Source organism: Acipenser ruthenus, chromosome 21 (assembly GCF_902713425.1).
Source record: "Acipenser ruthenus chromosome 21, fAciRut3.2 maternal haplotype, whole genome shotgun sequence".
Classification (NCBI taxonomy): Eukaryota; Metazoa; Chordata; class Actinopteri; order Acipenseriformes; family Acipenseridae; genus Acipenser; species Acipenser ruthenus.
The window spans coordinates 26,368,105-26,593,772 of NC_081209.1; the positions used below are offsets into that span (position 1 = coordinate 26,368,105).

The 225,668-nt window shown below is 37.8% G+C and overlaps 5 protein-coding genes across 7 annotated transcripts; 4 read left to right on the plus strand and 1 right to left on the minus strand.

The window, feature by feature from the left end:
• Nucleotides 1-24,558: 24,558 nt before the first annotated feature.
• On the minus strand, nt 24,559-32,145 carry LOC117427766 (ankyrin repeat and SOCS box protein 7). Of its 2 annotated transcripts, XM_058995332.1 has the most exons (6): nt 31,726-32,145; nt 31,528-31,631; nt 30,821-30,927; nt 29,677-29,940; nt 28,097-28,702; nt 24,559-25,301 (listed from the first exon to the last, which is right to left on the minus strand). In XM_058995332.1, exons 4-6 carry the CDS (start codon nt 29,885-29,887, stop codon nt 25,162-25,164), a joined length of 957 nt encoding a protein of 318 aa, XP_058851315.1. In that variant the 5' UTR covers nt 29,888-29,940; nt 30,821-30,927; nt 31,528-31,631; nt 31,726-32,145; the 3' UTR covers nt 24,559-25,161. The 2 variants fall into 2 exon arrangements, with proteins under 2 accessions (XP_058851315.1, XP_058851316.1); XM_058995333.1 differs by lacking the exons at nt 31,528-31,631; nt 31,726-32,145 and adding an exon at nt 31,306-31,496.
• Nucleotides 32,146-32,276: 131 nt separating this feature from the next.
• LOC117428016 (protein Lines homolog 1-like) lies at nt 32,277-38,896 on the plus strand. Its single transcript, XM_034901803.2, has 6 exons — nt 32,277-33,277; nt 33,910-33,999; nt 35,480-35,621; nt 35,968-36,573; nt 37,366-37,552; nt 37,864-38,896. Exons 1-6 carry the CDS (start codon nt 32,903-32,905, stop codon nt 38,690-38,692), a joined length of 2,229 nt encoding a protein of 742 aa, XP_034757694.2. The 5' UTR covers nt 32,277-32,902; the 3' UTR covers nt 38,693-38,896.
• Nucleotides 38,897-40,427: 1,531 nt separating this feature from the next.
• LOC117427980 (ceramide synthase 2-like) lies at nt 40,428-57,439 on the plus strand. Its single transcript, XM_058995331.1, has 11 exons — nt 40,428-40,904; nt 45,535-45,708; nt 46,137-46,257; nt 46,691-46,809; nt 46,965-47,022; nt 48,999-49,049; nt 49,443-49,535; nt 50,216-50,344; nt 51,290-51,396; nt 52,387-52,540; nt 55,902-57,439. Exons 2-11 carry the CDS (start codon nt 45,536-45,538, stop codon nt 56,034-56,036), a joined length of 1,140 nt encoding a protein of 379 aa, XP_058851314.1. The 5' UTR covers nt 40,428-40,904; nt 45,535; the 3' UTR covers nt 56,037-57,439.
• Nucleotides 57,440-67,207: 9,768 nt separating this feature from the next.
• Nucleotides 67,208-151,422, plus strand: LOC117427711 (A disintegrin and metalloproteinase with thrombospondin motifs 17-like). Of its 2 annotated transcripts, XM_034045935.3 has the most exons (24): nt 67,208-67,472; nt 68,200-68,579; nt 72,899-73,064; nt 78,458-78,627; nt 80,406-80,489; nt 81,873-82,030; nt 86,057-86,100; nt 96,629-96,734; nt 100,814-100,954; nt 101,476-101,626; nt 107,287-107,388; nt 107,805-107,950; nt 109,740-109,906; nt 111,547-111,674; nt 116,292-116,412; nt 117,904-117,978; nt 122,349-122,429; nt 127,927-128,084; nt 129,447-129,606; nt 134,093-134,228; nt 140,193-140,397; nt 140,916-141,068; nt 150,565-150,742; nt 151,194-151,422. In XM_034045935.3, exons 1-24 carry the CDS (start codon nt 67,400-67,402, stop codon nt 151,343-151,345), a joined length of 3,435 nt encoding a protein of 1,144 aa, XP_033901826.1. In that variant the 5' UTR covers nt 67,208-67,399; the 3' UTR covers nt 151,346-151,422. The 2 variants fall into 2 exon arrangements, with proteins under 2 accessions (XP_033901826.1, XP_033901827.1); XM_034045936.3 differs by lacking the exon at nt 117,904-117,978.
• A 28,420-nt stretch (nt 151,423-179,842) lies between these two features.
• LOC117429405 (major intrinsically disordered Notch2-binding receptor 1-like) lies at nt 179,843-191,140 on the plus strand. The gene is made up of 4 exons (XM_034048831.3): nt 179,843-180,178; nt 181,310-183,589; nt 186,445-186,696; nt 189,176-191,140. The coding sequence occupies exons 2-4, from the start codon at nt 181,355-181,357 to the stop codon at nt 189,371-189,373; spliced, it is 2,685 nt and encodes an 894-aa protein (XP_033904722.3). The 5' UTR covers nt 179,843-180,178; nt 181,310-181,354; the 3' UTR covers nt 189,374-191,140.
• The last annotated feature ends 34,528 nt before the right edge of the window (nt 191,141-225,668 follow it).

Consider the following 225,668-nt stretch of genomic DNA (forward strand, 5'->3'; position numbering starts at 1 on the left):
CATTTTTATTATTATTATTATTATTATTATTATTATTATTATTATTATTATTATTACTACTACTACTACTAGGCTATTGTGCATTCTGTAAATCAATGCAGGTACCCGACACATTAATAATAATCCCTGATAAAAGGTACGTTGATGTTTTCAACAGTAAAGATACAATCGGCATACAGATCTTTTTGTAACTTGTTAGAGGCAAGCTGCCAAGCACTCTGATTCCACCAACTAAATTACAGTATGGTACAATCTAAGTGGTAGCCTAATCTAATCACCACACAAAACATATTTAAAAGAAATGACCAGGCCATATTCAATACGTTTCGGAATCATAACAGCAATTGTCTGAAAACAACACTATTAATGTTTACCTGTACATGTGGATTCGTTGTTTATTGCAGGTATGGAACAAGCTGTATCTTGGATGGATGCACGTGAACATAACCATTGATACTGGCATTACAAAAAGTAATCATTTGGACCATAACTAAAAAAATAAAAAAATAAAACATATGGTCATTTTCATCTTGATATTGTTCAAACCAGACCATAATACTGTAGGCTAATATATACAACTGTGAAAAGAAACAGAAGCTGTAAGAATAAACGCATTATTATAATCCAACAGTGACTCAGTGGTATTTGTGCACCCAATGATATGTATCTATAATTTAGAATACAAAAATAGTAGCTAGACTTTTTTTATTTTATTTTTTTTAGCATAGTGTGATTTATGTGCAATAATGTTGCTTATCCGTCTAACCTGTAATATTGACTTTAACATTTTATTAATTCAAATAATATTGAACGATAACAAGTGGTCCCTTCTAGTATCCATACACTTATATTAATTACTGCTAGTAATATTATTTATAAAGATACATTTTTGTTGCTTAGAAAATAACTATTATTATATTCTTACCCTATCCGATAATTTTCTTCACACTGTTTAAAATGCACATCAGAAAATGTAATAACTCTCCGACATCAAAGCGTTTTCTTTTTTAAATAATACATTTACTAGTAACTGGAAAACAGTCATTTTCTTTAATTATGGCTACAAGTTAAAATAAATAAATAAATAAACCTGAACAGTCAAACAGATAATGCTTTCATTATTATTATTATTATTATTATTATTATTATTATTATTATTATTATTATTATTATTATTATTATTATTATTACTCAGAACTACATCTAATAAACTATCTAGCAGGTTACATGCACTTTATATTCTAATTGACAAGTATTATACGGCAAATGCACCGCTTTATTTAACATTGATATTTCACCCGATTAGAGTCAAATCGGCTGCTTATTTTTCCACAATATTTTTTATTTTTATTTTAAAGTGCAAAGTATAAGGTAGATTTACAGCATTACAATGTTATTTTCTTTATAACGAATAGTCTGCATTGAGTGTGCAAGATTTCCAATTAAATCGCAATTAAAATAAATGATTAATACAATTAAAAAAAAGATTATCCCTAACCCGTTTTAAACAAAACAACTATTGGTATTAATTGAAACATTTTCTCATACGCACAGTTGATGCAAATGGGTTGTATGCAAAGCAGTCACTTGTGGAATTATGAGGCGCCTGAATAAGGTTTTCCAGACAGGTGCATGATTGTCATTTCCCTTCAAATTCTTTCTTCAAGGGCGGTTTTAAAACTGCAAAGATGACAAAATCATTCAAATGAATGTTTGCAGTGGTGAACGTAGGCCTGCCGAAAACTTAACACACACACGGTGTAGTGCATAGGCTAGGCCTCTGAACAGTTTTAATTACAACCTGAACTGGTATCAGAGTTGAGATTTCGAAGGGCACTTTATCATACAAAGGAACGATCAGATGCAGTCTTTCAAGGCCAACAGATCACTTAAATATAGGATAGGCCATGTTTGGACAGACAGCCCTACCGAGCTTTCTCTCTCTTCGCCCCCAGACACTACTGAGTGATCAGACACCGAGCCGCAGCTACCGCAGTGGCACGACAGGGAGGGGGTCAGCCTGATATAACTCTCTCCAGGTGTTCATTGCGTGAACAAAGGCCCTTTTCAGCCCCCTTTGAGAATGAAGAAGCCTCTCGCTTATTGCAAAACATGCGCCAGAAAAAACTCCCCCAGATGGTAATATACTGTTACAGTATAGGCCTGCTTTTTACAGGAATTCCAGCAGAGGGGAGCAATCTGGTCTCAGACGGTATTTCGTAACAAACAACACACATGAATGAGAATTTAACAGGACTTCATGTTCCGTCACACCAGTGGAAAGGGTCACTTCAGAAAACACACAGTTAAAACGGAAGCTCATTTAGTGTCTTTTATGATTGATCATATCTTATATGAGAACGTGTTGCTATATATACAGTATATAACAAAAGTCGGGAAATGGGACATTAAGGCACTCACAGGACAAATGCTCTACCAAGACTGCCCAGAAGAACATTACACTAGGAAACAATTTGTCTGTGCTGGACTGTAGCTATCATGCTTCAGATGAAAATCACTCTGCCAATATAGACACAATCATAGATAGAACAAAACACATTCATTGTGCTCCCTGTCACTCGGGTCACTCTTTGCACTATTGTCTATAGACGTGATATAGGTGTTGCACAATTACTGCTGTTACTTCCAATGCAAAACTAGGCGCACTTGCCACTATGCAAATACTGACCTGCAATATGGCATTGCCACATTTATCCAAGACCATTGGTTTCCAAAATGCATTTCAATATGTATCTCACTCAGTAAAAGGACAGTTTTTTTTCCTCTAGAACAGTGCCAAGGAGAATGAGGAGCAAACTCTGCTGTTTTGTCTCGTTATTGTCATATGAATTCCTAATGTACTTCTTCTAGGCTTGTTCAAGGAGACACGCTGGGATCAAATTGATATGCCAGCAGAGTTTTGAATTGTTTTCAATTAAATTAAATATGGATTTATCATGAAATTAGAACAAGGTGTGATTACACTTCATAAAACTGTTCTGGAAGTGTTCATAAGTTTATTTGACAGGTGCCATCACCTTTGGTTGGTTTCCATTGAGTTTTAGGAGCTAAAAGTGGTTGGTATTGTTCACAGCTGAGATGATAACATCAAACCCTTCACAGAAATCCTACCGCAAAAATAAAAGACAGTAATAATTCAATAAGAGGTTTTAACTTTCCCTTAATCTGTGTGCTAGATCTCCTTTTTCCTGACAGCCACTTCACATACCTGCAGCTGACAGCTCAGAAACCCCTGCCTTTGAAGTTCTGAAGGAGATTTTTTATCCCAGGTATTCTCACCAATTCAGATAATATTGAGAAGGATATTTGGATGGTTAAAGGAGTGAGAGGGAGCTTTGTATTTCAGATCAGAGCAATTTGCAAGCTTATTGAGGAACACATTCTAATAAAAGGCCCTTAGATATGGACTCCATCAACACTATTTAGTGCCGGCAGGGGATTAAGTTTCATATTAGGTTAAACTGCCTGGACGTGGACAATCATGTCAATATGCATTGAGATACATTGGCTGTACAAAGAGGATGTGGAGACATGCAATTGTCTGCTACCTGACTGGACATGCACCGAAGTGCTGTTCCTACACTGATAGGATTATTGAAGAGCTGAAAAAAGTGCTAACCAGCATTATTACTGGCCACCCCTTTCACTGTGCATTGATTTTTAAGATTTTTTTTAACGTTAATGCAGCATATGCAAATATTTTAAATACAATGCTGTAGAAAACTGCTGCATCCCGGTACCTTTGCTGTAGGTCACATGACCCGATTGCAGCTGGAACATTAGAGTGAGTTTGAACTACAGCACATGGTATGATTAGGCACCAGGATGTAGTAGCAGCTTTTAGTCTATAGCATTGTCTTTGAAATGTCTAAATCTAAATACAAGCAAAGAACCAAAATAAGAAAAGGGCGGTCAGTGGTAATATTGCGAGTGCTAATAAGAGGCTAGTCGACACTTCTCTAAGTTCTTCTGAGCACCAATAGATACATAAGAAAGTGTGTCAGGCTTGGCAGTAGGGTCTGTGTGGAGACAGTAATAGATGGCATTATATCAACCGTAACTTTAAACAGTCCGAAAATCTGAATGTAACAGAAAGACATTTCAGTTGTCTGAATTTTGCCAGAGCTTGCGTACAAACTAACCTGCACTTGTCATGAAGCACCCATCCTTGAAGAAACATTTCTTTGGATCAGAATATTAAAATCTGGTGGTATCATTACTGCTTATAATTTTATGGTCCAGCATTAGCATGACATGCCAAATGGAGATTATGGGAAGCTGGAAGGGGAGCCAAGTCAACATGGGGGCCTTACAGCTTTACTGCAGTGTCCTGGAGGGTGGCTTGCCTGCAGCATTTTGGTAAGTGTATTGACCTGTACTGACCTGTATTGAGTGGTCTGCCATCTACTTTGTCTTGTCAGTAAAGGCTTATGAAACATCCCTATTAAGAGGATGTTTTAAGAGCCAAAAGAGAAAAACAAATAATACAAGCTTATCATGAAAAGTCTAGCATGTTTTAAACAAGCAATGTGTCTATACTACTGTTCCTGTAGTATACCTTCTGATTTTTATTTCTATTTTATTTCTATTTATTTAACCAGGAGATCTACCCAAGTACAACACAAGTACAAGCAACACAAACAAAACACGTGAGGTTCAAACTTAATCAGTAGCTTACAGAGATCCAAGAACTGAATAAATAAGACATACCGGTATCTCTTTGTTAATGTGGACTAAAGAAGAAGCATTGGTAGGAGGTTCTAAGCAATTCCAAATATGATCTTCATAACCAGAGAAAGAAAAATGATCACATTCCATCTTCATACTATGAAACAATGTAGAAACAATATATGCAACCAAGCCATAATAATTTATATGGATGAATAATAAAAATAATACAAAACGTTATGGAGCTATTATATACAAAAACAATAATTTTGTAAGTCAAAAACAAATGACAATTATTATGTTTTAGGTATTTTTTAAATTAATACAAATCATAAACTTACACCATTTGCTTCTAATCATTTGTTTTTTTACAGAAAACAGAAAACAATGTCTAAGTCCCTGAGGAATAGTGGTGTAACCGCCCTGCAAGATTTAATTTGTTATAAATTCTTTTTTTGCTGGCTTTATTTCAAGACCCTCTATCTTATGCTTAAGAACTGTGTGGTCAGCAGCACATTTTTCAACCGTTTTCTCAGTAAAATCTACTGCATGTTTCACAGTTTCACCAAACAGTTCATATAATTGCACCCATTATGATGTGCATACCTTCAAAACACTGAAAGTATAAGGTAAACCTTTTAAAAAATGTAGTCAGGTAGACAGACACGTGTTGATGCGCTGATGAAGGCACAAGCAGAAACGTTTGTCTACTTGGTTTATTTGATCAATCTGTACCCTGCTGTGATAGAATTTTACAGACCCAGTCATGGAATCTGGCTGAAATGCATGAACCATTAATTTTAGGTGTAATCTCCTAGTGCTGTAAAATGCTCTAAAATCTTCTTGTTCTTTTACCTTATGATGTACATATACAAATAAAGTTTAATGTGCAAGAAACAATGTATTCTTTAATTATAAACTAGTTTGTACTGGTATATTGTAATCTCATGGGTAGGTTTAGTGTTTGGGTTTACTATTGGTGTAAATACTGAAACTAAAAGTATTTTATCAATAACCTAAACGCTCTATAACCTATTATACAGATAAATGTATCACTTTTTCAAAACCGTTTCAGTTTATTTTAGTATTGTTAAAACTGTAGGCAACATTTTCTGGAAATTGGGTGTGCTGCATCTGGGTTTCTGAGTTCAAAGTCTCGAATGCAGTTTCTTGAAGAAATTCATAAACAAATTAGAGACAACTTCAGCTCACAGTTTCATTTACAAACTGGACCCAAGCGGTCTTGCAATTGTCAACGAATCAAACAAGCAAGTAACTTAGGGAAATACGTGAGCGTGTTTTAATAATTTCAGCCAATATAAACAGACATTCATTTAGAAATAAATTAATCTTTCCTTGTCTCGCAAGAACCTCAGGACCTCACAGGCCCTATAAATATATACCAAAAAAAACCTTCCTCAACAAACACTGTTTGATTTCAGTAAATCAAGTTTTTCTTTAACTCTCACACCGTGTGTAGTTATATTTAGGGTGCTAATGTCCACAATACTGTGAGTAGGTCACCAAATACTGTAAATACTAGAATGATACCTTTTGTTTGCAGAAAGAATAGACCTTTTAGTTAATTCAACAAGACGCTAGTATGTATTATATTAAGGCTTTGTGCGACGTATAATCTTCTTAAGTTAAAAGAAATATATAAAGAAATAAACCAAATAATAATAAAAAAAAAGTTTTCAAAGCAGCTGAAAAAAAAAGTGAAGCACTGTAGCTGGCTCATTGGTGTGACTAAGTAGTCCAAGTTACCCAGCTGCGTTGGGCTTTGATGTGTGACTAGGAAGAAAGACGGTGCACACACGCTGAACACATCAAATGCACAATGCACTATTCAATTGGAAGTTATTATTTTTAAGCAGCAGCAGTGGGCTGAATTCGGACGGAGTGCTGGAAAAGATAAAGGCGTACGTATATTGGCTTTGCTTTCTTCTCCTGGTGCTTGCCTTTGCCCATGGTGGCTTGCCCTGCTGTTACAGTGGCCAATTGTTAAGGTGAAAGCTAGTCTGAAAGATTGTGTGTCACTGGGGAAGTATATCAGCACAGCATCTAAGGAAAGCGGAATGTGACTGTATTGTAAGGGGACGCAGGGATCCTTGTCAGAAGCAATGCTCTAATGTAGAGGATTGAATGACTGAACAATGTTTACATTTCCCCTTTTGGCCTAGGTGGATTGTTAGTGGGGCTCCAGAAAAGTGCAACGTCAATGTCAGCTTTTGTTTAACAAAGCACTTAGTATGCACAACATTGTCTATATTATTACCGATACAAGGACATGGTTGTAATCTTGTTGAGCTAATATTCTTTTGCACTGAATGAATGGTGAAACCTCTGTAGCATGAACACCCTCTTTCTAAGAATGTAAGAGAGCCTTTATGGTTTTGATGAAACACAAACCAACAGTTTTTTTTTTTTTTTTTAAGAAGGTAGGTTGAAGGGAGGCATTATGACATGCCAAGAATCAGTGCCAGTGACTATGAAATCACCTTGTATCGCCTTGGTTTTTCTGACAGGTGTTGCGCTCCCCACATTAACAGGAACTATTTTTTAACTTGGTTAATTACCCTTACATGCGTGTACTGTATGTAAGTTATGTATACGTTTTATGAAAGATGAAAGTTGTACTAATGCTTTTAATTTGCTCATTCCAGCTTTGATTTGCTGTGCGGTCTTAAATTAGTCTATCAATGTCCCTCAGTGGTGGTGCAATCCCAAATGATTATTGTCAACACTCTACATATCAGACCTTTCTGCTATGTCTCACTCAGTGCGATGACCATTAAATCAATAACTTAAAAATGAGCCCTAGGATAGATACACTGTATTGAAGGAAACAAGGTTTGTTGCAAACCTTAAAGAAACCCACACATCAACACTGCAAACAATATGGTTATCTTCGTGCTCAATGCATGGCATTATAATGGGATCACTCCCATGCTAGAAAGAATGCATGCATAAATGCTCATAAATCTGCCATCAGCACATGGCCAATGCTTGGAAATCAAAAGATAATCAAAACATGTATGTCAGAAAACAGATGACACAATGATTAGGAAATATGTAAGAAATGCCAAATGTTAATAACTTTTAAATAAAAAACACTGGATGGGGAAAGAGTTGGCAGCGTGTGCGGAAATGAGTGGGTCCGATAAGAACAGGAGGGGAGACCAAAACAACTTAAAGCAGACACTTGACCATTTATTATACTGCACATGCCAAGACTTTAGGGTTTCGGAGAAGAAGAGGCGAGTGCAGAGGAGAAAAATGTCAGAAAACACAAGAACAGACAGCTGCAGGGAAGTGCTTTGTCATGGGGAGAGTGATCTGCCTTAGTTTATTCATCTCCCAGCCTTGATGTGTCTAGAGTCCTAAGGGTGAGATAGTGGGATGGGGTGGGTCGACACCTTGATGGTCACAGTTATAGCGGATCATCTTCCTCATAGTGGTTGATGATTCAGGAAAAAGAAAACATGATGGCAAAGACAGCTGAGACACTGACTGACTATTGAATATGACGGTAAACGGCTATGCAAAATGGAGATTAGAAGAGGAACACTCACAGATGTGGCAACAAGCCAAAGGAGGGAGCCTGCAGCAGTCACTGTCGATTCAGTTTTCCAAGAAGCATACTTGACCACTGGTAAACGAACGTAAGGTTTGGATGTTAAGTGTCTGCTGTTTTAGATAGAAGGTTAAACTAATAGAGGTGGTTCTATACATTAATCTTGTAACAATATATAGATTCACTTTCTTAGACAATTTTACAGCAAAAACATGTCAAAAGTGTATTGCAATATAGTACTATTATCTCTAGGCATAATAATAACATGTTTATAGATTGTATATAACCACTTATAAAGGATACAGTAGTTAAATTACAGTCTGGCTATGGTGCAGTTTACAGTACAGTATACAGAGAAGGATTCCTATGCAAAGTCATGTGACGACTAATTACTATTGAGAAGTCAGTCACTGTCTAAGACAATTCAAGCTTCTCATTTTCAGGTCTTATTATTTTATAAGCATTATGCTGTATGAGATTTTATTAAAGAGTATTTTGGCTGGTACCAGTATAAACAGTACCAGTGCATGGTATTGTTTCTTCTGACAATAACACAATTGTTTTGTTTCAACAGCGGGCCAGTCTGGTTTCTGGTGTTGGTAAAGCACAGTCCCTGCAAACGATTGCAGTCTGGCGTTCTTGCATTTTGTTTTTGTTTTTTTTGCGTGGCAATGCAGTTTCATGGGAAAGGAAAGGCTCTCCAATTACTCCTCAGATTGAGCCGGTGCAGAAAACAATGTCAACAGCTGTACCTCAGACTCCTGCCAGCAGACTGAACCAATCAAATTGACCATGCTTCAGGATTTGTAGTTTTTGCTGCTACTGGGAGGTGACCCTACACTCTTAGACACTGTGTCACATCCTCATAAGAAAAATAAGTAGGGATTGCATTGCTGCAGCTCCCTTTATAAGGGCAATGCTTACAATGTTTACATGAGAAATAGTTTGGGTTACCAGTCATCTAGGTGGGTTATCCTGACTTGGCTCCACATTGGCGTGATTCAGTGTCCGTGCCAAGTTTCCTTCCTTTAGAGACACTGTTAATTACAGCAGGAGAATCCATAATGAATCAGTGAGTACATCTTCATGATTTGGTAGCAGTGTGAGTGAGCTGCTGAGGACTGAGTTACAAGGCTGTTAAAGTTAAAAGTTATAAAGGTGCTGAACGCCACAGCATTTTCATAAACGTTCAACCATAAAAATGGAACATAAGTTAAGTCTGCTTTTTCATTGAAAATGTGTATGATAGTTTCAATGTTAAATGCCTGTTTGCACTAAGGGTTCAGTTCATGCCGACAACTCTCTTCGTCCGTGGGTACATTTTTATTGCCTACTCTGTCCAGACCTATTTTATTAAGGAAATGCTATATAACAACTGGTTTACTAACTAGTTAACAAATGTTCTTAATTTTTAGGTAATATATATAAAGGAACAGGGAGACACTTTTTCAGGAACAGTGACTTGAAACCCTGTTCCGAGACTGGGAGACCCAGTTTGAACTTTACTGTATCAAAGCCCACGTCTCTCCCCTGGTGTGCCATGCAGTGGGCTGAAACCAAGTTCCAAGCCGCAAAGTGGCTTTGTGTTCCCTCAGGTTTAGCTTAGCTTCAGATACCTGCAACAGTCCTCATGAACACAGATTAGGTTTAGGACAGTCTTATTGGTCAATTGCAGAATCCTAAAGGCTACCAAAAGCAAAGTGGCAGCCAGTGAAGCGAAACAACATCAGTGTTGGATGCCATTGGTATTATATAATACCCTTGGGATACTGAGCTTAGTCTTGATGGACAACATACATCCTACTTCATACCTTCTGCCTCAGATGTTTCTGGAGATATGAATTCATATGAGCAGGAATAGGAACTGCCTTGTCACATACTCTCATCTCGTAAAGTCTAGTTTGTTAAGGGCCTATTGTTCATTCTACCCCATATCTATGGTCATCCACCCGTCAGAAATTAAATTCTTTGATCTCATCTGTTACTTTCTGGTTTAAAAAAAAAGGAAAAGAAAAGTTTCCTAATCAACAAAAAATCAAAGTGTTGCACAAAGAAGCTACTGTTCAGTGGCTCATTGTGAATCTAGCAGGCGGTCATTTTCTTTGCATATATATATATATATATATATATATATATATATATATATATATATATACTATGCTTGACTTTGCTTTACCATTTGATAAACTGATTCTTTATATCATCTACATGTGCCTATTATTTCAGTTCTTGATTGTTTAATATCCTATTATGTGTGTTATGTACTGTATGAATCTCTATTATTTCTGCCTAGATCATTATTTGCCATTCTCACTAACTATTTCAACAAAGTCGATTAGCTCTGTTGAGACGGGTCAGCATATTAGCACTGCAATGTGTAGCCGACAGGTGAGGCATTGTGCACTGAAGCTGGTGCAACACCTCGCTTACTGGAAATTGAAGAGTTTTAAGATATCCTGAACCCACGTGTTAACATCTGTTTTCTCAAACACACAGCGTACCTACACGGGTAAAGTTTCAGTAAATATCTCCCTAGTTTTTTTTTTATCTTCTCTTTCATGTGGCTTCAAAATAAACCATAATGTACCACTGTAAGGTTTATTTTAAACATGTGCAGCAGTCCAGCTTTGCAACATGTCAACATGCTCAATGCAATAATTTTCTTTTGGCAAGAAGACAAGTAATTAGGGCAGGAGCCTCCAAATTGTACTGACTTTATTATTAATTAAAATAAGGAACCACCGGTTGCATTAAACTAACAGCTGGGGAATAGAGAAAGAGCATCCACTGCCCTTAAAGAAATTCATCATCATTGTAATAAAGGCTGTTGGCAAGAGAAGGGTCCATTAGACCTAGTGGGGAACGGGATGAGTGTACGTGCCCCCTGTAATTAAAAAAAAAAAAAGATTGTTAGAATAATAAACTATAATAGACTATAAACTGAAAAATGTAGGTAATCACTGACTTTTTTAAAGTAAAAAAAAAAAATCACTGGGTAGAACTCCTGGATGCCCAAGGAAGCTGACTTTATTTGTAACTTAAATGGGGAACTTGCAGAATCCCTCCAATATAAATCCAGGCTACTTCCTTTCTTCCAACAATCTTTTAAAAGTTAACTCAGTATTTTACTGGAAAATTTGAAGAAAAATAAATACACTAAACAGAGCCATATAACCAGGGGTTTCAAATCAGATGACAAATATGAAGCTTTGAAATATGGAAACCCACTGATTTTATATAGAACCCATTATATCCCCTTTAGGAGTGGGGCCACACATCTCGCTTATAGAACCCAAAGCCATTCAAATAAGAACAGCTCTTTATATGACCCAAACAAAATAAGGACTCTGTTAAAATCCCCAAGGAACCATATTCTATGCTGGTGGTTTGTTTCAAGCAAAGAAGTGTTTGTTGCATAAGTGTAGATTGGAACAACAATAATTGAAACAGATTTCATATGTCATTTCAAAGTTGTGGACTTTGGCACTGGAATTATTTACAGAACACAATTTGGAAAGACTGGGAAGATAACCAGACCCTTGAAAGAGCTTTAAATAAGTAAATATCTCAACTATTTGTGTTCACAGATACAATAATAAATCTAAAAGAGGTTCTGTGCCTTGTTTTGGGCAAAATGTTTTGGGCAAAATGTTTTGGGCAAAAGGAAGAGCAAACATATAAACCAAAATCAGTCATAAATAGATTCCTATAATATGTACAGTACTAGCATTCCCTTATTATTTCTTTAACCTAAATGCTGAGAATTCTTGTAGGGAGAAAACTTAAAAATAAAATAAAACGCGATACCTTCAGCTTAACGAAGAACAAACAATACCTTTTCACTTGTAACATCCCACTTATTCCCTCTCTAATTCTTCTCTCGGTACCTGGGTTTGTTCTTTGACTAATGACTTTAGGAGGTGAAGGTGAAATGAAAACAAACTGGTTTAAGAGCTTTCGGACGGTCCTTTAAATTCGTCTCATTGAAGTTTGATTCTCTATTTGCGTCTGCTTGCTATGCAAACAGCACACACAGGGTTGAAAACGCCACTATGCGTTCTGTACCAGAATGCCTGGCTATGTCTTTCAGCTCCTATTGATATTTTGTCAATGCAAACACTTCTATACCTGCCCAGGTGTGAGTACATTGAGAAAATTAGGAACTGAACAGATATTATTATTTTCTTAGCAGACGCCCTTATCCAGGGCGACTTGTTACAAGATATCACATTATTTTTTACATACAATTACCCATTTATACAGTTGGGTTTTTACTGGAACAATCTAGGTAAAGTACCTTGCTTGAGGGTACAGCAGCAGTGTCCCCCACCTGGGATTGAACCCACGACCCTCTTGTCAAGAGTCCAGAGCCCTAACCACTACTCCACACTGCTGCCCTTACTACTCCTCTGCTAATATACTTGCGCTGTATATTAGCAGAGGAACTTTGGTGTTTACAAACCGATTATATACCAGTGCACTTGGCACTGCATTGAAAGAAAGAAGATAAAAAGCACTTACAAGTTATTAAGAAAATAGAGCAATAAGATGTAATTCAATGGTGCTGGAAATTCCATAATAAGACAGCATAATGAACTCATTAGTCCATTCAGACTAAATTAAATAAGGCTGGTAATAAAAAACACAAAACTTGTAATTAAAAAATATATCACAGCATGAGACAGAGTTTAGCCTGAAGGTCCTGAAGATTGAAAAGACAACAGTATGACTGGTGATCTGTTCAGACACTAAAAAGTGGGACATATTTAAAGAAATAAAAGGAAAACATGGGGCAGAAAGATCAAGCAAGTTACACAACTGGGTAGAACAGGCTGCAATTTTTGAGAAAGATAATAGGGTTTGTGTTTCAATAAGAATATTGCACACTCATTGTGTTTCTGAGATGAGCGGAGGTGAAGACATTGCGATAAATCAAAAGCTGGCATGTATGGCTCATTCAAATTGATCAACCTATGACGAGGCCGTCCTTGAAATAATGGCTTGGCGGCAGCTCAGTAATTGGTCAAGATCTTTTGTCTCATTATGATGGCATATGGCAGACAGGTGGCATATATAAAACAAGTATGCCTTTGATCCTCTTGGGTGCTGTTGTAGTGCATGGACAAAGTCCCTATTATCTGCTAGTAACTGTTTTATAATACCCCTATTATCAAACAGGCCCCACCTGTAAATTGATGTAACAAGTGGAACAGTTATGTCTACTTTCTACTATATTATTATTGATATATATATATATATATATTAAATGAGACTGACATTTTAATTTCACAAGTGCTGTTTATGATACAAAGCAAACCCACTGTGCTGAGTAGATGATTGTTAAACATCAGTCCAGGAGTTGTTAGTATACCCTGAACAGTATTCAGAACAAGGAGGGTCTGAATACAAACTAAAGAAACTTGAACCAAGGAGGCAGTTTCTTGAGCAAGGTGTCTCAAGACAATGTTTAATGTCTACTGTAAAAGTTAATTTTTTTGTAAGTATTTTATGATCGTTTGAAGTTATAGATGAACAAAATTGCTACACCGAGAGAGAATTCTCAGAACTGTTAACCCTTTCCTGCCTCATTACTTGAAGTCACTCCGTACAGTACAAACCCACAAAGACAGCATATTGTCGTAAAAAAAAAAAAAAACGCTGTGAAAAAGCTGACTGAGGCTGTGCAGAACCTATTTTGCAGCTCAATATCCAGTCATAAGCAGCCTGCTGGTGTCACTTCTCCACTGCAAGGACAATTAGGATGTGTAGAGGTTTTCTTTTTAGGTTAACAACCTCGAATGGCATCTTTTCCTTTCATCTTTTGGCCTTCTCTTCTCCTATCACGAGGATAGGGGATGCTTTTAAGAACTGGATCCCTTTCTCATGTTGTTTTCATGACCTGGAACAAACCACCAGGATCAGTGCAATAAAACAACGCCCAAATCAGCAGCCCGTTACCCACCTCAATACGTCCGAAATAGTGTGTGAAATAGTGCAGAATAAAAGCAGACCTGTACAAGGGTAATACTGTAATTGTGTGATGTTTAATCCAAAATATACAACCGTGACTGAATAACCTTGTATGGTGAAGCTGCTGTCTTTCTTCCCATAAATCCTGGAATCGGTTGGCAGAGCTATGATTTACATGTGAAAGATATTTAGAAATACCAAAAGAAACATTGTAAATTCAATGAAAGGCTTTATTTGAAAAGACTACAGCGCTGGGAAATGCCTGTAAATGTCCCTTTGTTATATACATGGTATTGTACTTCTTTTGTGTGTCTCAAAATAAATATTTTAACTGTTTAGTGTTGTTTTTTTTTTTGCTTTATTTTTTTTTAACCCAGTGAGCATTTTGAAGGTCAAGTCAAAGTCTAAGTTAAGTCTAGTTTTGCTACCAGATCATTTTAAATGTTAAGAAAAACAAAAACACGTCTACTAGTATCACATTATTACTTACATTGGTGGAATTCAACAAACATGAATCATAACACAAAAGTAGCAAAATGAAGCATGAGGTACCGGGTGGACTGCACCATTCCAGCTTACACCTGACACATCTATCCAGCAGATTAACCCTTTCCTTTCTTCTAACTAATGGTTTTCAGCTCTGCATTTCCACTGTGCACACCTGTGGCACACACAATAATGATCCCCATCAGCTCTTTTTGCAGGCGACAGTGACATACAGTACACAGGCGTCTGCCACAAGAGAAATGGTTTCTGTAGATTATTATTTGAGCGTCTCAGCAGGAGGGAATTCCAATGTCTGCCCTTCAGCCTGTCATGCTTCAGTGCTCTGTACATCTGGCAAGAGAAATAGGTGCTTTCACTGGGGAGATGAATACATGATAAAATAGAAAATGGGTTAAACACACAAGGGTTCCAGTCACGTAAAAAAAAAAGGTCTGCAGACGTCTTTTATCAAGTTTGCTCTGCAATTAAAATTAATCACGTAATTCCCTGTACATGTTCATATCGAAAACTGGCAAAAGTGTTTTGTGTCTATTATTAGATAAGCCCACTCTGAAGTGACTTTGTAAGAAATTCCACTTGCATTAATATCATCAACTTCTCTCTCTCTCTACATATAAAAAAACATCCATTAAAACAATATTAAAGAGCAATATTAAGTCTGCACATACAACCTTACCTTGTATATGTAATTCACTTGGCAGCAGTGACTAATTGGTGTGGAAGCTTACCTTCCTCAGACCCTCTTCTTCCCAATTGTAAGCTGTTATCCAGTTCATTGGGTCCCTCTGCTGCACAGTAAAGCTTGATGCTGACCAAGCAGTTCTGTGTTATTTCATTTTATTACCACAACCATCAATTCAAAACTAACAGAATGACCAGTTACAGAGCCTTAGCCCCTCACTAGTAGGGTAAGCCATGTCCTGACCTCAGAGCCATCAAGAGTCTGTAAGAGCTTGCCTACACATGATGGTGGTTCAGTAATGTCCAGGACAAGCAGTGAGCACTGCTGACTAGAGCTGACATCTTTAACTAATAAATAAACTTGACAAGTTGGGAAGTGCATAGCACACAGTGCCATCCGGTGGGCCGATCCTACAATTGTGGTAGAGATCTTAAAAGGGAGAGTGAAATCTATACTTTTGTCACATTAAACACGCTGGGTGGTTTGGGGATGTTTTCTTAACTGTATAAGTCTCTTATATGTTTTTCACCTATATTTAAGTGAGCGTGACTGTTGATGTGTCAGCATGATTTTTCTTTTTACCTCCAAGAAAAAAAAGGTGAGGGAAACCCACATGGTTTATGCTAATGAGATCACAGTGGCTATAATGTAACTCTTTGTATTCTCAGAGTATGAGTGTAAAAACAATCAACAGGTGCTCACTTGAATGTCAAACTTGCTTAAGAAAAAAACCTAAACAACTGAAACCTGTTAGTATAGCCTTAGGTTTGTCTGTGGGATCTTTGCTCTATTGAGAAATGAGGAACTGAAGCACTCGCCTGTCAGAACCCTGAGAGAAGCATACTGTGTCTGCTGGAATCCCCCTTGCAATAATATTGGAAGGGAAAAGCTGACTTCCTAGAACAATGATTTATGTTGTTTTGTCAGCTACAGCAACATATAATGAAATACTACCACAGCGTATCATTGATTTTGCTTGTAAAGTAGGGGATTGTTAGTAAGAACTGAATAGTGAATCAACACTAAAATAACCTTTTAGGACGCTCATTGTATATTCTTATAAGGAAGTTGTACAGGCTGTTCTTTGTCGTTCTTTTCTAAATATAATCAGGCAGCGATTATTATGATTATTGCATTGAATGTCTCCGGGGGTCTAAATTGAACAAATCCTTAATGTGCATTGTCTGATAACATAACGTACTAAAAATAAATAAATAAATAAATAAACATACCTTACCAGCACTGGATGTTTATTAACCCTTTAATCCAGAATCCTTTGTGACCTGCGTGAGGCTAAAAGCATCCTACACAGTGAAAGTAAAGCACATGCAGATGGGAACTCCCTTCCACCAAGCTAACAGGATCTGCTTTGACATTATAATGGGAATTATCATCAAGATTAGTGACCAGTTTCCCTAATTGTGAGCTTAAAAAAAGCAAAAAAGCATCAAGACTAGCTGGGAAACACTTTTCTGATGTCTTTTGCAGCAGGACTGCGGTCAAATCTGTTTGATTTGGAACTCAGTTGAGATTGCAAATGTTGAAAAGCCAAGGGGAAAAGTTAACCACAGACTACATAGTGATCACACATAGATCCACATCAGGCCAGTTTTACAGAACAGATGGACATGCTGCTTTAGACTAGGAAAAAAACTGAATAGTGGGCCTAATTTAAAAAGAAAAAACAAAGACAAAAAAAAATAAATACATAATTGAATAGTAATGTCAAGCCAACTGTTCTTAACTAGAAAGATTAGAGGTCATATTATCTTTGAAACTGTTCTTAGTAATTGCTAGCATTGCAGTATATACTGGCATAATCTACCCCCAAAGGTCCATTTGGCAACTAAAGCTAAATTCTTTACAGCGTAATTTTCGAGTAACATTTCTGTACAAAGGCTTCCTTCCTGACTCTTATTATGAATCATTGCCTGTATATGTAGCAGTCTTGAAATTTGATTAGTGTTTTTTTTTTTTTTTTTTTTCATTTCAAGAGTCAAATGTTTTATTTGGAATGAAGCGTGATATTTGACTGGGTTTATACTGTAAACAGTGAGTAACTGTGCAGCAGTTCAATCAAATCCCACAAGCCCTCACAAATCACTGTAAACAAGATGTTGCAAATCAAGAGTATATTTCTGGTTTAAATACTTTCTCTAGAGTGGTTCCTGTCTGTTCCAAGGTCTATGAGTGGCGGCTTTGGAAATAATAAATTTTATTAAAAAAAAAAAAAAGTTATAATAAAATTTAATTAATAGCTACATAAATCAATCAATCAAGTGAAACAATAGGGAAAAATATATAAAAAAAGATTCAAAGCCACCGGGTCTCATAAACAGATAATTCAACACACATGGGGTTCTGTACAATTCTGTACAATAATGTACTGTACAAGAGAATGCAGCCTTTATTTTTTTATTAGGTCCAAGTTCCTCCCTGGACAGTAGCATAAATCGACTCATTCCATATTGTTTATGTATATTATAACTATGCTGGTAGTATTAATTAGTACAAGGTATATAATGTACATTATGATATGGACATTATGTACTAACCTATGTGGAAGTACTTATTCTAAGTAGGCCCTTGGTATGCAGTTGGTACTATTTCAACGTTCTTACATTTGGTAACTTATACAATTATGAAACAATTCTCTCTCAATTTTTGAAATATAATCAAATATAAACACCATTGGGAATTTTTGAATCAGTTAAAAATATTTATTGTTTATGAAAGGTTTAGGATTTAAAAAAAAAAAATCTAGCTTAGAAATACATAAATAAGAGGTTTCTTGGATTTGAACATTTCTCTCTCTTACTGAATATAGCCCTCAACCACAGTCATTTGAGAATCGAATCCATCACTGCAAGTACATGACATCTTGTCTTGTACTGTGAGTAAGAAGCTTAAATGGTAGACTTAGAACTGAAGAATCATGTTTCAAGGTCTGGAACTCCTCCAATCTGTATTTATGGCAGCCTGACAGAATAACTCCTGTTCCACTGAAAGAACATTCCAAACTTATTTGTGTTGTTTTTAAAAACATGGTCCCTATCACGTCCTTGCACAGACTCAATTGCCTTGTAATTGTACATGTGTAGTTACCCGCACTGCACTTAGGACCTTTTATTAAATCATTCTCAAATACAGGTCCCCTTCCCTGTTCTCATGGTGCCACAAGACTAAATCCCATTGAAACAGTCAGGTATAGAAACAATGTTTAATTGCTTTTAGTTTCGATGAGAAACCGCTGACCTATAAGTGAATAGTTTCTGATTGCCAAATGAAACATTTCCACCTGCAGTATTATTGGATAATAGTACAATCGCAGGTGTAGCTGAACTGTACGTTTGCATGCATAGTTTCAGTATGTACAGACTCATTTTTAGAATTGCCATTTGCTGATTTAATATACAGTCAACGTTTCCACGCATTGATTACCCAGCACGTACTACCCTGAGGCATTTTAATTATACATTTCAATTCAGTTGGGAGTACCTGTCTTGATACGATTTCAGGTGAGAACATTGTTTATTTTTAGAAACTGTGTCACCACAGCAATTTCCTCCAAGCACAAGTGACTTCAAACAATATTTGCATTGTTTTACAGGCGAGGCAAGATTAGCTAAAAGAAATGTTATTGTTTTATCACGTAACATTACCTGCGACTCACTCGACAAAACCACCTACACTGTTGTAAAGTAATATGTAAATAAATCTTTATTTCTATGATGTCACCTTTGCCAATATTAAGTTATGTACTGTATTCGCGCCCATTAATAAGAAAGAAAACGGCTGTATTCGTGACATTCCTGAGAATGAAGCAGGGGGGATGAACACCTATTCTGAAGGGAGGCATAAATGTCTTATTGTGAAAGTACTGCAAAATGCCTAGAGTAACAGTAGGTAAACCCATTTAGAAATGTATACTCTGCTATTTCTAAGGCAGATCATTAGATGATGTTTTTAGCTTGCAATGCCAAAAAAAGGACTGTTATTACATTATCCCTGCACGGTGCCTAAAGCCTTCCAGAAATGTTCATAAAATTCCACTGAAACTGAAGTACCTGGCATGGGTCATGTTGCTGACAATTAGTACACATAATGTCTGGAACATGATGCTCTTTTATAGGGGGGGATACAAGGATACAATATTCAGGACACTGTATACAGAATTTGTTTTATCTGTAAATGGCAGTGTAAAACCATACAGTATAGATGTGAATGCTGGAAATGAACAAGATGTTAGATTTGAATCTGAATTTTACACTGCATAGCGCCACTTGGTGGATAAACATTGTAATTGCACTATTAAACATTATCATCATGGGCTTCAATTAGCACTAATTTTGGACCACCTTCCCATCAGGCAACATTAAGTCGTTTGTGCCAATCAGGCTCTCTAAAACCAGCCGTACAAGAATACTAGCAGGTTCGGAAATAGACAATCGTGACTATATTGCATGATGAGGATCTTGTTCAACCCCACATCCAAAAGACCATATTACTGCACAGCTAGGAGAGTGCAAAAAAAGGGTTGAGAATCTATAAGTTCTATTAGAAAGCAAGCTTGAAGAGAGGCTCTTCTAGCACAATGCTTTCCTGTCTGAACACCTCCATGTCTCCTACTTCAAGAGCTGCTCGGGAACTGAGCCCAGACAACACAGCAATCCTCTTCCAGCCCTTCCAAAACATACTGGAAAACTATTAGCTCAGGAGGAACCGAATTATTACTCTAGCTATTTCTGACAGGACTGGAATGGCACTGTATAAGAATCAAAAAGTAAAACAAGCCTTTGAGAAGGCAACTATCTGACCAATCTCATCCAGTCCCCTTAGAAAACCATTGCTCCTGTTCATTTCAATACAAGTCCAAAGTATTCCAAAGCTTTTATAGGTCACCCTAACCTTGGACCCAGTACTTGAGACTTTAGGATATATTATAAAATAGTGATGCTTATCCTGCACAGCCAAGTATATTTCCCAGCCAAATCATCTTAAATACTTTACAGGACTTCCAGGAGATGCGATTTCTGTTGACTGTCCATTGTTTTTAATTTATTTTGTTTGAAGCTCATTTTCCACAACAAAGGTGGAAAAAAACTCGCATTTGTTTTCAAACGCAGGAAAATCCATAGGGGTTGGTAGGCTGCTTGTCACAAAAGACTGATTGTGTTGGATTGTAGAAAGCTCAGTAAAATCTACAATAGCTTTTGATGCAATCCCTCCAAAAGGTTTTCTTTTATTTGCTTGTTTGCCAAAAGACTCTTCAATGGCATTCAGCAAAGAAAATCAGAAACTTCACAGTGCATTCTAAACATCCTGTTAGACCCTTTAGAAAACCATCTTTTGTATTAACAAGCTTTTCCGGAGTCCTCTTGTGATGATAACCACAAGTGACTCCCAGATTTAGAAACAGAAAGTATTATACAATAGTATCAGGGAGAGTATTTAACTATCAATGTGGATCCCTTACGTTATCAAAAGCCAGGCATTGAAATGAATATTTAAGTTGAAGTATGACAAGTTTTGAAAATACAAAGGAGCACTTTTTCTTGAAATACCGTCTGCACTGGACATTAATAACCAACTACTGAAGCCGAGGTGAGCCCTGAAGTCTGGAAGAATACTATTAAACAAACCCCTGCTCTAAAGTGCCAACAGCTACTTGATTTGAAGAGCTGAATCATTTGAGAGGTATTCAGTTTCATAAGGTATGGATCAAATGTAACCCAAGGCCACTACCGAAAACAAAATCTTGTATTAACCCATCACAAAGGAAGAGTGACATCCAGAACATCAGAGAAAGGCCGTCTCAGTCAGTGAAGTTTTTTTTTTTTTTACAGTCAGTGCACATGAACACAATTTTATGCTGAATACCTCATGTAAAATCAATAGAACATTAAATGAATCCTTCTTTAAGGATTCGAAAGTACATCATGCTTTATGCAAAATGTTTACGCAGCGTTCTACACCGAATAAGATCTATTGGAATTTTGACAAATCTATAATTGTGATCATTTTTTCTTTTAAATGGAGTAGTGGTTAGGGCTCTGGACTCTTGACCGGAGGGTCGTGGGTTCAATCCCAGGTGGGGGACACTGCTGCTGTATCCTTGAGCAAGGTACTTTGCCTAGATTGCTCCAGTAAAAACCCAACTGTATAAATGGGTAATTGTATGTAAAAATAATGTGATATCTTGTAACAATTGTAAGTCGTCCTGGATAAGGGCGTCTGCTAAGAAATAAATAATAATAAATGTGATTTACAATACAGTATAAAACCATAGCAAACTTGAGATCTGTTATTTGAGGTCTCACTTTATTACGGAGCAATCCTACATGACGCAGATTTATTGTTCAGTACTTGTAACACAAAAACAGAATCCAAGCACTGGCAGATCTGAAGTCCTCCTCAAAAGGCATTGCCAGTAAAATGTTCAGGCACAACTAAACATATACCAGTTAAAGTGCTATAGTTATTGTAAATTCAAATTCAAGACCGCTCTGTGTCCTTCAATTCCAATACGAACACAATCTCATTATTCAGTCATAAAACAGGGACTCTACTGTATTAGTACTAGTAGTGCGGGTAATATTTCTGGAAAAGGAAGACAATCACCATGGCAGACAGTATAGCTCTTTCTCCTTTTAATTCACACATTTTTACATTTTGCAAATCAGCTGACATATTACGCTTTTCCACTGTTTTACTTTTTTATCCCAACAAATCAGCAGATGATGTCTGGAAGACTGGAAGAAATATTGGTTAGTGATTTATTGGTCTTTGACAGTAGATATGTGCCACTTTTAACCTACTGAAATAAAAAAAAACAAAAAACAAAAAAAAAAAAAACATCCAGCCACTGTTGCACCTTGATTCAAGCATGTTTAAACATTTCTCATATGGGTCTGAAATATTCTTCTTAAATTAAGACAGAGGAAATGATGTGTTTAAAATTAAGAAGGGGTTTGGGAAGTGCTATAGAGATCTTATAACCAGTATCTTCAATACAGTACTCTTTAAAAATGATCAATGAAGAATTTTGACCATAACAAGTTGGAAGTTGTTGCTTTGATAACCTAGCAATCAATGAGCAATTCTCAGTAATATTTATATTATATTTTAAATGACTAAGTCACACAGGATACCTCTGGTGGCTAGTTTCTGTCATGCAACTTTACACAGCTGTTATTTCTTAAGGGCATTATTGAGTTCACGCTTGATAGCTATAGCAATTCCATTGTATGTTATCATTACATATTCTGTGGCCAAGCATAACAGTATGAAAATAAATATTAAGTGTTCACTTCCAAAAGGATTTCAAAGTATTTTAATTCTCAAGAATCCAACTCGCTGAACCGGGGGTTTCCACCTAGCAATGCAAACACCCAGACTCCGAACTCCAACAACAAACTTCCCCTGCACAATTAATTGTAATGCAAAATACAGTAGCAGAAACAGGACAAGACTAAAGTGATTATTCACCATTTTCACTTAAATATGTATCTAACGTGTGATTCATCATTACAAAAACAAATGTTTCAACAGGAACATATCCTATTGGGCAATGTAATGTAGTTAAATAATCAATTTAATAATTGTGTTAAACCTTGCTAGGCTTACATTGGGTTATATCTACCAATAGTTCATTTAAAAAGATTCCAGACTAAATTTAACAGACATACTGTAAGTTGTTGGCAGCTGCAAAACTGAAAAAAGCCATCTGAAACCGTGCTGGTGTGTTAAGTTTGTGGAGAAAGTGTGATTGCGTTAAAGGTGGTCAAAAATGTACCGGATGACATGAAGGTAAACTGGCAAACTGAAGAGGGTATAAAAACGCACCAATAAGAATGACAACGAAACTGTATAGCAAGGAAATATTTTCGTATGAACAAAATGTTAACTTTTTTTGCTAAAATATCTAAAACATAGTACCACAAAAGCCTACAGAAGCTTTTTTTTTTAATTTCTTATTTTGTTACTACATTTTTCTGATAAGTGGAAAACTTGAATTACTTGTCTATTTCATGTTTTACACAGAAGGCAGGGATCTTCTTATAATTAACCACAGAAATGTTATTTATGAAACAGGTGCTGTCAGTTTTTGCTTCTTGGATGTGGAATGTATATTATGATCTCGTCTTTATTCCTGCACACCCACGTGGCAGGAGATGGATCAGAATGACTTCTCATTCATTCCCATTGGCACACAATAGTTTCTACCACTTCAAAGACCTCCGCAAGGTGAAAACAGACACAAAACAAGCCACATGAGAACGAGCACAAGACCTTTCAAACATTGTTTCCCTACACTTTGATAATAGTTGAGAACGGTAGCATTTAAATAATCTTAAAAAAATATCTGCTGTACATTTATAAAACAAATATTTACAGGAATCCTTTTTTTATGGAACAAAGTCTTCTCTATACATGGAAACCGAAACTGATAAACAATTAAAAAAAAAAAAATTCTAAACTGTATAAAGTAAATAAGTTGGTTGATTGCTAATGATGATTAGCAATGTTTGAATCCAGTTGCTTCCCTGCTTTTGATAATATATACCGTTTTCACACAAGCACAGCTGATCCATTTGTACCCTGGGCTTTCTTGCTTGCTGCTGATCCTCAAATATAATTCTGAACTGTATCTGTTGAAACTTGTTATCCCTGCATTGGGAGTGGACACTAGACGTGCGAGTCCAAACCTATTTTTGTTCTTGGAATAATATGTGACTGCATGGTTACAATTTGAAGTCTGGGGCTAATGACAGGACTAATATCACTTCCTTAAAATGCATACTCTCCGAACACTGATGGTTCTCTAACAATTTCAAACTTAGAAGGAGCACACATCATTTTCTGAATATGAAGTATTTCAATGAATACTAGGCTTACCAAATAACCATATAAAACGAATGTTCTGAAGTCCCAAATACAAAACTCTTAAGTGTCTTGGAACATAATATTTGATAGGATTCTGAAGCGTGTAGACAGGTGATCATGTTTGCTGCACAGCCTGATTCCACATTGTTTTGATATCTGGATCACTGACAAAGCGTTGTCATACACATTTTAAATTCTCCTACTTTCACCATAGATTATTTAATAAAGTAATCGATGAGACTTCTGGTTGTGTTGTGAAATTCCCTTGAACAGCCTCCTGGTTTAATATTGAAATGTCTGGTTTGCCAATTTACCGAAATTCTAATGCAACAGTTGAGGTGTTAATAGGAAAAAAAACAAAAAAAAAAACAAGTGTTTTAAAACAGAACGATCAGTGAAATTACATCCTTATGTTTCACTCACAATTAAGATAATAAAACTGAATTGAATTTATAATTAAATATTAAATGCCAGCAATAAGAACAATTTACCATTTTCTAATATTAAGAGCGTATTTTATACAGTTTAGGATACATTAGTAATTCACTTTTCTTTTGCATTTATAAGCCAGCTAGACTTTTTGTTTGTTTGTACACTTTACTCAAAACATTTGCTAAAAAAACGAGAATACCTTCATACAAAAGTTTTTGTTGTTATATATAAAGCTTATTTTCTGTAAACCTAGGGTGCAAAAACAATGTTAAGACTGTATTATTATTTTATTTTTTGCATTTGATATAAAAACGGTATACCCGTGCTCTGAATTTTCTTTTTGAAAATCAGTAATTGCATAGGATATACTGTGATGAAGGCAACAGCCTTGTGTGGCAATAGTAGTATTCTGCAGGTCTCAGATATTGTCAAACTTGTGTTTTAAATAGTCTTTCATGACCTTGGCAATAGGCAAGTCCTCAAGTAATTTTAAATTTTGAAGTCCTATACACTGTCGGATTTTTATTCGGCACAGGTCCTGCAAATTTCTGGGCTGCCCTGAAACGATAAGAGAGAAAAGCACGGGATTAGTACTAATGAAGTATTTACCAGTATTTTTCCATACTGCAATCATACAGTACACACATGCTTCACATAAAACATTTCACTCTCCTCAAAAAAATAAAATAATTAAAAACGTTATACGTCCCCACGATTTGCTACAACTGTTTAAATAATGTTCCAGTAATTTTTAATTTTCCATCCTGACAACTTTTTACACTTAAACCTTTAAAAGTCTATTTCAAAGCTTTTTTCAAAATGGCCGCTGCAGTGCACTGGGGTTTGAGATCTTTTCTCTAAATCACTGCAGGAAGAGCGATACAAAAAATGAAAAAAACATAACAAGTGCTCTGGCTTTTCTGTTCCGTACCACATCATGGATCGTTATTGCTGTGTTACCTGTTTAACAATGTGGGCAATAATCCTGACACTATCAGTGCACTAGAGCGGCCATTTTGAAAAGAGCTTTGAAACAGACTTTTAAAGTTGTAAAAGTAAAGAGCTGTCAGGATGTTAACAATGAAAATAAAAATGACAGGCACGTTATTTAAACAGTTGTAGCAACACGTGGGGACGAGGAACGCTATATTTTTTGGAACCCTGCTACTTAATCTTCAAGCTGTCTGGGAAATAAATACATAAATAAGATTGGAGAAACAAAAACAGTCCACTACTGGCTGCTGAGCAGTCTGTACACTGGCTAGGAATCCGAGAGAATGAGGTTTCCCATTAGAGCAAATCTGTGGGTGCGGTCAGGAACACCACATAGTAAAAGGTTAATAACATTTCCTGATGAGGTGTACATTAGTAAGGAAACAAAGGGATTTTCCAAACTTCTGGCCCCCATTTAATGGAACTGCTTGCTTAAGTCTGAGGTCATGCCCGTAAATTCCTTGCTTGCTTAAGCAGCTGCCCATTTAACAGATGCTGGTGTCTACAGAACTTACTTATTCCTGATTGCTTCTGAATAAATATGGGATTAAAGCCTGCCCTGAACCAAACCTTTGACTTGGTTTAAAAACCCTCAAATAATAGACACATCAACCACGTCGAAATTTCTTTTTTAATCCCAGACCTCAAGCCGTGTACAAATGATAAGAATGGCCAGTCCTGGGGTTAAAATAAATCCTGCAGGTATTTAAACTGTGTAGCTTTTTGAACTACACCTGTTCAATACACACAATGGAACAACACAGTCGAAAGATTGTTGAAGGCTCGCTACTATAACATCTTTGAAACCAAAAATAACTGTTCCAATCCACTGCGCACAATCTCAGAGAACACAGACGAGAACCGTCTGACAAGAACAACGAAAAAGCTTCTGTATTCTGGAACGGGAAAAGAACATCCAGTACCCAGGGCTGTCAGGTCACAGTGAGAAAAAAAGCACACACACTGAAACAGTGGCAGTGAGGCGACAGTATGAACGTTTTACACAGTACAGTAGCGTTTAATATTTGTACCTCAAGTAAATTCGGCATCTTTTCACAGCTGTATTTATATCCTAGCGATTATGTTATCAGCATGCTTTCAGTTTCCAGGGATTCATTTTTTAAAGCTGGGATTGGGTTCCTGCCAAGTTACTTACTCATTAATTGACCAGCAAAAATCTAACATTCCCTGTACTCCTCCCAGCAACACTTTTGATCACGGATATTACATTTGCTGAATAAATGGTGTAGTTTACAGGAACCGACTGTATATTTAATGCTCAGAAATGTATCGGCCAAATCCCAATGAGGTCTCCTGCTTACTCTGGTTCAGCACACACTCAAAGCAAGCCCATCTGGATAAACCACAACAGAAGCATACTTCTGGGGATCTGCGTGTTTCTGTCTTATGTCACTTAACTGCTTAGCTTTTTATGGGAAAGCCAGATCAAACAAAGCCTCTCTGGTATCTCCCTCAGGAGCAGGTGTTCCATCCCAAATCCAGTGACCGCATAACACACACTGTACTCATTACACCACTACACGTTTTAACTGGCATCTATCCTGCTGTTTATTTGTTTGTAAATGTAATCAATAACCTAGCTGAAACCTTATCACACTGATGTTGGGCACAACGCCATGTCTTTCATGATTAAATAGGTTTGATTTAACACTGCAGCCGGCGACAAATCTCTTTGATATTTTGATATCAAAGTGCAGCGGACAGAAAGGTATGCAGGTATTGTGTTAAATAAATCCTTAGACCTTTTGTACTGTAATGCAGTTTTTGTTGTCTCATTTTCGTACCCCACATTATAATGCAAGTAAATTAGAACCATAGGATTGAGCGGGACAGACTATCCCACGATAATATACAAGCTGCTTAAATATATACAGTATGTATATATAATATATATTTTTTTTTTATTCTTTAATATCATCCCACACTGGGACAGACTTTTGATCTTTTTATTCTCTTCTTCTTAAACAAAACTAGCCCAGTTGTCACTGCACTGGCATATCACAGTTTTGTGTATTTAAGTATAATTTTACACCAGAATACAACCCCTCCAGGTATCAATATTTATAAAAAATAATGATAACATTGAATTTCTTTAGCAGTTTGAGTATCAACACTGCCCTCTGGGGCCTGCAGGTGTAATGACATGTTACATGCAATTTAAATTCTTAACATTGATCAACCTTGAATAATACTGCTCATGCACCAGAAGACCACCCGTTAGTCTGTTCACCGTTCAGATAATGGAAATACAAGTTAGTCATCAACAACCAGGTGTCTTTGGAATGAGATGGCAGAAGTGGCTCAATCTAAAAAGACAAACATATTAAAAGGAAACATACTTGTGACTTCTTGCAGGAAATCAAGACATGGCCGGCTAGCTCCAGACATGCTCCCAGACACCGCCAGTGGGGTCTGTCCCTCATAGTTTCTGGTAGTTGTATCTGCGCCATAGGTGTGCAACATCCGAGCACAGAGCACATCGTCCCGCAGAGCAGACAAATGCAGAGGCGTCTGCCCGTCCTCCAGGCGGCCCAGGTTGGTGTCAGCCCCTCTCTGGAGGAACATGCGGCAATATGAGTGGTTGCCTTTGATCACAGCGTAGCGCAGCAGGAAGCCATTTTGGATGTCAATGTTAGCGTTGTGGTCCAAAAGGATTTTCACGCAGCTGGAGCGCTCCCTGATAATGGCCAGCTGAAGTGGGGTGGTGCCTTTATCACTGAGCGGATCCACCTCAGCCTTGAACTCAAGCAGGAGCTTGACAAACGAGTCCCTGCCGTAGTGTGCTGCCACATGGAGGGGAGTCCAGCCGTCATTGCTCTTGGCATTGATAATGTCACTTCGGTAATCAGACTCCAACATCAAGCGTGCAATCCGAGCCCGGCCATGCATGGCGGCGTAATGCAGGGCTGTGAAGCCACCAATTAAGTCTTTTACTGTGGGATCAGCTAAAAAAGAGAGGGGGATGAGAAGAAAACAGGATTTTTACCTTCTTTCTGTGGGTAGGAAAGTAATTAAGACTGACTGCACTGCATGTTAAGAAAAAAACAAGTAGAGATAATGTCCTCTACTTGTACAGATTGTCCCCTCAATTAAAATAGAGTTGGGTGGAGTCAAGTTATTCCCTTTCAGAAATGATGACTTAGTTACAGCAGCAAAATAGCGTCAGGTCTGTTTACCTCAGAGTGCCTTGTACAACTGCTGGAAATCAATTTGTATTCAAAGATTGTCAAACATCATAATGTCATCCAGAACAGAGGAAATGTATGTATTATTAGAAGGTAAATATAATCTATAATCATGTATGAGATCCATATTTTGTTTGAAAAATGCTGGAACACATGTATACATGTAAAATAATTTTAAGAGAAAGGGGATTTATAATATGTCATTGCAGATAGCATAAAGCAAGGGCACATTATTTTAAAGTTATAAAAGACCATGTAGACATGTTAGTCAACAGCAACAAATCAAGGCTATGTCCTGGAAATTATTACTTCCAATTTCACCGTTCCTGCCCCACATCCAGAGATAGGTGCATGAGATTGCTTCTATTAATCAAAAAAGAAAAAAAAACATTCCCTCTTTGTAAATTCATCCCATGTGTGTAAATGTATTTTCATAATTCTGAACGTAATAAGCAGATTACAGTTCATGAAACAAAACACAAAAAAAAAGTTTAACTGGAGATGTGCTGCCATCTTCTGGAAAAATAGTTGCAACACAGTACACCTACCTAACCATACTTGTGTACTGTGCTGGAGATCCAGATTAGTAGGACACAAAGTGTATTAATATAGTTGTATTAATGACCAAACATCTGAGGAGAGTTCATGAAATTCTAAGCTTAGCTAGTCAAAATATACACAAACCAAAATATGTCCCCCTCTCCCAACATAGTGTAATGCCACCACTTTCCCACCTCCATGTTCCAGAAAGACTCGGACACATCTCTCCTTGCCTCTTGCTGCTGAAAAGTGAAGCAAGGTCCACCCATTGGCATCACGGCCATTCGGGGAGTACCCCTGTTCCAGCATTTTGCGCACGGTATGAACATCCCCTGCTGCAACAGCGGCCTGAATTTGCAGTTCCTCTTGCAGCTCCGGGTTCCTTCGACAGTGATGATTTAGCATCCTGGTAGCTCTTGTTAAGGGAGAGTCATCAGGACACGCAGCTTTTCTTTTGACTAAACAAGGACAGAACCGTTAGCATCTCAGAGTCTATGGTACTGTGCTGAGCACAACATTAAGTATGCAGAGCAGAATGCTCGGTATTTCAGTGTGGTTAGAGAAATATACGCCGAATGCGTATATAACAGTTGGAAAGCTTACACCTGCCTTCAGTTCAATTTTCGGAGACTTTGGACACAGTGGCTTGAAAGAATTGTACTAACCTACTGGCGTATATGAACGGTACTGCCACTAATACAGCTGTGCTATCTGCATCGTTATGAATAAATGAAGATAGAGAATGGTATTGATTGCTTCAAATTCGCCAAACAGAATCTTTATCTGAAACAGGTGTGCAAGGTGCTTTCCTGACAAATGAATGTAACCACTAAACAAAAAAAGAATTCACAGACAGACATACAGTTAGTGTGAGTGCAAGGTGCACAATCAGTGGTTTTGTCAAAACTCACTCAGTAGAAAGAACACTTCACTGAGAACAGAGACACAACTCACTCCTTTTCTTACTTCTAATGGGCACGATCCTGGTCTTGCTTCTCTTGTGCTGTCTTTTGGTTCTTTATCTGGTTTATATACACTATGTTGGGCTCCGTAATAGTTTAAATGCAATGCTACAGATGATGCTGCTGGTACCTACTTATTTGATGTGTTCTAGTTCAAGCTTACTCTAACTGTAGCTAAGCCATGTGACCAGCAAAGGGACAAGGATTCTGGCATTCATCTATGGCTTTGTTTTGCATATCCTAAATGAGTTAAGAACCAAATGATTACTAGCACAATAAAAGAGGAACTAGTGATAACTGAATGTATAGGAGATAAGAGAACGAATTCAAGCACTGCTTAGCATTCCTTTAACTTGTACAATTTCAGTGACATTACCTTTACTTCAACTTTCTTCATGTGTGACCCAATCCTTGCTCAACATTTCACACATAATGAATCCTTTTTCACAAGCACACATTATTCAAGATGATCTCTACATGAACCTGAAAATATAAAAAGGCATAACAAAGTGCTTTGTTTTTCAATATGTACCAGTTTATCATGGCAAGTTCTGAACTAGCATTCCATGAAACATTAGTTTGTCTCCAAATACATCGTAACTAAACAAAACAAGGGAAAATATCAATTGTGTTTTGCATACCTAAAGATGCATAGACTTGTACCAGTGGTTGTGGATTTGTTATAATGTTTTGATTATTTTGCCAGATTACTTGGAAAGAAAATACATATTTAAAAAAGATGAGACTATCCGTTATACATCTGGCCCTATGGACCAGCATCAGCTTTGTGTTTCTAAATTAAATGAGCAGGTATGGTGAAAGTATTGATTACGGAAAATGAATTTCAATTGCAAATCCTACCCGAATTAAGTCTAGCGTTTTCCATTCCATTACCAGCGGTACTACCGTGCCAGCTTCACAGCACCGGAAAAAATTACACAATGCAGTCACATTGTACAGGCCAGGTTTAACAGAACAAGTGTTTATAACTATGAGAAATAATTATTTTGTGAACAAAAAATACAATACAGTTTACACTATGCAGAAAGGGCCACCACATAAGACAATGGAGTATTACCGTACCTCTAGTTAGTACACTACCCGAGATCTCTCACTTTTTGAGTTTTTTCAGACTTCCGTTGAATCTGCCCAGTTGTTTGAAATCCCCACACATTCGAAAACACGTCCTGGTGGGCGAGACAATGTAAAATCATATTCAAGACTGTACATATGATAAAAAGACAAAAGAAAACACACGATCGAAGCACTACTCGACTTTACCTTTCCCCAACACTCAATCTGAGAGTTTTGTTTCTGATGTTTTGAAGAATCAAATCAAAACACCGGCGCGCATATTTACAAACACCGCTGGCTTAAAGTTGATGTATTCTTCAATGGAGTCGATAACTGATTGATAACGAAGAATATAAATAACTGATTACATTTGTGTACACTTTGCTGAACCAACCCCCAATACTGTGGGTTACTGGGAAGGAGCTATCAGATCTCAGCCAATCAGCTTGCAGCAACAGGGGTGTTCCTGCTGTCGTATGTCAAGAGCATAAACTGCTGCAAAGATAGAGGAAGTCTGCGGAATCACGACCGTTTTTGTGTCGATGGTTTTCGGTCCTCCCCTAGCTTCAGTAAGGTCTTTTCTGATTGGCTTTTGTGGGCGCATCGTCTCGCCCTTTTGGCGCCTTTCCGGTATCGGTAAGCAGCTTCAATATATATTCTATATAGAAGAGCTTTGACAGCCTCCTCCTCCGAGCAAACGGCTTTTCTGAGACTGCTCCGACAGCGCGATGAGTTCTGGTTAATTGAGTTTTACACCCTTTAAAATATATATATATTAAACTGAACTACAACTCCCATAGTAGACTGCGCATATGAACGGGGCAGGCTGAATGGGAGCGATTACCGTACATAAATACAAACAAGCGTGAGTCGTGAGTGGGGCTCTTCGTTTTTAGCATTTTTTGTTCAGTGTTTCCACAATTTAGAATATTTTGAACGTTGCTAAAACCCCCAAGTTCTAAGTGTTCCCATGTTTACGTGCACAAAGCGTGCGTTTATGCCCCAGGATTTGTTTTATTCTGTGCAACACGTTTTCGGAGGTAGTGTGTATCACTGATAGTTTATCATTGTTTGGAGCATTTAAAACTGGTATCTGCTTGTTATTTTAATTTTCTCCTTCACAGTATTGTTATGATTGCTCACTCTATTTTTGTTAACCGCAAAAGTTAAGTCTAAATGTGATGTATCAAATTGAGTACTGTAAATACAGCTTGTGTTGTGATTTTTTTTCAATGGAAAATAAATTAGTTCCTTAGTGTGTTACTCCTGCACTAGGTTTGGAGTTTTGTTGAAGAAATCTCTCATCGAGATTTTAAAGGGCAGGTCACAGAGGTCATGGACTAATTGGTGGTGGTGGGTGGAGATAATTGTTAGATATTAAAAAATGGATCAGAGACATATAGTCCTGCAGGACATATACAAGGGGTTGCTATCGGGAGCACCACTGAATAAAGGGCACCACGAGGTAGTAGCGATCATTTGCCCGTTTATGACCTCTGAAGACATGCATGAGGCCAGCAGCAGAAGTGAGCGTGATGAAAGCTGTGATTTGGATAACATGTCGTCTTTGAGATGTCCAGCCGCTTTAGTGAAGAGACACAGTTACAATGACCGACAGAAGGAAACGGCGTGTCTTCAGCTCAGTCTGATTGAAATGATGAGCTCCCACGTGCACTCTCCAAGCAGAGGGGTGCATGATGAGGACTGCATGGGAATTCTCAGAGTGCTACTGGAGGAAATGGACCTTGTGTCACAACTAGTGAGTTTGTATATTGTGTATTTATGTTATATATATATATATATATATATATATATATATATATATATATATATATATATATATATATATATAATCAACATATTTTTGATATGTTGCAAGCTTGTGGAATACAGCAATGTGTGCATTGTGTGGTGTGTTTCATTTGACTGTTATACTTGTGCTGTAGTAGAACTTCGTCAACTGCTGGTGGCGGTGATGTTACAGTTATCGTTAAGTCAATTTATAAAAATAGGTAGGCACGGTAAAGAATCTTGCACCTGTGCAGAATTTAGACCGATACAGTCCTTATTAACCAAAAAAAAAAAAAAAAAAAAAAAAAAAAAGAATATTTGGAGTAATGGTGTTTATTTCTACCGGATTGTATTGCTACAATACTGATTACTTCTACCACTTGCTGGACACTACAAAGTATAACCTGATGATGTCTGATGGACAAAAATGAATGGCTCAGCACTAGAATTTGGATAGGCTAATTGGTGATTTAGTTTCGGGGTCTAAAGACCCCCCGACCCCCAGTAAAGAGGGCCCTGAACTGAACCTGTTTATCCATTTTGTTTTGTTTCTCACACTTTTAAGATTTGTCAACCATATATGTTTTTATATCTCCTTAGATTTCTTTGTTTGGGGACCAGGACAAGTTATTATCCCACTTGGCTGTGAAATGTGTGTCTTCACTTGTGCTCTTTCAGATTACCATCACTGTGAGTAGTACTGTGCTAACAAGAAAACCTATTACTGCATTTGTCTTTTTTATATGACATTTTATTTAAGTCACAACATATACAATGTCTTGTGACCCGTGAGAAGTAGTAAACAGAAAATCACAACCTCCAGACAATCATTCAGTTTCCTATTTCATTTTTGCTTGCCTCTGTTTTGGGGGGAAAAGTAAGCTTTTAATGGTTTGGATTAAGAAGCTTTGAGAATCTAGCCTTTATATTTGATAAAATAGAATTGCAACATTTTATATATATATATATATATATATATATATATATATATATATATATATATATATATATATATATATATATATATATATAATGTGGTTCTGATTGCAATTACGCAAATATTGTTTTGTTTAACAATTACAGCACTGTGAAACATTAAGCAAGTAACTAAAACTACTGGGAGAAGTTTCTCCTTTGTGATTTGTGCCGTAAAAGTTAATTGGAACATGTGATCAGCAGCCATAAAGCTACCAAATAGCTGATTATGTGTTATTCAAGATTATTAAACTGCGTTCAAATTAACAATAACCAAAAAAAATAAATAAATAAAAAACAAGACCTGCTTTAGGCTTCGGGAGAATTTATAACACATATTGAATTAAATCAAGATTTCTGCATCTCCTCGGCTGTGCTAACATTAATAAAGCTGTAGGTGTAATTGAATGAGAAAAGAAAACAAAACCCTTTTGAAACTCAGATATCAAAATTGGCAATGCTGTTAACATTTTCCATTTCATGCATGTCATCATAATAGAAAAATATTGAGTTGTATCTTTGGGGGGGAGCAGGGGGGTTGCAGTACTGTTTACCCCTGAGGCACGCTAATATCAAAAGGCTAAATATACATTTGTAATATAGATCAGAATTTGCAGCAGGTAATCTTTATATAATGCATGTACTTCATATATCACATTTGTACTTACCCAGTTGAATGTCACCAATGCAGCACACTCATCAGTCAGGAGGACTAAGGATCAGATGCGATTTCCTTTCCTGCTGCTAAGCCAGTTTGCATTTTTCACCAAACCAAACCTAAGCAAGAATGTTTCCAAGCTACTGAACCCTGGGGAGCCAAGCCTGGCTCGTCTACACGTGGAATTGTTGGGTACCTAAACGTACCCTAACCCAAAGACCAGAGCATCCAAGATTGGCAACTCAAACCAGTGAGCTCCTGATTATAGGACTCCTCCTGTTCTTCACTCAAACCAGTGAGCTCCTGATTATAGGGCTCCCCCTCTTCTTCACCTATTAGTCACTTTTGTGGATGAACCCCCTCAGAATGAAGATGTGTTGAAACGCAGCAAAGCGATTTGCTTGCCTTTGGTTAAGGGTACCTTACTCATTGTTGTCATAGCTGTCCATTTTTCTTATTTAAGAACCATTATCATATTCTCTCTCTCATTCACTCTTTCTGTATAGCTCAACGTATATATGTTTTTTGTTTTGATAGGACACGTTAAATGAAGTCTGGCAGAAGATGTGTTGCCAGGCATTTGGAGAGCGTCCCGACAGCAGTGCGATGAATGGATGTTTATGGTCTCTTACAGCTGTGGTAAAAGGAGTTTTTAAAGGAACATTTCAACGTAAAACAGGTATGGCAGCTTCATAAGAGTATTATCATACGCTGTAAATGAATTGAATTAAAAGGCTTCAGTTAACATTTATGTTCTGAAGATTATTCTCATCATTAACTTTTCAGATGTCATTTATATTAGTTAGGACAGAAATTAGTTTGTGAATTAGATGTGAATGTTTAATTACCTGATTAACATATTGTAAAATAATTTGGATGAATGTTAAATCTAGTTAATTAGAAATAGCTTTAGAATTATTTGACTTATGCATTGTATAGAATTAAACAGTATATTTAAATCTTTTAAAGACAATTTAACTTGCATTAAAGTTAACTATCTCTATCGCATATTGTTTGTTTTACAGAAATCTTGGAGAATCTTTTCACCTCATTTGACCCTGCATTTAATGCCTTGTATGCTACCATGTTTTCACTATCTCCGAGTGGTATGAATCAAGAGCCTTCAACATACACCAAAGAAGGAGATAATGTCACAACCAATCTAGTCTCTTTCATTGATTTACTTGAAGTTTTTGTTGCTGCCAGAACAAAACTGAGGATTTGTTTCCCTGTTCAGAGACTCTTGTTCCAACAGGCTGTCTTGGCTTTACGGATGGTTTCCTCCCCTGTTCATTATTTAGTGAAAAAGAAACTGCTTGCCCTTTTTAAAAGGTGCCTGCTCCAGAAAGCTGGTGAAGATTTCTTTAAAGGAGAGGGGGACTCCTCCCTAAAACATGATGGCAATTTGAAAAGTGACATGTTGGCCCTGGCGAATAGTGTGCTGCAATCTGTACATGCAGGTTGGCTTCAAGATATTCCAGTGAGTCCAAAGCCCAGCTTTTTTGGAGGCACAGAGGTGCTAGGTAACAGTAATGTAGAAGGCGGACCCGATTTGGTGATGTTAAGAGCAGCAAGCCTCATTTTAATAAAGTCATTGGAATATAAAGTCCAGAATTCAACTACAGAAGAAGGTAATTTCTACCAGTTTGTACAGAGTTTTCATTCCCCGTACATTTATTGCTGCTGTTGCATGACAATTTACAAGTTTTATTTTGTCGATTTTGTCTTAAACATTTTGTTTTTTAACTTTAAAAACTGTTCTAAAAAATAAATCACCATTTGTTCTACCCGTAGTGATGAGAGCTTATTTTAATGAATATTCTTCTACTAGTTCAGAAAAAGTTAATTGAATTGAGTCCTCAGTTATTCCCTTTGTATGCAGCAAGAGGGCAGTCATACCTAAGAAAAGCTAATTTTCAAATCTGTAGGAGATATATTGAATTCTGTATTTGATGTTGGGTTGGATTAAAGTATAATTAATAAATCGTTATAACCAGAGCCAATTATGTAGAAATGCTATTAACCAGTGATTTAAAGCTGCAGAAGGCAGGAAACTAGAGAGACAGTGAAAGTGTCAGAAAAGGCTTTCTCCTAGTGCTATCAAAGGACATTAAATACGGTTCGTCTTGGACAGTTCTCTAATTTTGAAATATAGATGATGTGACACATACAAACTGAAGCTACAGTTTCAGTTTACTACTGTTTGTTCTAATATAAATATTTTCTGATGTGTATTATATTACTGTTGTGAAATATCATTTGCCGTTAAAAAGCAGCCTGCACATACCACTGCTTTTGTACAGCTGCGTTACGGAAATGTAAACCACATTTGTTTATGTTCTGTCTTCTCATTGCTTCAGTTACTCGGGTGGAAACGGATTTATGACGGGTTTGATTTCTTGAAATTGTTTTGTGTACTGCAGGTGTCGCTGATTTACTGAGCTATCTGTGTCTTCTGAAGCTTTTCCTGAAGAAGCATCTCAAATCTGCTTCAGTGTCCCAGCATCTCCTGCACCCCTGCGCTTGGGTCTCTGTGATATTCATGGAGCAGGATGATGATATGATAGAGGCAGCAAAGGCATTGCTGATATTGCATCTGCATTTTAGAAGGTAGGTTTTACTGGACAGTTTAGGAGCTTTTTGTTTTCCTAATTATTGAGTACATTTGACCCTGGTTTATGTTGGATGTCATCAATAAGCCAAAGTCGTATCACTTTCCACTGTTCTCACAAACACCAATTCTCCAAAAATGGTAACATGCAGTCAGTAGTGAGCCTCATATCGAAGCAAGAATTCACAATAATTAATTCCTAAAATGCTTCCCGGCCAATAAGATAAATGAGTGACAAATACACAGCAGGCATTTTATTAAATGTAATATATGCGTAGCATGAATGTTTAATCTCTTGTGCTTCTTGCAGATTGAGTGGTATCATCAGTGATGGCGTTGACAGTACAGGAAGCTTGACCCAGCTGACCCATGAAAACGGCTGTAACCCGCACTGCATGTTCTTCTTATTCCTCAGCAGTGTAGCGTTTGACCACACTGTCCTCCTCGACTTCCTGATTTCCACTGAGACGTGCTTCCTGGAATACTTTGTCAAGTATCTAAAACTTGTCAGGGAAGACTGGGAGCACTTCTGCACTGCCTGCCATTACTGTGATTCGGTCTCGTCAGAGACGGGTGAACAGAATGCAGCTTGTGGTGAGAATGCATGTGGATCCAAGACTATCAGTCAAGATGATCAAGCATGCAGGCAGCTGGTGTTCCCTGTAGCAGAAAATGTTCTTGAATCTGAATCGCCTGAGAGCCAAACCAAGTGTAATGTAAAATATTCGGATGGTCCCTTGGTAGATTATGGGAGCTCGGATGAGTCTGGATCCGACCTGGTGGAACCAGTTTGCTTAGCAACCGGCAAGCAGTGTTCTGAAGGCCTGCAAGACGACAGTTTTAAGATAGGGAACTCTGTTTGTCAAAGTGGAGATAAGGACCAGACCTTATCTAAGCATTGTCAAGTCACAGGGGATCAGGGAATACTGATGCATTCATCTCTTCGGGACAATATGTTGTATGACAGTCTGACGGCTTCTGGTGGGATGTTTAACAAATCCATCATGTGTCTGATGGGACTGAGAAAGGCTGTAACCAGATTGCAAAGAAGAAATCTGTTTCCTTACAATCCAACAGCACTTCTGAAACTCTTGATACAAATTGAGACAAAGAGTGGTTTGACTGATGACCGGTTGTGAGAAATCTGGAAGTAATCAAAGAAAGAGTGTCTAAGAGTCTACGGGAGGTTGCGTGGTTCTACCACCTACACAGGAAGAGTAATATGTCTTCCTAAACATGCTTGCAATGCATCATGTAACTTAAGCACAAAGGAAATTCAGAAGCTACAGTCTCCTTTGTATTTGATTTAAAACCAAAATAAAAAATCCATGCTTTCTCATTAATCACTTTTTTCTTTGCCATGAAAAACAATTTGATAACATAATACAAAAAAAGAAACACAAAGTACAAAAATGTTAGATGCCCTTTGTAGCTTAACTCTTTAAGCACTAGGTAACACGTTTAACAGCGTTAAATAGCTTTTTTGCCCCTTTTTTATATAAACTCTGATCGATTCTGTTTTATGTACTAAAGCAGCAGTATCGGTTCCCTATATAGCAGATTTACTAGCATCAATGTAAATGATGTGGACAGCTAAATATAAGCATGTTTTTTTTCTATATTTATACATTGATAGGGATTCAATATATGTAATATTTAGTTATATTATACTAAAATGTATGCAGGTCAGTAGTAATGAAAGGGTTTAACCCCTCGGGGTGTGGAACCATTTGGTCAGCCATGTCCTGGAGCTCTGCTTAACATTCCGGAGGGGGGTGTGTGGTTACTATCTAGAAAGGACTTTATCAGCTATTAAAACAATAGTGTGTCACAGATTTAAAAATCGATAAAGCTGCGATGTTGAACATCCCAGGCTGTGCTTGGAATAATGCCTTGTGTAACAACTTGAGAAGCTGTTTATGCAGAAAAACCAGTTGCACAGAATGCCAGCACGGCTTCAGTATCTAGAACTGCTTTGTAAAACAATTGATTGTTGCCCCTAGTCAATCTGTAGGTACAGTAATTGTACATCTGCTTGGCATGATGTACAATTAAATCCAATTGCCATATTATACTGCTTTGCTGTTTATAATTCTTCATTTTAACCAATGTGTGCTACTCTATAATCCATGAACTTCTGTTCACCCTGATACATACAGGAGCACCTGTCTCTTGATGTTAGGACAGTGCAGCATGTTTTATTTAAACAAATCTACAAGTAAATCTTAAGTAATTCAGATCCATTGGTTAAGCATGATGCAGGGCAGCTTTTTAATCAAGGTATCAGCCTTGCCTCCTTGATAGTTCAGGGTTAAGTTACAATAAGCATATGCATGGGGTCATTCAATACAGTTTTGCTGATGTTTGGTAGCTTTTTATGTTTTCTGCCCCCAATTAGTGCAGACAACAACAGCGCATGGAAGTGTTGTGTGAGTGTGTGTTGGATGACACTACTGATGAGAACAAATGCTGCAAACAGCCGAAAGAGATTAATTAACTTAGTTTTCTGCCAGCTATTCTGTTGTAGCAGAAACCCTTTCCCAATGGCTTTGGTTGCCAAAGCTGCTAATGAATTAGCAAATTACAGTGCACTGAAATCACTGTCAACTTGCAGGCGCTATGACATACACAGGGTTTTTGTTAGAGCTGGTGCTTGTTGGGTTACTGTGCTTTGTGAATAATTTGTAACTCATTGTGTGGCTTTAACAATGTTGTTGTAGAAACAGCTTATAATGAGAGGTCATTCAGTGCAAACTAATAGTATACTCATAATTACATGAAAGTAAGTACATATGGAAACTCAGTAGCAGTCTTTCATATAAACCAAGTTATTTTTTTTTTGTATAAGTACCACGTTATCCTTTCTTTTTAATGTTTTTAAATTCCTTGTAGGTATTGGGCTCAGTGTCTTTTTGAATCAGGAAGTCCACCTATTTGACCTTACTTTCAGAAATTCACAAATCAAGTGAAGCTGGACACAAAACCTACAAAAATGATTTTGTTTATATGACCAGGAAGTAAACCTTTTTTGCCATTATTATGTAAGTGTTTACCTTTCTAAATATTTAATGACTTTATATACTTAATGTATACAGAGCCCCAGTTTTGTGAAGCCTCTTTAGTTTGCCTCAAGGTATACTGTGAAATTAGAGAGCTTAAACGTCACACTGATACTAACCTGAAAAACGTGAATTGCGACTCAGCAGGGTGTGACCCTAAAGAATTTCAAACAAAAAAGAGCGAGAGCAGTCATGGTTTCAGTGTTTCCCGTGGCTCCTCACAGAGTACATGTTTAGAAACTCGCTTTGGATTGGGATATTTCCTGCTCGCACAGAAATAGCAATAGAAAAGGTAACAGTTCATTTTTTTTTATTCTTCTGTAATGTTCAACTGTGAAGTTTTCTGGTGGCAGGCTTTTCGGTGTGGTGTGAAGTAAGACTAACTAACATTGTTTGACTGCTGCTGAAATCAACTTGATTGTAGAATAACAGCACATGGAATATTCGCCGCTCATTAGTGATTTTCTGTCCATTTCATTGAACGTTTCGTTCATCAGGGCATGGGGTTCAGTAAGAAAGCTGGCAAAGCTTTCTCATTGGGCTCACCTCTATTATGACACTGTGATTCATCATCATGGAGGGACAGGTGTTTGATACTTCCTTGCATTTTACAGTACAAATACAAATTGAATCATGAGTCTGTATATAGATTAAATTGAATCCCTGCAAAGAAAGAAACACAATGTTAAAAGCTGTAAGTGTATTGTAGGGATAGTACATGTGTTGTGAGACAGTAATCAGTTTCTACCACTTTAAAAGCACCTTGCCAAGATTCTGTGAACCAAAGCTCACCCATTACAAGTAGAAACACGTGATTATTGTTCTTCTGTATTTTTCGGAAAGGCTACATAATTATTACAAGACATTTCAGGTTTAAAATAGTATGTTTCAGAGATTAAAAGTAGCATTCCTGTTTTTCATTGTTTTAGAAAATTGATTGACACTTTTTTTTTAATCTCCTCATTCTTTTCATTGCGTGGTACTTTTTTCAGTTTTTCTAAAATCTAATCAAATACTATCTAATCTGATTGAAACAGGTCAGCTTACAAACACTGCTGTCTGTTTCCTTGTACATAGAGGTGTTACAGGGCTTTTGTTTGGATGCCAGGTTGCCATGACTTCTGATACAGAACACCATGCCTGAAAAGTAAACATCAGCATTCACCTTTCTAACTAAAACTGCGGTTTTTAAAGATATGTTTTGAGAAGCAGTTCTAATATACACACCAGTATTTCTGTTGTAAAAAATGTAAGTTGAATTATAAATGCTCATATTAAGACCATGAAAACCTAGTTGCTGTTAGACACTACTATATGGAAATGATCTCACACCGGTTCTAAAACTATTAAGAATCTACTTTGACCTTGTCTATAAGCCATTGCGTTATTGAGAGGCTACAAAATCCTATTACAGTTATGAATTTATTTATTTATATTTTTTAAATGAAAAATATGTTTAATGTTCTGATGAGCTGTCTTATATATGTCTAATGGGAGAATATTTTATTAAAAAATGAAACTGCTCCTCTGTAGCTGTTATTGTAGCGCAATACAAATACAGCCCTTTTATGCCCTCCCATTATTGCAAATATAAAAAAATCTCATAAATCAAAATGAAGAAGGCTTTGTGCTGGGGGTTTTCCAATGCCTTTGACGCTGTTTAATGCTTCTCTGTCTCCGCTATATTCAGGTGCCCAGTGGAAACAAACAAGCATGTGCGTTCGTTCATCAACATAAAAGAAACGTTATGTTCAATAATAAATGAAGGGAAGAATTAGGAACCACTCACTATGACTAGGTATTTGACAGCTAGTGCAATTACAATATGTACAATTATTTCTGTAATGTTTACTTGCCACACCTATATTGTGCAAATGTGTTGACTCCCACTATTAATAATGTATGAGGACCTTTGCTTTTATTTGTCACGGCTAAAACAAATTGCAGTTTGAACCCACAAGGCAGCAACAATACATTCGCACCTCTTTTAAAAGTCAATTTAGAAGGGGTTTGTGTTACGCACAGTCTACAAGCTTATTCTCCAAAGTGTTATAGGCCAATTTCAAATCTTTTTAAAAGAAGTTAATGTGTTGTGATAATGGGAGGGGAGCGGACATGTTTTAGTTAATCCTTCTCTCTCCTTCAAATCGCTATCCCTCTGACCCCTGGCCTACTAGTGTACGACTGCAATATTGTGGTCATAAAACATTGAGCTGTATTTGAGAACTGTTAATGACAGGTACTTAGTAATTCCTTGTTTTACAATCACATGTTAACTATTTAATCATTCTTCCTGCACTGCGTGCCCCGGGATGCTTTATGTTTGTTCAGAAATAAAACCCCTCATCTAGGTTAACCCGAGTCCCTTTGAGCTTAAAATCTCTTCTACAAAGGAGATGGAAATCAAGGGGGCAGAGCCCATGAGGGCTCATGTGGTACAATACAGGTTGGTATGGGTTATGTTATTCTCCTGCTGCACAAATACAGGCGCCTCTTGATACTTATCAGCACTTTGGTTTATTGTCAGCCTCTGAATAAGAGATCCCACAACCCAATGTTTCTGCCTCCGCGTTTTACTGTAGGCTGTGATAGTCTCCAGAAACTTAAATGGCAGTCAAGGTCATTTAAAAAAAAAAAAAAAAAGAAAAAAAGGTTCACTAACATGTAATGTTAATCCCTATTGGAAATATTAATATTATTGCTGTTCTTAGAGGTCAAATTCCATTCATTTTCCTGTCTGGCTCTTTTGGATATTACATTCTTTCATTTTGTTAGACTATTGTGTCAGTTTATTTAGCAGTCATTTTTGTCGTTCTGCAACTGCAATTGATACAGAACATCTAGGCTTCTGACCACTAGTCATAACAGGTTGTGCTGCATTTTTACATGGTTTGTTATTTACTTTACTATTACCTATATAAACAAAGTGAAACATTCCTGGTCATAACTGTGGCTTTATTGTCTGCAGTTGATTCTTCTATATAAAACAATGTCTTCTACCAAAGGCTCAGTGCCTTCTACCTTCATTTCTTTTGATGTAATATTTAAATATTATACTGCGCTTTTTATTAGCTTAACAAATAGAAAAAGATACGTCTTTGTAGAACAAACTGATGAGTATGCGGCATAAGGTTATGTACATACACTCATCGTAGCACTTAGAACCGTGGACTGTAACAGTTTCCTTTAGCAGTGGTATTAACAGCAGGGATCAAGAGAGTGTCATGTTTTCAGATTTCAGAGGCTAGCTAGGATAACTATTTTTGTCAGGTCAAACTACAAATACTTGGTGGGAGCAGACTAGATCATTCCCTATTACACTGTTGACTGTGGCAAGGAAGCTGGCATCTATTTGGTGTCTCTGTTGTTTCTTATGCCTTCACAGTAACTTGTTCCGCAGTGTGTTGTAAAGTATATTGTTTGGGAAATAATGTCATGTTTAGAAAGCCTAGTTTCCTGCAGTGACCTCATGCATACTAACACAAACTGAAGGAGACCATAACATGTGACTCTTGCATGTACTTAATGTATACAGCGCCTGGCGGCTTTAGAAAGTGATGTTTGGCTGTACGGATCATCCTGCTGTTTCAGAAACAGATGGGAAAAAGCTTGTTTTACTGAGTGCATATATAATGGATTCACATACAACTGAGGCTCCTTGTGGGACAGCATCAGCTACACCGTTAATCATTGCCATGACTCCACCTGAAGAGCTTTCTGTTTACATTGAGGTTGAGGGGAAAGGCAGGAACATATCTGTATTTAAATTTTGACAGATATTGGCAAACTATTCATTTGTTGGCTTCTGCTATACTGCCTGGATCAGCTTCAGGAGTAATGTGGCAGGGGAGGTAGTTTGCATGTTAGCCATGGAATTTACTTCAGTATCATAATTGAAGATTTCCTTTCTTTGAGGTTTTTCCACTTGGTCCCCTCCCTGTTAACAGCTGCAATGCCCACCTTCCCTTTTGATTTTGGATGTGATTCATTTTAAACTTTTTACACTTGATTTTCACAGAATAAGTACATAAAATGCAAAGATTATACTTTTCACACTCCAGTTATGTCCATACCAATGACTCAGGGTTGGCTTGGCTTTTGGCTGCAGTGGTGGTGCAGGACCCCCACCTTGACAGAGAATGCTTCCTCACACACCACTGTTTGGACAAGCTCCAGTTTAAGCAGAAGGATATAGGTTATGCAAGTTGAAATTAATGTGCCATAAAAAAAGTCATAAAAGTAATCATTTATATGACAAATACTGGCATACAATTGCTGTTAAACCACAAGCTGATGCTGCTTAAATGTTGGTCTGGCTGTTCTGAACTTGCTAAAGTCATTAGCCAGGTTTTTAAATGAATACCTGGAGTTACTGGAATTCTGCCTGCAATAATTAGCCAGTTTTGAATCACTGAACCCATTTATACTGTTCATACCATTGTAACACCACCAATAACAGTATATAAAGAACATGGTGAAAATATCTTGGAAGTCTTTGTGTTGGTCCAAGCTGAGCAGCCAGTAACAATTTGTGGATGTCTGCAAAAATGACGAAAATTGCACAAAAATGTGCTGTCATTTATATTTCCCTTGCATCACATCCATTTCTGTAATTGCAGTGTGAAGAATACTGTATGTAAGCTGGCCTTTGCATTACTAGCAGTCTTTTATCTCGTGTATGTTTAGCCCCAGGATTTGTCACTAGGTTTCATAGGTACTTTCTGAGCAGCTTGCTGAACTTGGGTAACTTGCTTTATTACTACTTCTTCCCCCAGACTTTATTCCATCTGCAGGTAACAATATTGTACTTCCATCATTGAACCTGCAAACACATGCAAGGACAGGGCTTTGCTTCAATGCTGGCCAAAATATCCACTTTAAACACATTTATTTACCCAAGTTTGGTTTTCCAATTGTTTTAGGATGTTACAGACTATAAGTGACTATTTTTGGTGGGACCGGCTGTGGTTTCCTGGAAACCTGACCTGGACAGATTTTGAAGACAGAGATGGACTCGTCTTTGCCAAAGTTTCACATCTGTTCATCACAGTGCCTTATGCTGTAGCTTTTATGGTGATCAGATATGTCTTTGAAAGGTAAGCTGCTAGAGTGAAGAGTATTTGTACCTCACTCCCCCATTCAAGTTTACTTATCAGCCAGTCCAACTTTAAACACATCTGGATTAATACATTCAACACATTGATTAGTATTACTGTACTATTATATACTGAGCATCAAAAGAAACTTATCACTATTATAACACATTTATTTTCGAAAAAAAAGGTATATAAATGATGGACTTTGACGAAATGTTTTTGGTTTCTTTTTAATCACTCGATCATTCATCCTTGACCATGACACGCTTGAGTGACTATGACTGAAGCATATGCACTTAATCAGCTAGTTAGTAAGACAGTTGATTGGACACTGGATATGGAGTGATTTCAGCTGTTGAATTGCAATCTTGAATAAAAGCAATGAAGAAAATCACAAAAAAAACAATATGCCATCATTTATCATACAGGTTTATAGCGACACATATAGGAAAAAAAATCTTTGGACTCCGGGAAACTGTTAGACTGAAGGCTTCGGAGAACATAGTCCTAGAGAAATATTTCATCACCCGCTTGAGGAATCCATCACAGGTAAGTGGAACATTCTTCCCACTGTAATATCAGTCCATTTAAAATGTCTTCTGAGGAACCTGACAGGCCTAAGCTTATTTTCAATAACCATTATAACAAAGGTCATACTACTCATTTGCCAGTGGCTTCATGAAATATATGTAGTCGTATTTGGTTTGATTCTACCACAATCAAATTCACATTGCATGACTTATTAAAAAAAACAGAACATCTAGAGATTAGAATTGAATTAGCCTGGTTTGGCATAATTTAAAAAACGTATATAATTGAGACGTATATATTTAGATGTAATATTTCCTTAGTCTTGTATTCAGTAAGGTTTGAGAATGCTGCTAAATTACAGTAATGAAATGCTCTTGCCATATGAAAGGCTTTCATTTATATAAATACACACTACTGTGCTCTTCTGTGTTGCTTGTTTTGCCTTCCACAGTCAGATCTAGAAGGATTGGCAAAAAAGTGCAACTGGACGGTGCGAAAGGTGGAAAGATGGTTTCGAAGAAGACGCAACCAGGAGAGGCCAAGTGTACTGAAAAAGTTCAGGGAGGCTTGGTAAGAAAGAAACCCAATATGTTCACCACTACTGCATGTGTTACCCAGGTATATAGTGGACCTGTCTGCCCCATGTCCATGGACATATAACTGACATGAATATTTCAAACAAGTAACCCTTTTAATATGTTTTTTTGTTCTCTTTTTGTTTGCAGTTGGAGATTTGTGTTTTATCTCTCAGCATTTATTGGAGGCTTTGCAGTTCTGTACGATGTAAGTAGCCTGGACTAAATCTCTCTATCTCTCTATCTCTCTATCTCTCTATCTCTCTATCTATCTCTCTATCTCTCTATCTATCTCTCTATCTCTCTATCTCTCTATCTATCTATATTGTATACATGTCCAGGATTGCCTTACAAACTGGAAGTTAGTGAGTCCTGCTGTCTTATGATACTGTATTAGACATGCTCCTGAGGCAGAACGTTTCTTTTGTCTCCTAAGTAAATTCTCAGGCACATTTGATACGCTTTTGAACTTTTGAGAACTCCATGGGGGGAAAAAAAATAATTCTAGAACCTGTATGGATAACAGGTCTAACAACTTTACCTGAAAGCTGGCTGGTATATATGAAATGTGAGCAGATTAGGAATCTGCCTGACTGTACAGGGATTCATTTTTACACAGCAAAAGTGTGAATACACATTTCAGATAGATTAACTTTGTTAGGTATTGTACTGTTCACGGAATTCCCATAGAACAAAAACAGCTTATACTGTGGTTAACAGAGAACATGGCATTTAGCTCTCCTGTCTGTGCCTTGTCCAGACCCATTTGTTATATGGCGCTCCTGTATAAAACAATACCTTTCGTGTACAAGGTGAAGGGCAATTACCCTTGGTGCTAATGCTGAACAGTCTGAGGATTGCAGGTACTTAGCTGACAATTTACTTTTCATCAGGTTTGAAGAGGTATCGCTGTACTGCTAAAGGGATCTCTATTTATCATCTCCCCTCCTCTGACAAACTCAACCTTCAGTCACTTACTCTCTCTCAGGAGCCAGGCAGTCCACAAAACCCTTTGATAAATGGCTACTCATTTTACATTCATTATTGGCTCGTCCTCAACAAGTGATGGGCTTTGAAGATAGATTGAACAGGTTTTTGATGTATGTGACTTGCTCGGGGGGTAAAAGCTGAAATATCTAGTATGTAAAGCAGCTTGACTATCCCCTTACCTTTTCAGGATATCCTAAGTTACTTACTGTGGTTCTTAGTTCAGGGGCTGCTCTTCTGTTCTAATTGTCTGTCGTAGACATTTGTAATGTAGGCTAGATCAACCAAAGTGCCAGCACCATCTAGTGGAGAAACTTGTTTGCCACGTGGCAGATCACTAGGTGGCACTTGCTTTTACTTCTAAAGAGACATCTTGGCTGAAATAACTGGTTACATATATATCTCCGATATTATATATAGATATATAGCAGTTAACTAGAAATAAAGAGCATATCCTGAACTCAAGTGAAAGCAACTAAACACAAAATAAAAAACATATCTGAGTAAGTGAAATTGGACAAGGTAAAGGGAAAGCCACTTACTCTTTAAGATAAATGTAACGGACGGTGCTGTGTGATACACCGCAGTTACGGCTTGGAGATGAGATGAGGTTCAAGCTCTAAAAGCACGACTGCGGACGAGCCCGGCTCTTTTGCATTGCGGTTTTAATGCTCGCTTGTGGTGCGCAGGGTCACCGGTTCACAGCCAGCCTTCACCCTGTTACATAAACTAAAATGCATCTCCATAAACACTGGAACTTCAGGAGTCACATCTTCAGTTTGATAGTCAGACTAATCAAATATTCAGTATGATTAAAGGTATCTTCTAGCTGGTAGTTACTCGACACAGTACCAATGGTTGACGCAGCTGTCACTAAGACACGTGCCAAAGGAGAACTGAAGAATTTTGCTTTGGTGATCACTTGCTTTATATAGATCATGTTGTGAGATGAAGGAAACTTTTAAATCTATCATAACTGATGTTCTCTTTTTAATTCAGGATTAGTGTTGATATGGGGGTGGGGGGGGTGGGGGGTTGTGTATCTATTTACCAGCCCGCTTAAATGTAACATGTAGTTTTAAGATTTAAATCAATGTAAAGAGATATAAAGTACAATAGATTCCCAAGAAATGAGTTTTTGCACGTGATGGTTTTCATTATATTCTGCTGTACTGTATATTGTTCTGTCATCCACAGAAACCATGGTTCACAGATACCTTGGAAATATTCAATGGATTTCCAAAGCAGGTACTTCAAATTATTATTATTATTATTTATGTGCAATATTTGAGTATTTATGATTTCAAAAGTGTAAATGTCCAAAATTGTTTTAAATAATAATATCTAATGCTGATTCTGTTAGTAACAATGAGGTTAAACCTCGTATTTAGATGGAAAACCTCTTCCAGTATTAGAAATGTATTTTATTGTATCTTTTTTTCATTGGATCATTATAGAAATGTGGTATTTTCTCCTATGGATATATCACAGCTTCTGTCTGGTCATGGCATGTACAAGCTTGTGGCAAAAAGTTGTCAGTAGTTTATAATGCCACACTTCTGCACATTACAGGTTGATGCTGAAATGATTTTTTTAGAATTGTATTTGACATTGAATTTTTCCCCTTCTCTTCCCCCACAGACGTTGTTGGATTCGCAGTACTGGTATTACATAATTGAGATGAGTTTTTATTGCTCGTTACTGTTCAGTGTCGCCTTTGATGTGAAAAGAAAGGCAAGTACACAAGAAATGCATTGTACTTCTCTTATGCACTTACTTGAATCGTTTAATATTCTTAGCAGTAGTGGTTTTTTGTGCATTCAAAATAATGCAGTTGTATTATAGCTAAGGAGTGCCCTCTACTTAATAATGCAATGCCTGTTAAAAGAAGCTGAATCTTTCCATTAAGCTTTTCACAACCACATGGTCTGGCACCTCAATGGCCAGTGCTGTGGAAACACAAGAGCAGTTCGAATGGTTGAAGTCTTTTGGTAACATTTTCATATCTTAGTGCTTAGATACAGTAGTATATCATATCACACAAGTCACCACCAAATAGCAACGCATTATATTACCAAATTGGTTCCAGTGTTTTACTGTCAGCACTATTTGTTCCAAATCAATTCCATTGCTGGTAACATGTGTTCAGCAAATTGTACTTTAAGGACCTCAGAGCCTTGCAGTTTGTAATCAGTAAATGAATGAGAAGATTTGCTACATGTTACTGGGGGAGATTCTCAGATCAACAATCCGATTCAGTGTAAGGGGAATTGTAATAGTTCTGAGCTGACCAGTCAGTCACCTACATAACCAATAATTCCCCCTTCGTGAACAGTTTTAGTTGATCTGGGTTTTGTGGATTGCTTGTCAGTTAATCTGTTTTTTCTGTGTTGTTTTTTTTCTATAACTACCAGGACTTTAAGGAGCAAATCATCCACCATGTAGCAACGCTTAATTTACTGGCGTTTTCCTGGTGTTGCAATTACATCCGAGTTGGAACGCTGGTCATGCTCGTCCACGACGCCTCTGATGTTTTATTGGAGGTAAATAGAGTTGCTGTTAAGTGTTAAAAGCTGACACAATTTACTGGCTCATTCCCATGACTTAAGCCAAAGATAGCATTGGACTGAGTGATTAATTCTGCTGTATGTTCTAAGCATGGGGGGGGAAATATCACTGTTATTTAAAGTTGATAGTTTCAACATTGTCCCGAAAGTCCTGTTAAATCTCAAATGGCAACTATTACCAAAGGGCAGAATGATGATCTCCATGCATTAATGGCTATTTTGCAAATTTACTCTTATTTTGCAGCGAAAGAGCAGCATGTGTGTAAAATTCTAGCTCCCTGGTAAATATCTGACATTTTACACCTTTCTGCTAGACACTAATTTAACCTATTATTCAACACCTGAGTAGTTTTAGTGTCTTTAAAGAGGTACTTCATATCTAGGGGTACTTGAACATCTATTTGAGCTGTTAGTAAGCACAGCAGACAATGTTCTAGATAGAGACTGATACAGATGAACATAATATGATTTTCAAAGAAATTAAATATTTAATGAAGTAGCCCTTTAACAAGTAATTTTTGTTCTCATTTTGTAACATTAATGAAGGTAGAGTAAATGACAGACATTAATCAAACTCGGTGTTCTGTGAATCTTCGGTTGCTGAGTGATGTCAGCCCATGTGTTCCGTGGATGGAATTTAGATTTTAGCTCAGGTTTAGAGCTCCTGGGATCACATGACTTGAGGAGGCTCTTCCGCCACACCTCTACCTAGGACCCATCTCTCACAGCTGTCAACAATTCCTGGGTTCAATTAGAACGTGGCACTTGACATGCAGTCTAATGGCAGACATAGGTGATATATCCATGCACCCCATTTATCAAGATTAGTGTTGCATAAGAGAATACAGTAAGGGCATGGAAAATACAGGTTTGGGTAGATATCACTGAAATGGAATTGTTCTCTTTTTTTTCTTTTCCTAGTCTGCAAAGATGTTTAATTACGCTGGATTTACAATGATCTGCAACAGCCTGTTTGTGTTATTTACAATTGTGTTCATCATCACCAGGCTAGTCATCTTCCCTTTTTGGTAAGAAAGATTTCAATTTTATTTCAGTTATTATTATTATTATTATTATTATTATTGATTCTTCATTTTTACTGACCGACAATTTTTTTTTTTTTTTGGATCATGTATTATATTAACTGCCACGATTGCCAGTAATTAATGAGGTAACTAGTTGAATTTATTTTACGATTGAGGCATCAAATAATGCAACAGTTAATAGATTACCGATTGCTTCCCCACCTCACTTACCCATAATCGGCTACAGTTAGTATCTATAGTATATGACATTAAACGTTGGTATGCAGCCAATTTAAGGGTTACAGAACCAATTTCAGAGTTAAGATAATTGTGTTCCAAATGTGAAGCATACCCAGGTGCATTCTGAAATTCAGCAAAAAAAAAAAAAACCCTGCAAGCTACATGACCCCATATAATCCACAGCTAATGTCAGATAAGACACTCTGTATAGACAAATAGCATGCTGACCTGTTCATCAGCTAATTCTGAAATCTCCCTTCAACAAAGCATATCGCTTGACCTTTCGATTTTAACTACAGCATTTGGACCGAACAAAGCACGCAGTGAAACAATATTTGACTGCCTCTTTTGACATGAAGGCTTTTATTGTGTTAATGCTTTGAAAAATGCAGGGATCAATGGTAAAAAGAAACTGGTGTTCAATAGGAATTTTTTAATATGTCACTTGGCCTTTCTGAAGCATTACCTGAGGATGTATTTGAAGCAGTACTGCTGCACTAGCACCAGGAACAGTACACTGTTGACTATTTAAACATCAACCATATACAACTTGCTCTTTTGAATACTCCTGTAGAAGGACATTACTCACCGAATTGGATATAGCCTCATTTGTTATATGTTATGTTACATATAGGCAAATCTATCACCCTATAATTAATTATTTGAAAGGTAAATAGACTGTGCAATAGGCTGCATTCATGTTACACCTGTTGCAAAATCTTAATGTATTTCTGTTCTTTTTTTCCCATATAGGATTATCCACTGTACCTGGTTTTACCCAGTTCTTTTCTTCCCCCCATTCTTTGGATATTATTTCTTCAATGCGATGCTCATAGTTCTACAGATGCTACACATATTCTGGACGTATCTGATATTACGGATGGTGAAAAAATTTATCTTTGGAAATGTAAGTAGTCTAATAGTCAGTTACCTTGTGAAATGACTGGAAAGCCAGTGTAATGCTTTATTTGGACGCCACAATGTACTGATAGCATTCATTCAGGTACTGTACTGTATTACCTGCTTATCAGAAGATATATGAAAGTGAGAAGCACATGGAATGCAAAGGAGAGAATAGACCTGAGCTGCCTCCAAGAACACTGGCTGCAGCCATTATATAACAATTAAATTTGTCTTTCCTTTATCAAGCAAAGTTATTCAGCAAAAGGCTGCTGTGCAATGCAGTGGGAGCCTTTCTGACGTCCCTGTATATCAAAAGTGAGGTGCGCCTCGGAGTATACCGATTTGGCACACTGAGTGTCCTATAACTAAATTATAAAACGCTACAGACTCTGATCTGCAGTGGAAATGGAACTTGAATTTAGCTTCAATGCCAAGCTAAATTGTTTTTTCATTTGCTTCATAACAAAGTGAAGTTGTATTCCATTCACAGCCCCTCTGATTCAATTTTAACAAGGTATAACAGAAATCAGTAAAGGTGACTGACACCTGGAAAGATTGTTCTTGTATAAATGCTTTGTTAAAAATAATTAACACTGTAATAGGTTAAGATTAATGAAGGTGTTCCAAAATAGAGATGTGTTAAATAAAGTAGTACCAGCCGCTTATCTGAAGCTTGGCATGTTTCAGATTTCATAGACTGCAGCTTGCCTAGTCCACATCTGAATGTGGTTTTAGGGGTCAGTGGTGCTTCTAATCCCTTTCAATTTAGATGACTTCAGCTGGATTGCAAGTGCTGCCTGTTTTCAATAACGTTGGTAGATTTGGCTGGAAAAACAGTACAGCAAAACTGGAAAACCTTATATATATATTTATTTCTCATCCTAAATGTTTATTTCATGATCATACCTCATGAATAAGATATGGATGACATTTGAAATAAACAATGATGGAACGCAGGTTGGAAGGCAGTAGCCAGCAACAGCAGTATTTATAGATTGAAGATGTGTTTCTTTTAAACCAACCATGGTTATAAATGGTTTTTAGTCCACAGGCTGGCAACTCCAGACCTGGAGGGCTAATCCACTCTGGGTTTAAGAATGAAACTTTGAAGTGCTTTAGGACCTGGTCAGAGGGTTCAGTATTTCAGTTAACAACTAAGGACACAAGAGATACAAGGACTTGGACTGGAAGTGCCTTGCATGGTCTGTGATCATGATGACTAAGGGGACACCCACCCTCCCAACATGGTTATCCATAGGCAACATGGGGACGGTAAATTACCCATGGATAGACACAGAAAGCTTGTTCTATTGGTTGCTAAAGCAGTGTTCATATGGCACAGGTCAAAGTCAGTACAGGGCAGACCATAGTTACCTAACCCATATGGCATGTTCCCCAGATGCCTTTTTCTTAGGCTGGATTAAAACAAAACACTCCAGCAGTATTTTAGCAGACAAACAGAATGAAACCATTACTGTTTGATACAGGGAGATTTCTTTCTATCCCTTTTCCATTTGGTGGTCGAAATGAGCGGAATGGCACAACACCTGTATGCCCCCGTGATGGAAAGCAGATTTCTTCCTGTTCTGTGGGGACCGAGCAGCTAGCTGTGCTTGCAGATGTCTGCAACATGTATTTGATATATAGACTGGCAGTCATTAATGCTCACAATAACTTGAGTTGGCCTTGAACAGATAGCAGATTTGCCTTTGTGGTAAGCTAATCTTTCAAGCCCAATTACGTATGCCTCTCATTCAAATACTTTAAACCTGGAATGCATTAGATCGAAGTTAGTCTTGGACCCTTTTATAAAAAAAAAAATAAATAGCTGCAGATAGTGTTGACACGTGGAAAGGAAATCGCAAAACGTTTTTTTAATGACTTTGCCTACTAGATGATAAAACAATAGACTTGTACTTGTAAGGCTTTATTTCCTCAGCATATTAATTAAGTCAGATTTAATGTAGTCAGGATGTTAAGGAATTCAGTCTCTTACAACATTTTCTCAAAGTGACTAAAATGTGTAGTTGTGACGTGGCATGTGATCAATAAAAAACATATAGAGAGAAACTGCAATTATTTCTGTGCACTTAGCAACTGTAAAAAACATTTTAACTCAAATACAAATGTAGACTGTGTAGTGGATTTGAGAGAATATTATTGTGATTTTATTGTAGTGGATTGGAGAGAACATTATTGTGATTTTATTAACACGTGTTCAATGATGAATCAAAATCAAATGTTGCTGTGTGTATTGCATACATTTGTATGTCTCCTAAAACCCTGTCTCAGTGTTCATGAGCTGGGTTTGAAACTGCAGGTGTGGAGGCTCACAGTCTAATAGTCTGTACTGGCTTCTGTTTTACTCTACATGGCTGATGTCTCATTTCTTTTTTTCTAATTCTTGTTCAACAGCACCATGTAAATTAATATTTTCTAATTGCGCTGGAATTGCCAAGATGCTTGTTTCTTAAAAAAAAAAAAAAGTAATTGAAAAACTGCCAAATGCAATCACCGGGCTTTAGAAGTAAATGAACTCTCTAATGTAACTAGGCACTTAATCATTGACAACTTAATACCCAATGTTACATTTCAGAGATAAATTCAACTAGGCTTAAATTCCCACGGTGATAAATTATAATTCGGACAGGATGCTAATTTCAAGATTTGGACTTAAAAACGCATCATATTCTCAGAATCTAAAATCTGAAAAAAAAGCGTTTTTAATAATTTATCGAGAGAACCATCAAAACCAAGGTTAACATGCACTGTGTATTTCAGTAAATCTGGTTAATGTGCTGTTTTCAAGAAATTTGGATACAAACATATCTAACATGTCTATGTAAAAGGTCTATTTGGTACAGCTTTCAGTTACTGATATAATGTTCAAACACACACACACTTCACTTGTACTGAGCTGTCATTTCTGATATCTAACATAGGTGGCACAGTGGATATGCTTTTGAATAGAAACCTGGCTTTGGGACTTGAGGGAGTCGACAAAGTAAATAGATTACATTAGTTAGTGAGTATGCTAAACATCCTGGATCAAGTCGTTTTCATGATTGGGGTTAGTAGTGTCACCCAGTGTAAATCCAAGATGGTCTGTCAGAAAGGGCTTCATTCTAACTTGGTGCTCTGGGACACAGGGGGAAAAGTGTGCTTCTTTCAGGCAATTCATTTGAGAATACTGGCAGTGACTCTTTTGGAGTGAAAAACAATGATGTTCCTATTAGCAGGTTTTAATTATGTTACCGTCACTATGATGACTGTGAGCCCCGTACAGATCATCCCTCGATGCATTAAATTAACATTATTAATCACGCCAACAACTGTTTCTGTCCGCTGTTTTCTGCTGAATCTAGATGGTTGGTGATGAGAGGAGTGACCATGAAGAAGAAGAGGAAGAAGAAACATCACAAGAGGAAGGAGATCAGAGAATGAGGAATGGATCCGCAACAGGGAGATATCTAGGTCAAAAGAGTCAGCGTGATCATTAACGCTGACGCACACACACACGCCACCGCCTCCTGCAGCCCTGCTCTGGCTGTGTCCTCAAGGAAACCCAAACGGCACTCTGAAGATGTGTGCAGTCTGCTGCCAGCTGGAAGTATTGATGAAAAACACAATGTGCACATCTGATTTATTGCTGCAGGTCCTGGAACAGAGCCCAGTAAAAAAATGTGCTTCATCCAACAGAACGTATAGACAGCCTTGCACACACACACACACACGCACACACACACACACACACACACACGCTTTAACATAACTTATAAAGCTCATTAAACAGAGTACTGTGCCAGTGAAGGTACATTTGTGAGGGTATACAAATCAGTTTGCTGTATGTAGCTAAATATTTTGTAGTATTATTAGATATTTTTTGTATTCTGTTATATGTGTGTGTCATCTATCTATCTATATATCTATATATATTTTTGTTACAACATGGCTACCTTAGACTAAAGAAAGAAACCTTAAATTGAACACATCGTTTTAATTGAAGTTCTTGGTCAGTAATCCATTACAGTGTATTTTACTGAAAAAAGGACAGTTGCTAAAAGTCCCACTTATATGTGACATTAGGTTACTTTCAAAGAGTGAGTTAAAAAAGAAAGAAAGAATACAAGCCAAAATACAGTATTCCAACTAAAACCAAAAACACATTTTCTGGGGTGTTACCCCTCAATTTACAAGGTTCTTGGTATGACTTGGGTGTCTCCGCTTGCAGTACCCCCTCATATATTTCAGTTACATATAAAAACAAAGCTGCATGTTCAATCACAAGTAGTCATTACGGATGTGTTTGTTTTTCATAACTTGTCTTTTAAACTTTTCATAACTTGTTCTATCTGGCAAACATCATATTGGGGAGGGGGGGAGGGGTCAGTATCTTTTTACAAAATCTATAAAACATACTTGTCATTCTTGTGAGTTATGACAACAAATTCTTAAGCAACATTCCAAAGCTGGTTGCTATGCATTCCTGTATGTTATTGTGTTAGAACCGTTGGTTTGGAAGGGTGGAAAGAGCCCTTCTTATTTCTTAGATTAGAAACAGATTCACTGAAAAGAACCATGGGGTCTAGTCAATTAATTGAAACTGCGGCAGATCTTAATACCACCCTTGCTGCAATCACTAAAACAGGTCTCGTCCCTGGTGTTTTCCATATTTAAAAGACATAAACACTAAAGAGACTCAAATGACCTGTTGGATGATTTATTTGCATATCCCAGGTACCCAAAGACCCCTGTTCTGGATTTGCTGTTGTTTAGATCAACTGAAGAGATCAAATGAAACCTATTGGAGTATTTCTATGGATAATTTCTTTAAAACCAGGTGTTTATTTCTTTTCTTCTGATAAATAGTTTTACTAAATTCAATAAATATTTTTTAAAGTGATTGAATGGCCTCTTATTTGGTACAGTACTATTATATAGGGCCATGAAGTTTTGTGAATGACTCCTGTCACGCCAGACTCCCAAGAAGTTATACTTAATACTAATGCCCAAGGTTATTATTATTATTATTATTATTATTTATTTCTTAGCAGACGCCCTTATCCAGGGCGACTTACAATCGTAAGCAAAAACATTTCAAGCGTTACAATACAAGTAATACAATAAGAGCAAGAAATACAATAACTTTTGTTCAAGCAAAGTACAAGTGTGACATACCACAATTCAATAATACAGCAGGTAATAGTGATAGTTACATCAGGATATGATTAAATAGTGATAGTTACATCAGGATGTGATTAAATACAAAGTACTACAGGTTAAAAACTTGGCAGATTACAGTATTCTGAAGTACAGGATTAAATGCAGTAAAATAGGGGGCTGATAAGAGCAAAATAAAGCACATTTACATGAAGGGTTATCACCATTGTCTAACGGGACAGCGACATCGTTTTAGGGGCTGCTTTGGAATCCTTGGTAACATTAACCTCAGAGTGTTACTTTAGTAGCTTGACCTTGTGTTTCATTTGTATGCTTTTAGTATTGAAGTGGATTGGTGACAATGCTGTGAGTAATGATTTCCAGCTACTGCAAAGCATACCATGTGATCCCTTAATAGGAGAATCAAGAAGCTGAGCTATACAGCTAGCAGCATTTGTCTTGTTAAAATGCAAGCAATTTAAAACTGGAAATTGACAGGATTGCATAGCACATCTAGACCAGTCAATCCAAATTTCTATTTTTTTTTTTTTTTAACTCAGACCAAATTGAATGCTGAAAGACTGTATAAATCCATCCTTGTCATATCATTGCTTTTTACTGTATGTGGGGGTGGCACTTGTTAATATGTTTTCAGTATTGCTGTGAAAGTACTGTGTACATTTTTCTTTTAAAAGACAATGGATCTATTCAAGGGCATGAGCCGTGGACAACAATGTTGACGCATATTGAGTAACATGCAGGGTTTTCCAGTTACGTCTCTTTGTCTGTCTGTATGTATTGATGGATATCTTTTCCAAGCTTTTTTCAGTTTAGTGATCAGTAATACAAAGGTGTTAAGTATTTTATTCGACAATATCTTAGGCTAAACATTTTCTGTACACAAATGTTGTCAGTAGCTGAACGTGGTTTTCCTTACAATTCCCAAATGATTGCAAACAAGAAGGCATCAGCGTTAGGTGAAAGCGTATCTGCTTGACTAATTCTGGACTTCCTTACCTAGGGAAGCATTAGGTTGTCCAGGAGTGCTAATCAGGGTCTTTGAAAGCAGTCGTTGTTAGTTAAAGTTCTAGTTGACATGCTTATCAATGCAGTGTGACTGGAGGCTTTGTTTTCAATATTTAAATTAAGAATAACAGATATTATATTCTGTTTAGTACACATGCACTAACTTTTGTTTACCTTCCGTAGGACAGAGATCAAACATACACGTTCAGAAAATGTTTAGGAAATTCCACCTGCACAATGCACTGGACACATCTGCACCGGACACACCTGCACCGGACACACCTGCACCGGACACACCTGCACCGGACACACCTGCACAATGCACTGGGAGCTACTTCAGTAGCAGGTCAGTGTAGTGCTGTGTTATGTGATGTACTGTTATGGAAAGTATTGATCCCCTGTTGATGAGATCAGGCAATACGAGCTGTAATGCTATTCAATAAAGTAGATCTGATCACTTTGTACAGTGATTCAGATGCTTGTTTGGGGACTGTGGGAAGCACTGGTATGCACCCATTCTCCACCAATCAAACTGGCCCCTGCCAGGATAACGAACGGTTCTGTTTTGCAGAGTGTTTGAGGCAACGCCTGCCAGGCTTAACAACTGAACTACTGTCCTGTCTTTTCTGAAAAAGTCAAGGCTCATTGCTTCTCGCAGTCCCAGTTATAGTTGCACACATTCTGCTGAGAATATTCTCTCTGACTCAGTTACATGCAGGATCTAGGTCAAAGATCACATGCATGTTTGAGAACCTTAAATTATATGTTTATATATCTTTGGTGGGTAACAATGGTCAGGCACAGTTGCCCTTTGTTGTGAATCTTTTGGGGGGAAAGCTCTGAAGCTACACAGTTGCAAGTCACAAAATGAATAGAGGGCTTAGTACCTTTACATCCAACAGGTCTAGGCATTTCTTAAAATAACCAGAACAATACTTGATTAAATCTTGTTTGGAGTGCATTTTCTGATGACAGAGACAGGATCAAGTTTTTTAATTTTTTTTTTTTTATTTAAAGCTTAGCTAGCCCTTCACAGGGAGATGCAATGCAAGAAAAAGCACATGTAAAAGCAGACCCAGGTTTCATGCAAACCGATTATTTGGGACAAGCACAAAAATTAAAAACTTAACCTTTGACCCCTTACAGTGACATCACAACCCATAATGCTAACTTTTGCCAATCTATGAATCAACCAAGGATTATAAATTCTGACATGGGGCACAAAGATGGATTCTGACTACTCCTTGGCAGATGCATTCTGTCCATGATTATTTTTGGTATTTAGTGCATTTTTATCAGCTGTTGTTTATAACAATGCAGAAAGCGCTGAAAAAATCTGAAAGGTAAACATCTACCTTCAGACCCAACATAGTAGTAATAGAGTACAGAAAATGAATTATTGGAACCTTCTTGCAATACAGCATCTGACCACCAAAGGGCGCTGTGTAAATAAAAACAAAGTGATTTATGCCTCTTCTTCCTCTTCTTCACAAAAGGCTAAATTATCTACTGGTTCACTGTGGTTACAGGTATTCATATTTTTACATGCTGACTGTGGGAAAATCCTATAAACTCTAGAGCCACACACCAACAAACCAGTATGACTTGACAGCACATTGACTTCTTAAGCCCCGAATAGGAAGTAAAGTTCAAAGCAAAACCATGCTAAACAAAAGGGGGGGTTTCCTACAGTGAGAAATCTAAATGCTAAAAGCAGTTTTCATCCTTTCCCTGACCCATACCACAGATCTGTATGCAGAACTGAGGACTCGCTCAGTCCTTCTGGCAGATTAAAGGGAATTATTCACTTGTTGCAAAGGGGAACTTGTTTCCATTCCAACGAGCATCACACATGGCGAGGCTGACAGCTCTTACAGTGCTGCATCATGCCCCGCACAACCAGCGTCAAATTCCCACATCCGTTAACTGTGACACTCTTTAATCTCTCCGTCTCATGACTCAAGGAGGATGATATTGAAAGGCTGTGGTTCACTCAAGTGGGGCATGTCCACAACAGAGCTCTGAAACACAAGCAGGTAGTCTTTTACAAGAGCCCATTAGCACTTGGGAAGCAGAAATCAGAAGGTAAGGAACTGTGGGACTCGTTGATAGAAGAGGTTCAGGAAATTGACAGGCTTGGAATTCCTATCCGGAAATGTTCAATTTGCAGACGAACACCATTAATTGATAGGCAGTACATTTCCAACCAGATTTAATATTAAGACTGCCTTCCTTGCAGCCTCCCTTAGAGACAGTATTAAGAGCTACAACAATTAAGATCTGTTAATTAATGTACGCTGAAATCAGTTAATGATATGATGGTACTAATCGTAATTACTCCTCTTTCTGTATTCTTTTTGGGGTTTATGTTCTGTTATATAAAGCAGCTTCTTTCTAGATCTGAATTTACAGCAGCTTAACTCTGCTATCTGTTTAATCTCAAGAAGGTTGGTCTTTGAGTCAAAGGACAATCAATATACAGATTTCGTGGGCAGGGTAGGCTATATGACTGTATTTGAGGACCATGTCTAGTTCGACAATTTATATTTATAGCACAAATAATCAAGCACGTATATTTTACAAAAGTAGCTTTTGGAGTTAATATGATTAATTACCTTCATTACGAATCTGTCTAATGCAAGCAATTGGAGCGGTAAGTTAATTGTTTTATTCACCGCTCTATTACAAATGCGTCAGTTATTTCATTTTCAAGTTTTAAGAAGTGTACCTATTAAAACCAGCGTGGTTTGCCCTTTTAAAAATGGTTGCAGATTACAAGTGATGAATTGGGCCTTGGTTAATTGTTGACCAGGATTCTTGTCTTTTGATCTGAGCACGTCTTCAGTTCTATGTTGGAATAACAATGTTTGTCGCAAGCGTTCTTGAAATTGAAAGTTTGGAATAATTTGTCTAATCTGTTTGACAGGAAGTCAGGGATTAAACGTTCACTTGTATTAACCAATTGTGTGCACAATATACAGGGCATCTGGAGGTTAATACTGTATGTGCCAGAACAACAGGGCCCGTGCTGCAAAATACTAAAAGCATTCACTTGTACTTTGTTTCTTAAACAAGCTGCTGATACACCATGGTCTAACAGACACAATAAGGGTAAAAACGTCAGTAAAACAGTTTGTAAAACTTGATATTAAAGCAAGGACAGATTTAACTTAATGCTGAGCAACTTGTTACGTCAGTCCTGCCAAGTAACAATTGAAATTTCACATTTACTGTGATATACCAGCGCAGCAGCACAGCACAGTGTAGTAAAGCATCTAATTTCGCCATGGATTTGTTTGCCACTTATGGTTCATTGGAGCTTGAAGTGGTGATGGAGAACAGCTTGTGGACAGTGAATCAAGTCAACATGGCACAATTTACAGCCTCAGACAGCATGCCAGTCGCTCTGAAGGAGCGCAATGCTTACAATAAACAAGCAATTCGAATGAACCGTGAATACAGCTGAACTTTAATAGAGAGACAATAAAGTTAGAATGGTGAAGCGTTGCCTCATTAAGTCATGCCAGCTGTCTTGTCCATTTGGGTCTATACCACTACTTTGAACATAACAGCAAGTACATTCTATCAGTCCCAGAATCGCCTGGTTTAATGAACTGCACATGAAAACAAGGATCAGTCATTAACAAAGACAGCTCTATTAAATCACTATGGCACTGCTGCTCCCTCTGTCTAAGACTGAAATGTTTTCCGACAGTGAGAATGTGCATATGTTATCTTCTGACATCAACAGCTAGATTATTTTTCTTAGATAACACATTTTTGTTTGCTGAGATATGCTGATATACTAAAACAAAACATACTACAAATTATCAGCAATGTCTGACAGCCTTTGCATGCATGCCAACAGTCCCTATATGGTCGGGACATTCCTGATTTTCTAGCAAATGTCCTGTCCCCCGATGCACAGGAAGAAAGTCCTGATATTTACCCATAGAAAAAAAAATCATTTATTCTGCTCAGTAGAGTTAGTGAAAACCACATGCTGTGCTCTTCGTGCGGCTGACACAGCTGCTGATCACTAACTTATACAAAGGTAAGAACGCTTCATTTTGTCTATTTTTACTGTCGTGATGGTCATGTGGTGTTGAGCTGGGGGGATACGTCTATTATATGATAGAGTGTTTTTTGTGTATGACTCCCAAATTAGAATAGCCAATTATTTTTAGGATCAGCTCACCACTACCACCCCTGCGCTGACTCAGTAGTGGCGAAGACGAACACACGCTATCCTCCGAAGCGTGTGCCATCAGCTTCTTTTCACGCTGCAGACCCACCATGCAGCCACCTCGGAGCTACAGCCTGGTCAGACTAAACGGGTTGCTGGTGCGCGGTGAGCTGAGGACACCCTGGCCAACCTTTGTGGTGGCACATAACATAATTTCTCACAAAACTAAACCCTCATCTCACACCATGTAAAATGCATTGTGATATTACTGCTGGCTTATCGTATGTTTAATCTTCAAGCAGGAACGGGTCACTGTACTTGTAGAGTAAATGACAGGTAGGTGAAATCACTGTAAGTGGCACATATTTGTAAGTGGAGATGAATGGAATACCATACGCCTACATACCATCCAATGACAAATAGCTCACTTTAAGCAGATTGCTTGTGAACCCTATAGACTGCCATTCACTTGCTAGTCTTGGAAAGGCAATAGCTGTTTTAAATCATGCTGGAGGACAGGAAGTAAAACCCAGAGAGACAGAGACAGGAAGTAAAACCCAGAGAGACAGAAATTATCAGAAGAAAGCCTCCATTAGTGCTTGCAAGGATGTGATGTGCATTGGAGAAATGTCAACGTCGCCCCTTCAAAAGACCACTTCGTTGCACATATAAGGCTCTTATTGCACAGCAGTTTGATCCATTCCAGGTTTTACTACTGTATGAGTTTGACAAGCCGCAGCATATAAGTGTGTCTTATTAAACTCACAGCAAAACCAGGAATGGTCAAACCGCTATGCAATGGGTCTTATTACCATCCTTGTACATTTTATCAAGTAGCTGGAATAATGTAAAACAATGGGTTTGGGCACTAGCTGTTTACCTCTGGAGTCTACCAGGGAAAGTCTCTGCTTTAACCATCACTTGTCTATGTGACAAACCCCCATGCAATTCACAGTCTCTAAAGTGAAATAAAAAATTGAGTTGGCATGACGACTGGTCTGCTCCCTCATCCCCTAAAAGAAAGAGGGATTCCTCCAGGTCAATCGAGTACTGCATCACAAAAATAATAAAAGCAATAGATACCAAGTTTGTACCTAAATGTACAGCTGTATAAAAGTGTATCCATACAACGGTTTGACTCCCATCGTGAGAACGTAAAAATATATTAAAACATATTAGTATTATGTGTCTACTTTTTAAAACTGCATGCATTTTAAAGTATACAAATAATGCATATTTGTAAAAAGCAAACATCAATTGCATGTTGTTACAGATAATATCCACCAGGGGGCTCTTGAGTAACATTTATGCTTCAGCATTATTTGCTGAAAATCTACGACGAGTTGAAATTGTTCCCATTATGCATTCTAATTGTACCGATTTGTATTGGGTCTTGTTCATTCGCATTTTTTTATTTCTTAAAAAAAAAAAAAAATCAGTAATATTAAATAACCATATACGGTACAGTTGCATTCCATTTTAAGACAAACAACAGGAAGCAAAGAAATTGCAAAAGAAAAAAAAAACATAAATCTGGTTTGAATAATATTTTAATGTTCTGCCAAGCTACTGTAGCTGAGATGCAATAAGTCCATCTACTGTGTTTGAAATCTTCTGTTTGTTGAAAGTATCTCAATCCAGAAGCCACAACACCCTGGCTGCGCTTAAATAGGATGGCACTCACAGCAGGACCATATCCCTTGTATTTGCACATGGCAAAAACAAATGTGCCTTTCAGCAGTTCAGAAAACGATCAGAAAAGACATTTGGTAGCAGGATGAGCCTGTGTGGTGCAGTGAAAATGTCTAAAACACTGGTCAAATAGTTGAACTCCAGCGAAGGAACTACTGTACACTGTAAACAAGTGTTTAGGAATCAAACATAAATCTTGTGCAATATACAGCTATGACCAAACCTTTTGCATCACCTCGAATTGAGACATTTTATTAAACATCATGTAATCAGAGGAACTACAGAATTATATCGCAAAAGTCTACCGGAAGCCACAATAGTAGTGCACAGTATTTAATGTTAGATTTCAAAACGTCACATTCTTCAATTTTTATGTAATTCAATATGCTAACGTGACATTATTCAGTAGGTTTCATTCGACTTTACGAAGCTAAATTAGTTAATTCTATAGGGTGATGCAAAGCTTTTAACCAATAGCTATAGACTGAGAGCGCAGCGTTGTAGATTGAAATGACTTTAGACTCACTATAGACTGAGAGCGCAGCGTTGTAGATTGAAATGACTTTAGACTCACATGCCCACTACAATGTGTTTACAATCTGTTCCATAGTATTCATGTTTCATTCTTAAACATTTGGTTGTACAGTATAAAGCTATGTTTACTCTGATGCCTTGGTAGAAGTGTAGCTTTAGAAACCAGGGCTCATAGGGGGTAGGTCCATGTGACGTTGATGAGCCAGAAAGCCAGAGATGCCTGTAATCAACGCATCTTGTCTCCTGTGCTGCATGCATTTACTATGTGAAGGGTTTTGAGACACTTTTGCTATGTAAAGATGAAGTAATATTGATTCCAATTAAAGTTCTTATTTGTGCATTCAAATCGATCCTGTAATACCTACCACTTGTTTTAAACATCACTTAGTCTAATCACGCACACGTATTTTCAATTAAATTTGAATTTAAAGTACATTTCCTGGCCTTTTGTAGTCAAACATTTCATTAGGACATTTAACAGACCATTAGCGAGCTAGTAATAAATACTTAATAGACTGTTAATTGAATGCTATTAGAGACAGTTAATTTAAATGGTTGCCACGTTTTTGTTACTTGATTTTATTTCAAAAGTGGCAGCTTTGTTCATTTTCAGTGGCATTGCAATTCCAAGGTTACTGTTTAACTGTTCGATAAATTCTCATGATACTGAAACACACGTATAGAAGTTTCTCTGAATAAAGTTAATGGAATGTGGTGTGGTTTCTTTCAAATGTTAATGAAGTAAAGTTCTTCATTAGCCTGAGTTCCTAACTAGTAACAGATCATCGAAAATGCTAAACATGGGTTTATATTGTAGTTTATTTCCAGGTCTCCAGGTCAGTGTATGTGTTTATCTGCACTTTAACAGCTCTGTTAACTCAAGGCTTGAGACTTAAATCATCAAAATTGCTTTATTTCTCCTACACCCTGTAAAGATTCAATGCCGAGATGGTAGTTTTAATATGCAAGGACTCCTGCAGTTCACGAAATCCTTTCACCATTAATCTACTATAAGCAACAAGCAGTAAACCAGTTCTCATCCAGGGGTGTGGAGTAGTGGTTAGGGCTCTGGACTGTTGCCCGGAGGGTCGTGGGTTCAATCCCAGGTGGGGGACACTGCTGCTATACCCTTGAGCAAGGTACTTTACCTGGATTGCTCCAGTAAAAACCCAACTGTATAAATGGGTAATTGTATGTTAAATTAATGTGATATCTTGTAGCAATTGTAAGTCGCCCTGGATAAGGGCGTCTGCTAAGAAATAAATAATAATAATAATGATCTGCATACAGCTGGTTAAATGAGGCTGGAGCTGGCACGTGGCGTTTACACTGTTCCAGAATCACAGCATTGGGTTTTCAGCGCTGGCAAAGAAATCAGATTTTTAAGCATTGGTTACTATTCCTTTAATAACCCAAGTCCAATTTATTCCATAACGAGTGTGACTCTTTTTACAGAAGAACATGTTGTTTTATTACAAGCAGACGTTCTTAATAAAAACGAGGTTATTATGTCACCCTCGGTATTCTGTTTTTCATTAGTTAACATCAAAGCGAAAGGCAGACCTGTAAGAATGCTGCTGCTTTGGATGCATGCCTTACGAATAATGTCCTTTTAATTGTAATGGAAATTATTAATGGAAGCAACAGCAGCCTATTGCTCTTGCTAACCGCCCTGCAATTGCAACCGCTGGATTACTAACATAAAGGTTACATTAACACCAACTTGTACCCGTTTTCACTGCCTTGTGACTACTATTACTCAGCTTATTAGACCGACAGTACTGCCAAACCTCTCCACAAACACATGCAATTTATTAGATAGTAGTAATGAAATGCCAATATACTGCGCATGACATAAACTGTGTTTATATCGTACTGCAAAGAAACAGGACAAGCCAGCATCCGACCTCAATTACGGATGCACGCAACACACTGCCTCGTAGAACGCCACCTTGCACCGGTTTCTTTAAAGGACTGAAACCACGTGTTCGGTTACAGCCTACTGGTGCGACTGACAGCCGTATTGTCGAATAAAAATGCGCGGACTATCCCTCGCAACACTACAAATCCAATCATGATAAAGAAAGGGTTGTCCCGAGCAGAAGCAGGCGGGTTTATTGTTTCAAGTCCAGTTTGTCGGCTGCACTGAATAATTTCGCAAAAAGTTTGAAGAACTTCATTCCAGCCTCCGCTGTTCTTCCTGGCGAATTCCGCTTCTCATTCTCTCTGTCTGCATCTAGACTTTAGCAATCAGCCGTGCCTACAATGTATGACAGCTCAGCCCTGCTGCCTTTTCTGTTAACTCTTCTGCTATGCATTGGACTGAACCTCATTTCAGGTACTGCGATACTTTTACTTTTGTGTGTGGTTTTTTATTTATTTATTTTTAAAGTAAGTTATTAGTTACAAAGTAGATTACATGTTGCACTTGGTTTGCGAACACTTGCTACAAATTTAAAACGTTTCTTTTGCTGCTCATCTTTTAAAAGTACACAGTACGTGACTTAGGTCAAAAGCAGTTCTACAGATTAAAGCTGCTGTGCTGTCATTTTAAATTTCAATATTTGATAATAATAATATCTATTGAACCTTATTGCAGAGCGTGACACGGTTCCAGTAAACAGGTGTTTTGTGAAGCCAACTAATTTAACAAATATACAATTGTATCCTGCAGTTAAATGGAAAGGTGCATTGAAAAAAAAAAAAAAAGTTTTGTAACCTTTTCTGGCAATTGTTATTGCAGCCTGTTCATACTTTCCATTCATTAGAACTTGGCTACCGAGTCTGAAACTTGAGGTTTGAAAGAATGAGAAATGCTTAAAGCTGCAAAATGTCATTATTGAGGACGTTTTTAGTCAAAGGTCCTGATGTTAAATGCCATACCTTTGCTGTTATCTGTATAATAATGTGCGATATACGTATTGTTTAACTCCAGTCACATTTGATTAGAGTCTAGTCAATGACTGTGGTTGCAGGAGCCATAACAAGGCACATATACAATGTTTAATTTATACGTTTGGTTCTTGAAAGTAATAGGAAGTTATTTTGATGTCTTCTTCAAATAGCGTACTCTGGTGCCGAGAAAGATCTGGTTGTCCCTACTGAGTTGCTGGAGGACGAGATTCACCTGTTGTGGGAGCGAGACTCGCAGAAGAGTAGACGCCGTGATCAGCGCTCTGTGTTCGAAGCTGACGCTCGCAGGTGTAAATCCCAAGGAGACCATGGTGAAAACGTGTTCATCCGACTGCCTGCCTTTGGGAGAGAGTTGTATTTGCATCTCAAGAGAGACGTCGGATTCCTGTCCGAGGGCTTCATTATCGAGGAGAGGGGAGATAAAGACCCCGAGGGGCTGGCCCATATTCCAGGCGGTTTGCAGTGCTTCTACTCGGGACACGTTCTGAATTTCAGCAGCTCATTTGCTTCTGTCAGCACTTGCAATGGCCTGGTAAATTCGCTGTTTTGTTCTCTGTATCTATTTGTTTGATACGTGGCAACCATGAAATATGAAAACAGTATAGTTTTAAAATGCTGAAGAACTATGTTCCCTGGTATACAATTTTGAATATGATTTTTTTTTTTGGGGGGGGGGGGGCGGGGTTGTGTGTGTGTGTGTGTGTGTGTGTGTGTGTGTGTGTGTGTGTGTGTGTGTGTGTGTGTGTGTGTGTGTGTGTGTGTGTATATATATATATATATATGTATACCAATTGATGCACAGGTGCATTGCTTCACAGCTCAGTCACCTCTTGTAGCTGCCACTCCCCTTGGTGAATGCAATTGGCTGCAGATTAAGTGGACTACCCTTGTCAACTACATTTCTTGTAACAGAGTTCTTTAAACTTGGCATGCTTGCCATTCTAGTTGAGTAGCGATTGGGATACCCTTGCACTGAAACACCTTCAAGTTGTACCCATTGGTGCTTACTAGTTTTAGTACCATCATACATTTTTCCCATTTATTATTATTATTATTATTATTATTATTATATAATTTCATTTTTTTTTATAAATATCTTTTTGTTTGGAGTAACTTCTTTTGCAAGTCCTCTACCGTAATGAGGAAGATGAGCTGTGTGCATGTCTTTTAATCGCTAGCGACTGCATGTTCAAGCAGGCAAGAGGATAGAGCACCCCCTTTCTGTGATAGCCTGATAGCAGAGGTTACATCGAAGGGGAGTCTGCCCAGCAGTCTGTGAACTTGTTGAAAGGGAGGAGCTGCCGTTATTGTGACATGTATTATTATTATTATTATTATTACATGCAATGAACCAGCGCATTGGGCAGGACACGGTGCCCATGGCGATCTGACAGCTACCCTCACTTGTGCTTGGGCAGGTGGCTACACAGGGATGGCACAATATATCCGTCAACTTGTATGTGTTGCTTGGATGTGTACCCATCAAGCTTCAGTACTGCCAGTGACACACGTCGATGACACTGTTGCAAGAGGCATTTAGCTAGAAGTCTAAATGAGAAATACAGTAGCTGACCTATTATTCTGACCACCTTTTTAGAGGTGTTTGATAATTTGGTGCGAGACATTCCAAGTGCCCTTGATACTTTGCCCTCACAAACTTGACCCTTTGCAAACAAAGAAGCTCAGAGAGAGGGGAACAGAAGTGGTGTTCTGTCTTTTTTTTCACAAGCTTTCAAAAGGAATAGATATCTGCAGCTATGGCTTACTCTTGAAATGAGCGGTCTAAAAGTAGTGTTTGATAAACTAAATATAATAGAGCTGTGTGCATGTGACGTATCAAAACAATGACATATGATCGTTAATAACTGATGTCCTCTGCATGGTTTGAAATGTTGGATGCCTTTAAATAGCTTTGGTGATCTATCAGTAAACCAGATGTTTCATTTTACACACAACGTCAGCAGCAATCCTGATACGGTAATTATATTAATTCCTATTAAATCATAACTTTTACCTTTGCTCATGAAGCAGCCAGAATACTAGCGTGCCATGTAGTTCAGACTAGACCATCGTTCTCTTTGATGAATAGTAAAATGCTCTGAAGAAGTCTCTACCAATTCACCATGTGTTGATTGCTGCTCCCACTGAACCACAACAGAGATAAGCATAATGTTGACCTCTTTTGTTCTGTTCTTCTGGTAATGAAAATGTAACCGTGTGAAAGTCGGAAAGGAAAAAAAAGCATGCAGACCTCTGCAGCTCATACAGTGGCACTTTAAGACACTTATTTGTGCAGTAAAATCTCTCAGCTGTTCTTGGCTCGCGTTCAATTCAAACGGAAACCTCAAATCTCCGCCTGGTGGAGGCACTCTCATTGTAGAAGTGTCAACTGGCTCCTTCAGCTCAGACGGATTGGTTCGAATTGCAATTCAGAGATAGCTAATGGAATTATGCTTTTTCAAGGCTGTTTAATGTGATCTTTTTACATGGGCTAGAATTGTAATTCAGGAATGATCCCTTCTGTGCCCCGAGAGCCTGGAACACCAGCAGACAAGCCTGCAATGCTGCAGAGCTCTCCTTTCACAGACGCTGAGGCACTTGATATGAACTGTATGCAAAGCAGCAGCACCTAGCCAGCATTCAGTTAGGACAACAAAAACAACCGTGGAGAGGACGTTATGGTGTAACTGCATGTTATCGCTGTATTTGCTGTGCAGTCAATTTCATATCCTTGTATTAAACAGTGCAGGTTAGCACAGTTTGAACAGCAGTTATGTCTGCTGTGTTGCTGTTGGTCATTTGTCCCAATTGAATGTGCTTTCTCTGCAGTTTAACTCTGGTGCACTGAAGCACCTGCCAGGGTGTTTTGAGGAACAGCTGCACTTTTATCGGGGGTGTTTTGACATGGTGTAACATGCAGGAATGTCTGGTGGGGCACATTTAAAAAAAAAAGCTTCTTGTATTTGATAAAATCATGGTGGAGAATCAAATAAATAACCCTTTAAGAGATGTGTTCTTACTTGGCCATGATTGAACTCAAACGGATAAAAGCACCCTATCCCAAATTATCTAATGTTACTTGGCGAGAAAACAGGTATATACCTTTGCCAAGCTTAATAATTGCTCCTTGCATAATGGAAACACACTTAACAAAACATAGATCAAATGTGACAGCATCCACAGTGCAGGTATTATCCAGAACCTTGCCTTGAGCCATACCTGTTTGGAGAAATGAAAGATGCTTGGCTGTATTAGCACTCTCTGTGGTAGGCATGCTGAAAAAGCCTTGGCAGAAGACATTTTGCTGACAATATATATATTTTTTTCCTTCCCCTGGCCATTCTGTGTGTGCTGTTTATTTAAGCTTTCTTTACAAACGTAGCGTAGCGAGCCCTGTCTTTTGTACTGTGTACGGAGTGCGATCATGAACAGAACACTTCAGTGTGGGAGGTTAGATTTGGCAGTCGAATGGGGATGGTTGAGTTCAGAAATATTAAACCCAGATCAAGTTCACATTTCACACACAGTGCAAAAAAGCTGATATAAGAAAAACAGCGTGAAAGATAACCAAGCGTGTACAAAAGAACAGCAGTGTTGAAACTTTAGTATTGATAATTAAAACATCTATGTGAATCTTCTTTCATTAAACATTTAGTAAACCCTGAAATGTTCAGGATTTACACACTTCTGCAGCCTTCGTTTTTAGTCTGCCTGTCCTACTCTACAGTATGCGATCATGAAGACCGCTGGTCGATGTGTGTCCACAGTAGCAGAGCAGTACTGACCCTTTGTCAGCAGGGTGATACATGTCAGACCTATGACATGTAAACAGAGCCATCACAACTCCCAGTAAGCAGCTGTTATATACCATGCGATTGCCTTTTTTTTACGCTCTTAGCGAGAAGTGTTTTAGATTTGTCAGATGGCTGTTTGTTGTTTTTCTTTTGATAAGACATTCCATATATTGCGTTTCCCCTGGATAATCACTTTTCACTTTGACATGAACAGTACTGTACCAATCTGCTAATACACAGTTACACTGTTTAGGTAGTAACCGGGCATATGCTTAATGTACATTAACCTTAGTTTTCCATGCTGTACCATACTATACTGTACTATACCATGCCTTGCTTGCTTGATGTTTACCATGCTGTCTTTACTATATGATTTTTCCATAACTTCTGTAAGGGTTAATTTAAGGCAACAGTGTTTAGTGACCAGGTTACTGTAATAGGAACCTCCTGCCTCCTATTTCACATCCTACAGTAATCTGAGCTAACACAGAAGACTGCAGATGCTCATCGTTTGCTTGTGTTTTTATAGCCGTGTCTTTACAGACGACTGCATCCAAGAGCTTTGCTTTGTCCAAACAACAATGGCATCGTGGCCAGGAGCTATCGGGGCTTTTTAAAGCCTGTGTTGCTTTTTATCTATCAAAAGTAATGGCCGATTCTTTTGTTTTGCTTGCTACCTGCTTTGGCAATTATTTGAGAAGTGATGGGGAGGGGAGGGAAGTCAACATTGCCCCATGTAAAATTGATCTCCATTTGTAAAGCGTTTTCAAAGAAGCTCTATGAACACAAACGGTGAGGGATGCCAAGCTTGTTAATAAAAGCATAAATTATCATTCTCTTTGTGTTTGTTTTCGTTCTTTTGTCTCTCCTTTCTTTCTTTCTTTCTCTCTCCTTTTTTTAATTGCTGCAATACAGATAAACACCATTGTTTTAAATTCAATCCTAATTACCAAGTGATAACACCTTAGTTTAAGCATTTCTCTAAATGTGTAATCTATAAATGTGTTATTGTCAGTTATCAATGATTACAGGCAGTTTCAATTTTTTTAAATTACAGACTGGTTTTATCCAAATTGGAGATGAGAGGATGCTTATTGAACCAGTAAACAACACTCTGAGTGAATTCAGTGGGATGGAGCACAATGTTTTCAGACAGAAGAGATCTCCACGATCTAACCAGCAGAATTCCAAAGCACACCAGGAGTCCTGCAAAACAGTAGCAGGTAAGGGCCAGGAGCTTCTCATTACCATCGGATACAGAGCATGCATGGGAATAAGGGGGGGATCATAAGGCCAGCCAGGTGACTATTGATGGGCCTACCCTGAATATACATGACAGACATTAATGTTCACCTACTAATTTATTCCCTTTACCCACTCATAGTGTACCCACTCCTTCTTGGTTGGTCGTTTTAATGAAGTGTTTTTATTTTATTTGACATTTTTAAATGTACTAGTCCCCTGAAACATGATTTTTTTTTAAAGTGAGACAAAGCCAGGTTTTGAAGGTGAAGAGGTGTCTGATTTAATGCTGTGTACCGAACTTAAAACAACAATGGATCCCTCCACTGCACTGTAGACACTTGTTAGGAATTTCCATGCATGATCTCAGACACTTATTGCTACTGTTCTCATTCATAACCACCCCCCTCTGGATTGTCTAACAATCGCAGAGCACCATAGTTAATAAATCATCACTGTTTCAGGGCAGCATTTAGAAGTATTGCTAATCCTTTGATGTTTTAAGTGTGTGAGTCTGCTAAAAGGGTCTCTGAGGAGACGCAGCTGTTCCTCAGTTTTTATGTGCAGCCCAGTCAGTAAGCTCCTGTTGGAACCTGCAGCAGCTCTGCTCTAAATGTGCATTATCAGACAAAAGTACCTCTCCACTTCTGTTTTACATTAAAATGTTTTACGTATTTTCTAGGCCTGTGGCATTCTTTGCCAAGTTTCCGGAATTCTGAAGCGAGAGATTTTTATTTTAAGGCAGACCTCCCATCTCTTTATAGAGGGTCAGGATAGTCGGATCTCAGTTGCAGCAGGGGGAAAGTTAGGACCTCACTGCACAGGTGTCTGGTGGCATCAGTGACATCAGTGATAGCTGTTATGTTTTACAGGTCATGCATCTACAGGGCATCAATTCAATACAGAAAATGCATGAAAACTACAAGAATTGTGGATCTAGATGTTTCGATTGCAGCTGGTCTTTCAAATAATAAGTTTTGAAGACGGAAAGCCAAAAAGAACATGTAATTTAACTTTGGGCATACGAGTCTCCCAGCTGTAGCACTGAGAATCAGTAAGACCTAATTTGAAGAAGTTGTGCCTTAAGCAGAGTTGTTTTGCATTGAGAACGCATCTGTTTTAAACCACTGGGGGATCCGTTAACTTTCATCTGGGGGAAAGTGTTTTGTGAAATTATAGAAATTCAAACTGGACACAAGACTAGATACACATCAATTATTTTGATTCATACATCAACGATGAATCGAAATTAAAAGAGATCAGTCCGGAAAAGAGCACAACCTGTATAAATGAATAGACTCCATATCATCTGGGAGTAAAGCCTGAACTTGCATACCAATTGAAACCTCTTTTATTTTTTTTGTAAAACGGGTGGCTCAAGACATTTAAGCTCCCTTTTATGGCAGTCTTATAGACTAATGTAGTTACGTTTGTTTCACTTCAGCCCAGCTGTACTGGTCTAAGTTCTTAAATTCTGGACAACAAAAAAGCACCAGGTGTTAGAACTATTTACCACTTACCAGCACCTGGAGCAGGGATGGCAGTACTAGGTGCCAGATATGGAAATTCTTTCCTCTGGACTCATGTCTGCTTGTGTCTGAAGTTGGGCCTGCCAGACCCCCTTTCCCCTGTGACCGTTAAAAGGCTTCAATAAGAGGAGAGAGTTTTAGTTTTTCAAGGCTTAAGATACTGACTGAAACAGATTTTTTATCCATTAAACTTCATGTCCTGAGTCCTTCACAGGGTTCACTATTTTATCCCAGCCGACTCGAAACACACTTTGTACAGCTGCAGATTCTGGATGTATACAATTATATCATGTTACATATCTAAAAAAAAAATTAAAAAAAATGAAAGAGTAGAACAATACCGTTGAAGGATGCAAGAGTATGGGCACATTTGTAGTTTCTCACCACAAAAAAAAGTGTATTTGGAGAAATTATTTCCTTGAACTGAATAAGGGTGGGCTGTTATCAATTTAAGCAGTTAAGGGACTATTTTAAAAGACAGGCTGTTTCCGTCTGCCTAATAGTCATGGTGGACCTAGACTAGATTCAAATTCCAGTATCTGTTATGTTTGGGGATTACCTAAAGCTCTCTGTAGGAGAGATGGATGCTGGCATCCTTGCATCTTGACAGAAGAAATACAGAAAATGAAGGAAAACTAGAAATAGGAGGTCATTTACAATTTTGTTACATTTTCAGGTCATGCAATTATTTTACACCATCTTGGGATCAATTTACTTTTATTTGGGAGAGAGAGTTTTCTGAGAAAACCGAGCACAGGAATAGAGAAAATATCTTGATTAAATTTACACATTATGATTTACACATCAATGATGAATCAAAATTAAAAAGGGTTCAACATTTATCCCTAAACCCCTTTTTTCAGCTCAAGGTTGGACCCTGAGGGCTTTTGCATGCTGGCAAAATGTTGTTCCAGATTGCCTAGAAAACTTGGTGCATGGCAGATGTGTGTATGATCTGGTATCAAAAATCTGACAAGCAGCCCCATGGAAAAGTTATAGGGTGCAAAGAGTTAGAATCACAGAAGAAAGGAAGTGGGAGTGAACATTATTCAGTGGAAACAAATTGACATGCGGGCTCGCTCCCTGCCCTTGTACTCAGTAAATCAAAGAAGGAGCTCTCCTCCTGAGGCCTGACTGCGACAGCTGGGATAGGCCAGCCAGGGACCTGCGTTCATGTGGCAGACGTGGTGAAGAGCCTTGTTTTCTTAAGCTCCAGCATTCGATCGCTTTCCTCTGGAATTAAAGGATTTCAAAATATCGTTCTTAAAATAAAAAAAAATAGCACTTACACTTACAGAAAAGATTAATTCATTTTCAGCCAGACGTCCTGATTAAAAAGCAGGCTTCATTGTGGTTTCGTACAAATTCAATGGGAATTCCAAAAATGTTGGAACTTGTTTAACTACAATAAACCTGCTTCCAGTTCTTAACTGCTCATTCATTCGAGAGTGTCCTGCTATCCGGGCTCGTTCTTTTTATTACAGTAGCACTTTGCAGGATATGAAACCCTTTTCTTAAAGTATGTCAAATGAAGGAAGTGGAGACCTCAATCCAAATTAGGGTGGGACATTCTGTGCTATCAGTAGGCTCTTAGGTTTTGAATATAATACAGATTAGTTGTTTAGCTGAAGATATAGAGACAATGTGCCTGGTGGAGCATAGGTGCTTACTTCCAAAAAGAGCCATGGGCCACTGGACAGGGGAAGTAAAGTTTCTTACTGAGGTTACAATGGTATCGGCTCCATTACCCAGGTCACTTTTCAGCAAATTCCACATGATCGTTAAAGCAAGTGGACCTCAGTTCTGCGTCTCGTGAGAAGGGCAGCACCAATAACACAGTGCTGGTACGTGGGAAGATGGAGTAGGTCCAAATGATCTCTTAACTGTATTTAACTTCATCCCTGGACTCTGCACTGTCGCCAGGGTACTTACTTACTTACTCAGGATCATGCTTGGTTAGTTCTGTAGTAGGGAAGTAGGAACAATTTTCCCTTGTTTAGCCTTTGGCAAAACTTATTTTTCCATTTTTGTCCAATATGGCCAAGGGTTTATGAAAGTCAGGGAGGAAAGTAGCTTGCAGTTATTAATAACCATTAATTCTTTAATGTATAGAAAATGGGAAAGGCTACCACAGCGATGAGTATCTATCAAATGCTGATTAACCTGCTTACTCAGGCTGAAGTACAGCATTTGGCCAGGTCACTATCACTGGTTTTGTCTGGGAAGCAAATAAAAAAGTTAATATAATAGTAATCCTATCCCTTCAGGGCAGCTTAATATCGCTTGTGTTGTTAAGACTTTGCCTTTAATGGCAAAGGCAGATCATGGTGTCTTTTGAGTTCTTGTGTTTTTTTTTTTCTAGTTTATTATTCTTCTATAATAAAGAGCAATGCTGCTTTGATCTTTGGAGTGCCCCTTACTAAACACTCTTATTCTATTTGGTTTCAAGTCAGTTGTCTATGAGCCCGTTTTCAAAGTAGCTGGTTGGTGGATGTGGACGCAGTGTTTCCCAGGCAGGAAAACCTACAGATCTAATCAAAGTCTAGACTGTGCAGTGGTCACGAGGTCCACATCGTGCAGCCCTGCCATTCTGGCTCCTGGAGTTGTCGAGGTCATTTGGTTCCAGCAAATGTTAATGACCTGGAATAGTCTTCATAACTTAGTGAAAGTATCTATACACGCACCCCGCACCAGGGTGAAATTGCCTCAGAGTGGCAATTATACAAGGACCACATAATGGGAAGCAATTACCTGAAAATGGTACTCATTTTTAAATAATCATAAAACCGTGCAACCAGTTTTGCTAAAAACAACAAAAAAACTGCTGATATTTCAAATAATTTTACTCTGAGATCCCAGCACATTAGGTTTAAAGCTGTATGGATGCTGGCACAATCTCAATGCGACGTGCTGTTTTGCTGGTTAACACAGTGTGAATTGGTGACAGCAGGGGAGGATTTCAAGGCCTTAGTCGAGGCGAATGCTATCGGCCCAACTACACTGCAGGGATATAAACACATTTGTATGTTAAAGTAATTTAATACTTGTATAAAAAATAAATGTACACGTGCACACACACAAACAAACCATTATATAGTAAAACTGTTCTCCTTTTGTTTTAATATTTTGTCCTGACCAGCAGTTCTTCAGTCTTGTATCTCTGCCTGGATGTAATATTTCCACTGATATTTATCCATCCAAGATGGTTTCACAAGAGGGTGATGGGAAATGTAGTTCTGAGAGGTCCATGCAGGTACATGTAAAGCCTTTTGAGGCAGGGAATGCAATTTTAAAAGTTTAAAAAAAGTGGTCAAAATGTAAAACAAAAATATCGACCTAATAATAAGGAATAGTACATTTCCTTGGTAGTCTATGATTTAGTGAATCCAGCTTATTAATATTCCTATGCGCATGGGCAAGTGCCTCTGTCATTTTTCATGGCTGGCTACAGCCCTGGCAGCTTTAGAACCACTAAGAACACTGTGTCCATAAAGACCAGCTCAATGGGAAGACCACACTCTCTATTTCAGTCTAATGATCATATAGTAGACACTTTTTTTTCTATTAAGATCTTTTTACCCAGTCTCTTCTAGAGATTCCATTGTAGTTTATCTAGGCTATTTGAAGTTTGAGACAATGCAAAAGGTCGTCTTGTGGGGGCATCCCAGTGTGCAAAACAAGTGTGGGTATAAAATAAATAGCAAAAGCATTGAACAAAGAAAATAAATACATATTGTATGGATGCTCTGTCATTGTTCAGAATATTTTTTTGGGGGAGGCGGGGTAGCTAGATGTTGCTTAAAGAGGCTACACAATTAACCAAAACTAAACTGCATGTATTGCAGGAAAGAAGCACAAGAAGTCCAAATCCACAGAGGATGGGAGGGGCAGAAGGAATGCCATCCCATTACACAACGAGTACACCGTGGAGACGTTGGTCGTGGCTGACTCGGACATGGTGCAGTACCATGGAGCTGAGGCTGCCCAGAGATTCATTCTCACTGTCATGAACATGGTGAGGGACACTGTTAGCCTAGACCGCTAGAATAGGAGTGTATTTGCATAGCTACTATAAGAATGACCTGACCCGTTTTCATTCAATGAATAAATTGGATGTTCTATTTTATTTTTATCATTTCTATCTTTATACAGTGTATAGAGTAAGGCATTAGTGTTGACCTTTCAAAAATATTAATTCAATAACCTTGACTTGGTTTCTTTGCCAAGTTTGAAATAATGACAGGGGTTGACTTTGGTGAATCAAACATTCTCCCCTAACCTTGATACAGCATTGTATTATAATGAATTGCTTGAACGTACTGAAAAAGTGTGCCTTATATTTAATAGCTAGGCTAAGCCTTGCTTAGATTCAGACATCATGGACAGTGTTAAATGCTGACTGCTTTGTCTAAAAGGATAGAAGTCATGGTAACTTGTGCTCAGCTGATTAGGAATCCAGTGTTTCTCTTGGCCAGCTGTGGGACCTTGAGGGTTGGCTAGTATGAGAAACCATGCTGATTTTTCACACCCCAGTTCCTCATTACTGTGCACTAAGCGTGCCAACTGATTAAAAGTATTTAGGGCCGTGGCTGTAAAAAATAATTTGGCTTCAGGAAAGCCTAAGGAGAGCTGAGGAGATGTTAGGGAGTGCGAAGCTGGCAAGTTGGTTTTGGCATCTAGCCCCCAATTTAATTCTGCATTGCTAGTTATAGGGAGCCTGCAGTTGAGAGGATTCAGTAAAGTGCAGCGACACCAGAATTAATGAGATTTTTATTGACTACGTCTAGTTTTTCCATTTTCACTGATGGTTTGTTGTTTGAGCTCTGTATTGTTTCAGTCTGTGTGCCATCTTAAAATAAACCAAAAAGAAAAAAGAAAACCAACTTTAAACAAACAATAGCAGCTAGATTATAAAGCCGAAAGGCATTCCCAGCTAACCTGAATGTACTGACAGCTGGTTGGCTGTTTTCCCTGGATATGATGTCTGGTCTGAGGGACAGTACATACCCCTGAGGTAAGCAACCCTCCAAGTGTGCCTGACTGCATTGCTGGCTCCATGGGTATAGGGAGCTTCGGCATGTTTAAACATCAACACTGCCAGTTCCCAGCTGTTCCCAAAAATGGCAGCAAAACCTGTGGCAGTGCTGCATCTTGTTAAGAGCCTCAGAATTGAAATGTCTGTCCAAGCTCACTTTTGTTTCAATAGGAAACCACAGTAGTAAAACGACAGTTGAAGGAAACAGAGAGAAGTAAGGGGTGTATTATAAAACTGTTGTGTAAGGATTTGACAGTTTAGGTATAACACAGATAATAAATATAGTAAAAGGATTATGATTATCATGCATGAATTTCTTGGATACAGAATGAAGTGTTATGTTTCACAAATCTTAGGTTTTCAACACTAAATCCCCTCAGATTTGAACTGTAAATCTCATGAACAATACAAGATGTTTAAAGGGATTATGCTATCTAACTGGTTTCTATTTTAAACTTATTTGAATCTCTTTTATCATTTAGTACTTTCATCTATTAAAGACTTCATGCAAATCTTTGAAATATCCAACCAGATGCTTCTGTGGTTTCCAATCAGGTGCCAAACGACAGATCCAAAGGCTCTTTGGGCTTTTTGTAATGCTTTGATTTGTAATACAATACATACAATGCAGCCTTTTTAAAGATCACTTGCTTCGTTTCTTATACTGGTAGTATGCATTTAAGGAAACAGTTGTGCTGCAGGGTTGGCATTGACGTTAATGCTATGTTTCTGTAACAGGCTTTGGTTGGTTTCTGCAGGTGTACAACATGTTCCATCATCAGAGTCTGGGTGTCCGAGTTAACATCCGAGTGACCAAGCTGATCCTGCTTCGCAAGCGCCCTGTAAGTTCAGACCTATGCCTTCAGTCAGTTACGAGGCAAAGAGACATCGGCTTTGTACTAGCGTCTGTTTTATATACTACAAAAATGCATTAACTAAGGATAGCTTTTAAGAGTGTACACTTCGTTGCTTAGCTAATGTTCTGCTCTGCATGAAGTTATAGTCTCATGGAATGATGGGCATCCCTGGTCCCTGAGGACAGTTCTATACCTGGTTTACCTGTTTTGGGTTTGATTGGTTCAAATAAACAAACCATTTGGAACAAGGTTTGAACAAAGACCTGATCTACAAGGGCCAGAGTTTTCTATACTTGGACTCGGGATGGTCAGCATTGTTTTGTAACTGTAACTTTACAGATTTATATTAAACTGCATCATGTGTTTGGAATAGCATTTCCTGTTTGGCACGCAAGCCATTTGAAACCTTTCCAAAGCTTTTGTTTGATTGTTTTAAATTATAATTTCTCAGCCCTGTGTTTTTCTGCTACTGCCAGGTGATGGTGATTGCATCTCAGTGGGTTAATAAATGAATAAAAGCTTTCCAATAAATACACAAGAACTTGGGCATTATAAAAAAAAAAAAAAAAAAAAAAAAAACACTTCATGAGCGACTGACAGAGTTTTACAGGAAAAGGCTTGATCACTGCTAACAACTCCTCATTTACTGAGTAAAGTGAGGAAGACAAAATGGCGGGAGAGGGGGACACTTTCCTTTTTCAATTTAGTTTCCCACATAACTGTGTCTTACAAAACTTCTAGTCTTGCATCTGAGGCACGTCCGAACATTGTGTCTGCTTACTCTCACTCAGTGTGCTTGTGGGTGTCTCCGGCACGTCTCCCTATCCACGTCCTTATGGTGATCCCCATCTAAATTGCAGAGTTAAATTTCCTTTTCTCAACAGATAAAGCTCCTGTCTTTTCTATTCTCTATGGATCCAATTCCTTCCTGCCTCAATCTACAGCTCCTAGGGATTGCAAAGTGGTTTTTGCACAGCTGCTGCAAAACACTTTTGATCTTTTTCATTTAATGTTTTGTGGCATGACTGTACATTGTAGGGATTGTTGTCCTTACAGATGCATTGTTTTTTTAAATGGTATCCACATGGTGAAAGCGCATAGCTTGGGAAGATTAATATTTGTTTGCTCTTTTAAGGTGGTTTTTAGCTTATAATTTTCCAAAGTCAAGTCATTTATTCAGGCTTAAACATTACATTTCTGAACAGCGAAACGTCCTCTGAAATAATCAGTATTTTATCAAAGGCCATGCTTTTAGGTAGCTTGGTCAACAATGTAATAATGACAAAGAATAAGAAGTTTTTTTTTGTTGCATAAAACAGTTTTGCGCATTTTTCTTAAGCCTGAAGGTTGAAATTAATTGTTCCACAGGCGAAGCTGAAAATTGGGCACCATGGGGAGAGGTCCTTGGAGAGCTTTTGTCACTGGCAGTACGAGGAGTATGGGGGCGCCCGTTACCTAGGTAACAACCATGTACCTGGTGGAAAGGACGACATTCCTCCTGTGGACACTGCTGTGTTTGTTACCAGGTACTTCAATGGCTTTCTCCATTCTGTTTGTGAACTCTAGTTGAGGTGGCATTCGCTTGCAGTTTGTCAGCACTCCTCGATTTCTTATTAAAAAAGGAACTTGTCACCTTTCACTTGAAGGGTTTTTTTTTTTTTTTTTGCAAGAGATCATTTAGATTTTTTTACAGGCTTAATACCGTCAGACCTTAATTACCTTCCCATTTCTTTATCGACGGGAGGCTTTGTATTCAATCATCTTCTCTCACTCTGAGGGATTATTACTGGCACAAAATAATGCATTTCTAATTTTGGATTAGGTATTATTACTTGATATAATTTTCTGGGAAAAAGGCATCCTTTTGTTTCAATTAATCGCCATGCAGCTTGTCAGATGCTATCCATTTTATAAGGTTCCAAAGAAAAAAAGATCCTGAAAAACACTCGGATAAAGGAGCCTTTTGTTCAGTCATAGTTTATGTTAAATATGATCTCTGAGTACCTATAAGGCCTCTCTATTACGAAGTTATATGGGTTTTGAACATCTGTCTTACACGTTTAATGCAGAGATCACTTTGAATGACAAGTGTGTATACTATAGGAATGAATATTTGGCAAGGCACACTGTGCTTTCATTTCTGAAAGAGGCACTGGGAAAATGTAAAGAAAAAAACCCCAAAAAACTCCAGGTCATTACAAGGGCTCACACACATTTAATGGTTTGTGCTCAGTAAAAATAAAGAAATGCTTATGAAGATAAAACATTTTTTGATATTGTAATTCTCCTTAGAATTCATGGAGGGACAGTAAATTGGATGTGAAGCTTCTCAACTGAGTATGCATTGCCTCAGTGAGGTACTAAAAATTTATAGCACAATGACATTAGGTACAACAATACATTTTTTTCATGCGCTGAAAATAATTCAAAACCGCATTCACTCTCTGTTACAAAGCGTATTTCTTTAACAGTCCTGAGTGGAGAACCTGTATCATTTTCCTGTGATAATAGAGTTCTGTCGTCTTTTAAACAAACTGTCTTCACTGGCTGTAAATATACTTCACAACTTGTTGTCAGCAGTCAGTCTTGTCTGAGGTGTAATTATTTTAGACTGTTTGACTTGGGTCTCATGAGCCTTGTCATATGTTTTCAGATTTTAGTGCTAACCAGAATGAATTCTCCACCCCAGGCCAGGAGATTATCAGCAGTGTTTTTAGAGTGAGGCATCCATTTCCCACACCGCCCAGCTGTGCGTCAAACTCACTTTTATGTGAAGAGTATTTCATTGAAGAAATCAAAAACATACATCTAGAGTGCTTTTAGGATTTCAGATCAACCCTACAATGCTGTTATCGGACACCTAAATGAGTCTATCATATACAGTGCTACAATTCGAGAACATTCAAGTTACAAACTAGTATACTATAATCTTAAACGGGGGTAACATGAAGCCACTTTGTGGCTTGGAACTTGGTTTCAGGCCACTGCACGGCACACCAGGGGAGACTTGATACAGCAAAGTTGCCTCAACTAGGTCCTCTCCTGGAACCAGGTTTCATCCACTGTTCCTGAAAAAGTGGCGTTGTGTTCCCTCGGCTTTACGCATCTGTTTTGTGTACAATATTGTAGTTCCCATGCTAGTCCCTGTTGGTGGAAGTGGTTTCTATTACATGTGTGAAGCAGGACTAGACTCTTTCTGTTAATCTCACCTGGCAGAGCTGCTGCTGGATTCTCATTTAGCAAATTGCCTTTGCAAATTAGAGGGTTTCTGGCAGGATTGTGTTCCAAGAATTATCACAACAAGCGATCGGTACACATCCAGACTAAACTATCCTCCTGTAATTTTCTGGATTTTGATGTTTGGGTCTGACAAGTTCAAAGGAAGTTCTTGTGAGATCCCAAAGTGACCTTTGGAACTGGGCAAGTTAACCATTTCTGATGGGTAAACGGAGTGACTCTACATCCACAAGGAGAGACAAATCTCTGTCGCTAAAACACACATCCACCCCATCACCTACTGCACCTGCAAGACTATAGTTAATTCTTCCTTTGCATCATAAGGACCGATCAATGAGAAACATTTTGTGGTCCCATTTTAAAGCACTAATTTGAAAAGGGAATCTAAAGAGAAATATAAATTAGTTCAGTGCTTTTGCTTTGATACCATTTATTTTAGCCGTTAAATAATGTCTCTACAAAAGGCAAAAAGTAGTTGTTAGCCATGGTAAACCAACCATACATACCTCGCTTAATTATTGATATTTGTGTAGACGGGACTGGTCACACACTCAAAAGAACTCTTCTATACTGTTTAAGACATGACCACTGATGCTCTGCAGCAACCTCTTCATACATTTTAATTTACTTCAAAACATTTTTATTCAAACAAAAAATTGCAAAAACACCTAGTGTATCTTTGTAGGGTGTAGCTGAATAAGTTTGTGTGGCTCTGGTGCTCGTTGTAACAAAGGTCACTTTATGAAACTGAAACAGAGTCGGTACTATTTCTTGGCATGTTGCACATTCCCTACATGGTTTTAGTTTATGTCCAGATGTTGAGAAACAGCTGTTCACACCTTACCTACTTGGCTAAATGAACATTTCTGTCATATTGAAACTAAATGTTTTGGTTCTCGAATTCCAAGGTACGCCCGAAACGACAAAAAAGTGAATTAAAACAAAAAAAACGAAATTTGTTGGAACTTTTAGCTCAATCTTACCTCTCATTAGCATAACAACGTGCAGATCCCGTATAATTTCTTTTGATGGTTTAGGTTTCCAAGCTTTGGTGAAGTCCATTAATCCTGCCACCACAGTCTAGATTTACTTCCAGTACAGCAGGACTAAAGTCCTAATACGGTATGCAGCAATGTAAATGAAAAGGAGTCCTAATACATTGATGCACAGGAAGTGAATGTATAGTGTGGTGGCAGCATTAGCTTTAAGTTGAAAATAAAGCCTTGACGATAAGGGGCATCCAAGAAAGATGTTAATGAGAGGCCTGAACAAAATGTTGTTTTATAAATATGTAAAGTGCTGCCAAAGAAGTGATGCTTGGTATAATCGTGCAGAGAATTACAGCTCTATTACTGCTGTATACATCTTAGAATTATACTTGCCTGTATGTAACACAAGTTTTTGATGGTGTAGTGTTTTTCACATCTAGGAACACTGGATGAAATAAAAAAAAAAAAATCCTTTGTGTACAAAGAATATTGAACTCCCCTTTAGAGATGTGCTAGTGTTGTTTACACTAACGTCTCCTTTGAGGGTTCCTGGTTGGCATTTTGATACTGCTGTATTTGGTTACGTTTACAACACCAACAGCTCAACCTTTTAATTGCTTCCACAGAGACACTTGAGGTTATGAAAATGTAAATTGACTCCATTTCTCTGTTTGTATATCATAATAAACAGATTAAGGCACACTAGAAGAATGTATTCCAACTCTGGGGGGGGGGTTATTTTGTGTAAATTAACAGGAAAGCAGAGATGATTTCCAACTTCACATTGAGTTGAGTCCCCTGGGACCGAACCCTGCCGCAGAAGGCTTGACTATTGGTTTGGCCCTCTGGTGTGAGGGGAAAACCATTGGTTAACAACTGCCTGTTTATTTAGCAGAGCACCTGCCAAGTTTTTATTCTTTTTAGCGTAAAATCTCTTCTGAAGCCCAACTGGGAGTAAATTGCAAGCGGGCAAGCCAGTAAAGTCCCAGGGAGAGCAAGTGAATGACTGCCTAACCTTTGTTTTGAATGAAAACTTTTTCATTTTGTGTCATGTATGGTTTCTCTTAATATTACACAACTATACTAATTCAGTATGGATACAGTACCACTTTTTTATCACTAGTTATTTAGAACAGTTTACTCCTTTGAGAATCTGGACTAGGACTGGTTTTTGGCTTTAAGGTTAACTTGGATTTACTGTGATCTCTGGGTAAGTAACAGATGTACCCTGATTACAATTTGAATAATAATACAGGCTGATTTGTACTTCATGTGCTTCATGCTTAGTTCTCTTTATCTAACCTGTGTGTGTATTTTGATTTTTAGGACAGATTTCTGTGTCCATAAAGATGAACCCTGTGATACAGTGGGTAAGTAAATATTTCAGCATTGCTGTACGTTCAGTTCAGTGGAAGGTGTCACAGCTGATTTAATGTGAAAAATTAAACACTGCTTTGTTTTGTATAAATTGCAGGCAATTCCATGAACCTGAATACATGATAAATCATTCATATTCTGAGATAATGTTTATTACAAGTCTGCAGAGTGTGAGCTTCACTGCTCAATAATGCATTAGTGTAACTGCACTACAGTATACAACACTGCCTGTCATAAAATGTGTGTTGTACTTAACCACAGCTGAGGTTTCCTTAATATAATCCATTGCGATTCAAATCAAACCTGAACAACCATAGCATCTGTATGGTTCTCAGTTACAGGTATAGGGATGGGAATGGAGGACTGTTTGACATTCTGGAAAGCTCAGCATGGTTTATAGATGTTTATGGACCCTGCTGTTCTGTGGCACAAGATTTCGTTCTGCAGCACCTGGTTGTCCATGGAGGTCACTCGTCTTACTAACCAGGCCCAATCTTTAACTTCTGAAATTGAAATGAGACTCCCGATAGTTAAGATAGTTGTATTTTTTTTTTCATGGATTTCCGTGAAATGTACCCATTGCTGTGTAATATGTAGTTCCCCTTGAAAATTCCCATTTCTGAAAGAATAAAGATGCATATTTTTTATCCCTTAAAAATAAATACAGCATACGTGTGCCTTGTTGACGCACTGCCTGTAGGACTGCATTTAGAAACCTGGCAGTCGGTTTAGCTTGCTTCTGGTAATTGAACACACCGCATAGAACTGCACAATTTCTTTAAAATGCCTTCAACGAAAGACACCAGCTGCTTCAAAGATCAGAAATATTCCTGCTAAAGATCGCTCAGTCCAGTACAAGAAGGAAACATTTCACGTGTCTTGCTATTTTGATCATTTATTTATGATTTAAATTTGTTTGATTAATTCACTAATGGTAAAAGTAGAATGTCTTTAAAAGGTGGACATAAACAGCAAAATATTCTACAATTTAGCATTTACTGTTTTTCAGCTATATAATAACGCTAGAGAAAATGATCAATTTTGAATATGACATTGTTTTTTTTCTGTGCAGCGTGCACTGTGCAAAAAGGCTCTGCATTCATTTTCCCTGCAGACATGAAAACTAAAGCCAGTGCTTCCAGTTTGAATGCAAGCCTAAACAATAGAGTAGATACCAACCCAGACAGTCCCGATCATGTCAGAACTCAGTCTGGTTTGCACATGAAGGAGAAAGTATTAAGTTACTGGGGATTCAGTATAACTTCCAGCATTTGGTTTCATGAAAGAAAAAAAAAAAAAAAAAAAAAAAAACAGCAACAAAACTGTAGACCAAAACAGTATTTTGAAAGCTACACACAAACATATTTGCATCAGCTAAAAACTTTAGAAAGGCTCAGCAAAATGCAATCAGGGATATCTTCTAAATGTGCTGAACACAGCTAGGAAGTTCAGATTTATAAAACTGCTATACACTGACAATGTGTTGTGAGCTTGTCCTGCCTGCTGTGAATACTGTAATATGACGGAACCTCAGAAAACAATAGGATGCTGTTTCAGTGTTAAGAACATCTTATCTAAATGCTGCATTCAGCTAATGCTGTGTGATCATGACATTTGTTGCTGAAAATTGAACATAAGACTAACGGCCCATTCATTGAAACATCAACCCAGGCACAGGATTGTATTTTAATTATGCAAAAAAATCTTCTACTATTCTGATTTCAGTGGTATTTCCCCTAACCAAATATATGATCAGCTATGAACAACCTTGAACCTGAAGTTCAGATTAGACACAATCTAATGTGGTGGTTAACCAAAAGAAATATGAAGGGGTGAACCGTTGTTTTATTTCTTTTAGCTGTGCTGTCGGGGTACAATAAGGATCCAGCATGCAATAGAAATATTAGTAATATGTGAATGGTTACCAGGTAAATGAAGTCAAGATTAAGCTACAGTATAATTATGTTGTCACTGTTTCTGTGGGGTGCTTGGAACAATGACAAATGAGCAAGCTTAAAGTGTTATGGGTTCATTTTTTCCAGACTGACTTCAGAACCTTTTTAAATGTTTAGCTGGAATTTAAAAAGGCTGTGATGAGGTGTTGCAAGATTTTAGCTTCACAGTTTCATTGCTCAGCATTATTACTGCCCATACTCTGTAGTGTGCTTTGTTCCTTTAACTCTTTGTCTCCAGGGTGCAGGCACTAGTTGTTTTGCATGGCTTTATTTATTTTTTTCATATGTTGTCAAGATGTTTAAGCTGATGCCACATGCAAACATGAGTGAACTAACATAGGTTGAAATCATCAGGAAGGTTCAGAACAATGGGTGAGTGCTCAGTAAATCTGCTGAGTTGAACTTCACCCAGCGTTTATATTGATATTACCAGACCTAGCCACAATACAGTTTGTATTCTGTTCAATTAATACTATTTGAAGCTTTCTGTGCTGTGTTGCTATTAGAGTATACATGCTGTATAGATCAGAGTATATGTTTGTTATTTAGTTACAGTGGGGAGTATTTATAGAGATCTGTTTTTGTCATCGTAGATAAAGGTCAGCAAATTCTAACCACCTGAGGTGCCTCTGACCGGAGGGTTAGGGGCAGTGCCAGAGTGACCTTTCACCTTGTCAGTCACAGGGTCAAGCATGAGATGGCAAGTTCCGGTTGACGAAGATTAGAATTAGACATTTCTATTGTACAGTACAAACCATATATACACCCCAAACATGGAGGCGTTTATAAGGAGCCTTAATTAAATATTAGCAAGGTTGATCTCACCAATCCAAGAACTGTTACAGCTTTGAAGATTTATTTTTGGGAATTCCATTTATACAAAAATACAGTGTGGTCGGATAATTAGAGAAAGTCGACACATGAAGGCACTGCTATTTATAACAGCACAGTACTTGATTTCCAAAAGGCTAACCACGTTTGGTAGTTTTCAGCTGGGTGAGTGCTGTTATTTGTTGGAGTCTGAAGCAGATTGAACATTATAAAAGGGAACATTCTTAAGACCTAGAGCACAGATAGAAGTCTGCTTCATCACAGGGTGACCTCCACAAGGTATCACAAACTCCATGGCTCTTGGCCCGTGGTGTAATAGCAGCGTTTGTGGGTGACTTGACAGGGTGAGAGAGATTAATCTCAAAAGTGTGCTAACGCTCAGAGGGTGTCTTAGCAAAATAACTGCAGCTTGTTACAGTGGTTTGAGTCCTGTTGCTGATCTTGGCTGGTGACAAGAAGAGCTGCTTTGGCCTTTGTGCAGTGGTAGTTTGCATCAGGTGCCCATGAGTTCAGATGGAGACTTCCCTTCTAGGTCCTTGCCTCCAGGTCTCTCCAGGGTTGCTTAGTTAAGGTGGTGGAAAGCAGGAACAGATCTTAATTCCTCTTGATCGGTAAGTCAGATGCAGCCGAGAAATGACATTCAAATTGACCATTTCAAATTTGCTTTTGGTGTTACTTTGTTTCCTTTAGACCAAGCATCATAAAATAAAGCTGGCTTTATAATGGGCTTAGTAACACCATTGGGTAACTGGATTGTCTAATGAAGTTTACAGTATACATGTAAATGCAAGAATAAGGTTTTTGGAAGAATGATTTAAAATGGGATTAATTAAAGGACGGTTGCCGCACAACTTTGGCTCTGAAGTCAGCGGGCCCAGCAGCCCAGTTCTCAAGCTGGAGCAGACAGTCACATTACAGGAAATGTTCTGAATACATTCTGGAGGATTTATCTTTCCAAATGGTTTGTTTAGCATGAAATGAGATCAGTTTCAAAATAGTTTTTCCATTTGAGGTTATGTAATGTTGGAATGTATCCATTTTTATGTGTGATTTATTTATTTTTTGGAATCCTAAGAATAGACCTGGAAAGTTATTTCTAAAAACATCAAATGCATGCAGGTTGATGGTCAGATTCTTTCCTTTGTACTTATTTAGGACGCCAGTGTAAACAAAGCTCTAAATATTGTGAGGGGAGATCTAAATTAAAAGCCTAGATGACGTTTTGGTTAGTTTTAAACATAATCTCTACTTTCTGGACGACAGTAGAAGTTGAGTATGTAATAATCAACACAAAAGTATTTAGTTTCAAGCAGTGCTTGAATATGATTCTAAATGCAAGGAAATGCCTTAAGAAGGACATGTGGGGCTCCCGAGAGGTGCATCCAGTAAAGGCACTCCGCGTGGAGTGCAGGATGCACCCTATAGCATGGAGATCGCAGGTTCGAATCCAAGCTGTGTCATTGCCGACCATGAACCGCAGCAGTGAACTAGGATAAAAATAATAATTGGGCATTCCAAATTGGGGAGAAAACCGGGGTAAAAACCATTGGCGATGACTGACTGACTAAATAAATAAATAAATAAATAAATGAAATACGTGGAGTCATGCTTTGTCGTCACAATCAGTGATTTTCAGTAATCCTTTTTTTGTTTTGATTTCAGCGTGTCCTTCTTCCATTGATTGAATTGAATAGTCTTGATTCCCACTATAAATTAGTTTTGTAAATCAGCAAGTTGACACCATCATTGTTCTTCGCAGAGAGACCTCTTTTAAAACCTACTGTCGTCTTCTGCTGTATACTGTTTCATTACTCAAAATAGAGGGGCTTTATGCTTGGCACTCCTCCCCTCTCCGCCCCTCTCCTTGAACACACACACATACACATTTCATTGTGCTGCAAAGCTTCTATTCGTGTGCATTTGATTTACTACTAATTTAGTTAAGTTCGAAGATTGCTTGGATCTCACACACTTTTGACCACCTAGTTGTAATGCAGTGTGTTTGAAATTAGGGATTACAATGAATTGTGGGAATGCCATTACAAGTAAAACAACTTCTATAGAAAATATTTCTGTCACTTAGAAAAAATTAGGAGGACAGATTCCTATTTATATACCCATACTTTAAGTCAGATAAATACAATGAATGTTAACTACTGTAAAAGTAGTCTGACTGCATCTGTATTAATTGTCAGTGGCTCACCTAGTACCTGCTTGTGTAACAAGACCAGATTCATTCGGGACATTGCATGTGTATCATCTCTTAAGGGACATTTTGAATAATAACTTTTGTGTGAGATATACTCAACACTTTTCACTTGACAGAGAAAAGTGCATTGTCAGTTTGTTGATTTAACTGGAATAGGGTTAAGTGCTGTTCCTTAAATCACCCATGAAAAAGCTGTGTGAGAAGCACAATTCCCATCAGTTCATATCACTGTCATTATTTCAAGGCCTACTACAGTTAATGACACTTCAGATGTAGTGCAAGTGGAAAACTTTGCAGAGCATTGCAGCTCAGGCTTCAGTTACAGGCAGAACTGACGATGCAGTGGAGAGTACTAATGTTATAATGAGAACAGACATGTTAGCTGTGAACGAAGAGCCATGTTCAGCATATTTTCTGAGTCTATTGAGAGGCTGTTCCTTCATGTGTCTTGTTAATCCTGAGGATTTGCTTGGAAATGTTCGGTATTTTGTCACATGAGCCTGGCTCGGACTATCAGACTTTTTGGAAGAGAGGAGAGCCTTATGTGAAAAGTCACTCTGTCGGTCACAGCTGTTAAACAGTGCATCAGTATACCCTGCCTTCACCATATTATTATTATTATTATTATTATTATTATTATTTATTTTTTTATATATTTATTTATTATAAAAAAAACAGCTAATTCTGAACGACTTATCTTCCTTGACAGCAGTAGAAAAACATGTATTTTGAAGCACAGACTCTGTCGTCCTATCTTTTATTATCATTCAGGATGTGTGATAAGTAAGGTGCTTTGTAAGTTAAGTTCAAGTCCCTTTGCTTAGCTGTCATAACGTTGGCTGACAAATTGAACAGATGGACGTGATTTAGCACTTCAGAAAAAGTTTATCAACAGCAGGAACATGTTGACTGTCAGCTTGACAAAGCTTACCCATGAGTGACAGAGGAGAGCCTAATCCAAGATAGGAAATCCAAACTGATCTCGAAGAATTTCAACAGAGCATTGTTTAAATTGGTGTGGGGTACACAGGAGCAAAGAACAAGGGTATGCAATGAGTTTTGGGGTTAGCAAACACACTGTTACTATTAGTTTCTCTGCATGATGACACAGCATCTTGTGATCATGCAGGATCTATTTTAGTGCTTGCATGTGCTTTTGCTGGTGCATACTTGTCTTTCGTTAGCAACTGTCCAAGCATTTTTGCTTTTCATGAAAGTAGGAGGCATGCACAAGTGGGGGGGAAAACCAAAATAAACTCATCTGACGACCGGTGGCATTCCATTTCCTGTGTTTTGCTTTCTGACGTACAGCAACCGAGGAGGACACTGTGTGCCCTGGCATGCATGGCTGGATTTATGAACTGGCTGTCTCTGGGGTGTGTGGGTGGTGACAGTGTGGTAATCAGTCCAGCAGAGGCGATTCGGAGGAGCAGATGCCATGCAGGAATAAGAGTAAATGTCAGATATGTGGAGCTGCCTTGCTTTGTCTTGTGCTGAGCTGTTAGATTTTGGGCCGTATAGACGGGAGGAGTGGTGAGCGGATTCTAAAAGTGAGGGAAAAACTCATTAGCATTTAATGACTGAATCAAACGCCATTGATGCTGATGTTTCTTTGCATGCCTGCAGGAGACTGCTGGCATCTGTTAAACATTTGTGTTTGTTACAGATGGAGCGTCCAGGAGATTAGCCAGGCCGAAAACACTGTCAGCTACCCGTCTGTGTCATACTTTATAAAACGAACAGCAACACTTTTGTAATTGTGAGCAGAATCAAAATGTCTTGGACAGGTCTAACCAGATGCGTAGTGGTCTTTTACAAAAATTAATTAAATAAATAGCAGGATAGATTTAGCTGCAAGATTGATGACCTCTTTTCTATTAATAATTACTGTCTTTGTGTAAATCTGCACAGTTGTAAAAAAATAAAACTGCCTTGTGAAAGTTCTAATTCTAAGAACTGGCAAAAACATCTGTATAATTTTGCAGATATTCAGAAGACACTGTTATTTATTTTTTCTATATTTATGACAGCGAATGAATGCATAGGTGGTAATTTAAGGAGGACACTAGAGCATGCATTCAGCCAGGATACCAACATGAAAAACCATTTAAAAAAAAAAAAAAAAAAAAAAAAAGTAGTTTTACATTATTTATAACAGATGTGTTTCAATTGACCAGGCAGACTTATAATACCTGAATGACTTTTAAAGCAAAGCTGCTCATTTAAATTTAACTTGTATACATTGATTTTTGTAATTTAAACAAACCGCTATCCAGTGATATAAAGGGGGCATTTTGTGAGCAGTCATATCACATTTTTATACTTTTGTAAGCCAACTCAAGGATTGAGCTGATGAACTGTAATATTAGAATACTGGGGTGGCGTAAATTTAAGAGTTGCTTTTTGATGAGCAGCAAAAACAACATGACCTTTATTGCATTTGATAATGATTTGGACGGTGAATGTTAATCCTTCCTATTACCACTCAGTCCAAGCACTACTAACTGGGTGTTGAGAAGGGGCAAAATAACAGTGGGGTTTGGACTCTGACGCAGGTCATCACGTGAGCCAACTCAGGGATGGTGTGTTTACAGTAAAGAGATAGCTTTAGCTCGGGTCAGAGTCGACAACTGTTTGTTTTTATACTGCCTAAAAAGCCTTCCTAAGACGTAAGCTGGCATAGTACTTAATATTGCATACAGAATGCCTGAGCAAAGCTCTGGACTGAATTGCTGATCTACTGCATCGTGATGTCTGGAGCAGCAGACTGCCCTGTTTCAGAGGTGTGCTGTTTTTTATGTTTTATCTTTGGATTCTCTGGTTCTGATGTTGGATACAGTAAATATTTTATATGTATGAATTTTTTTTTTTTTTTTTAAATGAAGGTTATTGAATATTCCCAGAGAGAACGTGCTAGTCTTTATAATGCAATGCCTCATTAGCTAGTAACGAGGGCCAACATCTGCAAACTGTCTACAAGGAATTGCTTTTTGGACAGAGCTAGTTTTTGCCAAATGCTGTGTTGTGTTTTTTTTAGCAGATAGCATCACAAGCAGAATGCCAGTAAATTATGTAAAATTGAATGTTCCTCGTTTGAATGCGCTCTCTTTTTTTGTTGTCATTCCTTCTTTCGAATACAGTTGCAATACCAACATCATGAATGTAGGTCTAAACAGTTTTTGTCAGGTTTCTGTTTGTCAGCTACTGTATTGAATTGAAATATCTTTTGGCATTATAGACAACCTTTTTTTTTTTATTTGGGAGAGATTCAATCTGTCACCACTTCCAGCCCCTGTGGTACTGGCTAAATGGTGCGGCAATTGAAAAACAAATGAATAGAATGGTATTTCACATCAAATGCTATGGCCACATATATAATTGCACTGGTTTCACTCAATTCCATTCCAATAAACAAGTGGGACTCTATTCATCCAGTGGCTGGGAAATGTTTGTTGTACCGGTGTGTGTGTATATAGTTTTATTTTTATTTTCTCAGCTGATTTTTATTTAATCATTTTTCAGTTGTTGAATTGGATCAGATAAGGGCTCAATATTGTCCAATGCATGTTACTAGCTAGAATATTCAGACCTGGGACACTGTAACCCTGCAGCGTGTTTACAAATTAACTGAAGTACGGGGTAGGATTCTTTTAACTTTGATTTGAAAACAGGAGAGAGCTCCTCAAAGAAATACAGAGAGACATATGAAGTCAGCGTTGACCTTGGTTTTCTGGTAGCAGCTTTTGAACTCGGTGGAAAGCCAAGTGTGCAGCAGCTAATAGCTGGCTGCCAGTAAGCTGCATATTATTCCAATTCACTTTTCACATAAAGAACTTCCAAACCAGCTAGCCACCAATTAACCTTTACTGTGTAATGAAGAAAAGCACTGAAGCAAGTACATCCTCCAGGCAGTGAGTAGAGTTTAAAGACTCGGGCACCTCCTGGACATGTACGGTGAAGACCGAGAACAATAAACTACCGAATATAGGAGATGGAGCCGAGCATCGGTGCAGACAAGTGCGTTATAAACCATCACATTTCTCTAAACCAATGAAAAAAACCCATTCGCAGAGATTCCCTGACAACTCATTTTACCGTTGGCAGATGACAATCACATTCAAGCTTTTAAAAGCATTCTTCTTTTTTCTTATTTTTGTAAAGGTTCTCGGTGATTTCAGAACAAGCACATTACAGGAATGTCATTTTCAGCAATGATCGTTTTCATTAATATACTACAGATAAGTACAGTACGTGTAAATTGTTTGCCTTCGATTTACACTTCCCCTTGTTTGTGCCGGAATAGTTAATTTCAAATTATAAAACCGTCGACAAATATACTACAATCTTGTAGTATATTCAGCCTTTTCGTTGGTGTTTTAATGGGGAGCAGAAGACGTTATCAACTCATCTTGCTCGTACATCCTGCCGTAAACCTGCTTAATAGCTTTCAACTTCCAGGTATAATTAGAGGGGGATCTTCTCCCACACAATATAATGACAGTGTATGCCTTGTGCAGCACCCTAAGCACAAAAATATAAAGTCTGTAGCTGAGAATATTCTTTTAAATAGATTTACACTCGAGTACATTGACTGAGTAAAGCCATATGTCTGCCAGCACTATATCATTTGACTCCTGTTTTAAGGGCGAGACTTTGCAATGAATCTTTAATGTTACCTTTCCGCTTCCAAAAGGTAGTATAGATTTATGTCGCTGTAGTCACTCCTTGTCCAACTTACTTGAGATATATATATAATATATATAATATATATATATATATAAATATATATATATATATATATATATATATATATATATATATATATTATATATATATAATATATATATATATATATATAATTTCCCAGGATCAGTATACTACCTTTCCCCATCTCCAGATGTACAGTAAACCACTGCAGTGTCTTCTTTTATGGACCTCAGTAAATCAAAATGGGTGCTGTGGCTTTCTTGCTCATTAGGATTCTGTATGCACTGTGGTTATTTGGACAATCTGCTAGTGGTGTGCAGTAAGAGTCAAGTACATTGTGGCTTTAATTTCTGTTCTGCTGTTGTACCATTGTCCGTCATTCTAATTAGAACCTTATGCTGACGAAGGTCCTTCCTGTGCACAGTGCTCACAGTTCATGGAGCTGTGTTTGTGTGCTGATTTTTGACAAGCACATTTTAGGACTCTAAATCTAAATGACAAATGCTTGTAATATTTTGTGATTCGCCTGTTGGATAGCTACACATGAAATTAAAAATATGCTGTGCTGTTGCATAAAAATAAAAAAAATGGTATGGGTTTAGAATTAATAATTAGGTTATTGCCACCTACTCCCTTTAATTTATTTCAAACAAAGCACATATGTGACTTCTTCATATAGAAACCTCTTGTCGAAAGAGAGAAAATAAATTGTGGTTATGGCTGTACTTTAGAAGCGTGTAGAAAAACGGGGAAAGTGTTGTGGTAGCATAATGACAATCGTCTGTATTCACATGGTTTCTCTGTTTGATTTGCCAATAGGGATCGCCTACCTTGGAGGAGCATGCAGTCAAAAGAGAAAGTGTGTGCTGGCGGAAGACAATGGCCTCAACCTGGCATTTACTATAGCACATGAGCTAGGCCACAAGTAAGTGTTAAATATGAAGCCGAAGCCGCTCATTTCTGTACAGCAAGTGCTGTGTTCAGGCTGCCTGTTGTAAGATGTTAGAAGCCAAGCACCTGTGATAGCTGACAGTAATGACAGGTGCACTGCAGAGCTCTGTCATCATTCAATTGATAGGACTTGGATACCAGACCAGAAAAATGGCCATTAGCTTCTCGGTAATGGATACAAGGAGTAGAGATATTAAGCATGGCTGAAATAAGAACCGGTTTTATGTCTGTCTTCAGGGCTGTTTTTATGATGGATTACAGTGGTTGAGCTTAATATTCTCTTGAGTAGGTGGTTTTTAGGAACCTCCTTACTCAGCATAGTCCTAGATTAATTCTACTCCACTCGAGTCACCAAGGCGATCTTTAACATGCTGGGGGGCTAACATAAAGCATAGGTCTTGTGAAAAAGACGACGCTGTCTCTATTTCTATGATCTAAATCCCACTGCTATGATTAATCTAGATTAATCCTGGTGGTGGTGTCTATGATTTATTAACATTTCCAAATACCATAAAAAATACAGTGAAATGAGCTATAGTTGGAGGAGATGGTGTCATTGAAACTAAAATACTGTATAGGCTTCAGCTTTAATGGCATATTCCATATTTGGAAAATATTTAATAAAACCATGCTGGACATCTGACATGAATAATGACAAATTATATGGAAAAACTGTGTTTAGATTAAATTTGGCATGACTTGCGTATAATTCTGTTCTTTTCAACAGCATGTTTTAATTCCAAAGTTACTGTAGTTTGGAAGAAACAAAAAAACCCCCAAAAACAGTGCTTACAATGTGTGATGTAATGCATGTGTGGCAAAATGTGAGCCATTTTTTAATGGGACGTCATGAATCAGTTCAAAGCCAGTGTGTCACATAAAGCATGCATGTGGTAAGCAAGCCAGAAGCTTGCATTGTATAAATGGTGAGATATCTGTCTGCTAGACCATATTTGCTAGACCACCTTAGATGTGTGTGGAAAGTTGCTCTGTAAAGAAACAGTAACACATATACAGAGACCTATGCTTACAAATGTGCACTGCCTTTGTTTCACCCTGTACCATTGTATCACACTTTACATTTCTCTGATTCTGGCTGTGGCTGCCTTAAAGTGTGCAGTTTTATAGCTGCCTTCCTGCCAAGCCCTTTTGAGGGGGGGGGGGGGGGGGGGAATACTGCTGTGCAGCTTGTGAAAAATAAATGATAGGGGCTCGGCTTGTTTAGGTGGTATTTATTGCTCAGTGTAAATTGTGACTGTGCAAAAACTGGAAGAACCATACTTGATTTGTCAGATTTCTACTGTGGTTTGCTTAATTACTATTTTAGTGTAAAGCGGTCTGTGAAAAGTGTATTTTAATGACACTGAGATGGTGCAACAATTATCCTTAAATTAAATCCTACTGTATAATAAGATTTTGTTTATACAGTGTGTGTGTGTGTGTGTCTGTCTATATATATATATATATATATATATATATATATATATATATATATTTGCTCAAAGAACCATTATAATAATGTAGAAGAATAAAAGAAAATAGATTTAAATAGACTAGATACCATGATGCCTGAAGGTTTAAATAGAAAGGAACAGTAGATCGTTGCATCATTAGCTACATAGTGAATGACTTCACAAAGACATTAGATTTAAAGAGAAATAAATGTGTGGTTACCATGGCATCAAAAAGCCTATAAATACCTCCAATGTTTGTTTGACAAAGATATGTTAACCGTACCGAAACATTGGGAAGTTGGCTTGATAGATATAGATAGAATCGGTAAATATTTTTTGCTTTTTCATCTTTTTGCTTTTTCACGATTGCAATATTTGTTTAACCATGCTGGTTGTGCAAACATGTTCCATGGATAGCTAACTGTATTGTTATTTCATAATTAAACAAATCACTATAACACCTTTTTAAAGCAGAGTAAAGAAACATGTACACCATATCAATTTGGGAAAATTGCCCAAAACAAATATTGGAATTGTCATCCACTTTGAGGCTTTGCCAGCTTTCTTTAGAAATATTGCAAATTTTATTTGGCGCTGTTCTGCTGAGTAAGCCAAGGTTAGCTTTAATGGCCAGCGTGTAAGGAACTGGCAGAGGTGCAGCTTTCTTCCTGCTGGCTGGGCTTGCCTTTTATATATTTCTGGCTTTACTGGGAATGTGATTATAGATCTAAAGCCACACATATTAGATACTATAAAAGCCCTTGTTGTATTAACTCTGTAAACCATTCTTAAACAGGCACTATTAGGGTTACAAGTGCCATTTACTGAAAAGCAGTTTCTTTTTTTGTGGAAAGTAACAGTAGAGATAGATTTACTGTAGTTTTTGGTTTTTATCTTTGCCAAAAAGTTGGCTGGATGTTCCTTTTGAAAAATTTGAAAGAGAAAAGGATCTTTGTAATTGCTTGCCGTAGATGTTTTAAACATGTTTACAAGCTTGTTTCGTAGATCATAACAGTTTTGATTTCGTACTTGTATCTGGTACGTTTCTAATTTTGTGGTACACAAGATTGTGCAACTGTAGAGCGAGAAAGTAACTTTGAGTCAGTTGGTGGCACTGCACGGTAGTAGCTAGTAGTAGCATATCCCGGTCCTGGAGGCTATTCCACTCCAGGTTTAACAGGTAACATGAGAATGAACTGCTTCAGGGTCTGGATGGAGGTTTAATTAAACAATTTAGAACAGTGTTGGAACAAAGACCAGGAGTGGATGTGCCAGCTTTGAGCCCCCCCTGGCATAGTAGATGTGTTTCGATTGCCAGAGGGTTAGGCAAGGTTATACTTTCATGGCACTGCATTATTTTCTAGAAGCTAATTGCATTCTTGTTGGCTGTTTTCACTGGAGCAGTAAAATACCTGAAATGTGGTTCAGGTTACAAATGCAAACCATTATATTTCATTAAATTGGAGGAATAACAAAGACATACACTCTTAATGTTTTGTAAATTACAACAACTGTTAACTTGAAATATAGTTGGCTGTGACAGCAGCTGTATAGAATTGCACCAACAGACATGATAAAAGTAGAAGGGTGTCTGTAGTGTGAAGTGATTTACACATCCTTCCAGTTCATTTATTTAAATATCAAGTATGCAGAAACTTGTCTGAACAAACACTGGCTATATTTATCTTGTATCCTGTACGAGATCAGCAGATGATTTGATTAAATAAAAGTGCATATGTTGGTTTATTAAACTTGTATTGAAACCGGATATTGCAAAACTCCAAGTACATAATTGAAATTCAAGGATTGATTTTTTTAAAACGGTAACAAGAACTCCTTTTCTACCTACTGTTCATATGGATAGTCATCTTATTGGTTTCTCAGATGCTTGAGGTCATAGATGTTATATGTCTAGTTTTATTGCAGTAGGTGTGGAAATGGTGTCCTGCAACCAGATTGCTTACACACGGAATAACTACCAAGTACTGTTGGCAGTAAATGAGAAGCTATCGGTGGTTCATTCTAGGGTATGATTTTAACACTCAAGTGAAAATAAATGCAATGTGTAACACAAGTATTTAAGTATCCGTGGCTATGATTTCTCAAATTGTTGTTATTCTGCAAATAAAAGTGAAGTCTTATGCTGTAAATGTGGACTGTTTGTGCCTCCTCTCTTTTTAATATAAAGACTTTTATTGATAGGGTAGAGAAGATCAGTCTTCATGCTGACATGTTTTTTGACAAAGACCAGAGCCTTTTTCCTTAGTAGCGACCTTAAGGTACTGTTGCAATAAATGTTTAATTAGCGAGAAAGCCCCATGCTTTTACATTTCAGCCTTTGAACTTTGAGAATACTCTACTCTAATTTTCAACTTTTAATCCTTTGCCTTTGAAATTGGTCTGTAAATTTTAGGAGTGCTTTTCCTGTGTTAAGTAAAGAAATAAACGGGATGCCTTCCTGGTCAGAGCACCTATTTAATAGCAGTTTGATCAGGTGCCTTGTATATTCATCTAATTCATTTGTGCATTGTGCTGCATCACCAAGTATCATGTGGCTTGGGAAAGTCAGTGATGTGTCTGCACTCTCTGGTTTGAACAGCATGGGGATCAACCATGACGATGACCACCCATCCTGTGCTGGCCGCTCCCACATCATGTCCGGGGAGTGGGTGAAGGGCAGGAATCCCAGTGACCTGTCCTGGTCCACCTGCAGCAGGGATGATCTGGAAAGCTTCCTAAGGTAAGACGGGAAAACTGAGAAACCATCTGCTGGGGCAAACTCGGAATACATCATAAAATACACACACTGAGAAAATAAAGAAATTACTGTGGGATTTCAGGGTAGGAACCCTGCTGATTTTATAAGAGCTCTGTAGGTGGGGAACAACGTAACGCCAGATATTGTGGAGCCGGCATGTTTGAAGCTGCAATAAAGCTTCAGGGTAACTATGCATCACCCTGGTTTGCCAGAGAGGTTCGACACAACTGACAAGTGTGTGTGTGTTTTTTTTATGGCTTTGTATTCTCATGCCTCGATTTTAGGACTTAAAAAGAAACGGTGATTTAAAAATAAAGAAATGTGAAAGCCTTAACCGTGCTTGTTGCCATAGCTCCAGAAGGGGTCAAGTGATGTTTTGCTGCCACCTTTTCCTGTGGGAAGATTCAGCGTGCAGGATTGGTTTATTTTTCCTGTAACGTTTGTGTGAATTTCATTCCCATCGTCCCTTCCTCCTAATGTTGTGTAATTCCTGCGACTTACAGGTCGAAGGTCAGTGCCTGCCTGTTGGAAACGGATCCTCGGAGTCACCATGTGGTGAGGCTGCCTTCCAAGCTGCCAGGCATGCACTACAGTGCTGACGAGCAGTGCCAGATTTTGTTTGGCACCAACGCCACGTTCTGCAATAATATGGAGGTATGCTGTTCCTTCTGAGCTGCTGTTTCCAGGATTAAAAGATAACCAGACCCGAAACTGAGATTCAGTTTCAAAAGGCGTGTGTTTTGTGCTCTTTTAGTCTCTTTATATTTGTACAGCGTGCGTTTGTAACAGCGGCTGGGAGAGTTCCAGTTTGAATAACACACAGAGTGTTTGGATGAGCTCAGATTTTAGTCTTTGATCAAATGCTTGGAGATTCTCACGCAGTAAAACTATGACTTTGGAGTTGAAGTATATTGTAATTGTATAGTAATGATCATTGTATCTCTTATGTAAACATATATATTAGAACTTGTTGGGTGTTGGAATGAAATGAGTATTGTCATTCACTGGTATTATTTCATTATCTATAACTGTTGATAGCATAATAAATACAATATTTTAAAGATGATTTACTTAAAACATTTTCCGACACTAAAGTAGATGGCACATTTACTTCAATACTCAAGTTGTCTTTGGGAAGTGGAAAAGTGGCAAACAATGACAATTATATTGGCTTTTTAGTAAACATAACCGGGCTATTTGAAAATGGCACAATCATCTTTGAGTACTTTGGGAAACAGACCGCAGAGCTAAAAGTAATATATGAAATTGTAAAATACTGTGGTTCAAAATGTAGATCATGGATTTAAAGGAACCGATAAAAATGTTCCAGAAGTGTATGTAATGCTGCTAATGGCTCCTGACGTGTGACTGACAAATAAAAAAGGAAAACTGAAAAAACAAAACCACTGGAAAAGATTACCAATGTACTGCACACAAGTAAATAACTGAAGAACCATTAACAATTGTATGAGCTATTTCTTTCCATACAGCTGTTTGTATTATTTTAAATAAGCAGATTTCAGTTAAACTTGGCTAGAGTGCGTATTACATGTTGGACATAATGTACTCTGTTTGTGTAAGCGCTATCAACACCAACACTAAGACTAGGTGCAGGATGGAAAACAGGTTCCGGGGGTCTCCTCTAGGGGGCACGTTCTGGATATTATACTATTGACCAGCAGAGACATTGCACTCTTCACACTGTCTCTGCCAGCTCATTAGAAAGGAGGTCCTGAACCCAATCGCTCACACACTTTCAGAGAAGCCAAGAACCTGGGGGTGACCAGTTTCACACCTTGAAGCATTTTATGGCAAAATCGATGCCAACATTAACAGTCTTGTTCTGTAACACCCAGTAGTGAAATATGAGTAAAACCTTCTGTTTTGTCAATTCACAGCTTGCACAATCTGTGTTATTAAATATTATTAACAAGGAATACACGTTTTTATTACAAAACATTTAATGACGCAATACTGGTGCAAAACCTCATATTCTGTTATAAAGTAATTATAGGGTTTCTTATAAAAAACCTGTTTTTATTAATACACTGTATTATTCTTTATAACACCCTTTTATAATACATTTGCAGTGTTTTTCTGGTTCAAGTTTGAATTAAAGCCTGATAAAACTTTTTTTTTTTAATTCAGCAAATAGACAGAAAAAGTGGAAACTGGTTAAAATAGACACTCTTTGGCCATACCCTTAACAAATAAAACACACAAACTCTTCTACATCACATTGACTCGTAGAACTGATTGGAGCATTGTGCTTACTTCTGAACATGGTTTAGTTTTAAATATGTGTTGAAAGTTCAATAAACAAGAAAAGTTTGTGAACTAATGCATGTTGGATGAAGTATTTATAATACAGCAATGTGCAAGAAGACTGGTTGGATAATATCCAAGTATGAATTCACCTGTGCATTAATACTTCAGAACACAATACTGTAAATTTATAAAGGGGGGGGGGGGTCATATTGCCATTATACTGTCTTTATTAAGAAAGATATATAGCATATTTACAGCAATGGATTTTGCAGTGAAAGATCTATACCACAAATCAAGCGGTAATCTAGTGCTTAATGTCACAAGATTGCTTTACATTAAAGAAAATATTTGGCAAACGCCTACAGATTGTCTAGACAAAATTAAGGGTCGGACCCAAAGGAAGCTGTGTGCACTCCTACTAATACAAGGCTTGACAAAGATGTATCGTGCAGCAACAGAGGTCAAAAGCATGAAGACAGTAAAATTGTCAGCGTTTTTAATGATTGTCTTGCAGCCTGGGGGGGTGGGGGTGGGGGTTCACTGTATAAATGGAAAATATTATTGCAAGCTTTCACGTCTATCTAGAGGTAAGAAAGAACACCAGGAATACAGCAAGAGAGAGAGAATGGAAACATATGTGTAGTAAAGTGGGTTTGTGTGGAAGCAGCAGCTTAGCAAGGCTTCCTATACCTCAATAGCCCGTCCTTGTGAACACATGGGGATGATTAGCAGATGTAGAGTAAATGGAGCGAGTCCAGAAGGTCTGTACACTGTGGGTCTTTCCATAGGAGTCCTGTGTGCTGCCTTCCCAGCTCAGCTCACTCGCTAGCCACAAGTTCAAAATTAGGTTCAATAACGTCATATCTGGATACGTCACTCTCTCTCTTTTTTATTTTATGTTTGTTGAATAGTCACGCTTTTTAGTAGGTTTCCAAAAAACGTTACTAGCAGTGTTATGAGTCATTGTTTTGTTTTTTTTCAAACTCACCTAAAATGTAATGTTTTGAAAACATTACCATTTGTTTATGTAAGTGCGGTATCCCTTAATAGTTTAGATTTGTATAGACTAGGCCCACCCTGGTGTTTTTTACTTTCAGACATGTACAGTTAGAGATGTTGGTTTTCATAACTTTTGTACTCTAAGGATTTACTGTATAATAATCAAAACAGTCTGACTGTAATTTATATCACTAGCTCATTTATACCTCATCTTCTACACTGTTCTCCAGGACTAATACCAGATAGAGGTCACAGAATGTATCCGGGGATACAGAGCTATATATTCCATCATGTTCAGAAATACCTTTGCATGATTTATGCGGTGCACATGGAATTCTAGATATGTTACAAGTCATAAAGGAACGTGTAGAGGTGTAATCCATCTATCTGGAGTCTGAAGGAGTGATCTAGTGTAACGCCGCCTGCAGTCATAGCCCAGGAAATGATTTACTGTCAGGCGTGCGGAGCAGTAACTGAGATGAGCAAACAAGTGGACATAATCAAAAGGCATACCGGCATGCAGATGTTAATGACTGATCAACGTTTCAAATGTGGGCAATCTAATGTATTCTTTGGTTACAGTGCTCCCCCGTTATTTCACAGTGTACTGTATATATCACTTTAATTGATTTTGCAAATTGACGGTAGTCCCAAGTTCCCAACTTTTTTTTTTTTTTTAACAAATTGGAAATATTCTAGGTTTTCAGATGAGAGACACTTCAACTCAAGGAGAAAGAGACAAAAAGAGGTAGACAAGTTAACTTATTAAATAACCATTTAGGATTTCAACAGTCCAACAGTGATTTTTATTTTCTTTTCTCTTTCACTTTTACAAGTCCATAAACTTTTTAAACAGACCTGTTGGAAACGCATAACAGAGAAGAATCTACTTCTACATAACCTGCTATGTGCATTTGGAGCCTGGAGTTACGACCAGCACTGTGTACAATTACACGTGAATAAGCAGTACATGCTCTTGTATATGGAACATGAGACACTAGGTATCCCTGTCGGGTCGTCTGACCTGTGGAGGGATGCACATTAAATACTTTGAGGCTTGTCCTGATGACAGCTTTATGGGGTTTGGATAAATATCACAGCCAGTGACACATGTCCTATTGATGGCTACATTTTCAGCCATCTGTAAAAGCATTTCCTCCGGATCTTTGGCGTTACTGTAAAAGGGCCCTCTCTCCCGTTTAAGCAATACAAGTATAATTACAGTATCTGGAGATTTTCTTTCCCATATAGACCAGGTCAGTCAGTGTTATGAGTCTGTGTTGGATAATCCAAGTCCATATTACTTCATAATGTCTCTGTGAACTAGTTTAATACTCTTCAAACAAGCTCAGATTTCCCCTTTTTGCCCTATCATTGATTTTTCTTTTTGCAGTGTTTTTCTAATCAATCCTCAATTGGCACAAAAATCCAGTATGTCAATATGTAATGCAAACGTGTGCTGTGGACACTGTTGACAATTCAATATTTTTTTTCCATAAGGGACACAAGGACCGTTACTAAACAATTGCAATATAGTGTAACAGTTATGTGTATGAATCTTGAAGCATTTGATCAAAGAGTCAAGTGTGAGCTCATTCAAACCCTCTGTGTGCCATTCATTAATGCCCAGGCTGATTCCCTCAATATATTAACTAAAACCTTTTAGTTCAGAGGTATTTCTAATGATGCCAGCAGAGATGTTTCCCCTTGGTAACCCTTGAACTGAAGCTGATATTCTGGTATTGGGCACATAGTTTACTCCAGGAATGTAATGGAATTCTGGGAAAAAAATAACGTTACTCAATAAAGCATGTGTAAAAAGAACGAATAGATGAGTGCTCTTATTTCAAGACCCCCCTTTTGGCTTTGGAATAGAGTTTCTTGTACCTTACTGATTTAGAGTGGTTATTGTCTGCCTTGCATTAAGAACATAGTTTCATTGCTTAACTTTTAGTTTAAGAGGGGGGCTGTGGGGGGGACGGGACTCCTTGCTTATCCTCAGGCTTACTGTGCATCTTGGTAGTTGGAAAGATATATTTGACATTACTGGGCAGTGTGATCTTAATTTTGATGTGATTTGTTTTTAATGCTTTTCCCAATTGGTGGGGTGTTGTCGTAAGAAAAAAAAAAAAAAAAAAAGGATTTATGTTAATTTATGACATCCAGCAAAACACCCCCACCCCAAAGCACAGTCCCCTTTTGCCCCTGACTCTCCACTGGCTGTTGCAATGTATGACTGTGCATTCCGTCTGCATTATAACATCATCGCCAAGCCTCAGTAATGGCTTGGGGTCATTAAAGGCATTCCAAATGCAACCCCATTCCAGAAATCTGGGACCTTGAGGATAAAAGGTAGGTTTGTGGTGGTTTCTGGGTGGAGAATAGCATAATAACCATTTTACAATAATACTTTGATTTATCTGAACAAGTAGATTTTACAGATTCATGTGTAGATTAGAATAATAGAGGATCCACAGTACGTTTTTCAAGCATTAATTGGAGAAATAAAACCTTGTCTCTTTTGTAGTGGTATGGCAACTGAACACAGAGAGTTGAGATCCAGTTCTTTTGTAGTTTCTTTCTGAAATTAGCTGTTGATTTTATTGTCACACATGCTGTGAGGTCTCGCATGCTCTACAGTGCATTTCCTATTAGGACTAATTTCACCACCCTTAGAGAAAAGTTGAAAAAAATAGCACTGCTGTACTCAGAAGAAACATCAGCAGAACATTACCAGCAATGGCAACACAGTGATTTTAAGTATTGCAATGGTCCCAATACAGCAATGTGCTAACACCCTAAATCAGTTTAAATAACAACTGTAACTAAATAAACCATTGGGATACCACTGGCAGACTCCTCCCATTACCTTGTACTGAACCAGAGCATTGTTATTGTAGGATAACGATATTTAGTCTTCAAATGGTGAAAAGGAGCTAACAAGGAATCGATGTAACATTATGGAGATGGAAATGATGTAGTTACCGGTGTGCAGCTGGTAACTGGGAAAGGGAAGGCTGTAACCTGTGCTTGTTTTTTTGTTCTAGCATCTGATGTGTGCTGGTTTGTGGTGTTTGGTCGAAGGAGACACATCTTGCAAAACCAAACTGGATCCCCCACTGGACGGCACAGAATGTGGTGCAGACAAGGTGATTTTTGAAATAATTTTACATAGCATTTTTACTTAACTTTTATTTCGTTCATTTTTAACAGCAGTTTTCCATTTACAGTACTTAATCTAGTAATTAGAAAAGACCAAATTTTTTCCTGTTTTCATAGGTATATTATGACCCTATCTCGGATGGGGGTACACAGTAGACTAGATTATTTGGAAAGGGGTACGGTGCCTAAAAAGTTTGAAAACCACTGCTCTGGAGTATAAAGCAATACAGGAATGCAATTGAATGTACAGTGATGGTAATATAGTTAAGTGTTCAGATATTTACTAATGAATGAATAAATATACACCTGCTTACAGTGTAAAATGCGCAAAGACAATGCGAGAGCCGCTAGCGAGTCATTCCACAATGGTGTGTTGTATTGCGTTCTCCTGGGTATCTTTCAGTGGTGCAGGGCTGGAGAATGCGTCAGTAAGACCCCGATCCCGCAGCATGTGGACGGAGACTGGAGCTCCTGGAGTCAGTGGAGTGTGTGTAGCAGGACCTGTGGCACTGGAGCCAGATTCAGGCAGAGGAAGTGTGACAACCCACCGTAAGTTAATAAGGAAAGAGAGCCGTGGAAGAACCGATCCTATACACTCTGCTTATCCGTTGCAGTTTGTAAACTCCTCTTTATACGTCCTACTACACGTCTGTTGTCTGTACTAAGCTCCAGGCAGAAAGAGGCTTATGGGCCCTATTCACAAAGCCTGTGAGGTAATAAAGGATGTTTTATTCCCTTTTTATGAATTAACTAAAGTTTGGTATTCAACTGCTGTTGGATTTTTTTAACAGTAGTTTCATGAATATTAAACTTTTGTTTTAAGAGACTTTCTGTAAATAAACAAACACTAGTTTTGTGAATAGTGCACTGTGACGCCTTATCATTTCTTAGTCTGATGTTGGTTCCCAATATCTCTGCCCCTTTCACCTTTCCAGTATATAGAACACCTTCCACAATGAGGTGTCGAATCTTCCATTCTGCCAACGGGGGGTTGTTTAAAAGTTGTGCCACATATCTGACCTACTTTAAAACTGCAGCACGAAGTGGAATTATGCCTTTTTTATTGTATGCACGATTTAATGTTGCATTAAATGTTTCTCAAATAGAGGCTCAGACAAGTCCAAAGACCATGTGCATCACTGAACTTGGATCGCCATCAGACGAGCACGCTGTTTTTATTTGGGTCCTGACTATTGAAAGTGGCCTTGATATAATTCTCAAGAAGACAAAGCAGCAAGCAGAGTGCAGTCTGAAGAGCTGCATTAAAAGGCAATTAGCTTTCCAGAAAGTGAAAGCACATTTGCTTATTGGAGCTGTGCGGAATGATTTCAGCAGTTGTGTTCAAAATGCAATTTCAGAAGAACAAAACGAGGCCCAGAATTATTTTAATGGCGTCCCAGAACTATTTACGAGGGTCTTTGGTCCCCATGTTCTGTATGTTTCCAGCTGTTCCAGATTGTCTAATATTGCTTTTGGGTCTCATTTCTTTGCATAATCCTGGCTTTCCTTCTACCTAGACACTCGTAATACTCTATTGTGAACGACACTTCACGTCTGGCATCAAGTCACCTCATCTGCTGGGGCTGTTCTGATGATTACATCTTATTTCAAATATAAAAATGTTTGAATAAAAAATCTGTTTAAACATTTAAATACATAGAGACAAACTGACTGGATTCTAATATGTATCTGGGAGTGTACTGTATGTGCACTATTTCTTTATTTGGTATTTTGTACACCAAGCACAAAGTACTGATACAAATGTTTAAATATTTAGCATTAATGAGCAAATTTGCCGTATGTATGCATTTTTTATCATAGTTTTTTAGGGAAACACTGGGAGCCCTAGTCACAAAGCTTTAGACTGTTTTAAGGAATTTAGCATGGTACTTTTTGCAGTTTTACTATGCATTTTCCATCCATGGTTTACCATCAAAATACTTTACCATACCTTGCTGGTCTTCTATAATGCTTACCGATGCTTTACCATGCTTTCACTATGCACTTTTTTTTTTTTTTTTCAATTTTACCATCCATGTAACTACAGTATTTGTTAACTGTTTTAGGGTTTATTAGTATATTGATATTCCTTATTATATAATTGTCACTACCTCTGGCCTACTTTTTTTTTTTTATTTACACTGAGCCAGATGGAAGGAGATTGGTACTAGCATCGCCTTGCAATATTCCAGGCAAAAATGAAATGCACCTGGGTGGTTTGAAGACTTGTCCTAGCAAATTGACAGCCTTCGGGACAGACAGTAGCACTGACATTAAAGGTGAGAATGATCGAACAGGTTGTATCTTTAACTCAGTTGTTTCCTCTTGTCCTTTTCAGCCCGGGGCCAGGTGGGAAGCATTGCCAGAAAGCCAGTGTTGAGCATAAAGCCTGCGAGGGCCCGCCCTGCTCAAAGGGGTTTCCTACCTTCCGGGACCAGCAGTGCCAGTCGCATGACAGGCAAGCTAGCAAGAAGCAAAACCACTGGACTGCCGTTATTAATGATGGTGAGATTCACATCTGTTTCTTTTACTTATTATGGTATGTTTTGTTACCAGCGTGGTTGTGATGGGTACAGTAAAACCAATGCATACACCAAAGTACCTTTTATATCTTTACATCTGAAATGTTTCGGTATGTTAAACATACCTTCTGTCAAGGGAAAGTGTGAAAACAAACAGTGGAGGTACTTTATAGGCTTTTGATGCCATGGGAACTTCACTCGTGTCTTTTTAAAATCTGTTAATGTGCTTGTGATATAATTTACTACACAGCTGCTATACCATACAGTATATAATCACTTTCTTACCTGTTTAACATCTTAGTCTTCTGTGTCCGGTTTGTACCTTGTGTCCTGTAACTGTTGGAGAAATGATATGAAGAAGTATGATCATTTACTTTAGACCTCTCTCTTGTAAAATGTGCCAGACCTGTTTCTATGCAGAAAACGCAAACGAAAAAGAATTTTTATTCAGCGAAATTTGTCTTTTCATTTGTGTGTGTGTGTGTGTGTGTGTGTGTGTGTGTGTGTGTGTGTGTGTGTGTGTACGAAAAGCCTTTTAATCAGAGTCCAATTCATTCAATGCCAGTCTGACAAATATAACAGCTGTTAGCCAAATGTATGCTATTTCAACTTCCTTAACAGGATGTGGAGCGGTTTGTCTGAGGGCTATGGGAATCACAGTACGCCCTCCTTATTTACCTATCAAAAGCAGTCATAATTAATCTGCTGCTGCATTTAACTCAATCAAAGGTGGCGTCTAAGATGAATTTAATGAAAATAAAATGTCATACACAAAGTGATTGAGCTCAATTTGTTAAGTATTCTTGAAGTTCACATATTGTACCAGTTTTTGTAAATTTAAAATTGCATTGAGTAATCAGCTGCAAGTCATTTTTAAATATTATTTTCATTAAACAGCATTGTATTACAATGCTGATAAAGCAGTACTGAGGCTAGTGTGCTCATAGCTTACTTGTAGTTGACACTGGAGAAAATATGCAACAAATCAATGAGAGGAGATTTTCCATACTACAATGTACAGAGTAATTGTATTCAATTCAGGGAGTGGAGTCACTTTGTCCATTCACTGCTATGTCTTGTGTTAACTTGCCTATCACAGTTTATAAAGCTATTAAAAATCAACCCTGATGACAGGTTAAGCACACTTTTGGCTCACTCGGTGGCCTACGATCTATCATGTATCATTACATGCTTGAGCAATTTTGTTATTTGCATGGATTCAATGCTCACAGGGTTTCTGAATCGTTGAGATAGAACCCAATCGGCTCTAAATAGAAAGACCGAAAAGCAACATTTTTTTGCAGCAGGCTTTTGTTTTAATGGACGCCAGTTCACGTCCAGCCACTAGCCTGTTACACAAGATAAAACCAAGACCCACAACTTGTCAACTTGTGTTAAATATGCCAGCAATAATATGTTTAGTTCCCAGCCATAAACCAAATCACATCTACCAGTATTTCTAGTCAAAACAATACCTGCCAGAAGTCATACTAGAGACAAAAAAATATAAGTTATGTCCTAGAAACATTGTAAAATAGCCCCCCAACAGTTTATGATAAAATTTGGTAATTTGTTTTTAATAGCGACAATATTCATATAAGCTTATAATACTTTTTTTTCCAGAAAAGCCATGTGCCTTGTTCTGTAATCCACTGGGAAGGGACTCTCCTGAGCTGGTGGCTGAGAGAGTACTTGACGGCACTCCTTGTGGACCGTATGAGACTGATCTGTGTGTGAATGGAAAGTGCCAGGTATGTTGACACGTTTTCAGGTTGTACCAAAAATAACAACATTTACTCATTTTCATTTTACAGTCCAATTCAGTCTGTTTACCATCTCTAAAATTAAAGCATTGGCTAGTACTGCATGCCTCAGCAGTAAACATGAAAACTACAGTTACATCTGCCAGCTGAATTGATTTGTTGCTACATCTCTGTTAGTCTCAGTCTGAACGTCTCGACTAACCCCCTGCTTGTGCAAGGCAGGTATGGAAGTGTGCAGATTTAATTGGCCCGAGACGCAGCTGAGGTCAAGACTGAAGGGAAAGCTTCCTCAGTATGGTCTTATTGATTGGGTTTATTTTATAGGTGCTGCTTGTCCTTGATTTTTGGATAGATGTGTTCTGCATATTATTATTGTGTAGCTTTCAGCCTTGTGACATGAGACCTACACTCCTTTTAAGGAGACTTGGGACTCAATGATCAAAGTCTTCCCTGCAATGAACTGCTCTGTATCAGCAGCACACTGTGCAAATATAAGCTGCACGATTTAAACCTGGCTTCCATCTCCGAACACCAAGCGCCCAGCATCCAACACTATCTAGGAGAGAAGTTTGCTATACGAGTGTAGGTCTAGCTCACTATAGTGTACTACAGTATTAAAACACTATACCCGGGTATAACGCCAAAGAAGGCCCTGCTTACTTATTACCTGGTATACTGCGCACCTCCTGTACAATGCACAATCCATGTATGTTACGCAGAAATTCTCTCAATAATAGTTAAGATCAAAGGGTGTGTGTGTTATAGTCCGAAACATTACGGTATAGGGTTTTGCATCCATGCCCTGTACTGTATATAATGTAATACCAGTGGTATATACAGTGAAGCCCAGCATAGAATATATAAAATTGGTGCAGAAGGTCCAGCCCACTTGGGCCTTATCCTTTATCTCCATCTGCTCTGTGTAATGTTTTTATGCTGTCATGTGATACTGAATCAGCTGATCTCTTGGACAGAACATGCCTCTGATACCTTGAAACTATACTACAGACACTTTGCACTGGTTCTTTTTAAAACCCACAGAGGGATGGGCTGGCCATATATCTAGGTACTGTAATATCTAGTCTCAGTACTGCTTCTGAAACAAACCAAAAACAAGGTGTTTACAATTAAATCGCAATTAACCCAAGCTGAGGGAAGCTCTCAAGTGACATGGACATCTGCGCTGGCCTGGCTGAGCCCGAGGAAGCTTCCCATGTGGGACAGCAATGCGTTCAGCATCACCTGTATAAACATTCACAAAGACACTGCCGTGTTTAATGGGAACATTAGTCATCTTTTAATGGTTTAAAAAGACACATTTACCACTGTTGCACTGAAATAATGCAGAAAATGGAAATTACATTGAAATAATGATCTAATGGTTTAATCAATCTTAGGTACTGTATTATCACATGGTTTCCCAGCGTGGTCAGGGTGAATACCACAGTTAGGACCATATGAGTTACTTCAGAGTGTTACATAGCTGTCCTATCCAATGCAATACATGTATACATGCAATGAAACAAGGAATTCCTACAACACAATATATTTTCCATTTCCAAACTTACAATGCACATGTGCTGTTGCATTGCCAGACACTGGCTTCCTTTGTCCTTCATTAAAAATATTATACATAACTGGAGAGACCCCTGAGATCAAACATCTCATTAGTCTCAGACTGTAAAAGACATCAGAATTCATGGATAGGATCAGAACTAACCAGACATAACCTTCCTACCAAACAATTTGAACACACTGTTTGTTGAGGTCCTGTTCAGGTCATTTTAGTTCAGTCTTGAAGTGCATAAACCGGGGAAAGCTGAGATGTTGGCAGTGAGGGACTCTCTTCCACATATTGTACAGGGATGAAAATAAAAACTCCCATTGTATAGCGGTTTGATTCATGCCAGGTTTTATTATGAGCCATAGGTGCAGGTGATCTCTATAAAAGACGCAGTGTTTGTCTGATTAGACCCAGGGGCAGGGAATGGAAAAAAAATATGTCACATATGACTACATTAGAAAAAAAGTTATTAAAACCTAATCTGGGTTAGGACTTTCTGCTTAGAGTGTCTCCTGTGATACTGTTACTTGGAGAGAGTTTTGTGGATGAAAAAAGCATATCTGTATTCCACTGGAAGCAATAAAACCTTTACAACAGTAGTTAATGCTTGCTCTCCATACACCCTGCATGTTAATATCTTCCATGTGCAAAACTGAAGCTGACTTCTCTGTAGATCACAGATATGTCCCCAAATCATCAAAATGAATATCTTAATGCTAAAAATCAAAGTCGTGTTGGATCACTTCACATTAAAACGGGGTATTTAGCTCTCTTATGCCTACTTCTTTGTTTATTATCACCTGTATGCATAACAGATGAGATTAAGTCAGTCTCTAAACACTTTAATTGGTCGCAAATGAGAAAGGCTCTTTGCCTGCTTGTTTGACTCATTTGGGAGCAGATCATTAGAGGCACAGATTAAAGTAAAATAAATACCCTCCTTGAATTTGAGACTTTTCACCTGAGGGGAAAATAAAGAGCTATGTAATGTTAAGCCAACTGTATGGAAACTGAAAAAGGCTGTGAAAATAAAAGGCGACTGGCTTAAAAAATCATTAACAGTGGTGAGGATCCCAAAAGCACAGATCAGCCGGGCAGTGTAACTGGGAACCCTGCATAGCTTCATTTCAATCAAGGAATTTCCAAATGGGATTTTCATGACTTAATTGCCAGTAATTTTTTTTTGCAGGCAATAATGCAAGTAAAACGTTCAATACATATTAGAAACATCTGTCATCTGTAGCACACACTGGAGGTTTCTCCTTTGTATTATATAAAATATGCATCTCCCGATGGGGCATTCTGGAGAACACACTTTACTGCAGATTTCAACCGTCAACTTCTTTTGAAGGAATCCAAGGTGGTTATCATTGAGTAATTCAGTGAGCGTCTTCTGCGTGTACTTACAGTATCAACATGTAAAACTGCAGGGAGTAGTTTTTTTTTTTTTTTTTTTGTAATAGATTTGAATGGTGGTGGTAATATGACCCAGCACTGTTTAATCAATTCAGTAGATCCCTACTGTGTCTAAAGAAGCCACATAACATATGCAACTATTATACTGCGAAATTGTGCTTTGGCTGTGAGTCAGGGTTCCATGAATCTTGAGATTGTGAACCTGTGTAAGGAGGCGCAGGTAGCATGCTTACATGTGAGGATTGGAACTGTGCTGGGGTTTCAACACACACAACAGAACTAAAGCCGCTTCTGATTTGAATTCAAAATGTTGATCTACTTTGCGTTTCATTTCTGACAGATTATCACATTACAAGATACTGCTCTAATCACCCCTGATAAGCGACAGAGAATTGTCTTGTAATTCTTGTTCTCCTTTGGATTTTCTTCCACGCTGTCTTAAATTGTTAAGCCTTCAATCTAAAGTGCTTTGCTTTTGTTTAGCGAGCCTAAGTGAGCTTTCTGAAAAGTAAATTCTATTTTTTGTGTTAATTTTTAAATGACTAATTATAGGACACTGTAGATTAAATCACAGCATGATGTATTGAATAAAGGCAGGACTGCTTATGACCTGTATAATCCCAGGGTTCACCCCCTGACGCCTTCAGTGTTCAAGTAGATACAGTGTAGTATCATTCGCCTCAAGACAGTAACCGCAGAACACACCAAGCTGGGGGAATTTGGGAGTTGAAAGTGAAGGGGCTCCCATCTAAGTACTATCTACTGTAGTCCCAGCTCTGCTTTTTTAGACCCATATTTACACAGAATTTTACTCATTTAAAAAAAAAAAAACTATGTGCAGCACTTCTTATATCTCTTTGAAGTACTACAGTACAGCAGTCTGGCTTAAAAGGAAGACAAATTCCAGTAATTTACTGTTAAAATGAGTGTTTCCAACAGTCTAGGCACCAAATACATATACTATACATGAGTCATAATCCCCAAGTAATTTAGATTTTTTTTGTGTTATTATTTCTTAACCGTTACCATATGCCTCCTAATATGGGATAATATTAAGCAGAATTGCACATAAGGTATTCAATATCAATTTGCAGTACGGCTCTCAATTATTTGCAGGTACAGTAACATACCCATGACATCATGACTCCGCTGCCTCATAATTAGCTCCATACTCCTCATTGCTTTTCTGAGTAAATTTCACATGCAGCTTCTTCAGCTGTTCTTGTGCCATGCCCGGCATTACAGAATCATATCTATCCTCTTGTACAAGTAATAAAGTCCAGCAAGTGAAACAAATCCGTCCTGTAAAAAGAGAATTATCAAATATTCTGGGAAAAAGCATTATCTCTGTGGTTCAAGTTATTATTTTTTTTTGGCTCTTGATCAATTTGTGATGGCAAGAATGACAGCAGGTGTTGAACAAAAATACATTTAGAGTATTAATATAACGTAATGCTTAATTAATCAATATCACTTTTAGCGTGGGGCTAGATTCTCAAACAATCATAAGCATTCTAAAAGGAATAACGCATCCAATAATATAATCGAACCAGATCTATCATTTCAGTTACAGGCATTATGCTCCTACATTAATGGGTGCCTGTTTGTGTTTGTTTTTACTTTAGAAAATTGGCTGTGATGGAGTCATTGGCTCTTCAGCAAAGGAGGACCGGTGCAGCGTGTGCAATGGGGATGGCAAGTCCTGCAAGATAGTGAAGGGAGATTTCAGCCACGCCAGAGGAACAGGTGAGTGTAGTGTCTTTCCAGGTCTGTACATATTCATAGTGAGGGAGGTTCAAATAAGGACACACTCCAGCCCTAAACCACGAGGTTACAGGTTCCAATCAAACAATAACCATCTTCAGCACAATAGAAGACAGGGCAGTGTCTCTAATGCCAAAAAGAGGAAGGAAATGGATTTTAAAGCCTTGGTTATGCTTCCTTTTAAGTAAACCAGGTCAGACTCTCATATAGGACTTCAATTCAACACACTAGTCTGGGGACAGGGAATCTTTGGAAAAGGAAACCATGACATACTCCTAGAGCAATGCTTTGGAAATATTTTTGTTATAAATGAACCGATTCACATTTCCACCCACTTGTGCCTAGTGTATTGGACCTTTCTATTTATTCACATGAATACAGATTTGCTTCAGCATGCAGATGGGGGGGGGGATCTACAGTATTGGATCATGAACTGCAACAGTAAAGGGGATGTGAGTCACTAATCAAGATCATTCAAACCTAAATGTCTTTAGTGTTTTATAAGGCTATTCCCTGACCAGGCTGAGGTGTAGTCTGTACAGTATATTTGAAGAAATACTTAACAGTACACCCAGAAAGAAAGGTGATAAAGTAACAGATTTGAAGCCAAAAAATAAGCAATACACGATGCACGTAGTATAACTGTAAAGTGAGTATAAATCCTTATGTGGAGCACACCATAGTGACAGGTGACTTAGGCTGCCACCTACCGTGGAGTGCTAGTGCTGCAGCAGCTTCACAAACACAAATGCCCTCTACCAAGTGTGTCAGAGGAGACGCCCCTCTGGCTACTCCATGCAGATTCTCATAGTGACCAGCTACAGTGGCTGACACCTACACACACTATACTTGTGCCAGAAACACAGGCAGTCTGGGATTCAAATTAATTTTCCTTCTGGTTTTAAGGTACCACACTTTCAGCCCCCAAAAAATACATTGAAAGTGCTCATCCACAGGTGTAAAATCATAAAAAAATAACCAAGGTATTGGAATAATTTGGATTTAATTAATTTCCTGTAAAGCAGTAAAGAATTGGGTCTTTTCAATTGATCGAAACAGCAGTGGAGCTAATACTGCCCCCATTTTAATCATTAAGTTATAAACGTTCCTGAGCTTGTATTTTTTATTTTTGTATTTCTTCATATTTTATGTAACTGGCCTATGACCGTCCTTAATGCCCTGTCTTTGACCTGGGGTGGGGGGATCTGTAAACAAAATATGTATTACAATAACTGATTTTTGTACAGTAAGTACTATCTTGAATAGTTCTTGATTTATATATTTCAGATACTGTATTTACTTTGCCACTGTTTTTTGAACAAAAGCTTTTTATGCAATTTGCTTATGATGACAAGGTATGGTGTGTGTGTGTGTGTGTGTCTATCTGTGTGTGTGTGTTTGCAGTATAAGTAATTCCAGAAGTTTTGCTATTAACATGACTAAACCCTTCACAACCCCTTTTCTGTTTCCCAGTCACCAGTAGCCATTGTAAGAAGGTTTCTACGTGTGTGATGTCAAAGCCCAGGGCTGTTCCCAAGTGTTATTCGTGTAAGATACCTGGCTGTGAATGTGTGCTTTCTGTCCTGGTTAGAAACTACATGTTGTTTGATAAATGCCTGGGGTGTGTTTCTCATTGGGTTCTCCTGGAAAATACTGTCTTTGTCAACAGTCACGAGTGAACAGGGCCATAATTGGAGGTAATTAGACACAACCACATGTGATTAGATCCAATAATGTAGGGTCTCCTTTCTTTCCTGAACAGAACAGCACAATCAACTTTAAAAGGAATTTGATGATACGTTTTGTAAAAAAGGTGTGTTAACAGACATGCATCAGTAATAATAATAATAATAATAATAATAATAATAATAATAATAATAATACCAATAACTTGACAAACTTGTGCCATTGTAAGATCAAGTGCATTACCCCATTCGACCTTGCTGTCCTCTTGGCTAAATATAAATTGGTTTAAATCCATATTTAGATTCTACGTATCTGTAACTAAAGTCAGATAAGTCACACAAATACACTTTATAACCTCATTAATTAGAAGCATCTCTATCCGTAATGTGTGAATTGAAGAGACATGACGACTGTAGGTTATTGTATATCTGAGCAGAAATGAACACTGACGCCATGATTTGAGGAGTGGTTGCACACGTATCTGAGGAGCTGCTAGCATGAAACCGGTCGATCGTGAGCTTTGAAAATGGAAAAACAAAAAAACACGTAAGTTTTACATTTGGATACCTGATTGAGGTTGTATTGTTTTAATGACAAGCAACCTAAATAGAGGATTCAAAATAAATCTATAATTTATTAAAGATAATTTTAATGCAAATAAAATTCTATACCCACATTATCATTAAAACACTCCTCCTATAAAACTTGTGGCATAGCCTGATATTCAATGTTATATATAGTCTGCCAGATTGTTCCAAAAATACTTCTATTATTTTTGTTAGCAACAATATGTTTTGCCCATTAGCTTGTAGCTGAGGGATATGGATGTCTTGGAAAAGTAGCAATTAAGAAAAACACTTCCATTTGTTTCAAAGTACAGATGCTGCAGAGCAGGCATGCTAAAGGAAGCACAAAAATAAAGTTATTGGAAAAAGTTTTGTTAGAGATACATATAAGAAAAACATTCTGGAACCTGGCTGTTGGCAAAGCTTATTTCCAATGATAACTGTTCTGTTTGGGAGAGGCCTGTGGTTTGGAGACAACCCAAATATATTACAGCAGGAATCAAAATAACTGGCTTTCCGGCAGTCTGACATGATTACCAGATTTTAAGGGTTTTGTAGTTTTCTTATATTCTGGCCAACTTGCTAGACGGTTTGATAGAAGTCACCCGGGTTAAAAAAAACAGATGTCCAGTATGCTAAGAACCACTCGTTACCCAAGAAAGGCCATTTCAGTGAACGCTCTGGTATGATCTTAATAGCCAGGTCATCACTGAGAACCTGCTCCCCTGATTGATTGATCCAGGACAGCTCAAATGAGAGGCAGCCTCCAATGTTCAGTTGGGTCTTAATTCACCCATTTTTACAGTTGGGTGGGACTGAGACACAAGGAGATCAGGTGGCCTGCCCGAGGTCTCACACTGGGCGAGTCAGTGGCTGGGATGGGACTGAATCCCAGGGTCTCCTGGCGAATCATCCCTCTCAAGTGACCGTTCAAGACTCCCTTTGAACAAGGAAGAGAAAAAAAAAGCAAACAAAAAGCATGTCTTTGGATGTACATACAGTTTTAAAGACTGATGACATTTGGAACAATGTGCTGATAAAAACATTTAATCTGTAAATATTTGAGTTCAAGTTAGTTAAAACAAGGGGCCCTATGAAGCAAGGGCAAAGGAATAAAATGAATGTTTGATGGTATAAAATTAGCAAGCGGCAGGCAGGAGCAGGTATGTTATGTATTGTTCTGTGCAGTTGCTTGGTACTGTAGTTTTATACTATGAAATAGTTTTATTCCTTTTAAGAAAATGCCCCTTTGCCCCTGCACTTCTTAATTATAAGTCCGTAATTGTCCCTAAGGAGTATTTATTGTTGTATAAATCTGACCAATTTATTATAATTTGTTTTAGTATAGTCTGTATAATTGTATGCTTCTTGGAGAATCTAGTTTTGAGTAAACTAGAAATCTATTGGATGTACACAAATCAAGCAACACAAGGCACAGAACTTCTTTGAAATCAGAAATCCCACTCATCTGAAATTAATTTCATTGATTTGAAGGTAACCCTTCCCACTCTGTGGATTAATGCCTCACTAACAGTCTAGGGGTGTATCATTAGTACAGTAATAGTGGTGGTGGGTGGTGGTTAACCGGTGTTTCTGGTATTTTTTCATGGTCTGCGTTGCTTATTGATAGCAGCATGGTATTAGAGTTTAGGACGGGGGTGCTGCTTCCAAAGTGCATGTCGTTCAGAGTCTCTGAGAATAAACTAAAACAGCTCTTTACATATCACAAATTCAGGTTATGTGTGTACTATACTAGTAACTATAACAGATACCAGTTTTCTGCTTCAGTTTACAATTTAAGATCAGATTCATTTATTAGATTTGGTTCTTCCCAGAGCGTCCACAATTCATTTCAGTTTGCGGCTGCTCACGACTGAAATGAATTTCAAATCAAAATTAAAACTACAGAGTTTTGTTTCGGTGGATGTTTTTAATCGGCATCTGAATTCACTATTGTCTGATGCATGTGTTTTATTTTTTTCTATGTTGTATTAGTTTTGCTTTGTGCTTCTGTGATGTTTGCCTCTTGACTAGATCATCATTGTAAATGAGAATTTGTTCTCAATCTTCTTATCTGGTAAAATGAAAGTTAAATGAAAAAATCTGCATAATTATTTCTATACAGTGAATGTGGGCACTAGGATTCTGTAGTAACATCACATTCACCCAAATTTATATGACATTATAAATATATTATATTTTATTGAGAAATACCTGCAGAACTGTGGCCTGCCTGGCAGTCTGAGAACATGGCAACAAATTCAGCAATTCTTTCTTTTTCTACTTTTATCTTTCCTCCGGGAGGTCTCCCTCTTTGTTTCGTCAGTGTCCTCAAGCCGCAGACCTATAAAACAGCACACAAAGAATGAGCTTTATGAGTCTGTCGCTAGAGCAGTCTCTACAAGGAAAACACACAGCTGGACGTGCCAAGAGGATTGTCTCCTGTAAAATCCTCAACATGAGTGCTGGTCTTGGACTGCATGGAAGTGCTTTTGTCTGAAGGAGAAGTGCTTCTATCTCAAGAAGATGCCTTTTGATTGGTTCTAATTCTCTCAAGTTGCATCTCCCACATTAAGAACCCTAAAAAAAAAAAACCTCTCAGATATACTGTTGAGTGTTCAGCTTATATTTTACAGTGTGTTTGCTGGCGTGTGCTTTGATCTGCTACCTTTTTAACAGTAGTTTTAGTGTGTAACGGCAGTGGTATTGCTTTCTTATTGCGTGAAGCCATGTCTTCTGTACTGTGTTTTATAACACTGTTTGCTAGGTGGCTTTAAAGAGTGCTAAACAACATTTTATATCTGGTATCATTTCAGGTTGTCGTTTCTGACATTATAAAAGTTGAAACCGCACAACCTGAGAACTTTCTCAGACTGCACAGCTTCTTTATATGGAAATACCATAAACCCACATCATGATTTCAAAGACTGGCGTCTTATAAACAAAACAACCATTTCTATGCAAAATTTCTGAGATTAAAAAAAAAATGAAATTTGCTTAAATGAGTGCAAGGTTTAGATCTTGAGAAAACAGTTTGAGCTGTCTTCACATCTTGTGTTATTGAGCTGCTTTTTGTTTATTTCCTGGACTCTGAATGGACATTTAAGATGGAGATGGGGGAGCCTGAATTTTCATAGCTCTTTGTCTCAAATCGTGATTCTCTTGCAGAAAGCTCAGTTCTAGTATAAAGTGGTTGCACTTGGCTTCCAGTTCATGTCAATAATCTTATAGAAATGCGTATGACTGGGGTGTAAGCTGTGTTGCAGTATAAGGTGTAACCAACCTACGAAATAAATCAATATGTTTTACTGGATCAGAAAACCTTACAAATGTGTCCTTTGTTTGCTAATTACAACCCCGTAGATCACTGTGCTTCAATATTTAGATAGTGAAGCAATAAACTAGACACATCACCTCAAGCACCCAAGACAAGCTTATCATTTTAACTTTTGGCAGTCTTGTTTATTCTAATGTGGGTTGCAAACCATTTGAATTGCCCAGGTAGAAATATTCAGGCCAGATCTGAGTTTAGAACGAAGCTTTCTTCAAGTCGGTGATAAAGATCTGAGGTGAAACAGCAGCCGAGCTTCCAGAGCCCCCCCCGTCTCTCCACGGTTGCCTGTTGCGCAGCAATGTTGTTGTTCACACATGCTTGTGTTGCTACAGGTTACATCGAAGCAGCTGTGATCCCTGCAGGCGCCAGGAGAATCAAAGTGGTGGAGGATAAACCAGCGCACAGCTTTCTCGGTAATTAGTCTCCTTTCTGTTAAACACTTTCCACTGGTCCATGAAACAGTATATTCTGTAATGACTGCCAAAAAGCATAAAGATGGATATACAGAACTACATTATTACAATTAACAGTGACTCCTTATATTACATTATAGACTGCTCAGGATCTTTCAGCCAATCGGCGCACAAATCGCCTTCTGTATTCCGTGACACATCACAGAGAAACCTTATTCATGACAGCAGCCGTGCCACTTTCAGTGCTGCCATGCTGTCTGTATTCTCCATATTAGTATGGTTGATGTCATCTGTCCATTGACAATAGACTAAATAAAGGTTAGTAACAATTAGAAAATAAATCTAGCTGGATTTTTTTAACTTGTGTATTAATAATAAAGCTGTATATAATAGTTATAGGACGGTGAACTTCTGTGTTGGGCGGAATATCAGCCCAAAGCCAAATGAATGAACAAAGCGAGCCCTGTTGTTCACGTTCATAGCAATTTAGACGTTATCAGTGAGCGCTCCTGAAATATCTGTTTCTCCCTGGCGGGCTCTTCTGTTGTTTCTGTTGCTAAGGGTGGGAAGGGGTTGACCAGACCGAACTCACCAAAAATGCACAAACTATTCAGCTTTATTAATCGCAAGCAAAAGGAAAACTAATTTGGGAAATATTTAAACCGGAGAGAATGCAGAATGAGGGCGTGGGTGACTTTTGGTTTGGCGTCAGGAACTGCTGCAGTCAGTCACCCATTGCTGTATAGTTAACTGTCTGGGTGAGAAATTTCCAATACAACTGAATTACATTCTCATGCAGTCCAATCTTGGGTAATGTGATCCCATCATATAAAATACATGCTTGTTGGAGCTTCCCTCTTGTCAGAGATCGGTGATATGGAGGTGAAGGCAGACGCCCAAGGCAGACCCCTGGAAAGGGGCAATTGCAAAGGAGATGGTTAATGGAATCTCAGGGGAAGATGGACAGGAGAAAACTATTTAAGAGGATATTTTAATATGATAATTTAGGAAGATTGATTGAGTTGCTTGATTGTGCTTTTAGAGTATAAAGTGTATCAAATGTCAAAGCTCAGTTTAGAGGAAAAATGCTATACAGAAAGCACAGTGCTTGGCACTGCAATATCTCCTGCAATCATATATCTGGCATATCTGATTGTATTCCTTTAGGCTTGAACAATTTAACTTGAAGTTGAAAAGACTGGGTTACGTTTCAAATCTAAATGAGTGGGAGTATAAGATCAACACTGGAAATCTGTGACAGCTTTGAACATTTCTGGCTCAGGATGAGATAATAGGATATAAGGTCAACAGTGGTTCCTTCTGTCATTCAGGAGAAAGCAGCTTAACCACTGATAAGAATTGTTTGTGTAAATACCTGCTGATTTTTGTTTTTAATCATTTATATATATATATATATATATATATATATATATATATATATATATATATATATATATATATATATATATATATACCTATCTGGGATAAACTGGAATAGCCCAATTCATCCCACCCCTGGAGGCAGTGAATCTGTTACAGAGGCCAAGGGGGAGTGTGGACTTTTAAAGGGGGGTCCATTCGTTGGCAGACTCCTGCTGCCGAAGGTTTGTGGATGAACCCAGGCAAGATCCGGTACATTTGACGTGCGTGTAAATGCACGTTGCCAAGCAGCAAGCCGTAATAGCATTTATGGCCACTTTGGAATCAACCACGATTACAGTTTGCCAAGGCTCTGCACAGCATCCCCAGAACAGTTTGAAACACAGCAGCAGGCATGTCTAAGTCCTTTCTCTGTTGCATCTTAACAGTTTTTAAAGGGTCAAGGTGCACTGACCCTGGCTTTTGCTTCTCGTCATGAAAACCACAATCCGTGTTCAACTCGCTCTTCCATGCATAATTAGCAACAGTAACCAAGACTAAGGGAAAGCAAGTGCTGATTTAAAGATTCAGCTAGGCTACGTCTAGGATCTTTGAGTACCATAAGGGTGGACTGGAGTTTTGATTTCTCCAGTTCTTTCCAGGAAAACCTATAATGCAGATGTGTGTGGTGTTTTTTTTTTCTTTTTTTATTGTTGGCGAGTATCATGTTATTGTTAAAATAATTTAATGAGTTCATAATTTTAAATATCTTTTTATTAAGCTACCAAATTATGTCGTAATAGTTAATAGTACAGTATTTCATGTTAGATTTTGAAATGTCACATATTTCTGTTTTTGTCAGTTTTTTCGTTAAGTATATGGAAAACTACAAAGCGGTACGTAATTCAATATGTTAACGTGATATTATTCGGCAGCATTCATTCGACTTTATGAATCAAAAGGTGTTTATTCTATAGGGCAATGGGAAACATTTGGCTGTAGGTATGCAGGATTTAAACAAGTCAGCACGCCTAATAAGACACTTCTAGCTTTGGTAAAGTTTAGGAGACGGTGCTCTCCCCTACTAAATTGATTGAATCCCCTATTTAACCCTTGATTGAGCATTTCCCCAGTGTTCCTTGTTGCTCCATCTTCTACCTGTATCAACGACGTCTACCTCTGGCTTCCCATGCTGTCTTAGACAGTGGGGGACCCCTGGCCCAAACTCCGATACAGTAGAACGTTGCATATCCGACCGTCACATAACCACCCTAATCAATTAACCACCTCGCTAAATAAATAAATATATATTAAAAGTAGGCTACGAGAGTAATGGCATTGGCAGCAAATGCAGCTTCCACAATGGAAACAGAAAGAAAGTGTTATAGCAATCAGCCTTTTCGTCCATTCCCCTTTTAAGAGAGGCGGGCTGTGTGCGTGTCTCAGTCAGCTGCATGCGTGTCTCAGTCAGCTGCATGTAGCAGTGACGTTTCAATACACCAGTCGAGAAAGCTTTTTTTTTTTTTGTGGAATGTGTTTATATGATGGAGTGCACGCTTGCAGATATTGGCAGCGTGTTGTTGTAGCTTTTAAATGCATTTGAATTAAACAAAGCAAGCTTCATAAACGCAATGTTTACCGGCCGTTTGTTTAAAATAGCCGAAGCAATATTCAAGCTGAGTTGCTTATTGGCTGTTGGCAATATTAAGAAAGAGCACAAAGTACTGTGACAGAGATATTAAGAAAGCAGAACCAGGGAGGCAGGAACTTCTAGAGTTGAGAAAGAAGCCATCAGTTGCAGGTCGCTGTACATTCACCGTTTTTGTTTTATATATTTTTTTTTAAAGCTTTGCGTAGGGATGGCTATAGCAAACCGCATAGCAGCACTGTGTATTTGTAGCCTAATTAATCTCGGTTACGTTAGCTTACTTTTAAAGCAAAAAATGTCCCCATGTTTAAAGCAGTTTGCCTGTTGTTTTTGTTCACTAACCTATTTATGGATGTGTAAATGCTTTTTCTATAGATGTTCGCAAATCCGACTTTTTCGCTTGTCCACCAATACCCCAGTCCACAGGGGGTCGGATATGCAACGTTGTACTGTACACAGTGCAGTTTCTGGCATGACTCCTCCCAGATTCTGATCACCAATGAATAAGACAGTCCAGCTAATACCAGACCAGTGCCAGACGGGCTGCATACAACAGTAGATAGGCTGCAGGACACAGCAATGTTAAGTAAAGCATTCAGTATGTGTGGTGGTTTTAACACAGTACTTAAAATATAACCTGCCGGAAACCTGGTAGAAGGGGGAAAAATACTGGCCTGCCATTCCTAAACAGAAAATGTGGCATGTGGCATTCTGTTCTGTGGTATAAACTGGAAGCCTCCCATGAGTTAAGACTGGGATTGTCCAGAATCAGCCTCATAACCTGAGCCCTGCCCTTTCACTACTGTTCCAGGAATCCTTGCCCAAGCAGTTTTAAGCACTTTAACCTGAATAAATATACAGTGGCTTTTTTGGCAGAGATCAAATGTGTTCGGTCCTACCCAAAGCTTATTTTCAAGTATCTTAAAAAAACTGCTCTTCTCACGAATCGTCTGATCCTTTAGTAAGAAGGACTTGGAGGAGGGAAAACTTGATTTATTTCTGAGGTTGGGGGGGGGGGGGGGGGGGGGGGCGGGGGGTTATTTTACAGGAAAGAAAAAATAGGTGTGTCTTTTACTTTTTTTATAGTGTGTTTGATTTATTCTGAGAATGTGTCTGATTTAATGAACAAACCCCATTTATCCTGCAAAATACAGTATTATCACAAAACAATTGTTTTGGCCCCAGAGAGTATTCTTCTTGAAAAGGCTGTGGGAGTTTGGGTTCAGCACGGTACAGTGGAAAGAATCTTAAAAGGAAAGCTCCTATTGCTTTGATTCTAGAACATCTGTTGTTCAGAGTGGATAAACACTAGGTCCCATTGTTGTTCTTATTTTCTTCGCACACATCTGTTATCTCTAACTTACATTAATAGCGAAGAGCGTTTTAAAAATCCAAGCTGCTTGTCCTGAAGTGGTAAGTGTGGAAAAGCCTTGATCTCTACATTGGCCTGTGTTTTCACCTCCAAATGCAATCTGTAAAGCATGCTGTAGTGCAATAAAGTAGGGTTAATAGCTGGGTGCGTGTGAGACTTCGATTGTATTGTTTTAATAATGTTGTGTATAATTAAGATATAGCTAACTCACAAGCCTAGTCTATTTTCCTGTTCCTTTTATTTAATACCTTGTCTAAAGAAGAAAGAGCATTGTCTTTATAAAAGCTGCCACATGTTTCAGATAGCACATTTTAGAGTAGCGTTTTGTGTTCTATTGGAAAAGGATTCTGAAAGTAATTATGATTTCTTTTCAAACCCAGAAATTCAAAAGAAGTAGTCTTTAGGCTTTAAGCCATTTATTAAATAGGTAATTGTTGATGGTGCAAATGACTGACAGTATTGATTTTGTTTTTAACTTGCAGCAAAATTACAAAAAACATGCACACATTAAGAACTTGGTATGTTTAGGACCCAAAGGGAAGTGTGCTAAAACTTTGTACATTCGGTGAAGAAGTCATTTGGCTTTGGTACAAAACCTCCAGATGTAGGACTCTGGAGCAACTGAGAGCTTTTCTTTTCAGCTTCTGTGTGGTTAACCCATTATAAGATATGTACAGTCCTTTATTACTTCTCCAGCAGCCCTAGAAAACAGGTATGACTTTATTACTAGTACTGTATTACCAAACTTGGACTGCGCTTAGCGTAAGATTTCAAATTAGCCGGAATTACCAAATGTTATTGAACATAATATCTAAGTAGGCCACACCACATATACCTCTGATTGCACCTCTTATTATACCTACTGATCTACCAAGGCTAGAGTATTATTCTCCATAAGGACTGTTGTCCACAAAAGTATATTGGAGTTCTGAAAACCTACAACGGTACTGTACAGCGCTGGTAGATCTAGTATAACGTACAGACCGATTACACATGCTGTTTCCACAATAAATTCAATAGATGCAGTGCTGTTTGCCACTATGCTTGGTGATGGGTGTTTCTGGGATGCTGTGGTAAGTGTACTGTATTGATGTGTCAATTGGTTTTGAATACCTCAGCTTTAAAGGACTCGAGCAAGAGATCCATCAACAGCGATTGGAAGATTGAATTGCCCGGGGAGTTCCAGATCGCCGGAACCACCGTCCGCTACGTCAGGAGGGGGCTCTGGGAGAAAATGTCTGCCAAGGGACCCACTGAAACACCCCTGCAGCTGCTGGTAAAGTCATTAGCCTTGGTTTGAGTCTCCGTATCAGTTAACAAGTTGATTTCCGTTAGGTCTTTATGAACTATGGAGAGTTGTAAAAGTACTATTTTTTTTTTTCTTGGCCAAATGCAGAAAGACCGACGAGAACTGATTTTAGAAACCTTGTTGGTGTGTTAAGAAGTTTAGGTTTGAATTAATCAACATGTGGTTTTATTTTTTTGCAAACTGCAACAAGTCAAAGGTTCTGGTTATATCTTTCCAAAAACATTTCAAGTGTACAAAGACAGCCAACAGCCCCTTTTTTAAGATGCTGGCCCCTTAGGTTTACCATGGTTTGCCTCACTTTTTTATAGGGGAAGATTAAAAAGAAAATGTGTTTGTTTGTAGAGAGGTATACTGTACTTACTTTACTGTATGTAGATAAATTACCTTCGCTTGCTGCAGAGTGATAGAACCTTCAGTGGAAAAAAAAAACACTGGATTAGATTTATACACCACAGACTTCAAAAAAAGAATAATTTACATCACTTAGGATTACATTAAATCGTCTAATAACTCCTCAAAAAAATGCACAGTGAAATCAATTGACTTCAAAGGGAACACACTTGGCAGCATTATCCTGTGAGCTATTCTAGAGAACCATGACGTTGATGCCTGATCTTGAATATTCTGCTAAATTGCTGATGTTCCATGCTATAATCTCCCTTACCCACCGTTTGCTTGAAGCCGTGATATTGACTGTAACTGAGGCTATGCGGAGCCCTTTAAAGGGGTATTTTGCCTTGTAAACAGCAAGAAGGAACACGCATGTCTGACGAGCAGCGAGAGAACTCAGAGTCCATTGTGACACGTGTTTGCAGGCAATTGCACAAAAAAAATAAACAATGCTAGAAAATTGAAGAAAATTGGTTTCGTATGCATCTTAAGTCTGTCTTAATGAAGATCAAGAGCTATCTAAAGGGAGTGATCCAAAGCATTTCTGGAAGCGTTTTCCTTGAATTCATGTGCTTTCTCTTATTTTGTTTGTTGATACACAATCAATTGCGCCACCATGTAACTGATACTTAACACAAAGCGGTTTGGATAATTGCCACTTAAATCGCTCCTATTTGTGACGTGGTAATTATTATTTTTTGTTTGTTGATTTGCACGCCATGTCTTTTTTTTAATCCTCTAAATATCATTGATTCCTGTGTTTCCTGCACAAGTGGTTTTGTCTGTGCTGCTTGACGTTGACAGTAGTGTATTTCAAAGCGTTGAATTCAGACAGTACACAGGAAAGAAAAATAGGAAAAAAGCATAAATATAATGACGCCCAGAACTCCCACCAACTCTGTATGCTTCTCTTTTTTTTATTTTTTTATTTCAAATCAGGTGCTGCTGTTCCATGACCAAAACTATGGGATCCATTACGAATACACCATCTCAATAAACCAGACTGAGAGGAACAAGATCGAGCAAGCGAAGCAGCCAGAGCCACTCTACATCTGGAGCCATAGCAGCTGGGAGGACTGCAGTGTCCAGTGTGGTGGAGGTCTGCTATTATTATTATTATTATTATTATTATTATTATTATTACTGCAGCGTGGAATGATACTGTTAAAAAATGATCCGCTGCAATTAACTTTTAAACTCTGGCTGATAAAAATCATTATGTGGCTGGTCAATATTCTGTAGAAGATACAGTAAGGAGGTCAGAATGTCTTTGTCTATTATGCGTTCAGCCCATATACAGTTTATCATGGTCAATTTTTATGACAGTTCGCCATGCTTGAAAGAGATACTTAGTTGCCTCAGCTGTAGATGGGGTAGAAATTACAGTTGCACACCCCTTCTGAATATGAGCTTTCAGTTTCTTCAGAAAGCTCAATTCATGGGGCGTGAGCTGGGGCTATGAGGATAGAGCAGTGGAAGCAGAAACGAGCTGTTAGTGGGACAGTAGAGGGTGGAGAGAGCAAGGGCTTAGGCTAAAGGAGCGAGCTGCTAGCCCAGACTTTGAAGCGGGCTGAGAGGGCCCAGGAAATTTTAGGATAGGAAGAGATCCTCAACCGGGGAGCCATCCTCCTCAGAGGAGAGGGCTCTGTCTTGAAGGGTGCTAGCCCAAGGATCTGAAAACACATAAAAAGGCTCTGACTCAGCAGAGGCGTCTCTTGGGGAGATAGGAACAGTCCTGGTGTGGTTAATATTTCTAACTTATGGAGTTTGGTTCATATGATCCCCAGCTTTCCCATACTGTGTCTGACTTGCACAAGTCTGGTCTTTTGCATATACAAGCTATACATACAGAGCATTGCAGAGCCATGCAAAATGTATCTTTCAATAATCCAACAAGGACATCACACTGATAGACAGTACACAGTGAGACTTTTCGGATTGCATTAAAGACTTTGCAAGTAGACTGTATTCCTCACAAAGACTGGGAATATCCATGCCCCAGAAATAGTTAAGAATTGGCATTTTAATGGATTGTATTGGTGTTCTTAAGCTGTATTTTCTTGAATATATATATATATATATATATATATATATATATATATATATATATATATATATATATATATATATATATATATATATATATATATAATATAAAAATGAAAGAACTGTTTGCATATTGTTTTGATTAGATCAAGCTGCTCCTGATTTAAATTTGGATTTCTAGTGTTGGCAGAGTCTGGGTATTTGCAGACGAGTTTATATTGGCGTGACTGACCTCCTAAATGTGCAAGTTTAAGTTGAGGACATCATGCTTTTCTAATACCACAGATGACCTGGTCTTCAGAAGCAGGGGTTAATGCCTATATGTGTCTCCCCAGTTTGCCTGAAGATCAGGTAGCCAAGACTTAAAATGGGTATATAGAATCATGTCATGGTTGGAAGCACATCTGCCATCATTCAGGTCATTTGTATTCTCCATATGGTAATAATTTATAAAACATATCTTTGTGATAGATGAATATCGGAGAAGCATGAAAATCACTATTGTGGGGCTAGTTCTAAGATCGGGGCCCCATGTGATGTAACCAGCTTGGGAGCATGCATGCAGTTACATGTGGAACTTTAACTTTAGCTGAAACATTTGTTCTGCTTGAGTTTGGATTAATAATAATAATAAACCCATTATTAGGTATAGCTGTAGCATCACCATAGACACTCTGGCAATCTGTCGCCTCTCAAAAGCACTAACTTCATCACAAATGATAACGCTCAATGAGTTCAGGCTGCTGTTGGTGTTTGATTTACTGGAGATCAGGATTACATTTCAAAGCTTTAAGTGGAAAATAATGCAAAGTGTTCCTTCTGTGGGTTTTGTTTTCGGATTGCATGGCATTATTGTGAAGCTGATGTAAATGCATTTTTAATTGCCCCCCCCCCCCCCCCCCCCCCCACCGCAACTAAAATCATGGGAATGCCTCTTTGCAGAGCAAAATTTTTCCGATATTTGCTTTCTATTTTAACTTTGGAAGTTGAAACCAAATCCGGAAAGCAGTACACTGCAGCACATGTGTACCCCATGCACAGCAGAAGTAATTTGCAGTTGGCTTTGCAGAAAGAAAATCCATCCAAAAAAAACACATCAAACAGCATTAAACGTGGGGTGATTGGGAGTGTTCTGTAGATATGACTTCATCCTCTGAGCAGAGTCCAGTCAGGTCAAGACATCGGGTTACCTTTGAAGCTTCACAGGCTATGCTTTTATAACATCCTTTGACAGTTTTTACAAACCACAATAGTTTTTGAAGGACTGCCATCTTTGTTTTTAGGACCAGTTTATTTGAGAAACACATTTATATTGTAAAATAATTGTTCGTAATTGCCTTGTTAAAGGCGAAATAATAAACATTTTCAAAAGTTAGAGCATTGTAGGTTTAAGTGACTTCTAAGCTACTATACTGCTAGCTGGTACTGCCTTTATGAAAAGCTGTATGAATGCAATCAGCTGTCATAACAATAGTCAGTGTAAGAAGATTTAAATAACTACAGGTGTGTTTTTTTATTAAACGTATTTAATTTTGGTGCTTTTGTCTATAATTGGTATTTAGTATGACCCATTAATGAAATTGTATTTCAACTAGACATAGCTAGCTTGACTAGTCAGCAAATTGTGAAGCGTGTTGACTGAGTGGCCAGCAGAATTCTGCAAGGATTTGGCCCACCCTGTACTGACCCTGGTCTTTCACAGTGCTCATGTTTGCAGGCACTGTTGTAACATTAAGCCTTCTGCATGGGTGGGAATCATAAGCCATAGGAACTTGCAGTAATATAAATAAAAAAAATAAAAATATATATATAATATATATATGAATAAAAGCTGACGTAAGGAGGGTGCTCTTAGGCATGGATATACTGTAGACACATGTGTTGTCTCTTGGCTCAATCATGTTAATATCCTGTGACTTGTCATTAAATTGTTCTCTGTCCACCTGCAGCCCCATACGAGACCTCAGTAGTGTGGAATTCCTTGCTTCCTTTCCCTTCCAGAAGCACGTTGAGTTCTTTTTCTGCACCCCTCTTTAATACATTTGGCAGAGCTTTAACTGTGCTTCTCATTGTATCTGCTAATTCTCTCCTGTAGGTTCAATGTATATACAGTATAATACCCCCGGGTGCTGTTCGACATCTTGCTATCTCTTCCAACCCTGTGCACCTGATTGTCAGGACTGTATCACTGAGCACTGCTTTAATCATGTTTGAAAAGCGCTGTCATTTCACTTCATCACACGGCTCCGCTCTCCGGAGCAGTGCAGTGGTTTTAGCATCTGATTTTACATCCTGTAATACGGTTCTGCAAATTTTAATGACAAAATAATAAATGCGGTAATCATAAAAGTTGGTTCTGTGCCACATTTTCTTTTTTTTTTTTTTTTTAAAGCAAGAACGGATTTAAAGCTGACTTTTTTTCTTTTTTTTAACACTTTGGAGATCTGCCATGCTCAGCTGAGTGCTAAATTGGTAAAGTCAGGTTCGCAACCAAAAATAACTTTCGTAATTGCCTTTGTTAATGCAGAGCACCAAGAACGAGGGTATTGGCAAAGCATTACAATGATGTTGGATTGCTGGATTGTTTCCAGTTTAAAATAAATCAGTTACTGGGCTTTCTGTTAGGTTGCCTTGTTTATTTATATTAAAGCTGTAATTATTGCAGGACTATTCATCTTCATCTTCACCTTGAGCCGATGCAATACTATGAATTCAATCACAGAATCGGACAACACTGCATTACCCCGAAAAACAGTGTTGCATGAATAAGTGTGAAAATGTGGTTTGCTATACTTTTATATATCTAATTTGTGCATCTCTAAAAATGGGGAGAGGAATCTTCAATACAGGCTAACCTCTTTTTGTATGAATATGTAAAGATCACAAATAGATGGATGAACAATGCAGGAGTTACAAAATGAGAGCATATGTGCAAGTCCTGGTCTCCGCAGTAAGGTTCATCCCTATTACTGTAGTTCGAATTTTGTTTTATGTCCGGGTCGCTTAGCAACTTACTTGAACCTCTTATCAAATGTGAGCGTAAACAGTTCTGTATGAGACGTCGTTTAGAGTTATTTAGAGGACAGAATAAATAAACATGCTGATTGATTCACATCTGAAAAGGCTGACACCACTCAATGTGTTCTGCTCAGTTTGATATAATTACCACTCTCTTTGATTGAGAAGTAATTCTCGTTATGATTTACAACCTGTTTTTACCAAGGCTAGCTACAGAATGCAGATAATAAGTAATTCATCTTTTAAACTGCTGTCTTAACTTGAAATATGTCGGGTTATTCTCAGCAACAGTACGCGGTCTATCCTACAGTGTTTTAAACCATAAATGAAAGAACAGAAAGCGTCATACTGTACTTATTTTCCCTGACAGAAATACACTATTGGCTTTTATCAATCAAATAGTATTATTATTATTATTATTATTATTATTATTATTATTTTTTAGAGAAAGCTTTTTTTGGTACAGTTTATTTTAAGAAATGTAACCTTAAAAATGTATGTTTCATTTTGCTTTTATTTAGGTGAACGCAAAACTACCGTCTCCTGTATGCAGATGATCAACAAGATGATGACCCTGGCGAATGACAGCAGCTGTCAGTTAGAGAATCGACCAGCCGCCCAGGTCAGGAGGTGCAATATACACCCCTGCCAGTCACGGTGAGTCTCTTCATCTGGGATCATAGCCGGAAGTAGATGGACAGTAGTCCCTAATTGATTTTAAGTAAGGGATAAACAATGATAAGTTTTGAATCGGTCAAAATAATTAAACTGCAGATTATTTTCTTAGTGATTTCAACACTTTGAGTTGTTTATGCCACTTCAACATTTCTTCCTAATTTTGATTCTTGTTCGATATCTTAATGAGATTCAATTGATTTGTTAATTTTGGTAATTGGATTTGGTTTTTGCTCCTTTGTTACGCTCAGTTCAAACAATTAAAATGTTTGTCTCTCATATTGTGGGAATGTTGTCATGAGTTCCTTGAAGTTTGAGTTTGAAATCCCAGTTACACAGACAACTGTCTGCTTTAAGTGAGGATAGTAGCGAAGACTATGTTTTAGATGTAGAACATGAAAATGGCATTGGCAAAATAAAAATGCAAAAAACATAGGAATATGAACCAGGAACGGAGAGTAAAGTTCTTGATTGTTTTGCCAAAGCTAAAACAGATGAAGACCGAAGTATAATTGCCAGCGATTGGTTTTCGAGAAGTACTCAGTCAAAATGTAAGTGGGTTGCAAGCTTGTTTGAACAATGGTTAAACGAAAAATGCAATTGATGAAGATTTACTAAATGATGATGATGAAATTGCTGTTCCTGAAACTGTCCAGAATGGGCAGTAATGGGTGTACAATGAAATCTGTTACTTCTCACAATTCTCAGATAAACTCGTCTGCAAATACCCATAATAAAAACCGATTACCCCCCCCCCCCCGAACTGAGCAAAAAAAAAATAATGAAAAATTCAAGCCCTAATCATGATTAATCGATTTTACCTTGTGACCTTGAACAACTTGAACTGTAGATTCATGGGTTGTCCATTTAAAATGATTAATTGCGATAATGTATTATTTAATTCTGGAAATGAGTTTATATCATAGTGTTTCTAACATTAACTGCAGCAATCCCTTTTCCAGTGAGATTGTGGGTGCTTCCCTCGTGTGTTATTGCAGGCTGCTATTTTTGTGTTACGTCATTTAAAACAAGTTTCAATTTAAAGATAAGTACTTTGCAAGGATACTGTTTCAATAAACATTTCATCCAACTGAACCATTTATTCACATTGGACTCTCTTGAAGAACTGTTTGCTCAGCAATTTCAGAGCTTTGTATAATTAAAACGGGAAAAGGATCTGACTTGCTTTGTTTGTCTAGCTTTTTTAAAACCACATTCTCAAATGAGTTTGGCCCTTTCAGGAATTGAGTGTGAAGAGGCATCAGACCCTGATTGAACATTTTTTTTTTTTTTTTTGGTCTATGTTTCTTTTATATGAGATACATCTGCAAGTCATCTGGGTTTGAAGCTTTCCTTCCTCATGATGTTTTGATTTATATGATAAGAATAATTTTTAATATTCCATCGTGTACACTACACGTGTGAAGGGAGATGTCATATTAGCTATCAGTGTACATAACAGGATTATAATAATGTATTATTCTGAGCCCTGCTGAGCTCAGCATGTTTGTGCATTAATGTCCAGTTGACTCCTCGCCTCAGGTGGAGTTAGGGAGTTCCCTGGAACTATCGCTGTTTTTGAGATCTAAACTCCCAGGGACATGTGATGCATTGTTCATAGCAGTGTGGTATTTTGCTATTTTTCAATTCCTGTACTATCTAGCAGCTTAGTGGCTTATTTGTTACAGGCATGCTGAGACTCGGTTGGATTACACCAATAGTGGTATCCTGTCTCTTACAGCTGGCGCTACAGGAATACGGGGCAAACTGGGGTCCCCACTGTGAGCTTATCTCACCTCGTAGGATTTATCTTGACTGTAAGCCAGCCTACCACATACAGTTCTGTTACTCATTTTCCACATCCCATCGGTGTGTGAATGAAGCTGAAATCCGAGTCACAAACCCTGCCGAATTGGCGTGCAATGGAATTTGGTATTTATCTGGGGTTTGGTGGTGATAGAGACTTGTTATAGCCTGAGCTATAGTGGAAAATGATGCCCTGGCATGAATAACAACTAGGCCTACTTCATGTGAGCTCAACTGAGTTCTTTAGATAAGCGCATGTGCTGTGCAATCCATACTATGAAAGACAACGGCAGTACACTCCTGATCATTGTCATCAATTCAGACCTTGAAAGGGAGAATCATTTTTTACATGTCTTCCCATTAAAGATTTCTATTCCATTAACACAGAATCCTGTATTGTCTGTAGAATTTGATTACTGAAATGAAGTATGGATCCTTTATGACTTTTAATTTAGAAGAAAGATTACGGTTCCTACCTTTTTGACTAGTAGCATACCGATATATGTTTGTAGCACAGGCAATACAGTTTTACAAGGTTGTGCTGTATTTTTTAAGTGCTTGCGTGAAGCTTTAAGTCCAATAATTTTCCAGTCCATGGAGTTCAAACAGTTTCTAAAGGAGTTCAATTACATTCCGCAGCAGGATGTGTTCGCAGTCACATTTTATGGATCTTAAACTGCAGATTTATTTCCAGACTACCGCAGAGAGCCCTATTGAATCTAATTAAATTGGGTCAAAATAATGCTGTTGGTTGACTTGGTCATGGCGAATAGCTTGGCCTTATTGATATTCCTTACGGAAAACAAAAAACGTACCCGGTAGCACCACGAAACAGCCCACAGTAATGACTTGTGACAGCCATATAATGTGACACAGATCCTAATGTCTGCAGTTTCAAAGACACTGACCTAAACACGGCATATATATATATATATATATATATATATATATATATATATATATATATATATATATATATATATATATATATATATATATAATATATATATAATGTATATACACACACACACACACACACACAATTGCTCCTAAAACTTTATGGTGGTCCCTTCAAGTTCCTGTTGAAAAAAAAAAAACTCAGCCATCTCACCACAAATGGAACTATGCAACCAAAATGATACAGATTTCGTTTTTTTGGCTTGGTGTGAAGTTTAATAGTCTTAGTCTGTGGGTTTTAAATGAGAAGGTTTTAATGAGAACATCCGACTTTGGAAGACATACAGCTGCACAAATTGACAGATGTTTTACTGTTATACTTGTTGGCTCTGCTTAAGTGGTTAAGCTGTAGCCTTGGTAGTTATGCAAACTTTTTTTGTATGTAGTTTGTCTGCAAATAACTTTTTTAAAGGTACAACATTGATATATTCACATATATGTCATTCTAACACAAAGGAATAAGCATATACAGTACACCCTCACTATAACACACTTCATTATAATGAGCCTGGCCCCTGGACCCCAATAAAAAAAAAAAAAAATCATATAAACACACACTGTAAACATTCCAGTTTGTACGCACAGGATGCCACCTCTGCAGTGAAGTCAACTCTTCTGTCTTAATAAAAAGCATGCACTGTGTAACTATGCCTCCGAAACTAAAATGTTGCAACAAAGCTGGAAACTATATTGATCGTTTGAAAAAAGGAGTAACGCAGGCATATCTCTGTCGTGCATATAGGATGTCAAAAAGCAAAGCAAAATTGATTTAGAGAAAAAAAAAAAAAACTAAAAAAAAAAACTTGAGGATCTGATGAACCTTTCATGTCGGGTTGATTTTGGAATAAAAGCTCAGTTTGGGATTCTTGTATGTTGGATTAAGATTTGGTGCAATTTAGAAACGATTCATGTCAGATTGATTTTGAATAAAAGTTCAGCTTCAATTTGGGATTTTTGCTTTTTGTACTGTGTTTTAAATCTTTAATGAACAGGATAAAGCAAAGGCAGAATACTGCATACATGACATGAACAGGTACATGCAATTCTACTTTTATTCACAATCTCATCTCATTAACTTACTCCAGCAGTTTATCGTACATTCTGATTGTCCTTTCACTATAACGAACCCCTCGATATAACGAACAAAAGGCTTGGACCCCAACAGGTTAGTTATAGCGAGGGTGTACTGTATCAATATCTATATATCTCTCTCTATGATCTAACATGGCTGTCGTATTGTAGCTGTGTGACCTTTGTTTTCTGGCTGATAATGAATGGACACTGAGATACTGGTTTCACAATAGATACACAACTGTATTCTGTGATTCTCTATCTTGGTAAAGTTCTCTTTATGGATATCTTCCAATAAAAATGAGCCATTTAACTTTTTTTTATTATTTGTCATTGTTTTACAATAACTTCTCTCCTTGTAGTATCCAGAACGAGCTTTCATTATTATTGCCATTCCTTTTTAATCTTGAGATTTATTTTGAGAGAGCGGCAGATGTAACCACTCAAACAAGCTGTGCTAAACTCCTCTGCAGCTGAGGAACCCAGCAGGAACTCCCCTGATTTTGAGGCACAGTCATCCACTCTGCCTCCCTTTTTACAATGTTCCTGCCAGTGTCAACAAACAGTTCAAGGTGCTTAACATGTTCTCTCATTTTGTGCGCATTACCTTACACAAGGCAGCGTCTGCTGGCACTTCAGTTGAGAAATGTGAGATTTCAGTAAAAGAATGACTGAAAGGGTGCTTTTCCCATGGCAGAGCCAGGGAGGTCAGGTTCCCATGTAGTGATGTGCAAGTATTCGCTGTGTGTTTCACTGGAGTGTTACTGCACTGAAAATGCTTTTATTATTTGTTTGCGGGGGAGGCATTTTGTCCTTGTAATAGATGTGGCACATACTCCGTGAGCAGCAGATGGGTCTTGCGTTTTTACTGTGTGTTCCTTTTTATTGTTTATTAATGTTACTAATATTTTCTATTACCTCAATAGGTTCTGGCATCATAAGCCAGGCAGGTACAATGAAAATACGTGAAATGCCTCCTTGATATTCAACACCAGGGTTTTGATCTATGTAATAGTGCTGTATGCTTCAGCCCTCTGGTTGGGGTGGGATTGGGTGGAGGTGAGGGGAGAGTCCTCAGAGATGGTAATAAGGCATGTTTTCATATTTATATTGATGCATTGGCCTGAATATAATCAGAGGTACTTTTGGACGTGCTCAACATGTTCATGTTCTTGCCTTTTAGATTGTGTTTCATATCTGATCTCCAACCCTGACTGGTTTTGGTTTAAACACCAAGTACTGCAGTTAGAGTGCAGTGTCCACATTTTATTATGGAGCAGCACTGTGCAGTATTTCCTATTGTATCAGAGACTGTTTTTAAACTTTCATATTGTGTTTCCTACTGCGGCTTCACTATCAATTACTCGGAGGGATTGTGACCTTTCTGCACAAGATTTCCCATCCAATCTTCAGACCCCAGTAAGATTGAATATGAGTTTACCACCAACCCCACACAGTTCAGAGCACACCAGACACAAACAGGCTGTCAGGATTGACTGGGCTAAGTACAGCCCTGCCTGACCCAACAACAAGCCAGGCCAGCTGTGTTCCCCTTAGTGCAGACAGGAAGGAAACTTCTAAAACACAGGGCAAAAGTGAATATATCAGTGCTTGCTGAAAACTGCCTTGGGAGCCAGATTCTAATCCCACAGCAATATTTAAGGACTTGTTGGGATTGTTTTAACCCAATTTCCCTTCGTAAAACAAACATGCAAAATCCCCTTGTTTTATTCCTTTAGCCACACACCACTTACAGTAATATCATTGTATATAGACATGTCAAACAATGCAACCAAAACCAAAAAATTGGTATCCGAACTTTTCTTTCAAATCGCTTGATAGTCGCATTAAAATGCCTTGAATGGACACACAGAGATTAGGTTATTGGATTGAAAAAAATACAGTATGCCTGAAAATGAATCCAATTTAAAGCTAATTGGGCTTTAAAGAGCAGCAGGTGCTGCGTTTGCATTGTAGTTGTGGATAGAATGTTTCTATGACAAAATCTGACCTACAAAGCCAAACTTGAATTTTGTGCACATCCCCAACACTTCATATCTTTTGAGGCTCCTCGAGCTTGTTGATGATCCCAGTCACCCCCCTCCTTTGCAGGTGGGTGACGACTGAATGGGGTCCCTGTTCCATCACCTGTGCGAAAGGCATCCAGCTACGGGAAGTGACCTGCGTTTATCAGCTCCAGAACGGCTCTTATGTCAACACCCGAGATATCTACTGCCTGGGTCCCAAGCCAACCACGGTGCAGGGCTGTGAAGGTCGCGATTGTCTTACAGTCTGGGAAGCTTCTGAATGGTCAAAGGTAGGGCTTCCTGATTTACAGATAGTCATGCACTTGAAAATGACCTGTCACCTCAAAGGGACCTTGATGGACAAAGTATGCTCCCCTGTAAAAAAAAAAAAAAAAAAAAAATTCTGTAGTAGAGAATGAGGTGCCGTTACTGAAAACTATGAAAAGTCTTATACATATGTATGTGTATAGGCAAAGGATTTTTATTATTATTATACACTATTGTCATGCAACGCTAACCAGAATGACTGACGTAATGGTTAGCATGACTTGAAGGTGCTATACCCTACCTACCTCATTCTTTTCAATTGATTTGGAGCGATGATTCACAGACTGAAGAAGGCAAATTTTAATGTTCTTTTATCTGTTAAAAGGTTTTTCAATAGAATATTAATGTGAGACACGGGCTGCTTTTAAAGATGATATGGGAATATGGTGCAGAAGCAGGATGAGAAGGTCTTGATGTTGTACCAGTGCGGCTGTTGAAAGTAATTTTGTTACAGCACACTGACTTCATTTTGCCCTCTTAGTGTTCTGCAGACTGTGGCAAAGGCACCCACCGGCGCACAGTGACTTGCACCAATTCTCAGGGGAAATGTGACCCAGCGACCCGGCCCAGAGAGGAGGAGGCATGTGAAGATCACTCCAATTGTTACGAGTGGAAGACCGGAGACTGGTCCAAGGTAAAGCTACACTTAGTCTTTGCAAGTTGAACATTAACATATAGGGGAGAAATGATAGACAAAATTGAAGTGGAATAAACATGGCCATAAAATAGGCAAGCATAGCGGTGGATAACAAAATGATGGTAAATGTGCAGTATAAACATGGCAAACTGCACATTTACTGGGTATCATAGCACTACACAGCAAGTAAACAAAATATATAACACCTGGATCGTGTACCTACAAGGTAACACGCTTATAAGGGTAAGAAATTGAATGGCTAGTTTTTCTCTGAAGTTTTGTTTGAATTGTTTTCAGTCACATCTTGTTAACTCACAATAGATTGGAATATTTAAATGTCAAATCGCTGTGAAATGCAGCACTGAGTGAACAATCTGCGCTTTCGTTTGCTGGATAGCGGATACATGTCAGCAACATGAATTACGGCATCATTAACAACACAGTTTTAGATCATTGGTTTTACCATATTTTATTTCTGCTGTACACATTTCAATTGTGTCCTCTTTCTTTTGTAAGCCTCTATTGCAGCATGGACAGATGTTTTTAATACAGTATTGGATTGTTGAACAGACTGAGGGGTAGGTGTACTAAAGTGTTGCGCCTGTCGCAATAGTTGCAAACCCGTCGGAAGTCTTGGGTGAAATGTACTAAACAAGCGCAATGCTATTTGCTATTTTTTAGGGAATACTTTGCGGCAGCAGTTTCTGTTTGCGGTTCAAGCATAGATGAATATGTAATTATGGGCGCTCTTGCATAAAATTGCAAAAAGGCGCGGAGATCATGCAAATGAGGGTTCTCAAATACGATAATGAGATGTAAGAAAGCTGCAGCCAATTGCGACACTTACAATTGCATCAATTTGTTAAGAACTTTGAAAGCATGTTTTAAACAGTCGCAATTGTTGCTCCCAGTCCGCTTCTTCTTGTGCGTTGCCAGTTGTGCTCAATGCATTTTTGAGACGAACACCCAAGTACCTATTTTTTCCTAAAAGCAGAGTGTGCTTACAAGCCTTAAACTAATTTCTGTGACATTTCTGGTTTCTCCACCATGTTGGGAGCAATAGACTGGACACATGTGCCGCTAACCCCTCCAATTCATTCTAAAAATCTGTATAGGAATAGGAAACACACCTATTATATTAATGTGGAGGTGGTTTGTAATTGTGCACAATTAAGACTAACCTTAAATAAAAACAGACTGTACACATTTGGCTTATAGGCTTCTAAAGATACGAATACGAATTTGTGGTATAATGCAAAATTTGTTGTTGGTCCTTTTGAAATTCATAACTTGTCTATGCAGCACCATGATCTATTTTGTGTTTTATTGTCTAGGCTGTCAAGTTAATAATAATAATAATAATAATAATAATAATAATAATAATAATAATAATAATAATAATAATAATAATAATAATAATAATAATAATAATAATAATGAGATCATGCTTCAAAACCTTCAATCAAGCAATAATATCCTAAACTTTTATAAGATAGACTTATGAAAGATTAGGATATTCTTGCTTGACTGGAGATTTCGAAGCATTATCTCATGAGGCAAATAACCCACAACATCTATGAGAGGATAGTGATGTCTAACCAGCCCGTAGACATCACAGTGGTGGGATGAATATGTAAAGGAATCGTTCTCAGTAATGAAGAACGTTTTACTCCGTCCCTTTGGTTGTAATTGAGGGATTCTACGCACACATTTCAATTACTGCTGCTGTGTAACAAACATTCAATCTTCTTCGTGTGAGGAGCTGGTACCCAGAAGGACTCTCATAAAGAGGCACCTCACAATAATCCAGCAGTGTGAAAATGATTCCCAGCACTTTTAAAGACCTGTTATGGAACGAACAAAGCACTGTGAGGCCTTATTACCATTTTGGCAAGTCAAGTGTTGGCAGTTTCTGTATTGCTCCACATATTCATATCCTAACATAATAGAAACCATTTTCTTTATCCAAATATTTTTTTTTTTAAATAGATTTAATGATTACATAAAACTGAAATTCAAGTAACTCGGATTTTCTTTTCCTCTGTGATTTATTCTCCTCAAATACAATACTGCTGTGGAAGCCAAGGTGATGTCATTCCCAATACACACACGTTAAGAAACTGCTTCAGACCACCTGTCTGATAGGGTAACAAGCCATGCCAACTGCCTCACGATCCCTTCTCCTTAAAACACAGCCAGCGCTCCATTCCACACATTAAACTAGAACTGTCTTTAGAAAGACTGCCAAGGCTCAAAACTATTTTTGTCAACTGGTCGAAGTAGCTGTGCACCACTTTTCCAAAATGTTGAATTCCTCTGTCTTTTGAACACTTTAAATAGTTCTGTACTTTTACCAAGTGTCATTTTTTATTACTGACTAAACTATTAATACCCAGTTACTTTTTGTATAATATTTTACAAATAAAATCATAACCGGCTGGTTTCACAGACCCCCATTACTCTAATGTTGGACTATCTTAAGGTAACATAAGGTATTCCTAGTCATTTTCATTGTAACAAGAATGGCTTTAAACAATAGTGATTTATATGTGTTAAATGTATAGAGTTAAGTGTGTGTGTGTATAATATATATATATATATACAGACGTGCTCAAATTTGTTGGTACCCTTGCAGCTCATTGAAATAATGCTTCATTCCTCCTGAAAAGTGATGAAATTAAAAGCTATTTTATCATGTATACTTGCATGCCTTTGGTATGTCATAGAATAAAGCAAAGAAGCTGTGAAAAGAGATGAATTATTGCTTATTCTACAAAGATATTCTAAAATGACCTGGACACATTTGTTGATACCCCTTAGAAAAGATAATAAATAATTGGATTATAGTGATATTTCAAACTAATTAGTTTCTTTAATTAGTATCACACATGTCTCCAATCTTGTAATCAGTCATTCAGCCTATTTAAATGGAGAAAAGTAGTCACTGTGCTGTTTGGTATCATTGTGTGCACCACACTGAACATGGACCAGAGAAAGCAAAGGAGAAAGTTGTCTGAGGAGATCAGAAAGAAAATAATAGACAAGCATGGTAAAGGTAAAGGCTACAAGACCATCTCCAAGCAGCTTGATGTTCCTGTGACAACAGTTGCAAATATTATTAAGAAGTTTAAGGTCCATGGAACTGTAGCCAGCCTCCCTGGGCGCGGCCGCAAGAGGAAAATCGACCCCAGATTGAACAGAAGGATAGTGCGAATGGTAGAAAAAGAACCAAGGATAACTGCCAAAGAGATACAAGCTGAACTCCAAGGTGAAGGTACGTCAGTTTCTGATCGCACCATCCGTCGCTTTTTGAGCGAAAGTGGGCTCCATGGAAGAAGACCCAGGAGGACTCCACTTTTGAAAGAAAAACATAAAAAAGCCAGACTGGAATTTGCTAAAATGCATATTGACAAGCCACAATCCTTCTGGGAGAATGTCCTTTGGACAGATGAGTCAAAACTGGAGCTTTTTGGCTAGTCACATCAGCTCTATGTTCACAGACAAAAAAATGAAGCTTTCAAAGAAAAGGACACCATACCTCCAGTGAAACATGGAGGAGGCTCGGTTATGTTTTGGGGCTGCTTTGCTGCGCCTGGCACAGGGTGCCTTGAATCTGTACAGGGCACAATGAAATCTCAAGACTATCAAGGCATTCTGGAGCGAAACGTACTGCCCAGTGTCAGAAAGCTCTGTCTCAGTCGCAGGTCATGGGTCCTCCAACAGGATAATGACCCAAAACACACAGCTAAAAGCACCCAAGAATGGATAAGAACAAAACATTGGACTATTCTGAAGTGGCCTTCTCTGAGTCCTGATCTGAATCCTATCGAACATCTATGGAAAGAGTTGAAACTTGCAGTCTGGAGAAGGCACCCATCAAACCTGAGACAGCTGGAGCAGTTTGCTCAGGAAGAGTGGGCCAAACTACCTGTTAACAGGTGCAGAAGTCTCATTGAGAGCTACAGAAAACGTTTGATTGCAGTGATTGCCTCTAAAGGTTGTGCAACAAAATATTAGGTTAGCGGTCCCATCATTTTTGTCCATGCCATTTTCATTTGTTTTATTATTTACAATATTATGTTGAATAAAAAATCAAAAGCAAAGTCTGATTTATATTAAATATGAAATAAACAATGGTGGATGCCAATTACTTTTGTCGGTTTCAAGTTATTTCAGAGAAAATTGTGCATTCTTCGTTTTTTGTGGAGGGGTACCAACAAATTTGAGCACGTCTGTATAATATATACACACACACACCATATAGTGGTTGTAAGGAAACAACTTAAGAGCCATTCAGTTGTTAGCAGAGGTGTTTTCTCCTTCCAAAAAAACCAGACCTCAGTAAAAAAAAATATATATTTTTTGAGTGGCCCCTGTATGTTTTCCTTTCCTCTCACATCATCAAGTATAAGGTGTTTTCACACATGATATAAATGTTATCTGCCCCCGCTGTGAGTGTCATGTTCTGCACTTGTGTTGCAAGTCAGTGTTAAAACACAGGCGGGCTGTTGATATAATCATTTTTGCAGCATAGAAATTAAAAATGGCAGGGTTATTTCTCCCCTTGTGCCTCTCCAGAAGGTGGGATTGTCATGTTTTCACATTGATCTTTTCTTACTGCATCTGTTTTTATCATTGCACATGCAAGCAAACACTGTCTCTGGAAATATAAATGAATGGCCAGAAAAGGGTTCTCGCAGCGAATTCATGGTTGACATTTAGAGTTAGCCCTTTGGGCCTCAAATACATTGAATAGACTAGGAGTCAAGCTCAGACAAGAGTTTGTTTTTTGCCTTTGGCTAAGATTTAAACTTTGAGGTCTTATTGCTTTCTTCCTTCATAGGGTAACAATAGCGCCATTATCCAGACCATTCACAAAATCTTTTAACTCCAAGCTATTAAAAGGCTGTTTTTTAAAGGCTATTTTGAATAATAAAGGTCTGATATTGTTGAAACAGCTCTAGACTGTTGGCTTGTCTCCAGTTTACGCTTTATTTAAGACGGGAGAAATGATTTGCAATCATGGCCAAGCTTTATAAGCTATAGAAGAACTTCATAGTGGGTACAGATTCAACATTTCGACACCGGAGATGGCTAACAGTGAAGTATGTGAAGGAGGACCTGACTTATTGGTGCTTAAAATTATCATTCATAATACTCTCTACAGTCTGCAACTGTTTCAGCAAGTGTCTTCAATGGTGTAGTAGTATAACCTGGCCTTCGTAAGTCACACAGTAGTAGTCTTAGGAGAGACAAAATAATTTAATGTATTCCATTCTTCTGCACCACAAGTCTTTACTAGCATGTGTTCCAAGTTGGAAAACCATCACAACCTGTTATTAAATGACACACTGACGCTCAAAGATTGCTGATGCTATGGTATGAATGGTTTTCCGTAAAAGTGCTCCAAGGAGAATTTTATATGCGATTACTGTTCCTTGAATAAGTGCACCCTGGGGATACATCATTTTAACTAGATTAGTTGGTGTGAATTGCAGCATGTTGAACATTTTGTCTGCATGCTGTAGATAGCCAAAACACAGACTTCCCACTAACACTTAGTAATAAACTGGGCAAAAAAACAGAATCGAAGTTCATAGAAGTGTTCTACATAGTCATAAACTTGTTGTATAATTTTAAATTCTCCTTCCTAAAGCAATCTACACTGAAATGTGTATATATGTAAATGATGACAAGGTTATCAAAGTGCTTTACTCCAAATCAACATTAGAATATTGTTTTTCAGAAAGGAATAATCCCAAATGAATTTAACAAACCTGACTCAAACAACTCAAGATATTTAATCTAGGAGGCTGGTAATAAGTCAAGTTTTTTCTCATTCTTTTTGCTTCTAGAATTATACCCCCATGTCAAAATGTGTTCATGAAAATTTGGAGTAAGAAGCTTTCAGAATCTGGTCCAATATTGAGCACATGTAGAAATCCAGTTGTGCATCATTCGAATGTGTGTAATATGTATTTTAGATACACAGAAGAGGTGGGCATGCCGCTTTTCTGCATCACTGTTGATGGATTACCAAGTAGAACTCAGTGCTTCACAATGATATAGCCATGGAACATCTAATAGAAATTAATACTATTCATTCAGTTAACCCTCAAAAGCTATGGCTGTAGACTGCTCTATTGAGCTTTTCTCATCACTTATAGAAATTTAGGAAGCATTGAAAGTCTTAATTATTCTTGGCAATGTCAGAAAGATGTTGACTGAGGAGAATAATCGAATACAATTTTCCCTTAGACATTGGATTTAGATGGACTTCGTGTTAAAATGAAGGGTAATGTACTTCTTAATTGCTGGCCTTTTTGCATAATACATACTGTATATATGTCTTCTCTTGGCTGTAGAAATAGCTTTCATCTGTTTATCAGACATTCTCTTAATACCGTACAGAGCTGCTTACAAACTCAAGAAACCAACTATGGGATCTCTCTAGTGCTTCTCTTTTGCTTTTCATAAACAATTCAATGCATGCTAAATCATTCTGTTTACATTTTACAGACTTTGAAAGAAATGTTACTCTTTTTTTTTTTTAAATTGCTTTAACTTTAAAATGTAATGCCTGGCTGTCAGTTGCTGGTTTCTGTCTGACTGCCAGCCTGTGATGCACAGCGTTCCTCAGCCCTGTTCTTAAAATCCTTTGCTCTTTGCAAAGGAAGACGTCTTACTAAGATTTTATGAAAAGACTTTTAGGCATAACATGCTTTGCTATTACTGCACTAGTGCTGTTATTTAGTTGACGTAAACATAGTTTCCATTAGATGATGATAATGTTGTTGTTGTTGTTGTTGTTGTTGTTGTTGTTTAGTAATTTAGTAGACACTTTTATCCAAAGCGACTTAGAGACTAGGGCTATGCATCAAGATCTGCTGCTGCAGAGTCACTTGCAATAGGACCTTGGTTTTACGTCTCATCCGAAGGACGGCGCACAAGGAGGTTAAGTGACTTGCTCAGGGTCACACACACAGCGAATCAGGGGCTGGGCTGGGCTGCAGTTAACATACTTTAAGTTCTTTTCATTGCTGGTTCTTTTTTTATGAAAGGAAGTGGGTTGTTGACAGTTACAGGGTTCCACCTTGTTGAAAATCTCAGTTCAATTACTGCCCTGGATCTCAGCCACGTACATTATTCATGAGGCCCGATCAGGCTGATATTACAAGAGAGATCTGATATGAATGCATGACCTCCACATGACAACGGGGTCAATCTGTTTTTTTTTTTTTTTTTACTGCACAAACTAAAACCAAAACTTACACTTCACAGAAGATCAAAATTGAAATTCCCAGCTTCAAAAAAAAAAAAATGTTATTTTTTTTATTGACTTGCATTAGATGTCATCAATATTATCTTAAGTCTGTGTTTTATTTGTTTAATAGCATAACAAAGTTTAATAGCTTCTTGTTTTTTTTAAATGTATTTATTTGGGGGGGGGGGGGGGGGTCCAATGCAATATAACACTGAAGCAAGATTAAGGACGCCACAATTTTGAAGGACGCTTGTTTTTAAATCTATTCAGAAATTGAGATGTGCATTTCAATACACATGCAGTTAAAGTTTATTCATGTTCTGCTATTTGACGGATTGTCATCCTTGCGTACCGAGAATCTCTGTAATCCTCTGTCAAACACATGAATCTTATCTGTATCCTACATTTTTACTTCATGTCAGTTTGTCTGGATAACAGATTGCACAATAATGAAATAGATTATTATAGAACGTATACCATTTGCAAGAGCGCTCATTTGTAAAAAAATAAAGACAGTAAAGGTACATTTCATTAATATAACTGATAGTCCAGTTGTGTTGATGTATGGTATTATTAAATATGAACGATCAATTGTCATGAAACTTCATGAAACTCTCTAGATATTATAATAACGAATGCACGACAGTTCCATCCCATTGCAAACGCTTCAAGTAATAATAACCAAATAACTTTACTCCTGTGTCTCAGGAAAGTCATATGTCAAGAGAACCAATAAGGAACTTTCTTTATAAAAGGAACTTGTAGGACTTCTTTCTGGAAAACACAGTGAAAATAACCTAATAAAAGAGAAGAGGCAGCATGTTTTATTATTGAGAGTAAATATGTGATAACACTGCCAGTGACTCACAAGGGCCTGTTGTCACAAAGCAGAGATTCTCCTGTATTGGATACATTTGATTACCCATGTGCTGCCCCAATGATACAGGTGACTACCCACAAATCCATGTGGAATGGACACATCTGTGGGGGTTAGGTGGCACCATCCTACGACTACTGGAGACCAGGGTTCGAATCTGGCTTGGGTCACAGGTGTATGTTAACAATAGTAATTGTAACTTTTAGCATTGTAATACATTATTACTGGCCGAGCCCATTGAATAACACTAATGAGCTGTTGCCAAATGGTCACAATATTGATAAAGGGTTAATAAAACTCCAACCGATTCAGAACCACATGTGACTGCTGTGCCCAGCCTTCACTTTGCACACTGCAGGCTTTCAGTGGAATTCCTGGAAAAAGCGGCATTCTTTTACATTTGTAAAACAAGATTGAGTGAGCACTGCTGTCTGTTACATCAGAATAACTCGATATACAGGGTGTGCTGCAAAACATCACATGAAGCCATTGAGTTTTCCAGAGTGTTGGAGGTGACCTTGTTTTGAGATGAAAACAAAAGAATAGACTGTAGGAATGGTGATGAAATTGAATCCTGTGTGCAAACTGAACACTTTCTCGTTTTTCATCATGATGTGCACTTTCACAAGGAGAGACAAGGTGGTTAAAGTGATGAATACAATGGCCCGCTTATAGGACAGAATAGCACTCTTAATCAGACTTTTTTTGGTACCTTTTAGGGGGGAAATCGAGAGACTTAAACCTGAGCTTTTAGCTAGTTAGGGGATTTTAAAGAAAATTAAGGGGAAATGTCAAGGCTTTGTGTGTGCACTAACTGTGAAGACATAATTACACAAAGTGCTGACTTTAATTATAGTGGATTTCAAAGCAATGGCTTAAAAAAAAAAATAGCTTAATCTTTTGGAATTTTTTGAAGAATAGTGTTATTGCTTTCTTGGTAATGCAGTTCTACCCTGTAGGGCACCAGTGTTGGGGACATGGATCTTACCTGTTAGAAAATCACTGACCTGGGATTTGAGGTGGTTTATTGAACCATTTGATTGTTTGTTTATGTTTCTGTTGTTGTTGTGGGTTACCTACAATTCAGATTCCCTGGGGTCTTTCAGTAATATAATAAAAATGCTGACAACCACAATGCAGCAAAGACATAGATGGATAGCAATAAATATATCTAGTGGATAAATGTTCTGCTTCTCGAAGCTTAAAATGTGTTTTTCTCAAATGTGCTCTGCTTGCACAATTGTTTCACTTTGACTTTTTCAGCAAGATGTAATATTCTCCTGTAAGTGTTTAATTCTAAACATGAACACGGCTGAACTGATGGAAACAGACATTTTCTTTGTGAATTTCAGTGCTCCTCTACTTGCGGAAAGGGCCTTCAGTCCAGGGTGGTTCAGTGTATGCACAAAGTGACGGGTCGCCATGGCAACGAGTGTCCCTCTGTGACAAAGCCGCCAGCTTACAGGCAGTGCCACCAGGCAGCTTGCAACGAGAAAGTGAATGTGAACACAATTACATCACCAAGGCTCGGTAAGCAAACCACATGCCATTTACCTTATTGAAAATGGAAACTACTGCAAGTAGTTCTAAGCACATTGCTTTTAAGTAGTTACGAACATTGCTTTTTATAGGATGTGCTTCTAATAACTTGTAAAGTCTTGAAGGCCCTCCTGACAGAATTATTTTAGGTAATAGGTCGTCACTTAACAGGAGTTTAACCCAGCTTTGGATGGGGGTGGTTGGGTTTGTTTTAATGTTGTTTAAGTATGTTTTTAAAAATCTACTGTCCCAAATGCAACCTTGAAGATGAACTTGTATTTCCTTGTTATTTGGTCTACTGTATTACATAACTGAATCTATCCAATCAACAGCAGATATGTCATGCATTACATCCTAATTACAGGCTGTAGAAATGATCCATACTGGGTAACATTGCACATTTAGGATGCCTGTTTTTCTAACTCTTTCTTCCCCTCTCAAGTTGCCCTCACGTACAAATGCACAGGGGACCAGTGGACAGTCTACTGCCGAGTAATACGAGAGAAGAACCTTTGCCAGGATATGAGGTGGTACCAGCGCTGCTGTGAAACCTGCAGAGACTTTTATGAAAACCAGATGCACCAGAAGAGTTAATCACACTTTTTTTTTCTTCTTCTTGTGCCTCCTTATGTATTTAAAGTGTTGTTATGAAGCATAGGGGACGTGTGTGTGGGGGGGGGGGGGGGTGGGGGGGGATACCAAGCATTAATAAGTGGGTGGATTCCAAAGATCACCTTCTTAGGTTTATGCTGCAACACCAAAGTACAGTAGTAACTTACTGCTGAAGTCATCTCAAGGAGCTGGTCGTCTGGAGAGTTATGGTAGAGTATGTGACATGACATCATTTGTGAAGGCTTTCAGCACACCCAGTCTACTACAAGCCACTGGCAGGCCAGTTATCAAAGATGAGGGGGATTTTATATGCTTTCCTTTTTAATTCTGTAGCGTCAACTTTTTTAATCGATGCAAAGATAAAGGTAAACCCACAACTAGTAATTCATGATAAACCCAGTAATATGGACTAGAGCGGTTAACAGGATTAAAATGTAGCATGCTTTCCTTGGTGGTCTTATGAAAATGACATCTCAATGCTTTAAATGCTTATTGGGTATAAAATGAATTCAGAAAAGCACAACATGTCCTTGAGTATGGCCAGGTATGGTTCTCAGTGGAGCTGACTAATCAGCAATGCAGGGAACTCTTCCAGTCCGGCGAGAGGATTTTCAGTTCCAAATCCACTTTGTCTTTTATGGTGCGTTTTGTGGTTCAGAGACTTCTAATGAATGCTGTATACTGTAATAATATCCATGCCTAGAGATTCTCTTAAACACAACCACTCGCACTGTTTAAGCGTTCACTGCTTGATGACAGTTTTCATTTATGGTTATCATAATATTTACAGTCCGTGCAGTAATGAAGTATTGCAGTGCTCGGTCTCTCCTGTCCCGTTAATCCTTTGAACCGTTGTTACTATGTGGCACATACCAAAAAAAAAAAGCATTATGTACTGTACATAGCGGTGCTGGCATGCTGGCATAGCGGTGCTGGCATATAATAGTTATTTTGCCTTATGTTCTGTACATAGCGGTCCTGGCATGTTTAAAACCTTATGTACTGTACATAGCGGTGCTGGCATGTTTTAAAGCATTATTTCCTATACATAGCGGTGCTGGCATATGTTTTTTTCTCAAGTACTTTATTACAATAATAATAAACACCATTCTTCCGGTTCAGAATAAGAGTTTCTGGATTATGGCTTTCAAGCCAATGTTGGCCGTTCGCCAAACCGAAGTGAAATGGTTCTTACTTCTCAATGCTGTTGGTCAATAAATAGTGCACAGAGCCACTTGTGTGTTTGGAACAGTTTAAGGAGATTTTTCACTACTGCAGAAGAATATATGATTTATTTGTGTTTGTTAGTAGCTGAAATGTAGCTTATTTCATTTCCAAATGATTGTGGTGCTATTTGCTTCATTTTACTGGTGTTATTCCCTATATGCATAACTACATACTCCTGTACTGTAACTGTAGTACTGTAAGCTATTAGCTGCACAGGTTTTGGTACAAAGACTGCCAATATATTCTTTAGGGTGCTATTTTTGGTTAAGTAAAAAAGACTGTACTAAAGGATATAACTTTAATATTTTCATGTTATACAGGGATATAACCATCATGTCGATAGTATTGTTTTTACAGAGTAAAATGTAAAGATGTTTTAAGTTAGTAATTTACTTATAGGTATGTACAGTTAGTACAGTATAATAGTTATTTTGTGATGGCCAAAAACGAAATGGAGAACACTTGTGAATAGATCTTTCATGGAAACAATGAGATCATTCCAAGTGGACTGTAGGTTGATAATGTACTTATTTTTATTTGTCAAAGTGTTTTAATATCTTTTCTTGAGATGATGAAATGTATCATAAATATAATACTTGAAGATATCTTGGTAATGTTACTTTTTTAAAAAAATATATATATAAAAGAGATGATAAAGGATGTTTGCAAACCCATTGCTGACTTGTTAAACTACCTGAACTTAAGTAAGATGCCTCCATTTTACCATAAACCCGTTACAACACCACTTTTATTTTCTTCTCAGAATTGTGTTGTGAGTATAATAAAATGGAGAATACTGGTCTTCAATTGTGACTTTTTTTTCTACAGCTTTAATTATTGTGGTTTTACAAGTTTAAAAACCGTTACAAGCATGTTTAACACATTGACTGCTGCTTCCAGGTATTTTCATTTGTGACGTGGTGGTGTAATTTATTAATGCAGACCTCTCTGGTATGGTATTCATTTACCAGATGAAAGCAGACATTGCAAAGTAGCTAGTGTCGGAATTACGGCACACCTAGAAACTGTGAGCTGACTTGTAGTTAGCTATGTTAAGATAAACATTATCTATAAAATACCCTATAAAACAATCTATTTAAACCCTTTCATGCACAGTGACCTCATATGGGGATGGATACAACAATATGTTAGATGCAAATTCATGATAGCCTCATATGAGACTACCATTTTTTCCCCCATATAGGGCAATGACATTTTTTTTTTTTTTTACACATTCAATGAAAAATATATTTGTGTCCAAGTCTACATTTTTCAGCTATTTTTAAATATTTAATGCATGAAAGGGTTTATGTTTCCCATGCTCATACTGCAAATTATCCTATTTCATAAAACAACATTCATCTTTCTTTTCAGATCTGAATAAGTACCACCTTATTACACACTGAAATACCACAAAACACATTATTACAAAATTTGTACCCACATTGCTTATTTTGTGGTTGAGGCTTGAGACTATTATATGCAATACTTGCCCTAGCATATCATTGAACCTTTTAATTACAAGCAATTCTTACATTAATGTAATCTTAATGTCTTTTTAGCGACTGCGTACACAATGGAGAGGGAAGACATTATCACAAGAGAGGAACTCTCAGATTGGTGATGGGTTAACAAACAGATTGGTTATTTTTGCATTACGGACAAAGACCCGTCATGCGTACGGTTTATCTTCCTTGAAAAGCAATACCTCTATTTTAAAACTGAACCAGTCTAACACTGGCATACTCCCCTAGAGCTTCACAGCAGCCTGGAAAGCAAATGAAATATCTTGGCAATAAGCAGTAAAACGACATCACCAGTGCCTCGGAGAATGATTGCTAGGATCAAAAGAAGTCCTGCAGAGATATTGCTGTTAACATTTTCAAACAACTGATGCAGGGAGAAAGCATTTGTTCATTGTACCAAAGCCAGCATTATTGACAGTGCCAGGCTTTTACTATGTACTTATTGATAAGCAAATGGATTCACTTCCATTCAGATAAATGCAGTAAAATGGTTATTGACCTACAAGCCCTGACACTCAAACTCATTGTGATTGAGTGCTGAAAGTATCAAGACTTTTATGTTACTCATAATGCTGGTTTCCCTGGGAACAGTTACAGTGTGTCCGTGCATTAGGCAGTCAATAAACTTCCACTTTGCATACCAGATAAAGCGTCTGGTGGTTTCTGATTAGATAGAAAATAAAAATAAATATTCTGATGGAGGAGTAGCCCAACAGCAAACAAAATAAATTAGAAAAAAAATGGGAAATAATACTCAAAAGAAAAAAATAAATAAAATGAAAAAAGTCTAAAAAAAAAAATGAAGTTGTGTTATCTCAAGCCTTGTCATTACATATACAGCTCTGTGTCATATCGGGTGCAGGTGAGTATAAACACAGTTTAAACTGGCACTCTGACTGTACTAGTTTGAAATACTGACAGAGAGAATGCGCTCTGCCCTGCTCCCAGGCCCTCTGGTGGAGGAAGCTTGTGAAAATCCAGTCCACAGTTTTAAAAAGCATGTTGATTAAACCGTATATATATGTACACATTAACAGGTTTTATCAGTGCATGGTGACACTGGTGCTGCTGTAGTCAGCACACCCCATCCTTGATTACCTTCCACAGTGTGCATTTGGGAAGGAAAGAACATTGACAGAGCAATAAAACAAAAGCTGCGTGATGAGAAATCTAAGACTTTTCAAAACCTGGTTCACTAAAATCTATAAGATAGCAGAGGTTATTACTCTGTTGTCAGAACTAAGCGCTATTGTTTTTTATATATATATATATATATATATATATATATATATATATATATATATATATTTATTTATTTATGTATTTATTTACTACTCACACTTTATCAGACTGACTATCCTCTTACTTCTTTAATGTTTTATAGCCATTTTGTTTTCAACTGAACAATTACTTTGTTCTTTGGATATTTAATTAACTTTCACATGCTAAACTCTCAGGGGCATGCATTACAAAAATAACAACGCTTTGTGTTATTTGCTCAGTATAGTGTCCTTGACACAGAGTAATGTTGAAAACAACATAATTAAAATATTATTGGAAACAGGTCAAGCTTCTGTACATAGCTAAACCATTACACTTAATAAACCAATCAATCAATCTTTGTTTATTTTATATAGCTCCTTTCATAAATAAACACATCTGGAATCTGCAATCCACAGAGTAATTATCCTGCTGTAGATACTGTACCATTGACCCCCACTCTAACATCACTGGCATCAAGCAAAGATCCAGTCTGCATTCCTACCTGTTAATCTTTCAAGGGCAGGAATACAGATCGCAATGTTTCAGTAACAATAATAATCTCTTTTTATGACTTAACAAATGTAATTTTGGGTCCCTATGGCTCCTAGCATGTATTAAAAGCACACAAATTAGGGAAGATGTTTTTTCCACCTGCCAGTATTTAAGTTGCCTTTCATAGCTTATAGTGGATAATGACCTTTACATAATAGTAAACTTTCCAAAATAAACATAGCCCAGTTTGTAATAAGATGAATCTTTCGAACATACTTCGAGAGCTGGCACTCTCCTCATGACATCATTCTCCGCCGGGTCTTCCAAAAGTTTGGCTTTCAGCGTTGGCCATGGCACCTGACAGAAGCTATTACAGTCTGAAATTAATCTCTGCTTGATTTTAAAGCACGATATTCATGGAATTTATAAAAATGATGGTGATAGAGATCTCCTTATTGTTTTTAAAAAGCATACAGCTGTTAATTAGATCTCAATTAGATCTCCAGCGAGACGCTAGCTACTCCAGCCAGCGTCATTTCATTTAACAAATGAGGTAATCCTAAGGTTAAGTTTTTGGACTGCAGGTCTGCTGTAAAAATAAAAAAAAAATCTAGAATCTCTTTTAATTGAGACTATACTGCAGTGTTACTGCGCATATGTACCAGATCCTGAATAGGCAGAGTGATGTAATTGCCAGCATACTCCACTTGTGATTGTTTGGCGAGCAGTATATTGTTGTCAGGGTCTTTTTATAAATATTTTTCATAGTACCTACTTATGTTTAATGTGCAATGTACATTGGTTGCCAAGAATATATTTTTATTATTATTATTTTGGCAATTTTTCATATTCAATTTTATATATATAGTGGTAAAAGTGTGCATTGAGGATTTTGGCTTTAAAACCTGGATGGCCAAGTAATTGAAGGGGGTGTTCTTGTGGAGGCTGCAGCTGTTTATACATTACAACCTATGACTAATAATAACATCATTCCAAATCCAAGGATAATCCACAGGTGAATCAAGTTTAAATCTTGGCATACCCTACTATTTTTGAAGCCTAACAGGTGTATAGTACAGCACAAATATTGCAGGCCAACCCTGCTCACTGCCTTGCCAGAGCTCTACCAGCAACAGATTCAAGAGAGCGAGCCTTTTGTAGATATTAGTAGTAGGCTGTCTTAATAAATAATTCTGAAATGGTGTAAATATAAAAGAAATATATAAAATCATAAAATCCGTTAAGTGCAGAAGCTTGCATTTATAGTTATACTTTTAGATCACAGCCTGATTTAATGCTACAGTGTTCATTAACTTGAGATAATGAAGACAAAGTAACCATATGGAACAAATGAACTTTTATGGAACCATATGACAGACAACAAGATTCCACTCTGGATCATAATAGGTATTAGGAACTGCAGAATGCATTTTCACTGGGATAGACAATGCCCCTTGACTGATGGCATCCTTCCAATTCATTACAAAGGTATGTTTACTTTTTCCACTGCCGCATTGCACACTGTCCCTCTGTAAGAGAACAGCTTATAGCGTGCATTGTATTGAATCTTGTTTTCCATTTTGACCCTCTGATTAACCATTCATATTGTCTGTCAAGACTGGGATATGAATTCTCATAAACTATTGATCGTTTGACAAGAGAGTGCCATCAGTGAAGCAGGGGAAAGGTTTATAAGTTAATGTGCTGGAAGTAAGTGTGTTCACAACTGAAAGATCAATCAGAACAATCTCAAATCTCAAAAACAATCTCAGTAGAAAACACAGTATAAATGTTTCAACACAGGGGTTTGTGAACAGTGGGAGCTGGCTTGAAAAGTGTCAAATAAACCAGCTCAGCTTGATAGGTTCCTCGTAAAGGATAAATATACTTTTAGTATTTAGTTTTTTTTTTAAAAAAAGGAGGTACTCTTTTTGTGTATAATTTTATCTTGCAAAGGGAAGGGGAATCAAAGTGCCCATTTCAGACTCCCAATTAAACTGAACACAATTTACAAAACAAAAACCATTTTCCACTGCTGATACCAGTCATGCAGCTTGAGAAGCACTAAAGGAAGAAGAATAGGCTTCTTCATTCAGTAATGATTTGCAGCCACACTGTCTTCTTCAGTAGTGAATGTGATTCGCTTGCAAGCTCAGAAACTCCACTTTTTGGGACTTCCTTTCCCCCAACTGACAGGGGAACTTTACAGCAGTCTGTTTGATCAGCGAGCGTGGTGAGTGCTAGACAAAGACAGCCATCAGCAAAGTTACTGCATCCCCGCTTCTCTTTCAAATCCCAAGTTAGATATCAAGTCTGAACCAATTTTAGTCTGTGTTAAATTATGCGCTGTAATATTCAGCCCCTTGAAAAGACTAACAGCCAGGTGTTCCAGATTTTACAGCTGTGGTACAAAAAGTCAACATGCCGGGTTTCCATCTGGGAATAGGGATCTCCTGTGCGCTGCTGTGTTTTCAAAACAGACATTTCACAGCGAAGGGAGAGAACAGGGCTACGCCTCCTGCTGTAGGTGACCATTGCGAGGGCTATCGCATGTCTCCAGGACGTTAAGTGAGGAAATTGCTATTAGATTAGATACAGAAGTTGGAGAGTTGCATTGCAGGAAAGGCAGCGGTGACAGGTGGTTTTCAGAAAGGTTATACTGGAGCTGAGTGAACTGTAAAAGCTTCAGGCTCAATCTGGAACTGTCTTCATTAAACACTGGATCAGGCTAAGCTCACCTCTGAATCTGCTTTCCCCATGTGTCGCCCATATTAATCCATTGGAACTCAAGTGGATTTGCAGCTGAAGACTGGGGGTCACTGGAGTGTAGGGTTTGGGATTCAATAGGGCAGAGTGGAAATTGAACTAAGATTACATTTCCACTCATGGTTCACATGTTATACGACTAGAACAAAGCACAGTCAGAGTAAGGTATTTGGATAGCATTATATGCACACATTTACTGGCTCCCAAACTTACTTTGTTCCTATAATACAGTGCTGCAGAACAAAACACATTAGGATGTTATCAACCCAACAGTATTATGCCTAACAAATGAGTGTGCAATGCTCCACTTAGCATCTCAAGAGAAATCTGTGAAGGGGGTGTCCTTTCATGATAGCTTCCCAGAATGTAGGCTGTAGATGGGAATTTAGTTCAAACACCAGATGGAGGACCTTTTCTCAGCCAAGAAATTGCAGTGCTTAATGAACATACAGTGGCCAGGCCTGCATCTCTGAAAAACAGCTGTTAGTAAAGGATATATTTACCAACTTTTTTGTTATTTGGATTTTCTCATACTTACTACCAGCCTCCCCAAAGGAAGCCTTCTTCACTATCTCTTCCTTTATAGTAAAATCGTGGCCTGAATTCCTAAGCTAATGTCACAGGGCAGAGGCTGGGTGCAAACCGACGACCTATGAGCCCTCTTTATATGTAAAAAAAAAGCACACATGAGTGCCTACACTTTAGGAGATGCACCTCTTCCAATATAAAGTTTTACTGCAATGATTTTAATGCTGTTTTAATTTTTTCTAAATATGTAAAATAACTAGGCAGAGGTAAGCAATGCCAAAACCAGAGCACCATTGTTGGTGTTGATATTTTTCAAGAATTGTTAATAGAACTATCCTGAATTTTTTTATACTGCCCTATATATTCTGGAGGCATCATAAAAGATACCCAAAGGTTTTTAATTGCATGTGCAACTGTCTACAAGATGCAAAATATTCTCATTCAATTGCTGGAGTAAACGCTTGGTAAATAGTAAATGTTCTGCTCTTCAGAGTTGCGTAATGTTAATGCTATGCCGAAGAAGTGTGGGCAGTCATTGCATTCTGGCAAACAAGGTCTCGGGCAGAATAGCAAAATCTGGATTCTGTTTTCTACATGATTTCCATTACACGAGAGTAGACCAATTATAAGAAACACACATTGTTTGGCATACTGGCTATATTTAATTTGGATTAATAGATGTCTCTTGGGGAGTGGGGTTGGGTGGTAGGTTTTCTGTTGAACATACTTGCCACCTTGTTATTACTGCTTGTTTTGTGGCGTAGACAGTTTTAAATGCGTGCCGAGGTGTCTGTAGGAGTTTAGTTTATAAAAGTGCTGCTGGATTGTCAAACATTATCTGCACTTCTTTGCCTCGGAATAGAAGAGGGAAGCAGGTAGGAGGAGGAGGAATGCTGCTCTCTGGACTAACGCAATTGTTATAGCGTCTTAAAGCAAACCCTGTGGTATTAAATCAATAGTAAAACTAAAATGCCTTCACTTGTTTGCTTTTTAACTCATCTGTATGGATTGTTATGTCATGTTTTACCAAACTGAAATAGACCATTTGGCTCGATGTAATTGTGCAGCTCATTCCTGCATAGGAACAAATAAAATAAACGTACATTTATTTAGTGCTTGACAATTTCGTTAAGCACTTAATAGTCAATGAGAGGCCAGTCAATGTGAAATGGCAGCAACCCCTGGTTACAACTAAAACTGGAGAAACCTGCTTACAAGGAACAGCAAAGGGATCTTGATTGCTTTTCAACATGCAAGTTCTCCCAGGGATTTTTTTTTTCCGATTAGTCCCCACTTTGCCACCTTTTGGGAGGTCTTGGTTTTCTCTATTTTTTTTTTGATAAAAAATCTGCCCAGTTATGTTATGATCTTACAGGCCTGCCGCATTAAGTCATGTTTTCTCTTAATGACGATTACCTTATCCCCACTTTGTCGTAAAGGAAGCTTGAGATTGGGCTTCTAAGTAAAAGGGAAAATAAAATGACATAGGATTCAGTTCATATATGATGCCACTGGGCAAATCAAGTTCTGCAAATCACATCATGGCAATCATAGCACTACAATCCTGATTTTTTCTTAAGAATAAAAATCATTGAGCTGTAACCATCACAGCACTGAGCAGGGGAACATAACTATTATGTGCTTTGGTTCCCAACCAACCAACCTGCCCACTTATCATTCCAAGCTGAGCGTCTGTCACATCACGCAGCTTGTTGAGCTCGTCTTCTTCATACTAGGAAATAATGATAGGCACCTTCCAAAGCACAGCCTTCTAGGAAATAATGATAGGCACCTTCCAAAACACAGCCTTCGAAAAGAAAATGAATGTCTTTGGGTGAGACCTGCTGCATAAAAACATTTATTTTGAATTGGAAAACATTTCTATATTTAAAAATAAAACACAGTGGGTACATAAGCAATTGAGATTGAGATTCATATCGAGTCATATCCATAGGATGATTACGTCTGCTGCTTGTGTGACTGTCATTTGCGTAGGAAGGTGGGTTTTAGAGCCACTATCCGCTCCTGCACTTGAAATAGCAGCTGCCCTGCTTGTATTGGTGAGGCCAATGTCAACGCATTAGCAACGGCTCCTTTCGTCTATGAAAACATTGCTTCCTGGGCTACCAGGTACGAAACAAGCCATTTTACTAACTTTGACGGTCCCAGAGTCACAGTGAATAACTGAGGATGCCAAGTCTAAAGGTGAAGGTCTGGGTGGATACAACTTTTTTCACTTTTTAATATCTAGAGTAGAAGTGGCAGAATCGCAATAAATGTTCATTCTCTCACCTTCATCATGTCTGGCAATTATAATAGTCTGCTCAATGTGCTGCACATAGTTATTCTTTCCAATAAATTCCAGGTTTGTTAAAGGCTTCTGTCGAAGATTTTAATCATATACCCCTTGCTCTGCATCCTTCATCAAATCCAATCTAGATTTCACGCATTGTTTAACCCTCGCAATGTTAACCACAACAGTTTCTAATTTAGATGGAAATCAAATCCACATTGCATTTCCTGCTGCACTTTCTCAATTACAAAGTTTCCCGGATTTCTGATCACGCGGTTTACAAATTATGCATAATTGTGTTTGGTAGCCTTTAGACTTCAGAATATATATACACACCCTTTTGTGCAAAGATCATCTTTGATGTCTATCATACAGGAAATATAGCATTTTCCTCTGTACTAAAAAGCTATTTATCCAGACAATCAGGAACATGCTTGTTCTTCAATATGTTTGCTTGTCTCATTAGGCATAATGAAAAATCTAACATGACACTTGTGGCATGGTTTATTAACACCCACTTCTCTTTATCTCTTTAGAGAAGAGTGTTTTATATGCTAGCACGGAATGTAAAGCAAGCTACAATGAAACATGATTAAAAACAAAAAAAAAGCAAAATATGGCAGGCTTATTTAATTCCTATTTTTATTTTTATACAGAGCTAACAAAATAATTCCAATGCTGCACATATGAGGCCTCCTCGCATTCTACTTAAAGTCACATGGTTTGGGAGATTTTTTAAGAACTCAAACTCTCAGAAGCTTCATGCTTTGGTTCTCCTATCAGTAAACATTCGCTGCTTTTTCTATGAATTAAATGTTTCTGTGTTCCTTCATCTAGAGATATACAGGAATGAGGTTGAAGTGCAGCATTGAAACATCTGCAGGAAGGCAATGGCAGTTTGCAGGTCAATACATGTATGGCCATCTAGTGGTGATCTCAACTAAGCACAACAATAAATAGCACTGTACATGCAGTTAAAGAACTGAGAGAATTAACTAAGAGAATTAACTGATTGTGCTTCAGAAAGTCGAGTAAAACCTGCTGAATACCATTACGTTAACATACCACTTTGTAGTTTTCAATATAATTAATGACTAAAACTGAAAAACAGTGACAAAATCTAACATGAAATAATGTACTACTATACTAGTATGATTTCCAGTAGCCTGTTGCTATATCATTTTGTAGTTTCTTTGACTACATAGCACAAACTTCCAAACTCACATTCTCTTTTTAAAGGCTTTGTAATCATTCAGCCATTATTTTTAACCTAGAATATCTTGGATACAAAATGATCTGCTGTAAAACAATTTTAAAATTGTTCTAATTATAAACATCTGCAAGGATAGGCCTTTCTTCAAAAACAAACTGCCTTGTCAACGGTGCATATACTAGAAAGGAGTTTTTAGCTTAGATAATTGCCCACCGATAGTTTTCAGCTATAAACAGAAACACTGGCCTGTCTATAAAGTGCATTGTTTGTTTTTTTGCTAAGTCAGTCAGGACGTAGTGAACTGCTGTCCTAACAACATGAGCTGCTCCTCAGTACTGCAGTTCCCTAACTGGGGTCAGGTACTCCTGTGTTACAAATGCACCATGTGCTTTCTTCTAGTTACAGTATTAGAGTTTCTTTCGAAACCTGTACCAGCAGTCTTTTGACCAGTATTTAGTTGCTTTTCAATACAAATCAATAATAAAGGAACCCTGAATAATATAATTGTCTAAAACCAAATGACCATTGCCTTTGGTGACCTGTTCATTTCACTCACTATACTGCATTTGTGCATGTGGTAACAGAAACATTAGGTGCAATATTTTCCCTGCAGTAATTGGTATGTCATAGCCAATGCTTCAGTAAATCCTATTTCAAAGGCACTTGCTGGTATTGGTTTGGTGGTTTCCTGTTTCTGATCCAATAGTGTACAGCACAACTAATGTATCAGTGACTGCCTTTGATTAACAAGTTTACAGGTCGCATAGTTCAAAGTATCTGAAATTGTAATGGGCGTATTTTCGCGGCAAAGAGAAATGTGATTTGTTGTTCGTTTTGAGTCTTCTCCTTGATTTATGAGGCATATTATACGAAGTGACAGCACTGCCATTTCTGTCTGTAATTACTAAATGCTATCAATTGCTTCAAGACCTTACACACCCATTCTGGAGAAGATAAGATGGAAATTGGTGCTGTTTAAGGTTCCTATGTACCTTTCAGAAAAAAAATATGAGAAGAATCTGCAAGGATTTTAGGTATCTCATCTGGCACTCGGAAGCAATGGTAAAATGACTTTGGAAATCCACACATTTCTGGCTGCAGCCATATAAATACTGTATCCTTCTTTGAAAGTGCAAATTTCAAAAGGATTGGATTTCATGATAAAAAGAAACTGTCTGAAAGAAGATAATTGGATCATGATTTTAAAAAAACCTTTCCTTCCCATGTTCATCTTTCATGTTAATTACTTTTTGTGTAACCAACGAGACCACCATTAACATTTTTAATTTGTAAAATACATCTACATAGCTTTTTTTTATAATGTTAAAAATCTTTTACATTTGGATGAGGAATAGAAGGTATTCAGAAATATTGCGATCCATTTAGGATCCTTGATGCAATTACAACCTTTGAGCAACGGGTGGCACTGTGTGCCAATATAATCTGCCAATAGAAGTGAAAAAATATGTATTCATGGATAAATATCAAGCCAGAAGGAAAGGGGAGAGGTAGTGTGAGACAAATGACCATTAAGCAGATGTTATGACCGGCTGTTTATTTTTTTTTTTTGGATCGGTTACACTTCTCTTCCTATAATTCTATGCTCTCACTCATTCACAGCCCTTCTCTCTGCTTTATCACCTTTATCACATTTTCTTGATAGGATGTCTTGGTAAAACAGTGGACCCATTTTTCAGGTTGAAAGTGGTAGCAATAGTGTGAGAGGTGCACTACAAACAAACAACAGGACTGGGTCATTCAGAGTTCATTCACACATTTCACAGAAATGCAACGTGATATAAAAAGATTGATTTTGGTTTGTGGTTGTCATAAGATCTCATAAGTAGGCAAGGTTTTTTTCCCCCCTTTAATAAATGTCTATTTCTGCCTCAGTCTTTTCTACAAATGCCCAGAGGCATCGTCTCGGAGGAACTTGGACATGTATAAACAAACAGCATCATCTATTCTGTTGACCAAGGATTCCATGAAGTCCATTACAGCCTGAAGCCACATTTATCTTGTGATAATTCTTACCAGGATTTGTGACCCTCCCCCATCACAAATCCCAGTCATAATTATAACAAACTAAATTATTCAATGGAAACAAAGTCTGGCAGTACAATACTCTCATCGTGTAATGCTCCAGGCTCTTTGAAAAACACTATGTTTCTGAAATCCGATTTTTGCAAACCCTTCAGCTTAATTTTTGTAGATATCATTTGGATTGCTGACCAATGAAAAAAAAGAATGAATCCCTCCTGATGGAAACAGAGCCTGTTCATTAACTGAGGTTACACAGTCATGTATGGCTAGCCTTTCTAATCCTTGTAGGGTATGCTATACCCTCTGTGGTATTTACTGTGGGGTAAAAAGTTGGAATCAAATACAGTAGAAGTAGCTGTTATATATTTTAATGAGTGTTATATAATAACAATTATAAAATGTGCTGTGGCTCATTAAATGGCAGCTAGGCATGTGAAGAAAAAAAATTCAGATTCAACTACTTTCCCCTTTAAGGTGTCTTTCTTTACCTTTAATTTCAATTACGTTTTTGTAGCCATTTCTAACTACAACCAGAATTGCGTCTGTAAATGCATGAGCATGCTTTCTGTTTGCTGTTGTCTCTACTAATACCTTGAAGACAATGGCTACTTTGTTCAGCACTACATATTGCAAGTCCTTTACTATTTGAAAACAAAGCGAGGTGAGCATCTGCAGCTTTTATAAATGAGAGAATGCTCTGCCTCCCATAACAAAAGGCTCTGACAGAAGACAACATGCCAGAGTGATCGCCAGATAACTGGGCCTGAACCCAAATGACAGCAGTCTGTCATTATTCCTGGTAGAGATACTACCTGCCATGAGTAAATGGCCCACCTTCTGCTGAACAGATTTATATCAACCAGAGAAGCCATCCTTCACTGGTTAATAATACCCTGCAATATTAAAGCGCTTCTCTCTTTCAGCAGTGTATTGGGCTGTAGCAGAATGGCTTGTTTTTCTATTCCTTCAGAGCAATGGCATGTCAAAGGATGATTTATTAAAAGCCAACAGCATCTAGTGGTGGCTGCTTAAAGATATAAAGCATAGACAAAAAGGCTATGAAGTGTTTAAACAATAAGGTATGAGCAAGGAGTTGGAGGACAATATATTTTCATTGTAAAAGCTGCACAATAAAACTTTTTTTAGGTAGCAATATTTTGAATGATATAACCCTAACCCGAACCCTTTTCTATTATTATTATTATTATTATTATTTGTTTATTTAGCAGACGCCTTTATCCAAGGCGACTTACAGAGATTAGGGTGTGTGAACTACGCATCAGCTGCAGAGTCACTTACAATTACGTCTCACCCGAAAGACGGAGCACAAGGAGGTTAAGTGACTTGCTCAGGGTCACACAATGAGTCAGTGGCTGTGGTGGGATTTGAACCGGGGACCTCCTGGTTACAAGCCCTTTTCTATAACCACTGGACCACACAGCCTCCTTTTTTGATACAATTGTGTGCTTTCATAGATTGTGTACACATTAAGTACATTGTAACTGCATAATAACATTGTAAGTGTGTATGTACGCATGTATTTACTAAGTAACTACTATGTAAATACACAGTAATTAGAAAGACGATGTAAAGTGTTTCTTTTTAGTAGAGATGAGCGAGAGAGGGAGAGTACAGAGAAAGGTGGTTTGCTATTAGTTTTTTGTTCCACTGTTGGAATAACATTACTAATACAAACACTGTTCCAAATCCACAGCGTGCGCTCAGTTAGTCGGTGTGAATGAAGTAAGACAGAATTCACAAGGACGATTCCCATTGGCTGTGTGCTCTGCTCAAAGTAAGTGTGGTTACGAACACAACCAGCCAACATGCTGCTGGCAATACACAAATAATACCATTGGACTGAAAATCCTTTGATTTGGGTAAGTGGACACACATTGTGAGCCGTGTACTCTGTTCCCTGTAAGTATTACCATATGATACAGGTTTTATACAGGTTATTTCCTTGTAAATTGAGGACACAAGTTATCTAATCCAGGAGGTCACGTTGTGGAGCAAGGTCATATCAGTCTAAACTCCATAGCCTTTAATTACATTTGCAGCATTGATGTATGAAGGGCATCTTAGGAATCAACTCTGACTCGGCTAACCATACATTACATGGATGTGCAGTTAGTGTTCTGTTATAGGTTAGGGTTAAAATGAAGGTAAGCTCTAGTTACAGGCAATAGCCTTATCAGAATAAACCAAGAATGATGCCCACACAGAGTATTGATCACATGTGTGTGCGTGTTAATTCACTTTGCTATGCTTACTTGAAAACAGCAGCCTACAGTAAATCATTAATAAAACATTCTTCATCAAAAGCAGCACTGAACTATTCTGTAGCATTGGTAGGTCATTTTAAGTAATCATTATATTTTCAACTGAAACACACGCTGTTCTTGGGAGCCAACCATGTTATAATGAGGTAGAGAACATGTTTAAATTTGGTATATGCTATTGAAATAGCCCATACTGATGTAATGTGAGAGTCACTTAGCTGCAGTCTGCTTTCAGGGGGTAGGTGCATTAAAGATATACCTGATAGTGAGGCTTCACAGGCTCTCGGGGTGATTCTAAATACCCTAGAGTTACGACATAAGGTTGAATTACACAGAGAATAGTGAGGGTCTGGAACCAACTCCCCAGTAATGTTGTTGAAGCTGACACCCTGGAATCCTTCAAGAAGCTGCTTGATGAGATTCTGGGATAAATAAGCTACAAACAACCAAATGAGCAAGATGGGCCGAATGGCCTCCTCTCGTTTGTAAACTTTCTTATGTTCTTATGTTCTTATGTTCTTATGAATTATAATTGTGGCTTTTATAGCTTGAAATATGGAGCAGAGGCAATGACACTCAGGACAACGATTTACTGGGTATTTGATCCCCTTTGCTAAACATGTAATAGACAAAAAACCTGTAAACATAAATACAGGGTGAATCCTAAAAGACCCACCACATGGAAACAAACAATATTACAAAACAGGTTCACAGGGAGCATGAAACTTCCTAACTGAACGGGACTTGCATAAATAAACACCAAGTCCACATATTCATACCACTTGTAAAACAAAGGAAACGACAAAGTTTCACCCAAATCACCCAGTATGTATAGAATGTGTGAATATTAAATGTGACCCATCGCATGATACTCCAAAAGAGGAAGACAAATGCCAGTCAGGCTGTTTTCTTGAAAACTCAATTAACAGAACATTAAAAGACATTTGAAAGTTAAAATTGTAAGCAGTTTCATTCGCATTTCAAAGAACCAACAACTGTGAGCAGGCCCTGAGTAAATGTCTCTTACAACTTTATACATAATTACAGAGGCATTAAAGCCTGCAGCAGATCCGTTCACATATTTATGAGAGCCATTACATTTAATGCATTAGGTAATGGTTATTTGGACAATATTGCTTCTTAATAGTGTCAGTAATGCAGCCATTCTTTCCGAACAGCCTTTCACTGTGTCAGTAGAGCTTGCAGGTAGATTGTGGTTTTCACTGTGTCAGTAGAGCTTGCAGGTAGATTGTGGTTTTCGTAGGCTTCAGATATTTCAGTTTTACATTACGATATGCCTTCACTGCTATATATTTCCATAACTCTGAAAAGGAGCAGACTAATAAAACATAACAGCCACGATTGCCATATTACGAAGCATGATGTCAAGCTTTGAATATTCTTAGATAAACTTTTTTTCTATTATCATTTTTTTTTATTTTGTTTGTTTTTTTCTTTATCAGATTGTTTTTTCTTTTTTTTTTGCAAAACCATGTGAAATATTTTTACTAGGTAACCTCTGTATTACTACAGATCTTTCCAGGCCAGTGTTTAATAGTTTTGGATGAAAACAACAACCAAAGAGCTACCCAGTACAATCCTCTACATTTCCTTTTCCATAAAGGATGACTGAGATAACACCAATTGGATCCCACTAAGGTATAGTGCAGTTTACTCCTTGGGAAAAGCTCAACAGACAGCAAGAGGTCTCTCAGATCAGAATGGTTTATAATATACTTGAGAACGGAGCTAATCACATGACTTATTGAGTCCTTGACTGATGGATTAACAGGGCACTGCCCCAATTCAACCTTCTGAAGCCGAGTAGTACATGGCTGTCAGGCAGCCCTCTGCTTTCAAGTCACAACCCCTTCCATCGTGATGGTGTGTTCTGCTGAACCATCATACCCTTCTGCTCATCTGGTTTAGATTCACAATGAATCAGATTTAACATGAACGAGGACTTGTTTCTGAGTAGAAAGTTAACGAATCGTGTACTAAACAGCAGGTTTTCATGTTTAATTTTTTAATAGAAACAAAACTGCATATCATGTTAGGAATATTAAACCATATTCCTAGCTTTTACTGTCCAACTTGGAAAGAAAAGTAAGCGCCTGTAGAATGTGGATTGCCAAAATAATAATTTGAATACAGGGCTTTGTGATGTCAAGTCGTTCTAAAGTCATGTGTTTGTGGTTATAATTTAAATCATTCAATCCAATAGTTAAGGGTTAAAGAAATCCACTGACAGCATTAGAAAGGATTAACGTTTATAGGGGGACAGGCTGTAATTTAGCTTAATTACCATGCAGTCCAAGGACTTGAGCAAAAGGTAATCTATCCTGATACTGGTAGATGATACTGACATGGTATAGCTGGCCTATAGCGAACCACTGAGGTCTTTTCATGTGTGACCAAAGTTGGATTCAAACTCAGATCGCATAATGATATTAAACACTGTCCTCAGTCAAGTTAGAACTCAATTTTCTGTTTTTTAAAAAAACATAAAAACTAAAAAAAAAAACTTTGGGGCAACCTAATGTATTCTTTCATTGGAGTACATTACAGTGCATTCAGATTTGAAGACACATATTGTATTTAATATCCTTTAACTTTACAGTGATGCAGGAAGACTTTAAATATAAAAGTGCAATCAAGCGCATTGTTAACAGCTAGCATCGTTCAGCCTGACCTCTTACCGTTTCACAAGTGCGGCTCAATGTTCAGTAATTTGCAGCATTCAGCTACCATGAGAGAAGCAATAGCCCACGACTATTTGTTACACGGCTCAGGCTGAACTGGTTAGATACAGCAAATCAATAGATCAATAGAGACTTGTATTTGGGGCCACTTCATTACAACTGGAAGTTTCTAACACACTGTCAATAAGATTGATTGAAGCACACTGATTAAAGCAGGTTATTTGAACATTCATTCTTGGTTTCTGTATTTTATTGACCTTTCAACTGAAGCATGTTATTGGAGCATGACATTCATTTTGGAACAACAGCTTTATCACCTTCATGAATGCATCATGTTTATAAATCTGACATGACAAGTAAAGGTATCTCACCTGTATCTACAGTAAGGGCAAATCTAATATTATGGGTGATTTTAATGCATTCTATATCAGGGATGGAAATAAGACTCCTATTGCATAGCAGTTTCACTCATTCCAGGTTTTACTACAAGCTTGATTAGCTTGTAGTATAGATACTGTAACAAGCTCAGGTGCGTCTTGTTAAACTCGTAGTAAAACCAGGAATTGATCAAATTGCTATGCAATGGGAGTTTTTCCATCCCTGAATATGCATTGGGGCCTAATTGTATTTTGGGCCAATCAAGAGGTACTTTATGAAGCCTACAATGGGAAGTACATGCCTGCATGTAACTGCAGTATGAAAGCCAGCTTATTAGGGTAATGTTAAATAATTTACTGCCGCGCTATCAAGCACTATACCACTGAGAATTCTTTTACGGAACTGATTTTGGTTAACATTTTCATTCAGAAGCAGGAGCTTACTGCAGCTTTTAAATGGGATGCCTGAGGATTTACTAATAACACCTATCATCATCTTTGAACAAAATTATTAGCGCTGTAAAATTATGTTCCCTGTTTTATGGGGCTATTCAATGAAACCTCCAGAAATAGCACAAACAAAAAGTAAAGCACTTGAAATGTATTTGAATATCGGATCTTGATGTGGGCTGTGGCTCCTGCTGACAGCTTTGTGTCTCAGTGACTCACCACTGGCTGCAATGTGAATCCACCAGTGACCTTGCCTGAAGAATATTCTTGCCATCAGAAAGTAATTAGAACAAGTTGGACTCACTTATCTGGATTACCCCCCACTCAACCCCTCAAAAAAGCTTTTGGGTAAAAAAACAAAAACAAAAAAAAAACAATTTATCTGGAGAAGGATTTAAAGAACATTTAATCTTCAATTAATCACATTGACTTTGTTACCTATGAAGACTACTTATAGTGTGCATGTGTTTCCTTGCTGTCTGTGTACATGTGTTTCCTTGCTGTCTGCGTACATGTGTTTCCTTGATTATACTGTGTATTTGTTGCATTTTTTTGAATGTCATACACTTTGTTATTCTACAAATCTGGGTGTAGTTTTTAAGCCTGGTGTAAACAGTTAACATAATAGCTCTTATTCTCAAAGCTTGAAATGTGCTGCTTTTTCTGGAGGTCAGGTTAAGTGTTCTCAAAGTGATGAAGTACTTAATATTTTTATTGGAATGAAAGAGTTCACAAAGATTTAAACCAACCTGCCAGTCAATCATCCTTTTAACTTAGCAGCCAAAAATGAATACATCTTTGTGATATTTATATCCAGTTTGCAAAATGCGATAATTAAAATAAATGGCAGCTAAGGCCCTTTATTAAAACTGATTGCATACCATTGATCAAAAACCCGTAATGTATTTCTCTTGAGCATAGTGTACACGACTTTAATAGAAACACATTTAATCATGTAGCCTGTCAGTAACATAATTGTTTTCAATTTTGCTGGGTTTACATGAAGATGCTAATGTTAAACCATGCATCTTGTGCCTGTTTCTATCAAATGAACACTAAGCTGACACTAAGAGAGGCTAGTTCAATCTATCTCTATCTGACTTCCTGTGAATAAAAAAAGTGACACTTTTTGCAGTTAACTACAGTAATGAAATGAAAATCCTTTAGTTTAAATTACATTTGTAAAATGTCTTGATTGTATTGTATTGTACTATACTTGGTTATTACAGTACATTCATGGTCCAGCAGGTGGCGACGGTGTATATACAACAAATGCTTTCACAAATTAGCTGTAAACCAGTGAACTCTTCTATGTTAACTGAATACATGTCTGAAAAAGATATAATTTTTGTTGATCTGTGTTGCATAATAAATGTATAAAACCTTTAAAACCTCTTCACAACACATTTGTATGAAAAGACATACAGTATATCACTGTAACACATTAAATGAAATCAGGGACATCCATTCTTTACCCTGACATATTGCTTTAATATTAATATCTCCAGAGAACTTGTGATTTTCTATTAAAATGTTGTGGTGTTGTCTGTTGTGAAGGAAAATATATGATATGCATGCTTCATACGTCAACTTCAAATAAAGTCTGCCAAACAGCTGTCAAAAGCCAGCCCTAGTAGAACCTGCAAAACAGGAATTACAGGATGATTTGTCGACTGCCAGGACTGTTATTCCAGTGATTGTCATTAATACTTGTTGAAAGGAAAGGCTATAATTTTTTTTAATTGCTGTAAACCTTTTTCACAAGCTTTTCAATATGTAACATCCTCACTGCCAAGCAAAGGGATAATTACAACATTATGTCCTAGGAATACTGTTTCTCAACGAAAAATTCAACAGTTTCCCCTATTTGCATGTTTATGTGCAAAAATCTATCCATTGATCTGAGCTGGAAAAAGCAGGGAAACAAAGCAGCTTTTACTTCCCATTTCTTTGAATTCTCAACTGTACAGCCGTGTGCAAAGTGCAGTGCTCTGTGCTGCTCTGTAATGTTCTTCAACATCACCCCTGCCTCCTGGCATCAACACTGTCCTTTCTGTTAACTGAAATCAGTCACTAGAATCTCTTTCTGTTGCAGGCGGAAACAACTAATAAGCTAATGTACTGCAGTATAAGAAGCAATTGAAAGAAGTCTGGCCAATAAATCTGAAAGCATTGCTTCTAAGCATTATTAACATTCAGATCACCCAAGACTACTTATGCAGTGAATTAATTTCCAGTTTGCATGTAAATTAAGGTCACATCTTGGACGTTTTTCAGACAAAAGAAACTACGAACAAACAAGGGAAAATAATCGCCAGAATTAAAAATAAAAAATAAAAATGGGCTAAGGTTGGTGCTATGGGCTAAGGTCCTTTGAAATGCCTGTGGATACAATATACAAAATTTGCCAAAAAAGTACTACTAAATGGATGGATAGTTACTACTGTAAATGATTGTACAAACGATTGGCCGCTGGTGATCTACTTTTTACAGTTTGGTTTCATACTGTTAAACAATACAACAATGCACATGTAACGGGGTGGAGGCTAGGCTTGAACCAGCGAACCCACACACCGCAAGTGAGCATCTTAACCACAATACAAAAGAGCCGGGCTCGTCTGCAGTCGTGGTTTAAACCTCATCTCACTGACAGGGGGCAGTACAGAATCCGTAACAGCCATTAAACACAATCATACTCAAAGTGCTTCTAGAGTTTTGGATGTTACTACAGTACTTCACCTAGGAACTCATTTTTGACCTTTTGTAGTGCAGTGGAAATATTAAAGCAGTAACTTATAATGTGGTAGCAAGTTGCACCTCTTTGTAATAGAAGCCCACTGCCTGGTCACTTTAAAAGAAAGAGCTGGTATATGTCTCCCATTTCCACAGCCCAGAGGACGTTTGTGCAGAGGAGGGATAATTACATTACATGTGAGGGAGTCCAACATGCGCAAACATTGGAGAAATTATTTTTCAGTACAGCGCCAAGAAGGAAAATCAGAAGGGCATAAGGGAGACTTCAAGGGGAATCACAATCAGAGCCCATTGTTTAAAAGATTTTTGAAAATGTATGTCCAATATTTATGTCTTGTACAGCATTAAATGCCTGTATCAAGGGCTGAAAATGCTTTAAAGCAGACATACTCCTTCACCTTTAAAGTTCATCTTTCTGCCCAGATCAAGTTGCTCAGCAGTTCTGAAAGCTGTAGTAAATTTTTCAATTATACCATTTTTTTACCACTTTGCAACGCGCTGCCATGCTAATGAATAATGATGTGCAATTTTGCACAGCTGCTGCTCTGGGTTATACTGCATACTGCTGAAGACAGATTGGCAAATGATCCCTTTGCAGCTTTGTCACAGATAAGAAAGGGTATGAGCAGGCTGGGCACACATCGGAACACACTGACCCTGCTGCCTGGGGTTTTCCCTGTTTAATTATTCATTTTTAAAACAAAACTATATGTAAAATATAGAAAATATCCAGAAGCATGACACTGGAAATACAGTGTTGAATATTACCTAAATTATATTTTCAGCTCCCCAGAAAACAGTTGGCACCCTTAAAGGATGTAATGCTATAATGCATACCAAGCCACCAAGACAGCCACTTTCAGTTGGTGTTATTTAACACAAGATTTCCCATGATTTGTAATGGCAAAATGCACTTAAGAAATGTACTGTATACTTTTAACTCATAGGCAGATTCATGTTTTTACATACAGCTCCATTCCTTTAGACCCATGCGTGACAAATCTGTGTTGTTGCAGGAATTGAGTGAACCATGAAAAGGTGCCTATTGAGGTGCTAGAATTGAAATGGACTCTGAATCCTACCTTGAGCTTGACATCCTGTGGAGATGCTTCTGAAAATGCTCATTATTGCATACAAAGTGCATTAAAAAAGCATGATCAATTAGAAGCACATTGCCATGGATATCAAGATTAAACCCAATAAAAGAGTTTTGAAGAAAACTCCACAAAATGAATACTCAGTGAAAAGCTCTCACCTTTTTAAACACCTCTTGTCAACACATGTCTTTAATCCTGTGCCAATCAAATGAGAGAAGTCATACCCCTGTGGGCATTTAATCTTATTAGGGGGGTTTAAAACTTTCGGGAGGCCCGAACGGCATTGCACAAGCAGTGATAGCAGGTGATATATATATATATGTCGTTGTTTTTGTATTGATCTTTTGTAGGCCTTGTGCCATTACAGCTACTGTAAAACTGACAGGACAAGAAAGATACATCAGTTATAATCTAATTGCTTTTCATAATCATTGCTTTGGATAGGATGTGCTTTAAATAACTTGTAAAGTCTTGAAGGCCCACTGACAGAATTATTTTAGGTAATGAGCCGTCTCTTAAAAGGAGTTTAACCCAGTATAGGATGGGGTGTCTGGGGTTGCTTCAATGTTGTTCATCCGTGACAGGAGTTACTGCATGGTTTTCTAGCCCCGAAAGTCACTTAAAAGAAGAGACCTTCAGTATTTAAAAGGCCCTTACTGTAGTGTAATGATATGAAGGTATTATTTGAATGTTACAGTATTTATCTTTTACTCTTAAAATCACATTTATGTTCCTATTGCACACTCCATGAATTTTTGTATGAAGGAAAACTACCATATTTATGTAACTAGACCATGTTGTTCTGTACCAATCATAAAATCATTGTATTGTATTGCATATGAAGGTGATGGTATTTGAGAGGTATTATATCATTGATACTTACATCATCACAATTTCTGCATTTTGTGAATACCATCCTGTCAGTAATAACGTTTTTTTTAATTTTTTATCTAAGAGTTGCTCTGCCTTGGCTTGATCAGAATTCCTAATGGTGCAACAGAAGACAAAGTGTCTAACTCTCGGCTAATCATCTACCCTGCTACCATTCAAGCATGCATGGGTCAATATAATTAACAACCCGTTTCTACAGCACACACCCTCATTTACATGCCTGTGGCAGTTTGATTGACTCTGCCCTCCAGAATGAGATGATTTCCTCCAACTTTGGCTTCAATGAAATCCTGCGTAGTCATCTGGAAAATGAAGAGCTCTGTCCAGGATTTACTGCAGCCGAGGAAGTGCCAATATGCCAATGCCTAAGAGAATGCATTTGTAAACCAAACAAGGATGAGAAGAATGGAAGTCATTTAGCCAGTTGTTATTTACCAGACCATGCAAGGATAGTTCATGTGCCTCTGTGTCTTATCTCTCAAGTAGAGTCTTATTCAGATAACTGTGCTTGTATGATTGATAAGATGACTGATCAAAGGGGAGGTCACGGTCAAGTATCCCACTGAAAATAATTCTTTGAGTCGAAATTAATTTTACAAAGTTTCTTTTAATATTTCTACAGTGTTTTTACCATTAAAGATGAATCCTAATGTTCCAGATGCTGAAGGTTTATAATGAGCAGAATTCAATATTTTAAATGCCTGCATCTCCAGCACTAATTCTAATTATTGCATTTTTTCAGTAACTTTGAAAGTGTCAAAGGCTATGTTGCTTTGCTGAAAGCTGTTCCTCGGGGTATAATTACATTGTTTGCTCCACTGCCACTTTGATAATCTCCTTCATACTGTATCACAGATCAATAGATGCAAAGTCGATCAGAGGTTTACCCCAAGAGAAAACTTTCTTTTGTTTTACTTCCATGTTGCAGTTGGGGTTATGGCCATTTTCTTAGCGGTCACAATCACGCTGTTGCAATGCACAGGTGAATCCCAGTGAACTAAATCAGCTCATCCATATCTACATGTATAAAACACGCAATTAGAAATAAAGATTCAAATGTATCAGTTTCTATCACCGATTTACCTGCCACTTTTAAGCTCTATCAGATCATATAAACTGTAATAATTTTTTTAATCATTTACTAGCAAGGAAGCATTTTCCAACACCACCGATTCAAATTATTCTTCAATGACCCACCCCAATGGTAAAAACTACAGGTTATAGTTTAGCAGGAAAAAAGGCCCATACCCTCACTATAGGTTTAATCTATCCCCAAGCCCAAATTAAAGCAGATATTGTTAATTATTTCTGCTGGGAACAAATCATTTTTTTCCAGTTTCACGCGGCCTGTCTACTTGATTTCTTAGAAGAAGAAATGAGAATGCGGACACACTTGACCGGTCATCTTGCCAGGTCTAAGCGATTGCTGGTGTCACATCGATTTCTTAGAAATCCTGCTTACAGTGTCTATAAAAACAAGCCCCTGCTGGCTGCAGATTGATCCTAATAAAGTATTCCGTTCAGTAGTCATGAGATGCAGAGTGCATGTCTTTTTTAAGTTCAGGAAAAGCTGATTTCTGATTTTTTGCTCCTGTCATCTAATTCCATCTCTCTCATCGTCAAACAGCATTAGAATAGCATTGAGAAAAGTTTCCAGAACAAGAAGTTTGTTCTTTCAAGGGAAAAAACATTAGTTCTTTCTCACTGTCATGAATTAACCATTTAGCCTGAATATACACGTTGTATTTCTTAAGTATTCATTTAGTATCCATCTTTATAGATTTTTTAATGTAGTAACACACAGTCAAGACATTTTGTGGCAAATCAATCAAATTCAAATACAGAGAATCCCTGGTTGGTTTATAAGCAACACATTTTAATAATGCTTTATTAGCCTCCAGAGGATTACAGTTAAGAACTTGCTTGCTTAAGCCCATGTACCTCAGCACATTGCTGATCAGGTCTGAATCCTGGCTCATATTCTTTCTGGAATTGGCTTGTCAATAAATAATTAATTAATGTTTTCTGTTAATTAGTTTTGGTCAATGCAATACTCGTTTTGCAAACAGGAACCAGCATCGGCAGCGCAGATTTAGCACAGACAGGAAACACAGACAATAACATGTAATATAAAGCAACAACTGCCAATGGGAATATATATAAGGAATGACCCAACCATTGTTTTTGGGGGTTTTGTTGTACAGTATTTTGAGAATGCGTTTGACACCAAATGGTTCTCAGAATTGAAAGTGCAAGCTTCACTGTTCACATTAGAAGCTGGGTGATGTCTAATAATTCTCACTGTCAAATTCCTGATGATCCACATTGTAATTCTTGGATGAAAAAAAGGTTTGTATTGGGAGACTATTAAAAAAAAGAAATTACATACTGTAGCTCTCGAAGGATATAATTCTGTTAGTCTGGTAGTAGCCACCAAGGTTGTAACATTTATTTTCTATCTCATTAGCAACACTACCACTGCCTCTCTCTTCTGGTTCTTTGCTTGTGTTTTATAGTTTAATAAGTTCATTTACATTAAGTGTCTTTAATTACACATTAAGTACATTGTAACTATGCATAATAATATTGTAATTATGTGTAAGTACACCTCTATTTACTAAGTTATTACTATGTAAAGTGTTACCGTCAAACTTATTCTGATTGAAGAGCTTCAAAAGGTACCAGCAGAGTGTAGGTAAGGATATTTACAGTCTTCTTTCTTGAACAAAAATACTGGAACAATTTCTTCCAACATAATAGTTTATTTAGTAGGGTTTGTTTAATAATGGAACTACAGTGCACACTCACTCACACTAATTTTCAACGACACAGCTGGCTTGTAATATAACAGAATACCCTTCCTGGCAATTACTGATATACAACATATGGCCTTTTGTGTCTACAAGAGGTAGGAGAAACATTTGCATAGGCTGAATTAGCATTGGAAAAGCAGAGAAGCAAACGATCCTCCAGCACAATAGAAGTGGGCACAAGGTTAATAATGGAAGTGTATTGATTTACATGCATTGGTTGATCTTCCTTGGAAGTTCATTTAGAGCCCATCTACATGCTGTCCTATTAAATAGTTGTGTTTCCCTTTCACAAAAATGGAGCAAATTGCATCCCAGAACACATCACTTTAGTGGCTGATGTTGGAGTTACAGAATACCACTGGAATATTCAAAACACAAACTTAGTTCTAACTTTGAAATCTCTTAGATTGGGACTAGGAGAGTTTTAATTATTATTCTATCATATGTTGTTTTGCTCTCCCGGGTATAAAGATGCTCCTGGAAAAGGTATAAAAAAAAAAATTGGACTAAACCATATCTACCAAACAGATGGCAGTTGAGTGATATTTTCAGCACATAAAATTTTAAATGTGTCAAGGCTGAATAATTCAGCCTTGACAGCTACAGAAGCAGTTTGTTTTTAAAACACCCTACACTGGTATATACTGTAGTTTATCATGATATCATATTAATATATTCTCCAGTGGTTAAAGTCCAGGACTTGTAACCAGAAGGCCACCAGTTCAAATCTCACCTCTGCCACTGACTGACTCATTGTGTGACCCTGAGCAAGTCACTTAACCAACTTGTGCTCCATCCTGCGGATGAAATGTTAAATCAACGTTCTATTATCAGTGACTCTGTATATAATGCACAGTTCACAGCCTACCTCTGTAAAGAGCTTTGTGATGGCGGTCCACTATGAAAGGCGCTACATAGGCAATGGAGCATTTCTTTTTTAATTAAAAAAAACCCCAAAAAACTCTTACCTACTGTAAAACGTTTTTTTTAAGGAATTTGTTTAGGAATTTGACATAAGTCTGAACGTTACAATTTATTTTGCAAAAGATGTCATTTGTGTTGGCAGCTACTACTGATACGTAAGTAAGGTAACAGGTAGAAAGATGTGGTGCAACTAAAAAGATGCCATGTGATATTTATGTATTATCTATACGCCGAGTCAGCAGGTGCTCTGATGTATTCGCTAGCACGCAAATAATGGCGCCACGGCGTTTACTTTCAAATCAAAGAGCTTCAGTTTTCTGTCCGTCACATTTCAAAGAATGCCGCGCAAAAAGATTTCACCTGAAAGGTATTTTCTTTGCAAGAAGTAAATGTTAGGCGGTTGCTTTGTTTTGTGCGAAACGTGTAAATTATGTAAACTATAGCAATGGTGTGTGGCCAAAAACATATAGATACATGATCCACTATTGAAAGGGGTTGGCAACAGTATGTGCATGCAAACCAGTCGATAACAAATAAACGCCAAATAAATAAAGACGGTATTTGGCTTACAAAATGCAGGGGGGTTATGTTTTCGTTGTTGTTGTTTGGTACTATGTTGACAATCATATAAAAACACAAGGAGCTGGGGTAACCCAATCCAGCACAGAAAGATTGCAATGGCAAACCCAACATTATATTATTATTATGTGTAAACCATTTGCGGTTACATGCAGTGCACAATGATTGTGAGCGTAAGATACAGAGACGGCTGTACACTTGGTGTAATGACGTCATTCTGAGTCGAAACAAAGCGCCTCCGCTCTTTCAGCACCGCATACTCTCACTCAGTCAGTGGACAGCTCCTTCTTCAAAACTAATGGATTGATTGAGGATCACAGTCGGTGCAAAAAAGAGCACAAACGAGAGACTAAAGGAGATAAAGCAAAAGCCTTTTTTTCAAGAGACGAACCTGTTGAAAAACGAAGCGTGCATTTCGTGTTTTAAAATGTAATCCTTATCGAAATTAACAAGTGTAAAAACCTGGATTTTTTTTATGTATGGATACAAAAAATATTTTAAATGCTAACTTTACCGTTAATTGACATAATGCTACAGTTTGTAGACTGGTGTTCAAATTCCAGCATGGATGGCTTTAAATGGGACCGTGCATAAGGTATTTCTTTTACCTCTGCTCTGCATTTATATGTGTATGCATTTATTTATATTAATTATTAACTACTTCATGCATTTTACAAGAGTGCTCTGCATTTTATAAGTACTATATATATATATATATATATATATATATATATATATATATATATATATATATATATATATATATATATATATAAAATTTTATTTGTAATTGTTTTTGCTGATTTTATTTAGCAATTTTTATTTTTATATAGCTTTTCAAATACAGTATTTTGTCAACGTAATATACCGTCTAACAGATCAATCAAGCTGTTTAAGACATATATGAAAGGTTGACACATCGGATATGTTTTTTTATTCCTGGGTTCTTATATTGCTCACATAGAAACTCAGGACACCTATTTCTATTAGACAATAATATACAATTAAAAGACACGACAAAAAAATGCAAGAATATACTAAAAGAAATGTCATTAAAAGAAAACATAAAAAATCTGTTCAAGTCAAGTACCTTGATCAATTTCAAAATACACTTGAGCTTTCAGGGGCTAACTGCAAATTGCATAATTTTGCACCGTTTCAGAGTGAAAGACTTTCAACGCTGTGCACAATAGCAAGTGTGCTCTTATTTTTAATATTACACAACATACATTTATAAATCCTCATCTGCCACGGCTATCTACACCCACAATACTAATCCTTCCAAGCTCTTTATACATTATTTATATGCATATAAATTCAGCATATTATTTGAATAAATAAATATTTTCAAATTCAACTGAAGTGCCAAAGAATGAAACACACGTCTGGTGGTCTAGACGATGTCATTACTTCCCTTCTCTAATTCCCTTCGCAGACCACGGAAACGGGAACAGTAAGATTGTGAAGTGCAGTGCATTGATTATTGAATTGGAGGGGTGGTTGTCCCTTGAAGTCTTAACACAGTCTAGTGTTGGTACAGGATGAATTGATTGCTGCAGTTTACAGACTTACTGCTTCAATCCCTCGTTTAAGAACTCCCAAAAGACCTTTATTTGTGCATGAGATAATGGTATCTAATACCAAGAAACAGATTATTATTATTATTATTATTATTATTATTATTATTATTATTATTATTAAAATGTTTGATTACTTTTTGCTACAGGACTGCAGCTTTCTTTTGAAATAAGGATCAGAACCATCACCCAGAATGGATCCAACACCTGAATATTCCCTCTTCCTGGAAAGGATCTTGGAAGAGCTAGACGCAAAGCACAGCAGCGTTTCTTATCAGGATCTGTGTAAATCCCTGTGTGCCAGGTTTGATTTGGCTCACCTGGCCAAACTAAGGAGCCTTCTGTTTTATACAGCTTGCTTGGACCCCAGTTTCCCTGCAACCTTATTTAAAGATAAGATGAGGTGCTCAATGGACAACCAGCAATCCAAGAAGATAATGGTCGCCGCAGACATTGTCACCATGTTTAACTTGATTCGAATGAATGACGAGGAAGCCAAGGAAAAATTACCCATTGCACAGCGGCCCAAATTCCGTAAACATCAATCTATCGAATCATGTCGGTCAGACTCTGAAATATGCAAATATTCTGACTGCGTAACAAACTGCGAGTTGTTAGACGCCAGGGAGCACTCAAGCTCCCGCACGTCACCATGTCCCAAATCAAACTGCAGCAACCCACAGCAGTTCATTCAAACCTCTGATCCAAACTTCTTGCTGGGAGTTAATAAGGAAATGAAATGCAGGGCTGCTTCACTTGACCGGCTTCAGATGCTGCATCAGTTTTCAAACAGCAGTCCTCCACCTTGTGAAATGCAGAGCACCTACTTTCCAATGGATATCGACAGCGAATCCACGGACCAGGACTCATTGCATATGAATTTGGGGATTAAGGAGACTTTTATTTCAAACGAAGAGCCTTTTACAGTACACTCCTGTGTGCAGAAGAGAACTATATTCAAGGAAGACTTCCACAATCTTGCTGCGTTTACACCACAGGTCCTCACTACAGATTCGCAACCAAGTGATAAAGGGGTCGGAGGGCACAACAGGAGGGAGAATCATAAGCCAGCTACTTTTTTTAATCACAGTTTTGAACTGCCATATAGCAATCCCTACTTTGAGCCCATAAGCTCCCCTGTACAAGAGAAAAGACGAGCAAAACATGAAAGCCTGGATGATCTGCAAACATCCACTTATTTTGGACCCACCACTGTGATGGAAGCCCCAAACCTAAGGAGACCATCATCAAGGCAGAGCAAACAAGCAGCCTGGCCCGTCAAAAGTCTGAGTCTGAACACAGAAGAAGGACCCAATTTTGAAGCATCTTTTTTTAACGGAAAGCAGTCAAAAGACAACCATCGTCTGAATGTCAGTAACATGGAAAAGGGTCAGCATTACCAGTGCTCCAAAGAGCAAACAGCAATTTCTCCATCAGGGTTTGGTATCAAATCCAATGGTCAAAAAACGAAAGAAATGAGTTCCAAGTCTAGCGGTCCATCTGCGGAAAAGAGGGACGGCATGAAAAGGTTTAAAGACAAAAGTATGAATTGTACATCTTTGCAGGCAGTGGATATAGACAACACTTCAAGTGTAGGAACACAAACCGATCAACCTGACCAGAGAAAGAAGGAGTTTTCTAACACAAAACACATGAAATATGGAGAAAGGCACACTTTCAAGCATTCCGATGAGGATTCAGAAGTGGTCAGTGATGATATCAGTGATATTTTTCGATTCCTGGATGACATGAGTGTTTCCGGCTCTACTGTTATCCAGTCATCCCGTTACAACAGCAATGGGTCCCTGTCTCAAGTGACAAGATCAGAAGGAGATAGCTCACCCGAGCACAACATGGTCGCAAAGTACAGCAAAAAGTTTGACAAATTATTTTATTCACAAGAAAGTGCAGATGATGATCTGAAGGCCAGTGTGTGCAAACTGGTCCTCAGGATAGGAGAGATAGAGAAGAAACTTGAGACTCTTTCTGGGGTTCGAGATGAGATCTCTCAGGTTCTTTCCAAGCTGAATAAGCTGGATGAAAAGATCCAAGAGCCGGAAACAAACAACAAGCAAAATGAACTGGACCTAGCCAATGAAGATCATTCAGATAATAATGTCTCACCAAGAATCTTCCAGTGCCATACCACTGGCCACGCCATCAAACAGGACAACAACCCGGAATGGTGTTGTTCAGATGTCAGTGGGAGTAATAGTGAAAGTTTAAGGGTTAAAGCTTTGAAAAAGAGTTTATTTACCAGAAGGTCGTCCAGATCCTTAACGGAGGAGAACAGTGCTACAGAGTCCAAAATTGCGAGCATCTCCAATTCTCCAAGGGACTGGAGAGCTACCTCCTACTCCATCTCTGCCAGTGAGGAGATGAAGGAAAAGGAGAGAGAAAGCAAGGAACGGCACAGGAAGTCCAAAGAGGTAATTTTTTTTGTTTGTTTTCATATTAAAACAGGCAATGTATACCAGACACCCTAAATAAGATTACTTTTAGATGTGATAAATTGGTGGGAAAATACCTGCAATGTATTTCATTTAGATAGTCATAGGCAGCAACTACATTACATTAATCTTAAAGATTTCTATTTTTTTACATTAACCAGCTGTCTGGTGCTAGCCTGATAACATTATGACGAACTGAAAATTAGCGAACGCAGCAGTCAGCGGATGTGTGTGTTGCGGTGCCCTTTAAGATACAGACTGCAGCGTTTTCACAGACTGCACCACCAGTTATCAAGCACCCCCAGGATAAACACAGAGTGAGGAAATGTCAGCTCACTGTGGAAGTAGCAGCACTGATAAGCCCAACAGAGCCAATGTCAATTTGAGCGTTCTGACCTGTACAGAGACACAAACCTCTCTTAAACAAGGGTTTGGCATAGCATTGAGTAACTCTGACAGAATGTGCAAATTAAGGACTACAGTACTATCCCAGGGGATGTTTTTGTTTTCTCCTCCTAATTCCACTGCATCTACAGTATTTAACACTTTATTGCAATCTTGTGTTGTATTCATATAGATCTTTTTTATTTTCCAGCACTGGATTACTGAGTGTAGAACTTTCCACTCGTTTATCTCATGGCTTACATAGGGATTTTCTTAAAAAATGATTTCATTTAATTTCATTATAAAAAGGTTTTCAGATTGTTCCCCCTTCAAATCACTCTTTCCATAAGTAACATGCCTACTATACTTTATATGTGCCTCTCTGTTGGCACTCCTCCGCACTAATTATGCCCTTTACATCAGTCACAGTCAATCTAGCCGTACATATAGCTTTGAAAACAGTTTTTCATTGCAGGCTATTTAATATCAATCTGCCCTGGTCAGTGAATCAGCAGCCCCTGAAGCTATTTTTCCAGCTTAGCACCTATTATGCATTGCAATGCAAGATATTCCCCGACGGTTTCACTTTTGGCGCCCTGCCCAGGTGGCATACGGCCAACCAGCAGTGTATGCCAGCCTGCCTGCTGCTCCACTCCCAGCTTGTCCTCAGCATCCAGGGGACCAAGTGCTCTACAGACCACCTCTACAGAACACCACCATAACCTTCAACCTTCATGTCTGTATTTACATTTCCTATACAAAAATCTCTGCTCTGATCTTCATAGAAATTATACAGTACGTTTGACTTTAATCATGATGACCTATTTATAGAAACATAGGGCCCAATTCACAGAGCTTTACCTCAACTTTAAATGATTAAATGCAGTTTTCTGATTGTGAAACATTTCCATTGTTGGTTTATTAAACAACAAGCACGACTTAAAATATATCGAAGCACTACAAAGAATCACTAGAAAAAGTTTAGACAAGAAGTCTTTATCTGTGTCTTCCTGTCATGTACTGTATCTTATGAAGACATTGACAAATACTTTTTTTTAAAGTCTAGAAAATTCTAACGAATAGAAATCCACCAGAATATACAGTACTTTGTAAAGCGTTATTTATTGAGTTAAAGTTTTGTAGGGGGCATACGTTGTTTCTTCCTCTCTCAGAGCCTTCCCTTGATTTATTCAACACCTGATTATCTCAACACATTCCAGTCACCAAATACAGAAGAAACATATGCAGTCTCACCTTGATAATCCAAACCCCTTGATTATCAGAACATAAACATGCTTTTAACTTTGGTATTGAATTTTAACACTCTTTAAAAGGCGAGTTATACAGGTGGGACGATGAGAGTTTGTGAGCCAGTTATGTAGAGTTGTGTGGTGGATTGGTGATGTGTACCATCAACATTGCTTCACATGAAATTAAATGCAGGCTTCCATAGGTGAAATGCTTGTGATTGAACCCACTTACACCACCTTGTTTACTATCATCATTGGAAAATAAAACAGTCGTGACATCCAGCAAGCAATGAAGCAGCTCTCTTCATGTTGGCAGTAATCAGTATTGACCCTGGTCAAGTCTGCAGCCTCACCAGATCCATTGCATTGGGGTATCATCCAGCATGGGGCGCAGCGCTCTAATCACCCCCCACTGTGGCAAATTGCTTATGTTCCAGGGGATTGTGTAAGGAATACAAAAATAAAAATGTACTTCCACCCGCTGCAAAAACCAAAATGTGAAAGACTATCCAATCTCATCTCCTTGTTTCCTCTGTAAGCTAGAGTACAGCCTTGAGGCAATGCATTATTAATGATGTGCATTTCATACATTCACTTTACACTACAAAGGTGCTGATCTGCCGCTGGGCACTCACTGCTCCTGTGCAGCATCTCTTGGTTCACTAGGCCTTTGAATACAATGCCTACAATGGAATAGCTTCTAGCACAGCTGCGGCTGTACAACTGAGGGGTGTCCTGGAAAATCTTGATAACCCACAATTTAATTTTCTTTCCATAATCTGTCTATGCTTCATATTACCAACCAAACACGAATTTATGATAACTAAACTGGTTGTGGGTTACCAGGTCTTTCCAGGATACCCCTCAGTTTAAAATCCTTCCTATGGATAATAATCAGGGAATGTGTATCTTCCACCTCAAACTAACATCTTGGAGGTTCAAAGCATCTCCTATACAGTACATTGGGGTATCAAAAAAATCATTGTATCATTGTCAGCTGGTGTTGTGTTTGCACTTGAAGATTTACAGTTGATTTTAATATGTTCAAATACAACAAAACCCCAGGTAACAGGAGCTGGTTTTGACTTTGTCCTAACAGAAAACTATGTTAAGTAAATCATTCATTGCTTCTCTTGTAAACGGCTATCCCCAAGGGCCTCCTTTTCACACTCTCTCAAACCTTTTGATCTGTATCTGCAGACAGACAGGCAGTACGAAATCCCCCAGGCACACAGGTCCTCGAAGCAGCCGAAAGATTCCTACTTGATAGAGCAGGTCTTCAGCCCTCACCCCTTCTCCACGTCTGTCAAATCGCACAAGAGCAACCCCCTCTACACGGACATGAGGCTGACAGAGATGTCAGAGTCCAAGCGACCCCATCCTTCGTGGACAATCGAGGAATACAAACGAAACTCAGGGGAGAAGGGGAAGCTAGCAGTGCTGGATCTGCAAGTGAGTCCCGACACGTATTCTCTTACTTTATACTTCCAAGTGTGCCATGTTACAATCATGTCATTAATTAAGACTGTTTGTGGGATGTCTAGATGCAGCACAGCGTACTGTTGCATGTCAGGCTGCAAGTCAGAGTGACAATAGAAATTAGCGTTTGCTGCCTGCTCTCTTTTGGCAGCGAAGGTTGTTCTGTCTTATTTAATCTCTACCTGTACATGACTGTCTCCTGACTAACTTGGTTGACACTTGACAGCTATTACTTTACTCACATAAAAGCTTTGCAGAGTGAAAAACAACAGGGCTTGGATCAATAACTCATTAGGACCGATTGCTTTTAGCCTTTCCTCCTCTAACTAATCAAACGCATTGATGTTTTTTTTACTCAGGTATTACATTCAGGGATAGATCTTTTTTGACTACTGTAATGTTGCAAAGGCAGTAACCAATAAGTTTGAAAACAATTATACTTAATTAAAATCTATAGAAAAAGCATTCCTGTGACAGGATTAGTCTAAAGAAACCTCACTCTTTTTTCTCTCAAAATCAGATTTTAGACAAAGAAGACAAAGAACACAAAGCACCTGGTATAATTTAATCTGCGGAAATGAAAAACAAAATGGTAAATTAATAAATGCTTGCCAAGTTGTAAAATAGCTTCTGTAGAATATATTTCACCTGTAAGATTGTTGGCTTTTTAACAGCAGCAATAGCAAATGGCATAAATTGCTCCTATTTACAGCTACTGAACACCCTAAACACCTATGACCTGTTTAAAGCCCCTTTGTTCTCAGCTAGCAGAGGAGCTCCACTGAAATTGTGTAGCCATTATTTCCAGGAAGCTGCCATTCTGCTCTGCCCTAGCATGCAATATAGCTAAGCGATCCAGACAGTAAATTGAAAGTGACAAAATGACCAGTGTTTGAAGATTACAGCGCCTGGCCCTTTGCCATCATCGCTATTACACAGCATTGTCGTCAAAATGACATATTTGAAATGGTCCCATCCTCTTTTAACCTCTCATGCGCTGTTAACAGATTTCCAGGTTTTGTAATGCAAATTTCCTGAGGCACAGGGAAAGGGATTTACATTAGTTGGTTATGAACACAATAGACTAATTATACTGTAAGAAGGACATGGACATGGACATGGAAAAAGCTTGCTTTAACAAAATACAGTTATTGCACAAAATTCTGTATATTGACTTTCCTCAGCAAAGCCACTGGCCAGTGTCAGATTTATAGCCCTATCACTGAGGCGTGGTTGAATTCAGGGGGGGCTATTCTTCCAATTACCAAGTAACAATGTGGTTTAATTATTCCGCTTCAAAACAAAAAGAAAAGACAAACATGTTTTAAAAACAGAACCAATAATGCATAAGCGCTCTGTCTGTCACGAATCAGAAACTTTCAAGGACAGCGTTTATTTTTCATTGCAGATGGTGACAATATTTGTTGGACGTGGTACAAGTTTGAGAACAGGACCAAATGGCAATCTTACAAAGCAAATCATCTGTGTCAGGCACTGCTTCTTTTATAAGATATCTGCAGAAAGTATATTGTAAATTGCACTTAAAGATTAGATGTGGGAGATTAATTAAAACACGACCTGTGAATGACTTGGTCGTAACCCATCTATCAAGTCCTGAAGGAATTAAAGGTTCAAAGGCATTCATCAAATAAGATCAGTATTCACACCATACTTGTGTTACCACCTTTCAGTCTGGGTTTTCTGGGAAATAACTTTCATCCTCACAAATCTGTACTCAGAACAAAAAGAAAAGCTTACTTGTATTACGTATTGATTACTAGAAAGATCTCCAGTTGATCTCAGTGCTGTAACAGCTAATAACGCTAGAATACTGATTCGTGATTTAGCTGCTTTGCTGGAGTAGAACTTGATGAATTATCATTCAGACAGGGATAGAGACCTTCAATAATAATGCACCATGAACTTGCAAGCTACAGGGAGTTGGAAAGCCCTGTGGAAATACAAAATGAAGTGCACAACTCAGATCCAGAATGGTTCCGGTTACAGCTAGGGAGACTTGGACTGCAATTGGTTACCCGTATTTATTTTCTCATATGGCTTCCCAACATTTTGGAATCCAAATGTCTGTATATCTGCTTCCTATTCTGAAAGAGGGGCCTCAAGTACAACTTCTCTGTTGGTTCGACCTCGTTGGTAATTTCGCTTTCAGAAGAAACGGCTGCACTTGATGTCTCTCTCTTTTTTGCATGTCATATATTATTGATGAAAATCAATTAAAATAACTGTCAGAAGCGCTCACAAGAAGCGTCCGAGATTCAGTCTCGACAGACAGCATCCTTCAGGTGCCTGAATAAGGTCTGTGGTTTAAATCATGGACACTGAAGCACCTACAACCCATTGTCCACGTTGTTTAGCTTGTGCAAGTGGAGCTGTCTGTTCTCCTTCCACAATCACCCGACTCACTCAGCATTTTCTTCCTTTTCCATTTCAGACTCAAGAATCTTTAAATCCAAACAATTTAGAGTTCTGGATGGAGGACATTTACACGCCAGGCTACGATTCCTTACTCAAGCGCAAGGAGGCTGAGTTCAGGAGAGCGAAGGTTTGTAAGATCGGGGCTCTGATTGCAGCGGCAGTCTGTACGGTTATCTTGGTCATAGTGGTCCCAATTTGCACAATGAAATCATAACATGTAAAAGTTGTTGTATTATATACAGCTGAAATGTTATTCTTAAAACCAATTTAACAAAAATTATATAAATATATGTAGCAGTGGGTTGACAAGAAAACTGTGTCAAGATTTTTGTAAACAATGCTCATGTACATTTCATTGTGAATATTTTCAAATTAAAGATGCATCAGGTTGATTGCATTTTGAGAATACTTTTGAGGTTTATTTTCTATTATCATTTTCTATTATATTACTTTAGCTAAAGAATATCAAGCGTTCGAAACATGGTCAGGATCTGTTTTTTAAATCTAGTTAATTCATGTTTGAGTGCAGAAAAGGGAATGGCGTGGCTTCAGAAGTATTTATTTTTGCGTTGAAGGAAACACTTTTAAAGTACGTACAAAATAAGTTAATTGAGGAATATAAATGCAATTTAAAACATCTTGTGCCAAAGTCACAAAGTAGACAAGCAACGATTTGAGAGAGAGAGAGAGAGAGAGAGAGAGAGAGAGAGGATTTTATTTTCCACTACCCATAAAATACAGTACTCCCAGTTTCTGATACTTCAGTTGTCTACAATATACATCTAAACCATCCAACATTAGGAACACTATGCAAAATGCATTGCATTGTAGCAGAGAACAGATATGTCAGGGGACTTTCATTAAGGCAGGGAACAAATCAGAATGATAGCACTGCTATTGCAATAGCTATTGTATGACTACTGAGTAACAGAGCCTTGTCTGTAAAGCAGTAAATGCACTAATGTCTAATTTACCAGTGTGCTAATTATTGAGAAATAGGGCTTGTATTATATAGTGTCACTATAGTGTATAATTTATTTCAGGCTTAAGTTGAAACACTAAGAGATGCCATGCAGTGTGATGAAGTTAGAAATGTTTCGAGGGCAAACCAGTACTGTGTATACAGAATGAGAAACACGGTTATGCATTGATTATGATATTGATTTATGATCCATTAAAATAATAATAAAAAGAAATAACCACAGGGTCTGTTTTAATGAAGTAAACTGTGGCAGAACTAAAATCCCGCCACCTCTTAATTCTATATAAACCCCACAGGTGTTTTCAGGTTAATACATTGCCCCCGCATAACATCCTTGAATAATATAAAAGGACAGTGGAAACAGGTCTGTGGTTGAAGTTCGGGAGTTTTAGGCTGGTCATGTTCAGAGCTGCGATTGTGTAGATCCTTTAAGTCTTGGGTACTTACTGGTTGTCGTAGATCTATCTCAGTTACTTATTACTTTGTTATCCACTTCTTGTCTGCTCACAACGCTCCGGCCCTGGTGCTCAGTAGAATCCTGCTTCCATTCAACCAGGCAGTGAAAGTCTCACCACATAACTGTCCCGCCCCTTGAGTAACATGGTATCAAGCGCTTCTAACTCAGCCTGCCGATATGTAATCTCTTCAAGGGCCGAAGAAACAGTAATTGCTGCCAATCTAAACGTCCCCTTCAATGTCAGTGTTCCAATCACAACTTCATTAATATCTCTGTACACAAAAGTACATGTAGCTGAACTGACTGACCTTGGACACAGACATCAATTACTGTAGGGCGATAGGGATGATGGGCAGGGCTTTTGAATGTAATAAGTTTACAAAAACCTTGTGATCAGTCTTGTGACCCTGCCTTTAATATATAAACTGTGATCCGTTGCATACTGTAGTCTTTTATAAATAATTTCAGTGTTAATACAAATGCATTATGTAAGCACTGGTGTAACGACAGTAGAATATTAAAACATTACTGTTCTGACTGTTTGTCTGTGTACTTCTCTTTTGTATTTTTTTGTATTTTTTGCATTGTCTATACATTGAAGAAGAGATCCACAGAGTCAGGTTCACAAATATATGCTGGAGAGCAGATTTCCACAGTTTTTTATCTTGGGGTGTTTGGTGGAAAATTGCAGCACAGAGTTTTGATCTCTATTCCAGTCCACATTCACATAAACCTCCTAGTTTATTATATTCTAAATCTCCTACTTTATAAAACTGCTGTTGCCCCTCCATCAAAAGTTTACATAGAATCCAGAACTTGGAATCTTACTTTCTATCATCATGATCTGAAAATTCCTTTTTTTTTTACTTCCACTAGTTCTGGAATTCAATTAGAGCTGTATGTGGAAGTGTTGAAATGCTGTTCTAGAAATGTTAATCATTTAGAAAGTAATGGAATGTAAAATGAAATCAATAGATTGTCACACATCGGAAATCCCTTTTTGTATGGCAGCAGGCTTAGCACATTATATATAATTTCCCTGCAAATAGATCTGTGAACCAGAATAATATGGTAAAAAGAACAGCAATGCTTTAACATACAATGTGTCTATTAATATTAAAAAGTAGATAACAATTTCAGGACACATATCACTTCTGCCTTTAACATTTATATAAATGTATTGAAATGGAAATGTATGCAGTGAAAATAATGCTCTCTGCAGGTTATTAGTTTTTGCTTGCTGTGGGGCAAACCCATCTAGAATAATGAAAGGCAAGACAGGATTGCAGTTGTCTTCATGCTACGCAGAACTGTAAACTCACCACAGGGTTTATAGCATTAGGGCTCTTTGTCTACCACTGTGTATTGAATTAACCACATGCAAACTTTATCCTATCCAACCACAGTGCCCTGTATACATATGCCCCAACCTCTTCCTAAAACTTCATAGTTCCCAGTAACCTCCCTGTCAAGTATAAACTTAATTTGCACATTCCATTCAAATTTAATTGCTAAAAAAGGTTGAGTGGATTCTTTCTAACAAGAAGTTTCATGTGTGTCTTCGACATCATAAAAAAAGGAAAACAATGGTTTGTAGTTCATATTACTGGTACAGAGAGTATCTCATTTTGTACTGAGAAATCATATCCTGTGCATCATGACCTGTGGAATATAACGTTGGGCTCATTCCAAGAAGAACTCATTCTATCAATCAACGCTGAACCGAGGGGACCCCTTGGAAATCGGCAGTCAGTGAAACTCAGAAAGCTGTCTCCGGATATGAAAATGATTACAGTACACATCCAGCAGAGCCCTCCTTTAGAGTCACAGAGGTATCAGTTCAAATCTGGGGGAGGTCTCATTATAATCAGGGCTGTTTGAAGTATGCAATATGTGCATTTAGCTGTGAAACCAACGCAGAAATACCACATATAGTAGAACTGTTTATTTTAAATTATAGACCTAGTTTGCATATTTTCATAGGCAAAGCCTCAGTACTTACTAGTAGGCAGCCAATTTGAAAGATTAAATACACAGCTTTCATAAGCTGCAATTGTATTTCTTTTTTTATATCATTAAGAGCTGAAATCGTTTATGTGACAGGTTGCAATTGTATATTCAATTATTTATCAGCTACAGACATCCTTATGAACACTAAGCCTGTGCCAAAACCACTGAGACACTGAGACTGGAAACAGATAGCAACACAGTTTGGAACTGGAGTAACATCGGAGAGCTACTATTTTTTTTAGACAGACTCCAACTAGGCATAGTAGCTTGAGCTAAAAAAAAATTAAATAAAAGCTTATTCCATTCAAACTTCAAATAACTCTGGGAGCCAGTAAAGTGAATATTGCTATAAACGCATAAAGCAAACATTGCAGAGCAAATGTCCAGTAAACAGCAATCCAGCAACTACACAAAGATATAATCGCCTATTAAATATTTATGAAGCTGCAAACACAAATCATATCATTTCAGTCCAAGACACCAAACACACCGACCAATTATAGAGATTTAATTAACAGGAACATTTGCTAGTAATTAGGTGCCATCTACGTGACAGTTAAAACCTGGAAGCTCATTTACATGCAAAACATTTCAAGAGAATGTAATTAATTCACATCACTATGCTTAAAATAAAAAAAGCTACCTCCTGTATACATGTTCACGAAACGGAAACCTATTTAGCAAATCAGGCAATAACAATACATGTTTTAATAATGCTAGAATATAAACAGTACAGAAAACACTATTTAACGTCTCCAGTTGTGACCTGTGTTCTTTAGATATTATAAACAAGATGACAGAATTGAAGTTTAGCACCCCCTGGTGTTAATGCATTGCCCATCTTCTTTTTGCCCATCTTCTGGTGCTCCAATAGGCTCCTTTGCTCTGCTGCGATTTTGTACACCAGCAGCATGAACTCTTAGAGGTACTCCATCACCATCCTGGGTGCGTAACATGTGTAAAACATTTTTAATTTCTCACTGAACCAGTTACAGTATCTGTAGCCATATGGAGCACAAGGTTTGTGGGAAACTATTGACTTTCGGCTCAAGGTCAAATAATAACAGCGTCAACAGCGTCTGTTTTTTTTTAAGTTTTTCACTATATGAGCAGAAGCAATGTGGATTCCCTTTTGTTACAGAGTTAGGTACAAACTTGGTTCCTGTTGCGTTTGAGGTAAATCCGTGAAGCGCAAGAGGTTCTGACTGCCAATAAAAACAGGTCCATCCTCTGAAGTAGTAGAACTGATACGAACTGGTATGAACTTGAAGTCCTATTCATCTTCAGGGCCATTCACTGCACCGTGCAAATACTATGATGACACAGTGACTCTGTCAGCTTACGGCTGCAGGTAATAGAAAACATTATCCTGTTTTGAATTGTTCAGTTCTGTAACTTTTTACAATTTTTTTCATTAGTTTTTATTGCAAAGTTTCTATTCTATTTTCCAACGGAAAGGTCATTTTTTTCATTTAATTAAAATAAAACAGTGCATCTGCAAATTATTGGGAAGAACGTAAGATTGGTTTCTTGGCTATGAAATAGGTTTTCATTTGTTTAGGGTAGATAAGGTTAAGAAAACTAAGCAGAAAACTGCTTTCATAATCATTTTTCTTTCTTCATTGCATTCACATATTAACACTACCGGTAATATCAAATGTCCACCAGGCATCGGATGGCACATTTATTATTATTTAATCAAATGTGCAATTTCATAAGCACTTGTCTGTGGAATGCTTTGGTCTAAATACAGTACAATTGGACAATTATATTTTACAATTACTGTAATTACATGTACTGTATGATGTAACAAAGGTGTAGGTACAGTGTAACTGCAGTGGATGGAAATCGACTCACATTGCATAGCAGTTTGATCCATTCCTGGCTTTACTATGAGTTTAACAGAACGCACCTGCGCTTGTTATCTGTATACTGTGGCTAATCAGGCGCATTTTAAAAGCTGGAATGGGGGGAGCGTCTATGTAATAGGAGTCTTACAACACTTCTCCACTGGCACATCTCCACTGGCACATTCCCCTGATAGTGTAGGTAAGGTACCTGTATTTTAAAGTGTATCCATTTTGATTTCCTCAAAGTCAGATAACAATACAAAAATGCAAACTGGGCGAGAAGATATATACCCAATACGTGCCAGTGAGCTTAAAGTAAAGAGATTTCAGCTACAGGTACAATCATTCTATGTTGTGAATGGTGTGTTTTCCAATTGTGAATAGTCCCAGCGGGTAATTGGGCTTTCAGGAATATCAGTAGTTCAGGGAGGTTAAACAGTACCCCTGTTCCATGTTACGAGTGGTCTGTGAATAGATCAATTACCCCAGGATTCAACCTCGACCATCAGCCTCTGCAAAATACGAAAGGGCAAGCAAAGTGCACATCAACATAAATCAGCTACATGAAATAGAATACACGGAAATAAATACATAGAAAACATGCTGTTTACCTCAATAATACCTATTATCTAATGTCTGTAGACCTTTCCACACTTAGTAAATGTTGATACCTTTTCAGGCACACTTACGATGATTACTCCTGGTAGCTGCAGTCTTTTCCAGGGTCATTTAATATGCTTTGCCATGCATCTCTAGCATGATAAATTGTAAACGACTATGCAAATGGCCACCAATCGAAATACTGTTGTAAACCTATGCTTTTGCAAATGGGATGCCATAAGGTTATGTTGCTGTGGAATCTTGAGATGTCTGTTCACCAAATGGTGCCATTCAAATGTAAACTGTATTGTATTGCAGCTTATGATATAGCAAATTTGGAAAAATGTAACTAGCAACCAATTGCCAGAGGAAAATGCATTTCTAAATCAGACAGAAATAAGAGATAAGCATGCCCTGAAGTTGTACTAAAGATCATGTTCTCCGTGCTTGTGGTTTAGTCGGCCACATAATGGCTGTATTACTGTAAAAGCAGTGCTCCCTGGAGCACTCATTACCTCCGCTTTACGACTGGCATATGGTTGAAGCATTGGCATTTTTTGCAGTTCAATTCCCATTCTGATCGAAGGGCCATTGATCTGCACCTGTATTTTTTTTTCAGGTGATGTCAGCAAGATTCGTAGTTTGCCAGCCATGAATTGTTCACGAAGGTCATTCTTTCTTTCCTCTGCATGTCATCCAACTCTCAAAGCTCATTAATAAAGATAGAACATGGTCATTATATTCTGCTTCTAAAACAATTTTCTAGACAGCTTACCTAGTTCATTTCCCCTTTCAGTTGAATTTGTTTTAGTATTTTGATGTACGTTTTATTTTATTTGCTGCACAATATATACATTGTGTATATATATATATATATATATATATATATATACTTCACCTAAGAGAACACCCTTGTGATGAAACAAATTTTTTACCATTGTAAATGCTCTGCCTAAAGGAACAGGAACTTCGCTTAAACTTGGCACCACATTCAAATGGTTTATTCAGTCTTTTCAAATGTGACTTGTCATGGCGAGAGTGTCTTAAGGCACTGATAGGTTTATTCAATCTTTCTAGAACTGTCGTCATATCATTGCCTCGTTTTGTACTCTGATTTCCACGAGTACACCTCACCGCTACGGAATGTAAACAAATGGCGAAATGGGCCGCTGTTTCTTGCTGCAAAAAGTTGGAAATTGTTTGAGCTCCTGAAAATAAGACACAAGCAGCGAGCAATTTGGTGTTTCCCATTCTGGTGAGTTGCTTCTCCATTCTGTTAAATAAAGTGCATGTCTTGTATATTGCTGCTGCATTTTCTTACGTGTGTAGGGGTGCTGTGCTAATTTAATTTGACAGTTTATTAATGTTAGTGTGTCTGTTACTTTATTATTATAGTTTATTAACATACACTTGCCTATTGCTTTTCTTTTACTTATTAATTCATTTCATATGTTGATGCACATGCGTCATGACAAGTAATAGAATACATATTTATTTAGTGATTCATACTGTGTCTGGTGGCTAATTCCATAGGGTTCATCCTGTGGGCTCTTATTGTCATTGCGTCTGAATTCATTCAGGGAACAATAGCATTATTTCATTTTTAATGCATCTGTAGCATTATTTTTCCTTTAGCAGGGTACCTCTACAAAATCAGATGTTCCGATACCTAAATTTGGAACCAGGAAAGTGGAGCGCCGGGTAAAAATAGCTCAATGTTCTTCCTCTAACTGATTTACCTCTTTTGCCTCCCCAGAGTAAAGATATGTACAATAGACTGTAGACTGTAAAGCCTGGATGGAAGCTGGGGCAGTTGTTCAAACATGCCTTTCTCTTTGGAATTGGAGTGATCTTGACATACAGTTCTATATTAAAATGCTGTTTTGAATATGAAATGTAATATTTAAACAGCAGAGTATTCTGGCAATACATTTTAAACAGGTACTGTTCTGGTACTTCAAAATGATTTAATAAAGATACAGCTATTATAAAACAAACATGCACATACATTCCATCGTGCTTCAGAGTTTTATATTGTCCCAAATATTCACAAGTATACAAGTTGCCAGTATGCCTAAACTATTTAACCCAGTGTTCATTTCCACAGCATTGTATGGTACAGTAGTTGACGTGTTACATTGTGCATGGCAGCAAAATCCTCTTCAGTCACTGTGATTCTATCGTTGGGATACATGTCATATAAAAAATACAATCAAAATAAAAAAAGACAAAATGCTTATCTCATCAGGCATGGATTTCATTCCTGCAAAAGGTGTTCAGATGTGTTACTCCACCCACTCTCTCAGTGACATAGCATTTCTATACATAGTGCTTACTGAGCTACAGTACATGGGCAGATGGTACCATGATATTATAATTAAAAAGTAAAAGATCTAAACCTTGTCCTTGATTTCGTTCATATTAGTTTGGGAGTTTATGATCTTCTAAATCAGTTCCCACTATCTGCTTCTGATTGATGTTCCAATGCAGTTATGATAGCCGTCCCACCCAACACTTTCCACTTGGGTATTAATTACACACTGCTGTTATTAATTACAATAGGATTTCCTTTGAAAACATACTGCATTTTCTTAAAGGCAATATCAACTTGAATAATGAACAACCGTTTGACAGAAGATATACTTTTCATTCTCCTCCAGCATCAGGGGGTTTTATCATTTTTTTAGACATGTGGACCCCAAGTGTTTCCACTGTTAAACAGGGCTATAACAAATTTCTCACTCACAAACAAATATCTTCCTACCTTACAATATCTTAAACATTTGCATGTGGATACTCTGAAGACATGAATAGATGAAACGTTTTAAAAACAATAGAATACATATACTTGTTGCACTTGATTATCATTCAAAATGAAACCTTTTGGAATACCATGCAGTGGTTTCTGGCACATGTCTTCCACATGACGTTGGATGATGACCACCACAGCTGCAGACCAGGGCAGAGTTTCAGCCAACTGAGACTTGGCCAGGCTTGATCAGAGCGAGCTTGGGTAAATGCCAGTGAACCCAAGCTCCCTGCAGTATGGAAGTCAGGATCAGAGATTGTTATAGATGCCTTGCTGATGAATATTGTAAGAGGTGAAACATGGAGAAAAGCTTTAGAATAGGATATGGTTTAAAAGTCACTTGGATTGCAGCTACTGTGCAAAAAAATAAAATAAATAAATAAATAAATAAAACAAAACCTATTTTTTTCATAGAATGTGTACTATTTTCCACTTAAGACCTATAATAAATGTTCTGTTTTGAAAAGGTGAGACACACTGTAGACACTAAATACATTTTAATATGTATTTAATATGTTCACCTCCCACAGATATAATAATAAATAATTGCGTGTCCTAAATTCTTGACAACAAGGTATTAACAATGTATACTCTTTCTGGTTTGGCCTGAGTGCTAGGTTAAAGTCAGTGAATCGACACTCTACAGAATGTCTTTATTGATTATGTAAATTGCACTGGTGCTGTAGCTTGTGCTTACTATTTGCAATTAGGTTGCTGTCTGACACCCAAAACACACCATTAGTCAGCCCCAAATGAATACATCAGCAAAATGATTCATCTAGTTACTGTTATTTTTTTTTCAGATTTACCTAGACGTACCTCTACAGATCAATTAGAATTGACGTGATTCTTGAACTACAGCTCTGCCTATAATTACATTACCTATCAACTTCAGCACAGGGAAACCATTTCTAAAACACAATATTTTAAATGTTTTTACTCTTTCCTACACTTCTCGGAATCAGTATGTGGGTTAACCGAATCTTCCATGCCAATTCAATGAGGCGAATTTATAACATTAGTCTGAAAATGAGCTATCATAAAGTAGGTTTCAGATTTACTAAGACTAATGAAGTCCCAGAAGCAAATCGCTCACAACATGTTTCTGAGTTTAAATGATGCTGATTACTGTCTTCTATAAAGGGGCACAGGGATACGTACCATCAGAGAGAATTCAGTGCCATGCTGGATTCTCTCATGTTGGTTTTAAGTAACATAGATACATAGTTAAAGACTTTGACCCAGTTGCATATCTAAAAGGCGCTGTCTTAGATGTGATGGAAGAGGCACGTTCCCTCATGGAACTGAAAGTTAAGAATCCCATGTGAATCATTTTGTCGCAAAACACTGACCACATGGTATCTGAGTTTGTTTTTTTTGGAGAGGCATGAAATAAAAATAGATGTGTTAACAAAAATAGTCAGTGATTTATATTCATAAAGTAATAAGCAGAGCAATAAGTGGGGTAGTGAAAGAGCTCAGTGGTTCAGTTAGCACCATAACCTGTGCTTCTGAATAAGCAATATTCCATTTCTGGAGACTGACCTAATAGATTTCTGCTAAAGAAGCAACCAAGTCAATTCATTTTCAGCACACACCATCAGATGTAAGAAACTGCAATACATAGACAATGTCTTTCAAATTGTTTAGGCTGATTAGTGAAGCCATAAACCCCCCACAATTTGCTAAGCAAAGCTTTGCTCACAGTGTACTAAGACATTTGCCAGCCTCTATGCTTCATATCACCACATTACTTGGTACATTCGTTACAACCATCTGCTTTGTGTCGTCCCGTTTTCCCCTTTTCTTAGCCTCGCTGCTTGTATCCGTGCTGTAAAAGGTAATTTGCAATTTAAATTCAGTGTGTATTGTTATTGCGCTCTATGGTTTCGTAAAGCCGGCACTAAAACTAAAACACAGAGCTTTCTTTATTCATGCTTTTCAGGGGATGGGTGTTAGTGCTGCCTCCATTATCCATGAAAACCACCACATGCCAGTCACTGTGAAAGTCATATACAAGCTACAATTGGTACACCATCTACCACCCAACTCTTATGATGCAAAATGGCATTCAGTGAAGCAGGCTGTTTGTTTTATTGGAAACCCATGCTTTTTGTTCCTATTGTAATCCTTGGTTATATCAAAAATCATGGAGGCCGGGTCAGAAATTGTAAAATGCAAACACAGGTGTTATTTATTATTACAGAAAATTATAAAAACAGCAGACATCAGTTCCTTTTTATGAATGTATATTACTACTGGAAGCCGATCTTGAGCTGAGCAGAGTCAGTGTAACACACTGCATCTAATATAAAATTAACAAACCAGTGAACTGACATAACAAGGACACAATAAGAATACAAAATCAAACGATTCAACACAACACTTTAAGTGCTCAAAAATAAATAAAATAATTCAGTGACAAAAATAATTCAGTGACAAAAACAGTGGCAACTGCCCTCTTCTTATTTCAGAATATCTAAACAATATGAAGTTCAAAAGAGCAGAACCCCACTGAATCCTCCACAAGGTGAAACGAAAACAAACACAATCAAAGAAAACATATTAGAGCTGCACAAAATGATTATTCAGTTATTCAGATAGCCTCTCCACAAGTGAGGGTCATTTTTGTTGATTGGGCTAATTTACCATTCCAAATGAAACAAGTGAAGAAATACTGCTTGGATTTGAGTGGATTGCTATTCTCCAGAGTAAGAAAATCAGCAATCATCACAAATCCAAGCAGCTGTTTTAACCCACGTCCATTCCCTCCCAGTCAATTTCGGAGACCCCAGCTAGAATATGTGCACCCCTTCACACCTGTAATAGATACATGGACAATAGACAGATATAATGACAGCTTATTCATGAAGCTGCAGCACACCATTAAGTATAATGCACTCCAGTGGATGTAATTCTTTATCAAACTGGCACAGTTGGGTGAGCATAATTGATATGATGGTAGATATCAACATACTGTAATAGATACACAGATAGACAGATACAGAAATGTCTGTCTTCAGTATCTCACAAACGTTGATATATATTCCAATAAAATGTAAAACACTGGATTTGCATGTTTCTATATATCTACTGTATACCAGTAGAGCTAGAACTACATTATGTAAATATACTGTTTAATGCATTATGTACCAAAGAAGCACCATTTTAAATGTTGTACTGGGGTTAAGTTGCTTGCAAGCATAATTTGTATCAGGCAGAACTGAATCACATTGTCATTTACTCAAGTCAATAAATTCCATTCTCGGTACAATGACAGGCAAGCACTGGCTAATACCTTCAGCTCTAAATATTGATGTAGCCATCAGACAAATAAAGCCTACTCTTCATTCAGTATTGTTTTCTGTTCTACTCTGCCCATAATTCAGTAGGATTTGTCTTAAGGTGCAGTTCAGAAGGAATAGATGTTGTTCCATTTGGTAAAAACAGAAACACGTAATTAGGCAGAAGTTGGCAGCACTGATATGAGCAATTCCACACTGACAAGCCAATAGACAGTGTTTCATTACAGTATTGAAAATGAGACTGGAATTGCTATATTTTATTAAAGGAAAGCTTGGCATGTTATTCAGAGAGAGAGCAAACACAGAAACTTCTACAAAAAAACTTCTTTCCAGAATGTCAGTGTGAAGGTCGAAAAAACCTTACCTTGTTCCACTTGGGCACTTATCTGCACACTGAGAAGAAAACTGTTATTTTCGCTGAAGTTTTTCTCTTGACAAAATGCTCAATTCAAGTCTACTCACTGGAACCTTAAAAAAAGACCCCATCACTAGCTTCCATCTTCAGCTACTCAAATTCCCTGTCTTTTATTCTGTTATCTTTCTTGTTGACCACAAGGATTACTGCATGGATATGAAAGCCAAAAAAAACAAACTTTTTTTTTAATAGTTTTCAAACCCTGTAGTGTGTGTGTGTGTGTGTGTGTGTGTGTGTGTGTGTGTGTGTGTGTGCAGTTCCTTTGCTTTTCACCTACCTCTTGTAAACTGCAGTGCTAAGCTCATAGGACTGCCGTTTGCTTTCCTGCATCAGTACTCTTACAACAATACATAATTTGGCGATGACAAAGTGTTAGGGCAATTTAAAGAACCCTACTGTCCCTGATGAGGAAACAATTGACACAATTTACCTTTTACCCAATTTTTTAAGACATAATATGTGGTGACATGGAAATACATTAACTAAAGGGTTTATTTTTTACACAGCAACCAGCTTGTGGGAATAGGGGCTTTGAGGGAGCTGAAGATAAATGGGCAAAGATAGATATGAACAGAAATCATCCATACAGGCCATTGCAATACTATTTAAATTATTAAACTACTTCCATTTCTCAGGATCTGCACAGTCTTGCTGGAAAATCCCATCAAAGTGAATGGGGAAACAATACGGTAAGCTAGCAGACTTGTGAACAATAAGATGCCAGGTTGAAACAGTGAACTTTGTGTCTTGTTAAATATAGTACTTGATACACAAATCACAATGTGTAGTCTAGAATCCTTACAATGTTAAAATAAAAATAAGATGGGTAATTCTATTGCTCATAACCTACTGTGATGACATCATCAAAAAATCTCAGGTTCTGCGAGGGTGCAGTGTACAGCCAGACAAGAGAGGTGGAAAATAATCACCTAGCAACCTTGGGCTAAACTAATAAAGCTTTCTATTTCTGGATCTTCATAATCTTATGTGATAGTTTCCACTGGAGATGGAGCAGATGTGGTCAGTTCCAGCACCAAACATAAAGTAAATAGTACTCGAAAAATATACCATTAAAATGATTATTATCTTAAATATAATCTACTTTAAAATTACTGGTGTATCTGCTGGGCATTCAAAATGCACAGACATAAAGGGAAATGTTTCCAAAGGAAAGTGAAACTGCATTATTAGCTTTTTTATTACAGTGGAACTATCTTTTTTTGATACACAAACCAATATAAATAGTTCTTTAAAGACAAAGGTGTATTTTTCTACAATGTTTCATTTTGATAGTATAGAGTAAATGTATTGGTAATCATATGAAAGGTGTTGCTAATGTAGAGTTTCTAAGGTAACTTCAGTTGAAGCATGTACAGCAATGTATGGGAAAGAAGGAAATATGGTAAAAAAAATGACCCACAGTAACCTTGTACAAGAGTGTAGTTAGTGGTTGGTTGCACTTGGAAGGCGTAACAGCTGAATAAGCCTACTAGAGTATAAACACCAGGCACACACAGACAGAAGTTTTCAATATCTCCAGGATCATCATTGACCACCTGTGTGTCAGTCTGAGGGCTCTCTACAGATAGGGTGACTTGATCAATTGCCTTATCTCTGTTAATACTAGTGGCATGCATTGTATCTAAACAATAACATTCAATGTAGAAGGTAATGTCGGTATTTGAAACCAATAAATGGTAAACTTTAAAACATGGTCTGGTCTCAGCGTAACAAAAGTAGTTAATTCCACGTTTATCTTCATTCATAAACCTTGCACTACTTTATTACAAAACAGCTTGTTTTGTGTGTCAAACTGTTCTGCTTCTTCTTCCTGTTGTCCTCAGTTTGTTCCAACATGCAACTCTATAATATGGGAAGTTTGTTAAATTAGAAAAATATATATTTCACCTTTACTTTTTATTGTTGGCTTCCCTTTGCTTCATAAAATCTATTGCCAAACCTCTTAAACCTTGAATTGACAATTAAGCCCTGGATAAGAACAAGCGTGCCAATGTTATTAAAGCTTTTTTCTCCATTAAGGAACTTTGGCAGCAGCAGACTGTGAGCCACTCTGGTGACTTAAAACCGATTTTCATTTACAGCATGGAGCGAATTCTGACATCTACTGTGAGAGTCTCCAAAATGATAATGGAAAGGAGCTTAGTTAATAGAAATTGAACCTCTGATATCAGACCATAAACACAGCTTACTTCAATATACTACAGCGTGGCAACAATCTAACTGTGGCGGTCTTGTATGCCAGCCATCTTTCTCAAAAAGTGTGGCCTCTTCATTTTTTAAAAGAAAAAAAGGGAATTTTACAAAAATATACTAAAGGGGTCCAGTGGGCACAGGCGCTAGGTGTGCAGACATGGGGATCACAGGGCGAGGCAACAAGATAGACAGGTGAGATCAGGTTTAAACCCAGGACATTGGATATGCTTATATACATACTAATTGGATACAACAACATGGTAGAAAACTAGATACTGTATACATATTTCTATATTAGATACTTTCCCATTGACGTCAATGCTTTGTTTTATATATATATATATATATATATATATATATATATATATATATATATATATATATATAATGCTTTGGTATATATATATATATATATATATATATATATATATATATATATATATATATATATATATATATATATTGCAATATTAGAGTGGTTATGGAAGGTACCGAAGAGAATACACTAACTGATTGCCTTGGCATGTATGAGATCATCATGATAGGCAATTACTATACTTTGCACGCGAACATGCCATAGCAAATGAGACATTAAATATCCATGAATATTCCTTGTAAAGAGATGCACTCGATCTCATTCCAGCTACCGGTGCACACACATGCTTGGCAGGAAAATGCAGATAAAAAATAAATGTCTGCAACAGCCTGTGTGGCACGATAAGCAATAAGCAATCAGGCTGTTACAGCTGAGCAAATACGAAAAACCTGAACAAGAATTGTCACGCTTTTAATAGAAAAAAAGAAGAACAGCATTGAACCATAAAGCAGACCTGATTCCATTTCAAAACAAGTAATGTTGAGTTGCTAGCACTCTCCTTATAATTGTTTATGTGATATACTGTACTGGATGCTTTTTACTAACTGGCACCCTTACGTTTTCAAATTTTAACAAGGATCTAGAACAAACATACAATAGAGAAGCACACACAAATCGTAACAGACCAGGTCACAGGCACTGAGGATAATTTGCTTCCCACAGCTGGTGCTGTTTATCCAGTGGAACATTTTGTCCGGGTGAAGTTGCATTAGGATTTTCATGAATTATCTATTTAATCTAAATTTCATGACTTTAAACTGTTGAGGCTTTTTTTTTTTTTAAGAATTTGAAAATATGATTATTATTGTACTGTCTTGTGTCTTTTACAGATTTATAATATACATTTATTCCCTGTAGTGTTTTTTATGATCTATCAAGGAGGTTTATAAAAACCTATAACACTTTCATCAGATATGATCCCTGAACGAAATTTGACATCAGTACCACTATGGCAGTACCACTCCATTCAAAAATTCATATAGGAGAACTATAAAGTTGAATCTCTGCACACGACTAAACTTTCTGAATATTGCAAGCATTACAGGACTCTGCTGTCATTTTATTTCCACTCAGAGACCAGTAATATAATATCACAACCCCCAAGCCCCAACCTGAGCTGAACTTAAGGACAGGACTGTAAGATTTATAAAATGCATAAAGCATTGGATCTATACTTCAGGTCCAGCAGTCTGTGTATTCAGTGCATTCAGGGGAACATAAATTTAACAATAAATGACCCTTTTCATTTCACATTTCCTTAAACTCTGTGTAACTTCTGCATTAAGGCATCTTCACAGGAGCAAATCGACATGTACATTATGGGCTCAATTCAATTAAAAACAGGAATGAGTAAGCTGAAGATTTTTATTTTTGGTAAACGATAAAATGTAAAATGCTTGAAACCCAGTTGGGCAATGAATTAAACCCTAAACCATGTTTTTACAGGTATTATCATTTTAATACCAAGACTATAATAGCTTAATTATCACAAAATAAAAGCAGTTAAACAAACCTGGCTCTTATTTTGAATGATTATTGTTGGACATTCATGAAATTATTTATTTGAGCTTGCAAGGGATGTTGTGGTTTGCCTCACTTTGAATGAGTACTGCAATCAAGACATTCAAAACCCAGTTGATCAAATGAAATGAAATGATTACAGAATCAGTAAACATTACAAGGTCTTTGACCCAGGCCAATCATTTACTAATTTCAATGAATCACTGTTCTAAGTTTGGCCAACCTCCCAGTTTCTCCAGCGAATGAGTTATGGGTTGTATTTTTTTTGTTTTGTTTTTTTGTCCAGACTCATGTGAGAAATATGCTTTAAAGAGGTTGCCCTTTTGCTTCACCCCCAAACAATGAAAAATCTTTTGCTCTGCGGTTTATTCCAGCAGGGCCCAAAGTGAATCTGCAATGACAACACCACGTTAATGAAAGTTATCGAGCCTAATAAAGAAACATTACTAATGCTGCCTGGTCTCCATTTCTCATGATTGGTCTCCTCTAGACTTACGACAGCAAGTTTTCCTGATTTTCTTTTCTTGAGACAGCGTGTAGAAATGGAAGACATACAGCCACTTCATTTTATTATTTTGACTTTGTTTAGGCTTTGTTTTTAGACATCATCTCTTTCAACAGTTAAAATGGTTTTAAACTGTATTAAAGTGGGGTTGGTGCATCCAACTGTTCTTTTTTGTTAAAATAAAATACACAGATAATTTTTATATCTTTCTAAAAATGGTCTTAGTGTAATGAAATAAGCTTAAGCTTAGGGATTTGAGTAACTGTCTGCTAAATCAATGATAGCTCTAAAACAAAACAAAAATGATAGAACCACTAACCATAAGCTTGCTTTATTTCCAACCTCATCATTTTGATGATAAAAAAACACTTGCTTAGAAAGTTTATTAAACCTTACTTCATGCATTTTAAGTATTAAAAAATAAGTAACGGGGTTCTGGAAAATACAGCGTTATATGCCCTCACGGGTTGCTACAACTGTTTACAATAACGTACCTGTAATTTTTATTTTCATTGTTAACATCCTGATGACTTTTTACACTTGTATACATATTTTCTGAGGTCCCCCGTTCATGACATATTAAGTAAAGCAGTGATTTGGAGTGGTATAATATGCTGGTTTAGTAAAAACTAGAGATTTTGTTTATTTGTGTTATACTGTGATATGCATATTACTACTCACATTGCCTATATTAGCTTGCTATGGACCATCACTGCAGTATTCTGTTGATGAAGCATGATATCCATTATCAAAAGATTCTTACGTTTGCGGAGATTTTTGGCTCAATGGAAAGCTCAGTTGAGTGTCTAAAGTAGAGAGATGCTTGCAGTTTCAAGCTATAAAGCAAAGCCTGAATTGCATTTACAAATGGGAGGGGGGGGGGGGGGTTGTTATGTGTACCCTTTGCATAATTTATTAAACTAATAGAACTTTTTGTGATGCACGGCTATTAGCCACTGAACAGTAGATCACCAGTTACCATATCCACATGCTGCTAACAATAAGCATTTTAATGGCTATCAATTGGGGTGGAAAGATCATGTAAAAAATGCTGATGCAGAACGATGTTATTTAATAAATGTCATTTATTTAGTAAGCTTTTAAACATCACGCAGAGGCCCTACAAACCTAGCTGACCAGATGTCCAACTTCAGTCATTTCTTGAATTCCACAGTTTGTATGCATTAATATCAATCTTTTTCTTCTCCTGCTGTGTATATTTTCAAGGTGTGAAAATAAATTACATTTATTAGGCACATTTCTGATGTTGGGATTTTCTTTTCAAACATTACACTACCTCAGCTGTGCTATATGATGTATTCATATTAAAATGCGTTGGAGCAATTTGTCAAAGTCCTTACATAGGATCATCAGTGTCCATTTTTTAATGTTCTCTGCTTTGTCTTTTTTGTTTTGATTCAATCATGGCACCACAAAGGAATGGCGGTTCATTCACTCTCTTCACGGCTTTGGAGCTGGGCTACTATTTACATCCAAATACATGGAGTGCGTGTGTTACGTGCACAAAATAATCAAAATTAGAGTTTAATAGATTATAGTCAGATTATCATTTTTAGATGGCATTTTCCAGCAAATCAATGTCATTTTTATCATTTACAAAGAGATAATATTCTAACAACCAAAATGGCAACCACAGTTTCAGAGTTCACGGAAGAACACCTCCATCTTGGTTTTAGAAGCAAGTTATTTTGATTATTTTTGAAAATATCATCTTGGATTACTACTTCAGAACATACCCTTTATCTGAACTGATATTAAACATGGCAGAATTGGAGCTAACTTTCTCTCTCTCCCAAAGCTTGTAAGTGTAACCCCCCAAAAAAAGTGTTACTAGAAATGTCAGTCTAAAACAAAGGCACTATCTTTAAACATATCAACTCAAACACTGAATATTGGAAGTATTGAAAGTACTGTATGTGAGAGGTCCATCCTCCACTGAGCAGATGGCCTCGCCAACACAAAAAGCACATTATGGCAAGGAGCCATTTTACAAAGACCTGTTTTATTTTCCTACACTGTATACAAGCTTTCGAGATCAGGCTGATCCCTTTGCATCAAGTCAGATGTGGTGTGACAGCTAAAAGATGAGCTGTTACCATGACAGTGGGGCATCAAATGACACCATGGCAGCAGCTTGCTGTCTTTTACCTGTCATTTCACAGCTCAAGAGCAGACTTGTGGTCTCCAAAGCGTTTGCAAGTTTGCTTTAATCCCTGTTAGTCCAATTAAAGGTATTAAAATAGGCTCCAGCCACATGTCCACAGCAGCATGAGAACCTTGCCAATTTCAACTGCAGATTCATCCCTCTACAAAGTGCTTCTAGATTATAGACTATAGGGTGACATACTAGATACTCATTTTAGTGCTAAGTGGCTTTCCCTGTTAATAATATCTAAAGCTGAACTTCTTCAGAAATGGTGGCTTGAAAGTTTCAGGCAACTTTGCTGTATCAAATCGTAAAGTCTCCCCTGGTGTGCCATGTAGTGGCCTGAAACCTAGTCTCCTGCAGCCAAGTTCCAAGGCACAAAGTGGCTTTGTGTTCCCTCAGCTTAAGGAATACAGAATACATAGAGGACACACCATGAACTTTTATAGAGCACTGTAGTTATTCCACGAATAAGGATAGCCAAATAACTCACAAGCCCCAGAAAGGGGTAGAGTGAGTTTTCTCTGTATGTTTATAGAATATTCTGTTTATATAACAAACAAATATTATTGCGTGAAAATATAGGTCTAACCCATGCATTACTTAAAGGCGCATTACATCCGATTTTAAGGATTGCAAAAAAGGATTGTGGGACGAGACCACAGCAGTTCCAGAGGTATGCTAAATTTGTTATAAGTGATAGGCATTTACGTATTCCCTGTCAGCCAATCAGACAGCAGGATTTCTCTCCATTGTGATTGAATCTACATTGTGCAAAACAGAAGCAGTCATGTGACTAGGGGCAGAGGTTATCATAAATGACACCTTGTGTTAATTCAATGACATTAAGTGACAGAGTATGTTTTAGTTTTTTACATTTTATTTTCCCAATAATTATTGTAAAGTTTACCCTTACTGCATTATAGCTTTTGAAGTCATTAAAGCCAGAGGGTTTGAACAGAAACATCAAAAACAGAGAGGTCGAAGGGGTTCTGAGGTTTTGCACAGTCTTGACCCAGTTATTTGTGTCAGTATTTATGAAAGGTTCCATTTTGTTTATCTTGAAAGGCTTTCAAAGTGTTTCTCAAATCGATTTTTTTTTTTAACAAGGTTTTTCACCAAGGCACAACCTTTTTTTTAGCAGTTTTTTATTGATATTTGAGACTTTCAAAGCCTGCAGTTAAAATGTTCTACTAAATCTAGTAAAGAAAACTGCTTCAGCACAACAAGCTTCAAATAAATGGACTCAACTGTTGTTGAATAAGAGTGCATTTGTACCCAATTTACTTTGATTTAAAACAGAATCTTGAAAGGTACATGCAGCACTCTTTTCTCTTGTAATGCTTTATATGCAGCGGTGCAAACATAAATGCCAAGCATGCTGTCAAATACAAACAATAATGTTAAAAAGACAAAACCAACACGCAGTTTGAAAGCCACTGCATTTCTGATGGCTTTGTCTGTGTGATGGAAGTAGATTAAAATAACAGGGAGCATCTTGAATCAAAAGAAGTGTATGAGCTGATCACATGATTAAAAGCATGAAGTAGCTGCCAGCTCTCAGGGTTTAGCCCAGAGTCTCCAGTCGGGCATGTGTATTCTCTGGGTTTCTCCCTGTGGGTGACTGGAGATCTTTGCCAAATGAAATCAACCCTTTGTTTATAGGATTCACTGTGCAGCACTGCAGTGTGCTATAAGCTAATACTTTTTTTATATAAGATGTCATCTTGTGCAAATTGAAATAAATAACAAATAATGTTGGATGTGCAAAATTTCTTATAATAAGATACACCCTTCACTGGACATATGAACTTATTATAAATCACAAAAATTGTACTCAGGGACTACCATTAAATATAAATGGTGTTTTTTTTTTAACATTACAATTGTGCCATATGTTATATGCATGGGATGAAATCTGTACACAGAAGATGAATTGACAAAAACTCTCAGGCACATGGTTTGTTGGCTGATTTGGTTGCTCTACAGTGCTGGTATTATAAACGTATATATATATATATATATATATATATATATATATATATATATATATATATATATATATATCTATAAAGTAGCTTCAAACTGTTGTTTTTTTCTATTGTATATATTCTAGCTTTGCAAACTGGGTGACCTTCTCACTTCTGTCTGAAGACATGACTGGAAAAAGACAGCATGTGGCACAAAAAGGGAGACATTAAGAAGTAAATTGGTTTTGGGTGATTCTCTGAAGATGGGTACAATAACAATTCACTGCATTGTTCCAAACAATTCTGACGACACATCAACGTCGCATCTGTTCCCTTCATGCTTTCAAGCCAGGTTTTGATAGAAAAAGGGCAGGATTTCTTGACTAGAAATGGCTATAAGAGAACTGGAAATTGCTTTTCAGTCTGTAGTAAAGACTTTAGGACTGGTATTGTCTTTGTTTACACATTTCAACAAACGTGGAGGGCTGATGTCTTTCATGGGCCAGATCAATAAAGTTTTTACTCTAGTGCAAAGAATGAAAAGCATGTCAGGCATTAGGAGGGGTTTGGTTTGGTTACTGGCAGGAAATAAGGGGATATGACCCAGAAGTTCAAGCCTACATGAAAGTAAGGCAAGCAAAACAGAGCTTCCTTTATCTTAGTATCCAGATGTACCTGATATCGTTAAAATGCATTTGCTATAAACCGAACTTCTGAGACCTACATATGTGGAATGGCAGTACAAAACAGGTAAGCTTCATGAAATTATTATTTCATTAGCTATAACCCCTTTAAGTAATATGGCTTAACCTGACAGACTAGGTAGACATTAGGTGACAACTGGACAGAAAATAATAAAATCACCAGGTTAAGGCTGGATAGGCACTCAGTTCAAATGCAGCTTTATATAGAGTATATTGTTCTATCCTATGAATTTGCTACCTCTTCACACTTCTAATTGAAACATGTTTGCTATGTTTCTAAATCTGCACAGTATCACCATGGCAACATCTTTATTCCTCGCTTAGCTCCAGTTTTCAAGATTCCCTGTGTATTGAATTCCTCTGAATCCCTTATTCACTCTAATATTGTTGTTATTGATGATCTCTTTCTCCTTATGATCTCCTCAAGGCAATAAAACAACCAAGGAAAGACAACGTCTCAAAAAAATTCATAAAATTCATATTAAAAACAGACAGCAACAAAATGGTGCGACTTGTTCATTGTAATTCTATAGGTGACAAGGAAAAAATATAACATAAAAAGTACAAGAATTCCAAGGCGGACGTTAATAACTGAAAACAATTGAGGTGTACCCCATACCCCAGTATGTGTGATAACGAGAAGTGTTGTGTGATGCACTTAGGGATGCCGTTACGGATTCTGTCCCCAGTTTGTGAGACGATATGAGGTTAAAAGCTCTAAAAACCACAAATGCAAACATGCCCAGCTCTATTGCATTGTGGTTAAGATGCTTGCTTGAGGGGCACAGGGTCTCCTGTTCGTGCCCAGCCTCCTCCCTGTTACATATGCAAACTACTATGGCTAAAACAAGGGGGGGAAATATCAGCTGAAATATTAGTGCTACCAAGCATGTCAAGATAAACAGATAGTGGTTTCCATGGAAATGAAATATTAGGAAACCTGGATAAAATGACCACCCTGGTGAAAATCAAGTGCACTGTACAGTCGACGACCGTTTTATCGGGACGCCTCGGAAGAAGTAAAAAAAATCCTGAATAAGCGGCTGCCCCAATTAAACGAGAGGCACCTTAGTCACACTTTTCTGTTCATAAATGAAAAAAGAAAAATAATGGAATTACATCGCATTATATCCAGGTGGCCTTTAATAACTGACTGTATTTAGCAAAATATAAGCAAAGGGACAATTTTTTTATTATAGATTTGAAAAGTGTTATATTCAGTATACTAAAAAAAAATGTATTATATTGTATTTGTGACCTTCAAATACTGTTAAGATGGACCACCACAATCATTTTTTCATTTTAACCAAATTGTATGCACGTTTTTCAACTGCAGGACACTTAAAATGCACACCTCCCTGAACTGAGTCCTGTCTCGGATCATTTTACTGACCCTGTGGGATCACTCAAGATATGCTGGTGTGCACAGTAAACACCCACTGTCCCAGCCTCCATGAAAAATGTAAGCCGCCAAGGACTGAGGAAAACCTCATTGAACGTGCAGGGTTTAGAAACTGCTGAACTAGATTGCATTATGAGGAAATAAACATTTTTCAGACTCTCTTTAGGCCCTTAGAGGATTTCTAACATCGGAAATCCAAAATTCAAGGACAGACCCCTGCATTGATTTTTACCATCCAATTACTGTATCTGACAGCAGAATATTTTTTAATGCCATACAAATGTTAGTGATGTATTGGAAAGAGAAGCTTTTAACACCGTTTCAGTAATGAAATTGACAGAATGTTAAGTGGAAATATGTCTGGGAAGAAAGGAAATATTTGCCCTAATATATATATATATATATATATATATATATATATATATATATATATATATATATATATATATATATGTGAACTCTTCTAGACTGTTGAGCAAACCAATAACAGGCTTGTTTCATGAAACTTTGGGAATAGGATCCTTTGACTTTGTACAAACTGGACAATATAGTCACCAGAGTTGAATTCAAATAAAACCGCAAGTTTCAAATGAAATCTTTTTCCCATTTACTACAAGCTCCTAATCACACTGTGTATGGAATGTGTTCGGCTGCAAAGAAATGTATCAGCTTTAGTTAGCCGTGCCTGAATATCAATATTTACAAGCATGTATATTTTCTATGGCAACATTAAAACTTATTAACATACGTTCATTTCATCAGATTAGCTTCTCAATAAATGCATCTGACAAACCCTTACAACAAATGGAAATGGAAGAAGGGGGAGAAATATATTGTGCCTATTTAAAAATCCTATGTAATTCTGAAATATATATGTAAAAGAGAAGTCATTCTTCATATGGGGGGTTAATGTGAAAAAATAATTAAAGCAGCCAAAAGTTTGAGGACAGTATGCAGGCTGAAGAAAAACACTGGACAGGACACTGCACTTTAAAACCATCTTTGTACATGAATGTGTCAGTATAAAGTTTCACAGAAGAATATATTCTATGAATCCTTTTTTTCTTGAGATATTGCGTGTATAACAAACCAGTTTATACAAGTTTGTTACACACAACAGGCCCTGTTCCCACTACATTCATTAAAGAAAAAACCAACACACATACTGCCACAATGTCCCTTCCCAAATGATCTGTTAGGACAATGCAATGGTTCTCTACTAAGGGGTAGCGCAAGGGCAGCTACAATGAGAGGTTCCCTTTCCAGAATGGCCCATCAGTTTCCTATTTGAGATTCCAATGTAATACTCATGGTATGAATCAATGCACACTCTAATCAATAGCAGTTAAGGTAGCATGGGACATAGCAATGGCAATGAGCTGCTGAATCAGTGCAACATTTCAAATCCATTGTCTTTGTAACCATTGCTCCTTGTGGTCACCTCTTAAAACATGTTTAAAATATATATATATATATATATATATATATATATATATATATATATAAGATAAATACAGATGACGCCGTTGGTGCAGTTTAAACACGATGTGTTATTTGGCAATGCCGGTGCCATATCAATAACATCTGCTGATTCCACTCCGTGAGCAGAGTAATCAATCTATCCCAGCAGGCCATGCTGTAGAAGTGAAGCCTGCAAACCGAGTCTGCCATCTGCATTTGTCACTCTGACGGGGATTTTTTGTCAAAGAATGAGAGAACTTCAGAGCTGCTCTCTGCTCCTCTGCGAAAAAGAGGAGATGCACCACAGGCCAGCTCCGAGGAGACGCTGCAGTGAATCAGCCATCGCCGTGACGACAGCACAGTCCTGCATCTAAAAAACCATATGCTCCCTCCTAGCATTTCAATGAATACTGTAAAAGGTTTCGGAAACGATAACATGAAAGCAAGAGTCTGTCTTTGAACATTCTTGGATTCTTCTGTAATTTTACTAATTCCAGAGCAAATGCGTACGACACAACTCGCTCCGGGCAGCTTCCTTCCTGGAATTTAAATAAAGCCCCTAACCTGTCTTCTGAATGTCACCCGCTTACTGCCAGTCACTAATTGGGCTTATTCCAAAGTCCAGACACCTGCCTAAGGCATGCTATATGTATTTCGCTAAGTGTGTTTTTTCTATTTCTAAGGTTTTAAATATAATATAATGCATAAATTCATGTGCAGTGTTTTGATTGCACAAACAAAACAAATTCCTGTTGTTTTATTTTTTTTTTGGTTCAGGGGAGTTAGTTGCCTAACGCTTCGGTATGGATAATATACATTTCTCAAGGAAGCAATTAAACAGACTCCCCAACTGCCCAAACTAAATATAGCAGATCAATTTTTTTTTTTTTTCTGTGGCCTCTCGAATATTGCAGCAACAACAGCTCAAAGGCATGCGCCCAATGCAGGAAGCAATAAACATGGAGGCAGATAATGAGTCTTCATAGACTTTCATTTTCCTTTTTCATATTTCATATTCCTACCTGACACTGATATGAAAATCTGTTTACATGGTGGTAAAATAAAGCAATTAAGGCAAGTCTTGTCACAGTATTTCCAGAGGGAGAATGTGCAAGAAATCTGATTTCTGGTTTAAGTATGCATGAACTCGCAACCTTCCTGCACCATTGCTGATAACTCTTCTCAGACTACTTCAATTCAATTGATTAATGCGAGCAGCGAGGAACATTCTTAACCTCAGTAAAATCAATACCGCTTTCATTAATGAACTCAGTGACCTTAAAGAGACAGGCTTTCCCAACCTTTTAGATGCCAGCACAGCCTCATGGAACATGGATCATATTGTGATGTCCTGGTTATGGTGGTTGTCCGACATTTCAAAGTAGTACAGTAGTTTCAATATCTGCTAGGGACAAGTCAAGCTAATCTTTTTTTTTTGTTCTTTTGCAACAGGGGCAATCCAGATTCCACATGATCTCCACTTAGGTCATGATCCCATGTGAAATGCATTTCCCCCAAGCAGTAATCCTGGACAACAAAAAAACACCTTTACATAATTCCTAATGCACATTAATTTAATTCCTGTAATTACACACACACACACACACACACACACACACACACACACACACACACACATATATATATATATATATATATATATATATATATATATATATATATATATATATATGTTTACTCCTATGAGCTGACACTTTACAGCCAAGCTGATGTCACCTCATATAGCTAACAGGGCTTTGTAGACTTTTCCCCAGCAACAGTGAGTGCAGCACAGCCTCTTCTGGAAACCGAATAAGGCAGACACGCAAGAAGACACAGTTTTCCCGGGACTATTCATTTATTTGTAATTAAATAACACAGTGGAGTCTAGGATCTGCCGTTGGCTTACATTGTAAAGATCATGGCACATTCCAACGTTTATTTTTATAGGAAACAAACACTTTACTGGTTAGATAAGGAAACACTTTGCATAATATACAGTTCCTGTAATGTATTCTTTGTATAGTATGCATATGTATATAATACATACTGTACTAATAAAGGAAACCTGCTGCAAATGGAGATGTATTATATATGAATAATTACAGCACATTATACATGAGACTAACGCCATAACCTGCTAATTACTGGCTTAGCAACAGCAATGTGCAAATCTAGGGGCATGCATTGGGGTTCTAACTCTGGGGCAACAAGACTCCTCTGTAAATCGACATTGATGTGTAAGTGCTGCTTCCTGTCAGTTTGTATGTTAGCACCCTGGGACAAAGAATACAAAATAAGAATTGATGTCATTTTTAAAATCAATTTTACAGAACAGCAAATACTGGGGTGGGGATAAAAAAGCCAACAGAATGATGTGCTCCTTCCAAGACAGCAGCAAACAGATGGATTGCTAGAAGAAAATACAGCAGTCTCTGGAGCCGGATGATGTCTTTAATATAGAAAGGCATTGACCCCCGTGTGTATTAAACCCTTCTAGAGAGAGAATAACAAAAGAGCCAAGTGGTGAAGCGTGTCATCCTATCCTGCTCGTTCAGGTCACAGGTGTAAATTATAGATGAGCGTTCATCAGACCTGAAGCCCTGTACCTTTATAATCGAGTACAAGTCATCTCATGCTGTTGTTTTTCCTTATGCAAAATAGATGTATGAATCAAAATAAAACATTTATATTGTGAATCAGTAATTCTAGTTTGAAAAAAAGGAAATAATGATGCTGGAGATCATGGTATACATTAAAATTGCTTGTTTACTGTTCATATATTGTGTATGGTCCAGTCACTACTGTTTCTTGTATTTTTATTCGCATTAAGCCATGTATCTCAGTAGGACCGGACAACCTGTTATGTGTCATTACTCACATAATAAACCCTGTCAGATGTTTATAGTAATAAGCCACTAAAATCACTGTTTTTATTTCTTGAAGCATGTAACCAGCATTACAGTCTCTCCTGAGCTGGTACCTGTTCTGGCAAGGATAAATCAGTGCTGGTCATTACTGAAACTACACTGAAAATTTAAATGCTGAACTGTATTGATGTGCCTTTCTTGTATGTCAATAAAGTATTGTATTGGTTTTGCAATGTAACTGTTATATATCAAGTACACTTACTACAGTATGTAGTATTACAATAGATGATGTATACTGCTTTAACCCAAGTGCTAAAACTATCTTTGTTTATTCACTTAGCACCCATTTTAATTACAAACACTGTTGTGCACTAATCAAAAACAAACACTGCCAACACAAAGATGGTTCCAGTCCATGTGAAGAACAGAGTGAAAGAAAGCCAGCTAACAGTAAAGCACAGAGGGAGACTAGAGCCAGGTCACAGCGGGCACAAGGGCACCATTTTCACACTGACACTTCCGTATAATGAATGTCATTGGGATGTAGCTGCACACAGGGCACATGCTGGTGCACCTAAACTGTTTTGGCAAATACTTCTTCTGAAGCGTGTCCTCGGGGGACAGGACAAGCTCTTTCATTGTAAAAGACAAGCAGATCTACAATACTATGAACAAAACGAGTCTGATGTTTCTTCTACTTCCAGGCATGTTACATGCCTTTCTTGCATACACATCATCCTACAATCAGGAGAACAGTTACTGAACCAGATTGTTAAGCCACAGCTTGATTACCTGCCCATTCCATATTACAAAATGGTCATTTAGCCTATATCATGTTTTACACCACTTTACAATTAACGTTGTGGATTCATAACATTGTTAAACGTATTTGGTCATGTAAACAAAGTGCTTACCACTACGCAGAGTTAACACCATTTATTTTTGCTATTAAGAAAACAACATTTTGAAGTTACAAATGTTTTTAATAAACAGCATAAGGGATTAAATGAAGAGCTCCAAAATGTAGGTTCTGTAGCATTAGCATCTCTGAAAACTTAAAACAAACCCCTATGCAATTAAAATAGACATCACACTGCAATGTACTGAATCATGTATCATGTATTCTACAGCAAAGACCAATTCATTTGTCCCTGTTTACATAGGATGGTTTACAGTGTATTGTTTTCCCAATAACAGTACCTGACAGAAATCTATAAATCACACCCTGGTGTGAAGATTATATATATATATATATATATATATATATATATATATATATATATATATATATATATTTATATATTTATCCTTCCTGCAACAACAACTTAAAGTAATATGTTCCTATATAAAAAAGACTACATTTAATTCATTACAGCATTCTCAGTTTTATCTTTAGTATGATATGCTTTGCCATGCTTCTCTACGGTTTGTCAGGCAGATATCTTGAATTTCTATGCTTAACTGTACTGTACCGTGTTATATCACAGCAAATGTTGTATTAAGCATACTAAAAGTGCATTGAAGCGTCACCTTGGAAGGTCGCCTCCAATAAGGTCTTGGAGCTCAGTGGTTGCAATTAAACACGAAAGCCCAATTTTAGCTTTACAGTGCTACAGTATATAACAAAAAGCCGTTTCTCACAGTGTCATTTTAATGTTCACCGTTTCCGATCTTGCAGTTGTATGAATGACCCCATACAAATCATTATGCACCAGTAGCTATACAATTCAGGAAGAGGACTAGCACATCTTGCAAACAGACAGATTGTATCCCTGCTCATCATCTGCAGTGGGGGGGGGCGGGGAGGAATCTGTGAAAGCAGCTCCAGCACTGTTAGGTTGCATGCATAATTTAATTTATGAACAATTGTACACAGTGAACACAAACCTTTGAAACATCCCAGTAAATCCGAACATATTTCACTTTAATTATTTAACCAAGAACATTCCTGCATGCAAAACGACTCCAAGGTATTCGGATAAGAATCCAGTACTGGATTTATGCATTTAAATGTCCTGCATGATATCCACATAATCATATTTGTTACTGTTAAGAGGAGTTACTATTCTGTAAGCAATAGAGTACAGATGTTATGTGTTGTATAATATTAAGACTTGAGTATGTGATTATATAATGCACATAAAGTTTTCAATCACTTTTATGTATCTGGACATATAATTAGAAAAAAAATAGAAGAAAGCAGAATGCAATGCCTGGTGCACAATGGTATTGCAATGGAGCAAATCCATCACCTCAAATTGCTTACTAAAATGACAGAAAAGTGCCTGGAAAAAAAGAAATTGCTTCCTGCTGAAACGAACCAATCAATTAATCAAAAAAGAAATATTAAAGGAAACAAAATAAACATGTTTAATGTATTAGCTAGCAGCATTGCAAAATTCGCTCTAAAAGGGTACAGTATTTATGTTCTGCATTAAAAAGACTTCAGAAGTCTTGTTTTTGGATGTTACATAAGAACACAGAACATGAACATGAATGAGATTGTCCGTTTTCTAGTCACTGGTTGCTCTCAAAACTCTGTCAAGTCCGGTCTTAAAGGATTCCAGTGATTCAGTTTCAACAAAAGTGTCCCCTAGCGCCTGTCCTTAGTCTCTCTCCGCTTCATTATCAGCTGTGTCCTCTGGTCCTGGTTTCTGTGCTGCACATCAAGCACTGGCGAGGGTTAAGTTTGCCAACTCCTTTTAAGAGTTTTAAAGATTTCAATCAAGTGTCACTTCATTTGTTCTAAGCCAAGTAGATTTTGTTCCCTCAACCTCTCTTCATAGCTCATTCTTTTAAGCTCTGGGATTAGTCTGGTTGCTCTTTGCTGGACTCCATCCAAGGCCACAATGTCTTTTTTTTGTAATTTGGGGACCATTGATGCCTGTTAAGAATGTGTGAGGAGGTCCCACCCCTGGATATTTATTGACTGAAGGTTATATTCCAATGGCATTCATTGCACAGCTGGAGCAAGGTCACAGTCAATGAGGGGTGAACACAGTTTCATTCATCAGATCATTGAACAATGTGCACTTGACTGTCAGTTTCATAAGAAACACAATGTTTTTGATCTAATCCTCTTCTGCTTTTTTATTTCACCATTAAAGTGAATTATGCAGTAAACTGCAGACAATTCATAACAAACAAATTGCATTTGCAAATAATTGTCCCTGTGGTTGATTGTAAAGCGTGATTTCTGTGAATCATAGGGAGCTTTCAAATACCACTTTGCTCAAATCCAATATATATTGAATTGCTTACTACAAGTTCAGAAACATGTCCTTACAGAAAGATTGTCTTCCGAGCCTCAGTGTCTATGTATTCCAAAACTCACTGTTGCATTATCGCTTGAAACTAGAATGCATCCTCTGGATCGCCATTATATTGAGAAATATTCTAAATCTGATTCAGTGTAGCTGTTACAAGTCATCAATATCCAATTACTTGAAAGTCCGCCCATAATGTTGCATACTCATTCTATTTAATGTATTAACATTTTTACCATAGTTGCGCCTACCCTTCAGGTCAAACCTTTTATTTGGATTGTGAACATTCTTAACACAGGCTTGTTTTAAATGATCCACTATAATTGTCAGTGGTTTCAGGTCTCTTCCTCTTATCTTGCATCTGCTGACAGAAAATTAAAACTTAACTTGTGTTACAGAAGATGAATTACAGGGGCTAACAATAAAGCCTCTTAAAGGCAATCAATTCAATCATCTAAACCACAAAGGCAAGATAGACAAATAAATCAGGTGAAGAGCTACAAAAGAGACGGCATGTCTTTCAACACTGACGCAAGTGCTTGCTCACAAGAGAGGAAGATGATGCCAAGTTTTATGTCTGTGTTTTATGTCAGTTTTGGTGTACTTTGGTACACCAAAGGTCAAACGACATTCTGGGACACTTGGAATTCTGGGATTTAGTGGCACCCCAGTATGTTGTCCATTAATAAGTGCTCCAATTTCATCGTCTTCCCAAGGTAAACACCTTTTTTCTTTTTTGGAAAAAGATTGCGTTCGCCATTGTTGTAGTTTAAACTTCAAAATGCAGTGACATTGCGTCTGGGTACGTAAGGGTACTTCCACCCAAACTAGTTTGAGACTCAGCGGGTGCGACATACGAAACTGTACCTCCTGAAACCAGTTTGGGTCCATGAGGAGGTGTACTTGATCCTGAGTGGAAACGCCTTGGACTCAGACAGACTTGCTGAGGTGCACTCAAGCGTGGCTAGTCACACACACCAATTTACTGCATCAGACACAGAATTCCTTGGCCTCCGATTGGGAGAAGACACAAGGACACTGGATCATTCTCACAGTGGTTTGCAGCTGCCCCGCTGGTTGCCATGTGCTTGATTTATACATGGGTTGGATTCTGTTTTGAGTAACACACAGACCCTTGTCAGTTAAGCCATGCCCCTGCAGTTATGTGGATAGAAACTACAATAAGTGGGGGCTGTGGCAATGTGCCCCGTCCCTGTGTGCATTTATGTGTTGTATGTTGCGTGTGTAAATGTTGGTGTATAGATTGGTACACGGGATATAAACGGGTCTGTGTTTCACGTGTATTTAAAAAGTATAGATTTGTATTTAGGCACGGGATTGCACATCACGCACGTGCATTTAAAATATAATATGCGAGCACGGGGTTGCACAGAATTAATTCACGTGTCACAAAGACGGCCGGAGTGGGTGGCGTCAGACCAGAAACAGGAACACAAACGACAGAGAGATGGGGTTTTGGTGAGGCTGAACGCGTGATCGCGTTCAGCATTTAATAAACAGACAGAAAATAAAAGGTTTGAAACAACAAAAACACAGGACACGGCACTTGTAGCCAAAATAAAAGGACAAACAAAAACGGACTAGACAGACAAAACACGGTGAGCAGATTTAACTATTACTATTACTATTACTATTACTATTACTATTACTATTACTATTACTATTACTATTACTATTACTATTACTATTACTATCTTTACCTCCGTCTCCAATCCCGTTCTCCACTCACCGAACACCTAACCACCAGTGAGTGAAAATGTGTCTCTATATATACTGTTGTGCTGGGATTCAATTACTAATTAATTATTCACTTGAATCCCAGCACGTGAATTAATTCTGTGCAACCCCGTGCTCGCATATTATATTTTAAATGCACGTGCGTGATGTGCAATCCCGTGCCTAAATACAAATCTATACTTTTTAAATACACGTGAAACACAGACCCGTTTATATCCCGTGTACCAATCTATACACCAACATTTACACACGCAACATACAACACATAAATGCACACAGGGACGGGGCACATTGCCACAGGGCTCAACACAGAATTGTAGAAAACTTTAATGCCCTATTACTGGACAGTCACAGGAAACCTGAGCAAGGTGTTTGACCTACCAATCAATCAGAGGAATCGTCCCTCTCCTACAAGTACCTGTAATTGGAAATTTCTAAACATTCTAAATCTGGACACTGAGATTGACCTGACTGACTGGCAGGCAGATCTATGATGGAAACTCATGAGCTGATATTGCAGTCAGCCCTCCAATTGAATACGAGCGTTGAGCTCAAGTACCCATTTCTCTGCAGTCTAGAATAAGCTTCTCAATGCCTTTTTATATTACCTTTTGCTTACTTTGCATCATGGTTTTGATTTGTGACCTTTGAGAGAAGTTCTCCAGACTAGACAGGGATAGGTTCAGCAGTAGAAAATAACTTTCATGGCAGCACAAATGCATTGAGAATGATAATGTTAGCAACACTAGTAATTCCTTAGGTACATGTAGGACGGAGCCTTTAAATTAATATTCTGTACCCTTCAAAGGGAAAGGGAAATGGTCTTACAGGAATAAAACAATGTAATCCAGCAAGAAACTACTCATAGCGATAACTGAACAGCTCCTTCACTGCAGAAATGCAGTTTCTTGTTCCTGTAATTTTTCACTGTTATAATTGTTTTATTCCTCTTAAGAAAACTTTCTGGATCTATAAACTAATATTCAAGTGTGACTTTTGACACCCCTACAAATCAGCCCACAGAAACATTTTCTGAGGGCTCTTTGAAGCTGTGCAGCTGGGAAAAAACATCTGAAGTTTCTATGGTCGGCGTGTTTTGCATCTACTTCAGAGTGGGGGGGAAGGTCAAAGAGATCGAAATCATGCTGTATGTTACAGAATGTTTTAGAACAAAGACACACAGATGGCACATTTTAATACAGTAACAGCCTCAGACTTGTTCTAATTTTGGGTATCCCTGAACAGCAACCCTCCCACAGGTGGTTATCGGATCACTGCATCCCCCCCTCCCCACCTCGTACTTATGGCATTGAGATGCTTATAAATGTCTTTGTATACCTCTTGAAGCCTTACCGCAACATTGATGTGCTTTGCACCTTTCGAAATGCCATGTTCTGTACTTGCAGGGCTATTGAACAGTCCCACTGCAATTTGCAATTCCACCTTCCTTTGTACACGTGTCTCCTGTTTGATGTCTCCCAAGTCACAGTACAGTAAATGCCGGAAGTACGCATGATTAGGCATTTATTCGCAGAGGGCAACAACTTCACACTAAGTGTTACGTAAACCCCTGGGTGCTATCACACTACCTAGTACAAACATCATGCTTGTTGCGTGAAGTTAACATGTAGTAACCTTTGCAGATCTCAGATATTATATAATAGCATCATATATTAGTATTAGAGTATAATGGTTTACTATGTTTAGCACAATGCAAGTAGTTAATGTTACTGAGGTCCATATTGGTTGATTAAGAAGCATCTTATCTAAATCAAATAAATAATAACGTAATTGGTTCAATTACGTAATTGAGCACTCGGGTGGAACGAAATCCAGAAGAACATGCGGCTCTCCAGCCCTGGTCTATACTACGGGCTAAAGAATGTTCCAACCAAGTTTGATCTCCAAGTTCGGGTGATTCCCGGTTAACTGGAATCTGCATCTCCATGGGCGGAGAATAATTCTGAATACAGTCAGCAGTAAAAAGCTGTGTTTGTCACAGTGGGTGTATCAGAACAGCACAATCCAGACTTTTTATTCAATATTCTATTGTGGTGCTTAAAGTGTGTTTCTGGTTATTATACGCATTTTGTACTTTTGATTGTGTATTAGTCCTGTTGCAATAGTCTTATTGTCAGTATGTATTGAAATGTCATTCCTGCATTTACCATGGACTGACGGAGAGTCGTATTGTTGTCATGTTCTTAACACAGAGGTGTCCTCCCAAATATGTCTTGAAAGCATTTCCTCACAGCGCCAGCATCTTAAGTATTTAGACAGATGCCTAAAGAGCATTTCCATTATAATGCTACTTCAGTAAGTGCAAAACCATTATGTTTGAAGTGCTTTGCAAGTGCACATCAGCCATTATACTTTGTTGTCTCATATAATATTAATTATGACATCTCTAATATATACCCCAAGGGGAAACTGGAAAATGGTTGTTTGTTTGAATTGTTTTATTTGGTATGTACGCCGTTGTTTTTTCATGACTTTCACAAGAAACATTTTAGAACTATCGGGGTACCATTAAAACCAAGAAATTTTTTTAAAATGCCACGCTAATGTATAAAAACTGAGAAGCAAACAACTTGAGAGTGCTTTGTTTGGTTCTACTTTATCTTTAAAATGAACAGGTGAGTTAAGCACTGGAGGAAACACTTTAATAATACACACAAAGACATTGCAAGCCAGCACGCACTTGCCCTGATGGCTTTAATTGATTTCAAACTGAACTTTTCACCTTTTGGTAAAGCACTTTAAAACAGTTTACAGCATCTTCATCTCATACCACTGTGATACTAGACAATATATCATAGGCAAGAAAGGTAAACTACTGTGATCAGCAAACCCTGTACTAAACATTGTTTATATTGACATCACAGGTTTAAGTGACAATGTTAATTCCTAAACTGTCAGCATTACTTTCCCCAGAGCAGCCACATAGTGAACCTCCCATCTCTCATCCTTTACACTGCTATATTAATTCCTGGTAATGAGATCTCTTGCTGATAGCTGGCATCTAGCCAGGGTTTATTATTACTCATTTCTTGGACCCCACTGTGTTTGTTTAAACAGGAAGGATACGTCTCTAGGAGATAAAGCCTGAAAAAGGGTCTGATGCTCCAAATGTTTTAACTATTTTTATTTCCCTGCTAGGTAAGCATATTTACTGAAGACTAGTGTGCTCCCACATAATTTCTGGTTTTGCATCTTCACTGGTATAACTTCATCTGCATCCCTAAGCATAAAGTAAATTTTCAACTCATAATCAAAGTGACCAAACCACAAATCAGCAAACCTCCTCTAAACCCAGTGCTGTATACTGATCGCTTTAAAATGTCTCAGTGTACAGTTGCATTGGTAGTGCTTTGTGAAACATATTGCCTGAAATTGGATTGCCACAAAAATAAAAACCAATGCGCACACACACACACGCACACACACAAGGTATGAAGTAAAATCTGGCATTGTGGGATATAGCACACCCCTATACACACACACAAACACAAGAACAACTATTATTATTAATAATCAGACTATGTTCACGCTTTGTATTAAGTCTAGTTTGTACCCACTTAACCTCAGTTATTAACTCTGCTGATGTAATCATTTTGGAGTGCTTATTTAAATTACATTCCACTCCTGTCTTTTTCTCTCTCTCTGTGTTGTGCTACAAAGCAGAAATATTGGGGTCCCTTGGATGCTATAACCGTGTAATTAGGGCGGAGTACGCAGAGGTAGAGCATCCATCTTAGGAGCGGGAGACAAATGGAGCAATTTAAACATTTCGCATGATCGGCTGCCCTGATGAAATTATTGAAACATCTCTGCCGCATTTAACCTATAGTTTAACAGACCAAAGTT

What these genes read in the sequence shown, in the direction of transcription:
- LOC117427766 (XM_058995332.1), bottom strand. Translation starts at nt 29,887, where the DNA reads ATGCTAAATCATCACTGTCGAAGGAACCCGGAGCTGCAAGAGGAACTG. An exon ending in AGTCTTTCTGGAACATGGAG is followed by an intron (nt 28,703 to 29,676) that starts GTGGGAAAGTGG and finishes TCTCTTTTTTAG; the next exon opens with CTGATCCCACAGTAAAAGAC. An exon ending in TTTCCTGCAAGAAGTCACAA is followed by an intron (nt 25,302 to 28,096) that starts GTATGTTTCCTT and finishes TTATCGTTTCAG; the next exon opens with GGCAGCCCAGAAATTTGCAG.
- LOC117428016 (XM_034901803.2), top strand. Translation starts at nt 32,903, where the DNA reads ATGGATCAGAGACATATAGTCCTGCAGGACATATACAAGGGGTTGCTA. An exon ending in GAATTCAACTACAGAAGAAG is followed by an intron (nt 36,574 to 37,365) that starts GTAATTTCTACC and finishes TGTGTACTGCAG; the next exon opens with GTGTCGCTGATTTACTGAGC. An exon ending in TTGCATCTGCATTTTAGAAG is followed by an intron (nt 37,553 to 37,863) that starts GTAGGTTTTACT and finishes TGCTTCTTGCAG; the next exon opens with ATTGAGTGGTATCATCAGTG.
- LOC117427980 (XM_058995331.1), top strand. Translation starts at nt 45,536, where the DNA reads ATGTTACAGACTATAAGTGACTATTTTTGGTGGGACCGGCTGTGGTTT. An exon ending in GCTTGAGGAATCCATCACAG is followed by an intron (nt 46,258 to 46,690) that starts GTAAGTGGAACA and finishes TGCCTTCCACAG; the next exon opens with TCAGATCTAGAAGGATTGGC. An exon ending in TCAATGGATTTCCAAAGCAG is followed by an intron (nt 49,050 to 49,442) that starts GTACTTCAAATT and finishes CTTCCCCCACAG; the next exon opens with ACGTTGTTGGATTCGCAGTA.
- LOC117427711 (XM_034045935.3), top strand. Translation starts at nt 67,400, where the DNA reads ATGTATGACAGCTCAGCCCTGCTGCCTTTTCTGTTAACTCTTCTGCTA. An exon ending in TCAGCACTTGCAATGGCCTG is followed by an intron (nt 68,580 to 72,898) that starts GTAAATTCGCTG and finishes TTTAAATTACAG; the next exon opens with ACTGGTTTTATCCAAATTGG. An exon ending in GTGTGAATGGAAAGTGCCAG is followed by an intron (nt 111,675 to 116,291) that starts GTATGTTGACAC and finishes TTTTTACTTTAG; the next exon opens with AAAATTGGCTGTGATGGAGT.
- LOC117429405 (XM_034048831.3), top strand. Translation starts at nt 181,355, where the DNA reads ATGGATCCAACACCTGAATATTCCCTCTTCCTGGAAAGGATCTTGGAA. An exon ending in GGCACAGGAAGTCCAAAGAG is followed by an intron (nt 183,590 to 186,444) that starts GTAATTTTTTTT and finishes CTGTATCTGCAG; the next exon opens with ACAGACAGGCAGTACGAAAT. An exon ending in TAGCAGTGCTGGATCTGCAA is followed by an intron (nt 186,697 to 189,175) that starts GTGAGTCCCGAC and finishes TTTCCATTTCAG; the next exon opens with ACTCAAGAATCTTTAAATCC.